At 38.9% G+C, this 288,358-nt stretch overlaps 1 protein-coding gene and 1 non-coding gene across 7 annotated transcripts; one reads left to right on the top strand and one right to left on the bottom strand.

Moving 5' to 3' along the window:
- Positions 1-28,734: 28,734 nt before the first annotated feature.
- MIR2285BH (microRNA mir-2285bh) lies at positions 28,735-28,792 on the top strand. The gene has a single exon (NR_162283.1). It is a non-coding gene; the product is annotated as a microRNA mir-2285bh (primary transcript).
- Positions 28,793-46,316: 17,524 nt separating this feature from the next.
- On the bottom strand, positions 46,317-279,560 carry RNGTT (RNA guanylyltransferase and 5'-phosphatase). 6 transcript variants are annotated; one of them, XM_005210890.5, is made up of 17 exons: positions 279,315-279,556; positions 266,521-266,630; positions 258,585-258,688; positions 258,407-258,495; positions 246,065-246,140; positions 244,519-244,759; positions 235,394-235,503; positions 234,103-234,204; positions 215,761-215,919; positions 206,838-206,973; positions 197,850-197,921; positions 191,905-192,069; positions 162,208-162,276; positions 133,233-133,333; positions 91,296-91,362; positions 50,405-50,528; positions 46,317-48,907 (listed from the first exon to the last, which is right to left on the bottom strand). In XM_005210890.5, exons 1-17 carry the CDS (start codon positions 279,376-279,378, stop codon positions 48,750-48,752), a joined length of 1,947 nt encoding a protein of 648 aa, XP_005210947.1. In that variant the 5' UTR covers positions 279,379-279,556; the 3' UTR covers positions 46,317-48,749. The 6 variants fall into 6 exon arrangements, with proteins under 6 accessions (XP_005210947.1, XP_059745616.1, NP_001039550.1 ...); NM_001046085.2 differs by lacking the exon at positions 215,761-215,919 and having other exon boundaries at positions 48,669-48,907; positions 279,315-279,560; XM_059889631.1 differs by lacking the exons at positions 46,317-48,907; positions 50,405-50,528 and adding an exon at positions 50,535-70,218.
- Positions 279,561-288,358: the final 8,798 nt, after the last annotated feature.

Here is a 288,358-nt window from a genome sequence, read left to right as displayed (position 1 = left end):
AATAGTCAAGCTAGGATTTGAACTCTGATGGGGAGAATGATATTAACCATTCAGAGAAGATCTTACTTTTAGGCAATAGAAAATATTTCTAAAGCAAATTAATTACTATGCATCTGAAATAATGAGAAAATTAATTTCCCATTTGGGGAACATCTGCCAAATTGGTAGACAGCCACCTGGGAAAATGGTCCTTGTCTAAGATCCTAAGAGACTGGAGCCATGTGAGGGAACTCAGATTAGTATCCAATGAAGTGTGTCAGACTGAAGTGTCTTGTTGTGAGGATGTTAAACTACGTGCTATCCTCCATCTGAGACTCCAACATCAAAATCCAAAAAGAAAAGCCTCTTTGAATATCTTTCCCATCTTACTAAGAGGGTATGACAAAACACCTGGGGAAATCAGAGATGACAAAGGGAATCTCGTGAGCATGGAAAAACAATCTTTGCCCAGGAGGCACCATTACCGATCTAGAAAATAGCAAAGGAAAAATCCAACATCAAGTGCAGAACTTGGTATATTTTTCTCCTACTTTCCCTGTTCTGCACGAAACAAGCATCTCACCACTATTCTTAACAGTTGGGGAAACTATCACTTAAAATATTTATGATATTGATTTCATCTCTTTCTATCATCACTCTAAGAAGAGCTAATATTTATTGAGTAATTCCTTCATGGAAGGTACTGTGTTAAGCACTTCATATGCATTTTTCCCTATGATCTTATAATAACTTGTGTTAAGTGGTGTTTGAGGGAAAGATAGATAACCCAGTAAAACTCCAAGTAAAACAGCATAAAGAAAAAGACCACATAACAAAAAGCCCAAGGCTGGATTTAGGTGCAGCTCGATTCAAGGCTCAGTGCAGGGCCCACTGTCCTCTCCTCACCATTCCTTCACTTTCTCAGGATTAGCCCTATTCTCCACTTGGCTTGTATCTCACAATTTCAAGATGGTAGCCAGTAGCTCCAAAACTTTCTTCCTCTCAAATTCTGATCTGGTGGAGAAGTGTCTACCTCCATTCCAGAATTCTCAGTGGAAGTCTCTGAGTTTGGAATGGGACACATGCTGATCCCTGCATCAGTCGCTGAGGCCAGGGATTCTCATAGGCCCAGGTACCATGATGCATCTCTGAGTAGTACAGAGAAGTCCCATCCAGAGCCCCTAGGCTGAGAGCAGGAGAAGGGGTAGTTCCTTGAGGAAAATTCCAGAAGAAGGAGTAAATGCAGGCTGGAAAAATACCTGGTGTATACAGAATTTATAAGATAGGCTAGAAAGAAAATATTCTTGGATGAGAGATACGGCATGATGCAAAAGTGTAGAGGGAAATAAATGTGGTTTGTGTCTAAGGAGACAGTTAATTACCTCAGCAGAATTCAGCAACTGAGCTGTGGAGAAAACACCAGAAAAGCAGGACACATCTGAAGTGTGGAAAGCCTTTGATTAGGCCTTGGATTAGATGGATGTTCAGGTTTGACTCAATAGGCAACAGAGTCACTGTATAGACTTGGAGAAATAATATGAAAAATAATTGTGAGAACATGGGTGTTCTAGAATACCAGAAAATTGGACACAGAGATGTGATTCAGAAACACCCAGGTATTAACTCTGCTTTCATTAATGCTCCATTCTGAAGTCTTGGCCTTATTGATGCCAAGTTTTGTTTAAGGACAAGAAGAACATCAAGGATGTATATAAACATTCCCTTAAGTGGAAACTTTCCGATACTTTGGCTACCTGATGCGGTGAGCTGATTCACTGAAAAAGACCCTAATGCTATGAAAGACTGAGGGCAGGAGGAGAAGGGGGTAAAATAGGATGAGATGACTGGGTGCCATCATTGACTCAATGAACATAAGTTTGAGCAAACTCCCAGAGATGGTGAAGGACAGGGAAGCCTGGCATGCTGCGGTCCATGGGGTTGCAAAGAGTCAGACATGACTGAGCGACTGAACAACATAAACTATTAGTGTGAATTTTTCTGACTATTTATACTATGTTTGAGATTAAAAGAGCAATAGAAAACAAACTATGGTTACCAAAAGGGAAAAGGGGGTGGGTAAATTTGAAGTTTGGGATTAACATATACATACTACTACATATAAAATACAAAAACAAGGACATACTGTATTATAGTAAAGGGAACTCTACTCAGTGTCTTGTAATAACCTATAATGGAAAGAATCTGGAAGAGAATATATATATAGCTAAATCACTTTGCTGTACACCTGAAACTAACACAACATTGTAAATAAACTACACTTCAATTTTAAGAAAAGAGCAAGGTCTTAGCAAGAATTGTGTTTTCATGACCTTGGAAGAACTAGAGAATATTGCTGGTGACTCCAGGGCACCATTAAGTATTTCAGGGACCAAGAGAAGCTGCACTGATGTCTGCTTTATGTGTTCTTCCCCGGCGTGGCCTCAACGATTGCAATAAAATTGTGTGTCTATTTAATAGAGGGACTTAATGTAACTTCACACCTGGGGGCAGTGCGGGGGAGTCTGTGATGGGGGGATGTATGCATATATGAGGAGGGTCTCCACCAATCCACACCCCTCACAGAACCATCACAGTTTATGTCAAAAATAGGATTAGCACAGAGACTCTCCTGTTCCCATGTTGGTCATTGGAAGGGATGCTAAGAGGTTAAAGGAAGGATAGCAGAGCAAAAATACCTGGATACAGACTGCCTGGTCCTTAATAAGAGACTGTGGATTTTTGAGGGATATTTTGAAGAAGAGGTGTGTTATTAAATCCATCTGTTTCTTTACATTCAACAGGACAGCCCCAGTGGATCATTTTAAAAGTCATTTCTAAGGGCAAGACAACCCAGAGCATCATTCTCTGGCTTCTCCTAAATACGTCAGTCCTGGCACTGGAGAGGAGTGAAGATCCCAAGGGTTAGGAAAGACTGTGAACCTGGAGGGTTTCTCAACTCGGTCATCTGGGAACATAGCCTGAAGGATTCTCATTCCCACTAAGCAGAAACTGGAAACTGGTTTTGGAAGCATGAAGGGAGGAGCGTGGGACTGAAAGGTACTTTAGCTCACTTAACTGCTACCATGGGAAGCAGCTGCTGCTGCTGCTAAGTCGCTTCAGTCGTGTCCGACTCTGTGCGACCCCATAGACGGCAGCCCACCAGGCTCCCCCGTCCCTGGGATTCTCCAGGCAAGAACACTGGAGTGGGTTGCCATTTCCTGCTCCAATGTATGAAGGTGAAAAGTGAAAGTGAAGTTGCTCAGTCCTGTCCGACCGAGCGACCCCATGGACTGCAGCCTACCGGGCTCCTCCGTCCATGGGATTTTCCAGGCAAGAGTACTGGAGTGGGGTGCCATCGCCTGCGGGGGGAGTGCCAAAACCAGGACAGATTAAGACGATTCAAAACATTTCAAAAAAGACTTCCCTGGGTGGTCCAGTGGTTAAGAATCTGTCTACCAATGCGGGGGGTCATGGTTTGGATCTCTAGTCCTGGAAGATTCCACATGCCGAGAGGCAACTAAGCCAGTGCTCCACAACAAGAAGCCTCCATGTTGAGAAGCCTGAGCACCTCCACAAAGAGTAACCCCAACTCCCTGCAACTAGAAAAAGCCCACCTGCAGCAATGAAGATGAAGTGCAGACAAAAATAAATAAAATTTATTTTAAAAATGCTTTAAAAAATATCTTTACTGACCTTCTCCCCCACCAAAAAAAAAAAAAGTGGTCAAGGAGAACACTGTCTCTGATTTTAAAATCTTCACTGTAAGCTTATTCAAGTGTTTGCAGATAGCTCCCCCAGCATGCAAATCTACCTAGGCCAGATTTGAACAAATGTCCTAGGAACTGATTAGATTAAATTTTGTATTATGAAGTTTCACATTTTTCTTAAACAAGGACACAGCATTTTCAGTAGTGAAAAAGTGAGCTGCTGCTTTCTGAAACTTGTACTTGAAACGAGGATGCGCGTGTAACCTGATGCTGTGACATATTTGTGTGTCTGAGGAAACATAGGAGAAGAAAGAGATAGAAAGCATCATTTTCAGGATGTTCACGGTTTCCAAGAATACCAAATTTACATGGTTTCAAGGGCTTCCCTTGTGGCTCAGCTGGTAAAGAATCCACCTGCAATGTGGGAGACATGGTGGGTTCGATCCCTGGGTTGGGAAGACCCCCTGGAGAAGGGAAAGGCTACTCACTCCAGTATTCTGTCCTGGAGAATTCCATGAACTGTATAGTCCATGGGGTTGCAAAGAGTCAGACACGACTGAGTGACTTTCACTTTAAACCTTCCCTTGTAGTTGAGTTGGTAAAGAATTTGCCAACAATGCAGGAGACCTGAGTTCAATTCCTGGGTCAGTAAGATCCCCTGGAGAAGGAAATAGAAACCCATTCCAGTATTCTGGCCTGGAGAATCCCATGGATAGAGGAGCCTTGCGGGCTACAGTCCATGGGGTCTCAAGAGTTGGACACAACTTAGTGACTAAACCACTACCACCACCAAGACAATTTAGCTAAAGCATTAAGTACAACTTCTATGTTTTAGATGTGTTTCCATTTGGGTTGGGCTTCCCTGGTGGCTCAGCAGTAAAGAATATGCCTGTAATGCAGGAGACTCATGAGATGTGGGTTCAACCCTTGAGTAGGAAGGTATCCTGGAGGAAGAAGTCCATAGGGTGGCAAAGAATTGGACATGACTAAGCATGACACAGCCCTTTGGGTCATAAGTGAACTTGCTGGACCAGAGTCAAAGACAATAAAAGGGGAATCTGGCACTGTGCCTAGAATCTCCAAAGAGGAAAATCTTAGAAGTGTTTTTCCTTCCTTTGGGGTCACCTTAGAATCTGGGCTTGAGGCAACAGTCTCTTTGGAAGCTAAAGGGGTGATATACAAGAGCTTCTCTCTTCTTCCTTCAGTAAAATGTAGGGAAATGCAGTGGAAACCGAATAGTGTAGAAGTTGCTGGGGTGGGAGGTGAGACATGGATACAACTGAGCACTGGAAAAGAAAAACACCAGTGTTTTTATTAGAAAATATGTCTTTTTTGGAGAGAATAACCAAAGGGAGTTGGAGCATAGACAGCCACTGGAAAGACTGTGTGCGGTTACTTGGAACACTAACAACAGGGACAGAGTCAGACAGATAGGGCAACAGGAGGTTGTGGGTGGGGAGAGGCCCTGGCCAGTTGCTCCAGGAGAACCCCTATCCACCCAACTCCTCATCTCTGAGAAATCAAGATGGCGGCTCATGCCCAGCCCTGACCTATACAAACTGAAGGAGCCAAGCAGGGAGATGAAATGAAGTCCACTGAGACTTGAGGAGAAGATGAAGAACTCCTCAGTTTTTGAACAGAGAGGGTGGGGGACAAAACTGAGTGCTTCCACTGTACTGCTCTCAAACCTGGGTGAAACAAGCCCTTGGGGGCCCACACTTTAGAGGGTTCCATATGCTGGTTCGCTGATGCGTTTTCTGGTACACACTGTCTGATAACAACAAAGGTAAAAACAAATAACTGGCTAGCTACTTAGGGTCAAGAGGTGCACCTCAGTCAAACAGATTTGTAATCAAGTCTTCAGATCAAAGTATTAAAACACGCCAAAGAAAACAGGAATATACTCATAGTCAGAGCGTGGCCTGCCCCATGACCCTAAACGACTGGAGGCAAGAACGTTCAGGGGCCCCAGGGCCCTGACTCTATTCTAGAAGAGAGTGGTCTTCCAGAGTAAATACGACTATTCCTCAAGAGGAAATGCATGGCTGCTTGAGTTACACCTTCTGGAACAGTGATGTGAGCTCAGGACTGAGGTTTATGCAGCAGCAAGAACTGATGGGTGTGTGGATGGTGTCACCAGCAGCTGTGTGTCCCACAAGGAAACCTGGGGCCACAGAAAGCCACCCAGAGATGGGCCATTTCTTCCGCCCTGTGTCCGCTTCCATCACTTAAGACTTTGTATTCTGGGCTGATCAAACCAGGAAGCTACTGGAACCTCACTGTGAATGTGAGTGTGTTGTGGGTGAGGGATCTCTTTAGCCCATCTCTAGTTCTCTTGAAACATTATATGCTGCTAAGCCACTTCAGTCGTGTCCGACTCTGTGTGACCCCATAGACGGCAGCCCACCAGCTCCCCCGTCCCTGGGATTCTCTAGGCAAGAACACTGGAGTGGGTTGCCATTTCCTTCTCCAATGCAGGAAAGTGAAAAGTGAAAGTGAAGTCGCTCAGTCATGCCCAACCCTCAGCGACCCCATGGACCGCAGCCTACCAGGCTCCTCCGCCCATGGGATTTGCCAGGCAAGAGTACTGGAGTGGAGTGCCATTGCCTTCTCCAAAACATTATATATGTTCCCTTAAAAAATGTTACCTGAGCAAAATGACTGTAATTTCTGGAGCAAGAAGTTAGAAATCTCTCTGATTTACCCTCTAGTTGTTTCAAACATAATGCTATTCACCGTTGCCTAAAGTGCTTCTGTTTCTCTGACTAAAAAGTAAAGCAGAGCTTACAAATATTTTCCCCTTCCATCTCAAAGGAGGCTGTGAAATTTAACTAGAAGGAATTTATGATCCCTGATAAAAGGTACTCATTAAGTATAATTGTTATCATTACCTGGGTCTATTTTTACTTTCCTCATTTTTTGTATTTAGAGATGGCATGACATGGTCCGCAAGTACACCAGGGTTAGCATCCTTACTCACTTGCCTGCATACCTGGACGTGTCCTGGGCTAGACGGTGGATATTTCAAAGCCTTGGGTCTCTGGGTACTGGGGCTCACGGCAGCCCTAGATTCCAAGCTCCTCTCAGTGGAACTTTCTGACAAGCATCAGATTCCTTTCCAAAACAAATGTACCAATAGTTGGCCTGCTGTGGGTACAATTAGTCACTTTCTCGGAATGAGGAGCAAAGGGCTAATTGTTCTGCAAGTGGACAATTGCTGCTGTAATTATTAGCCCCTGTAATTTTTCATCCATACATAATTGCACATGCAGATGAGGAGCGCCTGGGCCGTCTTCTTGCAATTCCACCCATGAGGCCGCTCATTGTTATGCTCAGGGTTTTTTTCCACTTGTATCGGTCACAGTTGGTTGTGCTTTTCCGTGATTGTCTTTTCTTACTCGGTAAAATATCAAAGCAAAAGCTGTTTTTAAAAAGTTTTTCCAGAACAATTTAAATACTGAATCAGCCCTCTAGTCACTGGGTTTCTGTTAAATGTAACAAGTATTTACAAAAGCAAGTTTCTGGCTGAAGTTTATGGAATCATAGAAAAGAATGAAGCTAGCAATCCCCCCCAGCTCTCAGTATCTGCTCCCCTACGCAGTCTCAGGCCTTTTCAAAGTCTTCAAGAAAAGGAAAGTCACAGTCTCTTTGAATCTTCATTTCAGTGTACAACACTCTAAAATATCCAAGTTTTGTGTGTTCCTAAACTGAGCTCAGGAGTTCTAAGATCATCATAGCAGTGGTAAGTTCACTATTAGTTTCTTGGAGCATAATGGACCAAATTTGTTATACCTATGTTTTTAGCCAGAAACCGTCCATTCTGAAGAAGATCAGCCCTGGGATTTCTTTGGAAGGAATGATGCTAAAGCTGAAACTCCAGTACTTTGGCCACCTCATGCGAAGAGTTGACTCATTGGAAAAGACTCTGATGCTGGGAGGGATTGGGGGCAGGAGGAGAAGGGGACGACAGAGGATGAGATGGCAGGATGGCATCACTGACTCGATGGACGTGAGTCTGAGTGAACTCCGGGAGTTGGTGATGGACAGGGAGGCCTGGCATGCTGTGATTCATGGGGTTGCAAAGAGTCGGACACGACTGAGCGACTGATCTGATCTGGTCTGATCTATATTAGGTTTTCCATGTGAAGTCTTAAAGAAAACGCTTTTGAAAGTAGCTGGTCTTTCTCCTGAGGCACTTGGCCAACATCCACCTAGCTTCACTTCACCTGCATCCACTAACCCTCTGCCCATGGCAGAAATGTATCCGGGTGATAGAGGAAGTTGTGGAGAAGACTCACCTCCTTCCAATTTGCAAAGTTGTTTGAGAACTCCTTGTACTGAAGGGCATCCCACTGTCCCCTGTTCCTGGAGCATGGCTGGAGGTCTGAGACAAACACATTTCCCCAGTATGGTAGGCTTATCTTCAGATGAAATCTCTGAATACTCAGGAAAATTCTTTTTAGCTTTGTGAACTCTCCTAATGCAAGAAGTCACAAAGCATGGTAATTCTGAGAAAGGCAAGATTGATTTAAAGGATTTGGGGAGAATCGTGCCATTAGGCAATGCTTTTGATTTTTCTTTTTCCTATTCTTTCACTGGTTCCAAATGAAAGTGAAACTCTCTGAGAGATATAATATCTACCTGCTGAAGTTGAGAAATACGCTCCGGTGAAATCATTTACTATTAAAGGTAAACCTCCCTGTACATAGACAGCAGATGTGCACCTATCTGCCTGCAAAATCTTCTGGAAGTCTCAAAATAACATTCAACTGCTCCCTACCTCATGACCTCTAAAAGCCGTGACCTGACCACTACCCGCCCCCATTCCCGCACCATCTAAGAATGTTGATAACCACTGCCGAGATCATGCACTGCATTTCCAGCACCCAAATCCTCCTTGTCTCCTCCTCAAAGAGGATCCCAAATGAGCCACGTTTGCTTTTTTTATGAGGCTACATTTGCCAGTCGGCTTCAATGCAAGCCCAAGGGCTTCAACAGCATTAATAAAGGGATGGTAATCTCAAGAGCCCTATTTTTGTCCCTACTGTTCACCCCAAAAGGAAATGTGCTTCTTACTAATAATAGAGGACGTGGCCAGAGCATTCAGGATATTTATCTGTTCCTAGTTCATTTGCCAAGGTTGATGTTTCCCGTCAGAGCTCTTTCAGAAAGGCTCAAACCATTAACCTCTTTCTCACTTGCCCTGCCGAAAGTCAAGGTCTGGCAATTTTTGTTTAGGAGATTAAACCAAAGACCAGCCCCTCCTCCCCCAATTCACAAACCAAATTAACACATAATGATGATGAACGCTAACATTTACTGAGCTGGGTGCCAGGCACTGTTTAATCCTTTACACACGTTAACTCATTTAATCTTCACAATGACCCTGTGAGGTAGATCCCATTCCAATCCCCATTCATCCTTGTGGACACTGAGATTTCAGTCGTGTTCAACTCTTTCGTGACCCCATGGACTGTAGCCCCCCAGGCTCCTCTGTCCATGAGATTTCCCAGGCAAGAATGCTGGAAGGGGTTGCCATTTCCTTCTACAGGGTGGACACTGAGATACAGAAGAGCTAAATAACTCACCCGAGGTCACACAGCTGGTCAGGATGCTGCTCTAGAGACACTGCTCTTGCTGTAGTTGTTGCTCCATTACTAAGTCATGTCCAATTCTTTGTGACCCCGTGGACTGTAGCACGCCAGGCTTCCCTGCCCTTCACTATCTCCTGGAGTTTGCTCAAACTCATGTCTATTGTGTCGATGATAACATCCAACCATCTTATCCTCTGTCCCACCTTCTCCTCCTGCCTTCATTCCTTCCCTGCAACAGGGTCTTTTACAATGAGTTGGCTCTTTGCATCAGATAGTCAAAGTATTGGGGCTTCAGCTTCAGCATCAGTCCTTCCAATGAATATTCAGGGTTGATATCCTTTAGGATTGACTGATTTGATCTCCTTGCTGTCCAAGGGACTTTCAAGAGTCTTCTCCAACACCACAGTTTGAAAGCATCAATTCTTCAACATTCAGTGTTCTTTATGGCCCAACTGCACCTCTGGGTGGATGTTGTTTTATGTTTTAAGGTGATGTAGCCTGATCCATCAGGGTTGGGGAGAAGGCAATGGCAACCCACTCCAGTACTCTTGCCTGGAAAATCCCATGGACGGAGGAGCCTTGTGGGCTGCAGTCCATGGGGTTCCGAAGAGTCGGACACGACTGAGCGACTTCACTTTCACTTTTCACTTTCATGTATTGGAGCAGGAAATGGCAACCCACTCCAGTGTTCTTGCCTGGAGAATCCCAGGGACAGCGGAGCCTTGTGGGCTGCCATCTATGGGGTCGCACAGAGTCGGACACGACTGAAGCGACTTAGCAGCAGCAGCAGGCTGACCCATGGGCTTCCCAGGTAGCTCTCCTGAAAAGCAGGAGACCCCAGTTCAATTCCTGAATTGGGAAGATTCCCTGGAAGAGAGGATGGCACCCTACCTCAGTATTCTTTCCTGGAGAAACCTCATGAACAGAGGAGCCTGGTGGGCTACAGTCTGTGGGGTCACAAAGAGCCAGACAAGCACAGCACAGCACAGGCTGAACCATTGTCCTCCAGTTGCTATCAAGGACCACAAGGCTACTAAAGGGCCATCCTGGCTTCCCCCTATTCCTTAAGACCCATGATCCCCTTATGCCTCCTCTATAATTTAGCTCATTTATGGTTTGGCTGAATTCTACTTCTAAAGCAGAAGTGCTAAAAAAAAAAAAAAACTCCTGGGCTCTGGTCCAATATAGATTCTTCCAGATTCACTTAGAAGTCTCTGAGTCAGTTTACAATAGAGCACATGTATTAGACAGACAAGCTCATTATCAGATTGCATGTCTAAAGAAATAACAAGTAGCACACAAGAGCCCATCACATTATATTTATCACCATCAGGCATTCGTCAACCATAGTCACCAAGTCTAAGGCTCATTGGTAATCTTCCATGAACCGTGCAATGTAGCAAGCAGCTAGATAAGCCTTGCTGCCATGTACTTCAATCTCTTGTGACTTCACCCATCTCCATATACCATATATTACTTTTTTCATTAATCTGTATATGAATCTCTTTATCATTTAAAATTAGTTTTCAAAAACTCTTAGCCCTTGTAATAATCCGATGAACACTTGTTTGTTACAGTTTTGTTTTTCAAACAAAAGCTAAATTTAAAACATTGTTTTATTCCCTTTTACTTTTGTATTTTGTATTGGAGAGCAGCTGGCTAACAAGGTTGTGACAGTTTCCGGTGGACAGCAAAGGGACTCAGTTGTATATATATACGTGTATCCATTCTCCCCCAGACTCCCTTCCCATCCAGGCTGCCACGTGACATTGAGCAGAGTTCCCTGTGCTATACAGTAGGTCCTTGTTGGTTATCCATTTTAAACATAGCAGTGTGTACATGTCAATCCCAAACTCCCTAACTGTCCTTTCCCCCCACATCCTTCCCCTCTCAGTAACCATGAGTTTTATCTTGATTAAAAAAAAAAAAAACCCTTATGCTCTCATTTTTAATGTCTTCAGCAAGCTCTGTAGAAGACAAGGAGCTGAAAATAGAATTTGGCACTGAACAATATTCTATAACATGAAAATGTTTCCCTTGTGTAAAAAAAAAAAAAAAAATTGTCACAGGCAACTTTTCTCTACATTCAGTTTGATAACTAAAGCCCAAGAAAATACAAGAAGGGATGCAGGTTTCTGTTCCTTGTGTTCTCCTGGACGCATGTCCCCGTCACAGTCCCTGTCCTCCCGCAGTCAGTAAACCCCTGGCCTGGCTAATGCCCACCCACCCACTCATCCCCCAGCTCAAAATCTGATCCAGAGGAGGGGTGGGCTCAGGAAGACCTCCACTCTGAGTGAAGAGGAGCATCACTCTGGGGACTTCCCTGGTGGTCCAGTGGTGAAGACCCCGCACTTCCAGTGTGGGGGACACGGGTTCGATCCCTGGTCTGGGAGTATCCCATGTGCCTCAGAGCAGCTGGGCCTGTGCGCCACAGCTACTGAGCCTGTGTGCTGCAGCTACTGAAGGCTGACTGCTCTGGAGCTGTGCTCTGCAACGGGAGAAACCACTGCAATGAGAAGCCCACGCACAGCAACTAGAGAAAGCCCACATGCAGCAACGAAGGCCCAACAACCAAAAATACATAAATAATTAAAAAAAAAACACAGCATCACTCTGGGTTGAATTCATAGCGAAGAGAAAGTTGTTCAGTTGTGTCCTACTCTTTGCAACCACATGAACCATACAGCCCATGGAATTCCCAGAATAATGGAGTGTCCCATTCCCCAACCCAGGGATCGAACACAGAATTCATAGTAGTTTTATTTTTTTATTGAAGGATAATTGTTTTACAGAATTGTGTTGTTTTCTGTCAAACCTCAACATGAATCAGCCAGAGGTTACATATATCCTCTCCCTTTTAATAGTGAGTTAGTTCACCGTATTTTTTAGGTCACAGAATGTTTTCCACCTTAGAAATTTATAAGCAATATATAAAACATCTTTCTGGGTCCTTAGCCTATAGCCTTCCAAGTTTTCTTCTCATAACTGGTACTGTTTCTTTTCAGAGTCATTAATTCAAGGAGAAACCAGCAATTTGCCTTTAGTTTAACCTTGCTGGTTTCCAACTGAAAACAAAAGGAGAAGAATCCAATGTTTGGCCAATGTCCCTTGCCAACAGGTATGGCCACTCTCTGAAGGCCAAGAGATATAAATTTCGAACAACAAAACTGTTTTCCTCCTGCCTTGGGCTCCCCTCTGGGTCCTAAAATGACTGTTTAACCAGAGACTTACATATCACAGTAAATGTTTTTTTCTCCTACACTCCAGGCAAAAAAAAAAAAAAGAAGTACCAGCTTAGGTTTATCAAAAAGGCAATTTCCAGCAGTACTTTAATTAAATGTTAACCTTTCTGTGAAGAATTATAAATCGCATTGGAACATAAACGTCAACCGACGACATTTGAGACCTACACTGAACTTACGTAATGTTACCAATAATGAGTGTGTCTATTTCAGATGTCAGTTAAAAGTTCAAAACCTTGATCTGTGGGCGCCATCAAAAAGAATGGTAAGAGCTCTACACTGGGGTCCTTGGGGAGAATTTCCAGAAAGGTGACAGATTTTGACCAGAATTGAAGCAGACTTCTAGCCTAAAGATCATTTTCTTTCTGTTCTCCTGGGCTTCCCAGATGCTTGGTGAAATCTTAATAATACCAGACATGTTTACAAGTTAGACTCAGTCCATTTTAGAGTCAAGATTCATAATGCCCTTTTCCCTTTCTTAACAAGCTGACACCCTTCACCTTAGAGTGATGTGATTGCTGGTTCTAATCTTCCAAATTCCTCCCAGTCCGCTGACTAGTAAGCAATGGCTTTCCCTTCCATCCGACTGACAGATGCCATGAACTGCACATGATTTTGTCAGCTCTGAAGTCAGGGCATCGATAACTTCCATGGGGACAAAGCTGATAATCATCTCTCAGTATAAAATTGTCTTTTAGAGAATTAGATAAATGTGAAACTCTCCACGATGTCAAGAACATCACTCAAGGCTGCCTCCCCCATTTTGACAGTGTGACAGCCTGGCGTGGACATTTGTTTTCAGGCCTGTGCCTCCTGCAACCTGTCTCATTCTGCCTTGTTCCAGGCAACCCACGGGGCTGTGAAAAGTGCTGGGTGGCCGCCCTTTTAAACCCCTCCCAGGGCAATCGTCCTGCCCTGGGAGAAAGGCCTGCCTCTCAGGGTCGGGCCTTCACATCCTGCCCTGAAATCTGCTGACTCCGAGGAATAAATTATTCATCTCTTTCTGGCAATATCTCTTTTTACGGAGATTTCTATGACAGAGCCTTGACAGAAGTAATGTTCACTGTGGTGGTTTGTGCACAGAAATAAGGGGAAGAAGGCCTGGGGAGGACAGAGGGAAGCCCCAGCATGACTCCAGAATATCATTCCACGCAGTCAGCACCATCAATGCCGGGAAGTATTCTAACAAAGGAAATAAACAGAGCTTAGGTTGTCTGCACTGGCTGGAAGTTGCTGAACGAGTCTGTTTTTCCTGGTCCTGGCTTGTCAGCTGAGATCCTGATCCTCTAGACATTCTTTCAGCTGGTCCCGTCAAGAGAGATCCTGGACTACTTGCCCTTTTTGTTTTTGTTTTTGCATTTTCTCCTCGCAGCACACCTGTGCTGTTCCTGTTTCTTTTAACTTAGGCAGAGCAGACTACTCTGAGCTTACTCTGAGCAACGAGTGTAATTCCAACCCAGGTCCAGGTGCATGCAGGCCAAGCTGCCCAACTCCTTGGCAGGGGAAGGGAGCAAAAACTACCAACATCTTTGAAAAAGACATCAGTAAAAACCCTTACCCAGGTAGAAAATAAGGCTTGCATTAGGTGAATGAATACCTCCCATTCGTTGTGGAGTATAGAGGGGAAAGGGTAGTTTTTCTTTGAAACTATCAGGGCTGCCTGTGCAGGCACCAGAATAATCAGTAAAATCCTGAGTATCATCCGAGCGACCCCCTGGCTCACCCCGTGTGGCATCGCAGCAAAGCAGCATGGATGTGACGAGGATGCAGGAAAGGAGGTTTGACCACAGAGGCCAAGGAGAAAAGGCGAACAACCACATGAAAAAGGGCGAGAAGGCCAGGTTCTCTCTTGACAGGACCAGCTGACAGAATATCTAGAAGCCCAGGATCTCTGTTGACAACCAGGGACTGAATTCAGAAGCCTGGGTTTTTCCCAGCCCAACTCCCTCCTGGAAGCTCTGACCATGAGATGAGGGAAGACACCGCCGGCCCTGGACAGGTTACACCCAGGAGGCCTTGGCTCTGGGTTTGCTTTATCTGGTTGGTCTTTGTGTCCTAAGGGCGCAGGAAAGGGAGGGGATGGGAATAGACACTTTGACCTCTGCTCTTAGGTCTTAGAGAATCTTTGTGGCGTTGCTCTCTGACACCTGGGTCAGGATGTGGCTGGACTCCCAAGATATGTTAAACCCCACAAGCCGTTCTAACCAGACTTGGCCCTAGCTCGTGGGTCCACAGCTGCTGGGTGAGGGGTTCTAGGCTGAGCTCCGGGCGATGCAGAAAGGGGTCATTCTCAGGATCTGGCGTTTGAGATATTTTTACTGGAATTTCTAAAATCAAAGTGATGCCTCTGCCTCCTGAAACAAGAATATCAGGTAAGGAGAGTGATGGAACCTGTGATCTGGGTCTCACTGGGTCCATGTGTCAGGACCACCACCAAGCGCTCAGAAGCAGGGCTTCCCTGGCCCCCAGGTCTGGCACAAGAGCCCCGCATAGCCCTGATCCAGGCCCAGGCCCCAGGCTCAGTGTTGGGTGGCCTCACTCCAGACCACTCTGACCTGGACTCAGCTCCCAGGTAAGGGGCTGCTCTTGACGTGGGCAGGATGGGTGTTGGGGGGAAGGGGACTCCATTTTGGGGAAAGAGGGAAGTGAGGAGGTAGGAGAACATGAGGGCCTACTAGGGAGTGGGGAAAGCATATTGTGGAGAAAAAAGGACTAGGCAGCCAGTCAAGCTCCCTTAGCACTTGTAGTGACTGATGAGGGGCCCAGCACAGCCGTGCGGCTCCCGCACTGCACAAAGGCGGGCCACCCCACCCCACCCAGAGACCGGCATGGAGGTGGAGCTGCAGAGGCTGCTGGCCCGGGCCTCTGCCCTCCACTCTGCCCAGTACTGTGTCCAGCAGGAAGATAGGGACCCGTTCATATTCACACAAAGATGCAGCAAACACAGATGGACAGCCCTGGGCTTCTCACCAAAAGGACACTCAGGACATGTCACGGGAATGACTGTGATACCACTGATGAAAGCACACGCCCTCTCCTTCCTCTGGGGAACCCGGGTAACACACAATAAGCTGCCTGGGTTTCACTGGCCCAGCACTGGCTCCACAAAGCCACATCCTTGGCTGGCCATGGAGGACAGCATCTTCCATGTGCTGGGCTTCTTATCCACAGAGCAGGGACCCACCTGATGGGGCTGGGCGTCAGACCCTTGCCTTCCTCCCAGTCTCGCTGGGCAAGACCAGTGCCTGCAGAAGAGGGCATCATTTTCCTGACCAGGGCAGCCCGCCCCCTTCTGTCCCCACCCACAGGCATAAGAATCGCCCCCTGCCATTAAGCAGCGGGCTCCCAGGGGGCAGGGGGTAATCCCCTCCCTGTGGCCACTCCACAGGGATGACATCTAAGAACCATCCAAAGTGCAAGGGGATTGACCCCGCTCCGCAGTGTGCTTTCTGCTTAATAGGAACAGCTGGTCAGTGAAGTGTTTGCTAGCAATTTAACAAGGCTCAAACAGCAAGAGGCATCTGCCGATAAATCAAAAGGGAGCGCCCGGCTAAATGAGGTTTAATTTAAATTCCTATCTCGAGCCGAGAGAGGAGCGTGATTGTGCCTTCCAGTTGTATTAGTAGTAGCAAGGCCCAGGCCAGATCCGCTTCGACGGGAGCTTGCCCCGGCCGCCTTGGAGTGTGATGGCCCCAACGAGACTAAGCTGTAAACCCAAGCCAACTGTCGAGGGGAAAAGGGAGGGCGAAAGGAAGGAAATGAGGTGTCATTTCTTCTATTGCAGAAACAGAACAAGCTTCGCTGCATTCAGAAGTCATAAAACTCATCATGGCCAGAAGCGTGTCCACTGTGGCTGCCATCAGAGCAGAGAGCAGGGGCCCCAGAGCAAGGGGGCAAATCAGCCTGGCAGGGAGGAGGGCTCATTCCAGGGAAATGTCACCAGTCAGGGCCGTGGTGACACCCAGTCTCTTCCTTCTCATTGTTTCCTGGCACATCGACTCTAACCTACATACACGTCCTCCTCCGCCTTGAGCTGTGCTCAGCTTGCAGGTCCACCTGTGAACCCCCTGGCCCCAACAGACTTCAGTCTCCCCTCCCTGCACATCCTATTTCCCTTTAAAATTAGAGCCTTGACTTCACATCAGGCAAAAAGCTGGCTGCTGCCTAACTCTCTGCCATAGCCTCAGGAAGTCAAACCATGGGTGTCTGAAGATTTGTCCTTCGAGGAGTCTTATCCTGGCCACCCTGCTCCCATGTTTCAATTCACGGGGGCTGGAGAAGCCTTCCCCATGGACTGGGTCCATGGGTGTGCTACGAGCTCTGTCCCCAGGACCTGTTAGAAAGAAGACTGGGATGGAGGAGCATGTGGCCCTGCTCGCTGATGCTAATAGTACGGCTTCACATTCCCCATTCAGTCCTTGTGCCTTCGTGTTTCCCAGGACAAAGTCTATCCTCTCCCCCTGCGCCTTGCTCCTCGCTCCTCTCAGTTATACTTCCTAATTTTGCTCTTCAAATACATCAGCCCCTGTTCTCTTGAAATCAACACATGTTCAGTGGGGACAGGGGACCTGCCACAGCAATCTCGTTCCCTTTTGTAATAAGTCCCAAGACTGACAGGCCAAAGCAGTGCTTCACACAAAAGGGCATCATTTAGAAATTGTGCTTGACAACTAGTAATGTATTTTTTCTCTCATATTAAAGTTCACAGATGGCAGTCCTGGGCTGGTATGCACATCAGGAATGAAGACTCCTTCAATTTCTTGGTTCTGTATCTTTTTTTTATTATTATTATTAAACTACAGTTGATTTTTACAATATTGTTGCTAGTTTCAAGTGTACAAATTCAGGTTCTTTTTTAAAATAGGATATCACAAAATATTGAATATAGTTCCCTGCGCTATAAGTAAATCCTTAGTGTTTATCCATTCTCTAGATAGTGGTGTGTATCTGTTAATCCCATACTCCTAATTTATTCTTCCCCCTCCCCTTTCCCCACTGGTAACCATAAGTTTGTTTTCTGTGTCTGTGAATCTGTTTCTGTTTGCAAATAAATTGATTTGTATTATATTTCTAGATTCTACATATAAGCAATATCATATAATATTTGTCTTTCTCTGCCTAACTTATTTCACTTAGTATGATCATCTCTGGCTTCCCTGGTAGCTCAGCGGTAAAGCCTGCAGTGCAGGAGATGAGGGTTCAATCTCTGGGTCAGGAAGATCCCCTGGAGAAGGAAATGGCAAGCCACTCCAGGATTCTTGCCTGGGAAATCCCATGGACAGAGGAGCCTGGCCGGCTACAGCCCATGAGGTTGCAGAAGAGTCAGACATGACTGAGCGACTAAACAGCAACATGATCTCTAAGTCCATCCCCGTTGCTGCAGTGCTTGGTTCTATGTCTTTAACCTCTGGCTTTCATTCCTGAAGGTCCTCTCAGGAGCAAACATTGATCTGGAACACCAGTGATCACATTTGAATTCTGCCCCCTGCCTAGGGGCTGAAGAAAGAGGAAAGGGCTTTGTCTTTTTCCAAAAGGCATTTCACAATTGCCTATTTTATGTTTTCCCAGAAGTCTCATTCAACAACCCTTCTGGGGGTGTTGTTTATCTCATTGGCTAAAACTTAGTCAGATCACTCCACCTAGATACTTAGGAAGCTGGGACATGTGGTGTGTTAGTCGAGCACATTGCCACCTCCTACATCAACAGGGTTGCTTTTACAAAGAAATGTGAATGGATTTGGGCTGGCATTAGCAGCCTCTGCCACCATGGACAGCATCTGGATTTCACTTTACCAGCTGACAAGTCTTCCTGTAAGGTTCTACAGTTGAAGTGGTAACACTGGGACTCGGTGACCAGACAGTCTGGGTAGATTCTGTCTAAGCAGCCTCTCAAAGTATGTTGTGACTATGCCAGCTGGGATGGAAGTCTAGAGACCATCACAAGACCCCGCCTGATTGCAGATGTTAACAATGGCTTGACTGCAGTTCTCCACAAGACCGGATCTTTGCCTCTTGGGCAAGTCTACCTGGAACATCTCTCAGCAGCTTGGAGTCCAGTCTTCCAGCGAAGAGCCTTCAAGTTGCTCAACTTGGTGGTCTCTTTTTAAGGAGTCTGTCAGTATGGTATTATACCCCTGCGGTCATGTCTCTTTAAGTTACTCCTTCCATTCCTGTGATTCATGTTCGCAAACAAATATGTAAAGTAAGACTCTTCATTTATCCCTCTAAGGTTCTCACAGTCCTACATCAGACATTTCACAACAACTAATATGGAACTTTACATTGGCCACTGTGACTCCACTTTGAACTACTTAACACAATTCAAAATAGCTTAAATCGTAATAGTTTCACACAAGATGAAGAGGAATCATAACACAAGAGAAATCACCTCATAACATATACTTTCTCATGATACTGGACAGGGGCAGTGAGCTGCCCTCGCAGTCAGCCACACCACATGAGGAGCGACACCTGGTGACTTACAGCCATCCTGCACCCAGACACTTCTGCTTTTTCACTTTCAGTACAGTGTTCAGTGTCATTAGTACATGAGATAGTCAACACTTTTATTGTAAAATAGGCTTTGCATTAGATCGTTTTCTCCAACGGGAGCCTAATGTGAGCATTCTGAGCACATTTAAGAGAAGCGAGGCTAAGCCATGAGGTTCAGTAAATTAGGTGCATTAAACACATTTTTTTTTCACTTAGAAGATTTTCAACTTTGATGGGTTTAATCTGGATGTAGCCCAGTCATAAGTTGAGGAAGATCTCTACATTGTTTTACTGTCAAGGTAAATGAGTTCCTGATATATTCTAAATTGCAAGTTCTCTGTCAGATATAGAATTTGAAAACATATGCCCACTTTCACCACTTTTATCCAGCATAGTACTAGTAGCGCTAGTCAGACCAATTAGGCAATAAAAAGGAAAAAAAAAAGGCATCCAAATTAGAAAGTACAAAGTAAAATTATCTCTGTTTGCAGATAATATGATTTTTATGTAGAAAACCCTGTAAAGATTCCACATACACACACATTCACTGTTAGAACTAATAAATGAATTTATCAAAGCAGCAGGATGCAACAGCAACACACAAAAATCAGTTGCATTTGTATATGCAAACCAGGAACAAGCTGAAAAGGTGGTGGTGAGCAAAACCAAATCAGCAAGAGCAGAAAGAGGAGGAGGTGAGTCCCTTCATCCCTGCAGGTTTGTGGGGAAGGAGAGTGGTTTGAAAAGCTCAGCCCAGGATTGACTGTCGCCACAAAGCCAGCTCTTCATGGGGGCATCTGGGTAAAGACACCCAGCCTTCAGGAGACCAAACCTGACGAAGCACAGCCGCCTTCCTGAACAGCCAGGCACACCCTACAGACCAAACAGGGCGGCAGCTGAGCGGCCTGACTTGCCTTTCGAAGGAGAGGTGGTTTCTCTCCTCTCCTTCTGCGTTAGCAGGTGGATTCGCATTTCCACTGTTTATGTGTCTTGAAAGCCAACATGTTCAGTGTGTTTTGAGTATGGAAAATGATCAGCCTACAATTGGCACGGTGAGATTTTTTCTCAGCGAAGCATTTCCTCCGAGACTGAGCTGCGGTTTGTACAGTTTTGTTACCGAAGACTGCACATTACTTGGCTGCTGGGGAACAGAACAGGAGTAAACTGCCGAACTTTCTCAGGAACGTGAGAACCAGTCACAGCGCCTGGTGAGAGGAGAAGCTGGCAGAGAACACCCACATGCTTCCCTGTTCCCCAGGCTCCACCCACGTCTGCGCCCGGGCGGGGTGAGGCTTAGGATGACTGCCGCTCACACATGTGCCCCTTCATCCTCTGCCTGCTCCCCAAAAGGCCTTTCTGCTCCTGCTCCAGCTCAGAGTGGAAGGGCAGAAAATGGCCTTTTTCTGAGCCAGATCCCAAAGGAGTCTAAACTGTGAGAAATATGTGGGTGCGCTTCCCGTTTTAGTTACCCTAGGAGGGGTTCAGCTCCTCCCACACACTCCTGTGCCTCTCCCCTCCCCTTCTTCCATCTTCCTGGCCTTAGAATGTTTTCCTGAGGGTTAAGCAGTAAGCTTAAAAGGACACACACACTCAGCAGTGAAAGAAATATAATTGGCGTGCATATGCTGCAAAATGAACTTTTGTGTGATATTTGGTGATTACATCCCCATGGGTAAAGACTTGGACTCAGGGTACTGGGGGATTTTTACTCAAAAGGGGTAGATAGATGGTACCTACCCATTGGGGGGTAGATAGGTAGATGAATGACTGAGCAGATGGATAGCTGGGTGGGTGGATGGATGAATGCATGCGTGAATGAATGGATGGGTGGGTGAGTGGATGGGTGGATGGATGAGTAGACAGATTTGATAGCTCAGTGGGTGGTAGCTGGATGGATAGATGGGTGAATGGATGGGTGGTTGGGTAGGTGAGTAGATGGATGGATGGATGGATGGGTGGATGAAGTAAAAAGAGAGCCACAGCAAGCTCCATGGCCCTGTCCAGTGAGTGGGGTGGGTCAGACCTACGAGCTTTTCTGTCTCCAGTATCCTGTAGGAAAATCTGGTTCCTCCCTGGCCCTGGACACGATGCATAAGTGACAGCTGGGCTTGGAGCACCCTTGCCCACACTGACATCTGTGTCTCTCCCTTGGCAAGAGCATGGTCCCTCCCAAGAAAGGAAGATAGTGATAGGAAAAGGCCCTCAGCTGATTAAAGACACAGAGCTATTCAGTTTCAAAGCCAACATCAACCAACTATCCCTATTCTTACTTCAAAAGTAATTCATCAGAATAGAAATAAATTCTGTGTCCTGGCCCTGCAGCATCTCCCCCAGTCCCCAGCAAGGACAGAACTCCAGTGACAGATCCGCATGTCAGGCACCAGCAAGAGCAGAACTCAGGTGAGAGAACCGCATGTCAGGCAGAGCCCCTTCCCGTCGCAGGGCAGCATCTTCGCTCTCTTCTCACACCCTGGCAACCTGCTGGGCTTCCCAGAGGACGGGAGCCAGGCTGGGATCTGGGGTCTGTTTCCAGGCCCCCAGCCCGAGGTCAGTGATCCTGGGGCATCAGTCAGCAGGACCCCTGATGGGATCAGAGCCATGCAGGAAAGAGCTGGATGGCAGGAGCTCTGGGCAGGGCCCATTGTCCTCACCCCGGCTCACCAGGGAGCCCTTCAGGCTTCAGGTCAGCTCTCCTCCCAGAGTTCTTCCAGGTTATGAGCTGATAGGTGAGCTGGGCTTGTGTTCCCAGGGGGCTGAGCAATGTGTCCTGTGGGGTCTTCTGGGGAGGACTCCCGTGCATTTCCTTTTCCTTCCTCCTTTTTCCATTAGTTCTCCAGTCTTACGCTCTTATCTTAACTCCTTCCCTCTTTCCAGCATGTGCTGGATGGTGGGGACGGGGCCAATCTTCCCTGTGAAACTTCCTTGCCTGCCCTTCCATGCTCCCAGCACCCCACTGCTGGGCCCAGCTTCCTCCTCTGCAAAGAAGTGACTGGGCCAGATGCTGTCTGAGCTTCCTCCCAGCCCTGACATGTTCTTTTAAAGGGTGGGTAGTATGTTCTTCCACAGATCCTCAGAGCAGAGATTGTGCTCCTAACCCCTTCTGGGTCCCATGGAGACCCCAGACTGGAAACAGAACAATCCACTCAGCTATAGCCCTGCCTGCATCATCCAGCTCCACCAATGGGACCACCAGCCACCAGCTCTGGACATTCTCATTTAAAGTAATTAAACTTACATAAACTTAACATTCTGTATTTCAAATAATCTGAAAAAGAATATATATATATATATATATATACACATATATAACTGAATCATTTTGCTCTATACTTGAAACATTGTAAATCAACAATACTTCAACAGAAAAAATTTTGAAACAAACTTTTTTTTTTTAATTCCATATTTCAGTCGTGCTACCCACTTGTCAGCTACCCAGTAGCTATGTGTGGCTGGTGGCTACTATATGGGATGGTGCAGAAAAGCATTTTGTCAGCGGAGGACGTTTCTCCCAAACAGTCCTAGGAGGCAGGCATGCAGCCTGTGGAGGCCAGGCGAGAAGGCGAATTGGACTGACCTCTACAGCACTGTATTCATTAGAAGTTAGTCACCCCAGCAAGTCTATATTCAAGATGGGAATAGTGTTCAAGAATTGGTGGGCATGTTTTAAAATCTGTACAAAAGGTAACTCTGGCAGGGCCAATACACAGAATCTGACATCTTCTACTCCTGCTATGATCTTTTGTTTTGTTTTAATTTTTATTGGAGTATAGTTGACTTATGATGTGTTAGTTTTAGGTGTACAGCAGACTGAATCAGTTATACATATACGTATATCTGCACCGTTTTTTTTTAAGATTCCCTTCCCATATAGGTCACTAGAGAATACTGAGTAGAGTTCCCTATGCTATATAGTAGGTCCTTATTAGTTACCTATTTTATATATGGTAATGTGTAATTCGGAGAAGGCAATGGCACCCCACTCCAGTACTCTTGCCTGGAAAATCCCATGGACGGAGGAGGGCCTGGTGGGCTATAGTCCATGGGGTCACTAAGAGTCAGACACGACTGAGCGACTTCACTTTCACTTTTCACTTTCATGCGTTGAAGAAGGAAATGGCAACCCACTCCAGTGTTCCTGCCTGGAGAATCCCAGGGACGGGGGAGCCTCGTGGGCTGCCATCTATGGGGTCACACAGAGTCAGACATGACTGAAGCAACTCAGCAGCAGCAGCAGCAGTGTGTAATTGTCAATCCCAATCTCCTAATTTATCCCTCCTCCTTACCCCTCCAATCACCATAGTTTGTTTTCTATATCTGTGACTCTAATTTTCTTTTGTAAATAAGTCCATTTATGCCCTTTTTTTTAGATTGCACGTGTAAGCAATATCATGTATTTGTCTTCCTCTGACTTACACTTCATTTAGTATGACAATCTCTAGGCCCATTCATGTTGCTGCAAATGGCATTATTTCATTCTTTTTTATGGCTGAGTAATATTCCATTGTGTATATGTACTACATCTTCTGTATCCATTCCTCCATCATTGCTTCTATGTCCTGGCTACTGTAAACAGAGCTGCAATGAACTCTGGTGTACATGTGTCTTTTCAGATTATGGTTTTCTCCTGATACATGCACAGGAGTAGGATTGCTGGGTCATATGGTAGCTCTATTTTCAGTCTTTTTGAGGAACCTCCACACTGTTTTCCACCTGTACTAATCTGAATTCCCCCGATAGTGTAGGAAGGTTCCCTTTTCTCTACACCCTCTCAGGCATTTGTCATTTGTAGGTTTCTTGACAATGCCCACTGCCACCTCGATCTACATCCTTCATACCCTCCTGGGTCCTCAAGGCAGGGATGAGAGCATTTGTCAAGACCCTGTTCACCCTACACCCACCCGGCACCAGGCCCTGTTGACTCAGCCTCTCAAAGTTCTTTCAGAGTCCTCAGTTCCTCTTGTCTCTCCTGCCACTGTTTCTGGATCACTGCCAACCTCCTTCCTCCTTCCCTGGAGTACGGAGGCCACCACTGGAATACAACTCAGACTGTTCCATGGCCCTTCACTTACCATGGGGCCTTGGAGGCAAAGGCAGGCTAGAACCCAGGACTATTGGCCCCTGGGGCTGGGCACCTTCCACTGCCCTCACAGCCTAGAGGGTAAATCTCTGGATGTTCTTGGAAGGCATTCTCACCCCAGAGGCCTGGGACAGAGTCTCTCTATCTCTTAATTGCAAGGCCCCAAATATGGTCTCTATTGCTGGATTTTTTGCAAACAAATTGTTGCTAGAGAAATAAATGGCCACTTTTATTATTTTCTTAATTTCAATTTACCATTTAAATAGGCATTGCCAGATTTCTGGTTGTCATCATCTCATGAAGGAACTATTCTTGCTCTTAAGGAACTTCCGTTCTAAAATTATACAAGACACAGACAGAGAAGATAGACACACACACAGAGACACTAGGCTTTTCTTTTTTTGGTAAGGGCTGGGGGGAGTGCAGGGAAGGGAGAGAAAATAGAAAAGGATAGAGAAAGATCAGCACTGTTTGGTGGATGAAAATAGCAGGAGAGACAGCAATGAACTTGATGGGCTCTATCCCCAAGAAGAAGGGATTTCGAAGCTGCGTGGCTATTTATTTATTTTTGCATACAGAATCAGCCATTTTATGCAACTGATAAAATCAAGGACAATTAGACCAAATTGAGCTTTAATTTTGGATTGAAAGTGTGATTCTTCCACCAAGAACTCCCTCCCACAACATCTGAAATTACTAACTAGCTGTGGAAGGCACCGGGAGCCATCAGCCCAGATCAGTGTGGGCTTATGGCTTGTCAAAGATGTAGACACTGATAAGATCCACGTGCTCCTGCAGGGGCATTAGAAAGTCTAGACGGCATGCAGATTAAGGGCACACTTCAGGGAGCATTATTTAAAGTGCTTGCTTGTTTACAGTTGATTTCATTTTGCAACCAAAGAAGAAAAAGTGACCCCAAAACTCCTGGAGTATCGGGCTGCTGGTTGTGGGTTTGGGAGGAATGAAGAGGTAGGGATCCTGGTGGGAGACCCTCCAATCAAAAGCTAGATTTCCCTTACAATTTCACTCTTCAAAACGTACTGAGCTTCCCTTAACCTTAAAACAAACAGAAAAAACAAAAACAAACAAAAAACAGAACCGTGCGATCACCTCTTTTCTCTCCCCTACATCTCTGTTCCTTTGTTAACCTGGGCCATGGAAATACAACATCCAAGTTAAAAGTTCAGAATCCCTGAGGTCAGACAGTCCTGGGGTGACCTCTCTCTTCACATGTCAAGTGAGTTCTCTCTGAGCCTCGGTCCATGGCTGCTAAGTGCCAGGCAACGATGTTCTCGATTTCACGGTGTGTGGACAGGATAATGAGATGATGTGTGGAAGGTGTTTGACTGGCACAAAGTCGGGATTCAGAAATCATTTGCCATCATTATATTTATTCCGGTGGTCATACAGCCTCTAGGCTCCTTTCTGCTAATGATTTCCCCCATCTTGGAGAGACTGCCCTTCTGAAGGCTTGGTCCCCATCGGGAAACTGAGAGAAAGGGTCTGGGTGGGTGTTCCCACTGCGAGGAGAGGGGGACCCCACCCCATGCATGGGCCCTCTAGGCCAGACAAAGGGAAAGACAAAGCTTTCCCCAAGTGCTGCACGCAGGGCTGGGGGTGAGGGAGAGAACTCATCTCTGGCTTGTCCCTTGGACTGAGATGCTGATGGGTGAGATGTAAGGCCCTTCCTGGAAGGGCTCGGGGACCACAAGGGCCTGCAACATGAGAGACTCCTGAGCAGGGGCTGCACAGCCAGGCCTTCAGAGTCCACTCTAGGCTGGTGTCTGGGCTCGAAACTTGTGACCAAACCCAATTTCAACTTTCCCTCCATCCTCTTTGAGATGCCTCTGACTCTCCATCAGTCCCTGGGTTTCTCTCTTTCCTGCGGGTGAGGGCGGGGCAGAGGGTTAGTGAGCTTCTGGTGAGGACAGTGGCCTGGATGTTGAAAGGAACTGGGCAGAGGGGGAGAAGGGAAGACCCTGGAGGATTTGTGCTCAGCCTTTAGAGGGTTCCCAGAGGGGTCGAATTCTTTTGTGCAACTTGTATAGGACACAGTTCCTGCCAAGAGGGGCCCATGAAGAGGGGGAGAAGCGGTTCTAGTTAATGAGAGAGATGGACACAGGCTGTGCTGGGAGCCCACGGAAGGAGGGGTCAGTAAAGGCCTCAGGAGAAAGTGAGGTCTGGACCAGAATCGGGGTTTTCTCAAGAAGGCGATGGGAAGCCCCACAATATGTTGAGCCCAGCAAGCGCCACAGCGGGATCGCCTTTCAGACCTGCCAATGCCGCCACCTCCCTCCCAGAATGCCCGCCGGGGCCTCTGTGCTCACATACCCGCTGCCACATCTCTGCTTCGCAGAATTGAGGAGACTCGAGGCAATATTTTTTGTTGCTGTTCATGCTTTTCCTTAGCAATGGAAGCAAAACAGACTCATCTTCCATGTGATCCAGGGTCCTTTAAAATGTAGTTTTATTTTTAATCAAAGTGGCACATCTCCATAGATTAGGAAAGCCAAACATGGACACTAGGTGTATGATAGAAAATAGTTGTCCCACTCCCTCTGCCTCCCTCCAGCTCTCATTCCTCATACACAACAAATACAGTTCCTCCCTCTTCCGCTCTCCACCTCCCTGTTTGCAGGCAGCATACATAGTATGCTTTTTTTTTTCTTTTTTAATATTTATTTTATTTGACTGCGTTGGGTCTTAGTTGCAGAGTATGTGGGATTTAGTTCCCCAACCAATGACTGAACCCAGGCCCCCTGCATCGGGAGTGCGGCGTCTTGGCCACTGGACTACCAGGAAAGTCCGTTTTTTCATTTTCTTCAGTTTTAGATTCTTTGTGGAAGGTTGTGCCACTGAGACAGCCTGGGACCTGGGACCTTTTGAGGCAGTGTGTGCACCTGGACAAACATGTCCTTGAGGAACAAAATACAAAGAAACTGTAAGGGATCAAAAATAACTGCTTGCATGGGCATGCACAGTTGGGGCAAATTATGGGCAAAAAGATAGAAAGAGACAAAAAAAACCCCAACTGCTACTTCTGAAGAGCCTGGAGCAAGAACAGGGTATTGCACATGGCTCTGCACACACCACCACCAAGGGGGTGGGCAAACCACCGAAGCCACCCCTCCAGCCCAACCCCTGGACACACCCTTACCCTCAACGCATGTAAGGGAGTAGTCCCCCACCCCACTCCATGCTGCTGCTGCTGCTGCTAAGTCGCTTCAGTCATATCCAACTCTGTGCGACCCCAGAGACGGCAGCCCACCAGGCTCCCCCACCCCTGGGATTCTCCAGGCAAGAACACTGGAGTGGGTTGCCATTTCCTTCTCCAGTGCATGAAAGTGAAAAGTGAAAGTGAAGTTGCTCAGTCGTGTCCGACTCTTCGTGACTCCATGGACTGCAGCCTGCCTACCAGGCTCCTCCGCCCATGGGATTTTCCAGGCAAGAGTACTGGAGTGGGGTGCCATCGCCTTCTCCGATGCTGCTGCTGGGCCCCCAAAAAGCCTTGCCTGGATTTCATGTCTGGCCTCTTTGTCTATTGATTAAGGAGACCAAGAACCCTGGTCAGTAACACCATCCCTCCCAAACACATAATCTGACTCCTCTCCATTTCTTGAATATAGTGATGTCACGTTTTTAGCTAAATCAGTGACTAGTTCAATGTTTCCAGCACAGCTGAGCCACTTTGTAAACTAGAACGACGTTTTCTTTTATTTCGCTTTTGGTTTTCTTGGAGTTAGTCATGGCCAGTTGGCTTGGTTTTCCCATTAACTAAAGAATTCACCTGCCAATGCAGGAGGTGTAAGAGAGGCAGGTTTGATCCTGGGTCAGGAAGATCCCCTAGAGTAGGAAATGGTTATCTACTCCAGTACTCTTGCCTGGAGAATCCCATGGACAGAGGAGCCTGGTGGGCCACAGTCCAGGGGGTTGCAAAGAGTTGGACACAACTGAGCATGTGTGTATTATTAAATCACTGATTCATCCCCAGCCTCTTTGGTTGAACACCAGTTTCCTTAATACCTTCCAGCAAAACAAGCCTTCTGTGGGACACTTTCTGCCAAGCCCTCTTTCCTTCTGGACCCTCCCTCTCCTGCTAGGGTGGGAGACGCTGCTCTCTAGGCGGCTGCCCAGGTGGCATGTAGGGGCTTCTCATTTATTCTCCGCCTGAAAAATCCCTTTGCCTTCAGAAGGCCTCTTGGAGACAATTACGGGATGCTTCCTCCAGTAGAAGAAGCTACACAAAACTTTTTTAAAAACTAGAACAATTTTGGATTCCCCCTGTAACTACACTGGAAACTACTCTTAGCCACATGCATGCCTTGGCTTTCTGAGGCTACAAAATGGAATTCCCTCTTTGGTTTTAAATCCACTGAAGCCTCTGCTCTGCCAGTCTGATTGCTGCAAGGGCATAGAACATATGCTGCCGGCATTTTTTTCCAGGTGCACACAGGGTAATTTAACTGAATGCTATCATAGACTTTCTAGGTGAAAAAGCCTCCTGGGCTTGTTTTAATGAATAGATAAAGCTCATTTGTAATTAGTACATTTAGTTGTTAATATGTAAATGAGGCCTGCTGGTATCTGTAATTAGCACCAAATTCTTGACAGGGAAGGATGCTGCCAAAATATTGTGTTGACCAAAAGGTTCGTTCGGGTTTTTCTGTGCAGCCTACAGAAAAAAACCAAATGAAAGTTTTGGCCAATACAATACTTAGGGAAGTCTGTAATCTTCAAAGTCTCCAGCCACTCGAGGGAGGACCTCCCAGACCTCATCTCCAGCCCGGCCTCCTCCTTTAGGCTCCCCTCCCCATGTCCAGCCAGACCCTCCTCTCTGTATTCCAGAAGCATCTTGAATTAGCCCAGCGCGAAACTCAAGTTCTGTTCCCTCCCTACCTTTGCAGCCCTTTCTAAGAAGCCCAGTCCTGGGTTACAGCCATTGTCTTCCCCTCACAGTCATGCCATCCACAGGCTCCCCTTATCAGGAGCCCGCCACCACCGACCCAGAAACACAGGCCTCTTCTGACCTCACCGCTGCCGGGGCAGAAAGTGCCACGTGTCTTTCCAAGGTCTCCCCACCTCCTCTCTTGATAGTACCATTCATTTCCCAAGTTTCAGCCAAGCATGATTTTTCCAAATCACCTCTTTACAGCTTTCAGGTCTGAGGTTTCAACTCAGCATCCCCTGGGGAGATGCCAAGATTCCCCACTCCCCAAGTCCAATGTAAGCACCCTGCCCCACCAGCCTCCTCAACACCCCAGACTATCCCCCTGCAGTGTTAAAGCACTCAGCAAGGTGTTTGCTTGTTCATTTGTCTGCCTCCCTTCTTATCAACAGGGATGTGTTGCTACCCTCATCAACTAACACACAGTAGATCATCAGCAAATACTCTCAAAAGAATGACTGAGTTAGTGTTCTCAGATTATTTTTTAAATTTCTCCATCAATTCTTGTTATTTGATTATTTTGTCAGCAAACCGACTCCCACCCCCTGCATGCAAGGGAAACCTTTGTCTTAATCTTGCTTGATTGACCTTGAGCCCTGAATTAGCAAAGCCTGAGCAAGCTCTTGTATCTGGTCTTATTGCCACTGCCACCCTGACCCTCCTGTCCCCGTCCCCCTCTGCAGATACATGCACTGCTCTGAAAAGCTGGGTGGGACAGGGCCGGGGCCCTGCCCAGGGTCAGGAGAGTGGGATCTTCCCTTCTCTGGGGCTGTGACACCTAGGACCAACCGGCTGCCCTGACTGGCCCCCCATGGCCGGCCCAGGTGGCTTTGAAGCTGAAGGAAGAGTCCGCCTTCCTGGCTCCCCTCCCCCCCAGCTCTGCCACATTGTGTATGATTTTGTCGCCTCCATCACTCACATCTGCAGCCACCAGCCCCCAATGCAGATTAAGTCCTTTGACAGCAGGCTCTATAAGCCCGAGGAAGATATTCTCTTTGGTAGGAACATTTGAAATAACATCTTTTCAAGTGTGTGGAAGATCGGAATATGAATAGGATGGGGGTGTGGTAGGAAGGGGTTGTGAAAGGAGGGGGCTGGGGCCTGCAGCTTGGTCTATTCTGAAAGGGGTGGTCCTGAAGCTGGCTTTCTTTTCTCTGCAAAATGACAAAATCACTGTGGTGACATTTACAGCCTGTATCTCTTTGACATTTTTAAATCTCTGACATCATCACAAAGCACCGTAGCCTGTGCGTTGGTAAGGGAAAAGCTTTGTGTGTGGGGTTGTCTGGAAGATACCAGCGAAGCCTGGTTAGCTCCATCAAGACTGCTCTCTGAGTTTCTGGGTCACTGAGACACTGGTTATAGTCTTCTGGGCGGCATCTGATCACGTAGAAGGGGGTCGGGGGTGGGTGGAGAGGACCAAGTGCCTCCTCACAAGTCATTGCAGACGTGGCCAGTGTGCCAGGCTCATCTTGTCCGTCCCTCTTGGGATGGACAGGAAGGGACAGCAATGGAAGTCTTCCAGGTGCAGGATGCTGTCACGGACTCAACCCAACCTTCACAGTTGGGTGTTGGAGGCCAGCCCTGGCCCAATACCCCTTAGGATCAAGGAAAATGAAGGAGCCTCCATTTTTCATGCGCTAGGAATAGGGTCCAGCAACCCGGGTGGCTCCTGGGGCCTTTGGCTCCACCCCTCACATCCCCTAGCTCCTTGGGGACAAAGCTCACAAACAAGCACTTGGCCTGGAAGGCAAAAGAACAATAACCCTGAAGTCCCAGTGAGGAATCATTTGGATGCCTATAAATAAATCACCCTCCTCCCCCATTTTCTACATGACAGCCATCATGATATCAGCTTCAACATTTGTTGCCCAGTTAATACTCCTTTAGGAGCCAGCGTGATGCCAAAGTCTAGCGGTCCGCACGCACTTAACAACAACGCCCAGCAAAGATGCCAATCACAGGATGCCTTCCACCTTGCTGAATATGCTATTCCTTGCACGGAAGAAGCAAAAGGGAGGGAAAAAGCGGGGAGAAAAGGGGCTGCAGCCCTGCAACAGGATTAGCCAAGCTGGAGTCTAAAAGATTCTTCAGCACAGGGCGATCCTGGACCATGTCCTCTAGGAAAACCCATCACTGGCTGGTTCCGGGACAGCAGTTTTAAACCAGCCATGCTGTAGCTGTGTGTCAGACACATCACCTCCGCATCCAACAGGGTTGCTGAGTGGTGTAACCCTAAGTGATGTGTGTGGGTTGCTCTTACGTTTGGAAACAGGAGACAGAGTCAGCTTTGTACCCAGGACTGCTTCTCTGTCATCTTTACAAATACACACAAACAGGTCTGACAACTTGTTAGGTGCCAAGCATAAGGGAGGATATTTTGTCAGTCACCCATGTAAGGGGACAGTTACATGACCACTGGGACAGGTATGCACGAATACCCCAAACTTGTGCCCAGACTGCTTCAGTCCTTAAGCTTTTTGGATTGTAGAACTCTTCGAGTATTAATTAGGTAGAATCTCTGAACTCTCGTTCCAGAAATAATGTACCTATACACAAATTTTGCTATAATTTTTCCTATAATTTCCCTGGAAACCAGGGATCTTTGGAGCTCATTTATAGACTCCAGGTTAAGATCCTGGCTTAGAAGTTGAAAAAAGTCCTTCCAAGGAGAATATTCTTCACTGAAACTGGCTAAATATTGAGTTCTCTCTGAAAACATTATAAACACATTATAAGTGATTGGTTTTATTAAAATTCAAATTATTGACTTCTCAGGAATGTTTCTGCAGATAAAGTAATATAATCCTGGGGCAGGAAGGAGGAAGGTGGTCTCCAGGGAGCAGGCTAGAAGGAACTGGTTTTCTCCAGAACTCACAGTCCCAGTTGCCTCCAGAGACTGTCTGAGCTGGAGCGCATCACTGATGTTTTCCTGGATGTCTTGTCTGCTTCTGATAATTTATTTGAGCAACGTGCATCGAGAGTGTGTTTAGTGACAGTGTTGGTGACGGATTTCGTTCAGGTTCATTCACCCGAGTGTGATTTATTGCCCACCGGCTGCGCTGTGATTTGGTGCAGCTGAAATGATTCTGGGGGTGGGTGGGGGCTGGCTCCTGGTCTCCATCTGTTTGGTTGCCACCTTTTCCTTCCCCAGCACTCCAGATGCACTCTTCAGGGTGGTCACCAGAAGTGGAGGTTTTAGGTATCAGTCTAATCCAAATTCTTAGCTGGGATGTGGAAGGGTTGGGTTTTCTCATTTCTCCCAGCTAAAACAGTGAGCTGCTTTCCAGGGTATTGGCTGATTCCAGGGAGAGCTGAGAAGGGGGGAACCAGGCCACCCCATTGTTGGTGGCCTGCCAGAGTGGGAGAGACTCTGAGAGCCAGTGTTGCACTCTTGGCTTTGCAAACTCTACAGGGAGGCAGTTTTTCTTTTCTTTTTTTTTTTTTTTAATATTTTATTAGGGACTTCCCTGGTGGGCCAGTGGCTAAGACTCTGTGCTTCCAAGGCAGGGGGTGCTGGTTCAATCCCTGGTCAGGGAACTAAGATTTCACATACCTTACTGTATCACCAATAGATAAAAAATAAATCAAAAATTTTAAAGTATTTTATTTCATTTTGGCATGCCATGCGACATGTAAGATTTTAGTTCTCCAACTAGATACTGAACTCATGCCCCCTTACACTGGAAGCACAGTCTTACCTGGGACTACCAGAGAGGTCCCAGGAGGCAGTCTTCCTAAGGCCCACAGAGGCACAGAATGGGTGACCAGGGTCCTAGAAATGACCTCCTCTTGATGGGTATGATGGTGGGCCCACGTCAGAGTGGAGGAGGAGGTCCTGGGAGTGGATCCTTGTCTGACGGCTGCCCAGGACTGAGGAGCCACCGTGTAGACAGACAGGACAAGGTCCCGCCATCTGCTCGGCACTGGTATTTGGGACTGAGGTTTGCTGTAGCATCAACAGGATTCTGGCCTCTCAGGGGAAGGTCCTGCTTCCCTCCAGGACTACTGGAGTTGGTGGCAGATGTAAATCAATACTCTTTCTGCTTACATATTGCCACAAATCATTTTCTAGGGATTTCCTGTTGGGCACCTTGTCTTCTCAACTGCCGGGCAAGTTCCAGAAGAAGAATTGTGTCTTTTGTTTTTTAAGGTCCACCTATGGCTCCATGTACAGAGTCCCTGGGGTTGCAAAGTGTCAGCTGTGACAGTGGCTAACACTTTCACTTTCACTATGGCTCTAAGGCTGGCCCTGAACTTGTGGAAATCAGGTTCTCTGGCCACATGCCTTCGCTCATGCAGTCATGAGTCCCCCTAAAATGCAACTTTTTTCACCAGCAAAATCTGAAGTGACCAGAGTACACATCACCGTGAAGACCCACATTGAATGCCACCACAAGGCCATGTGCAAAAAAAGAATGAGGAGTCAAGTCCCAGCTAGACCTCCCCTGGATCACATGAGCTTGGTCAAGTCACTCAATTTCTCTGAGTCTGCTCCCCTGAGCAATGGGAGTGATGATAACAGTTTCCCACAGCTGCTGTCAGGGTTCAATCGTGGGTTAGATGTGGGTTTTGTTGTTGTTGTTTAGTCACCAAATTGTGTCCGACTCTTTTGTACCCCATGGACTGTAGCCCGCCAGATCCTCTGTCCATGGGATTCTCCAGGCAAGAAGACTGGAGTGGGTTGCCATTTCCTCCTCCAGGGGATCTTCCCAACCCAGGGATCGAATCCGTGTCTCCTGCATTGGCAGGAGGATTCTCTACCTGGGAAGCCCAAAACTCACTAGAAACTTCTCATCAGCGTTCACTCTAGATTACGGCCTTTCCACCGGGAAGCAGCTTCCCAGAGCCAACCCAGAGACCCTCAGCCTCTCTTAAACCTCCACAGCAATGTGTACCCTCATGGCTCACGCTGCTTCTGCCTGTGTCATCACTCAACTGTGCAATATATAGTAGCTGTCTACCCCTACCCCAACCCTCAACCCTAAGACACATTCACTTTTTAAATAAAATTTGTTATTTTCCTTATTAAGGTAGAGCTGATTTATAATAGTATATGAGTTTCAAATGTACTACACAGTGGTACACAATTCTTAAGGCAGGTATTCCATTTATAGTTATTATAAAATATTGGCTATATTCCCCATGTTGTATCTTTATAATTGATTTATTTTATACATAGTAGTGGGTACCTCTGAATTCCCTACCTTCCTCTCTCTCCACTGGTAACCAAGAGTTCTCTATATCTGGGAGTTTGTTACTTTTTTGTAATGTTCACTATTTTGCTTTAAGATGTCACATATAAGTGATGACACACAGTATTTGTCTTTCTCTGCTAGCTTATTTCACACAGCATGCTGCTGCTGCTAAGTCACTTCAGTCGTGTCTGACTCTGTGGGACCCCATAGGCTCCTCCGTCCCTGGGATTTTCCAGGCAAGAATACTGGAGTGGGTTGACATTTCCTTCTCCAATACATGAGAGTGAAAAGTGAAAGTGAAGTCACTCAGTTGTGTCCGACTCAGCGACCCCATCGACTGCAGCCTACCAGGCTCCTCCGTCCATGGGATTGTCCAGGCAAGAGTACTGGAGTGGGTTGCCATCACACAGCATAATACCCTCCAAATCCATCCATGGTGTTGCAGATGACAACATCTCATCTTTTTAATGGCTGAGTAGTGTTCCATTGTATATAGACACCACATCTTCTTTATCCATTCATCTGTTAATAGACACTTAGGTGGCTTCCATGTCTTGGCTACTGTAAATAGTGTTTCTGTGCACATTGGGATTGGGATGCATATATCTTTTTACTTATTTTTTGTTATTTTAGGATATATGCCCAGGAGTGAAATTACTGGATGATAGGGTTTTTCTATTTTTAGTTTTTTTGAGGAAACTCCATACTGTTTTCTACCATGCCGGCGACACCAATTTACATTCCCACCAACAGTGCACGAGGGCTCCTTTTCTCCACATCCTCACTATACACATTCATTTTTGTAAGCTCCTCAGGGCCAAGTGGACCTCTAGTTCAGATTTACACACACCAGAGCCTCCAGTGCATAAAGGATTAAAGGGCCACTGCCTGAACTGAATCATTTACTGCCGTGGAATAAATATTCAAGTTCTAAGAAGAAAGTCACATCAAGACACACAGTAGCGATGTTTCAAACTTGAAGATTTCCTCTGCAACAAAACTCTGTTTTTCTATCAGCAGCAGGCTTAGCCAGTCATGTGAATAATTTTAAACAGCCTGAAAAATTACCATTGATTTCGAAGCATTGATTTTCTGCACCACAGTAACACATTAAATCTCTTTTCAAAAAAAGACAAAAGAGAACTAAAAGAATAAACTTTCACTCCAAAGGGTGGGGGTAAGGGGGTACTTATACAACAAAATTAATTTCGTAATTTGTCTATTTTTATAGTGGATGACCTGTGAAGGACATTTCGCTTCTATACAGAAAACCCTGTTATGTAATAAAGCTCAGCTGTGGTCCCAAAGAAGGGGGAGCTGACATGTCACTGGCTACCAGAGTGACATTGCGTGACACAGACAACAGGGCCACCTCCTCTGCCTGAGGCTCTGGAACCTGGGGACTGGCAGGGGAGCCTTGAAACTGCCCACTTGGGTCCAAGCCCCCCCGGGGTTTGCATCCATAGGTGGTTACCTCCCAAGGCAGATGTTGCGCCTCCAAGTCTGGGTCCTGAGTCAGGTCAGCTCTTGGTTTGACTTGTTTTATTATTTAAATGACAGGTTTAGAAAAGGAGTATTGCTTCTCAACTCAAAAGAAGAAATCTCCTCGGGCATATGTGTGATGATCTAACCACCATTCATAATTTTTTCCAAGCCAACCTTGTTTCTGTGACCTTTAGTAAATCTGGTTATTCCCAGCAGAAAATGCTCAGAGCTAAAACAGTCTCATTATAACTCAGTCTTTATGCTGAAAAAGAAATTTTTTCCCCACTGTCCTTTACCTCAACGTCCTCTGAATGCTCCCCCTCCCCCCGCACAAAAGAGACCCTGAAACTCCCATACTTGGTTTCAAGCTGAAAGCAGATTTCATTTATTTATTTATTTTTAGAACGCATCAGTTAAATCTGTTAATCTTTTTTGAGTTGAAGGACTGGAAGAAATCACACATCGTTTCTGATGTGATATACCCATGGGCGGTTTTGCATTCTACCCAAAGATAGCTCAACTTCATTTTAAGATGTTTTGCCTTCTATGGCAATCAAAATCAAACTTTTGTAAGTAGACGTGTGTGTGTGGGTTACGCAACTCCTGTCAGCGGTGCCTGCGGTCTTTGCTTGACCTTGGATGAACAGCTAAGCCTTGGAGGTGGGTGTGTGCATCAAAGCTGCCTACAAGCACACGGGTATCCCAGGTTGCTCAAGCTCCAGGATGAGAAGAGGGTCAAGGACAGTCACCTCTGGGCTCTGTATAGGCTTTGTGAAAGGTCACATCGTCTGCCTAATTGGAATCAACTTTCTTTCATGCCTGTTTTTATCTCCACGGGGAGAAATGCCAAGTGAGCTGGGAATTAAGAAGTCAGGGAGCCAGCTGTGTAACCTTGTTAAAGTCACGTTAGACGTTGGGTCTCACTTTGCTTATTTCTAAAACGGGACCAGATATGTTTGAAGGCAACTTCCAGCTCACATTCAGGTTCTTGTTTTTTTCCTGGGAAGATCCCAGGAAGTGTTCAGAGTTCAGGTAGTCACTTCCCCCTAGTCAGATGTCATCCAGCCAGCCTCCTGCATGTCACTGCTTTGTTCCTGCCATGTGAACAGCATCTGGGTCCTCACCCCAGGACAGTGTCTTCCTTTCTGCCCACACCTCAGTGGGCTCCCTCCAGCCCTGCCCACCCCACCACCAGCCCCCTCCACTGGCTCCCATCAACAATATATCTGGGGTAATATATTTGTAACCAGGACAAGCTTTGGGAAAACCTCTGTTACTGTTCCTAGGAAAGTTGAGTGTTGCTATTATCATAAACTCTTAAGTTTCCTCAAATTTTCCACTTACTTGTTCTCCTTATATGAAACGTTATCTTTCCCCAGATGTAATACTTCCTATGCAACCCCTTTAAAGGAGACCACTGCATTCATTCAAATGAAATTATTCAGGACCTACTATTTGTTGGGCTCAAGAAAAGCTTGTTGAGTGAATAAATGAATGGGTAAATGTACCTTGCTGGGTGCTACAGGAGATTCAGAAACAAGTTCTCTCCCCAGCCTTTAGGAGGATGGTCTATCTATGGCAGTGGAAAGGATTAAACACATACAGAAATAGTTGGAATACAAGCAGTGCCAATATTCATGGTATGGTACCACCACCTGTAAATACTGAAAGCTATATTACTTGAATACTAGTTGGGAAATAGCCACTTCCCTACCTACCCCCTGCAAGTCTTTCCCCTCCCAGCTATCCTACCTCTTGCTTGGAGTCCCCAAGTGTTAGTCATTCAGTAGTGTCCGACTCTTTGTGACTCCATGCACTGTAGGCCCCCCAGGCTCCTCTGTCCATGGAATTCTCCAGACAAAAATACTGGAGTGGGTTGGAATCCCCAAACCTCACCCAAACCTAGCAACCAGGGAGGTTTAACATCTGAGGCTTGGCAGGGAGCCTCAGGGTATGCTGCTGCAGAGCTGATCTGATTGGTCAGCACCCTTGCCTAACTAACCAGTTAGTTAACATTTGAACTATCTCTACTGAATGAGTAAAGCTCAGGTAACTGCCGAATAATAACAATAAAAATAAAAGTGAGGAAACAAAAATATTGGGAAAGTTGGTTCCATTCTCAACTACAGTGATGGGCACCAGCCAAAAGAGGGCATTACATTCCCTGGCCACAGAGACCAGCTCAGGAATGAGCAAATGACCAACCAGATTAAATAGGATGTAACAAAACTTTGGCTGGCACTGTTGGTAGAGAGATACTTGTTCTTTATGATGGATGTAAACTAAGATGTGATTCTTGAGAAACCATGGGCTACCATATGAAGCCCAATGATGCTAGGAGTTGAGTGATGGGAAGTTCCTAGATCAAGCCACTCCTGAAGTCAAGCATGCCTTGGAGACTTCAGTTATCTAGAGTAGATAAGTTTGGTTTTCTGTTACTGTATAACAGGAAAAGTCCTGATACTGGGATGAGGCAGCAAAGGAAATACAGAGTAAGAGATGTGGAAAACAGTGCCCTGTCATTCCCAGTTTCCTTCATTCTTAGCTTTTTCGAGCCAGCTCTCCACAATCCTGGAATTTAGTCCCTTTCCTCTTTGCCATTTCCCAGGCCATCAACCCCTTCTGACTTTTACTTGATTTCCTACCCAGTCTGGGGTAAAATTCTTCACCCTTTTAACCTTCTGTTTTCACCTTGTTAATCTCTAACCCTGGGTCATCAGAACAACACTCCTTAGCTCTTTTCCCATCAAGGCAAACTCAGAAAATAACAATCTTTGAATGACACCCTGGGGTAAACTAGAGATTTAGGGTGTCTTGGGGGGAAAAGTCTATTACATTTTTTATATTATGAAATTATGATTTAAAGAAAAGTAAAACACAAAGTCCCAGGGAAAATGGAGATTTGTATTAAACTTCAAAATAAAATCTTTTCAAAATGTTAAATGAGAAATAGGAACTTTCTTCCAAGGACATGACTTTTTTACATCAGTTTTTACATTACAAATGCTGTCCTCAAATCCTGATCAAAACTTTTTAATGGTAATCTCTTCAATTTTGGGGGGAGTCCCTATCAACAAGAAACTGCACATGTTAGAAATTAAAAAATTACAACCAGTTTCTGGGAACCTTTCAAAATGTCAACCGCTGAAATTATATTTAAAGAACCAAATAATGTTTTCTCTTTTCAGTTCTACGTATAAATGTCTTGTGATTTCTTGCTGCGATTTCTTATGATAAAACAAATGAACTTTGAATCCAATAGGATTATTTTTAAGTCGATTATTTCCAAATAATGAGAAGTCCTAATGTACATTTTTAAAGCAATCTCCTTGCACCTAAAATAAAAACTATCACAATAGATGATCAGTCATGGTGAGAGCTTCCCAACCACTGTTTCAAGACACCCTGCTGTGTGGCCAGGGGGATTCTAAGTATGCTATAGCAGTGTGGACCCTCTTGGCCCCCAGGATGACCAGGTGGGGCCTGGACTGTAGCCTTCAGATGAGAGTTGCTTCTGGGCTCCTGCAGGCAAAAGCACAATGATCAGCATCAAGGACTGTGATGTACGATGCTTTACTATGGAGACTGGGAGAGACCAGCTATGCAGCATGACTGCTCAGCCTGGACAGAGAGCCCGTGGTGTTACCAGGCACACAGCTGCTGTGGCTAACTAATCAAAAGGGGCTCCTGGGAGGGCTTTAGCACGTGGCAGTAAGTGTCTGCCTTTATGTATGTCAGATGCTTGAGTCCACTAAACGTATCATCACAAACTGAACACACCCTGTGTAACCACGACCCCTTGGAATGGTAATTTATCTGTTGACATAGAGTGCAAGTTGCTCAGTTGTGTCTGACTCTTTGCGACCCCATGGACGGTAGCCCTCCAGGGTCCCTCGTCCATGAGGATCCTCCAGGCCAGAATACTGGAGTGTGTAACAGTTCCCTTCTCCAGGGGATCTTCCCATCCTAGGTTTCGAACCCAGGTCTCCCACATTGCAGGCAGATTCTTTAGAGTCTGAGCCACTAGGGAAGCCCATCTGTTGACACAGATTAAACCCCAACCCCCTCCACCTCCATTTCCTCCTATTTTCTCTTGCTTTTCCCTTGATCCCAGCCATCACCATCATCCTTCTGAAGGTCACCTGGAAACCCAATTCAAGGACTTTTTCTCAGTCTTTGACTCTTTACGACTTTCCTGGAGCAATCAGAACTATCTTCTGCCTTTTCCAGCAAGAAACATTTCTCTCCCAGGCCAGGACCAGGAGGTTTTGTGTGACCTGTTAAGGAGACTTGAGTGTGGCTCCTCTGTCCGTGGGATTCTCCAGGCAAGGATACTGGAGTGGGTTGTTATGCCTTCCTTGTAGAGGCCTGAAGGCTCTAAGAAAACTCACACAAGTGTGCACACACACACACACACACAGAGACTGGGCTAAATGGAGTAGGGCCAGGTTTCAGAGAAGCAGTATTTGTAACTACATTAAAAAGCCAAGGCTACTACTTTGGCTTTTAGCATTTTTCATCTTTGAATGTTCAATAAAAATATTTTTGGCAAAGGGAAAACAAAACAAAACATCTCTCTCTCTCTCTTGGCTCCTGTGTGCTGTACATTCTTGAGTTCCTTTTTCTTCTACCCACTAACACAGGGGACTCTGACCCTCCGGTACTCCAAGCCTTCTACTCCACTGTTTCTACCATTACTACTGTGTGGATGAATTTAAAATCTTGCTAGTGGTCTGCTTGTTCAAGTTCCAGTTCTACATTTCTGTCTTCTCTTTGGACAATTCCATCTAAATCTCCTGACAGCACCTCCCACTCATCATGCCTAGAGGCTCCTTCTGCATTCCAGGTCCAACTCAGCTCTTGCTTCTCACTTCCCTGCTTTTGCTAAGGGCACCACTATCCCCCAACTAGGCTCAAACCCTTGAAGGTAAACTTGACTTCTCAACTATTGCTGAATCCTAACGATCTCCCTCTTGAATGCCTGTCACACCCATCTCTTCAACTTCGGTAGATGCCACCCTATTCTGTATTCTTTACCTCTCACCTGGATTACTACTGTAGCCTCCCAACTGGCCTACCATCTTGTTTTTTCTGTCTCCTGCCACTTTTGGCAGATTATTACCAGCTTATTTCAGCATAAAACTCACTTGCTTATTTTTTAATTTTTTAAAAACTTTCTTGTTTAAAAGCTTTCAATAGCTCTTTACTGTTGATTGAATTTAGCTTAACTTCTTAGCCTGACTTTCAAATCCCTTCATAATCTGTCCCCAGCCTATCTATGTAACCTGAATTTATTTATAGATTCTAGAAATATTTATTGAACTCCTATACTTTGTGCCAGACTGACCGAGGTACTGGACAAGCAAACATATACGTTAGATCATAACTGCTGGTAAAAAAAAATACTAATTCAGGTAAGGAGGTACATGGTGATGGGAGAGGCATTTTATTTTCTTATTTTTTATTTTTTGGGGCACACCATGAGGCACATGGGGTCTTAGTTCCCCAACCAGGGATTGAACCCACACTCCTTGCATTGGAAGCATGGAGTCTTAATCAATGGATCACCAGGGAAGTCCAGGAGAGGCATTTTAGATGAGATGGTGAGGAAGGCCTTCTGGATGAGGAGGCATTTGTCTGTAAAGACTTGAATGAAGGCAGTGAGCATGAGCCTTACAGACACAGAGGGGAAGGGCACTACCGGTAGAGGGAAAAGAAAGTTCCAAGTCCTTAAATTCAGAGTACGCTTGGCAAATTGGAGAAACAGTAGGGGGGCAGAATAGATGAGCAGAGTGAACAAGGAGGAAGAGAAGACACGAGAGAGTGAGGCCTCAGGGTCAGGTTATATAGGCCTGGGGGATGACGGTGTGCATTTAGGATTTAATCCCAAATGAGGTGGAGGACACTCGAAGGCTGTGACTAGTAAAGTGACATGTTCTAAAAAATACTACAGACAGCTGTGGGGAGACTGGATAGGGGAGGGGATGAGTGAGAGTGAAAATTGAGTGGCCAGTTAGGAGGCTACTGCAATCATCCAGGCAAGAGATGAAATGAGAGGTTTAGGGAGGGTGGTGGTGTTTGGTTGCTGTGTCCGATTCTTTGCAACACCATGGGCTGTAGCACGCCAGGCTCCTCTGTCCATGGGATTTCCCAGGCAATAATACTGGAATGCATAGCCATGCCCTCCTCCAGAGGACCTTCCCAACCCACTGGCAGGCAGATTCTTTACCACTGAACCATCCATGTCTCCCAAAGATAGGAGACATCATTAAACTCTGACTACAGTTAAGATGCTAGCATCTGCTGGTGGATTGGATGTGACGTGTCAGAGAAAGAAAAGGATCCAGGATGATTCTGAAGCAACTGGAAAGACAGTTGCCATGAACTGGGCTCCATGAGAAGCAGGTGGGAACAGAAGTTGACAGGAGGAGGAACGTTCAGTCTGGGGTATATAAGTCTGAGGTGACTATCAGATAGCCACATGAAGACGTCAGATTGTCAGCTGGATATCTGAGCCTAGAATTGACAAGAGGCCGGGCTAGAAATAAATGTGGAAGCTGTTTGTGTGTAGATGGCACTAGTGTTTGGAGAGTGGGAGCGATCCCTTATAGACTATAGACGGAGGCCAGTGGACTGAGCCTGGGTCAGTATCACATGTAGAGGTTGAGAAGGTACAAGAGGGATCAGGAAGGTCAAAGGAAAGCAAACAAGGAGACTATGATGGCCTGGAAACCAAGGGCAGAAAGGGTTCAACAAGCAGGGAGTAGTTTAGGAATCGAACCACGTCCCCTGCAGTGGAAGCAGAGTCTTAACCACTAGACCACCAGGGAAGTCCTAAGGAGGGAGTGGTTTGTGGCTTGTTTAAAAATAATTGTGTGTGTATATGTGTGTTGCATATGCACACGTGTGTAATGGAGGATGGGAGACTGGTTTGTGCACTCTAAATATTCATAAAAAGAAACTGCCAGATTGATCGTTGCTGAATCTGGGTAGGTGGGAGTTCATGTTATCATTTTCCATATTTGTGTATCAATTTGAAATTTTCCATTAAAAAGAAGGGATGAAACAAAACAGGGAGAAACTGAAATGTTGATGGCACTGACAGGTCAGTTAGGAGTGGATGGGACCTGTACAGGCAGTGGTGCTGGTGACGAGAGAAATCTCAGCAGGGAGGAGAGCCTGTTGGTAGTGGCTTCAAGAGAGATGGGGTGGAAAGGCGTGAGCGAGGACCATCACCTCCTTCTAGGGATTCTGTGGGAAAGGGGAACAAAGAAGTGGGTCGCTAGCTGGAAGGAGATCAAGGGGCCAGAGGTGGGTAGGGGGGTAGTTGAGCTCAGGATGGAGTGATTATAGCCATATTTCCTACCACTGTCCTGAACAAAAGCTCTAGACACACCGGAAAGCATCCTTCCCTCCCCCACATTCTCTGTCCACAAGCCCCCAATTCATCCCACCCATCCACCAAGGCCTGGACCAGCTCCCACCTCTGGCATCACCCTAATTGTATGTGATGCGTCCGGGTGTATAGTTTCTACCCACAGGCAGAATTTTTAAGGATTCATTATGGGAAAGTTTTGGCTGTATGTGCAGTTGGAGTCTCGGCAGCCCTCAGCTTTAGTGTGTGTCTGAGCACACTGTGTGTTTATGCTGCAGATTCAAACTGCACAACACTCCCCTGACAGCCTTCAGAGGGGAAGCACAAACAGGGAATTCTTATTCCCTTAGATCCTGAAAGACAGCATTCGATAGTAGCAAGGAGAAGAGTATCTTCCACTTGCCTTTCTCACTCTAAAAGACATGGCTAGAAGCACGGTTCACACTAAGGGATCATGGACTGGTATTTATTTTTGAAACTAACTGAAAAGCCTCAGCTGTTACCCAATGACTTCTCTTTGAAAACATCAAAAGTTGGGCGGGAGTAGGTGGGTGGGGAGAAGGAGCCTTCTAGTTTCAGATGTGGCAAGCTCCATGAAACTGCACTGAAAAATGAGACGTGATGAAAAACACTGCTTTGCTCACACCTCCCTCAAAGTGTATCACAGTGAGGAGACCAGGGCACCAGTTCTTAAGATTCTTCCTGCTGGGAAGATTCCCTCAGAAGTATTCATTTTCAGTGTAAAAGGCAAGAACAGACAAGACACTTCTAATCAGGATTAAATACAAGATGCATCAGAGATGGACTGTGAAGAAATTCTTAAGAAACAAGAGATGTTATCAATGTTTCTGTGATGATGAGAAGGCTAAGGGGACAATGTTTTTGTTCCTATACAGCTAACTGAGGGCAAGAAGAATAAACACAACTTTTTTTTTTTTTTTAACTGGATTGTAAGTTGATTTTCAATGTTGTGTTAGTTTCAACTGAATCACTGTACTATATACCTGAAACTAACACAACATATATATATATTCTTCTACAAATTCTTATCCCTTATGGATTATTACTAAATACTGAGTATTGACTGAGTATTAGTAGCATGAACAGAAAGGCATGTGTACCTTCGGCCCCTAATTACTGCCAGTGCTCACTGTTGCCAAGCCCTGTGTCATGTATGTGTTATATATGACCAAGTCCCTCCACTCTCGAAGTCCGGGGAGACCATCACAACACAGGGTGACAGCCAAGAGGCCACCTGTGGTGGAAAGGCCTCCCTGATCCTGGAAGTAAGGGAGCTTGGGGCTTTCTGACAGAAAGCACCATGAGCAGAGGTTCCTGGGTAGAGAGAGGTAGAGAGCTGAGACAGCCAGGAGCCACACTATGCTGAGACCCAAACCTGGACATACAGGTAGAGACAAGGTCCCAGAGGGCCTCTGATGCCAGGGAGCTCTGACTGGGGAGGAACAACAGAGGCAGGTTTGCAGTTTCAAACGATCATTTTGGTGGCAGCGATCTAAAGGGAAAATAGTCCATGTGCCAGCTTCAAAGTGGTGAAAATTGGTGACTCTTATTGGTGTGATGCGCTGTCAAAGCCAAAGTCTGTTTTTCTGTTATATTCAGCTATGCTTATTTCTGTACCTCCAAGAGGTGAGGGTTTCATTCTATTTGAGTATTTTCAAACATTCAGACAATTTCCTTGTTCACCTATGCAGCTTAGATCACAAGAGCACAATGTAATCAATCATGGTGATGTAAGTGGATGGTAGTTACTATGAAAATGACCTTCAGCTATCCATCTGAGACAGCTTCTTCCCCTGCACTTACAAGCCCCTGCCTGGAATTTCACTGAAGCAATAGTCCCCAGCACTGGTCTATGAAAAAGTTTTCACCAGTTTGGGGTTAAATGTAGAGTCAATGGACAGTGTGGTGAGACGTCTGTAAAACAAACTCTGTTTTATGTAATTACATGTCTTTTCTTTGAACTTATGTCCTACTTGCTTTTTGGGAATTAAGATTCCCTTTACTTTATGGAACAACAGCAACACTTTTTTGTAAATATCCTTTCATGGCAAAACAGTTGGCAACGCCAGATCTGTGCAGCGATTTTTTTTGAAATGTGAAATGGTCTTAGAAGCCTGGAAGGCCCAGCGGTCACCTGACAGCTGAGTCTGGGGAGAAGACTGGCACATCTGGGTTCACCAAGGCTGATACTGGACCTGCCAAAGTGTCAGAGCTGACAGCAAACTATGTGACAGTCGGAAAACACTGGCCCAGTGTGTGACTTAATCACTGATTTCCTCTTAATTGCATCTTTGGAATTAAGCATCTTAATGAGGATTATTAAACTCCTGCCTCTGTGTCACTCACATTTAAACACTGTTTAAATGTGACTTAGTAAGTTCCTAAAAATATATTTACTTTTCTGCTCCCAACTTCATCTTACTTTGGAGAGAGGTGCTCATAACCTATTACCTGTTAGCGCTGAAGAAACAACTTAAACAGTTTGGGACCCTGGCACGAAAGCAGCCCTCCCCACAAGAGCTGTACCAGAGCCTTTCGGCAAGTACTTACTACACCATCAATCAGGACAGCAGAGCCTGGTGTGCTGCAGTCCATGGGGTTGCAAAGAGCTGGACACCACTGAGCAACTAAACAACAAATTAGGTGAAGGAGGTGAAAGACCTATGTTTGGTTCTCAGCTTACAACTCACTAGCTATGTAACCTTGGGTCAAAGCTTTCTCAACTGCAAAATGAAGTTGAGATGGTATCTCCCTGAACAAAGTGGTTGTGTTTGGGGTTTGGTGAATATTCCACAAGGGTGATATTGCTATTATCGTGAATACAGGATAGTCACAAAACACTGGCTTTTACACAAGAATCATGTTAGACCTGAGAAGGTTCTTTTTGATCATCTTTATAGATGGGGAGAAATGAGTCCTAGAGTGGACAGAAATCCAAAGGAGGCGGAGCCTAGACTTGGTCTCTGGGTCTAGCCCAAGATTTTCTCTAACGCATTAGTTTTTCCTACCTGGAAGCATTTGATGCATAATTTTCAAGTTTCGTGGTTTCTCAGGAAGAAAAATAGAGGATTTTCCAAGTTTTTATGCTAATCTCAAGAATGCAACAAAACTAGGTGGATGTTGAGGGGCATGGTTGAGAGGATCTGATAAAAGCAACAAAAGGGACACAAAAGCATCAGCAGTAAAACAAAGAAGATACACTTTCTGTTATTTTAAATCAGTAGTTTTATTACAATATGGACTGACACACAATTAGAGAAGGAATGTCCTGACATTTTCTGAGCATTTCACGGAAAGCAAATGTAACCAGCCAGGCAGTCAAGTCTTCCACATCTTTTGCAAACACAGAGCAAAATCTTTTATCTGTGATAACAAAGGAAAGTAAAGTTTTCTTATTCTTGTCTACATAACTTCAGCGTCAGAAAACAGTTATTAGGAAGTGGGCTGAGACAGAAGTATTTCCTTCATGACGTCCCAAACTGTGCCTCCAGACTTCCACCCCGATTATTTTCTGGATGACTTTTTATGACACTAAGGATGGTAATGTGTTCAGGGGTAAATGGGATCTACTTACTATACATCACTACAACTGAAAGGGAGAGATAAATTAAGAAAATTAAGTCCTGGAAAATGCACAAAGGCAAAGAGAAAATATCTGAGTGTACTGAAGATGAGATGCTCTTTTCACGTAACTCATTTAAAAGGTTACAATTACCATAAACATTTTAACTCCATTAAAGACCGCTGACAAAGGCTTGCTCTCTCATCAGCAAAAGGCTTCTGCCTTTACACGAGCTTGGAAGAAAGCATCACACTGTGTGAAAAGAGCCACTAATCCTGGTGAAGCAGGTGTCAGACTATCAGGAGTTGCATAGGCTTTTCAGATCCATTTTGTACAAGACACCATGAAATCTTGACCAATTTCCACCTTTCAACAGTTGCAGCAGCAATCAGATGTTTTTATCCCTGTAGCACTCAAACACACAAAAGTACTCTAGGAAACAAACACTACAATGGCATTTTGAATAAATTCACATTACATAACTTGGGAACAATAAAGGGAGAAGCCCAAGCATGACTCCAGTATTTCATATAGAAAAGCACTGCAGGAGAAAACTTTGTTTAAAAACATTAAAACTCAAATGAATAGAAATACACTTTTGGTTAATCTGTGCTGTTTCATATAGAAATCCTATCAGATACTCAATCTACTAGGTGACTCGTTTGGATTTTCATGTCTCCCTGTCTTAGTAGAAGAATGTACACTGCTGCCTATACTCACATATATATGCATTTACATATATAAAATTCAGATAATGAAAATTTGTTTTAAATACACATACTTAAAACCTGTACCCTAAAAATAAATACATTGGCCTCCAGTAAGCTAATTCTCAAGAGTTCCTTGACAAACCAATCAGAACACAGTTTCTCAACAATGGCACGTGACAAATTAGCCACTCTTTAAATCCATTATCTATCAGTAAATGTGTTAAAATTCAGATGTACAACCGAAATAGCATTCCCAGAATAGAAGATGAGAGAAAATTCTGGCTTTGAAAATAAATGTCTTGGCTTCCTTCATGTTTAGTTCCTACAGATGTCTAGTCTTTGCCTCTGCATTTATCTAGCAGTGGGAGAGCATTTTCCAGGGACAGCATTCTCTTCCACTGATGTTACCTTCTAATCAAAGGAGTCAGCTGGCATTTCCTTTGCAGTTTTGTGTAAAGGAACTAATACAACATTGTGTATATACCTGATATCACTCCCATCATCACAGTGAGTTGTGTGTTTTAATGTAATTTACAATGCGCCGATACCACCAAGGTAGGGGAGAAGTAGCCCTGGCATTAAAAAAGCCTCCCAGAAGAACACCACACAGGGACTGGGCGGTGTATCTCCACGTTTTATGAAGTGACTCAAGACCACTGCCAGAGTGGACAGACTGGGTATGTCTGATACTGTAGTTCAAACCACAGACTAGATACACTTCCTTTAGAAAGAATGACATTCACAAGATGGAGCTTCACTTTTTTACTTTTACAGTTCCAAAACAACTTAAAATGATATAAACCAGACCAAGTTGTTTAATACAGTACAATATTTAACAACTTTGTCATTTGGTTTTGAATATCAGAATTTCAGAGATGTAGGAAATCCATGATAAATAATAGCAAGAATGTTTAATGCCACTGCCTAAATGTTTTAAAAGGAAAATCTATCATAGTTGAAATATAACTTCTAAAAAAGACAATGTTCTATGCACTCACAGTTCCAGATTGCTAACTTTATAAATTAAAGCAAAAGTTATCCATATATAAACAAGGCCTCTTTTTCATTGATTTTGATCTCATTTAAACCTTGAGATATTTCAATCTTCAGATTCCACAAGGTAAGGCTGAATTTATCATATATAAATAAAATGTTTAAGTCCATGATGTATTGTAGCACTGAGGAAACAAAAACACCAAATATTTACAGACTGGCTACAATACTTTTTTTTTTTAAGTCAAATGTATATCAACATCAAGCCACACTCTTTTTTTTTTTTAATTTCTCTGGTTGCAAAAAATGGGACAACAGCATTTTTTCTCACTCATCTTTCCTCTCAGTCCTGAAGTCAGAGGCAGGTCTTTAGGTCAAAGGTCTTTTGGGAGGTGGTGGAGGCATGAGCTCTGTGTCTGGGTCTGGATGATGCTTTCGCTTCTGTCCTTGAGAAGCTGCTGCACATCTGTCAATGAACTCGAAGAGCATCTCCTTGGTGACAGGGTTGGAGATACTGTTGCACACAGCTGTGGAGAAAGGGAGACACGTGTCTCGTGTGAGGGTTCATGAAGGGAGCTGACTTGCCCCAGGGAGATGAAGACAGGAGAGGTTTCCATCCCAACAGGCTAGAACGTTCCATCTTGCCGACGTGGTGACCTGCTGCGAATTAAACTGCTCCTCTCTCCCCCACCCCTGAAATGAGGGCATTGCTGGTGGCTTTTCATTTCTCGGCAGAGCCATGTGGCTTGTGGGATCTTAGTTCCCAGACCAGGGATGTATCCCACGTCCCCTGCACTGGAAGCACTGGACCCCCAGGGAAGTCCCTCTAGTGGTTACTCTTCACTATTAATTCTAGAACAAAATGTTTAAGTAGTTGGGTTTAAGCCTGTCTTCACCACAGTTTTCGATCCTTCCAAACAGTTTGTATTGCATATTGATCTCGTGCAATGCATCCCACTCCAGTCCATGTTAATACAGTTTCTAAAGAAAACACACCCTGTGTCCTCCAACCTTTCTCTCTCTCAGAGAGACGTGCACACTGGCACGTGGGTAACACAGCACACTAAGGCTCTGTTGTAGCTGGGAAAGCATATTTTCCTTTATTTTAGTAGCTTGTTTGAAGTAAGGTATTATAACAAAATGACTATTAAATAAACACCTTTTCTTATGTGATCAAAACTGTATTTACCTACTCGGTTTTAGAAAAAAAGACATGGGCTTAATTACTCCTCTTTTTTGAAATTAACTCATCCTGTCTGAACACAAATAGTTCTAACAAGAATCTTTTGAATGTATAAAAGTAACTTTTAAGCTGTAAAACTCAAACTGTCAATTTCTTTATTATCTCTTAAGCTTATCATCCCACCATCGGCACCTTCACTGACTGAGCACTCTTAAAGTTCACAATCCCACTAACCTTTAATCTTGGTTTGTTTGGTTTTTTTCCAATTCCACTAAAAGCTCAATCCAGAGTTGCCTGAAGTAGTAGTTTACCTTATAAAAATAATTAATGCATGCTGCTCCTCATGAAACAAGCTTACTACTCTGAATTCCCAAAGCAATCACACTGTACCCAGAGCACATCCTGAAGATAGCATACCAAATTCTACATTTTTTTTTTTTAAGCTTTTCATTGACTTTGTTCTCCATTGTTTGTAAAGCTATTTTAGGAGCTGGAAATTACATTCTCCCCTGCTAATTCTGTCTTTTACCATCTGGCAAACGATGGTTTTTAGCGTTTTGAACAGATCTGCAATTACCGTGGTTTTTGTTATGGTTGTTGTTCAACAAATTCACCTTGTCCACAGCTCACCTTCTTGCCCTTTAAACTGCTCCCCTGAGCACCTGGCAGGAGCCCACAGGTTTAAAGAGGACTGGAGTCACAGGCACAGACCTGCCACAAGCCCTCTTCAGTCTGGATGACCTTCTCCCCTCTGAGCTGAACCGTGAAAGAGGTTCGTTCTAACACCTTACCTCTTTTGGGGGGTTTCATGTACCATCCACTGGGAGGCTGTCATACTCACCCATGGCAGTGTTGTAGGCATTAGGAAAACTTTTATCTGTTCTCTGTCTCATAAAGACCCAGCTGTTGTTCTCGAATTTGCATTCTATAATTTTGTTGTCATACTGTTTTAGCTCTTTTGTCACCTGTTTTAAAAGAGAATTGACGAAAATATTTAAGTCATTTGACAGGCTCTTGCCTCCATTATGTGACAGATGCATGAGGGGATGCCAAAAACACCTCGGTGGCCCGTCACATGGAGCTCTTTGTCACCTGAAGCGTCTAATCAAGCCCAAGGATGCGGTACTCACTCCCCTGCACACTTGCCGATTAATCTGACATCTTATAAATAGGAGTGAAAACGGCTGCCAATATACAGCAGTTAAAGGAAGCTATGCAGAAACCAGCCACTCCTGAGCCAGGTGCAAATGTTACCACAGGGACCAGTGCCTCCAATACTGTCTGTGTCCCTCTGGCTTTCAGAAACTGAGTATCTGCAAAGGTTCCAAAAACTTTCAGAAAGGTCCTGCCATCTACATTCCTATGTCAGAACCTAAGAGATCCCCTTTACTGGTTAAGATAAAAAGTTACACACAAGAGAGGAGACATTAGGATCTGATTCAGGCAATGTGCATCCTAAATATTTTGCTTTTTAAGCAGTGATAATTAACCAAAAAGCTCATCTTTAGGCTGTTTATTTACCCTTTTCATCTCCAAAACAGTAGGAATTTAGAGATGAAGCTGCTTTTGATATTAGGTGGTGGATTTTTTTGGCTACTTCACCTCAGATGATTGAATATGGATTACAACTTACTCTATCAAAGCTAACAAGTATCCATGGCAACTGTAGAGGCTTTTAAAAGATACTTCATCGGGCTGTGAGGATGGTTTTCATAAATAGGAATCTAAGCTTATCTTTGCAGTTTTCAAATCAAATGCCAGTCATAGTAATATTTTAATTCTGTCCTCATCTTTCACAGCTAACAACTTTTCCTCACAATATGGAAGATTGCAATCAGTTAACTTCATTAGCATTATTTGAAAGGCTCTCCCTTTTCTACCCACGTATTCACTACCACCTAGGAATATAAAGAGAAGCAAATTTTTTAAAGATGCTGTCAATTCACAGAATAGGCAGTGCATGTTTTCATAAAAACTTTCAAATTGTAGTCCTTTTCCCTTCCTTCAGTATTACAGCTGATTGGACTACTTGCATTTTCAACAAGTCTGACAGGACCAACACATTTCAGTGTACTGGAACCAGACCTACCCAAGAAAATGATGTTCTACTTAATAAACTTGAAAATTCATCCTCAAATATTCATTATTCTAATCTCAACTCCCCTCCCTCCCTTCCGAGGGATCTACCTCCTTTTATTTTTGATACATGATCTCTATCCAACCTAGGCAACTTACTCGGGTACAGGAACCACTTACATTACACCAGAAGTAGGCTCTAACAGGTAGGTTGCTAAACCTTTCAGATTCTTCCTTTTCTAATTTCTTAAATGGGCAATGGAGCTTCTAAGGCACCGGGACACTGGAGCAATAACAAATCAAAGTGTCCGACACACAGTAGCCCACCAGTAGAATTCTTAATTGAATATAAAGTCAGGAAATGAAACATTACTTGTAAACTTTAAGAAAAACAAGCTAAGCAAATTCACTAAAGAAACCAAGATGACATGAAAAGATATACTTTGAAAGCACTTGTCAAGAAAATTATATCATACACATTTACAAGAATGGCTTGTTATCAATGTGCAGTCTGTACTTTTACTCACTGCTGATCACAGTACATCTTTATCACATAGCTTATCATTCTTGTGTTCCTAGCATCTGATTTGCTATAAATTATGTGTTGCTCAGTCTGACTATAGCGGTTGGGCTGTATTATTAAGTATCTGTTTGTATCTGTCCACATTAACACTCTGGGAAACAAGGCTTTCCAGAAAATGCAGGCACCTGCCACTATGCCAACCTAAATGTATTTCCATGTTCAAAAACAACTACATTGCTGTTCATTCACCACACCAATAATATTCCCAAAACAGACACACTGTACTCATTTGGTCAGGTAATAAAATATATCTAACTGATAAACACAATACATCCCATATGTGTACAAAGACAGTTTTCACTAATGGTCAGATCAGAAGAATGACTGGCATACAGGGAAGGAGTTTAATTTTAGTATCTAAATTCTAATTGGTTACTATGACAATAATCATCCTCAGCCAATCATACATTATTATTTACTAAAACAGGATCTGGTTAGGCCTTTTATAATCAGCTCTGCTACCCTGTTTTGAGTTAATGAGAGGCTGCAAGTAATAAGAATAAAATATTTATAAATCAAGATTTTACATCTGTACCCATAATTACATTGGATTAATGAGATTTATTGGGGGTTTTTTGGTGGGGGGAAAAAATACAGTGTATTTTATACTGAAGAAAATATTTTTTTTGCTTTCTTCTTGTCCATCTTATTGAGTACCACGCTTTTGATACCATTTAAATCTACCAATAATCTGGTGTTAAGAGATAGTCAGACGAAACCAGATCTAGTACCTCTGAAGATTTGAGATTAGCAGGTCAATGGAACAAAGGGCCCAAGACAGAAGAAGACAGAACCACAGCTGTTCTTCTCTGTATTTTTTTCTTTTTTTAAAGATGCAACATAGTTTAATCTCAAAAACATTATGCTGAGCAAAAAGAGCTGACACAAAGGAATATATACTGTGTGACTCCTTTATACAAATTTCAAGAACAGACAAAACAAATCTAAACTGATATAAATAAGAATAATGGTTGCCTGGAGTACAGATCCAAGTGGTAAGGGGACTGACAGCATAATAGTAGCATGTAGGAAATTTTAAGTGTGTTGGAAATGTTGTAGAGCATCATTAGGGTAGTTGTTACACAGATTAATATATTTTTTCAAAACTCATCAAATTGTTTAGCAAAATTTATGCATTGTATTGCATGTAAATTACACCTCTATTTTTTAATAGAATACTTTTTGTAACCTAAATGCTGGCTATGGTACCAAGTCACAAAAGGCAAACCATCGGTGTTGGCTGAACCAACCTGCACAGAGCAGACAGATGAGTTTCTGTCTCTAATGGTGGAGCGCAAGCCTTTAAAATTTACTGTCCCTGCTCTGTGAGAGCTGTTTTGTTATCAAGAGCTCATCTTCCTTTTCTAGAGAGACTACAAAGGGGAGAGGGATTTCTCTGAACTAATTGCTCTAGAGACACTACAAAATAACAAATATCCTTAGATTGAGAAGACACCAGTAAGCTGGGTTTTAACTTTTAATTCTGAAATAATTTTAGATCTACAGAAAGGTTGTAAAGATTGTATCAAGAGTTCCAGGATTCCCATCACCCTGCTTCTTCTAATGTTCATGTTTTGTATATCACAGAACAGTTATCAACTCTGAGAAGTTAACAATGATACAACACAATCGGCTAAACTTGATTCAGACTTCATCATTTTTTCCACTTATGTCTTTATCTGCTCCAGGATCCAGTCCAGGCAGCTGCATTGTACTGTCACGTCTGCTTAGTCTCTTCTGACCTATGACAGCTTCTCAGACCCTTCGTGACACACTTGAAGACTGCTAGCTAGATATTTTGTAAAATGTTCCTCAGTCTGTGATTTTCTGATGTTTTCTCATGATCAGACTGAGGTTATACATTTTGGGAAAGAATGCCAGAGAGATGATGTACCCTTCTCATTACATAATATCTAGGGGATAGATAAGATCTTGGGCTTCCCAAGAGGTGCAATACTAAAAAAAAAATCCACCCACCAACGCAGGAGATGCAAGAGACGCAGGTTCGATCCCTGGGTTGGGAAGATCCCCTGGAGTAGGAAATAGCAACCCACTCTAGTATTCTTTGCCTGGAAAATTCCATGGATGGAGGAGTCTGGTGGGCCATAGTCCATGGGGTCACAACATGATTCCTTACTGGTGATGTAAACCCTGATCACCTGGTGAAGAAGGTACCAGCCAGGTTTCTTTACTGTAAAGCTAGCATACTCTATTAGTTATGAGGCACTGTGTCTAGCCCTGAACAAAGATAAGGGAATTCAGCCACTTGCTTGAAGGAAGGGTATCTAAGAATATGTGGACATTTATTAAAAGTATCACAGAAATCAATACATTTCCTAGGAGAGAGACTTTGAGGCTATACAAATATCCCTTTTCTTCTTAAAAGTTTCACTCATTAATTGTAGCATTCATCCATGAATCATGCCTATGGCAATTATGACTGTGGTATTCTAACGGAATTTTCTACTTTCTCCATTCCTTATACATTTATTATCTGGATGTCTTCTGTAAAGAAGATTTGCTCTTCTCCCTCATTTATTTATTTGCATCAGTAAGAGCTCATGGATATTTATTCTATTCTTTGGCTTATCATAAACTATTTTCACTTCATTTTCTTGCTCAAATTGTTCCGGTTTTGGCCACTGGGAACTCTGTCGAGTTGGCTGCTGTCCACTTTTACTTACTTACGTAGTTTTAGTGTTTAGTCCCTGGCAACACAAGTACCACTCCAGTCTCATCTTTTATTTTCTTTTCCTCAGCTCTAGAGTCAGCCATGAATCGGTCAGCTCTAAAGTCATCCTCTACCAGGATTTTATAAGAAAAAATTTATTCTTCAGTAGTCCAGACTATGCTAAAAAAGTATTTACACACATCCCTTGCTTTGGTCAGAATTTAAAATTACTGAGAAAAAGAGAGGTAGGGGGGAAAGAGGAGTGAGTGTGAGAGAGAAAAAGAGTAACAGTGAGATATTCACATTAGAGAGAATAATATGAATATGAATATACGTTCATACTTAGATGTTTCCACCCCATCTTTTGTGAACTGCTATCTGGAGCTAAACTAAGTTGACCACTGTTTCTTTTCTGCACTTAAAACTCTACTCAAGCTCTAACTCTGTAGTGTAACAGAAGGTGAATTTTTAAAATATATTTCAAGGAGATGAAATCAGAGATCTTATTTCCATGTATGCAACTTTGGTATCTAATACTTATAAATGAAGGCAGAGAAAATAAAACAACAAAGAAATCGAAATGGAATTATAAAAGTTTTCCTTGTGATGTCAGAACAAGACAATCAGCTTAAATCTGAATCATTAGACAATCTTTTAGAACTACTACCTTATAGTAGGGCCTTGATATATTGCTTTTAGAAAGTGCATCCAGGCTGGCTTAGTCGGAGGATGGCCGTAGCCGTGGCAGGTGGAGCGCCGGGCACATCCCCCGGCTCCACCGCCAGGGCAGCGCCACAGGCGCTGCGGAGGCGCGGGGACTTACGGTTTTTTTTTTTTTAAAAAGAAAAAAAAAAAAAAAAAAGAAAGTGCATCCATCTATCAGAGGAAATAAAACTCTTGTACCCTTCCTAAAAATATGCTACACTTAACCACTTAAAAAAAAAAAGTTCCTCCATTAAAATCAATTTGTGTTTGTACTTTTATAATGAAGAACTACTGGGTAAATAACACACCTCACATTTGCTAAATTAGAAACATAGTAACAGGAAGTCTCTCTCTCTTGAATAGCAGGGTCTTCAAGCCCTCCAATCTGGAGTTCAGCGAATAGTAGCCAATTGGCTATTCAAAGTAGCCAACAAAAAGAAAGCAGCTAGAACTCAGTCTTATTTACCCCACTGCAGACAAGTCCAGGGTATGACATCACCACTAAACTACAGATTACTACCTCTTCATAAAATTAGAGTTAGTTACAGTTACTATTCAAAATACAATAAATCTTCATATAAAATAACTGGGCAGATAAAACAGCATGTAGCTGCTGCTGCTGCTAAGTCGCTTCAGTCGTGTCCGACTCTGTGTGACCCCATAGACGGAAGCCCACCAGGCTCCCCCATCCCTGGGATTCTCCAAGCAAGAACACTGGAGTGGGTTGCCATTTCCTTCTCCAATGCATGAAAGTGAAAAGTGAAAGGGAAGTCGCTCAGTTGTGTCTGACTCTTAGCGACCCTATGGACTACAGCCTACCAGGCTCCTCCATCCATGGGATTTTCCAAGCAAGAGTACTGGAGTGGGGTGCCATTGCCTTAGTGATTGTTAGTAGATGCTGGAGTTAGGTATGACTTATTTTCTTCTCTGTGCTTTGCTGTATTGTCCGAACTGTCTACATAATGCATGCTTAACTTTCATAATTTTTCATGAAAAATTCCTAAAATAAACTATGTTTCATAAAAGATGGTAAACATGAGATTGTTTTTAATGTAGAAAAAAAGGTCAACTAAAAAAAGAAGTAAATCAAATTATGTCACCCCCTTATCAGGGGCTTCCCATTACAGAGCACTAAATGACATAGCTGCTGTTTATCTTTCTAGCTCTCATAAATTATCTTAGAGCATCCCACAACTTTTCCTCTATTTTGTTTATCATTATGTAATTATTTGTTTAGTATCTGTCCACCACCATGGTTAATAATTACTGTATACTTACTAGGTGTGGGGTACTTTCAAGTGCTTTACATGGATTCATTTATTTAACCCTCACAACAACTCTAGGAAGTATCACCCCTGTTTTTAAAGATAGGGAAGCAGAGGCAGAGAGGAGTTAAGTAATTTGATTAGAGACTCACAGTCAGTAAGAAGCAGAGAAACACTGCATCCCTATTAGGTTTTATTCTAATCTTAAAGGTTTTCACTCCATCCCTGTTAGGTTTTCATCCCAATCCCAAAGAAAGGCAATGGTGAAGAATGCTCAAACTACCGCACAATTGCACTCATCTCACATGGTAGCAAAGTAACGCTCAAAATTCTCCAAATGAGGCTTCAACAGTATGTGAACTGAGAACTTTCAGATGTTCAAGCTGGATCCAGAAAAGGCAGAGGAACCAGAGATCAAATTACCAACATCCGCTGGATCACAGAAAAAGCAAGAGAGTTCCAGAAAAACATCTACTTCTGCTTCATTGACTACACTAAAGCTCTATGATTGTGTGGATCACAACAAACTGTGTAAAATTCTTCAAGAGATGGGAATACCAGACCACCTGACCTGCCTCCTGAGAAATCTGTATGCAAGTCAAGAAGCAATGGTTAGAACCAGATATGGAACAACGGACTGGTTCCAAATTGGGAAAGAAGTATGTCAAGGCTATATATTGTCACCCTGCTTATTTAACTTATATGCAGAGAACATCATGTGAAATGCTGGACTGGATGAAGCACAAGCTGGAATCAAGACTGCAGGGAGAATTATCAATAAGCTCAGATATGCAGATGATATCACCCCTATGGCAGAAACCAAAGAGGAACTAAAGAGCCTCTTGATGAAAGTAAAAGAGAAGAGTGAAAAAGCTGGCTTAAAACTCAATATTCAAAAAACGAAGATCATGGCAACCTGTCCCATCACTTCATGGCAAATAGATGGGGAAACAGTGGAAACAGTGACAGACTTTATTTTCTTGGGCTCCAAAATCACTGCAGATGGTGATTGCAGCCATAAAATCAAAAGACGCTTGCTCCCTGGAAGAAAAGCTATGACCAACTTAGACAGCATATTAAAAAGCAGAGATATTATTTTACCAACAAAGGTCTGTATAGTCAAAGCTATGGTTTTTCCAGTGGTCATGTACGGATGTGAGAGTTGGACCATAAAGAAATCTGAGTGCCGAAGAAGTGATGCTATTGAACTACGGTGCTGGAGAAGACTCTTGAGAGTCCCGTGAACTGCAAGGAGATCAAACAAGTCCATCCTAAAGGAAATCAGTCCTGAATTTTCATTGGAAGAACTGATGCTGAAGTTGAAGCTTCAATACATTGGCCAAAGAGCTGACTCACTGGAAAAGACCCTGATGCTGGGAAAGACTGAGGGCAGGAGTAGAAACGGAAGACAGAATGAGATGGTTTGATGGCATCACCGACTCGATGGACATGAGTTTCAGCAAGCTCTGGGAAATAGTGATGGACAGGGAAGCTTGGCACGCTGCAATTCACGGGGTCGCAAAGAGTCGGACATGACTGAACAACTGAACTGGTTAGGTTTTACAATCTGAACATGAATCTAATGAAGTTTCAGATGTAGACACCGAAGCCCAGAGTATTTAAGTAACTTGTATAAGGATACAAGTTGTATCGAAATTCAAATTCTAGGCCTCTGTGAGTAAAACACCTGTGACTTCCTTTCCCCTCAGAATCTAGCCTCCAGGTTGAAAACGTATCACAGGAGGCAAAGGTAGACTGTACTTGAGAGAGATTTGACTTCTTGTGTAATAAACTGTAATTTAAGTAGTCATTTCCAAGGATTACATTCCACTTGGGAGAGCCTGTGGGTGGGAGGCAAAGTGATGTGTGACAGATGAAGGGCAGGAGAACATAACATGCTGGTTTGAACCAATCACGATGTCTATCAAGTTTCTTTTTTCTGCACTTTCCAAACGCCCGCCATGTTGACCTGCATCAATCTCTGCTGATTGCTATTCTGGTTGCGTGAGCACGAACCACAAATCATAGCAAATTGCAGAATTTCTCAATCATTAAGGATTTACAATAGGTTAATTTTAAAATGGGCTGTACTTCACAGCTGCAAAGCTTTTGTCTGATTTCTCGATCAAATGAGAAGCCATTATTGGACTGAAGACCTTTCCATGGGCATGACCAGTCAAAGGAAAAGGTCATGTGCACGGAACTGGCAGTTCTGCCAGGTAAGGTGAGGTAATGGTAACGGTTCACTAAACAGAGAGCCACACTCTATGGCACAATATATCGCTCTGTTTAGTACCAAGCATGATGAGAATTTATAAGTAGATCATGGGTTCAGTGCATGCTTGGGATAGTAAAAATGATACAAAACTAAGGAAAGCTTTACAAGCTACTGGCATACCTCAGTTTACTGCACTTTGCTTTATTTCACTTCATAGATACTGCACTTTTTTCTTTTTTTTTTAAACAAATTAAAGGTTTGTAGCAACACTGTTTTGTCAGATGCTGGTTAGCATTTTTCAGCAAAGTATTTTTAAATTAAGGTACGTATATGTTTTTGGACATAATGCTATTACTGAACACTCAGTGACAGTGAAAGTCACTCAGTCGTGTCCAACTCTTTGTGACCCCACAGAATTTTCCAGGCCAGAATACTGGAGTGAGTAGCCTTTCCCTTCTCCAGGGGATCTTCCCAATCTAGGGATCGAACCCACATCTCCCGCATTGCAGAGGGATTCTTTACCAACTGAGCTATCAGGGAAGCCTACTGAACACTTAATAGACTATAGTTTAGAGTCAACATAACTTTTATATACATTAAGCAACCAAAAAATTCATGTGACTTGCTTTATTGTGATTATTTCAGTGGTCTGGAACCAAACACCAATATCTCCAAGATCTGCCTGGATCATTAATGTGAGGAGACTAAAATGCAATATGCATGTCTAACACTTTTTATTACTAGTTATAAGTATGATGACAGACTTAACTGAAGGTGCTTGTTTTTTAAGATGTCTTTCTCACAGCCAGTGGAAATAATGAATAAAGTATATTTGAGTTTGATTAATGGTCCATCTACTGGCATAACAAACACCTAACTTAAAATCATGTTAATGGTCATTAAATATCCATGCTTAACAAAGTTCACAATACACTGAATCTTATGTTTGAGCTAGGAAAATCACTAAAGTGTCAATGCTAAATCCAATTTACTTCATTGAGTCCTCCATTTACTTTCCAAGGACTTGCTAATGATTTGGACCCAATAATGGTCATTTTTTATTCTTTAGTAATGCAGGATGATTACATATAACTTTATCTCTTTCCTCTCACCCATTTTTAAACCCAACTATTCAACTCTGCCCTTTTTATGAGACCTCATGAGAACTGTCCTCCAGCTTAGATCAATGTAGCATGTGGCAATAAACCAAAACGCTACCATAATAAGTAAAGATTTCCTTCCTGTTCTGCTTACCACTTAGAGAAAGAGAGAGGAAAAAAAAAAAAGAAAAGGCTGACATTCTTCCCTTTTGATTATCTTCCAGAATAAACTCTTGTTTTAAAATGGCCTGATTTGCTCTAGCATCACTAATAGGCACTGCAGTCCACAGACCCATGACGCCTGTGAATCTTTAGCTCGGGGACAAAGAACTCCTTAGTTTAGTGATAATGCTCTGTGGTGACGGGACCCATCTGAGCAAACGAAGTTTTCCAGAATTCCATTCTTCCAAGTTGGTACCTCAAGTCAGGGCAGACTCTCATTGAGACTCTCCGACCACAGTAACTGTAACTTTGCCACGCACGCTGCATTCTGCTTTTATATATGCTTTCTCAACAAATGTATTTCTTCTTCTTTGAGAAAGAAATCCTGGAGCTACTGACAAACATTATACAAACACAGAGTGACAATATACTGCTCTGAACCCTAGAGTTCTATTTTGTATCTCTATATACTCTCTGAATGACATTCACAATGAATTTATTTAAATCTGCTTCATCAGCTCCAAGTACTGGAAATATCAGAAACTACTCAAAAGTTGAGTTTGAAAACAGTTAATATAAATTATCTTTATCAGTTGTCACAGTCCTTAAACACCTTCCTCAAAAAGAAAAAAAAATCTGTTTCCCCCCTAAAACATACTATAAATATCTTTCATAAAATCCACTATTTTGGAGTTAATAGCAAACTTGGAGGTCATCAAATAAAACACTTATTCTGAAATATCCAAGTACTAAAGTGCATCCTGCACTATCTCTATGAATTAATGTATTTTTATGAGTGTGAACAGTCATGCTTTGAGGTTATAAAACCAGCAGAAAAAGCAAATTCATTACTTTGGTAACTTGCACTCAAGACTAATTTAACACTCTTACCCAAGATACTATTTTTTTTTTAATTAATTTTTATTTGAGTATAGTTGTGGCTTCCCTGGTGGCTCAGTGGTAAAGAATCTGCCTGAAATGCAGGAGACCCGGGTTCAATCCCTGGGTCAGGAAGATCTCCTGGAGGATGGTGTGGCAACCCACTCTAGTACTCTTGCCTAGAGAATCCCATGGACAGAAGAGCCTGGCAGGCTGCAGCCCACAGGGTGGCACAGAGATGGACATGACTAAAGTGACTAAGCAGCAGCAGTTTCTGAAGTATAGCAACTAAGATATTTATTTTCATTTGGAGTTATCTACTTTTAAAATTACTGACAGATTTTTTTCCTTCATGAGGAAAGGAAAGGGAGAGAACAAATAGTTTTTGAATACCTGACTTTGCAGTCAGCACTTTACGCACATTAGAAGGAAATGGCGGCCCAGTCCAGAATTTTTTTTTTAGCAACACAGGCATATTTTATTTTACATTTTATTAGCAGACAGATGGGCAGAAGAAGACAAAAATAAACCACTATAGGGGAAGTTGAACATGAAATGCCTCAGATAATTTTTTCTCCTAAGTTAAACTGAAGAAAAACATCTGTAATTTCAGCTAAGACAACTATTAAAGTCAGGTGTGTCCTGCTGGTTTCAGAAAAGTTGAAAATTTCATCTGAATTTTTGTAAATGTAAACCTTTTAAAAAATCAGGATGGGCATGGGGTGGGGCGGAGAGTTAATTTTCAGTGGAGAACTACACATTTTCCCCTTCAATCACTCACTATGTATTTTCCAAACCATAAGGAAACCAGCAAATAATTACTGGGAAAGAAGAAGGGACTACAAAAAAGTCTGGCTGGCAGAAGAAAACTCTGGAATGATGTGAAATGAAAGTGGGGAAGACTGTGAGAAGCAACAACAGAATCCTGATGATATACTCTGTCCACCCAGCCTCAAAATACACAGACATGAAGAGCATCCAGAGGCCTCTGCTAGAATCAGAAGGAACGTCAAATTGTAGGGTGGTTTCTGAATTCACGTTACACCAAACAGCACAACTGTACTCATAAAGTTGAGGCCTGAGCCTGAGACCTCCACTCCCAAAAGAAGTCACGTGCTCAAGGTCACCTGTGTTTTGTGTTCTTGGGACAGAGCTCTGGAACCAGCATCTGAGTTTCACAAGTCAGTCTGAACTATCCGAACGCCCACCTCCTAGGAAATCAACACACAGCCCAGTCTTTTCTGGAACGAACTGTACTCTCATCAGAGGCAAACCTAGCCCTCAAAAATAAAACCCCAAAGGGCCGAGAGGTACAATCTCCAACCTGGCCCTCTGGCTCCCCACCGCTCCAGTATTCTTGCCTGGGAAATCCCATGGACAGAGGAGTCTGGCAGGCTGCAGTCCGTGGCGTCACAGAGTCAGACACAACTTGGTGACTGAACAACAAGGGTCAGAAAGTTTAGCTCATTCTCTCAGGGCTGTTTTGAGATCTGGAGCTCTGCATTATACTGTCTCTTAGAAATATCTAGAAAATTCAACATGCTGGAGGAAAGGGAAAATTTTATTGCTGTTCACTCCCAATCAAGAAATTACTGAACACCTAAACCAAAGAGCTAATGGAGTATACTTTGCAATCACCATAAACTACAGGGGACAGTGGATTCCTTTAGGTCACAGTAAGTTTATTGTAATATAATCTTCTAAAATAGATATGATAAAAAAAACAGAGGCTACATGTGAGAAAAACAAACAAAAATGAGCAAACAGACAAAAAATTCACCAGCCTCCAGTGCCACGGGCTGGCTAATAGTAGTGTGGAGAAAAGAGGCCTGGAAACAAGTTACCAGGAAAATCTCTAAAGTGGTGGGGGAAGACGTGGAGAAGGAGACAAAGGAAGTTCTCAGTGTCCTAAGCCAGGTCTGTGAAATGAAGATAAAGTGCTTTTCAGCTGAGTAATATACAACAGAGAAGGTTCTCAGTGGTAATTAGAGGTAAATTTTTAGGAGGCTCCAGTGATTGGAGGCTCACATGATTTCTGTCATGTGATTTTCAGTCTTTTCTGTCATGGCAACTGGTTTATCTGCTTTTGTTTTCCCACCTTGGAGGGGTGGTGTGGGATCTTTGCAAAGAATTATGCGTGTATGTAAAATGCACAAAAATACGATTATGTAAAGATTTCTACATTTAGAAGGATCTGATTGCCTGATTTTGGGGAGATCAGCATTCACAACTCCTGAAGGTTACATTTGGAACCAGATTCAAGTTCTCATTTAGTTTCCTCCCTCCTTGACTCCCACATTCCCTTAGGTTTTTGTTCTCATCTGGTCCTGATGAGGACAGTGGCAATGTCCCCTCGTGGGAATAAAGGACGAAAATCAAAATCACACAGACAATCCTCCCCCTACCCCACGCACGCATACTTGTCTTTGCACATTCACCACTCAAGCCTCCAGAGTCTATTCTGAATAAGGTGGCTGCGGTTGCCTGCTAGGAAGGAAATTATTCTCTGGGCTGTAGCACTAAATTACCTGGAATTAAGTATGAAGATATAAAGTAGGTGGCTTTTTACTTTTCCTCTAACAGGTACCTAGCACAATCTTGGTGCTTAATAAAAATAATACATCAGGTATGTGGCATGCTTGGCAGGAATGCTTTTAAATCATGTTATAAGACGTCCTCACAGTAGTGTGCCTCCCTCTAATTCTAAGTCAGCTCAGCCCTGCGACTACAGAAATCACTGAGCAAGTTTCTGACAATGCTCCTCCCACCAGTGCCAACCTGGGCCGTTGCCAACTTTTAGGCCAGGATACCTGCCACCCTGAGTGCCCGTGGCTTCCACTGTGGTGTTTCACTGTGCCAGAAGCATGCTTGCTACTTGAGGGTCTGCTCTGGCCAAATGACAATACAGGAAGGATGCCTGTCTGGGGGCTTAATTCATAACTGGAATGTTGGAAAGTAACAAGCTGAAGACACTCCATCGTGTGCTTTGCGTGCCAGCTGCCAGCTGCCACGGAAGAAGGGTGATGGCCTCCTGATCCTGTCTGTGCCTGGAAGCTCCAAATTACCACCGCTTTAACTGTCCTGCCACCACACTTCAGGTGTTACCACTTCTCTTTCATTTTTGCTTTTCAAATGTTTCAGGAACAACAGAATCCCATTCATCTAATTGGTGCCAAAGTATAGTCATGCTCCCCCAACTATGGTGTTCAATGCACAGTCTTGTCCTCTTCTGTCCCCAGGAAAGGGTGGGGGTGGGGATAGTAAGTCCCTGTTTTACCACTCGCACAGCAGAGTCTGGAGTTTCCCCAGCAGATGAATGCTATGTAGCCCCAATCCAAAGTCTGCTGACTGCAGAGCAAACAGCTGAATTTAACCCCAAATTAACCATGAAATATGAACTCCGGGTTAAACAGGTTGGCAGCAATTTGGTAAATTAGGGAAAGTGGCAGAGTGAACTTCTGGGATTTTTTATTTTTAATCTGACATTAAAAGGAAAAGTAACTCATTCTTAGATTTATTTTTTTTTTTTTTTGCCCTCTCCTCCATCCACCCACCCTGTTTTATTTTCCTTAAATAACTTTTTAGAAATCAAAATCCAGCAGAGAACAATTATGTTAATAATGCTGGGAAATTTGTTTGCTTTGTTAAATTGGGCTTCCAAAGCACTTCAACTTACATTTGTGATCACAAGTAATGCCTGTTCTTATATCCATTTAAAATGTTTACCCTATTACAGCTTATTATAAATGTGAGTCTCAGATGCAGCACCATGGCTGCTCATTTTCCAGACCACAATTTTATGATAATCATATGAAATGTATTCATGTGTCAACAGCCCTGCCTAACAATGCCCCAAATGGGGTTGTTTGCAAGACTGTGTTTCCAACAGACACAGAGTTCTGTGCTCCAGGACATTAAGAAACTGCTACAAGCAGAGAGCTCTCTATTTGACTATTTTAAATGAGTTTGTAACATAAACTCTTTCGCTACACTTAGCTCAGTTTAACTATTATGATCTCAGAAAACAGGTGAGCTCCAAGAAGAAAATGGACCCTAAATAGCCACACATGATGGGATAGATGGGTTCAGTTACTCTTATTTTATGCTTGGAGTCTCTTTCTGAGCCACCTTCAAGTGCCAGAGGTGATGGACTACAACATTCTTCTGTACTTGACGTTCCCCTACTGCACACAGTGATGAAAGCTATGTGGAAGATACTTTTTGTCACCCTGGCATCTCATAAAGAAGTAAGAGAACACTTATAAGATATGCAGATCCAAGAACTGAAAACAGAAAATGGGTCCAGAGGGGCCCCTCACTTTCCAGTATTGGTTTCTCCACATACTCACAACTTCCTCACTTTTGTGACAAGTAGCCCATATAACTGCCTAGTTCTAGGGGTTGCAATCTCAAGTTTTTCAACTCAGCATTTTTTTAGGCTCTATTAAACAGGTATTAGGCCAAGTGCTTTTACGCTCTTTGCATGTGTACTAAGTCACTTTAGTCGTGTTGACTCTGTGCGATCCCATGGACTATAGCCTGCCAGGCTCCTCTGTCCATGGGATTCTTTAGGCAAGAATACTGGAGTGGGTTGCCATGTCCTCCTCCAGGGGATCTTCCTGACCCTGAGATTGAACCCATGTCTCTTACATCTCCTGCATTGGCAGGCAAGTTCTTTACCACTAGCACCACCTGGGAAGGCCTTTTCGCTCATTATTTCAAGATGTGTCCACATGCAGTGGATCATTTACCTTCTAGAGGGAGGAGCAGGCACGTACTGGCAGAAAGTAGGATCACGTGGAAATAAGCCATATATTATCTTTTGCTTCATTCTTGTTTCTCCTGCTAGGACCACCTCTCTGAATTAATAACAGGTTTGTGCAAATGCTTAATTTACCTTAAGACAATTCACTTTTTATAGCCGAGTGCTTTAGAAAGAGTACCAAGTCCAGAATCTCGGCTAGAAGGGAGCATAAGAGCTCACCTAGGCCTCTTTCTCTTTTTAGACTGAAAACAATGAGGTTCACAGAAAGCCTGCAATTTGTCCAAAGTATATGGTTCTGTAGGGGTAGAGTCAGAATGAGGGTCCGGACTCCCTGCATTTCAGTCTTGCCCACTGACCCTGTGGTCTACGAGGCAACCCTTCACCAGTAACCTGGGTAACTTAGCAGGTCAAATTTCTACTTGCAGTCACACAAGTTTCACCAAAGAGGAGGAAAATGTGTGACCCAGCTTATCCCAACCTACTATGGACACACACACACAAACACATCTCATAAAACGATTTATATCTTGACGTGGTACACTTTGCTGTTTTTCCTTCTATTTCATTCCATTTCATGAAAATCAAAGACAAAACTGGTTGAGATCCATGTAACTGCTCTCAAGACCAAGCACCAAAGTTAGGAAAAAACTTCACGGAGTATATTAAGAAAATAATAAATTAATTTCAAACAACTAACAAGGAAGTTAAGGGAGGCATTTTACCATTTCTGGTCTTAAAGTATATGAAAAATGGAGGCGGACAACTCTCCGGGTAGCAAGTTAGACCCCACTTTACGGCTCCTTCACCTTTTCCACGTCGTCTCCTTTCCCAGAGTGATACCCATTGGAGAGGCTGCCCTGCGCCAGGCAAATGCTCTCACCCATCTCTCCCATGGCCCCTCGGCACAACACACTGGCCTTGAAGAGCTGAGGCTTGACTTTAGTAATTTCAGATGACATTTCCTTAGAGAATTGAGTTTATTCTGTCAACTCCTGAAATACCACGTGATTTATTATTTCAGAATATAATTTCTTCCTTCTGTTTATGTTCCCCTTCATTAGATGGTAAGCTCCTTGAGCAAACAAAACAAGGGTCCTTGTTTTGTTCAGTACCAGAGCTCACTGCACACATAAAAAGTGCTCGATAAATGTTAAAGGAAAAAAAAAAGAAGAAAGTTGAAATGCATTATACAAAGAATTTATAGAAATGACATCAGATTTTGAAATATTTCAGCTGTTATTAAATGATTTTCATCTCTTGGACTGATCAGGCTCTCACGTCATCTTTGCTTCCCCTGTGGCTAACCACCACTCTTTAAACAGAATTACTTTCTCTGGGAAGCCTGTTCTGACTCCACAGACTGTCTGCTTCATTGATATGCTCTCACAGTACCTTATTCTTCCCCTTATCTTAGAAAAATAGCCTATTGAATTCTCTACATATAAGACTTGACAGTAAGCTCCATCAGGATGTTGCTTTAATACAATGCCTCTCATGCAGTATGTCCTCCATTAAAAATTTTGCATGCAAACATGCATGAAAAGTTCTGTACTTCTGAGCTGAAAACCAAACCAAACCAAAATTTTATAAACCCAACCTAATGACCTGATCCTATGCTGCTGCTGCTGCTAAGTCGCTTCAGTTGTGTCCAACTCTGTGCTACCCCATAGATGGCAGCCCACCAGTATATGGATCAATCACAGCTTTCTGAGTAGAAGTTCCTTTAAACCATGCTGCCACATAAAATTAGGCTTCTCCTTTGTGGCTGTGGGTACAATTTCCAGTGAAAGAAGAAATAGGATGTCAGCTATTGAGGAGAACTGAAGGGGTAAAGAGGAAGGAGAAAATAAGCAAACACAACATTTACCATTCATTTTCATGTCAGATGGAAAATAAACATACAAAATAGTTAAGGCATCCCACTGTATCATATTCATTATAAAACAGAATTTTCTGCTTCCTAAAATATTAAAGATGATTATGCATCCACCCAGTATTTATCAATATTGTTTATAGTAGGAAAAAAGATGAATGTATCATTCCTTTTTGTATCAAATATACAAGTAGGAGAAGCACAAGAAAAATATACGATGTAAATATGCAAATTTTAAATAAGTAATTCATCTACATAGCTAAAGAGGAGAGTCAAAAAGCTAGTTTAAAACTCAACATTCCAAAAACTATGATTATGGTATCTAGTATCATCACTTCATGGGAAGTGGGAAAACAATGGAAACAGTAACAGATATTATTGTCTTGGACTCCAAAATCACTGCAGATGGTAACTGCAGCCATGAAATTAAAAGATGCTTGCTCCTTGGAAGAAAAGCTATGACAAACCTAGACAGTGTATTAAAAAGCAGGGACATCACTTTGCCAACAAAGGTCCATATAGTTAAAGTTATGGTTTTTCCAGCAGTCATGTATGGATGTGAGAGTTGGACTATAAAGAAAGCTGAGCTCCAAAGAATTGATGCTTTTGAACTGTGGTGCTGGGGAAGACCCCTGAGAGTCCCTTGGACAGCAAGGAGATCCCAATCAGTCCATCCTAAAGGAAATCAACCCTGAATATTCATCAGAAAGACTGATGTTGAAGCTGAAGCTCCAATACATTGGCCACATGATGGGAAGTACTGACTCACTGAAAAAGACCCTGATGCTGGGAAAGACTGAGGGCATGAGGAGAAGGAGACAACAGAGGACGAGATGGTTGGATGGCATCATCAACTCAATGGACAGGAGTATGAGCAAACTCCGGGAGATAGTGAAGGACAGGAAAACCTGGCATGCTGCAGTCCATGGCGTCTCAAAGGGTTGGACACAACTTAGTGACTGAACAACAACTGACAGGAACTCAAATATCTTTATAAACATTAGCCCTTCACATTCTCATGAGCTAGTTTTACAAGATTCCTATTTTAAACAGTGACTTAGGACCTATGTAAATAAGGATAAATTCAAAATAATTCCTGCCTTCCTGTCTGCCACTCTAAACTGAGCCTAATTTTCCATGTATTTTCCATAATAAATCTTAAGTAAGATCTCCATAAAAATTTCCTATCGAGAACAGACTTATGGACACTTTTTTCTGTGTTTGGGGTGTGTGTGTGCACATACACGTTATGTACATGATAGGTATGTTTATGCTGTGTGTATACATTTTTTTTTCAAATTTTAAATATCAAATCCAGAGTTTTTAGAAAGCATGTAGCTGCTATTTGGATATTTAAAAAAACAACTAAAACAGAGATGGAGTAATAAATCAAACCTTGCGATGAGGCTAGGAACAGAAGGCTCTTTTGTCATTTTTGAACCTTCCAAGGCCTAAAGATAAACAAATCTCAGCCCTCAATTCCTCCATGTCTGGGGCCACATCTAGCACCTGCCCTGTAGAATGAGGAAGAACGCCTCATCAGACCACCGTCTGTCACATGAGCATTGCTGAGCTTCTCGGAGCAGACTCAATGCTTTCAAGAAAGATAGTATGGTTGCAGCATCTCCTAGACCTGCCTTATTCTGAATTCAGCTCTTTCAAGAAGGCTGTTCTAAAGAAATTCCAGTTTATTATTGCCAATGAATACATGACCCCTTGGTAAACTAGACCAAATTCATAACGAAGGGCAGACATATGCTACCAAGAGGCCACAGACTGTGTTTACAAAATTCAGAGAGCTAGTCATGGAAGGTTTCAAGCTTACTTTCTCCTGACTCCAAAGCTCTTAACCATGTGATCTGAATAGGATTCTCAAAACATTTATTTTATACGACTTTGAATGTGTTCACGTTCCTTTTATAAATCCTTAAAGTCAGAAAACTCATAAATTACTGCCTTTTAATTTTGGTTGAAAAGAAACTAGAAAACCAGACATGACTTACTGAAAAAACATATTTTTAATTTAAAAAGCTGTATTAAGACAAAGACAAGAACCCCAAATCTCATACTTAATCCTGAGTTCCTTCCAACATACCACACTACTTCTTTTTACTTCTTTAGTTAACCATATAGCATGCAATTTAAGGACAGCTTGGTACAATATTTTCCTCACCTTGCTAGATATTTGAGACAAGTTAGGAAAGAGTGCTACAAAAGATGCACTGGAGAAGGAAATGGCAACCCACTCCAGTGTTCTTGCCTGGAGAATCCCAGGGACGGGGGAGCCTGGTGAGCTGCCATCTCTAGGGTCGCACAGAGTCGGACACGACTGAAGCGACTTAGCAGCAGCAGCAGCAGCTACAAAAGAATATAAGGAACTGTGGATTAGGTAGAACTAGAAGAAACTCTTGGATTCTGGTGCTTTTGATACATGGGTGTTGTGCTGCGTACGGCACAAGCATTAGGCTCTATGCTACGTCCCTCTATGCTGTTCAGGTTGTAAGCCACATAACCTGGAGCACAGTGCTTAGAATCTGCCAGATGGTTGCTGTTGGTCTGAACCAGTTAACCTGTGTAAACCATTTGGTACAGACATCAGGGACTGCAATTCTGTTTGCCTGCTTTCCTGTTATTTTCTGGGGTTGTTCTGCACTCAATTTATGTAAGGAAAATATGATCATGTATTACATAAACAGAAGAATTCTTCTTCCATTCTATTTATGTTAACTTCCATGTTAAACAGAAAATAAAACTAAATAAACTGAAGAAACTAAACCCCATGCAGTTCACCCTGACTTATTCAATATATGTGTCACTGAATATACTTTATACAGCATACACATGTGGCGATGGTACTGGTGGTGGTTGAGTTGCTAAATCACGTCTGACTCTTTGTGACCCCACGGACTGTAGCTCACCAAGTACCCCTGTCCATGGAATTTCCCAGGCAAGAATACTGGAGTGGGTAGCCATTCCCTCCTCCAGAGGATCTTCCTGATCCAGGAATCAAATCTGCTTTTCCTGCATTGAAGACAGTCTCCTCCATCACAAGCATTTTCTCCACTGCCGAGCCACCAGGGAAGCCCCCTCATGACATATATATACACTTCTATATAGTATAAAAATATTAATGGTACTAGAGGAAGACAAATACTTGACTATTAGGTTTACTTTTATTCTATTATCAATCTGAATTGGAAAAGGCTGGCTTTTCCATGAGGTTATTGATAAATTATTAAAGTCACAACTGGCTTTGAAACAACACCTTGAGCTCAAAATCAAAATGTCTCCTGAAGTTAGACCCTGCAGTACAGACGGGAACTCCTAAGCACAGTCACATGCTCTAGTTTTTAGGAGAGGTGTATCAGCTTTCCAAGAAACAGACCTGTGGTGTTAGTTATGTACTCATGCAGTTTCTCATGTTAAAGTTCTTCACATGAAGGAAAAAGTCAAAAGAAAGTATCTCAGAAGACCCTAATGATCTGGATCCCAAAGTTGATAAAAGACTAAAGCCCCTATTTATAATGACTGGCTACAAGCTTTAGAGATGAAGTGAGGCAGGGGTAGAAGGAAACATCATTTTCTAAAATGACTTTTATAAGCCTGATGCAAGATGCTTTATCCACACTATTCCACAGAATAAGGCAATAACTCTAAGGAGGAGACACTGTCATTCCCATCTGATAGATGAGAAACCAAGGTACATACACTGGATGACAATCCCACCAGATTCACCTAGTTCTTGTCTATCCTACGGTTCAGGGATTGGTTTGCTTTTCAACTGGATGGCAAATCATCCTTGTGCATTTTAACAGATTCATGAAAGAATTTCCATAAAGATTTCTAAAAGCTAATTATGAAAATTAATCCCATACCCCATAAATGGCATAAACATGTCTCACACACCAGCCTGCCACATTTCTCACAATTAAATCTCAGCCAAAAAAAAAAGCACAAAAGCCAAAACAAGCTAAAAAACTGAAGGGTTCTATTCTTTTTGATAAGATGTATCTTCTTCCTAATCTTTCAGATTTCTCTATTGGTTACATAGCATAAGCAATTTTCTCACAGGAAATCTCCTGTATTTATAGCAAGCTAATTGCTCTCTAGAAGTGATTGTCATATGTATGTGGATGGTTTTGGATTCAGTTTTGTCAATAGCTGGGAAATTAATTCATGTCTCATCCCATGCAAGCTTTATGTTTTAAGAGATTAAAAACCACTACACAGACCGATTACCAGGGAATTTCTGAAGACTACCCTTAATTTAAAAATTCATTAATATACTTCCTTGTGGATGAGACAATCTATGAAACTGTTTGCTATGGTCAGCTCAATGTTCCATCTAATTGTGAGGGGAAATATCTGTTTATTAAAAATAACAGCTTTATGCTTTAAAGTTTAAATTAAAAAAAAAAGTTTATCTTTTAATAAATGTGCTACATTGACATAAAGACAAAAGATTCCAGCCAATAAAATGCTTACTAATCTTATATACCAAAAGCTACAATATGCTACTTACTACACAATGACTGTTTTCTCTCAAGAGAGAAATATAAGCAACATTTTGCAAACTTCATCTTGTTGAAATATATTCCCGTCTGCTGAGCTTCTTATTTTGTACCAGCAAAAGAGAAATATACCACTTTTGCTACTGTCAAATAAAAACTATTTAAATGATTACCAATTTTGACTCTTGCTCTAATTTTTTTTAGCTGCATGCAGTAATACACTTTCAAAAAATGATGTCAGGGATGTCTCTTTACTACAGCAAAATATTAAAATAGATAACTGGTGTTATCAATGTATGGTGCACCCCTGAAGAATAATATGGAGAACATTTTTTTAAAAGAGGTGACATCTATTTCTTTATTTCTTTATATTGAGTCCCTCTAAGGCACGTGATACCATCATTATAAAGGCCTCTAGCAATTATGAGGGTTTTGTATAAGTAACCCTAAAAAGTTTAATATGTTTCCAGGATCATTCATTAACATTCAGAGCACCTACTATTCATCTACTTCAGTGGGTGGGATACATACTTTCTCAATTCAAACATGGAATGTTTCAGTGGCAAGTAAAGATCTACATATGCAAAATCCTAAAAGTTAAATAAGAATACAGGAAAATAAAAGATTTTAGAGACAGTATAAGATTATTTGCCAAGTACATGACATAGATTAATACCATTCCCAGAAAGAAAGGACTGTTCCTTACCAGAAATGGGCTCATACCTCCCTTACTGTTCTCACCGTACAGTCTTTGCTTTTTAGCCATTTGTATACATATCTTACCCATGGAGGAGGAAATGGCAACCCACTTGAGTATACTTGTCTGGAAAATCCCATGGACAGAGGAGGCTGGAGGGCTAAAGTCCATAAGATCACAGAGAGTCGGACACGACTGACTGACTGAGCACAGCACACATACACACCTTAAGTTCCTAAAAAGGCAGCTTTTACAATTTTTCATTTCTGAATCCCATCACAGTACTGAAAGATACCCAGCACTTGGCATATGCTCAATCAATGTTTATTTGAGCACCTGAATAAATCAATGACTGATGACAATGACAAAGGTGGTGAAGACAACAGCCACACTCAGGGCCAGGCAATGTTCTAGGTGTCTTGCGTGCATTAACTAATTTACTGTTAGTTTTCTCTTGGTATTACCATTGAGAGACCAGCTTGCCCCCATTCATCTAACTCCTTCACGCCCTTCCATTTTGGGCTTAAATTTGACTTCTTTAGGGAGGTCTTCCCAACTCACTAGAAGATACAAACCCTTGCCCTCTATCCAAATTACCCCTTATCTTCCCTATCATTATAATCACTTCCCTATAATTATATCACTCCTGAAGACCTGATTCAGTCAGCAGTCTGGTACATTACACAGTAAACTACACCAAAGCAGGGACCATGTCAGTCTTATTCACTGCTCTGATCCCAATGTCTCTCCAAGAACATGGCATATAATGGGTACCTAATAAATTTAAGTTTAATGACTGAGTGATGCAGGAAGTCATTAAATGTTCATATCAAAAAAATATGCATAACAAAAAATAAGCAAATCTGAGATGATTTGAAAGAGTCAAATATAACTGTCCAGAAGGCATCTGAAGATTCAAAACTGTGGTTTAAGAGAAAAATGAGGTAAAGATTTGAGAGTCACCAGGAGGCTATTACTCCACAGCTATAAATGACCACATAAAACTGTGGCATTATGGATGACCCATTTCTGAATACATATTAATTGTATATTCAGGAGAACCCAGCATCTTATGTTTAAGTTGTAAGCCCCCAAAAGAAAATCAGAAAGGGGCCTTATCAACTGTAAAATTAATTAAGATGAAACCATCCTCTAAGAGGTTCCTCTTAATAAGAATATAGTGCCATTTTAAGTGCCTGGAGCCTGCCATCAGCATATTTCTAGTTTGGTAGAAAAGCTTCCAGTTTACGTGGAAGCTATCCTGTGTGTTTTCTTTGAAACGACCATGGTGAAGCTGAACTACACTGACACCGTGCTATACACCAGGAGCACTCAGGCAGCAGAGATGAGCTTTGCGTTGCAGACATGAGGGAAGCATCTAAATCTGCAGATGTGCCTAAAAGAGATGTGTGGATTACAAGCCACGCGGCACTACTGCCGCAACACAAACATGAAAACTCCTGCACAGCACTGACTGACAGGAGAAAAGAAGGCAGAACTGGTTCAGCCACTCTGCCTGAGAAACTTGAAGATAGACACGTGTTTTGGGAAAAGTACTATTAAGTTCCAAACCTGTTTTACATCACTTGGGGTGGCTGTGAGTAGCGGTGACAGAGACATCAACGACTGGCACGGTGAGGAAAAGAGACGGTGAGGAAAGGCAGCAGCGGGCTCACTGAAGAAAAGAAACCACTGCAGATGAAAGAATGTCATTTCCGAGCTGAGCTGCTGATGCTTTCTGACTTCTTGGCTGTATTCACACTTATACAACCAGTAAGCAAAACTACGTTCAAATATTTAGGATCGTGAGAACAGTGTACATAATTAAAAGAAAAAAAAGGGTAAGTTTGTAAGCTGTTCTAGCAAACAAAATGTTACAGAAGTGCAGTACTGTCTTGAGGCAAACACAGCAGAATTAATACCTTATTTAAAAAAAAATATGAATGCAATAACAATGAATGAAAGTACCACACTTTTTCTAGAAGGGTGTATAGACACCTTTAGCCCCACTGGTCAAAGCTTATGGATGTATATAATTGGGTGCAAATTAAGGTTACTGATTTAACAAGTTTAGTTCCTAACGTTCCCTAGAAATTTTGGCACTTTTTAAGTTACTGACAGGAAAAAAAAAGGCAGCAAGAAAGGAACTGTCAGAATTTGACTCTGAGAAATAATAGTTGACAGCAAATTACAAACCCCAAAGCACAATCATCCTGGGCCACTTTCTGAAGCAATAATTGGTTTAAGATGGCTTGGGCTTCCCAGGTGGCACTACTGGTAAAGAATTTGCCTGCCAATGCAGGAGACATAAGAGATACAGGCTCAGTCCCTGGGTCAGGAAGATCCCCTGGAGGAAGGCATAGCAACCCACTCCAGTATTCTCTCTTGCCTAGAGAATCCCATGGACAGAGGAACGTGGCTGGCTACGGTCCATAGCGTCACAAAGAGTCAGACACGACTGAAGCGACTTAGCATGCAGCATGCACAACTGGTTTAAGAGGAATGAGGCTATCGCTTTATTAAAGCACAGGCAAATAGCCCAAGATGATACTCAAAGTTATGTAAATTACAGAACACTTTAAGGAGGTAGAGTTACTTTCAATGGATCAAAGGGAAAAAATTAACATAAATGCTTGCTTAGAAAAGCTACATGGGAAAATTTTCATTAAATGATGAAGATACTGGGTAACTGAACTCTTCATTGTCTTGCATTTCTATGGAGCTTGCTCTATTCAATGCACAGTTGTGTGAGTTGACTCCCTTGGAATACATGATCAACATCTCCAATGGAAAATTTAAATTAGCAATATTTTCACAAAAACAGTGCTGTAAAGAACAAAGAGACTGGGCTTAGGGAGTCAGGAGAACCTGAGTTCTGATCCCAATTACAATATATCATTTACTGGTTGCATGACCAGGGGTTAAGTTATTTAACCTCTCTGTGTCTTGATTTTCTCATCTGTAAATAGAAATAGTATTTACTTTGTAAGACTTTATAAACATTAGGAGGTATAATAATCCTGGGTATATAATATGCACTGAATAAAAATGATTTCTTTTGCACTTCATAAAAATACCTTATTTTTTTTCTATTCCTAGTACAAGCATATGCTAGCATTCCATTTATGCCAGAGCTGTTTTTGTATATTATCACTGATCTTCACAAAAACATTTAACTTTAAAAGTAATGTCAAAGGTTTTTATTTCCAAAAGAAAGAATATATATATATGTATATAAAATCAGAAATATGCAAATTCTACTACGGGGTAGTATATCACTAGAGTTCAGGTTTCTGCTTCCAGATTACTGTGTAGAAACACTGAAGGAAATTTTAATGAAAATGGTACACTAGAGGAGCTAGATTTTTAGACTTATTTGTGTATTCTTTGTAAACAATTATTTAACTCAATAACACAGTGTTGATGCTGTTTTAAAAGTCAAAATCTTGAAGATAACTCTCTAAATAAATAAGTTGTGAAAGCAACAACAAAGGGTAATTATCACCTTCTGTGGGGAAAAAGGTATTATGAACTGATTTCCTTCTCACAATAAAAATCTGCGCTGAACAAACCTGAACGAATCAATTTGTTGTGTTTTTCCAGAATACAGTTCCCCCTGTGAAAACTATGTCTAACAGACTCAGGTTTAATCTTAACTTCTCAAGACACACAAAAGGAGAGGAAAATAACTGAAAAAACAACTATGGAAAACCAAGATCTTCCGTGACTTGAACTGTCAGATTCAAAAGTATAACTAGTCACATTAAGAAAGGTTCTCTAGTGCATTCACTTCCTGTCACAAATAATAGTTCCACTTGAGCAGGAAGAGAATGACGGGAAAAAACATAACAAATAGAAACATTAATTTGAACTATTTTTATAGTAGTTCCACTTCAAATAATGTGAAGAAGATATAAAAACATTTTACTACCTGACAATTATGACTTTAGGAATCCAGGACCCTTCTGTCATTGTCCATGGCAGTGAGCATTATTGTTAGTGACTTTATCTGGGCCTACAGAAGCCATCTGAAATACTCAAATGAATCACCAAGAAAATGTCTGTTCTTGATGGTGAGTTTGGTTCTCACCTAAACTTTTCATTTTTCTCTAAAAAAGTGTTAGGTCCCCCAGCCCAGTTCCAAATTAAAATTTCTTAAAATGGTCTGTATAGTTTCACTGTTAGTGTGGCTGTTTTTTGTTTCTGTTTTTTTAATTCTCTTAACACTGATTTACCTCTTCAACCCTATCTCGGATTACTTTCTTAAATAAACTGCTTTTATACTCAAGGCAAAACTTTCATAGCTCCACTCCATGTTTTATGTCTTCTGCTTCCCTAGAACACCTGTCATCCTCTTATTCTTAACAGTAAACAGAGAAAGACAAAGTCTCAGTCTCTCTCTCTCTCTCACACACACTGTTATATACCTAATTGGTAGAACACAGTTCTTCTTCACTTTATAAATCCCACTTCAACTGCCCCAGCACACAGTTCTTCCTCAACTTTTGACATTTATAGCGAAGTCCAAGCAAACACATCACTTCCTACCTTTCATTATATATCTTTTCACAAAGAGATTCCTTTCCATGTCACCAACCAGACTATTAATAAGTTGGGGGCAGATAAAATATTTTTTAAGTTTTATTGTATTTTTTAATTGAAGTATGGTTGATTTACAATGTTGTGCTAGTTTCAGGTGTACAGCAAAGTGATTCGTTTATATTTATATATATATATATATTGTTTTTTCAGAGTATTTTCCTTTATAGGCTACTGAGAAAATATTAATCTTTATATCCCTGTCTTCACCAAAATACCTGTATATATATATACCTAATTAATGCTGCTTTTTGATTAGCAGGTCAATTCTGTGATACGGAATGGATAAGAGAATAGTATGTATAGTCAAAGGGATAGAGAACTGTCAGCATTAGAGGGATGTGGGAGGTAGCAGAAATGAGGGGACAAGAGCATGGGAAAGCCCAGTGCAATTTACCTTTGCTACAGTGGGCAACAGGAAGCCACTCTTGGTGATGATTTAAAAACAAACAACAAAAAAAGCAAACTAGTAGGCAAGGTTCTCAAGGTCCAAAACAGGTCACTGAATTTATACCAGAGAGTGTCAAGATGCCTACAACAGAAACTATCAAGGAGCAGGAGGCTTGGAGGAAGAAAGCGACATGGCTCTACTCAAGTCACTCAGGTGACCATTAGTTAACTGCCAACATGACTGAGTGAAGCAGAGGCCTGGCCCTGAAGAAGGCAGATATATTAAGGACATTTGTGACTCCACCAAGAATGAGGAGAATTCAAAAGAATAGACATGTCTTCACTTTTTTCTCCCATTTTCCATAATTGCATTGATTTAGTAAATCATAAAGGCTATTGAAAATCCTCAACAGACTCAAGATTTTATTCATTATGGATAAGAAGCCCTATGAGGGCATGGGAGTCTAAATTCTTTTAATAGGATAAAGAGAATGGAATAATTCATCACTGGTAGTAACTTACTCCACTAATACAATGTCTACCTTTTCCTTGCGTGGCCCCATGCCACTGCAGAAAACTCCACTTTGTGACATCTCATGACCTATATCATATGCATGTTGCCTTATTTCATTCATCCTTTTGCTAAACCATAACCACCCTGAGAACATCTCTCTGCTTATTTTCATTGTCACTGCTTTCGACATCATCCAATTACCCTTGTGCTATGCAACCAACCTACTCATCCTGAAACTTAGAAAACATCTGTTCCTTCTCTGCAATTCTGCTCTAGTTCCTTCTGTGGCTAAAATCAGCCCTGAATCATCAAAATTCCTCCAAGATACACTGATCTTGAAAAACATTAAAATGCTTTAATTCCAGCTATGCTCACAAAGCATACTCAACTTTGAGTCAGAAAATGAGAAACTGTTTTTCACTTTATTTAGCAAAACTGTCACACCTGGTGGGAAAAAATCTTGCATAGGAGGTACTTTTTCTTTCTGAGCTAATCAAAGCACAAAAAATGCTCAGGTGATTTGTTTATATACCTGATTTCTTCCCAGCTGGTTCGTAAATAAATAGATTTCTAGAGACTATTTTAAATTAATAACCACATAATACTTTCACCCAAATCTCTTGGATATTAAGAAGTAATAAAGATAAAATAAAAAGCATTTACTACAAAAGAAAAACAACAAGGAGGGTGAGCCTCTCTAAAGCCTTTTTAAAAAATCATGGCTAAGGAGAAATATATGACACAATAAACTCCAAAACAGATGCTTTGGGAACAAAAAGGAAAATACTCCACAACTAGATCAGAAGATATTGTAATTAGAAGCCTTTTAATATCTTAGCAATTCACAAATGTTCTCAATACAAGACTCTCAGCTTTTACTGTTTACAATTAATGAGCATAAACACTTAACAATGACTAAATAGGTAGCAGAGGTAAGATTGTAACTTTGTGCTCTTTATACTCTTATCTCTTTATTCATAAATAAACCACAATAACTCCATCGTGATCCTTGTGGTAGAATCCTATTTCCTCTGGTCAAGTCATTTAGTCTAATCTGGGTCTTAACTGGTATTATACCAATTACAAGGATAAATCTCACCAGCTGTACAAGCAAAACTCAGAAGGGTTTCAAGAAATATAATATACTATATATAATGTAACATAAAAAGTAATTACTAAATAGCATCCACTAAAATAATACTCCATAGGACACAATATAATATAAACTATCTGTTGTCTTCTATGTCTTCCTGATCCATAAAACTGAAAATGCTAAAAGTACCTATACTTTACAGGCTGTCTGAGAATTAATTAGAATAGTGCCTGACACTTGGTGCTCAATAAATGTTGGTTATGATTTTTATTTGCTTGATAATAGTACTAACTGAACTAACTGTTTATGCTTTTGCTTTTTAAACAAATATATTACTCTGTTTTCCTTCTTTGTGTTAGAAAGTTTTCAAATACTGACAAAGTATTTAAAAAAAAAAAAATTAGATATCCAAAGAGAGAAACATGGTTGTAACATTTGATAAAATGCAAAAAAAAGAAAAAAGATACATTAGAGGTACATTTAATTTAAATATTCTTCTATACTATTTTTCAAAGTTTCAGCCTTCTTTGGCTAAAAAAATGTTTTACACAAAATGAATTTTCCACTAGACAACCACTTTTATTAGTTAAAACCTAGAAAGTCAAATCTGATTCTAAAATATTGCAATCTATTGAGAAGAAATTTTGGATAGCCAAATAATCTAAAATGTCATTTTATGTGTCTATCTACAAAGATTCTAGATTGATTAATTTTTTTTAAAGATATATGATGTGTGTTCTATATCGTGAACACACAACAGAACAGAATCACAGTATTGTTCTGATATTGTGACTACTATCAGACTGGAAGCTTAGTATAAAACGATTAAAAGTACTTTAGTACTAGAAAGAACATATTACTTCAGCAGATGAGACTCGTGAAGCTATTTCCTTGTAGCATTAATGTTATGATCTGGTGACACTGTTGAAAGAATCCAAATGGTATCTTGTATTTGCAATGTTAAATTTATAATAGCTTCTCCAAACCTTACATTTCATTTAGTATAGTTTGTGAGTTTTCTGAACTACAAGCTTGTCATTTTTACTTACTGGCAAATAATTCTAACAAGCAAATGAAATCTGGAGATGTGAAGAAAACAAATATGTAGCTCACTATTTAGAAAAAACTAAAGAGATACTTGGATTTATTTGACTGTATTTTTAAATACCTGTTTAAGACAAAGAAAACCCTCCTACTCACACCTTATAATATCTACTTCTGACAAAATAGCATTTACTACAGTAATTTCAAATTCCTGAAGGTGCTCGAGGTAGTAACTTTAATAGTGCTGATTATAAATCATTGGCAACATTAATGGATTTGTATTATCTAGGCTCAAAGCTTCATAGTTTGTTACTTGAAGAGTCAAGGAAGAGAACACCAATCTGGAGTGTTCCTAACTGCCTGAATCATGGCCATGTAACTCTTGAAATGGTCTTTATTGCTACCTCTGCCTTGGCAGAGGGGGAGAGAAGGTTACTAAAACTTTATTAGGCAAGAGGACAAGTAAATATGCCTTCCCAATTGGCTACTTACTGGAGAAATTCTTTTTCTCTTTTTGTGGGAAGAAAATGAAATATATAACTTCCAGAAGTCTAGCATATAATCTAGATCAGAAACCATGGCATTTGTCAGAAATGTGACCTCAACAATAGTCACTTTAGATATGATCTTTTATTTACATGGTTATCCCACTCCAGTACTCTTGCCTGGACAATCCCATGGACGGAGGAGCCTGGTAGGCTGTAGTCCATGGGGTCACTAAGAGTCGGACACGACTGAGCAACTTCACTTTCACTTTTCACTTTCATGCATTGGAGAAGGAAATGGCAACCCACTCCAGTATTCTTGCCTGGAGAATCCCAGGGACGGGGGAGCCTGGTGGCTGCAGTCTATGGGGTCGCACAGAGTTGGACACGACTGAAGCGACTTAGCAGAAGCAGCAGCAGCAGCGCCTTTGAAATTCTTTTTAGAAGTAAAATATTCGTAGGGAAAAAACCCAACAGGTTAAGAAACACTGTTATTTCCTTTCACCAAAACAGGATGTCTGCTGCATTATGAATACCTAAATACATGATACCATTTTCTTCTGAGAACATTTCAAAATTCAAAAAAAAAAAAAAAAGCTTAGTCTTTTTCTCTCTAAACCACATTTACAATAAGAGTCACATTGATATAATAAATCTGGTTTTCAAAAAGAAAAACTAGAATATGCTAAAATGATTTCTAATATTTTTCTATAAAGTGTCTAACTCAAGAGAGATTGAAAGTAACTGGAATTTACAGCTAAGAAAAATGCTAACTTTCTTAACTGGAAAATAATTTGAAGACTATTTTTAAAATGTTCTCAGAATAATGTATTCATGAAATCTACATTTCAAATAGAGCTACTATATTAATAATAATTTACAACCACAATCTTAAATTAGAAAATTAATTTATATTGCCTCAAAGACATCCCAACTCAAGATACAACAGAGATCAGAAAATAAAGTTTTAAGGCAGTAAATATATATGCAATTAGAACCAGAGTTTTAAATATTCTGATGAACTTCATGGTAAATACTTGGTAATTAAAAAACAAAAAAATTACACAACAACCAAAAAAAACACAAGTTTATAGATACAGAGAAGAGATTAGTTGTTGCCACAGGCAGTGGATGAGGGTGGGAAAAATAGATGAAAGGCCTTAAAAGGTACAAACCTCCAATTATAAGGGAGATAAGTTCTGGGGATGTAATCTAACAGCATGGTCGGGCAGTTCAGCTGCTCAGTTGTGTCCAACTCTTTGAGACCCCATGGACTATAGCATGCCAGGCTTCCCTGTCCATCACAGCATGGTGACTATAGTTAATGTGTATGCATGCATTCTAAGTAGCATCAGTTGTGTCCAACTCTGTGACCCTATGGACTGTAGCCTGCCAAGCTCCTCTGTCCATGGGATTCTCTAGGCAAAAATACCGGAGTGGCTTGCCATGTCCGTCTCCAGGGGATCTTCCCAACCCAGGGATTGAACCTACCTCTCTTAAGTCTCCTGCACTGGCAGGCAGATTTTTTACCACTAGCACCACCTGGAAGCCCACAGTTAATAATACCATATTGTATACTGGAAAGTTACACCATATTGTATATTACTTGAAAGTTGCTAAAGAGTAAGGGCTTCCCAGGTGGCTCAGTGGTGAAGAATCCACCTGCCAATGCATGAGACGCAGGAGATACGAGTTTGATCCCTGGATTATGAAGATCCCCTGGAGAAGGAAACAGCAACCCACTCCAGTATTCTTGCCTGAGAAATCCCACAGACAGAGGAGGCTGGCAGGCTAGTCCATGGGGTCACAAAAGAGTCAGACACAACTGAGTGACTAAATATACACACACAAGGTGATGTATATTAAGTAGACTGACTGTAATGATTGTTTGCCATGTATACAATATCAGATCATTATGTTGCATATCTGAAACTAATATTATGTTACATATCAACTCTACCTTAGTAATAATAAAAAAAATACTTGGTTTTCTAGGCATTCTTCAATAATACTGTTAACAAATATTTATTTAGTGCTTTTACATCGTAGGCACTAGGTTAACTGTTGAGGATACAGACATACACAAGACACAGTCTAGCCCTATGGAATTCAAATTCTTATAGGTAAGTTTTTTAAGGACATGAAGGTAAGAATACTGAAACTAAGACATGTATGACTACAGGCCTGAAGTGTTACTCAATTCTGGCAATAACATAGCCCAAAGGGCCTTGGTAAAAATGGCAGGAAAACTACTGCTATTGAATACATTTTGGAACCCTAAGTGCAATTTCTATGTGACTTGTTGGTAACAATGCATGATTTTAAACGTCCAGAAAGTTATAATATGGGCTCACAGAGAGCCCTGCAAGGGTCCTGAAGCACTCTGGTAGCAAGTATACAAGATAAAATGCTGTCAGCGACTTAATAGCTATTGCACAGAAGCAGACAGACTTTTGGCTTTTACAACAGTTTGTGGGGTGTTTTGTTTTTTTTTAAAGCTTCTTTCACTTTTTGAATCTGCTTTCAACAAAGAAATATTCATGACTGCTCTGATTACTGCAATATGAGACACTGAAAATTTACCTTTCTGCTCACTGTACTACAGAAAACTTATTCAATGAATATGGCACACAAATCCACAAATCTAGATATGCTTCCACTGCTTTCTCTCAATTTCTCACTCATCTATTTCTTTCTGTTTGTTAATCTGGGAGGATCTTAACTTAATTTCTTTATCTTCAAAATACATGAAATCATTTGAAAGACAGAGTAGGTGTGGAAGGTTCTTTTTTGTTCTTGAGAATTAGGGTTCTCTTGAAACAGAAAGAAGCTTTGCTTGGCTCCATAAAACACCTTACCTCCACTCTCAATAATCTTTTCCTATGCTCTCTTCCTCCCTCTCCCCAGCAACCATGATGTCCCCTCCAAAGCCAGGCCAAGGGCTAGCATCAACTCAGGGGCAGGTAAGCTTCCTCCACTCTCCTGTACTGCATCAACATGGCAGATGGCAGCATTAGCTGGACAAGTCCTACCTCACAGCAGTGCTGGTGAGTCGTGACCCATTTTCCAAGGAGAGAAGTTAACTGAGTGTGCTGAGACCCACATTTAAAAACTAAGTCAACAGAAAAATAAACAGAACACAGTGGAGAATACAGTGGTTACATCACACTTCTTTTGGAACTTTGGTTTACATTGTGTGTATATAAATGCATGTACGTGTATGTGTACTGGAACTCAATGAAAATTACAGTCCTACAGGTTCACAGTGACAAGTATGGAAGCCACTAAACCAGAATACTCAGTTCTACAGCCTGCATCTTTATCTGATGTAATACTTTAGCTACCTTAGAGATTGAGAAGTGTCAATATTAAATAATTCCCTTCAGTAAAATACATTGATCTAACAAAGCTAGTGGAGATGATGGAGTTCCAGTTGAGCTATTTCAAATCCTAAAAGATGATGTTATGAAAGTGTTCCATTCAGTATGCCAGCAAATTTGGAAAACTCAGCAGTGGTCACAGGACTGGAAAACGTCAGTTTTCATTCTAATCCCAAAGAAAGGCAATGCTAAAGAATGTTCAAACTACTGCACAATTGCACTCATCTCACACACTAGCAAAGTAATGCTTAAAATTCTCCAAGCTAGGCATCAACAGTATGTGAACTGTGAACTTCCAGATGCTCAAGCTGGATTTAGAAAAGGCAGAGGAACCAGAGATCAAACTGCCAACATCCGTTGGATCACAGAAAATGAAAGAGAATTCCAGAAAAACATCTGCTTCTGCTTCACTGACTATGCTAAAGCCTTCGACTGTGTGGATCACAAAACTGTGGAAAATTTTGTGGATCACAAAACTGTGGGAATACCAGACCACCTGACCTGCCTGAGAAATCTGTATGCAAGTCAAGAAGCAACAGTTAGAACGGGACAACAGACTGGTTCCAAATTGAGCAAGGAGTACGTCAAGGCTGTATACTGTCACCTTGCTTATTTAAATTATATGCAGAGCACATCACGCGAAATGCGGGACTAGATGAATTACAAGCTAGAATCAAGATTGCCGGGAGAAATAACCTCAGATATGCAGATGACACCACCCTTATAGCAGAAAGTGAAGAGAACTAAAGAACCTCTTGATGAAAGTGAAAGAGGAGAATGAAAAAGCTGGCTTAAAATTCAACATTCAAAAAACGAAGATAATGGCATCCGGTCCTATCACTTCATGGCAAACAGATGGGGAAACAACGGAAACAGTAACAGATCTTATTGTCTTGGGCTCCAAAATCACTGCAGATGGTGACTGCAGCCATGAAATTTAAAGATACTTGCTTCTTGGAAGAAAAGCTATGACAAACCTAGACAGCATATTAAAAAGCAGAGGCTTGACTTTACCAACAAAGATCCGCATAGTTAAAGCTATGGTTTTTCCAGCAGTCATGTTATGGATGTGAGAATTGGACCATAAAGAAAGCTGAACACTGAAGAATTGATGCTTTTGAATTGTGGTGTTAGAGAAGACTCTTGAGAGTCCCTTGGACTGCACATCAAACCAGTCAATCCTAAGGAAAATCAGTCCTGGGTGTTCTTTGGAAGGAATGATGCTAAAGCTGAAACTCCAGTACTTTGGCCACCTCATGCGAAGAGTTGACTCATTGGAAAAGACTCTGATGCTGGGAACGATTGAAGGCAGGAGGAGAAGCGGACGACAGAAGACGAGAAGGGGATGACAGAGGATGAAATAGTTGGATGGCGTCACTGACTCGATGGACCTGAGTCTGAACAAGTTCTAGGAGTTGGTGATGGACAGGGACGCCTGGCATGCTGCCATCCATGGGGTCACAAAGAGATACGACTAAGTGACTGAACTGAACTGACTGATCTAATGAGCCACACATTTTTTAAAACACCATCAGTCAGTGAACAAACAGAATCAATCTTCTTAGCTTTTTCAGTATTCTCTAAGAGAGACCCCATCTCTTTTGGAGTTTTTTTGGACCTACTGCATATGCATATGGATACAAACACCAATCATACATTTCCTGGGCTGTAAAGAGACTTTTAAAAATTGAAGCTCAGAAAGCTTAGAGTATGAGACTGTGACTAATGGCACCCAGTTCCTCAGCAGGGATGGAACTGGGCATGAGGCAGAGAATAACTCAGCTGTACTGATTATAAAATAACTGCTTCAGAATAATGTTTATATTCCTTACTTTTCACATATGGCTGCTGCATGGAATTCATAGTTAAAATACAGAAGACATGTTTCAGCTGTTCTGCCGTGTCAAAGTGGAAACTGTATGTGACTCAGCCTCACAGCTTCACACACTTCTTGAGTTGACAGAACTGCAAGAGGCAACTAATATCAAGCCTGGCGGGGAGGGACAGCCCTGTGGCCTTGAGACTCTCCATATAACAACCACTAAGTTGATTAAAAGTGATCCTGACAGGCTTCAATCTTTCTTTATTTTATGTGTTCTGGCTGCTAAGTGGAGCCTCCAGGACTAGAACCCTATGAGAATAGCACTGAGATTTTTATCAGACTATAAAATGCTTTAGAAAACAACACTGAATAATAGGTGTACAATGTAAACTATAATTTAAACTTGACCATGTCTATAAAAATAAACTATGGATAACAGGACTATATACACACTGAACTAAGACAAAGGTATTACGCAAAGACATATAGAAATAACCACCCCAAAAAGTTTGTGACAACCTGAAAGCATAGGAAGAGGAATTAAGTAAAATTTCACTTTAATCAAAATGTTTCTTTTGAATTTCAAAGACTGAATATAAAGATATAATGAAATCTATTTCTTTCTTAAGAAAACCCTAAGTCACACACAACCCAGTACATTTAGAAACCTGTCTTAATCTCAATGATGGTGACAGAAGTTAGTATTGGATGAAAGTGAAATGTGCTTCATTTATAGCACTCAACAGTAGCTGTGGATATGTGAGACAATTCTTTTCTTACACTGTATTATAACTCATTATAAGATGATTAGTGTTTTATTTAGTTTATCATATTTTAGGAAAATAAGAGCATAATCATGTGTGTTTAAAATCAAGTTCTTCGGATGACAAATTTCCCATGAAAACTTAAGGACTGAGCTTCTTTGAAAAAAGAACCTTCCAATGACTTATAGAAGGTGTTAGGAGATGCAAAAGGCAAAGTTGGAATAACTTCCTCTAAAAATAATGAAACCTGAAGCTAGCATATAGATGTGCTGGTCTGAAACTATAATGAAGTTCCATGTTTGCACACATCTGTATCTAGGGTGTGAAGGAGGGAGGGAGAGAAAGATGGTGGTAACAATTCATATTACACACTAACAGTACATACATCTATTGTCACCCTATAGCAAACTACTGAACTCATTTAATGCTTGTCCAAGTATCTATCACCCTTTTTGTGTTTTTCTTTTTCTTTCTGACCTTTATAAATTGGAGCTCCTTTTTAGACATACAACCGTGAAATTTCTCTTTAACAAATGTAACCTCTAACACCAAGCCACTCACATTTAGTCTTGTGATGTTAATGAAATGAGAATTCCTTTTCTTAAATATTCAAATGAACAAACGCCTATCTTGATTTATAAAAATTCCAACCAGTATTCTCTTAAGAAAAGCAAAGCCATTTCCATTTATTAAAGGTTATATATGATATCTATACCATATAATATAGTATCATTACATTTAAAGAGAGAAAAATACTGGTACTTCATGACCAAAAGAAGTCAGATGCAAGGTAAGGAGGAGAGAAAGAAACTTAAATTTCTAGCCTAATCTCAAGCATTTAAACTATGGGTTTTTTTTTTTTTTTTAATTGCTTTCCAATTAACTTGTAAGCATTCTAATTAGATAGGATCTATATAGCATTTTCCTAAGAACCACAGGAATTATAAAAGAACCTCAATAATTAATGAGGATAAGAAATCCTTTCATAGCATATGAAAGAAATCTTTCCCATGGAAACATCAAAGGAAAAACATGCCCTAAAATAATGGACTTTTTTCTATTGAGTTGATTATCCAGGCATAAAGGGTTGACAAAGGATTGACCTCTGTCACTGGGCTTGATAGAAATAAAGAAAATGATATGTTAATGGATGAGGTGAGTGATGGAGGAATCACCCTGATACATACACTTGTTTTTGAGATAACATGTAACATGTAACAGACATACACACACACAAATTCTACCCTTCCTTAAATGTATCAGATATCTCTCTCACTTTTTCATTATTTCAGTTCTAATAAGGGGAAAGAGAATTTTCCAAATCAGTGGATAGGAAAAAAAGTTGGGCTTTTAGAAATGTTTCTGCTGAAACTTATCAGGATTCCTGGTTTTACTGTAGAATTTGGTGAACAGGATAGTGAGGGAGGCTTATGAAGAGACTCTTGGCAACTCCACTTGTGTTCCAGGGATGTTAAAAATAGGAAAAAAAAAAACACAAAGTACTTGAATTCCTGTCATTACTTAGGGAATCAGAAACATTCAAGAGGGTTCACAACTTAAGACCTTAACATGGACTTTTGAGTGTCTTAAGTTAAACTAAGGAAGGTATTTAAAGAAATGCTGATGCTATGGTAGCTAAATAAGGTATTTAATAATGTCAATAATGTGACTAACCTCCTCAGTATTGTATATCTTGTATGTCCTATTCAGGCTCAGTATACTCTGAAAAAAACCTTTGTTTTTCAAAGCATAAAAATATGTCATATACACAAGGGGAAAGGACTTTGAAAAGAACAAACTTGGAGGATTTACACTACCTGATTTCATGACTTATTTTAAAGCCACAAAAATCAAGACTGTGATATTAGTGAAGGCCTATAGTATAGACACATGGGGCTTCCCTTGTACCTCAGCTGGTAAAGAATCTGCCTGCAATGCAGGAAAGGCTGGTTTGATTCCTGGGTTGGGAAGATCCTCTGGAGGAGGGTTAGGCTACCCATTCCAGCGTTCTTGGGCTTCCTTGGTGGCTCAGATGGTAAAGAATCCACATTCAATGCAGGAGACCTGGACTTGATCCCTGGGTTGGGAAGATCCCCTGGAGGAGGGCATGGCAACCCACTCCAGTATTCTGGCCTGGAGAATTCCGTGGACAGAGGAGCCTGGTGGGCTACAGTCCATGGGGTTGCAAAGAGCTGAACATGACTGATACAGCACAGTATAGACACATTGGTCAATGGAACAGAATAAAGAGTTCTGAAATAGAGATTCACACACACACATATGGTGAACTGATTTTCAACTGAGATGCAAAGACACTGCAGTGGTGGAAAGGATAGTCTTTTTTAACAAATGGTTTTAGAACAAATGGATATTCTTGTGCCAAAAAGGGTTGGGGTATAGGAAGGCCAATATTCCTCTTTACCTTGAACCTTGCATCACACACAAAAATTATTTCAATTAGATAATAAACCTAAATGTAAAACCCAGAACTATAAATATTCCAGAATGATACACAGAAGAAAAATCCTTCTGCCTCTGGGCCAGGCAAACGTTTCTTAGATCAATACTAAAAGCAGGAGCCATGAAAAAAGAGTAATAAAGTGAATTCCATCAATATTAAGAATTTTTGCTCTTTGAAGGTCTTGTTAAGAGAAATCCCATATCTGATAAAAGACTTATATTCAGAAGATACAAAGAATGCTCAAAACTCAACAGTTTAAGAAAACAAACAAAAACAAAAAATGGCAAGTTTTTGAACACACACCTCACTAGAGATGTATAAATGGCAAATAGTACATGAGAAGATGCTCAATATTATTAGTCATTACAGAAGAGCAAATTAAAACTACAACGTAATACTATATACCTACAAGAATGCCTAAACTCAAGACTGACAATATCAAATGTTGATGATGAAATGGAGGAACGGCACTCATCCTGATGGTGGGAAAATAGTTTGGTAGTTTCTTAAAAAGTTAAAACACACAGCTACCATTTAACTCAGGCTTCCCTCATAGTTCAGTTGGTAAAGAATCCACCTGCAGTGCAGGAGACCCCAGTTCGATTCCTGGGTTGGGAAGAGCTGCTGGAAAACAGATAGGCTACCCACTCCAGTACTCTCGGGCTTCCCTTATGGCTCAGCTGGTAAAGAATTTGCCCACAATGTGGGTAGACCTGGGTTCGATCCCTGGGTTGGGAAGATCCCCTGGAGAAGGGAAAGGCTACCCACTCCAGTATTCTGGCCTAGAGAATTCCATGGACTGTATAGGGATCGCAAAGAGTCAGACACGACTGAGCCACTTTCACCATTTAACTCAATCATTTTGGTGTTAGGTATTTACCTGAGAGAAATGAAAATATATGTCCATACACAGACTTGTATACAAATGTTCACAGCAGCTTTATTTATAGCAGCCAAAAAGTAGAAACAACCCAAATGTCCCTCAATATGTAAAAGGATAGAGAAATTGTGCTAAAACCATATAATGAAATATTACTCAGCAATAAAAAGGAATGAACTACTGAAGTATAACAACATGGGTGAATCTCAAAATAATAACTGAATCAAAGAAGGCAAAAGAAAGAAATACAGTATAATTCCATTTAGATAAAATTCTGGCAAGTGCAAATTAATCCATAGTGATTAGATCAGTGGTCACCTGGGAACTGGAGGAGAAAAAGGAAGGGGAGGAGGTGGGGGAATTCAATGGGGCACAAAGACACTTTTAGGGGTGATGGATATGTTATTTGTCTTGATTGTGATGATGGTTTCACAAGGGTAAGTATAACTGGATGTCAAACTGTACAGTTTAAATATGTATATTTTCTTACATGTCTATTATACCTCAATAAAGCTGTCAAAAAAATTCTACTGGAAAATAGGGTAATGAAGCTCTAAATCCTACTCTTCTTAACTAATCACCAAATTGTACTGGTCAAATTTATTATGGGCAAGATTATTAAACTAACTGATTCACTGAAAAGCCGAAGTACTATTTCAGCAGAGATATGTAAAAGCAAACAAAATTAATAATTCACATTCCCCAATTTTTGTGATAGTTACTTGAAGGATTTTAGTGGGTTCTGGATGAACAAACTGTACCTAGGAAAAAATGTTAGAAAGTGAACAATCATACCTTGATTTGTGCAAAGGGTCTTTCATAACCTCCAACATAGAGAAGGCCAATGTTCTGAGGAAGCAACCTACAAATGAAAAGAAAAACACCATTTATAAAATATTCTTCCTTAAATATAAGGTTGTATAATTATCAAAATTTGCATAATAGATACTTAATATGAAAAAATTAATATCTATGCAACTATTCTTGTCTTTTGCATGATGGAACAGTAACCAGCAGAGGAATAATTCTTATACTTCAGAAAATGGTGGGTAAACATTGAAAATGGCAACTTCAATGTAAAACAATCCAACAAAATAGTAATTCTAGCAAAATCACTCCACAGAAGAGAACTAAGCAATGCATAGATTTAAAAATCCATGAGTTCAATTCAAGAAACACTCTTTGTGTTTCTATACCATTAACTATGGAGACAATATTAATACAAACCTAAAGAGTTTGCTCCCAAAATCTAACAGGAAAACCAGACACACAAACAATTAACTACAACAAAAGGTAGTCTCTGATAAATGCTATTGCAGAGGTATTTATCATTGCAAAGTAGTGGAGTGAGAGGTACTTGCGATGGAGGGAGCTGGAGAAGCCTCAATAGGTGGAATTAAGGCTTAACTCTGATGGGTGGGTAAAGCAAAGGGAAAATTTTATAAACTAAATTCTGAGAATGCAGAAGATTTGAAGCAAAAAAGGAAACAAGTATGGCTCAAGAAAGGGATAAGTTAGCTGGAGATGAAAACCCAAAGAAAGCTTTAAATGGGCCATTAAGAATGTCAGACTTCGTATCTTTATTTCATAAGCAATATTTATTTTTTGTACAAACAATAAGTGCACATAAAAGCGAAAAACCATCTGGAGGGTGGGGATAAACTGGCTAACTTTCCTGCATCCTTCCTTCCTATTTAAAGAGGTCTACCATTCTTGACTTCTAGGGGCTTCCCTGGTGGCTCAGCAGAAAAGAATCTGCCTGCAATGTAGGAGATGTGGGTTCGATCCCTGAGTGGGGAAGATCCCCTGAAGAGGGCATGGCAACCCACTACAGTATTCTTGCCTGGAGATTCCCATGGACAGAGGAGCCTGGCAGGCTACAGTCCCTGGGGTCGCAAAGAGTCAGACATGACTGTAGCAACTGTGCACGCACACATCATTCTTGACTACACAAAACATTATGAATAAGGAAATACCATCATTAGAACCATGCTGTATCAGGGCTTCCCTAGTGGCTCAGTGGTCAAGAATCCACCTGTCAATGCAGGACACGTAAGTTTGATCCCTGATCCAGGAAGATCACACATGCTGTAAAGCAACTAAGCCTGTGTACCACAACTATTGAGCCTACGCTCTAGAGCCTGCGAGCTGCAAATGCTGAAATCCATGTGCCCTAGAGCCTGTGTTCTGATCGGGAAGCCACTGCAATGAGAAGGCCATGTATTGCAACTAGAGAGTAGCCCCTGTTCACTGCAGCTAGAGAAAAAAACCCTGTGCAGCAATGAAGACCCAGAAGAGCCAGAAATATAAAAAATAAATAAACATTTAAAAAAAAAAGAACTATACTTGTGGAGCATGTAGTCATGCAGGGTAAGAGAAGCACACAATTAAAGTAACTACTCTATGGTGTCTTACAATCATCATCACCAGGTGACAGTGTGAGTAGTTGTGTTATTACTGAAGGGGAGAACATGCCAGCCTAAAATATGACACTTAATATGTGGATTATTTTCAGCTGATGGCAATCAAGATCCAGAAGACTCAAGAAAAACTTTTACCTCTCCTTTAACTACCTAAGAGAATTTAGATAGGGGGCCTGGTCCAGAAAAACAGCTATTATGGTAATGTTATCTGCAAGTCCTACCTGCACGGCAGGGCAAACTTCTAAATACCACATATAAGTCACTCTCCTCCCCTTTGAAGACCCAGGCCCTACTCCCACTCCTTAGCATCAGTTCAGTTCAGTCGCTCAGTCATGTCCAACTCTTTGCGACCCCATGAATCACAGCACACCAGGCCTCCCTGCCCATCACCAACTCCCGGAGTTCACTCAGACTCACGTCCATCAAGTCAGTGATGCCATCCAGCCATCTCATCCTCTGGCGTCCCCTTCTCCTCCTACCCCCAATCCCTCCCAGCATCAGAGTCTTTTCCAATGAGTCAACTCTTCGCATGAGGTGGCCAAAGTACTGGAGTTTCAGCTTTAGCATCATTCCTTCCAAAGAAATCCCAGGGCTGATCTCCTTCAGAATGGCCTGGTTGGACCTCCTTGCAGTCCAAAGGACTCTCAAGAGTCTTCTCCAACACCACAGTTCAAAAGCATCAATTCTTCGGCACTCAGCTTTCTTCACAGTCCAACTCTCACAGCCATACATGACCACTGGAAAAACCATAGCCTTGACTAGACGGACTTTGTTGGCAAAGTAATGTCTCTGCTTTTGAATATGCTGTCTAGATTGGTCATAACTTTCCTTCCAAGGAGTAATAGCACATAAGCCTCAACTGTCCAACTTGCTCTTGAGTCTCTTATCACAGGGGATCCTGTACATACCAACTTAAATATGTTTTCTGCTAATTTGTCTTATGTCAATTTAATTATTAGACCAAAGAACCTAGTGCTGTGCTGAGCTGCTCAGTTGTGTCCAACTCTTTGCGACCCCATGGACTGTAGCCTGTCAGGCTCCTCTGTCCATGGGGATTCTCCAGGCAAGAATACTGGAGTGGGTTGCCATGCCCTCCTCCAGGGGAATCTTGCCAACCCAGGATCTAGGTTCAAAGAATCTAGAAGAGAAGGGAAGAATTTTCCACCTCTACATTAACTTTCCACTGACTTGGTCTAGTGAGACTAACAGAGCACACTTTTAAAGCATCTTCGATTTTATGAATTAGGTAAACAGATATTCTATCTCTCAGGAATATTCTCTGTTCCCTACATTCTTTAAAAGCCTATAAAGTATTAAAGGCCACTAAATGTTAGCGACTTAGTTGTGTCCAACTCTTTGTGACCCCATGGACTAGGGCTTGCCAGGCTCTTCTGTCCATGGGATTCTCCAGGCAAGAATACTGGAGTGGACTGCCATTTTAAGAGTGCTAATAGCAGATAAACACAATAATAAATTAAACCAGTTTAGCAAAAAGCTACTTAAGTTTGGAATGTGAATCTTAAAGTAAAATATTTTAACATGTTGTTGAAGGTTATAAACGACTAAAGGCATATTTGTTTACTGGATGCAAGTAGAAAGCATGAGAAATGTCCCCAAATGTCTCAGTTGGGAAATGGAGAATTTCTTCACCATCATTTGACAAATAAGAAATTAATCAAATCAATAAAACTTTAAATCAGTCACAAATTTCTTGTATCACAAAATTAGTTAGTTATATATAGCAGTAGTAATTTATTTCCTATATAACAAATGTTCACAAAAAGCTTGATAAACTCCTTTTAGAAGTAAGAATAGTCACTTCATACAAATAGATGCTAGAAAAGGGAGAGAATAAAAGCTGGCTGACATTTAAAAATCAATGTCCCTAATTACTATGCATATGCATTTCAGGAAGCGTGCCAATATACAATTTAGTGTCCCCCTCTTCCTCCAACTTGCCTATCTAATAACTACCTTCTAAACAAGAAATATCTTAAATATGTTAGTTACAAAGCATATATATATTTTGCTTTTTAAATCTTGTTCTTTCTCATCCATGTACATATTATTCCTTACCATAAATTATACTACCCCTTCGTTTGAGTGGGTTTTAATATGTACCATAATTTAAAGGTTTGCTATGTGTAAAATAATTAATACTCTGAGAACAAAAATTCCAACTTATAAGATGGAACATTTCTTAAAATGCTTTTACCTTTCAAAAAATTATTTTGCCAGATTGTACGCATAATTATTGTCAAATAATAGGCACTGTTTCATTATGACAGGGTACTCATATGTTATATAGCAATCACATTTAAATCCCAGAGTAAAGGCATTAATTCACCATTGATAGATGCACTTAAATGTATATGTTAAAAAGTATGTGTTAAAATAAAAACCCTGACTCATTTAGTACGAGGTAATTGTTTTGCAACTTCTGTTAGGTGAATATTAACATAATCTTTATACAAATGCTAATAACTCCCAAAATATTTGCTTATAACCAAATGCTTCTATGGGGCTTCCCTGGTGGCTCAGAAGTTAAAGCATCTGCCTGCAATGTGGGAGACCTGGGTTTGATCCCTGGGTCGGGAAGATCCCCTGGAGAAGGAAATGGCAACCCACTCCAGTATTCTTGCCTGGAGAATCCTACGGACAGAGGAGCCTGGTGGGCTACAGTCCATGGGCTAGCAAAGAGTCGGACACGACTGAGTGAGCGACTTAAGGTAAGGTAAATGCTTCTACAACGTGGCTACCAAAGAAATTTTTGTAATAAGAAGTCATTATTGGGAAAAAGAAAGAAAATCTATTACAGCTTTTGAAAAAAAGTAAAGATAGGCAAGACTGATGTTCATTTTGCTTCAATTTCCCAAATACAAATATTAACAAATATCTATTCTGGAAAGAAAGCTGCAAAATTATTTCCAGAAAATTTTCTCACATAAAGGAAAAATAAAACTTGGCAGGTAATAGAAAGAACATCATTTAAAAGAACCTCATTCATCATCATTCAGTGATGATATATCAGGCTTAGAAAAAACTGCTTTGAAAGGGAATTGAGTCTATAATTATTTCAAATTAAAAGTTTAAAAAAAGGCAAAGGGGATCTTTCTAAAAATAAGCTAAATAACTCAAAATTAACTGTTCTGTCTACAAGCCCTAATTACATTACCGACTAACTGATACATTTTTCAGCTGCAATAAAATACTCTGAAAAAACTTACAGTACCTTGAATACTGACTGACTTAGCAAATGAATGAGTTTATTATTATCCTTACAGATTTTTCTGTAGGCTACACTTTTCTGGTTTGCTTTCTAAATCCTTGTATAAGAGTAACAAAATGCTCTAGTGCTTCATGAAAAAACAAAAACCACCACCACCATGTTTAAATAAAGAATCTGTGTGCTGTTAGAAATAAATTACCTGAATATGATCTTTGTGAAATATACACTGACACAAATAACAGAAATAATAAATAAGACTGGGGAAGGATAAATAAGATGCTGAAGTAAACAAAAGAAAGCTGAATCATTTTGCAAAGGTATATATGAAGAAATGAAGTTGAGCCACCAATATTCAGAAAGTAAATACTAACATAATGTATAAGCATATACAGATGAATAATATACCACATTAAGGGAGCAACTTCAGAAGAGAGAATTTTGGCATATTCTATAAGTCTACAAATAAAAAGAACTGTATATAAGTCCTTGAGTTCATAAACTTGTTTCGCACAGGGGTATGGGTTAGTAATTATGAAAATATATCATATATATATAAGAATTTAAAAAACAAGTATTCCATGGATAAGGAGATACAGATTGCTCACTGTGCGAAGTTATAAATAAGAAAAGGGGAGAGGCTAGAGTGAACATAATGATATTGGATTAGAATCAAGAGGTATCAACTGGAACTCTTGGCTTTTAATAAATTCAAAGATAGACAAAGATACAAATATAAGTGTGTGTGGAGGTGCATGTCAGTATACAATACATTCCTAACTCTGACAACTGACAGGGTCTGTAATGACACCCAGCAGCAATGACCCTGCTGAGGACCTCAATCTGTGTTTCCAACCATCAATCTTAACCAACTAAAATAAAAACATCTGCCTCTTTAGAGAAAAGGTTGATTTCTGGACTGAGGAAGGAAAATTACAAGAAGAGCCTAGAACATCTTGTGGTACCGGGAGGTCAGGAGGTACGGAAACGCGATGACAGTGCATCAAAAACTCACGGAAGCCGAACTGAAGGTGTTCCCAACGGCCAAAGCCAAAACAGCAAAATCAAATCAGAGTGCTGGCTTATAACCCATGGAGTGAATTATTCCTGTCTTCAGTAATATGAGTAAGTATATCACGAAGAAGGGACAGTGGTTCTTTACATTTCAATCCCCACTGAGAAAGAATGAAGGAAACTGAAATTTACCATATTTGAAATAGTCGCCAAAATGAAATTGAAAAAACGTTATGATAACTATTGCTGCAGGCAAAAACCACTGAAAGATACTAAAACTAGGAGATGAAGGTAGGATGAAAAACATGACACTTGCCTAGTCTCAAAGTTCCTCCCCAGAAAACACTTATTAGTTACAATACACACACACACACACACACACACACACGCAGAGTAACTTCAGGGTACAGAAATTCAGAAAACTAACCAAATAATCAAAATTACCAACATGACCGCCTTACCTGCCCCCCCCCACCACCATAACACAATACACCTAGAAGGGCACTCTATCACTTCCATGGTGTTCTTCTCTAAAAGTATCCCCTCAAAAACATCAACCTAAGGGGCACTCTATATAATAACTGACTAATACTCTTCAAAAAGTGTTAAGAGCATGAAAAGCACAAGTGAGGTACTGTCACAGATTATAATAAGATTATATTAAGGAGACATGAAGGCAAACAAAAAATATAGGGTTGCATTTATGTAAGTTTCAAAATCAGGCAAACCAAACCCCAGTGTTTGGAGTTGGATACCTAAATAATAAAAGTATAAAAAAGAGCAAGAAAGCACAGATGTACAGACAACAGTCATCTTTGGTGGGAGAGAGAAGCTTTTGAATGAGAAGTAGCATACTGGAGGCATCTAGGGTGATAGCAACATTTTCCTTCTTGTTCTGAGTAATGGTTAAATGTGTGTTGGTTACATGAAATTTCATGAAGCTGTACATTTATGTTTTACATACTTTTTTGTATATATATACACATATAGTATTAAATGTATACTATAATACTATAAAAGGTCTTTATATAAAAAGCACAAAGGAAAAAAAAAACACAGTCAGAGAATAATACTGACTCCTAAATGAGGGGTACAGTACTAATTGGTATATCAACATATTTTAATATTCTTGTATAAATAGATGAGTGTTTTAAGAGAGGAACTTATAGGGAATCCACAAGTCACTCTCTATTTCTTAGAGCATGCATTCGTGCTAAGTTGCTTCAGTCGTGTCCAACTCTTCGCGACCACATGCACTGCAGCCCACCAGGCTCCTCTGTCTATGGAATTCTCCAGGCAAGAATACTGAAGTGGGTTGCCATGCCCTCTTCCAGGGGATCTTCCCGACCCCTACTTAGTACTGGAGCTACAAATTCTACGGAATAAATATAATATTAAAACAGAGAACTCACATATCTGGACATGATGGTATAACGGTTTTAAATGGAAAAACATTAAAATTTTTTTAAAAAGAAACACAAGTACATTAAAAATGTACAGATAAAATTTCTACTTCCAGCCAAGAATAAGAGTAATAAGAACTGAATTAGGTCCTACTCCCTCTAACCAACTAAACACAATGTCGTACAATGGTTTTCAGAAATTGGTCAAAAGGTAGCACAGGTCAGAGGTACCCATAGAAAGGAAACAAATAAGTGAGTCCTACCACTACCCCAGCTTGCCACCTGGAGCTTTCAGATCAGTGTCCATAAAGCCTAACACACTTACTGTCTGAGTCTCCAAAGAAAAAAATTGCCAACCCCATTTCAAGACAAATGAAAGCACACATCTATGAGAAGACTTGTACCCAAGTCTCACAGCAGCTTTATTTGTAATAGCCAAGACTGAAAATACCTCAAATGTCCATCTGCACACAGGCGAAGACATAAGTAAACTGTGACACAGCTATACAACAGGCTACTCAGCAATAAAAAGAAATTGACTATTGATACATGTAACAATATGGATGAATCTAATGTTAAAAGAAGCAGGCGGAGAGGGGACACACATATTGTGTGTTTCCATTTATTTAAGTTTCTAGAAAATGAATACCAACAGCATGGTTGCCAGAAAAGGGCATGAAGGGTGCTGGAGGAGAGAGCGAGACAAGGATTAACAAAGGGCAGGAGGAAACTCTGCAGGGTGATGGGTATGTCCATTATCTTGTTCCAGGAGTGGTCATTTCACACTTAAAAATCTAAGTGCACACTTAAACTATGTACAGTTTATCATATATCAATTACTCTTCAATAAATCACGATGGTGTGATCACTCATCTAGAGCCAGACATCCTGGAATGTGAAGTCAAGCGGGCCTTAGAAAGCATCACTACGAACAAAGCTAGTGGAGGTGATGGAATTCCAGTTGAGCTCTTTCAAATCCTGAAAGATGATGCTGTGAAAGTGCTGCATTCAATATGCCAGCAAATTTGGAAAACTCAGCAGTGGCCACAGGACTGGAAAAGGTCAGTTTTCATTCCAATCCCAAAGAAAGGCAATGCCAAAGAATGCTCAAACTACCGCACAATTGCACTCATCTCCCATGATAGTAAAACAATGCTCAAAATTCTCCAAGCCAGGTTTCGGCAATATGTGAACCATGAACTTCCTGATGTTCAAGCTGGTTTTAGAAAAGGCAGAGGAACCAGAGATCAAATTGCCAACATCTGCTGGATCATCAAAAAAGCAAGAGAGTTCCAGAAAAACATCTATTTCTGCTTTATTGGCTATGCCAAAGCCTTTGACTGTGTGGATCACAATAAACTGTGGAAAATTCTGAAAGAGATGGGAATACCAGACCACCTGACCTGCCTCTTGAGAAACCTGTATGCAGGTCAGGAAGCGACAGTTAGAACTGGACATGGAACAACAGACTAGTTCCAAATAGGAAAAGGAGTAGGTCAAGGCTGTATATTATCACCCCGCTTATTTAACTTATATGCAGAGTACATCATGAGAAACGCTGGACTGGAAGAAACACAAGCTGGAATCAAGATTGCTGGGAGAAATATCAATAACCTCAGATATGCAGATGACACCACCCTTATGGCAGAAAGTGAAGAGGAACTCAAAAGCCTCTTGATGAAAGTGAAAGAGGAGAGTGAAAAAGGGGGCTTAAGCTCAACATTCAGAAAACGAAGATCATGGCATCTGGTCCCATCACTTCATGGGAAATAGATGGGGAAACAGTGGAAACAGTGTCAGACTTTATTTTTTTGGGCTCCAAAATCACTGCAGATGGTGACTGCAGCCATGAAATTAAAAGACGCTTACTCCTTGGAAGGAAAGTTATGACCAACCTAGATAGCATATTCAAAAGCAGAGACATTACTTTGCCATCAAAGGTCCATCTAGTCAAGGCTATGGTTTTTCCTGTGGTCATGTGAAGAAGGCTGAGCGCCGAAGAATTGATGCTTTTGAACTGTGGTGTTGGAGAAGACTCTTGAGAGTCCCTTGGACTGCAAGGAGATCAAACCACTCCATTCTGAAGGAGATCAGCCCTGGGATTTCTTTGGAGGGAATGATGCTGAAGCTGAAACTCAGTACTTTGGCCACCTCATGCGAAGAGTTGACTCATTGGAAAAGACTCTGATGCTGGGAGGGATTGGGGGCAGGAGGAGAAGGGGACGCCAGAGGATGAGATGGCTGGATGGCATCACTGACTTGATGGACGTGAGTCTGAGTGAACTCCGGGAGTTGGTGATGGGCAAGGAGGCCTGGCGTGCTGCAATTCATGGGGTCACGAAGAGTCGAACACGACTGAGGGACTGAACTGAACTGAACTGAAAGTTGTAAAAAGTAATGTACAAACTTCACCTTCCATATTTTACTAAATATATTTTAAAAAAAGAAACTATAAATGTTGACAGGCCACATAGCAAACTGAGTCTACGAATAATTCTTATCAATCCACCTAGATCATTCTTAAATGGCAAGTTGGTTTTTTTGAAGAACTGCCTGTGCAAACAGGAAGCAGAATAGTCTGAAAAGTGGATTTTAACAAGGAAATCATTTAACACATATAGTTCCCCACATGCTTTATTATCTACTGATCATAAGAATTATGCTATTGTTTACTTCTACCTAAAAAAGGAGAGAGAGGAGAGTGATTTATATAGGGATTAGCCTCAAATCTAAACATCTGAAATTATGTGAACATCACCATATCCATAAATTTTCACCTTTTTGAAAACTGACTCCAAGATGTATATGTAAAGCACATTTGTAAAAAAAAAAAAACATTAATAATAAGTGACTAAAACTTTCGTTTCCTGTACTGGGAAATTCTGAATCTTATTTTATTTTCTCCCTCTATTTTTATTGTACAAGTTTCCCTTGAATACTCTGAATAAGACTTTGACCGTCAGCCTTCCTTTTTCCCTGGGAAAAAGTAGGAACATTATGCTAAGGGGCCATTTCTGCAGAAAAGTATAAAAGATGCCATGGAGACAAGAAACAGAGAAATTTAAGCTGAGTGGATATAATTCACAGTCCATTTTTTTTCTGTCTAAATTATAGTACCATGTCATATATTACCAGCTATTTCAATAATAACTATGATCAATCAAAGAGAGAAATGTCGTTTTTTAAAATCATAGACCCCAGAATGACTAAGACTGTTATATTCTACATTGAAAAGAATTACTGCAAATCTGAATTTCAGCTTCATAGAACTCTCCACAAAATGTTGACACATGAACTGTAAAAACTACCACAAACTGCCTATATGTCTCCATTGATAGAATATACATTATATTGATTTTCTCTTTACTATTAATCTTAATTTGAATACTCTTCTAAATATTACATATGCATCCCTTTCCTTAAAATATAAATGATGGTAGATATTGAATTCGTATTTTTTCATTGCTAAGGCATGTATTAGCTACCTTTATTAAGTAATTAATTCTTTATCATTTTCAAGACTCCACTTATGAAAGTGCCTATTTTGAGTAACAGACAGTTCCTGCCTTAATTCAATGTATTTTTTTGTTCAAACAGAGTAACTTCTGGCTGGCTTAGTTTATAAAGTCCTTGAAGGAACTTTTTATCTAGTTGAATAGCTCATGTAAAAGAATTTAAACTATAACAATTCACTTTAACCTTTATTTTGAAATCTGTTCAAAACACATTGATAACTAATGAACTATTTTTAATTTAAATTAAAATTTAATTTAATTAAAACTTCAAATTTAAAAGTGACCAGAATACTATACTGCACATCAATTATTTGCTTATAAATCAATATTTATCCTTGATATACACCTTGATCAACTAACAAAGGTCAACATAATGTGTGAGATAGTTTAACTTCAGTAATGTAACAACCATAATCTAGTCTAAGTATATTTAAGATGAAGTTTCGGAATATCATATGCTGGGCTGACAACAGGAAATTATGAGATACTCATAAGTAAGACATCACTGGATAGTGTTGGTGATACTATAAAGCATGATACTCAATGTTACCCAGCTGCCTAGGACCATATTTTATAAATGACTGAAAGACGCTCATGCCTTTACAGTGAAATCAATTTGATTACTCCCCCAAAACAAGATAGAAGTCTGAAAACATTACACTAAGTGAAAGAAGCCAGTCATAAAAGGACAAATATTGTATATTCCACTCATATGAGGTGCACAGCACACTCAAATTCATAAAGACAGAAAGCAGAATAGCAGTTACCAAGACCAAGGTGAGAAAGGAACAGACAGTTACTGTTTAATGGGTACTGAGTTTCTGTTTAAAATGATCAAAAAGTTCTGGAAACTGACAATGGTGATGGTTGTACTGTACTGGGTACTTAAGATCACTGATTTGTAGAATTAAAAAATGGTTACAGAGGTATGTTTCATGTTATGTATATTTTATAACAATTTTAGGAAGTCCCAAAATACCATTCCTAAAATACAAGTCTATCAACAACTTCAAACATTTTTCTCTTAGTGATTTCCAAAGAGATTGCTCCAGACTTCCTCCTGTCTCTAAATCTCCTTAAATCATCCCTTTCTCCTCTCATTCCAAAAAACACTTTCATTTTTCATTGAATGGAGAAGCCTCAGTCTTGAGGTACCAGTTTATCTATTTTCCAATTCACCTGTTCAGTTCAGTCGCTCAGTCATGTCCAACTCTTTGCGACCCCATGAATTGCAGCACGCCAGGCCTCCCTGCTCATCACTAACTCCCGAAGTTCACTCAAACTCACATCTATCAAGTCAGTGATGCCATCCAGCCATCTCATCTTCTGTTGTCCCCTTCTCCTCCTGCCCCCAATCCCTCCCAGCATCAGGTGAGTCCTCCCAATGAGTTAACTCTTTGCATCAGGTGGCCAAAGTACTGGAGTTTCAGCTTTAGCATCATTCCTTCCAAAGAACACCCAGGACTGATCTCCTTTAGAATGGACTGGTTGGATCTCCTTGCAGTCCAAGGGACTCTCAAGAGTCTTCAACACCACAGCTCAAAACCATCAATTCTTCGGCGCTCACCTTTCTTCACAGTCCAACTCTCACATCCATACATGACCATTGGAAAAACCATAGCCTTGACTAGACAGACCTTTGTTGGCAAAATAATGTCTCTGCTTTTGAATATGCTATCTAGGTTGGTCATAACTTTCCTTCCAAGGAGGAAGTGTCTTTTAATTTCATGGCTGCAGTCACCATTTGCAGAGATTTTGGAGCCCAGAAAAATAAAGTCTGACACTGTTTCCACTGTTTTCCCATCTATTTCCCATGAAGTGATGGGACCAGATGCCACGATCTTTGTTTTCTGAATGTTGAGCTTTAAGCCCACTTTTTCACTCTCCTCTTTCACTTTCATCAAGAGGCTTTTGAGTTCCTCTTCACTTTCTGCCATAACGGTGGTGTCATCTGCATATCTGAGGTTATTGATATTTCTCCCAGCAATCTTGATTCCAGCTTGTGCTTCTTTCAGCCCAGCGTTTCTCATGATGTACTCTGCATATAAGTTAAATAAGCGGGGTGATAATATACAGCCTTGACCTACTCCTTTTCTTATTTGGAACTAGTCTGTTGTTCCATGTCCAGTTCTAACTGTCGCTTCCTGACCTGCATACAGGTTTCTCAAGAGGCAGGTCAGGTGGTCTCGTATTCCCATCTCTTTCAGAATTTTCCACAGTTTATTGTGATCCACACAGTCAAAGGCTTTGGCATAGTCAATAGTGCAGAAATAGATGTTTTTCTGGAACTCTCTTGCTTTTTTGATGATCCAGCAGATGTTGGCAATTTGATCTCTGGTTCCTCTGACTTTTCTAAAACCAGCTTGAACATCTGGAAGTTCACGGTTCGCATATTGCTGAAGCCTGGCTTGGAGAATTTGAAGCATTACTTTACTATCGTGTGAGATGAGTGCAATTGTGCGGTAGTTTGAGCATTCTTCGGCATTGCCTTTCTTTGGGATTGGAATGAAAACTGACCTTTTCCAGTCCTGTGGCCACTGCTGAGTTTTCCAAATTTGCTGGCATATTGAGTGCAGCATCATCTTTTAGGATTTGAAAGAGCTCAACTGGTATTCCATCACCTCCACTAGCTTTGTTCGTAGTGATGCTTTCTAAGGCCCACTTGATTTCACATTCCATGATGTCTGGCTCTAGGTGAGTGATCACACCATTGTGACTATCTGGGTCGTGAAGATCTTTTTTGTACAGTTCTTCTGCGTATTCTTGCCACCTCTTGATATCTTCTGCTTCTGTTAGGTCCATACCATTTCTGTCCTTTATCGAGCCCATCTTTGCATGAAATGTTCCCTTGGTATTTTTAATTTTCTTGACGAGATCTCTAGTCTTGAAGGAAAACAAACAGATTCTGTTGTTTTCCTCTATTTCTTTGCATTGATCACTGAGGAAGGCTTTCTTAGCGCTCCTTGCTATTCTTTGGAACTCTGCATTCAGATGCTTATATCTTTCCTTTTCTCCTTTGCTTTTTGCTTCTCTTCTTTCCACAGCTATTTGTAAGGCCTCGGCAGACAGCCATTTTGCTTGTCTGCATTTCTTTTCCATGGGGATGGTCTTGATCCCTGTCTCCTGTACAATGTCACGAACCTCAGTCCATAGTTAATCAGGCACTCTATCTATCAGATCTAGTCCCTTAAATCTATTTCTCCCTTCCACTGTATAATCATAAGGGATTTGATTTAGGTCATACTTGAATGGTCTAGTGGTCTACAAATTCATCTGTATTTCTATACAAACATCTTAGCCTTCCTTTTCATCCCCTTGCTTAAGCTGTCCAGCCCTCCATTGACTTAATACCTTCCCAAATTGAACACTTATTATTTTCTCCTCAAAGATCTGTAATCTTCTATTTTCTCCCACTCTGCCAATTAACAAGGAGGGTTACAAGGGCAGGAATGGCCATTCTGAAGTTGAGTCAACTAAAAATCACTATATAATGGATAACATTTGTGGAAGTAATCTATCCTGAGACAGATGACTCATAGATGAAGATTTCTAGGTCCTTTTTGTTCAGAGTGTTATAATGCTGTGGAAAAGGTGGCTGAAAAATTACACTGTATGTCTGATTCCCAACTTTGGTGCTTATTATCCATACAACTTCAGGCAACTCATTTAGCTCCTTTGTAGGCTCAGTATTTTGTTGGCAAATGGTTATGACTTAACTTCACAGAAATGTTTTGAAGGTTAAATGAAATAATGTATTTAATATTCATACAATCTAACCTAAATCAGTGGAATACATTAAACGACCCAAAGTATATTTACAAAATACAGGATGTTTTAAAAAGAAGAAAAAATGAATTGACTTGGATGAAATCATCTGTCAGAATGTATATGATCCACACACATCTACATGTAAGAAAAGAGGGAGAAAAAGAAAGAGGCAGATAGTTAGAAAGGAAGATAGAGACTGGCTGACACAATGAACAGAGATGAACCGTCTGGATGCTGCTGCTGCTGCTAAGTCACATCAGTCATGTCCGACTCTGTGCAACCCCATAGATGGCACCCCAACAGGCTCCTCTGTTCCTGGGATTCTCCAGGCAAGAATACTGGAGTGGGTTGCCATTTCCTTCTCCAATGCATGAAAGTGAAAAGTGAAAGTGAAGTCGCTCAGTCGTGTCCAACTCTTAGCGACCCCATGGACTGTAGCCTACCAGGCTCCTCCATCCATGGGATTCTCCTGGCAAGAGTACTGGAGTGGGTTGCCAGTGCTTTCTCAGAAATGCATATACTAATGTGGAAGAGACCTAATTTTCTAAACTCTGGATGCAGTATCCTTCAAGATTACCTAACTCTTTTTCTTTGATCACAAAGTCACAAAAGAATCTCTTCTAAGGACTGAATAAGTATCTGAGTAGTTAGAAATGATGCTGTAAACAGATACCTCAGTACGAATGTATATGGGCTTCCTCAGTGGCTCAGTGGTAAAGAATCTGCCTGCAATTCAGGAGAAATGGGTTCGATCTTTGGGTTTGGAAGATCCACTGGAGGAGGAAATGGCAACCCACTCCAGTATTCCTGCCTGGAGAATCCCATGGATAGAGGAGCCTGTTGGGCTACAATCCATGGGGTCACAAAGAATCGGACACAACTGAGCACACACACATGTATGTATATGTATTTATAATGCATGTGTGTACATACACATCTACATGTAATGATATACAGCTGACCCTTGAACAACACACATTAGGGGCACCGACCATCAGCAAAGTAAAAAAGCTGAATATAACTCACAGTCTACCCTCCCTACACAGAGTTCCTCATCTATAGACTGAAATTATCATGGATCCTGTTGGACTGTAGTATTTTCTCTTAAAAAAAAAGAAAAACACATATAAGTGGATCTGAGCAATTGAAACCTATCTTGTTTAAGGGTCAAGTGTATTACTATAAATTAGTACTGACAGTTACAAAGTCACAAAAACTATAATAATTATAGTTGTTACTTACTGAGAACCTCATTGTACAAGACCCTTTGCTAAGCTTAATTTTACATTACATGGTCTTCTCTCTGATATGAATTTCAATTTGAATACTCTTTTAGTGTTAGGAATTTAGATTTGTCATTTAATCTTGTCAAAGAATCCCATGAGTTAGGTGACATTATTATCCCCATTTAATAGATGCAAAAGCTAGCGCGACACTGGATGCTTGGGGCTGGTGCACTGGGACGACCCAGAGGGATGGTGTGGGGAGGGAGGAGGGAGGAGGGTTCAGGATGGGGAACACATGTATGCCTGTGGCAGATTCATTTTGATATTTGGCAAAACTAATACAATTATGTAAAGTTTAAAAATAAAATAAAATTTAAAAAAAAAAAAAAAGAAATTACTAATTGGCCTAAGAGCACACAACTTGTAAGAGGTCAAACTGGGAATCAAACTGCTTTTCCTCTGGCTCTTTGTTCTTAATTCTCACACTGTACAGGCACTGTTCTTTAATAATTAAGAAGTTTGGTTAAGGATAATTAATTCCCCACAACACAATCAATGATGAGGGATAGAATCAGTTTGGGGTTTGCAAAGTGCTAGCCAACCTCTTCAGATGTGTGGAGTACCTCCTTCTCAGTCAATGTGGTTTACTTCTTTAAGAGGAAAACAAAGGGTAAAAAAGAAAAGTCAACAAGGGAGGAAAATCAGGTCAATCCTCTATTCAATCTTGGCTCTTCCCCATCTTCCTTCTCTTTATGAAGTTGAACCATTTATTATGTATCATTTACTTATGGTATATTTCCGACTCTAGGCCAGGTATCAGAGACATAAAGATGATCCCTGCCTTGGTAACTCTTACTCTTCAAAAGAGGTAGAAGGTTTGAAATATTCGAACTATAATAAACTGAGATAAACTGGCAAATTCTCTAACAGGCCCACAGAAACTATGCAGTGTAGTAATCTGACTACTTAAGACTTTTAAACCCTGAAAGTAGAGGGTTGCAGATTAAGTGTAAACTCACACACTGGTTTTCAGGGACTTCCTTTAGGTGCATGCCCTCAATGTAAGACCCAACACTGGAACCACTGATAAGAGTTTTCGTATTTTAAGACTCTTATCAAATGCCATGAAGTGTCATCATATAACATTTTATATTATAATCCCAGACCACCAGTACAGTGCCCTGACACAAGGTGCATGATCAATGGTTGCTTGGTAAGTGGAAAAAAAAAAAAAAATTAAACAGAAGAAAAAAACCAAAGCAAACAAAAGAACAACCCATATGTCCTTAGGGAAGAACTAACCACTGAAATTAAGTTACTTAAAAAAAAAATACTGAAAAATATAATGCAGATTTTTAAATAAATGAATATGAAGCAAATTTATATGTAGATGACTTTGCCATAAAATATTTTGATATGCACAACCAAAACTGACAGCTGACATTCTAGTATGATCTAAATAAGATAAGATTACATGGTTTGGGGGAATTTAGAATAGGATTTCCACAAATGAGATGACAGATGAGGCATAACAGAAATAAGGAAGAAGCTTAACAGGTTCTGAAAATTCTTCTTCAGTCTAGTTTTAAAAAAATAAACCTGAGATATTTATGCAAAATTTTAAAATGTTGCTGTATTACATCCTTACTAGAATCTAAAACATCTAAAAGCACCTGTGGCATAACTGTCAACAAACATTGTCTTATAAATGTTCTGATTATGAGTAGTAGGGCCCAAGGTAATTTATTTCTGAGCTCAAACAAATATTTCACTTTATTTCCTGAAGTTCTGTTATATTAATATTACAGAACTCACAAGTTCAGCCTCCTTTTCACTTTCCATCAAGTGTTACTCCTAACAATTTTAATTTTAAAATAGCCTCTTTCTGAGACTAGAATTTCTGCATCAGGAGGGTGATTTGATACTGAATTACTGGGATAAGAATGGGGAAAATGGGAGAGCAGAGGAGGAAGGAGGAGTCGGGAGAACAACATAAGAGATACCAACAACAGAAGGACTGCAGTTAAATGGCCAAGAGAGATTTAATCGCTAATGTTCCTTGTCTCCGAAAGCATAAAAGTTGTTCTTGTGACGTTTTTCCTTAATTAAAAAGAACAAGGCGGTGGTGGCAGGCAAGTAGCATGAGGCAAGTCTTAGAATCGATATGAACATCGAGTATGTCATAAATGCAGTGAGACGCCCTTTTAATAGGGAGGGAGAGGAACAGTAAGTATGCTTTGGGTGATTCAATGAGGTAAAGCAATGGGTTGCCTCCCTGAAATCAGATTAATTTTACAAGAAAGTGAAGTTGTCTTTACATTTTATATTACAAGGTACAGTGCTTATAAGAATAACAATCTCTACCATCAGAAAAACACAGAGCTAATGAGAAGGAACAGACACTGAATATATCTATTATATATAAGGAATCTAGAAATTGCTGCATAGAACATGGCTATTATACTAATTGCCAATATTTATTACTATATATGAACAACAGCACTGATAAGATTTCCTGCCAGATGGCAGGTAAGAAGGGCCTATTAATATGATTCTGTAATTTAAATGGTTACAAGCAGCAAACTGAAAACTAAAAAAACTTGCAACTAGTACTATTCTAAAATAGAATTCTACTACAATACCTGAAAATAGCAAGCACATTTCAAGTATTTCATAAGGTAAAATAAATTTAGTAAGGTAATATCAAGGTAGCTTAAAATAAAGCGAGACAACTCCGTATATGTGCATGACACAAATAAAAGTAAAATCTAAAGGTGCACGGTTACTGCAGGAAATTAACTGTTTCACAAGTACTTACTAACAGGTTAAGTTTCAATGTTTTGTCATTCACTAGAGAGGTACTCAAAAGATTATGTATGGCAGTCTAAAGTGAAGACACACTGAAGAGAAATGGCAACTAGACCCCTTTTAGGTGCTACTGCCATAACTAATGGAGAAGGAAATGGCAACCCAGTCCAGTATTCTTGCCTGGAGAATCCCATGGATGCCATAACTAAAATTATCCAGAATACTTTGCTTTCTTTTTTTCTTATAGCATATGTTGTTTTTTAGTTGGTAAGCCACGTCCAACTCTTTTGCTACTCCACCCGCCAGGCTCCTCTGTCTCCTCTCCATGTCTTGCATCTCCTGCATTGGCAGGCGGGTTCTGTAACATTAGTGCCAATAGAGTACATATAATATTATTTATAAACTACCTACCAGTGATGCTTATAAAGTACCTACAAAATTTGCATTTATTGAAAGTTTTATCCATAGTTTAAAAGCAATCTGACAAAGTGTAACTCAAACTATGTAGTTACTTACAATGATGCTGAGCACAGTACTTTGAATTATAACCATTTCAGGCTATGAAGAACACTTATAAAAACAACCTCACACATGTAATACAGATTGAAGTGAAATTTCTAATGGATCAAGTGTATGTCTGACTACAAACAGAATGGTTCACTTTAAGCTATGGATTCTTCATACATCTCTCTTAAGGCAGGGAAGAGAGTTGCTGGGTGCTGGGGGCAAAAAAGTTTAGTCTTAGAGGGCAGGAGTTTTGTCTCTTAGGTCTAACAGTTTACACATGCAGAATAGCAAACGTTTATGAAGAAAAAAATCTTTAAGGTAAAATATGTTTCTTGATCCCATGGGATTCTGGTAAATCAGCCACATTGCTAGGCAGTCTATTATCTTCCCTACGAACTGTAGCCTGCCAGGCTTTTCTGTCTATGGAATTCTCCAGGGAAGAATACTGGAGTGGGTAGCCATTCCCTTCTCCAGGGGATCTTTCCAACCCAGGGATTGAATCCAGGTCTCCTACATTGCAGGCAGATTCTTTACCATCTGAGCCACCAGGGAAGCTCCTGGTCAAATGTTATGACTGATGAAAAACATTTCGAAAATATTGTTAGTCACAGCTATGAAAAACCTTAGGAAGTACAACTGACATGTAGGACATAAAAGATGCAAAAGCAAGAGTGATTTCATCAAAGGATTAAGAAAATTATAATGGGATCTTTATGACCTTTCAAGGGAAGAGAAAAGAGGGTGGAAAGGGCGAGGCAGAGGGCAAGTGAACAAGTCTGAGGGCTTTCATTCTTTCAGGCAAGGAAATGGATAAGAACTGTTTCTCAGAAGATAGGTAAGCAGTTCTCTGAAATATGGAGCTACAAACCAGCTGAAATCCTAGCTGGTATCACTTTATCTTAAGACTTTGATGGCAACCCTTTCAAACCATGGCAAATGCTATTTCTACAGCATTTATGGCCTCTCCAAAGTACAAAAGGCCTTCAAAGTCCTAGGTACTCTGTTTTAACTTGGAACAATAGATTCTACCCTCAAGAATATTATTTTCTTAGTGAAAGACACCAAAAAAAAAAAAAAAAAGCCAAGCTCCATAATTCAATGTAATATGTTGAATACACACCAGAATGCTCAAGAGGTCCACCAAGTTAAGAATTCCCCTGACTTACGGTTGCCTTGTCTTTCTCATGTTGTTTCTTTTCTTTTTTTCAATAGTATATTTGAATTGATACCATACCTATACATTTTGCAATTCAGGTTAAGAGCTTAAGATTTTCCTTGACCAGGCTGAAGATTCCAGTGAAGGAAGGACTGGGGGAAGGAGGCAGCCTTTCAGACTATACACTCCAAGAGGTCTCTCTCCCACACAACCGTGACAAGCTGTTTCTTTCTAATCCCTGTTCTGCATCACTGAGTCCTAGAGGGTTTCTGCAGCCAGCACAGTTCACCCTAGTCATCTGGTTACCTCACTGACCACCATCCCCAGGGAAACAGCCCTGCTTTCCAGGGCACAAACCAAGGAAGGCCATGTGAGGACACAGCCTGGAAGAGGGCCCTCACAAAAAACCCAACCATGCCGGCACCCTTATCTCAGACTTTTAACCTCCAGAACTATTAAGAAATGGGAAGGGAGTCTCAGGGAGAAGGGATACATGTATATGTATGGCTGAGCTCCTTTGCTATCCACCTGGAACTATCACAACACTGTTTAAGGGGCTAAACTCCAATATAAGATAAAAAGTTAAATAAATAAAATAAGTGTTCTTTATAAGAGAGTCCCTTGAACAGCATGAAGATCAAATCAATCTTAATGGAAATCAACCTTGAAAATTCATTGAAAGAACTGATGCTGAAGCTGAAGCTCCAATACTTTGGCCACCTGATACAAAGAGCAGATTCGCTGGAAAAGACCCTGATGCTGGAAAAGACTGAGGGCAGGAGGAGAAGGGGGCGACAGAGGATAGGATGGTTGGATGGCATCACTGACTCAATGGACATGAGTTTGAGCAAACTCTGAGAGATGGTGAAGGACAGGGAAGCCTGGCATGCTGCAGTCCATGGGATTGTAAAGAGTCATATGCGACTCAATAACAAGTGTTGTTTAAGTCATCCAGTCTGTGGTACCTGTTACAGGAGCCTTAACTAAGACGCCCTCAGCAAGATTAAATGTACTTTGTAAAATGGATTTATAATATGAATTTGTTAAGCAACAAAAGTGAACTTCTACTCAACCTGTGTGGAAACTATACCCAGAATTCCAAGAGAGTCTAATCCAAAATAACAAGGTTTTATTACACTCAAGTATTTAAATGAACTATATGTGGCCTAAAGGTTAAGACCTTTAGGTTTTTTTAATTTAAAAAATAACCAACAGAAATTATACAGGAGCTAGGATTCAAACACAGTACAGAAAATCCTGAAAGGAGGGCATTATAGAACAAAAGCACAACTCTAAGTTCAGGGTACCAAAGTTAAGGTATTTCTTTATGTGTCAAGAAAAGACTTTTTCTATGGATCTTTATTTTCCTAGCTACACAATGAAAGTTTTAAACTATCAAAAAAATGACCAATAGATTTATTATGATAAAGGGAATGAAATATAAATAAAAGATTATATTTGTATAAAATGGCTACCTTATGTATTAGACACCAGATTTTAATTGTCCTTCATATTTTCTAAGCACAGTATTTAAAACTCTTCTGTAAAATGCTGCTTTGCAACCATATTAATCTCAATAGAAAAGTACAATCTGTTCATGACTGCTGGTAAATAGAGGTCTAGACAGCAAATGATCTCTGAAAGGACGTTTACATTAAATAATAAGTCCAAGGCACTGTGTAGTATCCTATTATACACACATGTAAAGAGGACAACAAAATAACATGAGTGAAAGGAAACTTTTATAGAAAAAGTTATACTTCCTCTTCGTGCCCAAGTTAAGAAAAAAATTATACAGGTTTCCAAAGGTTCAAAATGATAACCTAAGAAACATACTTCACAGTGATTTTTTAAAAACCAGATTATGCTAGTGAATTCTTTCAGGCTTAAGGTAAAAAAGTCAGATACTACTAATAGCTTAAATCTTTTCTTGGGTGGAACTGGAAATCTTTTTTAATTACAAAATATATTTTCATCTACCATTTTACTTGTTTCCTTCCTCATTTCCAAACAATCTTGAGACAAGCTGAATCTTTCAATGCTCAGCCTTTCAGTATTTTGAACAAATAAATCCAAACTACCAATAGGTTTTCCAAAATGATTCCCCCCAGAGCTTCAAAGACAAAGATTTTATTACAGCTTTGACATTTAGAAATTTGCTAATAATTATCTATCAAGACTATATACTATCTACATGTACACATTTCTATGTTTAAAACAGATAACCAACAAAGACCTACTGTATAGCACAGGGAACTCTGCTCAATGTTATATGGCAGCCTGGATGGGAGAAGGGTTTGGGGAAGAGTGGATACATGTATATGTGTGGCTGAGTCCCTTTGATGTTCACCTGAAACTATCACAACATTTTTAACTGGCTATACCCCAATACAAAATTAAAAGTTCAAAAGAAAAAAAACTATATACTATCTACTGAGTTAATGTTGTTGTTCAGTCGCCAAGCCATGTGCAACTCTTCATGACCCCATATACTGCAGAATGCCAGGCTTCCCTCACTGTCTCCCAGTGTCTTGCCCAAGTTCATGTCCATTGAATCGGTGATGCCATCCAACCATCTCATCCTCTGCCTTCAATCACTCCCAGCATCAGGGTCTTTTTCAGTGAGTCAGCTGTTCGCATCAGGTGGCCAAGTACTGGAGCTTCAGTTTCAGTATCAGTCCTTTCAAAGAGTATTCAGGATTGATTCACTTTAAGATTGACGGGTTTGTTCTTGCTTTCCAAGGGACTCTCAAGAGTCTTCTCCAGCGCCACAGTTCGAAAGCATCAATTCTTTGGGGCTTTGCCTTCTTTATTGTTCAGTTCTCACATCTGTACATGACTAGTTTTTTGTAATTTTTCTTATAATTGAATTTTTCTAATTATTTAGGAATACCTAAAGACACTTTGCCAAGAATAAGATAAAGCTTCGTCTGTATCTTGATAATCTGTACAATCCAGTATATACGCTCAAATATACATTGAATATTCTGAGAAGTATATTTATAATACAATAGTATTATTTAGCATGTATGATTAGTTGCATTTTAATAATAAAAGCTTAACTAATAAACAAATTAACCTTTGGGTAGTAGTTCCCAGTCCACAGACTCCCTTCACACATTATCTCATTAACAATTCTGTGCGATTCTGTTCAATGAGCCCTAACCTATCAATTCACTCTGGATAACTATTAATTCGGTACATCTTAATAAAGTTAACAGGCTTCATGTGACGTGTTTCTGTAGAAAAGCAGGTTTTAGCACTAAAGAGCTTAAACTAAAATTAAGAGTTTTTAACAAATCTTTGAACACAGTGATCTTACCTATAAATATCTAAGTATATAAACTATTAAACAGAAAGGCTATTAGAACCTTTTGCTGTGTGTGTGTGCTTAGTCGCTCAGTCATGTCCAACTCTTTGCGACCTCATGGACCGTAGCCCACCAGGCTCCTCTGTCCATGGGGATTCTCCAAGCAAGAATACTAGAGTGGGTTCCCATGCCCTCCTCCAGGGCATCTTCCCAACCCAGGGACCAATCCCAGGTCTTCCCGTGTTGCAGGCAGACTCTTTACCATTTGAGCCACCAGTGTTAGTTCTCTCATTTATTCATTTCTGAGCACTACTATGTGGTAGGCACTGTTCTGGTTAGAATGATCATCTAGATGGCATATATTAAAATGGAATACATTTTAAAATAATTGATCAGTGATCATCTGATTTTTCATCATGCAAATTAGAAGATTACTGAGGAAACAAAATCTTAATAATTCTAACCAGGTGAAGAAAACTATGATTAAACAATAAAACTAATTTGAAAGCCAAATGAGGAATAAGCTGAATAGAAACAATATCAATACATCCATATTAAAAATCAGGTATTAGAAAGGGGTCATGAGTTTATCTTGTCTTCACAGAACTGAATTCGATTCAAAACGTGTACCTGAGAATAGGTAGTGTAAAACAATTTATTAGGTACTGTAGGGGTCAAGTTAACAGCTCACTATAATGTAAGGCAAAATACAACTGACTTTAATAGCAAAAAAATTATAGGATCTTGAAGGTAGAGAAGAACTAGTTTGGAGTGATGAATAAAGTATATAAGTTAGTTTTGTTATAGGGATTCCTAATCTTGGACAACTGAGATACAGATTTTAATTTTTAACTTGTTTAGTATCACCTTGGGCTTCCCCGATGGCTCAGTGGTTAAAGAATCTGCCTGCAATGCAGAAGCTGCAGAAGCCACATGTTTAATTGTTGGGTTTGAAGATCCCCTTGAAGAGGAAATGGCAACCCACACCAGTATTCTTGCCTGAAAAAATCCCATGGACAGAGGAACCTGGCTAGCTACAGTCCATAGGGTCAGAAAGAGTTGGACACCACTGAGCGATAGAATCATACCATAGTACCATCTTGAACTGAGTCATTTTAAATAAAACATCCACTGTGAAAAACAGAAGCACTAAATTGGAAAGCAATACATTGTTATACAGTTTTACCTGACACTGATTAGAATTTTAACAATAGAATACAAAAGGAAACTCTTAGGAATAAAAGAAAAGGTGAAAAGAAAAAAAAAAAATAGCAGAAAAGAAACCTCCATGGTGCTATATTATCAACAATAAACTGCTATATGAGGATTCTAATTTCCAAAGACAAACCTGCAAATATGTTTCCATGATCAATATATTTAGCTGAGTAAGAGCTCAACCTAGAACCCAGACTCTCAATTTTTAGTAATAAATTCTTCCTAACATATTATAACAAACTACTCTAAAATATTCTATATAAATATTTCAAACTAATAGAAGAATAATATGTAATGAAATTTAATTTTAATAAACCAATTTCCAAGTTCCAACTTACTTTACAGTTAGTAGTCTATAATATGATAAGCTCTGATAGCTTGCAAACCTACCATAAATTTTCAGTAAGGTTTATAATGCTTCTGTGCAACATATAAAATATAGATATGTAATATATGTAACGGCAAGTATGTGCTGCAGTTCATGGGGTTGCACAGAGTCAGACATGACTAGGCGACTGAACCGTAACAACAACGTGCACTACATTTGTTTATTCATATCACATTTTTCAGTTTTCCTTTAAATTGTAAAAAACTTCAAATAACTATCACATTTCTTGTTAAGGAGAAATTCATATTTTTTTAAATTACTGCCTAGTATTACGGACTTTTTATTATGCTGCATATGAAAAAGGGGATATGATAATGATGAAACATTCCTGATGCATCAGACTGAAAAATTAGACACTCACAGACCATGTCTGAAGCTAAAGTTCTAATTGGATAACCCCTTCTCTCCCCTTGCTCTTATTTTGAAAGATATATAAATTTAATTTAGTTAGTGGCATGGTCTATTGGACTGAGCACAAGATGGTGGTTAAAAAAAATATTGAGAATTCCAATCTTGGTCTGTTGTTCGAGTTTTAATCTCAGTTCACTGAATGCTCTTGGATAAGTCATAAAAAATTGGCATTTTTCAATTTTCCCATCTGTAAAATGGAGATATCTCTCCTAACTCATAAAGACATTATTTAATTTTCTGGATAAAATACTGTGAAAATTAAACAATGAAAATGTTCAGTCCAATTAAAATTTAAACTTAAGTCCTTATTCAAACTGAGAGTCTTAAAATGTATTTTTTTACAATCTAAACTGAATAACAGCACTTGTTGAAAATCACCAGACTCATCTGCACTTTCATCTTTCAAAGGCAGTGGAGTAGCAGCAAAGTGAATGACAGCTTATAATTTAGAATGGATACCTTGACCAGCTCACTAGCTCCAGAGGTAATCTGTGGTTCTGTAATAAAAGCCCAGGCTTGTTTAACAATCCACAGCACAATTAAATGATCATCCAAGATAAACTGAGTGTAACAGAACCAGCTAGCAATGGAAATGATAGGAAAAGACTGAAGTTATTGTCAATACAATGCATTCTATCTTTCCTCATCTAAATCATAAATTATGATTATGAAAGGTATGGAAATTGACATATCTGAAAACCAACGTGGTAGAAATGCTGTGTTTATCTTCATCTTCCTTTTCTCAATTCACAAGCTCTTGGATGGAGACAAACAGCCTTCAAAAAAAAATATGCACCAATTCAACGAGTGAGCAACTATAGTATCAACTGTTCTTAAAAGGTTATGAGTAATTAAACTTTATAAACTAAATTGTATGTTACGACTTCTGCCTCCGGGAAGATGAAGCAAACTTTTCCCTATTCGTCTCACTAAGTACAATTAAAAAACAAGGACATTGCATATAACGCAAACATAAGACACTAAAGGATGCAGAGAAAAAGGTAGTCCAAGTAGGGAGCTCAAGACTCAAGGAACTACATGGTAATGAATACACTATGTGTCTGTTTTTTGCTTCATGTATTTCAGACTGGAAACGAAGAGAAGCCAGCAAGCCAATGGGAAGAGACTCCCTCCCCAAAAAAAGGCCCCAAGAAAAGCCTCCTCTCTCCATCCAATGGGGAGCCTAGCAAGAAACTTTTTAGATAATTACCACTAGTGCAACAACAACGAAAATACTTCACACCATCCCCAACCCTAATAGCAAAGACCAAGTAGGGAGCCTAGGTGTCCATCCTCACCAGACTACAAAAAGGAGGCCCAAACCTCTGATAGGAGGTGGACAGGGAAAGCTGACTGGGGAGCCACAGGCTAAGGAGACATTCTCCAGTAGCCACAATGATGGTGAAGACCATGGAAGAACCATGAAAGAACCACAGAAGAACTGACATGTCCACTCTCACCCCACCTCTCACTGGGGCTGTCTAGGAGATCAGGTCTTTCACCAAACCCAGTGATAAGAAGGCTATCCCTTCTCTAAAATACAATGTCAATGGAAGCCATGAGGGGATTCTGAACTTACAACTCTCCCTGCCCAGCAGAAACAAGGGGCATCTTCCAGTTACCCCATCTCTCCACCATTCTACAGAGGCCAAGTGGAGAACCTGGACGTCCACTCCCACCCAGCAGTAACAAGGCAGCACCTCCCTTCCACCAGTGGAGAAGTGTCAAGGGAGGAGTCCACTTGTTGAATGACAAACAAGCCACTGACTTATCTAGTTAACTTAAGTATAGTTAGTTGTTAACAGGGTTAATATCTGTACCTGTGCTAGATTGCACAGTGAGCTTCATCAAATTCTAGTTTTTTAGAGTTTCCAGTGAGCATAAACATACATGTATCAAAACTTCTAGTATGTATAACACAGGATACACATGAAAAATAGTTAAAAAAAAATGACAGGTATACTTTGTCTGCAAACGTTCCAAAGGGCAACTTACACAAGCATAAATTAGCCAGTGAAGTTTTGTCAGACAAATATAATTACAGGAATGTTGCCAGAATGTTTCCAATGGTATTATTTCAAAAATACATCTAAGAGTTTTTTTAAGCATTAGTATTCCAAATCTAAGGTACTTTCAAAATGATATCTTTTGTTTCACTGAATCATGACAATATTCTGGGGCATTAGAGAAAAAATATCCCGTCATCAGAAACATCTGTATCTGTATATATCTCCAAAATCCTGAGGAAGTCTAATCTTATTTTTTCAATATGACAAAATTCTAAAATTAAACTAACATTCTAGTGTAGTATCTTTTGTAGTCAATTTATTCAGTATTCATTATTCAAAAAAAATGTACAGTTCTGCCTTGGTATTCATGGGTACTGGTTCCAGGGTATCCCCCTGCAGATACCAAAATCTGAGGTGCTCGAGACCCTCATATACTATTTATGGCATAATACAGTTGGCCCTCCTCAGAAGGTAGAACTGGGGAACCCGTGGATACACAGAGCCAACTGTGTCAACTACTACGTCAAAGACACAGAGATTCATTTATTCATTGAATAGGTATTTATTAAACTGTGTCAACTACTACGTGAAAGACACAGAGATTCATTTATTCATTGAATAGGTATTTATTAAAAGTTGCCAATATGCAGAATGACAGATCCTAGGGGAAGAAGAACAAGAGCTTATTATTCCAAGGAGCGTAAGAACAAGATAAAAGAAAAAATATCGGTCCATTCTTGTCATTCACAGTAGTTCTATAAAGTCACCAAGAACACTAAATTAGGGAATGCTAAACCACCGCTCCTTGGGTAAATTCAGCATTAGGTTCCTGCAATTCCCTGATCATATTTTGTTAACCAAACAACACATACCGTGTTCTCAGTTTCTATTTTAAGACGTATTACTTAATATATAACTGTTGATTCGTTAACGCTGAGCTCACGCCAACACTTAACTCATACCTGAGTGAAGCTTATTTAATACACGTATTTTCTCTGAAAGGAAAATCACAGCTTTCCTGCACTTAGGAACATTAGATAGCACTTCAGGATTACACCTGGAGGTCCAGTGAAATCACCAAAAAATAAAGCACCGAAACATGGAAAACATGGCACCACAGGAAAGACTTGTTTATAGTATGAGAGTTAAAACAAGAAAGCAGATGACTCTTAACGTTTGTCTCTGTGCATATTCATGAACGACCGTGAAAGCAATGCAAGCATGAAATCTTTACCAGCTGAGCCACAAGGGAAGCCCAAGAATGCTGGAGTAGGTAGCCTATCCCTTCTCCAGCAGATCATCCCAACCCAGGAATCAAACTGGGGTCTCCTGCATTGCAAGCAGATTCTTTACCAACTGAGCTGTCAGGGAAGATACAAAGTCCAGCTAAATGCTGTTTACAACAGATGAATCTAAAATATAAGGAAAAAAAGAATAATTAAAGTTAAAGGGTAAAACAATACATACAAGATGCATTTGTTTCCTAGAGCCTCCATAAGAAAGTACCACAAAGCTGGGTGGCTTAAACCAATTTATCGTCTCACAGTTTTGGAGGCTAGAATTCTAAAATCAAGATGATACAACCACGCTCCCTCTGAAATCCACAGGAAAGAAATCTTGTCTTGCCTCTTCCTAGCGTCTCATGGTTTGCTGACAAACCCTGGCTTACAGCTGCAGCACTTCATCACATGGCATTCCCTCCTCATGTATCTCCCCCTCTCCTCTTATTATATCTCTCTCAAACAAAACTAGTCATATTGGATTAAGGGCCCACCGTACTCTAGTATGACCTCAATCTTCACTTACAGCTTGATTACATCAACAAAGATTCTATTTCCAAGCACAGTGACATTCACAGGTAACAGGGCATGCCACACACCTTTTTGAGGGATACATTTCAACCCACCACACCAGACAAACACTAACCAAAGAGAGAGAAGGTTGAAAGAAAAGGGCTGACAGAGTTCTGGTAATGTTTACTAATGTCAGACGGTGTACTAGGGAAGAACAAGGGCAGTAAGATCAGTTAGAGGCTACTGTGGTAGTCCAGGTAACACAATGCTGCCTTGAATGAAGTCATGACTATGGGACAAAACAAAGTCAACAGACTTAAGCAATAGCTGAGAAGTAAAACTAACAGGACTTCTCTGGATAACCAGGCAAGGGAGACAAAGACAATGTATAGGTTTCTGGCTTGTAAAACTGATTAGAAAATGTTAGCAATCTCTATCTTCTAGCCAGTTACTTTCTAAAGCACAGGTGTTGGTTCTTTTAATTGATCACCAACTGTTCAATATCAGATCAGATCAGTCGCTCAGTTGTGTCCGACTCTTCGCGACCCCATGAATCACAGCATGCCAGGCCTCCCTGTCCATTACCAACTCCCAGAGTGCACTCAGACTCACGTCCATTGAGTCAGTGATGCCATCCAGCCATCTCATCCTCTGTCGTCCCCTTCTCCTCTTGCCCCCAATCCCTCCCAGCATCAGAGTCTTTTCCAATGAGTCAACTCTTCGCATGAGGTGGCCAAAGTACTGGAGTTTCAGCTTTAGCATCATTCCTTCCAAAGAAATCCCAGGGCTGATCTCCTTTAGAATGGACTGGTTGGATCTCCTTGCAGTCCAAGGGATTCTCAAGAATCTTCTCCAACACCACAGTTCAAAAGCATCAATTCTTAGGCACTCAGCCTTCTTCACAGTCCAACTCTCACATCCATACATGACCACAGGAAAAACCATAGGTGAGTCCTAATTCTCTACTCTGGCTTTCTTGGTCTAGCACAGTCTGGTCCTAGTCTACTTTATACAAGTGTCCATAAATTCTAGTGATTCAATAAACATTTCACATTAATTTAATGACCTTTTTTCAGACTATATATCTTGAATGCCATTCTTATGTATTTACAAAGTTTTACTCACAGAACCTTCATCTATGGAAACTTCACCATGCTGTTACAATTAAAATATTTTATATATAATATAAGATTGGTCTTCTGTAGTGCTTTCCTCATACTGATAGTACAGCTTTTGTCACACTAATACTTATCTGTATCTCCCCCTCCAGCCAAGCTACTCATACCTTCAGGATAGGGCTTATCCATCTTTTTATTCTCATCTCCTAACAATGCAGTTTGCACACAGATGGTTTTCAAGAACAGTTACTGAATAGTGATTAATCAGTTTTAACTAGCACTGCTACTTACTATGATGAAAGTCCAAAACTAAATGGAAGACAAAGGATAGTGATTCTTTTTTTCATTTTAATAAATTAGATTCTGAAAAAGATGAATAAAGGTCTTTGTTTCTTAGTAATGAATTCATGTAATTTACAGTTAATATATTCTAAACTCCCTTGAGACTATGTAATATGGTTTATACTTTCTATAATAAATCCATATTTAAATGCCAAAGCAATTTAAAAATCTAAATAATACATATTCCTGCTCTAGTTATGAAAGTTAAAGACATTACTCACAAGAGGTAAATTGGATGATATTTGAGGAACTCGTGTCATTGTACAATGGTCAGGAAAAATACTTTTGATATTAGCATGTTAATGGACATACAATTTAGATCCATTTTCAAACAATTAAGTAAAAACAGAATGCACTTTCTTAAAAAGCTGCATAATCTACAGACTTCCTTTGATAATTGAAAACATGCTTATGAAATCTGCAATGACTTCTGTTTATCAACATGAACTATCCTTAAGCTGCAGATATAGAAAACTTCCAGTTGAAAGAGGTTTCTAATTAAAACATTACAAGGTGGTAATTTACTATAAATACAGTTGTTAAATCTGTACTGTTTACGGTGCATAACACTGGTACATTTATGGACACTTAGAACATCTAAAGCTTAGATTATTATTAAACAATGAAATATGTTTCTTACAATTAAGTATAATTTTAAAAAAGGTCATATATAACAGGTACCAATATAATAAAATTAAGATACTGAGAACAACCATTAGCAACACCACTTCACGAAGTTTTGCAAAAATCATGGATCATAATTGTTCTTACCATACTATTATTTAACATTATTCAATACTTGGAAACTAAGATAGTTTTCTGATAAACACAAAGAACAAAATGAGTTCCATACCCTTCCCCCATATATTTTCCCCTGAGGTTCAAAGCTTAATATGAGTTCCATTTTCCAGAGATAAAAGGACTGCATTAACAATGATGTGCCCTAGCTTTATTCTTTTTACAATAAATTACCATATTTATATTTTGAAGCTGTCATATGCTACAGGATATTAAATATCCTCTTGTCATAATTAACTCTTTAAACCGAATTAAATGACTTGGTTCAAAACAGACTGTGAAAGTTAAAAGAAATAATTCTATCACTAATTATTTTCTAATTATTTTAATAATCAGAGCTATTTAATTTATTCCATAATTGATTTTAACAGAGAAATGCACAGTGACTAAAAGTTCAATTTTTTTCCTCCTTTTACCCTTAAAATACAAACAAGAATTTGAACTTGGGATGGTTAGCAATAAATGTATCATAACTTCATAAATACTTCAGGCCAAATCCTAATACAGCAAGTGGTAACAAATTACTAATTTTAAAATCTCCATCCATAATTATGTCAAATATAAGCCATTAGACAATACTATAAGTGTCTCATTTCACTGTTGTTGTTGTTCAATTGTTGCTCATATCCGAATCTTTGTAACCCCATGGACTACGGCCTGCCAGGATCCTTTGTCCTCCACTATCTCCTGGAGTTTGCTCAAATTCATTACCATTGAGTTGGTGATACTATCAAATCATCTCATCCTCAGAGGATGAGACAGTTCATTTTACTAAGGCTTAGTAATATTTTTGTTATGAACACTACTGCTTCTGCAGTAGGTTAATATGATGGCATTTAGAAACACTCTCCTTTATATTAACACAAACTCAAGAAGGTCTATAGTAAAATATTGTTTTCACAGGCTACTTGGATTAGTTTGAATCACATTCTCTCCAATGTGATTCAAAGTAGAAACAACACTGGTATTCTATCTATACAATATCCCCACAGATATCTACCAGGTAACAAGCACCTCATAACATAAAAGCTAACTTAGAAAAATATGTCAAAAAAAAGAAAAATATGTCATTAAGGAAAATTATATTAAATTAGAACAAATAATACAAGCAAAGACTCTTGTTATAAAGAATAATTTTCAATGAATAAAAATAAAAGTTAAATTCCAAAGAACCAAATGATAAAAATAAATGTGATGCCAATTTCTCTTTAGTAAATTAAAAAGTGAAAGAGTATTTTGACTCCAGTGAAGTTATAAACACATGTTTTGAAACCATATCTCCCTCTCTCCTAGGCACTTTGACTGTGGTATTTATTTTTGGTAGGTGGCCTGAGATCAATTTTCTGTAGGAAGTCGGGAATATCAAACAAAAGAGTTAACAGGAATTACTAATACCTCAAAAACAACCAGACAGCCGGGCAGAGGAACTGAAAGCTCAGCTTTCAGCTTAGCTTCTCCATTGCTCTCCCGGCCCCCTTGGAAAAAACACCATAATCAAGAATTTGATAGAGTAACCATTCAAAGGACTGAAACCCAAAGAAGCATTTTTCTTTAAAAATGTTTGAGTGATGAGAATATGTTCAAATAGGATAACCAAAGCAGTTACTTTTATCTTTTGTTAAAAGATAAAAGTAGCCACTCTTATACCCCCCAAAGTATGATCAGCTATATGCCAAATACAACCATTAGGTGTACTCTGTAATAATACTGGTTATATTAGTGTTTTTATCTCTAATTTCACTTACTTAAAAATATTCTTCAATGAAATATAAATAAAAGAGTTAAACATTTCATTCCAAAATAGAGTGGGGGGGGGGGGGGGGACTCTGTTCAGCAAAGAAATAAGAATTTTTTATTATATTCTTGCTGACTTAATCCTTTCTTACACAACAACATTTTTCAACAGTCTGAATATTTTATCACTATAATGTCTTTCTTAAAATCCTAACACTAGTTCAAGTAAATATGAGAAATATTAATAGAATTAATCATTCTTTTCTTTAAATAAATCTTAACAAAAGAAAAAAATTATTTTAGTCAGAATAAAAGGATTTTTCATCCATTTTCAAGCAAAGTAGAATCATGTAGTTGATGCCATTTACCTCATTGTGCTTGTTATGAAGCTATGAGCACTTCTCACTTTCAAATGCCCAGGCCTGAGCTGGGTTAATAAGATGCATCATTTTTTTCATTCTACAAAACCTCATAACGCAAAATTATTTTTGCATTTTAGCCTACTAGCTTATAATTGTAAAGTCTATATAGGCAGAGGAGAAGGCAACGGCAACCCACTCCAGTACTCTTGCCTGGAAAATCCCATGGATGGAGGAGCCTGGTAGGCTGCAGTCCATGGGGTAGCTAAGAGTCAGGCACGACTGAGCGATTTCACTTTCACTTTTCCCTTTCATGCACTGGAGAAGGAAATGGCAACCCACTCCAGTGTTCTTGCCTGGAGAATCCCAGGGACAGAGGAGCCTAGTGGCCTGTCGTCTCTGGGGCCGCACAGAGTCGGACACGACTGAAGCGACTTAGCAGCAGCAGCAGCATACAGGCAGAACTTGAATTTACTCGGTCTATTCATACAGTTAAATAAAGAGTATGAATAAATCCTCACAACAAATCTATGAGCTAAGCACTATTACTGGGGACATTTTACACATGAGGAAGTTTAAAAAGATTAAGAAACAACAGCAAGTTAAGTAGTGGAGCTAGGATTGGTTCTGTGCAGTCCTGGCCAAAAACATGTTCTTACCCACTATACATATCACCAAAGTTATTTTAAGACATTCACTATCAAAAATTTCTGTAAAAACTTTTCTGATTTTTGTTATGCTCTTGCTCTCCAGATATTCAACAATTTATATAATTAATTATACAAATACATTGAAAATATATGCATTTTAAAAGGGAAAAATTAACAGAAATTGGAATCAAATAGGAAGTAATGCACATAGAAAACTGAATTCAGATGGTTCAGCAAACAATAGAACTACAGGACTGGCCAAAAGGGAATATGGACTTTTCACTTATGGATGAATATGGATGCCTTAACTGAAAACAACACAAACAATAACAAACAGAAAAATGCTTACCAAGTGCCACCTGTTCTAAAATAGTTTACATACATTAGTTCACTTAATCCTCAGCCAATTTCTATTTTGTGCCGCTACTGTTGTTCAGTCATCCGGTAGTGTCCAGTTCTCTGCGCCCCTACGGACTGCAGCACTCCAGGCCTCCCAGTCCCTCACCATCTCCTGGGGTTTGCTCAATGTGATTCAGTGGAGAAGGGAATGCCAAGCCACTTCCGTATTCTTGCCTTGAGAACCCCATGAACAGCATGAAAAGGCAAAAAAGACAGGACACTGAAAGATGAACTCCGCAGGTCAGTAGGTGCCCAATATGCTACGGGAGATTGGTGGAGAAATAAACCCAGAAAGAATGAAGAGACGGAGCTAAAGTAAAAACAATACCCAGCTGTGGATGTGACTGGTGATGGAAGTAAACTCCAATGCTATAAGAGCAATATTGCATAGGAACCTGGAATGCTGGGCCATGAAACAAGGAAAACTGAAAGTAGTCAAACAGGAGATGGCAAAAGTGAACATCGACATTTTAGGAATCAGTGAACCAAAATGGACTGGAATGGGTGAATTTAACTCAGATGACCATTATATCTACTACTGTGGGCAAGAATCCCTTAGAAGAAATGGAATAGCCATCATAGTCAACAAGAGTCCAAACTGCAGTACTTGGATCCAATTTCAAAAATGACAGAATGGTCTCTGTTTGTTTCCAAGGCAAACCATTCAATATCACAGTATGCCCCAACCAGTAATCCTGAAGAAGCTGAAGTTGAATGGTTCTATGAAGATCTACAAGACCTTCTAGAACTAACACACAAAAAAAGATGTCCTTTTCATTATAGGGGACTGGAATGCAAAAGTAGGAACTCAAGAGATACCTGGAGTAACGGGCAACTTTGGCCTTGGAGTACAAAACAAAGCAAGTCAAAAGCTAACAAGAGTTTTGGCAAGAGAACACACTGGTCATAGCAAACACCCTCTTCCAACAACACAAGAGAAGACTCTACACATAGACATCAACAGATGGTTGATACTGAAATCAGACTGATTATACTCTTTGCAGCCAGAGATGGAGAAGCTCTATACAGTCAGCAAAAACAAGACCAGGAGCTAACTATGGCTCAGATCATGAACTCCTTACTGTCAAATTCAGACTTAAATTGAAGAAAGTAAGGAAAACCACTAGCCCATTCAGGTATGACCTAAATCAAATCCCTTACGAATATACAGTGGAAGTGACAAATAGACAAAGGGATTAGATCTGATAGACAGAGTGTCTGAAGAACTATGGATGGAGATTTGTGACACTGTACAGGATGCAGTGATCAAGACCATCCCCAAGAAAAAGAAATGCAAAAAGGCAAAATGGTTGTCTGAGGAGGCCTTACAAATAGCTGAGAAAAGAAGAGCAGCTAAAAGCAGAGGAGAAAAGGAAAGACATACCTATTTGAATGCAGAGTTCCAAAGAATAGAAAGAAGAGATAAGAAAGCCTTCCTGAGTGATCAATGCAAAGAAATAGAGGGAAACAATAGAATGGGAAAGACTAGAGATCTCTTCAAGAAAATTAGAGATACCAAGGGAACATTTCATGCAAAGATGGGCACAATAAAGGACAGAAACGGTATGGGCCTAACAGAAGCAGAAAATATTAAGAAGAGGTGGCAACAATACACAGAAGAACTGTACAAAAAAGATCTTCATGACCCAGATAACCATGATGGTGTGATCACTCACCTAGAGCCAGACATCCTGGAATGTGAAGTCAAGTGAGCTTATGAAGCATCACTATGAACAAAGCTAATGGAGGTGATGGAATTCCAGTTGAGATATTTCAAACCCTAAAAGATGATGCTGTGAAAGTGCTGCACTCAATATGCCAGCAAATTTGGAAAACTCAGCAATGGCCACAGGACTGGAAAAGGTCAGTTTTCATTCCAATCCCAAAGAAAGGCAATGCCAAAGAATGCTCAAACTACCACACAATCGCACTCATCGCACACACTAGCAAAGTAATGCTCAAAATTCTCCAAGCCAGGCTTCAACAGTATATGATTCGTGAACTTCCAGACGTTCAAACCAGATTTAGAAAAGGCAGAGGAACCAGAGATCAAATTGCCAATATCCATTGGATCATTGAAACAGCAAGAGTTCCAGAAAAATATCTATTTCTGTTTTATTGACTATGCCAAAGCCTTTGACTGCATGGATCACAACAAACTGTGGAAAATTCTTCAAGAGATGAGAATACCAGACCACTTTACCTGCCTCCTAAGAAATCTGTATGCAGATATAGAAGCAACAGTTAGAACCAGACATGGAACAACAGACTGGATCCGAATTGGGAAAGGAGTACATCAAGGCTGTATATTGTTATCCTGCTTATTTAACTTATATGCAGAGTATATCATGCAAAAAGCCAGGATGGATGAAGCACAAGCTGGAATCAAGATTGCTGGGAGAAATATCAATAACCTCAGATGTGCAGATGACACCACCCTTATGGAGAAGGAGGAACGGTGTTGAAAGCGAAGGAGAACTAAAGAGCCTCTTGATGAAAGTGAAAGAGGAGAGTGGAAAAGTTGGCTTAAAACTCAATATTCAGAAAACTAAGATCATGGCATCTGGTCCCATCACTTCATGGCAAATAGATGGGGAAACAGTAGAAACAGTGACAGACTTTATTTTCTTGGGCTCCAAAATCACTGCAGATGATGACTGCAGCCATGAAATTAAAAGACGCTTGCTCCTTGGAAGCAAAGTTATGACCAACCTAGACAGCATATTAAAAAGCAGAGACATTACTTTGCCAACAAAGGCCTATTTAGTCAAAGCTAAGGTTTTTCCAATAGTCATGTATGGATCTGACAGTTGGACCTTAAAGAAAGCTGAGCACCAAAGAATTGATGCTTTGTTTGTGGTGTCGGAGAAGACTCTTGAGAGTTCCTTGGACTGCAAGGAGATCCAACCAGTCCATCCTAAAGGAAATCAGTCCTGAATATTCATTGGAAGAACTGATGTTGAAGCTGAAACTCCAATACTTTGGCCACCTGATGCCAAGAATTGACTTATTCTTGGCATCAAGAATTGACTTATTGGAAAAGACCCTGATTCTGGGAAAGACTGAAGGCGGGAGGAGAAAGGGACAATAGAGGATGAGACGGTTGGAAGGCATCACCGATTCGATGGACATGAGTTTGAGTAAGCTCTGGAGCTGTTGATGGACAGGGAGCCTGGCATGCTGCAGTCCACGGGGTCGCAAAGTTTCAGACATGACTGAGCGACTAAACTGACTGAAGTCCACTGCATCAATGAGGTGATTCCTCGTTAGTAAAATTTCTATTTTACTAACGAGGAATTTGAGGCACAGAAATAAAGAATATGCTCAAAGCATAGTTAATAAGATTTAAGCCGAGGCACCCTGGCTCTAGAATCTGTGCTCTAAACTATACTATACAAATAATAAGGTTATTTTGCTCACTATAAGTCACTGACATTGTTGTACTCAAGTGTTTGCACTCTCCAAAATACAGACAACCTTTGTAACCCTAGCTTTTGACAATGACTATATTCTTTGGTTGTAGATTATTTAAACCCACAATAATTTTAAAGCAATGCAATAGCTTTCAGATGAAAATCTGTATTGTATGTCAATACAATGTAAACTGCTAAGATGTACACAAGTTATTTTAGGTCAATCAACCAGTCCATTCTGAAGGAGATTAGCCCTGGGATTTCTTTGGAAGGAATGATGCTAAAGCTGAAACTCCAGTACTTTGGCCACCTCATGCGAAGAGTTGACTCATTGGAGAAGACTCTGATGCTGGGAGGGATTGGGGGCAGGAGGAGAAGGGGACGTCAGAGGATGAGATGGCTGGATGACATCACTGACTCGATGGATGAGAGTCTGGGTGAACTCCGGGAGTTGGTGATGGACAGGGAGGCCTGGCATGCTGCGATTCATGGGGTCGCAAAGAGTCGGACATGACTGAGCGACTGAACTGAACTGAACTCAACATTAACTTAATATGTTAAAATTTTCAGAAATGATACTGCTGCTGCTGCTGCTAAGTCACTTCAGTTGTGTCCGACTCTGTGTGACCCCAGAGACGTCAGCCCACGAGGCTCCCCCGTCCCTGGGATTCTCCAGGCAAGAACACTGGAGTGGGTTGCCATTTCCTTTTCCAATGCAGGAAAGTGAAAAGTGAGAGTGAAGTCGCTCAGTCGTGTCCGACTCTTAGCGACCCCATGGACTGCAGCCTATCAGGCTCCTCCGTCCATGGGATTTTCCATGCAAGAGTACTGGAGTGGGTTGCCATTGCCTTCTCCAAGAAATGATACTACAAGAAGTGAAAAGACCAAATGTCTGCAAAAAAAAAAAAAAGAATCATTGCAGACATTTTCAAAGATTGGTATTTATATTATACCTGTCAAGACATTCCACTCCATACTTAACTTTGTAGAAATATTTAGGAGCAGAACAAAGAAAAAAAATTAGCTTGCCTTATGATATTTAAATACTTTAGTCCCATTTCACTAGTCAAATGTTATGATTCTTATGATTCAGAGACATGGCTCCTCTCAAACTATTACAGGTGTATTTCCCATAATGCTCTCTGACATATAGCATCTAACATAAGCATTAGATACAAACTCATTTACTTTGTGAAAACTGCTATCATCCATAACATTCTCTCCATGGAAAAAACAGGATATTACTCCAGCTAACTGAATAATACATATTTAATATAATATTTATCACTTTATATTTCATATTATAATACTCCATTTTTGAAAACTGACACTGTTACATAAATAAATCACGTACCTACACCAATGTAACCTGCTTAATTCTATAAGAATAATCATCTTTAATGCTAACATTTTGGTATGTTTTAAAGAGGTACTAGAATAAGAGATAATTCATTTTTTTTATAAGACATTCCAAATAGGTAAAATTAAATATATATATATTAAAACATACTAAGAATAGAAGCAAATGACAAACTACTAAATTATACTGTCATATTTAATTACAATAGACAAATAAAGGAAAAAATTAATATCATTTTTAATACTTAGAAAAATGGTCATTCCACATGTAGCCTCATGTAGCTTTTAAGTGTTGCTAAGAAGTGCAATCTTAGAAAGCCAAACAAAATAACCTTTCAAAACTCAATGAAACAATCAACAAAATCACACAAAGGTTTATACTTCTTAACTAAATATTATAAATAGAGATTTAAGTAAAATAGAGGATTTAGTAATGAAGCAATTTCACAAATTTCACTTTATCTTTGAAGTCTTATTTCCAAAGAACCATATTCATTTGTGTCTTTTAAGGGAAAAAAAAGATGCATGCAGCCCCATCAGACTTAATCCTTCAGCCATCACTGTTTAGAAGAGAGGTGGTATTCTCCAAGGCACTTCCAGAAAGACATACAAGCATCATCTTGCATGACTACTGATTTGGAGGTTCTAAAGCGAACTGGCAACCCAGAATACCTGTACACCCAACACTTCATCAGGAAGAATAATAGTCTTGAGCTTACTACTCAGCAATATTTATCCAAAGATAGTGTTATTTTATATAGATGGGGGGGTAGAATGTGTTTGGGGGCAGTTTCCAGAAAACATTAACAATATTTATTCATCTTATTAGTAATTAAGTGTTATAACAACATTGTATTGAGAATACTGGTTAATAATTAATAAATGGTTAACTGATATTAATATCAATGCATAGCTAAGATAAGTATCAATAAATAGTAAACTAAAGATTATTCTTCCTGACAGATATCCAGCATACAGATATCCTAGATTACGAATATTATTTCTTTTATTTAATCTTCTACATTATTCTATACAATATATATATTTTATCCAATTCTATTGTCAAAAGTTATCAATCTATCTTTGAATTAAACCAGATCAATAGAGAGTAAAAATACCTAAACAACACTATTTGAGGTCCCAGATTGCTGTTCTGGCTAAACTGTACTTTGTTATTAAGTGACAAACTCTTATTTAAGGACATAAAATATTAACTACTCTATGTTTTAGAAACTGATATATAACTTAATAAACACTCTCTTTTTAGTTAGGATTCATCACCCTACACAGTATCGTTATTTGAAAACATATAATCTCTTAAGAGACTTAATCTTCTGGAATCTGTAGTCACATAACTCATCATCTACCCATCATTCCATTAGCTACAAAAAAACAAACCTGTGGTTTATCTTTGGCAAATAAAAAGTGCATGCATTTCATGGCATGCACTGGTACATTTTTAAGCTTTCTGCCAATGTTATCTTATATATTTTCTCTTTAGGATTTCCTTGATTTAACATTTCTTATTTTGTTATTATGCATTTACTTACATAAGATGCCATAAAAAATTGTGGAACAAGGTAAAATAAAACAAGGCTTTGGAAAAACAATGAAAATATTTATTAATACTAAAGCATGTTTCTTTTTTTTTATTCTAACGTAGCAACCAATGATGGAGGAGGAAATGGCAACCCACTCCAGTATTCCTGCCTGGGAAACCCCATAGACGAAGGAGCCTGGGGTTGCAAGAGTCAGACATGACTTAACAACTAACAACAACAACAACTAACCAATGAAGTCACATATGAAGATTAACCAATACATGACATTAACACTTAATAGACATTATGAAAAATTTTAATGAAATTCTACAATTAAAACTCTACCCCAATAAAGTATAAATAAGTTTTTGCCATGCAAATGCAAACATGAAGCAGTTTCCTTCAAAGGAAAAATGGCTTGTTTTAAAATGCTGAATAATAATAATAATATCTTACATTTATAATTCACTTGACTGGATTATTTTCAAGTAAAATCTATTTTCACTTTTACATTTTAATGAAGTTCATTGTGTTAATATTAGAAATAACTTTTTTTAAGACTAAAATTGGTCAATTTTAAAGGATGCTACAAAATGTGAGCTGTAATATATCAAAGAAATAATCTGGGAAAATGAGATAGATTTATAGTATACATATATAAAGTATACTGGAAAAGTATTTTACTTTATTTTGAAGGTATATGTAAAATATCAGATAAACAGTGAAGCTTTCTATAATACAAACTTTTATATGCACATCTGTTTTCATAACTTTTGGGTAAGTACCTAGGAATAGTAAAAGTATTATTACATATAAAAATGATGGGGAATCAAATGCGCATACTTACCCTTCTCCTCCCATTCTTGTTATTTTTAGGCGAAAATCCACAGAATTAAGACTGGGAGGCTTCCATTTCAAAATATCATCACATCGACCAGGTTTGTATTTCTAAAGTGATGACAATGAGGATAATAGTTAATAAGAAGATAAAAATTATGCATCTGATATACTAAATATAATAACAATTACTTTTTATTAAGCAAAATCAAGTCTTCTTTTACTATAATCTTTGTTATCGTCAACTGATGAGTGAAGTTAGGTATCAGCACTCATGAGTTAGATGGGAAGATCCCTTGGAGAAGGGCATGGCAATCCACTCCAGTATTCTTGCCTGGAGAATTCCATGGACAGAGGAGCCTGGCAGGCTAAAGTCCATAGGGTCACAAAGAGTAAAGCAACTTAGCGTGCACACACGCTATTCATTAGATATCCAACATGTTATGGATAACCTTTCTCTCTTCCCTGCCAAAACACATAGATACATGTTCGTGAAAGTTTTGAAAAATAATGACACATAGATATTTGTTTGTGAAAGTTTCAAAAAATAATGAAACCTATTATTCCCTACTATTCGCTACAACTTAAAGGAAGTTTGGTCATTTAAAAATAATTGTGCCTATTTAGTTCTTTGGTCCACTTGTTGATGGGGTTGTTCATTTTTCTGGTATTGAGCCTCATGAGCTATTTGTATATCTTAGAGATTAATTCTTTGTCAGTTGTTTCATTTGTTATTATTTTCTTCCATTCTGAAGGCTGCCTTTTTACCTTGCTTACAGTTTCCTTCATTGTGCAAAAGTTTTTACCTTTAATTAGGTCCCACTTGTTTATTTCCATTACTCTGGCAGGTGGGTCATAGAGGATCTTGCTGTGATTTATGTCAGAGAGTGTTCTGCCTATGTTTTCCTCTGAGAGTTTTATAGTTTCTAGTCTTACATTTAGATATTTAATCCATCTGAGTTTACTTTTGTGTATGGTGTTAGAAAGGGTTCTAGTTTCATTTTTTTACATGTGGTTGACCAGTTTCCCTAGCACCACTTATTAAAGAGGTTGTCTTTTCTCCATTGTATATTTTTGCCTACCCTGTCAAAGATAAGGTGTCCATAGGTACATGGATTTATCTCTGGGCTTTCTATTTTGTTCCACTGATCTATATTTCTGTCTCTGTGCCAGTACCATACTGCCTTGATGACTGTAGCTTTGTAGTATAGTCTGAACTTAGGTAGGTTGATTCCTCCAGTGCCATTCTTCTTTCTTAAGATTGCTTTGGCTATTCAAGGTTTGTGGGGTTCCCATACAAATTGTGAAATTATTTGTTCTACCTCAGTGAAAAATACCACTGGTAGCTTGATAGGGATTGCACTGAATCTATAGATGGCTTTGGGCAGTATACTCATTTTCACTATATTGATCTTCCGATCCATGAACATGGTACATTTCTCCATCTATTTGTGTCATCTTTGATTTCTTTCGTCAGTGTTTTATAGTTTTCTATATATAGGTCTTTTGTTTCTTTAGGTAGATTTATTCCTAAGTATTTTATTCTTTTCATTGCAATAGTGAATGGGATTGCTTTCTCTGTTTTTTCCACTGTTAGTGTATAGGAATGCAAGGGGTTTCTGTAAATTAATTTTATATCCTGCAACTTTACTATATTCATTGATTAGCTCTAGTAATTTTCTGATGGTATCCTTAGGGTTTTCTATGTAGAGGATCATGTCATCTGCAAACAGTGAGAGTTTTACTTCTTCTTTTCCAATATGGATTCCTTTTATTTCTTTTCTTTCTCTGATTGCTGTGGCTAGGACTTCCAAAACTATGTTGAACAGTAGTGGTGAGAGTGGGCACCCTTGTCTTGTTCCTGATTTTAGAGGAAATACTTTCAATTTTTCACCATTGAGGATGTTTGCTATCAGTCTGTCTCCTGCTGCTGCTGCTAAGTCACTTCAGTCGTATCCAACTCTTAGCGACCCCATGGACTGTAGCCCACCAGGCTCCTCCATCCATGGCATTTTCCAGGCAAGAGAACTGGAGTGGGGTGCCATTGACTTTTCCAATTAGTTGTCTATATGGCTTTTATTTTCTTGAGCTATTTTCCTTCTATGCTTTCTGGAGAGGTTTTTTTATTTTTTATCATAAATGGGTATTGAATTTTGTCAAAGGCTTTCTCTGCATCAATTGAGATAATCATATGGCTTTTATCTTTCAATTTGTTAATATGGTGTATCACACTGATTGATTTGCAAATATTAAAGAATCCTTGCATCCCTGGAATAAAGCCCACTTGGTCATGATGTATGATCTTTTTAATATGTTGTTGGATTCTGTTTGCTAGAATTTTGTTGAGGATTTTTGCATCTATGTTCATCAGTGATATTGGCTGTAGTTTTCTTTTTTTGTGTGGCATCTTTGTTTGGTCTTGGTATTAGGGTGATGGTGGCCTTATAGAATGAATTTGGGAGTTTACCTTCCTTTCCAATTTTCTGGAAGAGTTTGAGTAGGATGGATGTTAGCTCTTCTCTAAATTTTTGGTAGAATTCACCTATGAAGCCATCCTGGGCTTTTGTTTGTTGGAAGATTTTTTTATTACAGCTTCAATTTCCATGCTTGTGATGGGTCTGTTAAGATTTTCTGTTTCTTCCTGGTTCAGTTTTGGAAGGTTATACTTTTCTAAGACATTTTTCCAAAGAAGACATATAGATGGCTAATAAACACATGAAAAGATGCTCAACATCATTCCTTATTAGATAAATGAATATCAAAACCACAATAAGGTATCAACTCATGCCGCTTAGAATGGTTGCCATCAAAAAGTCTACAAACAATAAATGCTAGAGAAGGTGTGGAGGAAAAGGAACCCTTTTACACTGTTGGTGGGAATGCAAACCGGTACAGCCACCGTATGAAGAACAGTGTAGAGATTCCTTAAAAAAACTGGAAACAGAACTGCCATATGACCCAGCAATCCCACTGCTGGGCATATACACCAAGGAAACCAGAAATGAAAGAGACACATGTACCCCAATGTTTACTACAGCACTGTTTACAATAGCCAGGACATGGAAATAACTTAGATGTCCATCGGCAGACAAATGGATAAGGAAGCTCTGGTACATATACACAACAGAATATTACTCAGCTATTAATAAAGAATGCATTTGAATCAGTTCTAATGAGGTGGATGAAACTGGAGCCTATTATACAGAGCTCCACCAAAAACACCAAAACAGTATATTAAAGCATATATATGGAATTTAGAAAGACAGCAACAACAATCCTATATGCAAGGCAGCAAAAGAGACACAGATGTAAAGAACAGACTTTTGGACTATGTGGGAGAAGGCGAAGGTGGAATGATTTGCGAGAATAGCATTGAAACATGTATATTACCATGTAAAATAGGTGACCAGTGCAACTTCGATGCATGAAGCAGGGCACTCAAAGTCGGTGCTCTGGAACAACCCAGAGGCATGCAGTGGGGATGAAGGTGGGAGGGGGGTTCAGGATGGGGCTACACAGGTGCACCCGTGGTTGATTTATGCTGATGTATGGCAAAAACCACCATAATACTGTGAGGTAATTATTCTCCAATTATAATAAATAAATTAATTTTAAAATAAAAATAATTGTGCCTCTTTATTCAGCTTTGCTGTAGGATGATTCAATCACAATGAATAAAATTAACTAATGAATTTGACAAATGGATACAATCATGTAAGCATCACTAGAATCACAATATACAGCATTTCAATCAACCATCCAAAAGCTTTCTCTTGACATCTGCAGTCAGTTCCCTGTCACCGACTCTCCAGCAATAGTGACCTTCTTTCTATGACTACAGTTGTGCCTTTTCTGAAATCCATGAGAAATTCATAACACAACATTTTGCTATACATTGGCGTATATATTAGTAGCTTGCTCCTTTTTATTAAACTGAGCAAGATTCCATTCTACATATATACCACAAAATTCACATTTATAAGTAGATGGACATCTGGGTTGTTCCTATTTTTAGGCTATCATGAGTGATACTGGTCCGAACATTGGTGTGGACATCTGCTTTCAAAACTTTTGAGCAAATATCTACCCTAGGAGTAGAATGGCTCTGTCTAACGGTAAAAGTATGCTTAACTTTATAAGAAACTGTCAAATTGTTCTCCAAAGTGGCAGTGACTTCGTCCATTCACAGCTGTAACATCAATTCAGTTCAGTTCAGTCACTGTTGTGTCTGACTCTGTGCAACCCCATGAATCGCAGCACACCAGGCCTCCCTGTCCATCACCAACTCCCAGAGTTCACTCAAACTCATGTCCATCAAGTCGGTGATGCCATCCAGCCATCTCATCCTCTGTCATTCCCTTCTTTGCCTGCCACCAATCCTTCCCAGCATCAGGGTCTTTTCCAATGAGTCAACTCTTCGCATGAGGTGGTCAAAGTATTGGAGCTTCAGCATCAGCATCACTCCTTCCAATGAATACCCAGGACTGATCTCCTTTAGAATGGACTGGTTGGATCTCCTTGCAGTCCAAGGGACTCTCAAGAGTCTTCTCCAACACCACAGTTCAAAAGCATCAATTCTTCGGCACTCAGCTTTCTTCACAGTCCAACTTTCACATCCATACATGACCACTGGAAAAACCATAGCCTTGAGTAGACGGACCTTTATTGGCAAAGTAATGTCTCTGCTTTTCAATATGCTATCTGGGTTGGTTACAACTTTGCTTCCAAGGAGTAAGCGTCTTTTAATTTCATGGCTGCAATCACCATCTGCAGTGATTTTGGAGCCCAGAAAAATAAAGTCTGACACTGTTTCCCCATCTATTTCCCATGAAGTGATGGGACCAGATGCCATGATCTTCGTTTTCTGAATGTTGAGCTTTAAGCCAATTTTTTCACTCTCCTCTTTCACTTTCATCAAGAGGCTTTTGAGTTCCTCTTCACTTTCTGCCATAAGGGTGGTGTCATCTGCATATCTGAGGTTATTGATATTTCTTCTGGCAATCTTGATTCCAGCCTGTGCTTCTTCCAGCCCAGTGTTTCTCATGATGTACTCTGCATATAAGTTAAATAAGCAGGGTGATAATATACAGCCTTGACCTACTCCTTTTCCTATTTGGAACCAGTCTGTTGTTCCATGTCCAGTTCTAACTGTAGCTTCCTGACCTGCATATAGGTTTCTCAAGAGGCAAGTCAGGTGGTCTGGTATTTCCATCTCTTTCAGAATCTTCCACAGTTTATTGTGATCCACACAGTCAAAGGCTTTGGCATAGTCAATAAAGCAGAAATAGATGTTTTTCTGGAACTCTCTTGCTTTTTTGATGATCCAGCAGATGTTGGCAATTTGATCTCTGGTTCCTCTGCCTTTTCTAAAACCAGCTTGAACATCTGGAAGTTCACGGTTCACATATTGCTGAAACCTGGCTTGGAGAATTTTGAGCATTACTTTACTAGTGTGTGAGATGAGTGCAATTGTGTGGTAGTTTGAGCATTCTTTGGCATTGCCTTTCTTTGGGATTGGAATGAAAACTGACCTTTTCCAGTCCTGTGGCCACTGCTGAGTTTTCCAAATTTGCTGGCATATTGAATGCAGCACTTTCACAGCATCATCTTCCAGGATTTGAAAGAGCTCAACTGGAATTCCATCACCCCCACTAGCTTTGTTCGTAGTGATGCTTTCTAAGGCCCACTTGACTTCATATTCCAGGATGTCTGGCTCTAGGTGAGTGATCACACCATCGTGATTATCTGGGTCATGAAGATCTTTTTGTACAGTTCTTCTGTGTATTCTTGCCACCTCTTCTTAATATCTTCTGCTTCTGTTAGGTTCATACCATTTCTGTCCTTTATCAAGCCCATCTTTGCATGAAATGTTCCCCTGATATCTCTAATTTTCTTGAAGAGATCTCTAGTCGTTTCCATTCTGTTGTTTCTATTTCTTTGCATTGATCACTGAGGAAGGCTTTCTTATCTCTCCTTGCTATTCTTTGGAACTCTGCATTCAGATGCTTATATCTTTCCTTTTCTCCTTTGCTTTTTTGCTTCTCTTCTTTTCATAGCTATTTGTAAGGCTTCCTCAGACAGCCATTTTGCTTTTTTGCATTTCTTTTCCATGGAGATGATCTTGATCTCTGTCTCCTGTACAATGTCACGAACCTCTGTCCATAGTTCATCAGGTACTCTATCAGATCTAGTCCATTAAATCTATTTCTCACTTCTACTATATAATCATAAGGGATTTGATTTAGCTGTAATAGATGAGAGATCAATTTCCTCTGCATCTAACCCAGAACTAGGTATTGCTGTTCTTTTTAATTCTAAAATTTTCATTCTAAAGTACATCTCATAATTCTGATTTGCATTTCTCTAATGACAAAAGATGCTGAAGATCTTTTAATTTGTTTATTTGTTGCTATCTGTGTATCTTCTTTGGTGAGGTACCTGTTCAAAATTTTACCCTTGTTTTTACTGGGTTATGTACTTATAATGGACCTGTATGAGTTGTTTATATATTCTGGATAAATAGCCTTGTTTGGATAGATGTTCTGCAAATATTTTCTTCCAGTTTTTGTCTTGCCTTTTCATTTTCTTAACAAAATATATATCTTTTGAATATATTTTAATGAACTCAAAATCATCTATTTTTTTCCTGCTTTCCTGAGGTATGATTGAGAAATACAAAATTTAAGGTCTACAACATGGTGTTTTGATACATGTTTATACTGTGAAATGATTACCACAATCAAGCTAATAAACATATCCTTCATCTCAGTTACTTCTTTGTGTGTAAAACCATTTAAGATTTATTCCCTTAGGAAATTTCAAGTATATTTTATTGTTAACCACAGGTACCATGCTATACATTAGGTCTCCAGAACTTACTCATCTTATAACTGAAAGTTTCTATCCTTTGATTAATATCTCCATTCATCCCCTACCCACAGCTTCCAGTAACTACCATTCCCACTCTGACTTGACTTTTTTTTGTTTTAAAGATTCCATATATAATGAGAGCTTATTTCACTTAGCATAATGTACTCCAGGTTCATCCATGTTGTCACAATTGGCTGAAGTTCCTTCTTTGTTAAGTCTGAATAACATTCCATTGTACATGTATACCATTATTTTCTTTATCCATTCATCCTCTGACAGACAAGTTATTCCCACATTTTGGCTACTGTGAATATTGCTGCAGTAAAGATGGAAATGCAAGTACCTCTTCAGGATGTTGATTTTCTTTCTTTTGAATACATATCCAAAGGTGGGACTGCTAAATGACATGGCAGCTCTATTACTAATTTTTTGAGGAAACTGCATGCTATTTTTCATAAGAGCTGTATCGATTTACATTTCTACAACAGTGCAGAAGGGTTCCCCTTCCTCCACTTTCTCACCAGCATGTTATCTTTTCACTTTGTGATAATGGCCACCCTAACTGGTGTTAGGTAATATACCACTGTGCTTTTGACTTGCATTTACCTGATGATTAGTGATGCTGAGCATCTTTTCATAATTATCAATTTAAACTTTTAAAATTTGTGCTTTTTGTGCCCTTTTTAAGGAAACTTTACCTATCCTAAGGTTACTGAAATTTTCCACTACATTTTCTTACAGAAGTTTTATTGTTTTCTTATTTTTATGATCCATTTGAGGTTAATTTATTTATGTGGTGTGAAATAAGGGACTATTCACTATTTGACAGATGGATATCAAAGTGATATAGCACCATTTGTTAAAAGACTATCCTTCCCTCACTGAATTGCCCTGGCATCTTTGCCAAAAATAAATTGCTTATGGATATAGATGTATTTCGATTCTTGCTAATCTGTTGCATTGATAAGTACGCCTTTCTTCCTGATTATACCATACTGTCTTGATTACTATAGCTCTATATTAAGTATTAAAACAAGAGTACACAGGTCCTCAAAGTTTGTTCTTCTTTTTCCAAAGTCTGTTAGCTAATGCAGATGTATATTTCCACATATATTTTAAAATTACCTGGTCAATCTCAATGAAAATAAGTTTATTAGGATTTTAAGCAAGAATACAATGAATCAACAGATCAATTAAGGGGAAAAAATCTTAACAATACTGAATCTTTCAATTCACAAACACTGCTAATCTATTTAGTTACGTCTTCTAAATTTCTCTCAGTAGTGTTTTGTAGTTTTTGGTATACAGGTCTTGCACAATTTTTGTTAAATTTATTCCTTTTAATAATATTTTGATGGTATTATCAATACAAAAGATCAGTTGTTTCTATACAACAGCAATGAACAATCCAAGAAGGAAACTAAGAAATCAATTCCATTTACATCAAAAAGAAAAAAAAATACCTAGGACAAGTCAACATTCATGGCAGCATTATTCAAAATTGCCAAAAGGTGGAAACAACCTAGGTTTCCATCAACATAAAAATAGACAAAGTGCACTATATACATACAATGGAATATCACTCAGTAACAAAATAAGAAATAATTTCTGATACATGCTACAAAATGAATGAACCTCAAAAACTATGCTAAGTGAAATAAGCCAGACACAAAAGGACAAAAATCGCATGATTCTACCTACATGAACTACCCAAAGGACTGAGCGAATACCACAGGAGAGCTAGCCGGCAGCGGACCAGGCCATCCCCCACCAGAGGCAGGGAGGCAGGCAGGTGACAGCCAGAGCTGGAGGGAGAGGGGAAAACTTGGCCCCAGAGACAGTATCCTCTACCAAACTGCGAGCAGGCTCCCAGGTGCTAACCAAGTCTTCCTGGGATCCTGGACGGTTGACATCCGCCAGGAGGTTCGCAGCCAGAAATCAGCTCCCCAGAGGAGACACAGGGCACACCTGAGACAGCGTTCCCGCTGCACATCCAGGAAACCAAGCAGCTGGGACCCGGGAGGTGATAAGATACATCACACCTGGGGAGAGTGCACTCGCCAAACACCTGGTTGCCTGAGCTGCTCAGACCTGGGAAGGGCACAAGATGCAGACCCAACTGCGTCTGCACCTTTGTGGAGTACCTGAGAACGTGAACCTGAGCCGCTTAGACCTGGGAAGTACACGCAACCCAGGGCCCACCTCAGACAGTTCCCCTGCAGAGCAACCTGGAGCCTGAGCAGTGTAGACCGGGAAAGCACACACGCCCTGAGCGGGGGCAAACCCAGTGTGGCCCAGACACTGCGAGCACTCCCCACACAAGCCAGTGATATTTGTTTGCAGCGTTCCTCCCTCCCCATAGCAAAATTGAACAAGTGAGCCTAAATAAATGACCACCTTTGCCCCCTTGTGCAAGGGCAGAATTTAGATACTGAAGAGACTTGCAAACAGAGTAAGCCAAAATAAACAAAGAAGAGGGAACGGCTTTGGAAGTATTAGCTGCAACAGATTAAAACCCTGTAGTTAGCATTGGCTACATTGAAAGGGACCTATAGACCTTGAGTAGAAGTATAAGCTGGAACAAGGAACTATCTAAAACTGAACTGACTGCACACTGCCCTCAACAGCTCCAGAGAAATTCCTAGATATATTTTACTATTATCATTTTTTAATTTTTTTAATTTTTTAAAATGTTTATGTTATTACTCCTTTATTTTCATATTTAAAATCTACTATTACCTTGCAAAAAAAAGACCCTATTTTTAAAGGAAATTTCGTATCATTTTTTTAATAACTTTTGACATTTTGTTTTTTAATATTGTATTTTTGAGAGTCTAACCTCTATTCTAGATTTTTAATCTTTGCTTTTTGGTATTTGTTATCAATTCTGTACCTTTAAGAATCCAATCTTCAGTACCCATTTTTACTTAGGAGTGCGAATACTGGCTTGATTGGTCTCTCCCTTTTTGACTCTCCTTTTTCTCCCCCAGGTCACCTCTACCTCCTCTCTCCCCCTTCTCTTCCCTACTTAACTCGGTGAATCTCTTTAGGTGTTCCAGGCTGTGGAGAACACTTAGGGAACTGATCACAAGTTATACTGGTCTCTGTCCTTTTGACTCCCTATCCTCTGCTCCTGGTCACCTCTATCTCCTTCCTCCCTCTTCTCTTCTCTATGGAACTCCGTGAACCTCTCTGAGTGTTCCAGACTGTGGAGAGCAAATAGGGAATTGATTACTGGCTAGATTGCTCTCTCCCCTATGGATTCCCCCTCTTCTCACAGTCGCCTCTATCTCCCTCCTCCCTCTTCTCTTCTCCATGTAACTCTGTGAACCTCTCTGGGTGTCCCCCACTGTGGAGAATCTTTTCACCATTAACCTAGATGTTTTATCATCAGTGCCGTATGGGTGGAGAAGTCTTGAGGCTACTCTAAGAATAAGACTGAAAGCCAGAGGCAGGAGGCTTAAATCCAAAACTAGAGAACAACAGAAAACTCCTGACTCCAGGGAACAACAAGAGCTCATCCAAAAGCCTCCATACCTACACTGAAACCAAGTTCCACCCAAGATCCAACAAGTTTCAGAGCAAGACATACCAAGCTAATTCTCCAACAACACAGGAACAAAACCCTGAGGACAAAAATACAGGCAACCAAAAGTCACACCAAACCCATAGACACCTCAAAACTCACTAGTGGACACTTCACTGCACTCCAGAGAGAAGAGATCCAGCTCCACCCACCAAAACACCAATGCAAGCTTCCCTAACCAGGAAACCTTGACAAGAAACTGATCCACCCCACCCACAGGGAGGAACCTCCACAATAAAGAGGAACCACAAACTTCCAGCATACAGAAAGGCCAGCCCAAACACAGCAATCTAAACAAGATGAAAAGGCAGAGAAATATTCAGCAGGTAAAGAAACATGATAAAAGCCCACCAAACCAAACAAAAGAGGAGGAGATAGGGCGTCTACCTGAAAAAGAATTCAGAATAATGATAGCAAAAATGATCCAAAATCTTGAAAACAAAATGGAGTTACAGATAAACAGTCTGGAGACAAGGATTGAGAAGATGCAAGAAATGTTTAACAAGGACCTAGAAGAAATAAAAAAGAGTCCATCAATAATGAATAATCCAATAACTGAGATCAAAAGCACTCTGGAGGGACCCAACAGTAGAATACCTGAGGCAGAAGATAGGATAAGTGAGGTGGAAGACAGAATGGTGGAAATAAATGAAGCAGAGAGGAAACAAGAAAAAAGAATCAAAAGAAATGAGGACAACCTCAGAGACCTCTGGGACAATGTTAAACGCCCCAATATTTGAATCATAGGAGTCCCAGAAGAAGAAGACAAAAAGAAAGGCCATGAGAAAATACTTGAGGAGGTTAATAGTTGAAAACTTCCCTAAAATGGGGAAGGAAATAATCACCCAAGTCCAAGAAACCCAGAGAGTCCCAAACAGGATAAACCCAAGGCGAAACACCCCAAGACACATATTAATCAAATTAACAAAGATCAAACATGAAGAACAAATATTAAAAGCAGCAAGGGAAAAACAACAAGTAACTCACAAGGGGATCCCCATAAGGATAACAGCTGATGTTTCAACAGAAACTCTTCAGGCCAGAAGGGAATGGCAGGATATACTTAAAGTGATGAAAGAGAAAAACCTACAACCCAGATTACTGTACCCAGCAAGAAGCTCATTCAAATATGAAGGAGAAATCAAAAGCTTTTCAGACAAGCAAAAGCTGAGAGAATTCAGCACCACCAAACCAGCTCTTTAACAAATGCTAAAGGATCTTCTCTAGGCAGGAAACACAGAAAAGATTTATAAACTCGAACCCAAAATAACAAAGTAAATGGCAATGGGATCATACTTATCAATAATTACCTTAAATGTAAATGGGTTGAATGCTCCAACCAAAAGACAAAGACTGGCTAAATGGATACAAAAATAAGACCCCTATATATGCTGTCTACAAGAGAACCACTTCAAACCTAGGGACACATACAGACTGAAAGTGAAGGGCTGGAAAAAGATATTCCACACAAATAGAGACCAAAATAAAGCAGGATAGCAATACTCATATCAGATAAAATAGACTTTGAAGTAAAGGCCGTGAAAAGAGACAAAGGAGGACACTACATAATGATCAAAGGATCAACCCAAGAAGATATAACAGTTATAAATATATATGCACCCAACATACGAGCACTGTAATATATAAGGCAAATACTAACAAGTATGAAAGGGGAAATTAACAATAACACAATAATAGTGGAGGACTTTAATACCCCACTCACACCTATGGATAGATCAACTAAACAGAAAATTAGCAAGGAAACACAAACTTTAAATGATACAATGGACCAGTTAGACCTAGTTGATATTGATAGGACATTTCACCCTAAAACAATGAATTTCACCTTTTTCTCAAGCGCACAAGGAACCTTCTCTAGGACAGATCACATCCTGGGCCATAAATGTAGCCTTGGTAAATTCAAAAAAATTGAAATCATCTCAAGCATCTTTTCTGATCACAATGTGGTATAAGATTAGATGTCAACTACAGGAAAAAAACTATCAAAAATACAAACATGGAGGCTAAACAACATACTTCTGAATAACCCACAAATCACAGAAGCAATCAAAAAAGAAATCAAAATATGCATAGAAACGAATGAAAATGAAAACACAACCCAAAACCTATGGGATTCAGTAAAAGCGGTGCTAAGGGGAAGGTTCATAGCAATACAAGCCTACCTCAAGAAACAGGAGAGAGATCAAATAAATAACCTAACTCTACACCTAAAGCAACTAGAAAAAGAAGAAATTAAGGACCCCAGGGTTAGCAGAAGGAAAGAAATCATAAAAATTAGGGCAGAAATAAATGCAAAAGAAACAAAGGCGATCAGAGCGAAAATCAACAAAGCTAAAAACTGGTTTTTTGAGAAGATAAAACAGACAAATCATTAGCAAGACTCATAAAAAAAAAAGGCAGGGAGAGAATCAAATCAACAAAATTAGAAATGAAAAGGAAGAAGTCAGAACAGACAACACAGAAATACAAAGGATCATAAGAGACTACTATCAGCAGCTTTATGCCAATAAAATGGTCAACTTGGAAGAACTGGACAAATTCTTAGAAAAGTATAACCTTCCAAAACTGAACCAGGAAGAAATAGAAAATCTTAACAGACCCATCACAAGCACAGGAATTGAAACTGTAATCAGAAATCTTTCAACAAACAAAAGCCCAGGACCAGATGGCTTCACAGCTGAATTCTACCAAAAATTTAGAGAAGAGCTAACACCTATCCTACTCAAACTCTTCCAGAAAACTGTAGAGGAAGGTAAACTTCTAAATTCATTCTATGAAGCCACCATCACCCTAATTCCAAGACCAGACAAAGATGCCACAGAAAAAGAAAACTACAGGCCAATACCTCTGATGAACATAGACACAAAAAATCCTTAACAAAATTCTAGCAAACAGAATCCAACAAAATATTAAAAAGATCATACATCATGACCAAGTGGGCTTTATCCAGGGATGCAAGAATTCTTCAGTATTCGCAAATCAATCAATGTGATACACTAACAAGTGTGTACCCATTTGTTGTAACAATGTGATACATTAACAAATTGAAAGTAAAAGCCATATTATCTCAATAGATGCAGAGAAAGCCTTTGACAAAATTCAATATCCATTTATGATAAAAACCCTCCAAAAAGCAGGCATAGAAGGAACATACCTCAACATAATAAAAGCCATATATGATAAACCCACAGCAAACATTATCCTCAGTGGTGAAAAACTGAAAGCATTTCCCCCAAAGTCAGGAACAAGACAAGGGTGCCCACTCTCACCCCTACTATTCAACATAGTTTTGGATGTTTTAGCCACAGCAGTCAGAGAAGAAAAAGAAATAAAAGGAATCCGTATTGGAAAAGACGACGTAAAACTCTCACTGTTTGCAGATGACGTGATCCTCTATATAGAAACTACTATAACAGAACACTACTAGAGCTAATCAATGAATATAGTAAAGTTGCAGGATATAAAATTAACACACAGAAATCCCTTGCATTCCTACATACTAACAATGAGAAACCAGAAAGAGAAAATCAAGGAAACAATTCCATTCACCATTGCAATGAAAAGAATAAAATACTTAGGAATAAATCTACCTACAGAAACAAAAGACCTATATATAGAAAACTATAAAACACTGATGAAAGAACTAAAAAATGACACAAAGAGATAGAGAAATATATCATGTTCAGGGATTGAAAGAATCAATATAGTGAAAATGAGTATGCTACTCAAAGCAATCATTCAATGCAATCCCTATCAAGCTACCAAAGGTATTTTTCAGAAAACTAGAACAAGTAATTTCACAATTTGTATGGAAATACAAAAAACCTCGAATAGCCAAAGCAATCTTGAGAAAGAAGAATGGAACTGGAGGAATCAACCTGCCTGACTTCAGGCTATACAACAAATCAGTAGTCATCAAAACAGTATGGTACTGGCACAAAGACAGACATATAGATCAATGGAACAAAACAGAAAGCCCAGAGATAAATCCACTCACCTATGGACACCTTATCTTTGACAAAGGAGGCAAGACTATACAACGGAGAAAAGACACTCTCTTTAACAAGTGGTGCTGGGAGAACTGGTCAACCACTTGTAAAAGAATGAAACTAGAACACTTTAATAAACTCAAGATGGATCAAAGATCTAAACGTAAGACCAGAAACCATAAAACTCCTAGAGGAAAACATAGGCAAAGCATTCTCTGATGTAAATCATAGCAGGATCCTCTATGACCCACCTCCCAGGGTAATGGAAGTAAAAGCAAAAATAAACAAATGGGACCTAATTAAAATCAAAAGCTTTTGCACAATAAAGGAAACTATAAGCAAGGTGAGAAGACAGCCTTCAAAATGGGAGAAAATAACAGCAAATGAAGCAACTGACAAAGAATTAATCTCAAAAATATACAAGGAGCTCCTGCAGCTCAACTCCAGAAAAATAAATGACCCAGTCAAAAAGTGGGCCAAAGAACTAAAGCGACATTTATCCAAAGAAGACATACAGATGGCTAACAAACACATGAAAAGATGCTCAGCATCACTCATTATCAAAGAAATGCAAATCAAAACCACCATGAGGTACCATCTTACACCAGTCAGAATGGCTGCTATCCAAAAATTTACAAACAATAAATGCTGGAGAGGGTGTGGAGAAAGGGAACCCTCTTACACTGTTGGTGGGAATGCAAACTAGTACAGCCACTATGGAGAACAGTGTGGAGATTCCTTAAAAAACTGGAAATATAATTGCCATATGACCCAGCAATCCCACTTCTGGGCATACACACCAAGGAAACCAGAATTGAAAGAGATACATATACCCCAATGTTCATCGCAGCACTGTTTACAACAGCCAGGACATGGAAGCAACCTAGATGTCCACTGGCAGATGAATGGATAAAGAAGCTGTGGTACACATACACAATGGAATATTATTCAGCTATTAAAAAGAATGCATTTGAATCCATTCTAATGAGGTGGATGAAACTGGAGCCTATTATACAGAGCGAAGTAAGTCAGAAAGAAAAACACCAATACAGTATATTAGCACATATAAACAAAATTTAGAAAGATGGTAACGATAACCCTATATGCGAGACAGCAGAAGAGACACAGACGTAATGAACAGACTTTTAGACTCTGTGGGAGAAGGCGAGGGTGGGATGATTTGAGAGAACAGCATTAAAACATGTATATTATCATATGTGAAACAGATCGCCAGTCCAGGTTCAATGCATGAAACAGGGTGCTCAGAGCTGGTGCACTGGGATGACCCTGAGGGATGTGATGGGGAAGGTAGTGGGAGGAAGGGTCAGGATGGAGAACACATGTATACCCATGGCTGATTCATGTCAATGTATGGCAAAAACCACTACAATATTGTAAAGTAATTAGCCTCCAATTAAAAATAAATAAATAAATATCCACAGTAGGCAAATTCACAGGGACAGGAAGTAGATCTGAGGCACCAGGAGTAGTGGGTGGAGGCAGTAGGGGAGGAGGGATGGATGGACTGGGCAGAAGTAGAGTTACTGCATAATGGTTATAAAACTTCTGTTTGCAGTGACATAAAAGTTGTGGAAATGGTTGAAAAATACTACCCATGTAATTATAGACTACAGAATAGGGGGAAAAATGTTTTAAATGTATTCTAGGAACAAAGTAAAAGGAAAAAATCTTTCACTTGGGTGGTTATGTACTTAAAGAGGAATGAACACTGTAAGCTTCAAATAATGAGTAATATTCACTAACACAGACTTACAGCAGAAAGTAAATAGGAGCAAAACACTCAGGTAGAAAAATATAGACTCCCCTGAAGGAGAGGAAAGTATGTCAATTCAGTGAGGCCATATTATGAGAAAGATAGGAAGGGAAAACTGCTAAGTGTTCTCACTACTAATATTTTTTAGAAATACAAGTCAAATTGAATTCTAAGAGATTTTTAGAAATTTAAAAAATGCAAAAACCCTAGTCATAGGATCACTTATTTGAAACAGAAGTCCATATAATAACAAATTTAGTGTATCAAGTTTTGCTAAAGAAAGACAATCACTGGAGTTGATAGAAAAAATATCTTCTTTGTAGTAAATTTAAGAACATAATACACGCTATTTTCCTAAGTCTTGTATTTAAACCTGAACAAATATAAAATCAAATATACAATATTTCAGTGGAAGTTTTCATTCATTCATTTGCCCTGAGGCTCATTCATGTAACACATATCCTTCAGGATGATCACAGATAAATCTCTTTATACTTACTGAATATAATGTTAAAATTGCTAAATTTTCCAGTTATGATCCCATTAATATAACTAATTTTAAAAATTTAGTCTGTTTTCTAATAAAGTCTATCTGACAGAAACATTACAGACCTTTTAGTAGTAAGAGTAGTTTCATATAGTGGTGAAGGGTGAAAAAGGAGGGGCAGAAAAGAGTGTCAGCATCCCACACCAACCTCACTTACAACCTCTGCCGAGGGAATGTCATATTTACAAACCAACCATCATTTAGTTCTGTTCCTTATTTATTCATATGACTAGTATGAGAACACTTACAAACCAATACCAATCTAAGTTCTCAAATCTAGGAAATGTTAAAGCTAGGATTATACAGCTTTAAAATACTTCTTGCTTGCTAAGTCACTTCAGTCGTGTCCAACTCTTTGCAACCGTATGGACTGTAGCCCGCCAGGCTCCTCTGTCCATGGGATTCTCCAGGCAAGAATACTGGAGTGGGTTGCCACGCCCTTCTCCAGGAGATCTTCCTGACCCAGGAATCAAACCTGTGTCTATTATGTCTCCTGCACTGGCAGGCAGATTCTTTACCATTAGCGCCACCTGGAAAATCCCAAAATATTTTATAATAGGTATCTAATAACTAATTCTAAAAATAATTTTAACATAACGCTAATTGTAAAATAGATATAAGGATCCTTTACATTTTTCTCTCTGGAAACCATCCAGTGGAGAATAGATATACTAGCTCTTCCATTTTTACAAAGCAATAATTCAGAAACGTTAGCCATTCCTCATCTGACTCTATACCAAACCATTTATGTTAATCTGAAATACTAGATGTAACATGACTGAGAATTTCAAAGCAGTTTTATGAAAGTTAATGAAATGCCTGATAAAAATTTTTAGAAAACTATATATTTAAAACATTGCAGTTCTCAATTACTGAAAATAAATGCAAAAGCAAAACAATTTCCATGAGTAAAATGTATTTAAATTTCTATTAGAACATAAATTCTACTTCAGTAAAATCATGTCTAATCATATGCCTGCAAAACAATTTGTAAAATGCTCAATAAATACTTGATAAATAATAAAAAATAATAAAGTGAAAAAAATTTTAACTTATTTTAAAACATTAGTCTCAAGTATATTTAAATATGGGTTTCCCTGGTAGCTCAGACAGTAAAGTATCTGCTTGCAATGCAGGAGACCCAGGTTTGATTCCTAGGTTGGGAAGAAACCCTGGAGAAGGGAATGGCTACCCACTCATCTTCTTGCCTGGAGAATTCCATGGACAGAGGAGCCTGCGTGGGCTACAATCCATGGGGTCACAAAGAGTCAGACATGACTGAAGCAACTTAGCACAAGCACATATTTAAATTTATGTTTAAACAGAATATTTTAGATTATGAAATGACAAATCACTATTCATAAAAGATTATGTATATCAATAACTATTAAAACATCCTTCTTTCAAGTTCCTCAAAATAAAAAGGGAAAAGATATTATACAAGACAGGGATTTAAGACTTTTAAAAATAAATATTTGTAAGTTATCAAACTTGAAATACAGAATCTTGCTGAATATAACAAGGGTATAGAAACACTCTTCCAAGTCACATTTTACCATGTGTAATTAGGGCATAATGCATTTTAATTTCACTAAATTCACCAGCATGCATCTAGATTAAAATAATTTTCAAAGGTATATTTATTTTCATTTTTAAAAAAATGTTTATTTTAATTGGAGGCTAATTACAATATTGTAGTGGTTTTTGCCATACATTGATATGAATCAGCCATGGGTGTACATGTGTTCCCCATTCTGAACCCCCCCCCACAACCTCGTTCCCCATCCTATCCCTCAGGGTCATCCCAGTGCACCAGCCCTAAGCACCCTGTCTCGTGCATTGAATCTGAAACTGATACATATAATACTTAGTTCTATAGAAACAAATCTGATTTTACCAGGTGAACTGTCAAGTAAAAAATTAAATTATATCTGAAAGCAATTATCAATATTACCCGAGATGTCCACTATTATCTTTAAAAAAAAAAAAGTAATGAAAGCAAATGTCAGGCAAACAAGTAAGATGTTTAGGAAAGTGTTTACCAAATGAGAGCAGAACTTGGCTTAGAGGTAGATGATGGCCATGTGCCAAAGAAATCCTCTAAAACTAAAATAGAGAGGAAAACAAAATGGAGTCATAAGTGATATATCTGCTGTATAAAGCAGTGGTTCTCAATTAGAGGTTTTACCCCCCAGAGGATGTCTGGCAATGCCTACATGTTTGGTTGTCACATTGGGGAGGAAATGGTGAGCTACTGCCATCTAGTGGTCAGAGGCCAGGGATGTTTCTAAACAACCTACAATGCACAAGGCAGCTGCCCACAACAAAGAATTATCCAACCCAAAATGTCAACTGTACCAAAGTTGAGAAACTCTGATCTAAAGGAAGCCAGCAGTAATAACAACACAGAGGAAAAGATATCTGGTGCTTCTTTACCTCTACTAACTTCATAATTTTAAGTAAATTCAAAGTCTGGGCTTCATCTATCTCACTTAGAAAAATGTAATAATAGCATTTTGCTTGCCTAAAGACAGCATACGTAGACCAAAGATAACCTTAAATACTTTGCAGACCATGCTACTCATTCCATTCATTAAATGTGAGCAGTTTCTTTATCATAACACATATTCCAGGCCCTACACTGAAGCTAAGAAACAGCCCTGATGTTGCCATATATTAGTTTTATTTCTGTTGTTGTTCTAGTACTTAGTTTTAAAGGAAGCAGAAAAAAATCCTCTTTGGTAATTCTACTGGACAGAAAAGTAAAACAATTCTAGATTTAGCAACTTGGTTATATCCTTTCCCAAGTTTCATTGAGATGCAAATAACAAATATCTATTTCACAAAATAAGACACATAAATACCCTGTATAGAGGAAAAATCCTTAACACTAACTACCTACTATGTGCCCAGTACCTCACTATATGGGAAAGAAAGAAATTCTCTCAAGGAACTGAGTTCAACCACAGTGAGGCTTTTAGTATAAACTCCAAAAGCATTAAAGAGGTGCTCAAGTAAACATAAACAAAGCTGCTGAGGAAGAACAACGAGAAACACCAAAATCAGGGGGCAGGGGTAAAGGAAGTTTTCTTGAATAAGAAAAGTACATGAACTGAATTTTGAAGAATAATAAGGTTACAAGGAAGTTCTAGGCAATGAGACCACAAATATACCTGACTTGAGGGCAAGTTTGCTGAAGTTTTCTGAGACTATATTATCTTGGTACTCTATCCTGTTCTTATTGATGTAGAGGGAAGAGTCCATCACCTAAAAAAATATAACTCAAGACAACCACTTGGCATTTCATTTATAAAAACTCACAAAGTTGGTAGAGACCATAGGGAGAGCTATCATAGAAAGAAGCAAGGGGAGAGGATAACTGCATTTTCAAAAGCTTGTTGACATTTCTCATTTACTTATAGAAGTTTTCTACCTATGGAAAGTGAAGATGTGATTTGAGGGTGAAATTTAATATTAGAGAATTCATGCAGTGTCTTGGATTATTCAGGGTGGAAAAATTACTCAAAATACATTCATATTACTAATTTTACTACCTGATTCACAAGTCTAATTTCTTCTTGCTTCTTTTTTTTTTTAATATTCATGCAGCAAACTCCTTTTGTTTTACAGATAAGGAAACTGATAACCAGAATAGTCCAACTTGTCAAAAAAATGCCCAAATCACAGAAATCTTTCCAGTATTTTTTTTAAAAAATTATATATATAAAATCTGTCTAAAAGCAAATAATGGAAGATTGAGTTGGAAGGTCTCATGATATAAAACTGTTTCAAAAGGAACCAATTTTAAGTCAGTTGTTTTCTAATTACTTTTGGCCTCTTTTTGTGTGGAGTGGTGAGTAGGAGGGACAAACAACTGGCAATGCCCTGGCTAGTGGGAAGAGGGAGCTCAGACAACAAAGTAAACTTCAGCATCTAAAGCACTTACCTCATCTCTCCCACTCAGGCACCGGTGAACCAAGAGCCCCGTCCCATCTGTAGCACAGGCCCCATCTCCCAGTGTACCTTGCCCCTACTCCCTGGACCCACCGAAGTGCCTGTGCCACTCCATCAGTCTGCACGTTTCTCACCTTGCTGCTGGGCCAAGTTTCTTCATACAGGGTAAGCCCTTTGAGGGCAGAAACCCTGCCTTTATCCATTTTTATTACTTCTTACTCAGCAATACAGTAGTCACCTAATTGACTAAACACAAGAGCCAATACATTACAAAAATTTCTCAGGATTAATTCTGCCTTAATAACCAAGACTACTGCCATCTGGTAAGTCAGCAGATTCTCGCAGTGTTTCTCCTCTTCTCTGGTGGACACAAATCCGGATAAAAGTCATCTACTGATAGGGGATCAAATTCTAGATATGACTGATATCTGCAGCCTAGTCACTTTATACATCCAGTACGTTACCCTTCTTTTTTGCTAATTTGTGCTGCATATCATTAAAACAATTATCTCTGCTCCTAGTACTGCTACGAGGAAGAGCACTTTAAGAACATAGGGGAGAGACACACTCACCGAGTCAGCCAGGCTTCCCCAAGGAAGCCACACCTAATTTGATATTCAAAGGCTGAATGGGAGTAATACAGAAAGGAAGAAAACAGTTTGTTGCAGAAGAATCAGCTGGTGTAAAGATGTACTCATTATAGTATACTTCAATTTGCACTTTTATAAAACGAATCAGTTTACTAGCAAAAAGCCCCACTGAAGTTCTCAATGAACTTTGACAATGAAAGGAAAATTTATTCTAAATCGACAAAATGTTATGTTTTTAAGTATTTCCTCCTAAAAGTCTGAACTGCCATAAGCATATGGGATGGGGGTGTCAGTAACAAGTCCTATCCTTCTGCTGATTCCAATACATCCCAAGATGCTCAAATTAGATCACTGACAAAATATACATTAAAATATATGGCTGGACAAATTCTGAAAAGCAAAGTGCAAAATAATGTGCTACCTTCCTTGAAAAGTGGAGTGGGAATAAAAATGTATTAACAAATTTGTATTTACTTATAAATACATAAAAAAAACTATGTGAAGATAAAATACAACAGAAGATAACTGAGGGAGGGGAGGAGAGTGAGAAGCAGACTTTCTTCTCCATATTTTTCTTACTGCATGTTAAAGTGTATTATCTCATTAAAATTAAAAATATATCACTGTAAAACATAATTTTAAAAATATCTACCATTACTATTTCAAAATTAAACATAAGTTATTTTTAAAAAGGAACTATCCCTAATTCATTGTGTTTAATATGTATCATTTATATGAAAATTAATTTTGCACTTTATATAGTTACCCTCTTGGAATTCACTGATTCATTTTTGTGAAGTCCTTATTTATGTTTACTTCTCCTTTTCTCTGCTACCAATATATCATCATTAGTAGTGTTTTTTTGTTGTACAGTAACATTGCATATCTATATCTAGCAGAGGCTGATTACAAATTATTCACCTTTAGCTGTTTATTTTGTCAACAAAATTCAATGGAAAAGCAAATGTTTTATTTATTAAGAAAGCTAGAACAATAATATTCTTCTCTTTTTTTCCTCCTTAAACAAAAGGCAAGCCAAGAATATTTTGCTGTGTTCCAAAAGTTGAAAAAGAAAAAAAAAAAAAATACCAAGGTGCATTTTCTTCCTTGGCAGTTCACTATTACAATTCTTTGGAAATTATATATTTTTCAATAAAAAATAATATATTGGGGGAAAGGCTAGACTGACACTTTTCCAGTCTGCCAGGAAACAGAGCCCTTCTTCAATTGAAGACCTATCAAAATATGCAAGCAAATGTCATGGCAACAGAAGCTCTCACCATGGTAACATCATCTCTGCTACAGAGGAAAACCACTCTAATTCGTCATGTACTTCAAGACAAGACATTAAACTAATTCCAATTTTCATTTTACAATCTATCCATAACATTCAATATACCTGGCAGTAGTAAAGATTTAATAAAAACATTAATATTTCATAAGAAAGCAATATTAAAATCAAAGCTGACTCAATTTACATGCAAACTGATTAATGTGAGAAACATAAAATCAAGCTGACCCACCATACATAAAATCAAGATAGTGATGAAAACACAAAAAACAAACAAACAATTCTATCACTATTGCTTGAGAACAAATACTCTAGATTCAACATAGAAACAATTATATGTTTTACTAATCACAATATAGCTGGCAGTAAAAGGAGAAAAAGTATTTTATAATCAAAGAAAAGATTTTAAGTTTTTACTAGCATGTCTATTTTGCAATTCATTGCATATAATCCTGTTTTTATTTCATAGTGAGGGATTATTAATGGCACAAAAATTTTTATCTAGAAACGTGTCTCCAGATGATAAAAGTAAAATCAAACACAATTTTAAATGGTTATAAATTAATCAGTTACTACTACAAAAAAAAATTTACTATGCTACATAAATTATTAAAATTCTCTTGCAAAAGCTTTAAACAAATAAGCATTATCAACTTTGTAAATTAACTTGAAAGATATAATATCTGTCAAGTAAAAGATCTACTACCTATAGCATATTAAAATGCCAAATGACCACCTTAAAATATTTATTTTTAGGTGACAAACCACAAAAGATTAGCAATTCAAAATGTCAGTGAAATCATAAAACTGAAAACCTTATATGTTAAGAGTCTAATAGAACCTATTTGGTTATGATGTAGACTATAACCAGACGGAAAATTCAATTTGAAGATACTTCTTTTTAAAAATCATCACCTCAGCATGATCAAAGTTTGAGCCTTAACACTTAGAAAGAATAGAGGTTTATATTAAATAAAAACAGTTAATTTTTTCTTTGGAGAAAATACCCATTTTTCTCAAAATATTTAAATATTTTAGCAAATATACTTCAATTTATTTAAAACACTGTTGATGAATAAAGTAATATAATTGTCACCTTTAAATAAAAATATCAGTTATTTTCATATCAGCAAAACACAGAGGGAAACAAAAAGGCAGCATGTGATAAGACAGTAAGCTGGCTTCAAATCTAGGTGTGGTCTTTAACATAAAAGCAAGGGGAAAATCGCTAGAGAGAAAGGAAGAAGATCACTCTGAATGCAGTGTGATAAAGACAGGAGGATGACAAAGCGGAGGCTGCAGGACCAGTTAGGATGCTGCTGCAGTGGTCCAGGCAAGAGGCAACGAATGACAAGTGAGACTGGAGTGTGGCAGTGGTAATGAAGAGAAAAGAGAATAATTTAAGAGAGATTTAGGAGCTAAAGCAAGACTTGGAGATGGATCAGATGGATAAAAGAAGGGAAGGTGTCAAGATGACATCTAGATTTCTCACTCAAGTAACGCATTTAAGCAACTGAGAGAGGAAATGTCAGGAAAAGATCATTGTGTAGTCTCTATGTTGGTTTGCTGTTTGGAGAATAGAGATGGAGTTCAGCTGTTCGGTGATTTCTGGTGTTTTTGAGAAACTGAAAAGGTGATATCAGGATAGGCAACTAGATAAACAAATCTGGAGCTTAAACAGAAATCAAAACTGAGTCACAGGCTTACGAGAGATAATCGAGCCACGGGTGCAAATGAGACTTCCAGGGAGAGAGTGGAGCTTGAGAAAAAATGAAGGTCCAGCATACAGAGCCTTTAGAAACTCCAAACTTTGATAACTAGTAGAAGATGGAGACCTTGAGTGAGACGGAGAAGAAATGGCATGAGACTGAAAGGAATCAGGAGTGTGTGATGCCCCAGAAGCCATGTCAGAGAGTATTGTAAGGAAGTGTGGACAGTGGTACAGACTACTACTAGATAATCCAGCAAGAAAAAGGCTGAAAATGAACTTGATTTTGTAAGGAAGAAAGATCACTGGTGACCTTTCAAAACAGTAGCTGATTCAAATGGTATTTACATAGATGAAGCCCTTTCTAAAACACAATCATTCAGAAGTACAATATATAAAAGAAATAAATCAGGGCTGTCATGATAAAAACAGAATGCATATAAACAAAAATTGTAAACAGAATGCTTACGTAGTAACCTATACCTGTACATGGTCCCCTGAGGCAGTTCACAGAAACCCAGAAATTTAGAACTCCATGTTTTGAAACCAGTGGGCTTAGAAGTGATAATTTTAGAAGTACTTTTCATCTTTGATTTTCTATAATTCTATAAATACAATTTAACTTCCTTTTTTAAAAAATTGAGGCCTTCCTGATAAATAATGACTTCTGTGTTTTAATGAATACCACATACCGATATACTTCTTTATAAACACAAAGAAATATCCAAGTATTGAGTTGTATGAGCTGCTTGAATATTCTGGAAATTAATCCTTTGTCAGTTATTTCATTTGCTATTACTTTCTCCCATTCTGAGGGCTGTCTTTTCACCTTGCTTATAGTTTCCTTTGCTGTGTAAAAGCTTTTAAGTTTAATCAGGTCCCATTTGTTTACTTTTGTTTTTATTTCCATTACTCTAGGAGGTGGGTCATAGAGGATCTTGCTTTGATTTACGTCATGGAGTGTTCTGCCTATGTTTTCCTCTGAGAGTTTTATGGTTTCTGGTCTTACATTTAGGTCTTTAATCCATTTTAAGTTTATCTTTGTGTATGGGGTTAGAAAGTGCTCTAATTTCATTCTCTTACACGGAGCTGTCCAGTTTTCCCAGCACCATTTATTGAAGAGGCTGTCTTTGCCCCACTGTATATTCTTGCCTCCTTTGTCAAAAATAAGGTATCCATAGGCACATGCGTTTATTTCTGGGCTCTCTATCTTGTTCCTTTGGTCTATATTTCTGTTTTTATGCCAATATCACACTGTCTTGATGACTGTAGCTTTGTAATATAATCTGAAGCCACTGTTCACTGCAGCTCTATTTACAATAGCTAGAACATGGAAGCAATGTAGATGTCCATCGACAGATGAATGGATAAATAATTTGTGGTGCATATACACAATGGAATAATATTCAGCCATAAAAAGGAATGCATTTGAGTCAGTTCTGATGAGGTGGATGAACCTAGTACCTATTATACAGAGTGACGTGAGTCAGAAAGTGAAAGATAAGTATTGTATTCTAACGCGCATATATGGAATCTAGAAAAATGGTACTGAAGAATTTATTTACAGGGTAACAATGGAGAAACAGACATAGAGAAAGGACTTATAGACATGGGTAGAGGGGAGGAGAGGGTGAGATGTAATGGAAAGAGTAACATGGAAACTTACATTATCATATGTAATATAGATAGCCAATGGCAATTTGCTGTATGGCTCAGGAAACTCAAATAGGGGCTCTGTATCAACCTAGAGCGGTGGGAAGGGGAGGGAGATGGGAGAGAGGTTCAAAAGGGAGGGGATATATGTGTAACTATGGATGATTCATGTTGAGGTTTGACAGAAAACAATAAAATTCTGTAAAGCAATTATCCCTCACTAAAAAAATAAATTAAAAAAAAAAGAAGAAATATCCTAAGCTTTATTTTCCTCAATATACCATCAATTAGCTTTACTTGTCCTCTTTCTAATAAAAGTTATAAACTAAGTATGATACTGGATGTGTTACAAGGTTATGTCTCTGAAAAACAGAACATTAAATCAAAACGTGAATGAACTTTCTTCTAAGTTGGTGCTTGGGGTTTCACCCTCAATAGAATCATCACTTTAATACAGTACCTTTGTCACTCTTCTTCAATATTTTGCCAGGATTTTTTTTAGCACTAGTAATATCTTCTATCTTTTATTTGACTTCAGTTCCCTCACTATAATTACTGTAATGAAGCAGAAGTAACTCCTTGCCAAGTTGTAAGTGTGCGTGTGTGCTTAGTCGCTCAGTCGTGTCCAACTCTTTATGACTCCATGGACTGTAGTCCGCCAGGCTCCTCTGTCCATGAGGATTCTCCAGGCAAGAATACTAGAGTGGGTTGTCATGCCCTCCTCCAGGGGATCTTCCCAACTGAGGGAACAAACCCAGTTCTCCCGCACTGCAGGCAAATTCTTTACCATCTGAGCCACCAGGGGAGGCCCCAGTACTTTCAAGTAAACTAGCACCAAACAAATGAAGCCCAGGAGTTTTTACACAAGTAGAAGCACTAAGAATCCTCTTCATTTTTCACCCTTCATTTGCCTCTGAAATATTTCTGTAGCATTAGAGAACAGACTGAAGATTATTAATAAAAGTCAAGTTTTATCCATCCCTGACCAGCACCTTCTCTCTGCTCTATGTAGCCTCCCTCAAATTGCTAAGCTGGTCATTCAAAATACTCCCTTTCTTCATTTACTTGAATTGTTGGCTCAAGGAACCCAACAGATGCAATACCACATTGTGAGAAGCTTGGTGGACTTTCTGATAAATGTGGTGGATTAAACATGTGCATTTATATCCACTTTGATTTGAAACTTCGCTAGAATGGGAGTTACAGGAAAGAGATATCAGTAGAAAAGGAAAAACAGGAGAGCAGACAACAGCAGAAAACAACCTTTTGAAAACTAGAAAGTAGGTGAAATTAACAAAGACTGAATGTGAAGTGCCTGTGGGGAAGGACAGGAAGGCAGAGGAATTCCTGTCGGGTTCCCCAGAATGGGATACTTAACATGTGGAATAGATATGTACTGAGAAGGTTGTGAGAGGGTGAAAAGGGAGATCTGGTACTGACAACAGACTGGGTAAAAATCATGAACAGGTCTGAACCATGAGTTTATTAACAGTATGAAACGTCCTAATTCCTGTCATAGTTAGATTTTACTTCTTTCCGTCCAGGGAGATTAGGCTTGGAAAATACTGGAACTCAAAGATCTAAACTCTATCTTCCTAAAACTTTCTACTAGTTCTGTCCCCAGCCTCTAACTCTCCTCCATCTCCTCCTCCTTCAACATCATAAGATTGTTCCCTCCACCTGTTTGACAAGCGGGATGAAGACAGAAGCCAATCACATACCACCAAATTTGCAGTTTTACTAAATAGTAAAGCATATATACTATAGTACTTAATACATAATGTTTGAAAATATTAGTCCCCTTCCCTTTACCCCAGATACCTAGTTTGATGTCTCTCTACGTAACTTCACAATTAGTTCACACCCTTATTTCTAAGGAGAGAGCGAAGGCAAAATGCAGCTTACGACAAGGTGAAGCACATAAAATGCAACTCTTTCCTACAAGAGCAGTGGTTCTCATACTTGAACACACGTCCTAGTCACTTGGAGAGCTTGCTAAAGCACCAACTGCTGGATGCCCATTTCCCTGTGTCTCTCATCAGTAGGTCTGGGTAAGCGACATTTATAACAGCTTCCTGGGTGTGTTAATGCCACCTTGTCAACAGGTCACAGTTTTGAGAAGCACTGCCCCACAGAGCACAGGTTCTCAAGTGAAGGCAAACTTGCCTTTCAGGGGAAAGGAGGCAGTGAATGTATGCATTTTTGGTTGTCACAACCTAGAGGGGTGAGAGGGAGAGGTAACACTGACATCTGTCTGATATGTACAGACCAAAGATGCTATGAAACATCCTACCACACACAGGACAGCTCCACACAGCAAAGGACTATGCTGCTGCTAAGTCACTTCAGTCGTGTCCGACTCTGTGCGTATGGGGCCAAAAATGTCAATAGTGCAGAGGGTGAAAAATCTTACCATACAGTAAAACAGAATTTACTCCAAATATATGATTTGACCATTGCACTGGTGAAAGGTTTTCAGCAAGTTTCAGAAATTTGACATGGAATAGCAAAGAACTGTTTTTCTTCAAATACTGATAACTCTGAATTTTACTCATCCATGACAAAATGAAGTTTTAAAAATAATTAATACTTACAAGATATATTGGCCTACAGAAAGAAATAAGCATTTATTTACATAAGATTATTGGTAGATTTCTTGTAAAGAAACGTCAGTTAACACTTATCTTGCAAGAATAGTAAGAAAACTAATTATAATAAAAGACTAATCTTGAAAAATAAAATGATCAGCTGTATTTATTTCCTAAGATAAGTCAAACGCGAACAACTATTGATTTTGCTATAATAAATATTTAATATAAAGGAAATACTTTATTTTATAATGAACCATTTGTTTTAAGGAAAAGCTAATTATACCACTAATCAATCTTAAGTAAACATATCTAAGAAAACTGTACTTTATATATACATGCATGTGTGTGCATGGATATACATATATACATGTATATGTATACACACACACACACAGAGACAAATATACTTACTCCAGTGGGCTGGAAAATAAGTCCATCCATTTCATGGCTGACTTCTTTGGCAAAATTTCCTTCAAGTAGCTATAAAATAAACATATATATTTTTAGAACTATAATAATCAACACAAAAATCACTTTTAAAGTTTTTAAACTTTTCCTAAGCTTTATAATAAACTTAATACATAAGCTTTAAAAACTGAAATACAAAATGGGGGAGAAGGATGATCCAGAGGGATCTAGGCTTAAAGCTCAACATTCAGAAAATGAAGATCATGGCATCTGGTCCCATCACTTCATGGGAAATAGATGGGAAAACAGTGGAAACAGTGTCAGACTTTATTTTTCTGGGCTCCAAAATCACTGCAGATGGTGACTGCAGCCATGAAATTAAAAGACGCTTACTCCTTGGAAGAAAAGTTATGACCAACCTAGATAGCATATTGAAAAGCAGAGACATTACTTTGACAACAAAGGTCCATCTAGTCAAGGCTATGGTTTTTCCTGTGGTCATGTATGGATGTGAGAGTTGGACTGTGAAGAAGGCTGGGCGCTGAAGAATTGATGCTTTTGAACTGTGGTGCTGGAGAAGACTCTTGAGGGTCCCTTGGACTGCAAGGAGATCCAACCAGACCATTCTAAAGGTGAACAGTCCTGGATATTCTTTGGAAGGAATGATGCTAAAGCTGAAACTCCAGTACTTTGGCCACCTCATGCGAAGAGCTGACTCATTGGAAAAGACTCTGATGCTGGGAGGGATTGGGGGCAGGAGGAAAAGGGGACGACAGAGGATGAGATGGCTGGATGGCATCACCAATTCGATGGAGGTGAGTTTAAGTAAACTCTGGGAGTTGGTGATGGACAGGGAGGCCTGGCGTGCTGCAATTCATGGGGTCGCAAAGAGTCGGACACAACTGAGTGACTGAACTGAACTGAACTGAGGCTAATATACTGTAAGATTCTTTTTTTAACATATGAAGATTTCCATTCCATGGCAGGCTAGATATCTCAAACAACAGTCCTAGCTGCAACAACCAAAATGATGGTAAAATATTCAAAACATATTTTTCCTTCTTCTAGTTTTATTAAGATATAATTGACATACAGCACTGTATAACTGTAGGTGTACAGCATAATGACGTGACTTACATATATCATGAAATGATTACCACAATAAGCTTAGTGAACATCTATCATCTCATGTAGATACAAAATAAAAATGTATTTTTTCCTTGTGATGAGAATTCAGGATTTATTCTTAACAACTTTCATATATAACATACAGTAATATTAATTATCTTAACTGTGTTGTACATTACATCCCTAGCTGTAATTTATCTTACAAAGGTGGTCAAAAAGCACCAACTTCCAGTTATAAAACATATTTTTAAATTCACCATGCTGAGCCAGCATAAATGTAGCAAGACAGACAGGCCAAAACAAAAAAGACTGTAGAAACTCTGGGAAGTAATAAATATAGGGAATAAAAATAAATGCATCCACAAAGGAAGAGAGCAGAAAATCCCGCTTGGGGATAGGTGGAGTGAGAATAAGATTCTCTGAGAATCTGTAACTACAAGTTAGCTCACATATGGGGATTGCACCTTCAAAATGCATTATCTGTGTTTTCCGCAAAACCTCAAGCAGAAAATTTAACCTTTCTTTGTGTCCTACTTTTGCCTCATTTTTTGTCTTTATTGTATTTTTTCCAGCAAAAAATTACACTGCAAGGAATACACACCATGAAATACAAACAACAGTTTTTTCAATGCCATATCTACTGAAAAGCAGAGTTATAGGCCCAATGCTCTCTAATTATTTCTGAACAATTGTTTTAAATGCTTCCCTTCCACAGACTCTTATTATTCTGAAAAACTGAACATGTGCATCACTGATGGAGGACGTAAACACTGATTTCTGCATCTTAGGAGAGAGAACAGAAGATAATTTCACAGAGCCAGGTAATAACACTGCTACCCAGAGTCTTGCCAAATGACATAATATTTAGGAGAGTTCTAGGATTCAAATATATTCCACCAAAATTTTGGATCTGCTGTGCGTTATCCAATCAAAATCTTTCATCACAAACACATCCTCTTAAAACCACTACACTGAAAGGGAGATGTGCACTCCAAAAGCGACAACCAAGATCTCCAGTATATTTCACACGTCACAAGATCTGTGATTCTCTTCCCAAACTGTGACTTCATTTTCTCTGCCATTTCATTCCTTGAAATCTGCAATTTCTCTAAACTGGGAGCAGTTCAGCAAAGAAAAGTAAGACCTATCCTACTTTCTAACTGCTTTAAGACCAATTAGTTTGAATAATTTACATTTCCTTAAAACTGTAATGTTCTTTAGTCAAGTTCATGGGGGCAGAAACCAGACAGGCTGAGAGGGAGGGGAAAATGAGGCGTTAGTGTTTGATGGGTACAAGAGTTTCAGTATGGAAAGATGAAAAAGATCTGGAAATACATGATAATAATGGTTACACAACAATGTGAATGTAATTAATGTCACTGACATGTATGCTTGCTGCTGCTAAGTCGCTTCAGTCGTGTCTGACTCTGTGCGACCCCATAGATGGAGCCCACCAGGCTCCCCCATCCCTGGGATTCTCCAGGCAAGAGCACTGGAGTGGGCTGCCATTTCCTTCTCCAATGCATGAAAGTGAAAAGTGAAAGTGAAGTCGCTCAGTCATGTCCGACTCTGAGCGACCCCATGGACTGCAGCCCACCAGGCTTCTCCATCCATGGGATTTTCCAGGCAAGAGTACTGGAGTGGGGTGCCATTGCCTTCTCCAGACATGTATGCTTAAACATGGCTAAACAGTCAATTTTATGCTATGTGTATTTTACCACAATTTTTTTCAACTGTAATGCTCTTGGTGTTTTCCTTCTTGTAGTGTTTTGTTCTTTCCTCTTACTATAACATTAAGGTAGTGGGGAGCTTGCAGTGGGACTCTTAGAGCCATACTACCTGGAATTTGGCAGAACAGGTAAAAATTTCAGGACAGATGTGAAATTGATCTCTAATTCATTCATCGGTTTAAGTGACCTAGCCATGTGAGGAGGAAATTTGCCTAAGTAAAAATTCAATATGGATTAAAAGTACTGATTTTTTATAATGAACTAACTAATGGGTAAAGGTTCAAATAAGAAAAAGATGGATAATATTGATACATCTTGTACTTCATCACGTGAGAAAAGGTAACCTATTAAATTCATAGCACAAATCCTGCTGAGGAATGAAGAATTGAAAATAAAATGCCACAATCATCTTTATAAATAGTATTTTTTAAAGGTTAAGCAATTTGTTCTTTTACTGCAGGTACATCATTTATGGCACATAAACATAGCTTTTTCATTCTTAGAGCATATTTCTCCAATCCATATATTGTATTATCCATGTAGATAAAGTATAAAGTATATGTTGACAAGACTCTAGATAACATAATGCTACCTGGTGCAGAAATGGAAGTAACTTCCTTTTTAATTTTACTCTTTTTAAGAATCAGAGAATTTAAGGGACTATGAAACTTCTTAGGTCAAAATAAGAAATACTCCTTGTTTTCACCCATTTTACTCCCTGTTGATTACTCTAGACAATATTTCTTTCTTAATAATTTACAGTATCACTTATTATATATTAAAAGACCTTTATAATACAAAGGTCTTTATTCTATAAAGTATAAACACTTTATACTTTATATAAAGTATATAAACTTTATATAAACACTTTACAAAGTATAAACACTTTATAGTATAAAGTGTTTTTGTGCTTGGTTCTTAATATATATATATCATTCAAGACACACAACCCCTCGTGAGGTGTATAATTTTAATTTTATATTATTATTCATTTCACCAGAAAATGAAACTGAGGGCATCAGAAATTAAGCGACTAGCTTCAGCTCACTAGAAAAGACCCTGATGCTGAGGGCAAGAGGAGAAGGGGACCACAGAGGATGAGATGGTTGGATGGTATCATTGACTCAATGGTCATGATGCAAACTCTGGGAGATAGTGAAGGACAGGCAAGTCTGGCGTGCTGCAGTTCATGGAGTCGAAAAGAATCGGATGTGACTTAGTAACTGAACAGCAACAACAGCAGCAGCAGCTTCAACTCAGACAGCTAACAAAACAAATTCATTCAGAACAGATTTCAATTAGTCTTTAATTAAAAATAAGGAAATAACCAAAGAAAGTCTCTGACTCTCTAAAACAAATGCTCTAAAGACTTCTGAAAGTTCCCACATACGTCCTCCAATCAGCATTTAAAACTTAGAGACTTTAAGTGTACTTTATTCTTTATATATATACTTTATACTTAGAGACTTTATTTATATATATATAAATATATATATAAAAAACTATATCTACATACTTTATATATATACTTTATTCTTTATTCTTTATCTTATTCATGTAGCATGTGCTACATGAATAAGATACATACAAAGGAAGATAAAATTCTTGAGGTGGAAGGAATTACTTTTTAGGGATAAAAATTTTATTAATATATATAACAAATTTATATAATTCATTTATTATTCATATTAGAAATCAGATATGTAAAATAATGTTAAATTTAAAATATTGCTTTTTTGGGTCATAAATTCTGAAAGAAAATTTATCCAAACTCATTATGAACATCTTCTATACATCAGTGTCATTATCATTACAGCCAATACTTAAGTCACTTAATGTACTAATATATTTCCATTACTTTCACTGTTGTCTCTGAGTTATAGCATACTTCAATTCACACAGGAGACTATCACTGCAGATGTTATCTCAAGCTACAGGTACTGACTTGAATAACACATCAGAAAAGTCCCCTCCGCAACCATTCCTTAAGTCTGTATTCATTTTCCTGAAAGTGTTCAGCATCTTTAAAAAGCTGGTTTATGGAAAAGTTCCACTTTTATTTACAATGTAAAACTTGTCTACCTGACAATAAATTTTTAAAAAGTAGACAATCCACAAAATCATAGCTTTTGTTAAGGCCATTAGCAGATTGAGGTCTTCAGGAAACCAAGTAAACTGAATTCCAAGCCCTTCAAAGAAAGATGAAATACATTTTTCACTTTTGGAAGAGCGTAAGAGGAAAAATCGGAAGTCATAAAAGCAGGTATAAAGAAAACCTGATAAATTTTTAAAAACCAAGCGTGAGTTAGTATAACAGTTTAGAATCCCTGAAAGCCCCGAACACACAAGGAATCCAAACCTACTCACTAGCTCTGTTCCTCAGGTTTCTATTAGGAGTCACAGGAAAGACTAGGGGCAGGGCAAGAAAGATGACAAAGCCTCATCTTAGTTGCAGACAAAATCCTTCCCAGACCCTACCTGATATGAAATAAAGGCCATCTGAGGATAAAATCGTCTGCAGCTACACAAGGGTCCAGAAAAGCCTTGGTCCAAGAATATTACACTGATAAAAAGCAGGAAAACTTGCTCCTGCCAAAACATCCCATCTGTGCAAAGCAAAACGGCTGCCAAAAGGAAGATGTCAGCCCACTGATGGGAAACCCATCCCTGAGACTCAGGTGCCCAGGGTCTGCTTAATACCAAGGCTTGAGGTTAAGAAAACACTACAGCACTACAGTCCCCACAAGTCAGGCACTGAGTGACAAGAAACAGTAGATTACATAGTAGGGAGAGTGCCAGAGCACAAAAATAGACCACTACATGGTAGAGGCGAGCAGAGTCCACTGAAAGCTACAAGCGAAGCCGGAACACTGGAGAAAACCCATCTTATACCCCAGGCCTTTCAAGTAACAGAAGTCATCTGTTTAAGGAACCTGAAGTCTTTGGAGCACTGAAGATAACTATATAGCAATACAAAGTGAAAGTGAAAGTCACTCAGTCGTGTCCAACTTTTTGCAACCCCAAGGACTGTAGCCTGCCAGGCTCCTTCTTCCATGGAATTCTCTAGGCAAGAATACTGGAGTGGGTAGTTGTTGCCTTCTCCAGGGGACCTTCCCAACCCAGGGATCGAACCTAGGTCTCCCACATTGCAGACGGATTTTTTACCATCTGATAATACAAACCGATCTCAGATACAGAACAGATAATCACCCACTAATCCCACCTCCCACAAATGAAGCTTACTAAACTTAAAGAAGGAGAGGTATGCACATTACTAAGCAAAAGACATTTACCTCAGTATCTATTGTTCATATAGAAAAAAAATGCCAAGCATCCAATAAAAAACTATCACAAACACATACAAAGGAAGAAAAAATGACCTACATCCAACAGATAAGGTAATCAACAGAAGAAAACATAGGGATGGCCCCTATTTTGGAATTATCAAGCAAAGATTTTAAAATAACCTTCACATTTTAAAGGAAAAGATGGAAAACATGAATAAGCAAATTGGAATTTCAGCAAAGAGTTAAAAAAAAAAAAGAACAAATAGAAATCCAAGAAATAAAAACATAATATCAAAGAAAAAGAATATTAATCAATGGGAATGACAATCAATGAGATTATCAACACACTGGATATAACAAAGAAAAGAATCACTGAACTCAAAGAAGAGTATAGCACTTTTTCCAATTGAAACACAAAAAGACAAAAGGGGAGATATAGGCAGGGAAGGTAGGAGGACAGAACTAGGAATCAAAGGGCAAGGGTGAAGAGGTCTTTAAAATACAGACTACACATAGAAAAATCAGTAAGAATATAGAAGACTATTATAATAATGAAACCTGACCTATTTAACACTTTATAGAAAACTGTACCCAGCAATAGGAGAAAACATTTTTCTTTTTTAAGTGCATACAACACTTCTATATAGATCAAATCCACACAAAGTATGCTCTCTGACCACAATGAATTAAATTAATTAAAAGTAAGAGAAAAATATCTGGAAAATCCCCCAATGTTCAGAAACTCCATAACCAACTTCCAAATAACTCAAGAATAAAAAGAAGTCAAAAGGAATTCTTTAAGTATTTCAAAACAATGAAAATGAAAATAAAGTGGATATTTGACAGATACAGTTGAACAGTATCATTGGAAAATTTATTGCACTAAATGACTAATTAGAAAAAAAGGAAGGTGACAAATTAATGATAACAACTTCCACCGTAAGAAACTAAGGGCAACTCTAGAGAATTCAGGACGGAGAAGGCAATGGCACCCCACCCCAGTACTCTTGCCTGGAAAATCCCATGGATGGAGGAGCCTGGTAGGCTGCAGTCCATGGGGTCCCTAAGAGTCAGATACAACTGAGCAACTTCACTTTCATTTTTCACTTTCATGTGTTGGAGAAGGAAATGGCAACCCACTCCAGTGCTCTTGCCTGGAGAATCCCAGGAACAGGGGAGCCTTGTGGGCTGCCGTCTACGGGGTCGCACAGAGTCAGACATGACTGAAGTGACTTAGCAGCAGGAGCAGAGAATTCAGGAACCACAGAAACCAGAAGGAATCACTTGGGTTGAGACTGTACAGCCAATGAAGAAGACCACACCCACTAAGACCAAGACCCAGACACAGCTGAAGAAGGCACATCTATGGCTCACTGATGGTAGAGTTGATGAAATGTCTTAATGAGGCATCTTATCAATTTTTAAAGATGGCAGCTGTGGTTAGAAAGCAATAAATCTGAATCTAAAATATTAAAGGAGTAATAGCCAAGGATAAGTTGCCAAAGTCAAAGTGACTACATCAGAAGAAAGTGTCACTGAGCTGAAAATTTTAAACAAATGGAGAGGCCAGGGTTATAAGTAGAGCAAACCAAACACAGAAAAGTTGAGTACAACAAGTAAAATGACCAGTCTTTGAGAAAAGAGTTTAAATTAGGCACAGCTTCTACGGAAAAAGGAATAGTTATCAAGAAGCCAAAAAGAGGCTGAACACACTTAATTAAAACAGAATGGCTTGAAAAGCTAAGTTTTATTTTAATAACTTAAATATCAGATAATTTTAAAACTCACTTTGCTCTCCACTTGTCTCTGATATTATATTCCAAGATAAAATGTCCTATACCTTTAAGTTAGTCTGTTTTCTTTCCTCTTCTATCTTTTAAGTAAAACTTATGAATTGCACTTATTTTTTATGTAAGAAGAGCTAAGTTTTTCTTAGAAAATCTTATTATATAATAACATCTCAATAAAAATAAAATTTCATCCATTCTTCCATTAGGAAGGTATTTCCTGACTGCCTTCCAATGCCAGCAATCCAGTTAGTATTCAGGATACTACGAATCCAATGATGATATAAACCTAGGCCAATATGCCTAAACAATACCTTAAATTTAACAGTAAAACTACAAATGCAATGATGTAATCAGCCATTTCTCCCCGTCAGTTTTTATTCAGAAACACAGTTCTACTTAAATTACCTAAGATTTGGGTTTTTAAATCATTTCTAATAAAAAAAAATTTTAAGATATTTTACTTTAAAAATATTTAACTACAAAACCTTGGAGAAGCTTTAAGGTGGAGTATGCGGTGAATTATCTATCCTAAAGAGCCTAGGACTTCTTTAGCCATATCACCCTCAACATGCCCAATCTCATCCAAAGATTTTAGGATACACTTTCAGAACTGCAATTTTCTTGATTATTTTCCACCAGATAAAATTAGAAGATAATTAGATAAAAGATAAAATAGTAGGTAAAATAGCAATGCTATGGACTGCAGCCTGCCATGGGATCCCTCTGTCCATGGGATTTGTCAGGAAAAATTACTGGAGTGGGCAGCCATTCCCTTCTCCAGCAGATCTTCCTGACCCAGGAATCAAACTCAGGTCTCCCACATTGCTGGCAGATTCTTTACCATCTGCTACCAGGAAGCCCCAAAACAGTAGACATAATTTATCAAACAGATATTAATAAAGCATGACAGTATTTCACAAATGCTTACAAGATTTAAATGTGTTTACCTATGAGTATTATATCTCATTACCCGAATACATTGCAGAAGGCATATAACTTTCCATTAACAAAGACTGGTGGAACTGACAAAGATTATACCAGGTGATTGACTCTGGATTGATATTTTATACGTCTATGAATCACAAAGTAATTGGAAACCAAATCATTATAAATGCATAAGCAGAGAAAGATAATACAAAAGGGCTTGAAATTAAAAACATGAGAAACAAAAGACAAACTATAAAGTTACAAAGCATAGAAAAGAACCTTTAGAAATAAGGAAAATGATAGCTTAAGATAACAATGAAGAAGGAAATGAATCTACGTAAAATTGGGAATGCAAACTGGCAACATTAATTCATCATAGTATAAAAGAAATTCTTTTCTTAAACAAAAGATTAAACTATCTCTACCTTTCTGTTCTGGACTATTCTACTCACAACAGATATTTTCTGGGTTGATATTCTCCACATGGCCTCAACTGAGAATACTCAATACAGTAGCTTCTATCTGCTCACCTTTTTAAATGTGCTTTCATAATTCTCCTAAAGTTCTAGTTTTACCAATCCCCCTAAAATGGAAACTTCCACTCACCTGGATATTACTATTCCCAAAGTATAACTCCTAATTTAGGTAAAGATTATTCAATGCTTCTGTACCTTAAATACTCCTCTAATAGCAAAAAATCACTCTATAAAACACCTTTCTTGCTCACCAAAAAGCCAATATTGGGCTTCCCTGGTGGCTCAGTGGTGAAGAATTTGCTTGCCAAAGCAAGAGATATGGGTTCAATCTCTGATCCAGGAAGATTCCACATGCCACGGAACAAGTAAGCCCATACACGACAACTATTGAGCCTGTGCTCTAGAGCCTGGGAGCCCCAACTACTAAGCCCACATGTCAGAACTACCAAAACCTTTGCACCCCAGAGCCTGTGTTCTGCAACAAGAGAAGCCACAACAATGAGAAGCCTGTGCACCACAACTAGAGAAAAGTCCTCACAGCAGCAAAGACCAAGCACAGCCAAATATAAATTAAATTATTTAAAAAATTTTTAAGCCAAATTCACTCTTTTTAAAAAACGATGACTTGATTTCTGTGTTTTTTTTAAACCGACACCTATACAGCAATATCATTAAAGTTAGCTAATCAAAATATAAATAACTTCTGGAACACTATCATTGGCTGTTTCATTAACTCATATTATTACAATTAAATTAAGCTGCTGCTGCTAAGTCACTTCAGTCGTGTCCGACTCTGTGCGACCCCATAGACGGCAGCCCACCAGGCTCCCTAATCCCTGGGATTCTCCAGGCAAGAACACTGGAGTGGGTTGCCATTTCCTTCTCCAATGCAGGAAAGTGAAAAGTGAAAGTGAAGTCGCTCAGTCGTGTCCGACTCTTCGCGACCGCATGGACTGCAGCCTACCAGGCTCCTCCATCCATGGGATTTTCCAGGCAAGAGTACTGGAGTGGGGTGCCATTGCCTTCTCTGTAAAATTAAGCATAATAGTTCAAAAAATTCTAGTGAATCCCACTTGAAAAGTTAGAAAATCTAAAATCAAAATTTCTCTAGAAAATTGTTTTTTTATGGATGTTCGTCTTATTTCTACCAAAATTCTCTCATAATTTCACAAAGTAGAAGCTAAGTCACCCTCATGAAACAAAGTTTTTTTTGCCAGATTTCCAGTTTTTCTTTTTAATCTCAGAATGAGGCATCAACATACATTCATTCAGAGCCAATAACTGTCATTCTATCAAGTGTTTGAAATTTTAAAAGAGATCAATCAGTTTTCTCCTGGAAGGGCTAGTGTCAGATCTAGTGTGGAGGTCCCAAACTGAAATGCCTATAGGTATCAGGCCATGAACCTGAACTGGACTGGGTAAAAGATAACCAGGACTAGTGAACACTATGACAAACTGGAGAGCACATCTTCATCTAGAAAGACAGTATTGTGCTCGCTTCGGCAGCACATATACTAGAAAGACAGTATTTTTAAGGTTTAAATGAGCTTAATCTTTCTGGGGCCTACCAGTTTATGACTTCTGGTTAGTATGGACCTAAATACACATAAAATAGTCATTTTACAGTCAGTGCTTTTAATAGAGGTGCTTAAAGCCTTCTGAGAGAACAGAAAAGTAATTATCATTTCATCTATCATCCGCGGTTCTATACAAATGTTTACTGAGTACTAATTATCCATGGGGGCGGGGGTGAAGATGGGAAGAACAGAAGGAGCAGAAGGAAGAGGTAACACATATAACACCATATGCCAGACACTGCTCTAAGCATTTTACATGTACAGTTGGCTCTCTGTATCCACAGATGTGGAACTCGCAGACACAGAGGGCCAATTCTACTCCATTCGTTTACAGAAGGGCTGAAGCATCAAGAATTTTAGCATCACAGAGGTCTGGGAACCAATCCCCTGCAGATGAGAGACCCATATTAATTTGGTCTAGCCTCATAACAATCTTATAAAGTTAGGGACCATAATTATCCCCATTTTAAAGGTGAAGCTTAGAACTTGCCCATGGTCACAAAGCAAGAAACTAAAATAAAAAATCATTCTGGCTCCAGAGTCCACATTTTTGATGGCTTTTCTAAACTACGTTATCACATCCCCAGATATCTCCTAGTGTCTAGTCCATATACTCCATCAACACACTCTCACAGCACACCGCACTCCCCTCCATCACAAGATGTTCGTGTTTAATTGTCTGACTACCAAATTGAGCTGTGGGCTGAGGACAGGAATCACATTTTATTATCATTTTATCTTCAGCATCTATTACAGTAATCTGGTGCAGAGTAAGCTCTCACTTCAACAAACATGTACTGAATAAAAATGAAGTGAACAGCACAGTAATAGGATTGACTTAAAAAAAAAAAAAAGTCGATGAGCATAGGTCAGGCAGAAAATGCATGGAATGTATCAGGTTGGCAAAAAAGTTCATTCTGGCTTTTCCATATGATATTACGGAAAAACCCAAATGTGAACTTTTTGGCCTACCCAATATTATCCCATGAAGCTGTATGAGATGAAAACATATTTTAAGAGAAATTTAAAAGATACTGGTCTAATGTATACATGCATTATTAAAGGGGTAAGATTTTTTTTAAATACTAAAACCATCATTCACAGTAATTTTCTCACAAACCACCCCTTACTAGCTTCATAATTGCCAGTGGGACAACTGAATCTGGATAACAGGATCCTAACTGGTCTTCTTTGTAGGCTAACTTCCTCTCTCTAAACTACTTCCATTCACTACTGCTAGAATTAACTTTCTGAAACAATCTGTTGTGTCACAGTCACATGTAAAAATCTTTGAATGCTCCTCACTGCCTAGGGCCCAAGTTCCCTTAGGCTGGTTTTTATAATTCTTTTTTTTTTTTTTTTTTTTACCCCAAGGCAACCTCTCCTAAAGTGTTTTCCAAAATGTTTGTTCAGACTGCAGCTGGTACAAAGTATAGGTGAGTATTTCCTTCGTGGGTAGAAAAGTATGATGTACTAAATCTGGAAGAATTTGAAGCACTTTTGGAAGGAATACATGGATAGAATGGATACTTACATAAACACATGATACAAAAAAAATTAAACCAAACTACCTAAGAAGCTAGTGTGAATGTCACAAGAAAAAGAACAAAAATTAGAGAAAGACATCAGCGAAAAGACCAAAAATTTGCAATATGTACATAAAGGGAAACCAAATTTATGTAAAATATAATATAATTTAACACTTTCAAAAAAGGGACAGTGTGGTAAATTGCAGAACAACAGATTCCATTCAAAACTACATCCTCTGTTTGAACAGGTATGTACTAAAGAATTTACCTTAACCAGAAAGAGGTCTGGCCTTTGCCATCTGCTACTGGGAGGAAATCTATAGACCCTTGGAATATCCTGCCTGACAAGAGCATCTTCGCTTGCCTGCAGGGTTGGTCAGTGAAAAGTCTAACAAGATGATTTATGATGTTTGAAACAAGCCACATCAGTTCCAGCCTCCAGAGTAACTGGAGGCTAAATGTATTAGCCTGAACTTCTGGAAGGAGAGACTGAATACTCACTAAAGGGGAGCCATGCTGATAGTATGTCATTGATCCGCAAGGTAAACTCTGGACACCAAAGGCTTGGGTAAGTTTTCCTGGCTAGCAATACTCTTGAGTCTGATCACACATCTTAGCCAGGAGTAGGAAACACTGTCTCTGACACCCTGAAGAGAAGACAACCAGAAGGTTCCCATTTGGGCCACTCCATATTTTGCCCTACTAGGCTTAGGCTCTTATCTGGACTGGATTTAATTTGCATCCTCTTGTTACAATAAAACTTAACAGACTCTTCCTTTGGCTGGTTTTAACTTGTATGCTTTTGATACAATAAAACCATAATCATCAGTATAGTGCTTTTCTGAGTTTTAAGGCCTTCTAGCAAATTACCAATTCTGAAGGAGTCCCTGGGTGACCCCAGAATTGGTAACTGACTGGTCTGAAGTAAGGTGGCCCTGGGGATCCCCAAACTTGTAGCCAGTATCTAAGTAAGGGCAGTCTTGTGGGGACTATGGAGTTGGCCTGAAGTCATTACAGTAAGTTTTTGTCACTATATTTCTTGAGGTGATATAATTTAAATTGTCCTCAAAGTCACACCCCTCAGCAGGAAAGCACCTGACTTGCCATTAGGCATTACTGCCAAGAGGCTATCAAGAAGCGACAGACTGTAGAATGATGCCACAGTGGCCCTGTTGGTTAATGGGTAAAGGGACCCAGTTAGCCACCACAGAGGAGGCCTTTAATATACATAAAATATCTCTGAACAAGGACAACCCATACTAGGATGGTAAATGGCACTTATGAAGTACCAGAAAAATAGAATGAGATCTTGTTATCCACAATATAAAGAGCATATAACATTTCCTCTATTCTTTACATCAATTTCAAGATGGCACAGAAAGTTCAAAATCATATAAAAATAGGACCTTCAGGTTTATATCTAGACTACTGGATAAAATACCTCAGGTCACAATATTGTGGACTCACCTATACTTCAATTAAAAAAAAATATTTCAGGAACAAAATAGCAAAAGAGCTATACCTCTGTTGCAGTGGTTGTATTTCCTACAATTACTGTTACTCATTTATGAAAAATTAGTTAAAACTAAGCAAAGTAGATTTTAGGTACTGGAAAACCAATGGATTTAAACCAACAAACAGACGATGACTGCAGCCATGAAATTAAAAGACACTTGCTCCTTGGAAGAAAATCTATGACAAACCTAGACAGCATATTAAAAAGCAGAGAGACATTACTTTGCCAACAAAGGTCCATCTAGTCAAAGCTAAGGTTTATCCAGTAGTCATGTATGGATGCGAGAGTTAGATCATAAAGAAGGCTGAGCACCAAAGAATTGATGCTTTTGAACTGTGGTGTTGGAGAAGACTCTTGAGAGTCCCTTGGACTGCAAGGAGATCCAACCAGTCCATTCTAAAGATCAGCCCTGGGATTTCTTTGGAAGGAATGATGCTGAAGCTGAAGCTCCAATATTTTGGCCACCTGATGAGAAAAGCCAACTCACTGGAAACAACCCTGATGCAGGGAAACACTGAAGGCAGGAGGAGAAGGGGACAACAGAAGACAAGATGGTTGATGGCATCACCAATTCAATGGAAATGAGGTTGAGCAAACTCTGGGAAATGGTGGACAGGGAAGCCTGGAACACTACGGTTCATGGAATCACAAAGAGTCAGACACGGCTAAGAGACTGAATGACAACAAATCACCATCCTGAATTTATTACCCTTGTTTCTAAGCATATAAAACTATGGGCCATTCAAGATTCTACTTAAAAATAACATTAAAAAAAAAAAAAAAAAAACCTCTTTGGGAACCTCCTAGAATCAGTAATAAAATCTATTCCACTTATATCTTGATAAAACACTGATTTACAGCACAAAGATTTAGAAAAGATGACCCAGGTATGTGGGTATCTGAAACGTCATTTTTTGCTTTCCCTAACTAAAATCAGTCTAAAAGATGGAGGGAACCCACAGCTCAAGCTGGGAGAGACTCTCATTAATTCCAAACAAAATACAGCAGTCATGTACTCCACACCATAAACAACACTGGTCTAATATGCCTAAAAGGAATCCTAAACATAAATAAGATTTTCCCTTAAATTCCTGTCTTCTCAGACCAAAAAAAATCCAGGTATTCTGAACCTCCTGGTGCCATATCTCACCTCAAACAGCTAGAATTAAAAGCTACTACATTCTTGGTTCATTTACGGTTTGGTTTTTCTGGTCATTCCATCATAATTAAGGGGTAGCCATATTTTCTTCCCTCTAGTTGTTTAAAAACAAACAGCAACACATTCTTAAGCTTATTTCTGAACATGAACAATGACTAACTCATCTTCTCTCTATCCTCCTTCACCATCCAAGTCTATCTTCTTCCAACCTGTGTCTCCATAACCTATTAGTCTTAAAATATTCTGCCTGTACAGAAGAGATGATTCAGAATTTAACAGTCCACTTTCTCTATTTAAATGTAATCTCTGTGAGGCTAAGTATCATGCCTAATTGTTCATGTATTTTAAGCACCTAAAAACATATTCAAATACACTATCATTAAAAAAGTCAATAGATTGAAGAACATAAGCTCAAGGTGTCAGGTTAACCAGAAGCACTAACTTTATTTCATCCAAGTGGAATCATATACAGTCATCCTAATGCACATTTACTGACAAAATAAGGCTATGAAAGTAGCAAACAATTCATTATGTCTATAATAACACAGTTTAAAACTGTGCCACTGTACTGCAGAAAACTTAATCAATAGGAGAAAATAATTTTGGTAAATACATACTGAGAATAATTTTAATAAAATTAAGTTGTAACTCCTAAAACCAGTAATAAATATAATTTTGCAAAGTTCAATCATTCTTTTTTAAAGAGAATCCTATTTAAGTCTCCAAAACCATTTACGTGACCAGATATTTTCTTTTCCTTTTCAGGTTCACTGTAAATAGAAGAAAAGTAGACTTCCCTCAAATTTGTCAATGGGTAAAATTATATCCACAGTAAAGAGTTCAAAAAGGATGATATAGGACTTCCAAATTTGTCCAGTGGTTAAGAATCCGGCTCACAATGCACGAGTCACAGGTTCAATCCCTGGTCTGGGAACTAAGGTCTCATGTGCTGCACGGCAGCTAAGCCCACAAGTTACAATTAAAGAAAGCCCACCTGCAGCAACAAAGAGCCCCTGTGCCGCAACAAAGACCCAGCACAGCCAAACATAAAAATAATAAGATTAAAACTAAAAAGATAATGGTACTATTCCTTTAATATCTTCAACTTATTTTCTTCTGGTTTATAATTCAACAAACATGGCAAATTACTGTAAGATTTTAATTTAGAAATATATAGCTGTTACTATAATACCTATAATTAGAGCAAATACTTAATAAGAGTATTGCTTTTCCTTAAGTATCCCCCAAAAGTGTATTTTTATAAACTTTTAAAAGATAAAGGGGGTTTAAACGTTTATAAACCATCCTTTTTTTAATTTCTAAAATGACTTCTGAGCATTTCAAATGAACTACAGAAAAGAGAAAGTTGTCAAGAGGAAGGTTGGAAGTAGGAAGAGTCTATTACACTAACACATACAGTAACAGAGAAGGCAATGTGGGGCTCAGGGATTAAACAGCCCCAAGAAGAAAGAATGAAAAGAGCAAGTTCTAATAGAAGTGCTTGAACAACTCATGCATTGAATAAAACATGTTCCACATAACCCTCACCCTGATGGTAGGCTCTCATAGAAATTTAAAACTATTTCCAAGACTTTACTTTTTCATTTTAAATAAAGAGCTCTAATCCTTGGTCATCATATCCATCAGCTACTCTAACCTTAATTGTTCAATTCTATCTATCAAACTCACAACAAGGACTTCAGCACTTGGATCATGGTCATCTTCATGTACGTCACCATCCTACAGGTCCACTCATATATGGGTTTTTGGTAAAATAAATATGCACTACAGTACCTTATGATCAATGGTTCATTGAATCCAAGGATGTAGAACCACAGATAAAGGAGGCCGACTGCAAAGTTTTATTGGAATTTCCAACTCCATGGGGGGCCAGAGCCCCTAACCCCCATGTAATTCAAGGGTCAACGATATTCTATACTCGTCTTCTATCATAATAGTACACTGTTGCTTCCCAGAAAACACATATTAGGATTAGTTCATCTGTGACTCTACAATCAAATCAAGTTCTTCAGTGCTTCACTTGTACCCCGTGAAGTCATCATCACAGACCAAATATTCTATGACTAAACATTATACAATATATATTCAAATATATTTACTATTGTCGTAAGTAGTAAAGTACATAAAATAAGAAGCCCCAATTCCATTTTCCTAGATATTTTATAAACTATTTTAAAATTTTATTGCAATTCTTCAACAATGACACAATGATATTTTACTTACTGGCCCTATTTGTGGTATAAAAATGACTAGATGTGCATTCAATAACCAAGGGATATAATCTAACCAAATATATATATATATAACAAATGTCCCTAGTTTTCCTAATCCACTGCAAAAGGTTACATTTTCAAAACCATGTCCCAAAGTCCATTCTAACTCTTTCCAATTCTTAGGGGAGAATTGAAACACATATTATTGGTTTTAAGAAAGTCTGTAATTGTTAATTATTTACTCTTTGAGCAATGTGATGAGAGTTGTGAGGTTTTTTTACTTTGGAAAAAAAAAAAGATGCACTATAGACATTACTTTTACACTCATGTGCTGGAACTAAGTACCCACCATCATTTCAACAATGACCAACAGAAGGTTCACTTAATTTTCTATGTAACTGGAAAAGACAAAAGCTATTATTTAACCTTAATCTTTCATTTTAAAATTCTAATAAAACTACGAGGTCAGACACTGATACAAAATTACTGGCTCACACCAATGAGAGACACACACTTAACAAAAGGGGGGGGGGGGTTCAGTTGAATTTGAAAATGTGTGATAAGTCAATCCTGTGCCTTTGTTAACCTATAGTAAATTCACAACCACACCTGGTTAGAGAAATTAATCTATCAGACTTTTTAGAAAAGAAACTGCCTCCTAATCACTTTGCTGCTGCTGCTAAGTCGCTTCAGTCGTGTCCGACTCTGTGCGACCCCATAGACGGCAGCCACCAGGCTCCTCCGTCCATGGGATTTTCCAGGCAAGAGTACTGGAGTGGGGTGCCATTGCCTTCTCTCCCTAATCACTTTAGAGGACAATAATTACTTTTTCCTTCTGAATCCATAGTACTAATATCTATCTCCTGAATGTTAATGGTAAAATTCTGGGTAAACAGATGGCAATTTCCCCATATTACAACTTTGAGTCCACAGAAATGTTTAAAATATATTTGGTACCACATATAATGATCTCTTCACATTTCAGTGAACAAGATTTACTACCCCAAAAGAAGTTTCCTGGAACAATAAATTTTGAGGTTCACTATACAAAAGCAATTAAGAGCTCTCTTTATTACACATTACTGTGATTTTCTTAAATTCTCCTCTGAAATGGTAAATGAATGAGACTGAAAGTATCCATTAGGCCATATTCAATTTCGGTGATGAATGACGTATTAATAGACTAGATAGTACAAAACTGAACACCAGAAATATGAGAATACATAAAGTTAGCCTCATTTCATCTTGCGTCTTCCTTTAAACCAAAATAGTTTTACCATTATGTCTGTAATAACGTAAAAAATGAGGCATAATCACTGAAAACCTCTATGTGTGAAGAACAGTTCTTCACATTTAAGCAAAGGTTTTTTCCTTCTCTTGAACCACAGTTGCAGTAACAAACTCTCAAAGGTACTTTTTCTTTTACTATATATAAACAATACAATGATAAAGTCATATAACATTTGTATATATAAATAACACATCTTATGGCTAGATTTTCTTTATGAACTACTAGTCCTAGACAAACACTTAAGAACTATAAAGTTATATTTAAGGATAAAATAAGAAAAGAAAGAAAAGTAAGGCAATACCTAGAAAATTAATCTGAATGCCAGATGAAATACATGTATATATACATAAAACCTAAACTTCCTAGCTAGCAGAGTATGCAAGAAAATAACAGATGAATATTTATAAAATCCTTATTAAACTAGATGAGTATAAGCTCTTGAAAAATTAGGTGCATGTCGTCTGCAAATAGTGAGAGTTTTACTTCTTCTTTTCCAATTTGGATTCCTTTTATTTCTTTTTCTGCTCTGATTGCTGTGGCCAAAACTTCCAAAACTATGTTGAATAGTAATGGTGAAAGTGGGCACCCTTGTCTTGTTCCTGACTTTAGAGGAAATGCTTTCAATTTTTCACCATTGAGGATAATGTTTGCTGTGGGTTTGTCATATATAGCTTTTATTATGGTGAGGTATGGTCCTTCTATGCCTGCTTTCTGGAGAGTTTTTATCATAAATGGGTGTTGAATTTTGTCAAAGGCTTTTGACACTCACTCTCACTATTTGCAGACGACATGATCCTCTACATAGAAAACCCTAAAGACTCCACCAGAAAATTACTAGAACTAATCAATGATTATAGTAAAGTTGCAGGATATAAAATCAACACACAGAAATCCCTTGCATTCCTATACACTAATAATGAGAAAAAAGAAAGAGAAATTAAGGAAACAATTCCATTCACCATTGCAACGAAAAGAATAAAATACTTAGGAATATATCTACCTAAAGAAACTAAAGACCTATATATAGAAAACTATAAAACACTGGTGAAAGAAATCAAAGAGGACACTAATAGATGGAGAAATATACCATGTTCATGGATTGGAAGAATCAATATAGTGAAAATGAGTATATTACCCAAAGCAATTTATAGATTCAATGCAATCCCTATCAAGCTACCAACAGTATTCTTCACAGAGCTAGAACAAATAATTTCACAATTTGTATGGAAATACAAAAAACCTCGAATAGCCAAAGCTATCTTGAGAAAGAAAAATGGAACTGGAGGAATCAACCTACCTGACTTCAGGCTCTACTACAAAGCCACAGTTATCAAGACAGTATGGTACTGGCACAAAGACAGAAATATAGATCAATGGAACAAAATAGAAAGCCCAGAGATAAATCCACGCACATATGGACACCTTATCTTTGACAAAGGAGGCAAGAATATACAATGGATTAAAGACAATCTCTTTAACAAGTGGTGCTGGGAAATCTGGTCAACCACTTGTAAAAGAATGAAACTAGAACACTTTCTAACACCATATACAAAAATAAACTCAAAATGGATTAAAGATCTCAACGTAAGACCAGAAACTATAAAACTCCTAGAGGAGAACATAGGCAAAACACTCTCTGACATACATCACAGCAGGATACTCTATGACCCACCTCCCAGAATATTGGAAATAAAAGCAAAAATAAACAAATGGGACCTAATTAAACTTAAAAGCTTCTGCACATCAAAGGAAACTATTAGCAAGGTGAAAAGACAGCCTTCAGAATGGGAGAAAATAATAGCAAATGAAGCAACCGACAAACAACTAATCTCAAAAATATACAAGCAACTCCTACAGCTCAACTCCAGAAAAATAAATGACCCAATCAAAAAATGGGCCAAAGATCTAAATAGACATTTCTCCAAAGAAGACATACAGATGGCTAACAAACACATGAAAAGATGCTCAACATCACTCATTATCAGAGAAATGCAAATCAAAACCACTATGAGATACCATTTCACACCAGTCAGAATGGCTGCGATCCAAAAGTCTACAAATAATAAATGCTGGAGAGGGTGTGGAGAAAAGGGAACCCTCTTACACTGTTGGTGGGAATGCAAACTAGTACAGCCACTATGGAGAACAGTGTGGAGATTCCTTAAAAAACTGGAAATAGAACTGCCTTATGATCCAGCAATCCCACTGCTGGGCATACACACTGAGGAAACCAGAAGGGAAAGAGACACGTGTACCCCAATGTTCATCGCAGCACTGTTTATAATAGCCAGGACATGGAAGCAACCTAGATGTCCATCAGCAGATGAATGGATAAGAAAGCTGTGGTACATATACACAATGGAGTATTACTCAGCCATTAAAAAGAATACATTTGAATCAGTTCTAATGAGGTGGATGAAACTGGAGCCTATTATACAGAGTGAAGTAAGCCAGAAGGAAAAACACCAATACAGTATACTAACGCATATATATGGAATTTAGAAAGATGGTAACGATAACCCTGTATACGAGACAGCAAAAGAGACACTGATGTATAGAACAGGCTTATGGACTCTGTGGGAGAGGGAGAGGGTGGGAAGATTTGGGAGAATGGCATTGAAACATGTGAAATGTCATGTATGAAACGAGATGCCAGTCCAGGTTCAATGCACGATGCTGGATGCTTGGGGCTGGTGCACTGGGACGACCCAGAGGGATGGTATGGGCAGGGAGGAGGGAGGAGGATTCAGGATGGGGAACACATGTATACCTGTGGTGGATTCATTTTGATATTTGGCAAAATAAATTATTTGATTTAAAAAAGAAAAAAAAGAAAAATTAGGTGCAGTTAAAAAAAGTTTTTGTAATTCTGTTTAATCCTCTCAAAAGTTATTAGAAATCTCCATATTTATTACTTTCATCCTACATATCAAATATTTTACTTTCAAAACAGTAATAAATCACTGAAAAATATTTTCCACAGAATTTTAATAAAGCAACTAAACTGGACATGTGAAAGTAAAATGACTCCAGAAGAGAAAAGCAAAAATAATTATTGCTAGAAACTTTTAAGAGATTATTAGGTCTTTCTTTTTCCTTTTTTTTTTTTTTCTGTTTTAACTTGAGAGAGATAAAAGGAATGGAGTCTTCCTTAACTTTTTTTTAAATTAATTAATTTATTTTAATTGGAGGCTAATTACTTTACAATGATGTAGTGGTTTTTGACATGAATCACCCAATGGGTGTACATATGTCTCCCATCCTGAACCCCCCTCCCACCTCCCTCCCCATCCCATCCCTCAGGGTCATCCCAGTGCACCAGCCCTGAGTACCCTGTCTCATGCATCGAACCAGGACTGGCTATCTATTTCACATATGGTAATATACATGTTTCAATGGTATTCTCTCAAATCATCCCACCCTCGCCTTCTCCCAGAGTCTAAAAGTCTGTTCTTTACATCTGTGTCTCTTCTGCTGTCTTGCATGTAGGGTCATCGTTACCATCTTTCTAAATTCTGTTTATATGTGCTAATATACTGTATTGGTGTTTTTCTTTCTGACTTACTTCACTCTGTATAATAGGCTCCAGTTTCATCGACCTCATTAGAATTGATTCAAATGCATTCTTTTTAATAGCTGAGTATTGGGGGCAGGAGGAGAAGGGGACGACAGAGGATGAGATGGCTGGATGGCATCACTGACTCGATGGACGTGAGTCTCGGTGAACTCTGGGAGTTGGTGATGGACAGGGAGGCCTGGCGTGTTGCAATTCATGGGGTCGAAGAGAGTCGGACACGACTGAGCGACTGAACTGAACTGAACTGAACATTCCATTGTTTATATGTACCACAGCTTTCTTATCCATTCGTCTGCCGATGGACATCTAGGTTGCTTCCACGTCCTAGCTGTTGTAAACAGTGCTGCAACTAACATTGGGGTACACGTGTCACTTTCAATTCTGGTTTCCTTGGCGTGTATGCCCAGATTGCTGGGTCGTATGGTAATTCTATTTCCAGTTTTTTAAGGGATCTCCACACTGTTCTCCATAGTGGCTGTACTAGTTTGCATTCCCACCAACAGTGTAAGAGGGTTCCTTTTTCTCCATACTCTCTCCAGCACTTATTGTTTGTAGACATTTTGAAAGCAGCCATTTTGACCGGCATGAGATGGTACCTCATTGTGGTTTTAATTTGCATTTCTCTGACACTGAGTGATGTTGAGCATCTTTTCATGTGTTTGTTAGCCATCTGTATGTCTTCTTTGGATAAATGTTGGTTTAGTTCTTTGGCCCATTTTTTGACTGGGTCATTTATTTTTCTGGAATTGAGCTGCAGGAGCTGCTTGTATATTTTTGAGATTAATTCTTTGTCAGGTGCTTTGTTTGCTATTATTTTCTCCCATTCTGAAAGCTGTCTTCTCACCTTGCTTATAGTTTCCTTTATTGTGCAAAAGCTTTTAAGTTTAATTAGGTCCCATTTCGAAGAAGGTGATGGCACCCCACTCCAGTACTCCTGCCTGGAAAACCCCATGGACGGAGGAGCCTGGTAGGCTGTAGTCCATGAGGTCGCGAAGAGTCGCACAGGACTGAGCGACTTCACTTTCACTTTTCACTTTCATGCATTGGAGAAGGAAATGGCAACCCACTCCAGTGTTCTTGCCTGGAGAATCCCAGGGACGGGGGAGCCTGGTGGGCTGCCGTCTATGGGATTGCACAGAGTCGGACATGACTGAAGCGACTTAGCAGCAGTAGCAGCAGCAGCAGGTCCCATTTGTTTGTTTTTGCTTTTATTTCCATTATTCTGGGAGGTGGGTCATAGAAGATCCTGCTGTGATTTATGTCAGAGAGTGTTTTGTCTATGTTCTCCTCTAAGAGTTTTATAGTATCTGGTCTTATGTTTGGATCTTTGATCCATTTTATTTTTGTGTATGGTGTTAGAAAGTGTTCTAGTTTTACTCTTTTACAGTAGTTGACCAGTTCTCCCAGCACCACTTGTTAAAGAGATTGTCTTTTCTTCATTGTATATTCTTGCCTCTTTGTCAAAGATAAGATGTCCATAGGTGCATGGATTTATATCTGGGCTGCTTTGTTCCATTAATCTATATTTCTGTCTTTGTGCCAGTACCATACTGTCTTGATGACTGTTGATTTGTAGTATAGTCTGAAGTTGGGCAGGTTGATACCTCCAGTTCCATTCTTCTTTCTCAAGATTGCTTTGGCTATTCAAGGTTTTTTGTATTTCCATACAAATTGTGAAATTATTTGTTCTAGTTTTCCAAAAAATACCATTGGTAGCTTCATAGGGATTGCATTGTGGCAAAGGCAATGGCACCCCAATCCAGTACTCTTGCCTGGAAAATCCCATGGATGGAGGAGCCTGGTAAGCTGCAGTCCATGGGGTCATGAAGAGTTGGACACGACTGAGCGACTTCCCTTTCACTTTTCACTTTCATGCATTGGAGAAGGAAATGGCAACCCACTTCAGTGTTCTTGCCTGGAGAATCCCAGGGACAGGATGCTGTCTATGGGGTCACGTAGTCAGACACTACTGAAGTGATTTAGCAGCAGTAGCAGCAGCAGGGATTGCACTGAATCTATAGATTGCTTTGAGTAGTATACTCGTTTTCACTATATTGATTCTTTTGATCCATGAACATGGTATATTTCTCCATCTATTTGTGTCATTTTTGAGTTCTTTCATCAGTGTTTTATAGTTTTCTATATATAGGTCTTTTGTTTCTTTAGGTACATTTATTCCTATTTTATTCTTTTTGTTGCACTGACGAATGAAATTGTTTCCTTAATTTCTCTGTTTTCTCATTGTTAGTATATAGGAATGCAAGGGATTTCTGTGTGTTAATTTTACATCCTGCAACTTTACTATATTCATTGATTAGCTCTAGTAGTGTTCTGGTGGTGTCTTTAGGGTTTTCTATGTAAAGGATCATGTCATCTGCAAACAGTGAAAGTTTTACTTCTTCTTTTATAATCTGGATTCCTTTTATTTCTTTTTCTTTTCTTATTGCTGTGGCTAAAACTTCCAAAACTATGTTGAATAGTAGGGGTGAGAGTGGGCACCCTTGTCTTGTTCCTGACTCTGGGGGAAATGCTTTCAATTTTTCACCACTGAGGATAATGTCTGCTGTGGGTTTATCATATATGGCTTTTATTATGTTGAGGTATGTTCCTTCTATGCCTGCTTTCTGGAGGGTTTTTATCGTAAATGGATGTTGAATTTTGTCAAAGGCTTTCTCTGCATTTACTGAGATAATCATATGGTTTTTATCTTTCAATTTGTTAATGTGGTGTATCACACTGATTGATTTGAAAATATTGAAGAATCCTTGCATCCCTGGGATAAAGCCCACTTGGTCATGATTTATGATCTTTTTAATATGTTGTTGGATTCTGTTTGCTAGAATTTTGTCAAGGATTTTTGCATCTGTGTTCATCAGTGATATTGGCCTGTAGTTTTCTTTTTTTGTTGCCTCTTTGTCTGGTTTTGGTATTAGGGTGACTGGTGGCCTCATAGAATGAGTCTGGAAGTCTACCTTCCTCTGTAATTTTCTGGAAGAGTCTGAGTAGGATAGATGTTAGCTCTTCTCTAAATTTTTGGTAGAATTTACCTGTGAAGCCATCTGGTCCTGGGCTTTTGTTTGTTGGAAGGTTTTTTATTACAGTTTTGATTTCTGTGCTTGTGATGGGTCTGTTAAGATTTTCTATTTCTTCCTGGTTCAGTTTTGGAAGGTTATACTTTTCTAAGAATTCGTCCATTTCTTCCAAGTTGTCCATTTTATTGGCTGATAGTAGTCTCTTATGATCCTTCGTATTTCTTTGTTGTCTGTTGTGATTTCCCCATTTTCATTTCTAATTTTGTTGCATTTGATTCTTCTCCCTTTTTTTATTGATGAGTCTGGCTAATGGTTTGTCTAGTTTATTTATCTTCTCAAAGAACCAACTTTTAGCTTTGTTCATTTTTGCTACAGTCTCCTTTGTTGCTTTTTTCATTTATTTCTGCCCTAATTTTTATGATTTCTTTCCTTCTACTAACCCTGGGGTTCTTTATTTCTTCCTTTTCTAGTTGCGTTAGGTGTAAAGTTAGGTTATTTATTTGATTTTTCTCTTGTTTCTTGAGGTATTGCTTATCTTCTTTTTTAATCAACCGTAATGTCCTAAAACCATTCAAGATTGATGCCTTCCATGGTCTAGCTAAATGCTAACTACATACATCCCTCGAGGGAACATAACTACTCATAAGAGAAAGGTATGGAGTGGAGGGAGGCAAACAAGCAGGAAATGAAGACAACTTAGTAGAAATAACTTAGCAGAAACAGAACTTTGCAAATGGGAGATAATCCAAGTTCAGGCTTAGTCATATGAAAGAGAAAAATGGGGAGTTTACTAAAGAAGACAGCTATGCAAGTGTGATGGCAGGAGGTAGATAAGAACTCTCTGCACCTTCTTTTCAATTTTGTCATGAACCTAAAACTGTTCTAAAAAATAAAGCCTTTTCAAAAGATAAATTAATAATAATATATTAAGACTAAGTAGGGCTTATCCCAGGAACAAAAGAAAGCTTCAGTGTTAAGATATATTTCCACTTAATTCATAAAATAAATAAAACTAAGCTGGAAAGAAAACTATATTCTAGCTATATATTTACAGTAGATAAAAAGCCATTTGACAACACTGAACACCTAATCTTGATTAAAAGTAAAATAATAAACAAAATGGAGAAAGAGAAGTCAATGAAAACACAAAGGCCTACAATAGCCAAAACAACTTTAAAAAAGAAGTACCAAGTTGGAAGATTAAGTCTGTCTGATTTCAAGATTTATTATAAACAAAAGTAGTCAAGACATTACCACCACAAAGACAGATAATACAGATCAAGGGCACAGAACAAAGCCTTTAGCAATAGGCCCAAACATACATGACAACTTATTTTTTATAAAGATGCAAAAGGAATTCAATGAAAAAAAAAAAGGATCATCTCATTAATACTTGGTACAGGAACAACTGGATATCCAAATGCAAAACAAACAAAACCTATCAACAGGCTAAAACAACCCTAATGTCTATGACTATGGATTAGTTAAGTAAAGTATGGTATAATGATAAGATGGAAATTTGTACATCTATAAAAAAAAAGATTGAAGGAGATCTCTATGTACCAAAACTGGCACAAAGACGACTCAAGATAAATTTTTAAGTTAAAAAAAAAAAAAGGCAAAGTATAGGAAAGGAAGTCAAGAATCACCTCCTGGGTAAGGGTGGTAAGAATATAAATAAATGTACTTGCTTGTATAAAGAAATTCTGATGGATACAATAAACGCTGATAGCAATGGTTACTCTTCTAAGATGATAAACAGAAACTATCTATTGTCTGACTTTAAAAATTTTGTTAACCATATTTAATCTATTGATATAATTATTTTTTAACTGGCCTTCAAACTGGAAATGCAAATAAAATTGTAATTTAAGAAACTGCTACTTATTAATACTATTTAGGATGCTGCGTTCTAACATCTATGCATGTATGTTAAGTTAAAAATTGAACAACTCATTATCCCTTCACTAGTTTGATGGATCAAATTAGACAAAATGAAGAGGCTGTTTATAGAGCCTGTGCTAATAAAGTTCTAAAATCAGTTATGTTCAAGATTTTATGAACAGACAGAAATTAAATTCTACTTTTTTCTACCCAAAAGTACACACTTTTCAGAATTATAGTTTGTTTAAAACTATCTAAAACCTAGCCTTCCTCATAGAAATGATACATATTTCCCTGCTGCAGGAACAACTGGATATCCATATGCAAAACAAACAAAAACCTATCAACCTGCTAAAAATAACCCTAATGTCTATGACTATGGATTAGTTAAGTAAAGTATGGTATAATGATAAGATGGAAATCTATGCATCTATAAAAAAAAAAGATCGAAGGAGATCTCTATGTACCAAAACTGGCACAAAGGAGACTCAAGATAAATTGAATGCTACATCATTCATAATACCACTACTTTACAATTCCCATTAACAAAGATAAAAATAATAAGAATCTCCAGAGCAATAACCTGTCAACTGTAGCTACTATTCTATAACTGGTGTTACCACAGCCTGCTTTAGACCTACTCTGCTATAAAACGTGCTTTCTCTCTGTATTCCACAACTCTATACCTTGGTAAGAGAAACTGAGAACAAAAAATAACAGTAATAACTAAAAAAGGAAGGAAAGGTGACATATTTAAAATGCCAAATATTAGAACTGCTTTAAAAGAATTTCCTATGATAATTTCAAAGAGGGATTTCATAAAGTACAAAGGAAAATAAGAGCATCACATTTTTCTACTGAAAAACTACGAGAAGTTGTTCACCGTAACTACTTAAGATCCCTGAAGAACAATTTTCTAAGCATTTCTAAGCAGCACTGATTCTGACTAATAAAACTACACTAACACGTTTTCTTAAACGCTAAACTTTGAATTATGGCAACACAAGCTGTCAAAATGGTTTTTTTAAAAAACTGAAAGAATCTGGCTTCTGCTCAACTTTTATGCTTTATTAATAATTTAGAAAATATTTCTATAAGGGTACAAAGCTGAAACTCCAATACTTTGGCCACTTGATGCAAAGAGCTGACTCATTGGAAAAGACCCTGATGCTGGGAAAGATGAGGGCAGGAGGAGAAGGGGACGACAGAGGATAAGATGGTTGGATGGCATCACCGACTCAATGGACATGGGTTTGTGTGGACTCTGGGAGCTGGTGATGGACAGGGAGGCCTGGCGTGCTGTGGTTCATGGGGTCGCAAAGAGTCAGATATGACTGAGCGACTGAACTGAACTGAACTGAACATAACTCCAGTTTTCCATGAAGGGTGTGATCTGCACTAAATGTTAACATTATCCTTACCCTACCAACTGGGCAGGGCACAGAAGTGTATGGCTCTTATAGGCACCCCTATTCCTGCAGCCAAAACAGACTAAAGGCAAGCAGTGAACTATAGGAAGGCTGTGGCACCAGAAGTCAACCAACAGGACCATGCCAAGCAGGCATTATGCAAAATGTGAAAATGTAAGTTTGTATCTGTTGAAAAAAAAAGATAGGCATTCAACCGGGCTAAGATTATTGCTAATATTATATCCAAGGCCTAATACCAAATTGAGCAGACTTGAGCAGAAGCAGTCCAAATACAACACAAACTTACATCATCCAACATGTGAGATTATACCAGAAAAAAATTTAAAACATGTAATTGCTCATGTTGCTTTATTTCCTGTATTCTTCTATCCTAACCACCCGTCTTCTGAAACATAATAATTCCATGGTGCATCTTTACTGTCAAATACTATGCAGCAATTACAAATCTCTTTGCATGACATGGAAATATTTCCAAGTAAGTATTTCCAAGTACTGTTAAGTGAAATAAATCCAGAATATTTAGTATGATGCATTTTCAGTGTCAAAACAACAAAAAAGCAATAACAAAAGAAAACTCTCCATGTATATATATACATCCATATATATAAATTAGTTTTTTAAAGACTACACACTAAACACTGTTGACCTTCAGAAGGCCTAACAGGTGATTTTCACTTTATATAATTCTATTCTCTTCACAGTTTTTTAAAAAACATAAACCAACCACCATGAATCAAATACTATTATGAGAAACAAGGAACTTAAGTTTTCATCACTAAAATCTTACCAAGATAAAGTAGATAAACAATGACCTACTGTACAGCACAAAGAACTATATTCAACATTATACAATAACCTATAATGAAAAAGAATATATATACATATATATGCAACTGAATTAATTTGCTGTACACCCGAAACTAACACAACATTGTAAATCGATTATATTTAAATTTAAAAAAAAACAGAATTTTGTGAATTTGCAGACTTGAGATTTTACATGTCTGTCCAAAACAGTGCTATATTCAAGTAATTTCTGGAAAAATCAAGACAAGAGGGCCTCAAAATGTCATTCATATTCCTTTCACAAGTTAAATTTTGATACACTGTAAGTACTAATTAGAAAACTTTACCTTTCTTGAAGCATAGATGTCAAAAAATGGCTTATGTCTGACACTGAATGGTTCCTGTGTTTTGTCAATGAGCCCTGTCTTCATTTTTTCATGTCGAGGATTTATTATTTCTCTTTCTATACACTGAAGACGAATATTAAAATCACAATCTCCAACCGGCTGTGCCTGAATTAAACCAGACAATTATTTAAATTTCAACACTAAAAACTATTGTATCAGCATAGTTATTTAGGCTGTCACACTATACATAGCAGTCTATATAAACAGCGTCCTTTGGAGCTGCCCAATGCACATCCTGCACCACTGTACGTGCCAGCCCTGAAAGACTAATGATAGAAGCATACCTAAACATGCAAATACACATACACAGAATTATTTAAATTATAAATATATAAAAGAATATGGAATGACATAAATCTCCTCAAATACAAATTTTAGAGCCAAAGCTTTCACATCTTAATTAAAGTATTAATATACTCACTAATCACTTTTATTATTTATATGAATTAGTAAAACCTGCGTAAAAACTAAAATCCAAGTAGGTAGGAAAGTATATGTAAACAACACGCCAAAATAAGCAAAAAAAAAAAAAAATCATCGTTTTGTTGTTTAAAATGCTAACACCTTACAGCCATCAAGAAGAAGATATTTATTAAAGAAACACATTACCAACTCTGAAAACTAATAAAGAACAGTTTATAAAATACATTCAAAAAAGAAAGTAATCCACTCCTCCATATGTATATACACAGTATATATAATATGGTATACATATATGATGAGGTTCCCAGGTGGCACAGTAGTAAAGAATCCACCTGCCAATGGAGGAGACACAGGAGACATGGGTTTGATCCCTGGATCAGGAAGATTCCCTGGAGGAGGAAATGGCAACCCACTCCAGCATTCTTGCCTGGAAAGTTCCATGAACAAAGGATGGGCCACAGTCCATGGGTTTGCAAAAAGCTGGACATGACTGAGCATGCATGCAGCCAGAGGCATACATATGTGATATATATACATGGTTTGAATGATGAAATAAAAAGCACACGTAATGCTTTTGTATGAGTTGAGGATAGGGGTCTGCCCTCTCCTAAGTGGATATACAAATATAGCTGTAACACTTCACTTGGATGACAGTAATGGTCCAGATAAGCAGCATCACCTCAATAGGATACCAAGTACTCTCTTCTTTACTTCAGAATTAGATACCCTTCCCAGCATTTTCCCTATCTTTTCTGCCTTCTTCCTCTTCTCTAATCTATATTACTCAACCTAACATTTACCCAACCTATTGTTTACAAAGAGGGGACAACACTTGCTTAAGCTGTGAAATTAAATACACCCCATTAAATACGCCTCAAGGATGACTTTTTCTCAACTTTGGAAGGATGACAATTTTGATACTCAGCAAAAAATACAGAGCAAAATAAAGTGAATGAGAGCTAGATATGAGATAGAATATGTTCCCTTTATATAATGGCATACAGCTGTTTGTAACAGATGTTTATTGAGGAAATGGTAGTTAGTAAATAACCATGTAGTCCATCTGCAATCTTTTCCACGTCACCTATGTCATCAACAAGGTTGAAAAACCTAAAATGTCAGGTTCATTTATTAGATGAGTTCAGACTCCTATAAAATTACAGTGAAACAAGCAAGGCTTCTTTTTAAGAAATAAAATAATCTAAAAATTATAGATAGAAAGTAAGTTCACCTTCAAATCTGTGTTACCCATGATAAAGGAAGTTCCTAATAGATGTGCTGAATTATGGAGAATAGACTACAGGAAGCACTCAGACTACTGACTTTTCAATAGTCTTCCGTGTTTTGAGTTCTTTCTTAGGTCAAAACACTACCCACACTGCCAGTGGAGTTATCTTTCAAAACAATTAAAGTATGATCATATCATTAACATAACTAAAACCCTTCAGCGGTATCCTATTTTATACAGAACTGAGCTAAAACGCCTTATTCAAGTAATCTGGCTTCCAACCACCAATCCATTCTCATTTCCTACTACATCCCACATCTCACCACATATCAAGTACGCAAATGTCCATCTAATGCTCCTGACCTCTTAGGCTCACTCCTTCAAAATTAATGGGTCACTTTCTCTGTCTACAACTCCACACTTCAAATGACTCAACTATACCCAGGGTAACCTGGAATATGTTCACCTCTCTGTTACCTCTCATATATCTCCCATATACTTCCCTATTTCTCCCTAATATCTTTGATATTATACTTATGAAACTTTTATAATTATTTCTTTAATTTACATCCCCATTCATAAGTGCACAACAAGTTTCTTTTAATTTTGCATTTAATCTAAACACATATCCTAACAATTGTGTATAATACATGCATATTAGCCTCTAATAAATTGCATATATACACAACTGTATATTATAAAACAGACAAAAACTGAATAACAGATTAAGAATAAATCTTTCTTCTTTTCAAATCCCAATGAACTGTTGAGAAAGTAGCCTTTTTTGGAGGTCAGTACACTAAATCATAAATTCCCTGGAGGCAAGAAATCATGTCCTAGTCTTCTGTGTATTCCTGATACCTAGAATAATACTTGACATACAAAAAATTATCAATGAAATTACTGCTTGACAAAATAGTAAACTAAGGAATTAAAAAGTTTTAAACTATTATCTCAAAAAATTTTTTCTCATAGTGACCTTGATTTGATAAATCAAAATAAACAAAGTGGTTAATCATCAGTGAAAGTGAAAGTCGCTCAGTGGTGTCTGCCTCTTTGTGACCCCATGGACTATACAGTCCATGGAATTCTCCAGGTCACAATAGTGGAGTGGGTAGCTGTTTCCTTCTCCAGGGAATCTTCCCAACCCAGGGATGGAACTCAGGTCTCCTGCACTGCAGGCAGATTCTTTACCAGTTGAGCCACCATGAAGCCCTAAATGAAACCATCAATGAAAGCTCCATGGTAAATTAAAGAATTAAACATATGATGCTTTCAATTATATCTTATTATCAGAAATGTGAAAAATGTGACATTAAAACCAATAAAAAATAGTAACAGGCACTCAATAAATACTTATTGAATGAATGATTATAAACCTAGAGATGAAAACCATGAATTCATCATTTTTACAGCAAAATATAGATGAATTTCCTAAACAAGACACAAAAGCACAAACTTGGAGATCCGGTGACTTTGATTTCACTAAAATGAAAAAAATTCTGTGCCTCAATAGATATTAATTTGGAAAACATATTGTTTGCCACATATATAACTAAGAAAGGATTAGAATCCAGGAAGGATAACTATTAGAAGATTATTTGAACTTGCAATTAAATCACAAAAGAAAAATTCAAGCAAGTAAAAATAAACATGAAATATGCTTAACTTCAAACTTCCCCAGTAGTCCAGTGGTTGGGAACCTGCCTGCCAAAGCAGGGCCAAGTGTTAGTCACTCATTTGTGGCCGACTCTTTGGCAACCCCATGGACTATAGCCCAACCAGGCTCCTCTGTCCATGGAATTCTCCAGGCAAGAACACTGGAATGGGTTGCCATTTCCTTCTCCAAGGGATGTTCCTGACCCAGGGATCAGAGCGGGGCCTCCTGCATTGCAGGCAGATTCTTTACCATCTGAACCACCCACCAGGGAAGCTCAGGAACATGGGTTCAATCCCTGGTGTGGGAAGATCCCACATGCTGCAGGGCAACTAAGTCTGTGCACAACTACTGAGCCAGCACTCTAGAGACCGTGAGCCGCAACTACTGAAGCCCACACACCCTACAGTCCACACTTCGCAACAAAAGAAATCGCTGCAATGAGAAGTCCGAGCACCACAACTAGACAGTATCCTGCTCTACTGCAGCTTGAGAAAGCCTGCACCCAGCAATGAAGACCCAGGGCAGCCCGAAACAAATAAATAGGTAAAAATAAAAATCTGAAAATTAAAGAAAAAGAAATATGGTTAACTTCATTAGTAACCGGGGGAAAACAAAATGATCCAGTTACCAAAAATCTTAGTCTGAAAATATCAACTGTGATAAAGTGGTACAACTACTCCTGAGGGGAATTTAGCAGCACAACAAAAAAGCTGTAGTCACCAATGCAATCAGAATCTCCACGATGTAGGGATGAGGGACTGCATTTTTTAAAACGCTTCCCAGGTGACCACGGCTTCCCCAGTGACTCAGACGATAAAAAATCCACCTGGATTCTTTGACCTATATGTGGAAGACCTGGATTCAATCCCTAGGTTGGGAAGATTCCCTGGAAGAGGGCATGGCAACTCACTCCAGTACTGTTGCCTGGAAAATGCCATGGACAGAGAAGAGAAGCTTGGTGGGCTACAGTTCATGGGATCACAAAGAGACACGACTGAGCAACTAAGCACAGCACAGGTGATTATATCCCAAGAATGAGAGCTGTCTTAGAGACGCTTGGACACACATGCACAATAAAAGGTATATAAAACTGTTCCATGCAACAGCAGCATAACAGCAAAGTATGGAAACCCAAGTGTCCATCAAAGAGGGGGAAAAGATGAATGCTGTTTATTCACACAATGTAATAAAATACTAATTAATTAAAGTGAGTAAAGGTATTAAAAACATTCATGGGAATAATAAATAGCAACTTCAGGGTAGAAGCTGCTTCTGGATAAGGGGGATCATGAATGGAATGAGAGAGGTTTGCATAAGAAACTTCTACTAAATCTGTAATGATTTAATCCTTATTAAAAAGAAAATGGAGTAAAACTGAAAATGTTAAACTTTAACATTTAACAAGGAGGCAAAGGAGACAGTGTGCCCCCAATCACAAAGAAACAAGGCCACCCCCACTCTTTACATCTCATTATGGTCCACTGAACATTATCCAAGATTGGTGATGAGAATAAGTCAATCCCGGGACGCATTATTCTTGAGGAATATAGTAGACAACAAAATTAAAATTTGGTTTCTGACCTTCGGTTTCTTAAATTTGAAACTCTGTTTGAAATAGAAATTTAACAAAAAATGAGATATGTAATTGAAAATTTCTGAGAAAAAGTAATCTGGATTAATACAATCCTGAATCTTAATAGTGCAATTTAAAATGTATATCCCCCAAAAAAGAACTTTTAAAAAATTTTGTTACAAATCTTCAAAGCCTTAAAACTTAATACTTTTAATTCCCAAAGTCTTAATTTAAAATGTATATCCCCCCAAAAAGAACTTTTTAAAAATTTTGTTACAAATCTTCAAAGCCTTAAAACTTAATACTTTTAATTCCCAAAGTCTTAATTGCTTAATTGCTGGTCTGAATACTAAGTGATTATGCAATTTGAATAAAATATCTAGAGGAACAACTATACCCTTTCATGGATATACACTATTGAGAGAACTTCTTGCATTTACAGAAGTCATCTATCTTGTACTGCCTAAATAATTTAGTCATTATACCATAATTCAGCATTAACAGGCAGATTATAGATAAGTCTAAAATTGTAGGAAATAGGTAGAGAATATAATTCCTACTTTTTTATTTATTTACAAAAGGTAGTTTTACATTTTGTTTTCTTTCTGCATCTTTCTGCCTCCATATTATACAACCAACACTCATAGTCAGTTTCTCTCTTTTTAAATGATAGACAGTAATAAAATTTGGAGACTTTTTAAAATCCAGTACAAGATAGCTAAAATTGACAATTTTCCATTTTACAAAATACTATCTTATTTTATCACAATTATACTCACTTGAAGTTCCTAAAGACTTCAAAGACAAGAAATGTGCAAAATGTTAGGTAATATAGAGAAAGAAAAGGAGATGTAAAAGTATTAACAAGGTGTCAAACGAGTAACTTGATAGATTCATCATTTTTCTTTCCTACTATCTCTAAAGCAATCATCCTTTTTATTTGTTAAAAACCAATTATCTCATTGACAATTTTTATTTTATAAATTATAGAAAGTACTTACATTGAATTTAATTATGTCATATATCAAGTATCTAGGAACGGCCTGTCCATTAACTCTGTCAATAATCATTTCCTTGAAAGAGAAAAAAAAGGTAACTTTATTCATATTTTAATAGCAATTTCTTTAGTTTGATTAAAATATAACAGTCATACAAACTAGTACATAAAGCAGAAATATACAACTTGATGAAATTTCAAAGTGTACACACTTATATGCAAATGAAATCTATAGACTGTCAGCAACTCAAAAAGCCCCATCATGAATATATTCTGTGTTGTAATAAAATCATGACAATATTTCATTATTTTTTTATATATGAATTACTATGCTACATTTCATGGTATTTGGATTACTAAACAACTATTAGGAAAAAGAGACTACAAATTTTAAATTCCAAATATCAGGAACATTTAAAAAGTTAACTTTGTTAAATCATTATTGTTTTACATTGTGTCATATGCCAATTACTTTAATCATCTATAGGTAATAAACGGTACCCTTATTATAGATTAAATCTCCATGTGACCCATACAGTCTTTCTTGGTTCCGTATCCCTCTACTATGATCAAAGGAACAGTGCAAGAGAATATGATATTATACTCCATTAAGTGAAAAGAAGTTAAATTCCGCACACTGACAGAAAAGAGATAAAGGACACTAAAGGGTAATTATAGGTATAAAAGTAAAATTTTTTAAATTTTATTTCTTAATACTAGGTTTTAACCTAAAATTCTTTTTCTTCCTTCATATTCCTCCTAGGAAAGTAAGCAAGCTACTTGTTATCTAATTTCACGATGAAATATTCACACACAACCATCTAAAATTACAAAGAATACATTGATTTAGGACAGATATATTTTCCAGTTTTAAGGAATTATTACCAATTGGTTTCTTTCTCAAATTTTGTTTGCTGCACTACTGACATTTATTTATGGTTATCATCTTGAATATAACACAACATAAATTACTTTTCTTAAACTGCTTAGTGAAATGTTTTTATTTAAGTATCTGAGAATCTTATGAGCCAACAAGGCAGTACCAATAACAGGTTTCAATTAATCTTTTCAAAAATGGGTGGATGGAAGTTATGTGGACTTAGAGGTTCAGAGAACAGACATCACAGAACTTCCCTCTGAAATTACCTGATGAAATGAGTAAATACATATATTCTTCAAACATTAAAAATAACAAAAAAGACAGTTTGTTACCAGCAAACAAAACAAGTAAAAAGGAATAAACAAACCAGTAAACTTTAAAAACTGACAGCCATGGAAACTACCAAACTTCTAGTAAAACAAAAAGGCACAGCAGGATTCAGCCCCAAGCCCACTAAACCCCCAAAAGCCCTATTCGTAGATGACAAATTCTTGATAACTGTCACTATTACACTCAAATATAAAGGACCAAACTCAGTGGTTCTTCTTGTCTTTTTCCCCTCTTCAGACTGAAGAATAATTGAAATAGCAGAACACTGTAATAAAGGCTACGGGACTCCATGCTAAAGAAACAATCTGAGTTACTAGAATAAACTATGGCTCCCAACTAGCTGAAGAAAACTTTCATCCACAGTTTTTAAAAGAGAATAGAACCCAGGGATTCTAACAAAAACCCAATACCTAGGCTTCATCACAATGTCCCCCATCCCCACAGCTGTCACTATTGCTCTAGGGTACAGAAAAGTGAGTAAACATAAAAAACATTTAAGCCTAAAACTTAGTTAAGAAAACTGAACTGCACTGTTAGTGGGATTGTAAAATGGAGCAACCAGTACGAGAGAAGTACAGCAGTTCTCTCAAAAAATTAAAATTAGAACTACAACAGGACCCAGCAATCCCACTTCTGGGTATACATCCAAAAGAATTAAAAATAATATCTTGAAGAGATATTTATACACCCATTGTATATATCAGCATTATTCCAACAGCTAAGAGAAGGGACCCAAATATTCATCAACAGATGAATGAATACATAAATGTGGCATGGACAGATAGTGGAATATTAGTCAGCCTTGAAAAGGAAATATAGCACATGCTACAACATGCATAAACCTTGAGGATATTATGTTAAGTGAAATAAGCCAGTAATAATAAGACAAATAACACATGATTTCACTTATATAAGGTATCCAAAGGATTTAAATTCATAGAAAGTAGAATGGTGACTGCCACAGACTGGGGATAATGAGAAGCTGTTTAACTTGGTAGACAGTTTCACTTTTACAGGATAAAAAAGGTATGGAGATCTGCTGCACCACAGTGTGCATATAGTTACCACTACTGAACTGGATTCTTTTTAACCACACTTATAAATAAAAACTTAAAATAAATAAATAAAATCTAGTGAAGAAGGGAAAATAGATTTTCTCCTATGATCAAATTTTAGAAACAGGGCCTAGATTTACCCTCCTGTATGAAACAACCTAAGAATGAAAAAAGGGGTAAAAATCTAAGGTTCAGTAATAGGTAGGACTTACGGTTTCAACGGCTCACAGTCAAAGATGATGCTAAAGACTTGGCATGGCCCAGATATAAGGAATATTAAATTGAGTATTTTGGCAATATTAAGTTGAGTACTTTGAAGAACCAATGAGAGTTTTAATGAGAGGAAATAACCATGGAAAACTTGGGGCCTTCAAAGCTTATCTCAAAGATAACCCATTCTTTGAAATGCTTTTAGATAAGGCCCACTTGTTTCTAATTATCACAGTACATCTAGGTGACAAAATGTTCTGGAATTACCAGCAGTGGTTGCACAGGGCTTCCCTAGTGGCTTAGCAGTAAAGAAGCCACCTGCCAAAGCAGGAGAGGCAGGTTGGATCCCTGGGTTGGGAAGATTCCCTAAAGAAGGAAATAGCAACCCACTCCAGTATTCTTGTCTGGAGAATACCCTGGACAGAGGAGCCTGGCAGGGTGCGTGGGGTCACAAAAAACAGAGTCGGACACAACTTAGTGACTACACAACAACAATAAAGTCGTCACACAATCTTACAAATACAAAAAACCACTAACTTATACACTTTTAGAATCGTGATTATATTTCAACTTTCTTAATAAAGTTAAATTTGAAAAAGAAATCCGAAAATCAGTTCTTAAGATGAAAGGAAAAGGAAGGAACCTCTGGCATACAGCCTATATTAAATGTGAGCTATATACGTGTTGATTATACACATTCTATAAATACAGCCATAACAAAATGACAAAAGGAAACACATCAAAAGGTTAAAACTTAATCTCGATAGCTGAGTTTTCTTCTATTTTATAACACACAGACTTTCTAAAGTTTTAACAAGCATTCATATACTTTTATAAAAAATTAACAGATGAAAAGACACGTCATTTTCCCAGGATTTTTGTTATTAACTTTAATGATTAACTGTTATATTCTCCTGTTATCCTCAGTATAAAATTGATTGAATTTTACTGATTTGTTTCAAGTGAATTAATGCCGTATTTCTAAACTCCAATTTTCCACATTTTGTAGGTCAAAGAACATAATTTAGAGAGCAAAACAAAAGCCTCAACACTCATATCTGACAGCCAGACAATTAGGTAGTTTGAGTTATTCTTGGATTTGGAATTTTACAAAAACAATTTGCAAATGAAAATGTAGAAGAAACAGGAAACTAAAGAGGGCTGTTTTAATTAACTAAGTGGAAAAACAGATATGGTAGCTATAATTCTGATCCAAGTAAATGACATCATGAATCATATTGCTATTTTTAAATCTCATAAGAGTCTATTATGTTGCTCTCAGTTATCCAAGTTTGGGGTAAAAATAAATAGTATTGCTAAGTTAAATCTGCAGAGGGTTAAACATCTAAATTTTAAGCATTATTTCTACCTGGAATACCCTTGGCTCATGTCCAACCAAAGTCTCTTTCTATAGAAATCCTCCCATAATCTAATGCCAAATCCTTTATAAACCATCTTTAGTTACTAATTAGATATGATTCATTTCTCCTCTAAACCACCCTAGAACTTGTTTTAAATACCCATCATCAGATTATTGTTTTATTCCTCACCTATCATTCTCCATCCCTCCCCAAAGAAGTACAGTGTCTCCAAGGTGAGGCCTTCTCCTCAATCTTCTAAGCACTGCCTGCACTCTTTGGCACGGCACATGACAGGAATGAAAAACTACACTAAGCTTTGGCAAACACTGTAACTTAAGAGTCTTCCTCTTCCTTTTATTTTATGAATCACAATGCAAAAAAAAAAAAAAAAATGGAACTTAGATAAAATGAAAGTAACAATATCAAAATAAATGTTCTTGCTGTCCCATGAACTAATTACCACTGCTGTGGTGTTGGTGATGCAGATTATGGACAGCACAACTCCAGGGACGCCTGTCACATCAACCAGGACAAGAATGGCACACCCTGGAGATGTGCAGTGAACAGTATTTCCAATCTTATGTAGTGGCTCTGTCAACCACAAGGGGTATGTGTGTGCACATGCACACGCGCACACACAAATATGTTAACAAGTTTACGTGTACATGTAAAGTATTTTAATACACACACTGTCAGAGGAATGAAAATTTACTAGTAGCCTCACAGAGTATAGGTAACTCTGTGACTATAGTTACTCTTTGTTCAGTCTCTGTTTGTTGCTACTCAGTCTCAACCAACTACATGAGTTTCTTTCCTTCTTTCTTACTCTTTGGTACCTGGCCCAGTCATCGTCTCAACCTGGACTGCTATCATCACTCATTAGGCCCCATCGAAAACTTTCTTTGATCTTATGTCCTCTGCTCTTTTCCATACAACCTCAGAACAACCTCAGACCTCACACAACATCCTGAACCTTCTAAGCACTTAAAACTATACCTCACAAGTGACTAATTCAAACCATCTCATTTTCCAATCACAGTCATCCATCTTCTGGCCAGCACAAGCCAATATATAACCGGTAAATTTTTTTTAAAGCATATGAGATAGGGGCAATAAGCATTCAGGTCACTTAGAAAGTGGTACTCCCTCTGTTAAACAAATAAATACATATTTTATGCATGTGTTTTTCATGAGGGTATTTCTATCATTGAGAGTTTAAACAAACATTCACAAGCTACTCCCTAGTCTTCCAATATCTACCTGCTAGTACAACTCCAAACTAGAGGAGCAAATTTCATCTTAAGACAGAAAGCATTCTCATACAAATTCCAGAGACTATTAGTCAGATATAATTTAATCTACCTCGTGAAAAAGGTTTAATGTTGAAAAAAGTGAAGAAATATTAAAGAACATGAGTAGTATCTCGGTAGAAAAGAGACTTAAAAGTTGTGGGAAGTCATAAGAAAGATGTAGAGTTCCTTTTCCCTCCAAAGAAAAATAGTGAAGGTGTGGCAGACAGATAAACGACACAACCAAACAGAGCAAACAGAAACATAAAGAGTGCAGAACCAAGCCTACCAGAGATCACTCTGCAGAGAAAAACACAAGCAGTTTCTTGTTCAGAGTGTAACATACTAGTTCAGCCTCCCTTTTCAAATAGCCTTGTTCACCCAAAAGCTAAAAAAAGAATAAAATCTAAGTGGCAAACTTCAGAAGAGCCAGAATATTGGGTATTCTTGCACTATCAGACATTAAATTGTATGCTAAAGTTATCGCATTTAAGTCAACCTAAAACTACCACCATAAGTCCTAAATATTAGCAGAATAGGAAAATGAATCAAGAAACAAAGATATACGGAAATCCTATACATAATTTAAAAATGACGTATGTAATTTAAAAGGAAAAATCAGATTGGCTGACTGATGCTGGGGCAATAGCTTAGACATTGGGAAATACATAAAACTGTATCCCTACCTTATTCCTTTTATCAAAATATATTGTGGATAGATCAAGTATTTAAATTTACAAATGAAATCATAAGTATTAGAAGGAAATACAGGTGAGTATTATAGTAATTCTTAAGTAAAAATATCTCTTAAAATGGCACAAAAGCCAAATATTAAAAACCAAAGTGTTTAACTACTATATATTAAAAAGATAATAAGAAACTACTGTATAGCACAGGGAACACAATACTCTCTAATGATCTACATGGGAAAAGAATCTAAAAAACAGTAGGGGGTGTGTGTGTGTGTGTGTGTGTGTATGTGTGTGTGTGTGTGTAACTGATTCACTTTGCTGGACACCTAAAATGAACACAGCACTTTAAAATCAATGGTATTCCAACAAAAATTTTAAAAAAAAAGTGTTCATAATACTTGTGCCACAGAAAACACTAGAAAAAAATTAAAAACACATTTTTATAAAATATGGGTCATAAAGCAATACCTCAATAAACAAAACATCTCATAAACCAGTAAGAAAAAGATGAATATCCAATAGAAAAATGTGTAAAAGATCTGAATGGGCAACTCACAAAAGAAATACCCTAACTCTGTACCATACTAAATACAGTAATAAGTGAAAAATGTTAAATGTCCTTAACAATTCACATAAATTAAGAGGTAAATATCACTATGTATCGGACACTATTATCAGCACTTTATAACCCATCCAACTTAATCTTCACAGGAGCACCAAGAACTAAGCCTAACTTCATTACAGATGAGGAAACCAAGTAAACCATAGGAGGGCCCTCATGTCATAACTTTTGGAGCCAATCAGGCACTATCAGTTAGAGTCAGGGCTCTTAACCACTGTGCTATATATTATCCCCTAAAATGAAAGAGTCATTTAAAATTAGAAGATTTTAAATTTTAAAAACCCAGTATACAGATCCTTTACATATGGTTGGCAGAACCATACATTTGTTCAAACTTTCTGGAAAGAAGAGTGGTAATCATACATGTCAATGTTTAAAATGGGCAATGCTCTCGAATCCAGCATAGTCCCCACAGTACAGTATAGCCTGTTACTGCCCCTTCCCTGCAAGGACTGCTCCTCTTGTACTACAAGTGGTACTGCCACCAATGAGCTCCTGGCCTCCACCATCATTCTTCCTTGGATTTACACGTCACTCAGACCAGGCCCTCTGGAATCTTCCCTGGGACCGATATATGGATACTAGGAGAAAAAGTTCCCTTTCTGCTTGGGTTGCAATGTAACTCGCCTCCCATGTGGAAAGAATCTGCATGCAATGAGAACAGACAACTAAAGCAAACAAACAGAGAGAAAGACAGTGCCTGGCCAATATCACTTGAGTCCCCAGATCCAGTCTGAAGCAAATCAAGCTGAAATCTAATTATTTGTGACAATTTAGTTCTTGTTTCCTCAGTTACTTTAAGATGGACTTCAATTACTTGTAATCAAAAGATTTTTAAATGCATATTACAGTCTCATTTCTAAGAATCTTAATTATAAAACTGCACAATTGTGAAAAGAAAAAGGTATAAGAATATGCATTCTAGTGTGTCTTTTAATACAAAAAGCTACCAAAAAGTCTAAATGTCCACCAAAAAAGGACTGGATGAATTAATTATAGAATTGTTTGCAAACTGGTCTGATTAGAGTCACTTGGACACTTGAAGCTGACAAGTGCATAATTCCAGCTGATTTGTGTTGTTGTATGGCAGAAACCAACACAACGTTGTAAAGTAATTTCCCACCAATTAAAAAAAACAAAAAAAAACAACCTACCTTGGCCCCAGGGAGAGTCTAATTCACTAGGTCTAGGACAGGTTATCATATTTTTTCCACTATTATCCCCTATCATTTTCATAATCAAGATAGCCTGAAAACCCCAAATTATAGTGTTTACATATATAGTGGCCTATTACTCAGACTTTTATATGAAAAAGGTCCAAAATATATTGCTAAGTAAACAAAAGACAAGTTACAAAACACATTCAGATCTTTTCATACAAAATTATGTAATAACTATCCATGCGGGCACATACTTGACCAGAGCACTCATTTTCAACCAGAGCAGAGGTACCTGTACTCAGAATCTTACTGGGACTGGAAGGATTCCCAACTTCCCCCAGAGATCCTGATACATGTACTGTTTAAGAATCTCTGTTCTGAGTTACTATTACTAACATGAACATGAATCCTTCAAAAGCAAGTGTCAGACTGAACGTTTTGGCACACAGGAAAGAAACTCTGGAATAATGTTTATCAAAATGATAACAGAAATTACTTCAGTAGTGGGTATTCAGCTGATTTTTATCAACTTTTTTGTACTGTTCTGTATTATTTCAATTTTTATTTACAATGAATTAATACTTTTAAAATCAGGGAAAAGAAAGCTATTCATATAAAAGAAAGATAAAATATTTTTAATCAAGTAATTTTATGATTATTAAATATAGATTTTCTGAATGGGAAAATTCTTAACAGTTTCCAAAATTCAAATGTAGAAGTACAGTGGCTACTTTCAAAGGCACGATCCTCTTTCAACAAGAACTATCAGTCCATATAGCTAAACAGCCAAAGGAAAATGTGATATATCACTGTGTTCGTGCTCAGTCACATCCAACTATTTGTGACCCGATGGACTACAGCCTTCCAGGCTCCTCTGTCCATAGAATTTTCCAAGCTAGAATAACGGAATGGGTTGCCAGTTTCTCCTCCAGTGGATCTTCCGAACCCAAGGATCAAACCCACGTCTACCGCACCTCTTGCATTGCATATGGATTCTTTACTACTAAGCCACCAGGGAAGCGTGATATGTCATATCACACAATTAAAATTCGATCAACAAGTAAAACCATAAAATAAAATGAATCTTTTGCAATAAATTTTTTTTTCAATCACAAAGAACAAAAAAATTAAGATTTAATTTTGCTTGCTTATTCTGTATCTAAGACAACAATCAAGTGACAGTAAGTGTAGGAAATGAAATAAATGAAATTTAACATCTTAGTAAAAACTAGATTCAATTTTTTAACTGTCAACTCTATATCAATAAAAAGTTTTTAAAAAACTGGATCTAATTCTAAATTTCATGTTTAATTATTAAAAATACACATTTACTTGCACAAGAAAGAAAAATAGCAATGTTTGATTTTTTTAAAAAGATAAAAATATGACTTACCCCATCTAACAGAGTATTTGATAAATGCATACGGAGATCTTTACGAAATGGAAATTCCAGATTTGAAACATGAAACACTGAATTATCTCTATCAATCATAAAAACTTCATTTGTGCCATCAATCAACATCATATACCTGTAAATGAAACATTAAGAAAGTAATATTAACAGTATAATTCAAGAATAGGGTCATAAGAAATAACAGTTAAACTGTTTTTCCTTAGACTTGCAATAGCTACCTGGAATAATGTTCACCAGAGTGCCCCCTCCACCATCATTCAGATTAAAGTACCATAAATAATAAATTTGGTTTTTTTTTAAGTTTTTGCTTCCTATAAAAAACACAGGGTATACAGAAATCAAAACTTTTTATGGAAACAATGTGATATTCAAAAGCAATCTTATAACCCATCTTAGGAGAGAGGCATTCTCTAATTTTTATTAAACTTCAGACATCAAAGTTTATAAAACACACAAACACACATATATGTAATTACTGCATTTTACTGGCTCAACAGCTATACGGATTAGGTGCTGCTGTCTCCACTTTGCAGTAGGAAAAAAGAGAGTAAGTGATAAACAAATGCCCAGACTTCAGTGTATCCTGGGTACCTTCTACCATACAACAATGAGCAGAACAGCTAACCCCTTTCTTTGAATTAATATAATGATAAAACCAGATCCCACCATTTCAGGAACAACTATCATTCATTACTATCGAATTAAAATATTTTTTAACACAAGTTCATAAAAATTTTCATTAGTCAATCATTTCATTTCAGAAAGTGAAGAAGAACTAGAGCCTCTTGATGAAAGTGAAAGAGGAGAATGAAAAAGTTGGCTTAAAGCTCAACATTTAAAAACTAAGATCACAGCAGCCGGTCCCATCACTTCATGGCAAATAGATGGGGAAATACTGGAAACAGTGGCTGACTGTATTTTTTGGGGTTCCAAAATCACCGCAGATGGTGACTGCAGCCATGAAATTAAAAGACGCTTACTCCTTGGAAGAAAAGTTATGACAAACCTAGACAGCATATTCAAAAGCAGAGACATAACTTTGTCAACAAAGGTCCATCTAGTCAAGGCTATGGTTTTTCCTGTGGTCATGTATGGATGTGAGAGTTGGACTATTAAAGAAAGCTGAGCATCGAAGAATTGATACTTTTGAACTGTGGTGTTGGAGAAGACTCTTGAGAATCCCTTGGACTTCAAGGAGATCCAACCAGTCCATCCTAAAGATCAGTTCTGGGTGTTCATTGAAAGGACTGATGTTCAAGCTGAAACTCCAATACTTTGGCCACCTGATGCAAAGAGCTGACTCATTTGAAAAGACCCTGATGGTGGGAAAGATTGAAGGCAGGAGGAGAAGGAGATGACAGAGGATGAGACTGTTGGATGGCATCACCGACTCAATGGACATGGGTCTGGGTGAACTGAAGGAGTTGGTGATGGACAGGGAGGCCTGGCGTGCTGCAGTTCATGGGGTCGCAAAGAGTCAGACACGACTGAGCGACTGAACTGAACTGAACTGATCTTCCCCGATGGCTCAGACAGTAAAGAATCCACCTGCAATGTGGGAGACCTGGCTTGGGAAGATCCCCTGGAGAAGCAAATGGCTACCCATTCCAGTATTCTGGCCTGGAGAATTCCATGGACAGAGGAGCCTGGCAAGCTACAGTCCATGGAGTTGCAAAGAGTCGCACATGACTGAGCAGCTTTCATTTCACTTCACTTCATATACATTAAAATGACTTTGGTCATTAGTCATCCTTCCAATGACCAAGTTACTGTCAATACATTCACTGATATATTGATGTAAGTTACTGTCACTGACTCCCAACTAGTGGATCATCAAGAATGGAGCACTACTGCACACCATATAAAAAAATGAAGTCCAGATGAATTCACAGTTGAGGAAATTACAGACTGACAGGCTATACTACCAAACAGAGAGCAGCAAGATTTGGGGTGAAAATGGCGATCATATCCAGGCACCAAACTCTTCAAAGAATGAGAAAAAATTGACAGCAATAAATTAGAAAGTTGAAAGGCATGAGCTTCAAAGGAACAGAAGAATCACTGTGTTGTGTGGTTTGTTGTTAAATGAAACAGTGGAAGAATAATAGTCCCGATGTACCACTGAGAATGGAAGGAATGTGGATCAAGTCGGTCTAATCTCCTACCCATGAGGCAGATGAGAAAAAAAGCAGCAGCAACTGAAAGATGGGAGCTGAATCAAGTTAAGGCCAGGGGATAGAAGAAACATTCAACTGAAGATGTGGAAGCAAACATACATGGAGGCTATTATTCCAGAAGATAACTTGTTTCCCATAAACAAGTGTTCTAAGAAAACAGAGAGATGTGTTCAGCTGAGTTGCTCAGTCGTGTCCGACTCTTTGCGACCCCATGAATTGCAGCACGCCAGACCTCCCTGTCCATCACTAACTCCCAGAGTTCACTCAGACTCACGTCCATCGAGTCAGTGATGCCATCCAGCCATCTCATCCTCTGTCGTCCCCTTCTCCTCCTGCCCCTAATCCCTCCCAGCATCAGAGTCTTTTCCAGTGAGTCAACTCTTCACATGAGGTGGCCAAAGTACTGGAGTTTCAGCTTTAGCATCATTCCTTCCAAAGAATACCCAGGGCTGATCTCCTTCAGAATTGACTGGTTGGATCTCCTTGCAGTCCAAGGGACTCTCTAGAGTCTTCTCCAACACCACAGTTCAAAAGCATCAATTCTATGGTGCTCAGCTTGCTTCACAGTCCAACTCTCACATCCATACATGACCACAGGAAAAACCATAGCCTTGACTAGACGGACCTTTGTTGGCAAAGTAATGTCCCTGCTTTTGAATATGCTATCTAGGTTGGTCATAACTTTTCTTCCAAGGAGTAAGCATCTTTTAATTTCATGGCTGCAATCACCATCCGTAGTGCAGTGATTTTGGAGCCCCAAAAAATAAAGTCTGACACTGTTTCCACTGTTTCCCCATCTATTTCCCATGAAGTGATGGGACCAGATGGCATGATCTTAGTTTTCTGAATGTTGAGCTTTAAGCCAACTTTTTCACTCTCCTCTTTCACTTTCATCAAGAGGCTTTTTAGTTCAGGAGAGGGGAAAGGGAGGGCTGATTAAGGGAACAGAAGTGCGTGACAACAGGCTGAAGAGCAGCAAAACAGACCAAAGGCGCAGACATTTGGGGACTGGACTGGAAGCATGCTGTTACTAGTGTTTTCAAAATAATTAGTCCCAGCAGGCCCCTGGGGAGGAGGTGGAGGACTCCTGCCCTTGCTACATATTAAAAGAGCGGCAGCCCTCGGAGATAAGGATTGTGAAGACTCAGGCTGCACTTGGAAAAAGAAAATCAGCCTCCGTCTAGACTGACAGTGCACCTGAGAGACTCAGACCAACTGGAGGGCCAGCAGACTGGCCAACAACAGCAATACGTAGCTCCCAAAGCCCTCCTGCACGTGCTTTCCAAAAGCTGCAACTCCTGGTAGAATCTAGTCTTCTTGAAGAAGTCAACCTTGCCCTGGGTGGTGTTTCAAAGAGAATTTAAATCAACATAAGAACAGGTCAAGTAAAAAGCCTTCTGATACCTGCAAAAATGGTACTGAAGGCACAATCTATCATATTGTTTAAAGATCTAGACCAGCACTTTGCAAAGTTTATTATTAACTTTTAGTATTTCCCTGGCAAAATAATCAGGAACATTTAAGGTTGTAAGAAAACATACAAGGAATTACTCAGTTTCCAAGTTATTAAACTTTTCCTCCAGTTTAAAAAAAAAAAAAAAACAAACATAGAAAAGCCTATTAATTTAACTTAGCCCATTATTTCCTAAACTTATTCCTGATATCTGTTAATATCTGCAGAACTAGTATTCCATATTTACAATCTGAGAAAAGCTGGCTTACGCTAATGAATTTCAAAATTCAGAAAAAAGAAATAGTTTACCTCTTCTGATCATATGATGACAACAGAAATTATATCTCCCTTTTTGCAGGTTACCCAGAAGTTCAGAATTAAATATAATGTTAAAACAGAGTAAGTATTAAATCCTAGGGTGCTGGTACATTTGCTTTTTCTGTCATAATTATTCTCTATTCATTTTTTTAACAAATTTGAGATAAGTATACACACACATAAATATATATGTATATACATCTTACTATCAGACTTTGCTTTTTACTTCAAAATACTATCTCTGTATACTTATGCATAAACAGGTTTAAAAGACCAAAGAAGAAAGGACTTTAGAAGATGGAATTCACTATAAAAGATTGTTCATGGGAAACTCAGCATGCATCTACAGATATATCATAGAAATTATTTAGCAGTTGGTATTCCAGGATTCTTCTGCACATATAAATTTTCAGGCTTTAGAACAAAAGTTTCTGGGATGCAATTTCTGGTTTGAATTCCAGTCATTTCAAATCACATGTTCTTTTTTATGTGATACCCACAAAATGTAAGAAGTTATTTCATGTTAGGGAAGAAACAAGCAATGTGGAAATATTTTCATATCACTCCAAAGTCTCTGAATGAATAGATTCTTTAAACAAATGAAACCATCCCATGTACCATCAGATGCTGGCATAGTACATAATGATGGTTCTACCTTCAGTGAAAGTGGATCACTAATGCAATATGATTTCTTATTAATCATGACATAACTTCAACTGCAAATCTAATATACAGGATTACTAAATTATTTTTATAATATCCATTCTTATTAAAAGACAAAACTTAGTAAGAAGTTTCACTGAACTAGAAAGCACTGATTCATTTTTTATATTAAAATATATATACCAAAGCCATATAAATAACAGCAAAGCCAAATGCATTCGTTCACTCATTCAGGCCATGCCACAAGGCCTGCATGATCTTAGTTCCATGACCAAGGATTGAACCCATGACCCTTGATGTGGAAGCGCAGAGTCCTACCCACTGGACCACCAGGGAAGCCTCGCATAAACTGTTTCATGGTATATACCCTTCGAGACAGTCACTGAGACGTGAGACAGCTATTCAAGTAAAACCACCAACAGCATATTAATACAATTCAGGAAGTACATAATTAAAGAAAAGGAAAACTGATTTAAAAAATAGGTAACTAATAGCATCTTAAGAATTTTAATTCACACTTCTAATACTCTCAGGGTAAAATTGTCTTTAAACATCTTATAATTTAAATTTATCACTAATATCCATTGATACAGAAAGAGATTCACAATATATTAAATGAAGAAAGAGCAACTTAAAAATCAGAATGTATGAGTATGAGGGGTAGGGAGTTAAAACTCTGAATAGTAAAACAGACAAGAAAGCCTATACCAAAATGGTAAGAACTGTCATCTCTAGGTAGAATTATTAATGATATTTGCTTTCCTCACTATACTCTTTTGTACTTTTAAGAAATATAAAAAATAAGCACATATTGCTTTTTCAAGCCAGGGTGGGGGTGAAAATTAAAGCTACAAAAAAAAACAAAAAATAGAAATACAGTCTAATTACAGTCTAAACATTTTTCCCTGGGCAATAAAATAAGATGGGATGTTAAACCTTGGTCTGACTCTTTGTGAATTCTCTAGGCCAGAATACTGGAGTGGGTAGCCTTTTCCCTTCTCCAGGGGATTCTCCCAACCCAGGAATCGAACAGGGGTCTCCTGCACTGCAGGCGGATTCTTTACCAACTGAGTTATCAGGGAAGCCCAGTCATACCACAGCAGCTTCAAAATTAGCAGGTATTTCTCCTCTCCTATATAAAGCACTCAAAGTGGGTAATAAAAACAGAAAAGTTGACTCATTTCACCATCTCTATCTACTTTTACCAATTCCCATCAAACTAACTATAGTTTTTTCTTTTTAAAGGATTAACCAATTAATTTTTTTAAATACTTACTAAAGGGTCAACCAGGTATCACACACAGATGCTAGAAATATAACAATGTAAACAGCACAAGTTCTTCATCTAACTTCATATGGTTTTATACCTTTAGCAAGAAAACAAGGCATTAAACAAATAATCCCAAACACAGTAAGTACTCATAAGATGAAGTTGTTGTTGTTCAGTTGGTAAGTCGTGTCTGACTCTTCTGCAACTCCATGGACTGCAGCCCACCAGGCTCCTCCGTCCATAAGATTTTCCAGCCAAGAATACTGGAGTGTGTTGTTGTCTCCTTCCCCAAGGGATATTCCACCAGACCCAGGGATTGAAACCTCATCTCCTGCGTTAGCAGGCAGATTCTTCACCAGTGAGCCACCAGGGAAGTACCAAAGTGAAGCACAAGATGCTATAGGAGCACACAAAAGGTACAACCTGTCAGAGTTCAGACATCAGGAAAGGATCCCAGAAGGATTCTCAAGTAGCTGATGGTAACAGCAGGTTATAATCACTTAGTGAGCAATGACTATGCACAAAGGAAAGTCAAAGTACTTTATGTTAACTCAATTAAGTCTTAAAACAATCTGACCATGTAGAGAAAATTATTCTGCCTGTATTCCTGATGAGGAAACTGAAATCACACTCAGTAACCTGCTCAAAGCCATAAAGATGGCAAAACAGCAAAGCTGTTATTAAAACCTAGACAAGAGCCTATCTCAACAACCTCTATAGTATCCTGCCTCTGACCTGCGTTGTGCAGGAGTTAACTGAACACACATTGTGGGGTCGGGAGGGAAAAGGGAAGGGGATAGGAGTGTGTTGTGAGAACCAGTGCTTGGTACACAGTCTGCCAGGGGCAATATCCTTGAGACAAAAACAGAAGGTTCATGCTCTGGCAACAACAAAAAATTCAGAATATGGAAGCATAGAGAGGAAGAAAGATAACTTGAGACTACAGAAGTAGTCAAGGACTCAGTGATTAATGAAAACTATTTTTAACTTTATTCTAGAAAGTGGAAAATCCCTCTTTTGAGACAAACAGAAACCATAAAGGGTAATTCAAACCCAAGAGGTGTGATTCAGGAAACTGGTTACATAGATATTGGGAAGATGAAAAGGTAAGAAGGGAAAATGAAGGTAATCAAGAGATGCGTAACTGCAGGAGGTACTCTACCCAGAGGGCTGTGGGAACAAAATGGAAGAGGCATGTTAGCAGAGGCCAGGAGTTTGGAGGATGGGCACTGTGAAACATGGAAGAGGTGGGGAGGTCAATGGAGCTCAGGACTCAAAGCTCTAAAGTGGCACCAAATGGCTAAGACCTGGACCTCTAAGGAGAGGAGCCCAGCATCTCAAGTTTCAGTCTCTATGGAGGAATACAGAAGGAGGATGCTCAAACTGCTGAGAAGACACAGCGTTGTGGGTGAGGAAATGCAGGTGGCACTCCTCTGCCTAGAATGCACCTCCAGCAGCAGGCATATCTCAGAGGGAGCAGTACCGTTGGTGCTGAGATTGCTAAAAGAAGCTGGGAGTGAAGTGAAAGTTGCTGCCACCTGCTGAAGGGATAAAGAAACTAACACTAGGGAAGTCTCTTCTCTCACCTTCCAAATTCCTGCTAGTGCTCCCCATGGTAAAACTCAACAGGACGCGAGGTGGCAAGGAAGTCTGAGAAACAGTTTGCACAGTTTAAAAGGGTGGACTGGGAGCTCAGAAACAGCAGGTGAAGAAACAGCAGACCACTGAAATGCTTTTAGCTAAGTAATAGCACAATCTGACCTGCATTTTTCAAAGTTCACCCCTACATTATGTGTACTCCTATAGGGTAGGAACCAATCTGTAGACCAGAGAAATTATGAGGTTTTTACAGTACCCCAAGTGGGAATGCAGTGGCAGTGATCACTTAGAGGTGTAAGTGGATAAATTCAAGACATGAAAGAGGCAGGCTGACAGGATACTATGCTCCTGACAGGCAGTGGGGCTGAGGGGCAGAAGTCGAGGAGGACTTTCAGGCTTCTGGCAGGAGGAATGGGTGCACTCGATTTATTGATCCATGGAGCACTGGAGGAGGAGTCGCTGTTCAGTTTAGTGGGGTGGAAGTGATGGCATATGGACTTGGAGCTTTTCATTTTTATACTAGAAACAAAAATGCCCTGATTTTTCTATCCTGTGTCTAACAGGTTGGAGGCAGAATCTAAGTCAGACAACCAAATGCTTCCTTTTCAAAACTTTTAACTTGAGTGACAGTGAGGTACAGGAATAGCTTAAAAGTGACTCAGAGTGACGGCAGAGGCATCATTAGCAAACGCCAAAGGTGGCTTCCTCTTCCAAGTGTTCCTGTGCCTGACCTTGGCCCTGGTCCTTGCTGCCTGGCCTCCCTTGGTTCTTACCCATTTTCTGAGACTGGTTCTCCTCAGAGTCAGCCTTCTAACATATCCCTTTGCTTACATGAGCCAAAGTTGATTTCTACTGCTTCTAGTCGATCTAATGCTAATGGATATGCTGGGTTTTGGGTTGCTTTTTTTTCTTTTTTTTCCATTTTGCCTATTATATACAGTTGAATTCACATAAGTTAAATGTGCCCATGACGGAACCCCACTGCAATACGTTCCCCAACCTATCCTTAATACAAACGGTTACATGACACTAGCTCTTTACACAATAACCTCAGACCAAAAGATATGCCATCTATTTCCTGTCCTTGATAACTATACGTTAAGCCCAAAGTTTGCCTTCCCTTGTATCTTTTCCTCCCATAAGAATTCACTGCCAAACCTCTACTGTTTCTGTACCAGCTACGCTGCCTCTCATATCTATTCCCAAAAGGACTGGTATATAGTCCCTGAAACCTAATTCTCAAGATTGCAGAGAAATAAATTCCGCTATATTAATATTTCTTATAAAGAAAATTCACAGTTTAGAGTCACTTCCCCATATACAATTATAAACCTTCCTGACATAAGAGCAGTTAGTCAGACTTCCCCACGCCCACCAACACCTGTCAGACCTTACTTCAGAAACGATACAAGAAAAGCTGACCTGCTAAACTGCAGCTTTCTTCCTTCCTCATGGGGGCTTATGAACACTTTGCCTTTTCCTCTCACTAGCTCACCGCTCAGTACATTTGATCTCTGGTAATTTCTTTTGCAAAGTATATCCATGTCCTCTTTAAGCCATTTTGCCCCATTTCTTTCAACTCTTAAAGAAAAGGGAAATGTATGTTATGCATATTTTACCACAATTGTTAAAAATGAAAAACAAGATGTTACAGTCATGAGTTTTCACCTAGACCAAATAAAAAATCAGTGTCACAGAGTCCCTTTCACAATCTCTATCATACTCTCAATCTATCTCATCTTACAAAAATGAAATCCATTTTCTCAAGAGAGTTTTTAAATGAGTCAAAACAGAGTTTTTATAAATGTCTTATATTTGTTGCAATATAGTTTGTTTGGTTACCTGTGTTCGAACAGTACATCTTGTCACTTTTCACACAGTAAGTAACTTACCTACCTTAAAAGCAAGCTTTATAGGCTAGGCTTGGAATCTAACCACTATTCAGACTAGAATTCTGTGGAAACACAACCTAAAGTCTACCAACTTAAATTAAGGAATCTCAGAAAAAGGTTTCAGATAACTTAAAACATCACTGTTTGTACTGTTTTCACAAAAAGACCAATATTTGATGATAAAACAATCTAATCCTACACATGAGCTTTACTTCCAAACATAATGGCTATAATCTGCTTATCTGACACAAACATTTCAACCTTTGAAAACAAAAAGTATCTGAAGGAAAAGTATAGCTTTACCTAATCTCACCTTCCTAGAAATTTAAAGAACTCAATTAAGGTCATTGCTATTTTCACATTAACAAATTAAAGAGAACATACACACAAACAGTAACACTACCACCTAACTTTTTTTTTAATGTTTTATTTCTGCTGTTAACAATCATTGAAATGAAGACACGGTCCTAACATATTCTTCACATAACTGGGAAGACATAGTTCATAAAAAACTATTAAAATTCTCAGACTTCCCTGGTGGATTAAGAATCCAACTGCCAATGCAGGGGACATGGTTTCAATCCCTGACCCGGGAAGATTCCACATGCTGCGGAATAGCTAAGCTCGTGTACCACAACTACTGAGCCCGTGCACTTAGAGCCTGTGCAACAAGAGGAGCCACCACAATGAGAAGCCCACGCACCACAACTAGGGAAAGCCCAGGTGCAACAAAGACGTGTGCAACCAAAAATAAAGATAAATAAATATTATTTAAAAAGGAAACTATCAAAATTTTCATTCAACATTATAGAAGATTCCAACCCAACAGGTATTTTTACCTTGATGTATTGATTCTAAAAGCACAACAGACTTCTTTAAAAGGATTAGCTTAGCTTCTTTATACTCTTCATATCACATCAATTTAAATTCATGAAACAGATGTGATTAAAGTTTTATAATCTTAAATTCACTTTAAGCCCACAGCTTCAATCTATTACATGATCACTTATATACACATGGGCTTCCCTGGTGGCTTAGAGGTTAAAGCATCCACCTGGAATGCGGGAGACCTGGATTTGATCCCTGGGTCAGGAAGATCCCCTGGAGAAGGAAAATGGCAACCCACTCCAGTACTCTTGCCTGGAGAATCCCATGGAGGGAGGAGCCTGGTAGGCTACAGTCCATGAGGTCGCAAAGAGTCGGACAGCACTGAGCAACTTCACTTTCACTTTATATACACACAACAGTAATTAGACAGACAGCCTGTATTATTTAATTTTAAATTGCAAAGCCCATTTACTTCCTCTCCAATTTAAGTGTTAAACTTTGATCTTAACATGTTAACTGCAAATTAAATGGCAGGCCAAAAGCATAAGACCGAACATTTGAACAGTTTGCCAACCGGTCTCTTGAGAAATCTGTATGCAGGTCAGGAAGCAACAGTTAGAACTGGACATGGAACAACAGACTGGTTCCAAATACGAAAAGGAGTATGTCAAGGCTGTATATTGTCACCCTGCTTATTTAACTTATATGCAGAGTACATCATGAGAAACGCTGGACTGGAAGAAACACGAGCTGGAATCAAGATTGCCGGGAGAAATATCAATAACCTCAGATATGCAGATGACACCACCTTTATGGCAGAAAGTGAAGAGGAACGAAAAAGCCTCTTGATGAAAGTGAAAGAGGAGAGTGAAAAAGTTGGCTTAAAGCTCAACATTCAGAAAACGAAGATCATGCCATCTGGTCCCATCACTTCATGGGAAATAGATGGGGAAACAGTGGAAACAGTGTCAGACTTTATTTTTTGGGGCTCCAAAATCACTGCAGATGGTGACTGCAGCCATGAAATTAAAAGACGCTTACTCCTTGGAAGGAAAGTTATGTCCAACCTAGATAGCATATTGAAAAGCAGAGACATTACTTTGCCAACAAAGGTCCGTCTAGTCAAGGCTATGGTTTTTCCTGTGGTCATGTATGGATGTGAGAGTTGGACTGTGAAGCAAGCTGAGCGCCGAAGAATTGATGCTTTTGAACTGTGGTGTTGGAGAAGACTCTTGAGAGTCCTTTGGACTGCAAGGAGATCCAACCAGGCCATTCTGAAGGAGATCAGCCCTGGGATTTCTTTGGAAGGAATGATGCTGAAGCTGAAACTCCAGTACTTTGGCCACCTCATGTGAAGAGTTGACTCATTGGAAAAGACTCTGATGCTGGGAGGGATTGGGGGCAGGAGGAGAAGGGGATGACAGAGGATGAGGTGGCTGGATGGCATCACTGACTCGATGGACGTGAGTCTGAGTGAACTCCAGGAGTTGGTGATGGACAGGGAGGCCTGGCGTGCTGCGATTCATGGTGTCGCAAAGAGTCGGACACGACTGAGCAACTGAACTGAACTGAACTGAAATGTCTTCTACCTCTGGAGAGTCATCTTTATTTTATATGTTGTTTCTATAGCAAGTTTTCCACTATGCTATGTTCATCTAAGTTTTGTTTAAGTTTGGTAATTGGTAAACTTTGTCTATAGAAAAATTATCAGTCAAAAAACTTTATTTCAACTTACATAATTCACCACAAATTATTCTTGAAAACCTAGGGGTATCTACTATGAAAAAAATAATCACAAGTCATCCAAGCCTTCTCACTAAAATATCATGTATGTCCCTATTTCTATTAATAGACAGTAATAATTTTTAAAGCGTAGATGCTTCTATTTCAAGAAACCTCCTTCAACCAGCAAGACTTAGTCTTGCGCGAAGCTTAAAACTCAACACTGCAAAAGAATCTGGCAGGCATAGGGCCCAGTATCAGTTTCTGGATTCCACCCTCCCACTTCACAGAGTTAATGACACATAATACAAATAATCAAGTTTTTAAAAAGATTTAGAGTAAACTTTTTGTTCCAAACCACCCCAAAATTTAAATTTTTTGATTTTCTTACTTTGTTTTCATTAAGTATGAGGGGTACCAATGCTATTATTACAGGCTTTGGAAAGAAAATTCCAGTTTCATAGCCTGTAATACCAGACTCTCAATCAGTGTTTGCCAACTAGACTGGTAAAAAATAGGCAGGCATCTGGAACCAAAAATCCCATCAAATATTATAAATGATTATAACAGTCCAACCCAAAGGTATATGCTTTAACTTCAGAACTGCAACTGCCCTACCCTTTCTCATTTTGCCATCCTCCACTGCTCAGAAATACATACATGCCTACTGCCAAGCTTTCGTTTCTATAAAACCACATCTTGTCCTAAAATACATAATCTTCAAACTCTTACTCAAAACTTCCTTTCATGGAATCTCTCATACTCTAAATAACAGGTCCTATTCAACTCGCTCTATCCCTCCCAAGTTTTCTAAAACTTGTAAATCTAGTATGTCCCACCTCTGGTAGAAAAGAAAGCATACGGCAGGAGCATGCAGGAGCCTGAAAATTCACTTGAAGGCATCTCAACTTTATTTTTAATTGAGCTCATTTAAGCTAAAATGTAACAAATATTAAAAAACATAATCTACAATGTGTTATTCACTAGTGAACATTAGTAGTATTGAAAGTATTTTATTACAAGCCGTTAACTGTTTTATATATATATATAGCAATTATATATATCTATATAATATATAGCAAATAGGAGTGAAGATATCCATAGGCAGAACAGAAGGCCCCTACATAGAAAGATATGTGGGAGGCCACTGTGGAGGTTAAGACATTCCTGACAGGCTCTTTCTAACTGTGTGATTTTGCACAAATCACTTGATTACTCTAAAATGCAGTTTCCTCATCAAAAATTTCCACCTCCTAATGTGACTGTAAGAATTAAATGAGTTAGTACCCCCATGCTCAAAGCAGCATTATCCAAACCAGCAACAGTATACAAGCAACACAAGTGTCCACTGACAGATAAAAGGATAAGCAAAATGTGGTATATATATTAAATGGAACCTTATTCTGCCCAAGAAAATGAGAAAATTTCTGAAATATGCTATAATACAAATGAACCTTGAGGACATTATGCTAAGTGAAATAAGCCAGTCACAAAAAGATAACTACTGTGTGATTCTACCTCTTTGAGGTACCTAGATTAGTTAAAAAAAAAAAAATCAGAAAGATCAAAAGTAAAATGGGTGGATACCAGGGGAATGGAAAATTATCACTCAATGGGTATAGACTTTTAGTTCTACAAGATGAAAAGAGTTCTGGACATGAGTGGAAGAGATGTGTGCCAACATTATGAATGTATTTAACACCACTGAACTATATACTAAATAATAGTTAAAGTGGTAACTTTTACAGTATGTGTATTTTACCACCATAAAATTTTTTTTTAAAAAATGAGTTAATACATGAAGGATAAAGAACTGTATGTACCTGTTACATGGTAATAAAACTCAAGTTACTGCTACTACATTATGTCCAAGGCACACAGTAAGTACCTAATTAAGGCAGGATATAATTATTAATACCGCAACTATTACTTTAGACAATCCAAATAAGAGTTGAGATCACTGATAAACAAAGACTGGATAAGAGAGGAAGGATTCATTTCCTGTAGGCAGGAAAGAAGAGGACATCTCTTCTGAATAAAGAGGAAAAAGGTAAGTGAACCAGAAATTTTGAACTGGTAGAAAAATAACCCTTGGTAACTCCCTGTGAAGGTGATTCACAGCACTCAAACTCAAGCTTTTAAGCATACTTACACAAAGGGAGACAACAACTACAGCAAACAGCTCCTTTTAATTTTTCCATGAAGAGTTATAACCCAAGAAAATTTTGTAAAATCAGAAGCTACACTACCTGCGTGAGCAATAACTCAAAGAGCTCAAAGAGCCTGTGTCAGGTGCATGTCTCAATCTGCCTAGGAAACTGTTTCCTAAACACTAAGATGATAAAAAAAAAACCTGAGCCTAAAATACGCCAATGTATCGAAACAGCTTCTTAAGATTTACTAACAAAAATGGTATATATAAGTAAACACACGGCAACTCCAAAAGCTATTGTACATAATGGAAAACTATCACATTTTTGTCCCAGTCTAGCACATCAAATAAAAATTAGTAAAAGAATACTTTAAACAAAAGTATACTTAAGGGAATTCCCTGGCAATCAGGGGTTAGGACTCCACACTTTCACTGCCAAGAGAATGGGTTCAACCCCTGGGGGGGAACTAAAATCCCACAAACTGAACTGTGTGTCCAAATTAAAATATATATGGATACAGATATATACATGTGTATATATATAATATATATATAATATACACGTATGGGGCTTCCCTGGTGGCTCAGTGGTAAAGAATCCACCTGCCAGTGCAGGAGATGCAGGAGACAAGTTTGATCCCTGGGTCGGGAAGATGCCCTGGAGAAGGAAATGGCAACTTACTCCATTCTTCTTGCCTGGAGAACCTCCATGGACAGAGAAGCCTGGCAGGCTATACAGTCCATGGGATCACAAAGAGTTGGATTCAATTTAGTAATGAGCATGCACACACATATACATGTATGTATCTATATATATGTATGCTGCTGCTGCTGCTAAGTTGCTTCAGTCGTGTCCAAATCTGTGCAACCCCACAGACGGCAGCCCACCAGGCTTCTGTGTCCCTGGGATTCTCCAGGCAAGAATATTGGAGTGGGTTGCCATTTCCTTCTCCAATGCATTCATGCATGCTAAGTCGCTTCAGTTGTATCCGACTCTGTGCGACCCTATGGACAGCAGCTCTCCAGGATCCACTGTCCACAGGATTCTCCACGCAAGAATATTGGAGTAGATTGCCATTTCCTTCTCCATATATATGTATATATAGACATAATTCTTGGAAACATGCAAAAGAAAAACTTTCACGAAAATATATGTTCAAAAGTTATATTCAGTAGATTTTTCCTCTCTTAGTCACAGAAATATTCTTGTTTGGCTGCTGACTAGGGTAAAAAGAGCAGAAAGGATTCAAAAGAGAAGAGAAAGAAAGCATTAAGCAAGATCACAAGTTAGTTCCAATTATAATCTTCTAGTTTTCACATTTTACGTTAAGGAACTTTTTTTTTTATTATTTTTGGATTTGAACCCATGGACTGTAGCCAGCCAGGCTTCTCTGTCCACGCAATTCTTCAGGCAAGAATATTAGAGTGGGTTGCCATTTCCTTCTCTAGGGGATCTTCCTGCCCCAGGGATCTAACCTTTGTCTCCTGCAGCTCCTGCATTATAAGCAGATTCTTTACCGCTAAGCCACCAGGGAAGCCCCTACCTTAGGCAACTTTTGAAACTCACTGTTGCCTAGACTAGCTGAATAAATGCCAATATAACCTACTTTCATTAAAAGTTTTCACAAAAGACCCCAAAGAGGTTCACCTAACAGTCCTCAAATTATAACTGAAAGTGGGAAATAAAGTGCTGCTACAGGGTCTCCCTGTGCCTTGTCAGAACAACCCTTGAGGAGTCTTGGCAGCACTGGCTCTCTGGCTTTTCTTCCTTCAGTCACAGAAGTAGGCTGGCTGCTTCTCCTTCAACAGCAACTATTCTTCAAGTGTTCGCTTCCCTGCCTTCTGTATCTCTATAGAGTGCTCTGTCCATACCATACGTATTTCAAAAAATAGATCTTTTAAGTATCTCAAAGGCCACTGGGCTAACCAACTGATGGAGCAATCCCAGGTGACCTTAAACTTCAAGATTGAGATAAGGGAACTCCCACCTTACAACTTGTTAAGAATAACTTAAGAAGAAGTAGGAGTTGGTATAATAGTCAAAATTTAAATCACAGACTCATGGTTCAGCAATCATCAAAACTCTGACATGTTTAAAAATATAAACTAAGGATTTAAGCAGTTACCTGTATAATAATTTTCTTCCTGTAGCCTAAACACCTTACTGCCTGATGGCCAGAACCAGCTGAGCTCAGGCAGGCTGCCTCCACCTCGTGACATCCTTTGTGCTATTCCTCTGGCCTATGTTACTCACTCTTCACTAGTCATCCTCCTCCTAAGAACTCCTACGTTCTAGAATCTACGTCACATCATTTATAGGCAATTATATTTCATATTGTTCTCTCATGTATTCCCATTTTAATATCGAAATTAGATTTTCAACCATTTAAGGGCATGAATCACATCTTAGTTTCTTTTTTTAAATAGGTTCAAATTTTAAAAGTAGAATTTTACCATGACAATGGAATCCCTCTGCAGAAAGTTAGAGTTTGGTTTATTTTAATGAATCTATTAATTTGGTAGAATGTGCAACTATTAACACTTACCAAGCACTTCCTACATGTTAAACATTATTCTAAGTGCTTTAGATGAAATTACTTAATCCCATTACATCTAGGAGGTAATTATTATTGTTATCTCAATTTTTCAGATGGGCAAGTTGGAAGACAGAGGGGTTATATAACTTTCCTAGGATCACATGACTAATAAGCATGTAAACCTCAGGATTTGAACCCAGGTAGTCTAGTTTCACGGCTTCCCTCATAGCTCAGTTGGTAAAGAATCTGCCTGCAATGCAGGAGACCTGGGTTTGATTCCTGGGTCAGGAAGATCCCCTGGAGAAAGAAATGGCAACCCACTCCAGTATTCTTGCCTAGAAAATCCCATGGTCAGGGGAGCCTGGCAGGCTACCATCCATGGGGTTGCAAGAGTCAGACACGACTTAGCAACTAAACCAAACCACCGCAGTCTAGTTTCAATACCCAAGCTCTTAACCACTATGCTATACTGCTTCTCAAAAATAAACCTGTTTTTACAAGTTAATATATTAATACATAAACAGTCTTGTTTTTAGAATTGTATTACATTACTATCTTTATAGGTCCTTGATTCTATTGACTATGCAGAATATCTAATACAGGCTCACAATCTCTCTTATTTGAAAACTTTGGATGTATTTTATTCTAGATGTCATTTCAGTATTTTGAATTTTAAAAAATATTTAGACAAATTAATCCTAAAATGTATTTTAAAATATTGTTCTTGTTGTTGTTATTTAGTTGCTAGGTCATGTCCAACTTTTTTCCGACCCCATGGACTGTAGCCCACCAGGCTCCTCTGTCCATGGGATTTTCCAGGCAAACATACTGGACTGGGTTGCCATTTCCTTCTCCAGAGGATATTCCCAACCCAGGGACTGAACCTACGTCTCCTGCATTGCAAGCAGATTCTTTACTACTGAGCCACCTGGGATGCCCAGGTGGGTTTTACCTATTTTTAAAAAATAGGTAAAACTAATTTTCCTCTCAAAACTTTATTGCCATTGAAACTGACCATACACTGTGATAAATAATGTGGTGGTTTCAAGTACACATTCAGAACAGCTACCATTTAAAACTTGCCAAAAATTTTCTATAAAACAAGCAATATATTTTTAATGTGTGTATTTATACTAGAATAATGAATCGTTTTCATAACTATTTTAGTGAAAGGGAGAAAAAGACCTAACCTATAAGAAACTTGAAATAATTTTACTTTTAACACAGACATTATACATTATACATATTTTACTTTAAAAATCCCATTGTTTTAAATGTTTAATAGATGAATAGCACCACTAAGATTATTCTTAAAGATAAATAAAAACACATGCAGAAGATGCATAACATGTTGATGCGTCATTTTATTTAGTACTGCTTCATGCGCATATAAAAATATAAGTATATAAAATTATATCTAAGTGCACCAAATGCTTTAAATGACTTTTAATTTCCTCATCTATTATCAATAGCAGACCCTTCCCTGGTGGCTCAGATGGTAAAGAGTCTGCCTGCAATATGGGAGACCCAGGTTTAACCCTTGTGTCAGGAAGATCCCCTGGAAAAGGGGACGGCAACCCACCCCAGCTTTCTTGCCTGGAGAACTCCATGGACAAAGGAGCCTAGTGGGCTACAGTTCATGAGATTGCAAAGAGTTGGACATGACTGAGCAATGATCACTTTCACTATTATAACAGTACAAAATGTTTAAAGGAGCACACTAGTATATATGAAGTGAAGTTACTCAGTTCAGTTCAGTTCAGTCGCTCAGTTGTGTCCGACTCTTCGCAGACCCCATGAATCACAGCACGCCAGGCCTCCCTGTCCATCACCAACTCCCGGAGTTCACTCAGACTCACGTCCATCGAGTCAATGGTGCCATCCAGCCCTCTCATCCTCTGTCATCCCCTTCTCCTCCTGCCCCCAATCCCTCCCAGCATCAGAGTCTTTTCCAATGAGTCAAGTCTTCGCATGAGGTGGCCAAAGTACTGGAGTTTCAACTTCAGCATCATTCCCTCCACTGGAAATAGAACTGCCTTATGATCCAGCAATCCCACTGCTGGGCATACACACTGAGGAAACCAGAAGGGAAAGAGACACGTGTACCCCAATGTTCATCGCAGCACTGTTTATAATAGCCAGGACATGGAAGCAACCTAGATGTCCATCAGCAGATGAATGGATAAGAAAGCTGTGGTACATATACACAATGGAGTATTACTCAGCCATTAAAAAGAATACATTTGAATCAGTTCCAATGAGGTGGATGAAACTGGAGCCTATTATACAGAGTGAAGTAAGCCAGAAGGAAAAACACCAATACAGTATACTAACGCATATATATGGAATTTAGAAAGATGGTAACGATAACCCTGTATACGAGACAGCAAAAGAGACACTGATGTATAGAACAGGCTTATGGACTCTGTGGGAGAGGGAGAGGGTGGGAAGATTTGGGAGAATGGCATTGAAACATGTGAAATGTCATGTATGAAACGAGATGCCAGTCCAGGTTCAATGCACGATGCTGGATGCTTGGGGCTGGTGCACTGGGACGACCCAGAGGGATGGTATGGGGAGGGAGGAGGGTGGAGGGTTCAGGATGGGTTCTTAAATTTGTAAGGAATATATTAAATTAAAAAAATAAATAAATAAAAAGTCTACTTAAAATCATGAGAAAAAAAAAAAAAAGAAATCCCAGGGCTGATCTCCTTCAGAATCAACTAGTTGGATCTCCTTGCAGTCCAAGGGACTCTCAAGAGTCTTCTCCAACACCACAGTTCAAAAGCATCAATTCTTCGGCGCTCAGCCTTCTTCACAGTCCAGCTCTCACATCCATACGTGACCACAGGAAAAACCATAGCCTTGACTAGATGGACCTTTGTTGGCAAAGTAATGTCTCTGCTTTTGAATATGCTATCTAGGTTGGTCTTAACTTTCCTTCCAAGGAGTAAGCGTCTTTTAATTTCATGGCTGCAGTCACCATCTGCAGTGATTTTGGAGCCCCCAAAAATAAAATCTGACACTGTTTCCACTGTTTCCCCATCAACAGAATCGCAAAGAGCAACATGACTGAGCAACATATCTGAGCAACATGACTGAGCAACATATCCAACTCTGAGCAACATGACTGAGCAACATGACTGAGCAACATGACTGAGCAACATATCCAACTCTTTGCGATCCCATGGACTGTAGCCTACCAGGCTCCTCCGTCCACAGAATTCTCCAGGCAAGAATACTGGAATGGGTTGCCATTCCCTTTTCCAAGGGATCTCCCTAACCCAGGGATAGAACCCAGGTCTCCTGCACTGCAGGCGGACGCTTTACCCTCTAAGCCACTGGGGGACCACACTATTAGAAGTCAACTTGTTTCCACTGGTCTTTGTTTATGTTCACATAAAAGTACCAGGAAAAATTTTGGATGCAACAATCTCAATAGCTAAATACTGTAGCTAAACACTGAGACTACAAAAATAAATATAATATGGATTCCCTGTACTAAGGCAACTACCAAGGCCAGACCAATACTGTATTTTGTACTTCTAGCCAGTAGGCTACACTTTATCAGGCTAATACAACATTTAAGAGACTTAAAGGCCATTTTAAATAATTCACAGATAGACAATTTAGTTCTTTGCCCATGCAAAAATATTTTCAAAATTAAATTTCCTAAAGTCTAAGACATTACAAAAATAAAACGTGTCCAAAAAAGCTTACCTGCCAGCAAAAACAGCAGCAACCAGCAGAGCTGGGCTGAAAGCCAGGAACATACTGTACAAAGATGGGCTGCATATAAAATCCTCAAACCAGATCTCACAATTTAAAAAAGAGCTGACAAAATTACTCATTTTCAATTTCTTTGCCTAGTTCACAGATACCAGTGCCTCAAGGGAACCAGATTACCATTAACATGCAAAAACTGAATATAGTTTCTAAAGAAAGTAAAAATACTTTATGATATATGATTTCTAAAAAAGAAAGCATAGAGATATAGAAATTTCTTTCCCAAAATATAACTGGAGCACATATATCAAAATCACTACTCTTCACATGCTATGTACAAGTCCAACAACTGTTTTACCCTTTGGAACATTAATTTCACTATCTGAAATAGAAGAGTTACATTCCAACACTGAGTTTTTCTATAGACTCCTTTGCTCCCAACACAAACAACTGACAGTAAAACCCATATGGGATAAAATAGAGTCTTCAAATCATCCTTTCACTTTTGGAGACTCCAACATAAAAATATCTGTTTCCTGAATCAAACAAAACACCATCGGGGACTTTAATGTGGCTAAATGGTTTTTACAAAAACAGTTCCAAAATGATACTACAGAGTCATCTACAAATATAATAATTCAAATATTTGAATTTGAACATGGCAACATTAAGGAACACAGCAACATTATCAAACCTCTATGCTTTCAATACTGATGTATACATGATCCCCTAATCCTTACTAAATTCTTAATAATCCCAAACTAATATTTTTGAATGTATTAGATGCACAATGCATTGGGTACTGCATCACAAAATAAGCCTGTGTTAAAGCTGGTCCTCTGCTGCCATCTAGTGTAATCATAAAATGCCAAAACTAAACCAAAAGTGACTGGAAAAAAAGTACTTCGGTGGCGCATCTAAATAACAAATCATTGAAATAAACTAGTTCAAAATATGGTCCTTAAATCACTGGAGATAATGCTATAAAACATTTAATAATTTATTTTTAAAAATGTAAATCTCTTACCACAAATGCATTCTGGAGGATATAAATAGTTCATTATAATGAGGATATCTTAAATTATAAAAAGATTGCTACTTCTATCTTAAATATCTTGGAATTTCTTGGGTCACTTGATCTGGGGGAAGCTGGCTGCCATGTAGTAAGGATGTTCAGGCAACTATTTAAGGACACACAGAACTCCAGAGTTAGTATGAAGATTACTTTAAACTGAAGACATTTGAGATTCAAGAGATGCTGAAAGAAGCCTTCCCACAAAAGCAGAAACTTCTGGAAATGAGGTTTCCATAAATCACCTCTTTGGAGTATATTCAGTTCCAGCAAGGGGATTGAGAATGAAATTATCTTAAATCCCCTCTCTGGGGGAGTTTTACAGCCATGAGGAAGATGGAAAAGACCAATCACGCTAGCATAACGAAGATTATCATCAGCTTTCTTATCTCCTGTTGCTATCCTAAAAACAGGTTTTCCTAAAGAAAGCCATCTGTTCTTCCCATAGAAGAACTTTACTAACTTTAGTCATTTAGCAAGTCACTTATTTTGTGCACTCCCAAAGGCATACGAATAAATTTTTTTTTTTTTTTTACTTTTCTTTCCTTCCTTTTGTTTTTTTTTTTACTCTTCTTTCCCCAGTTTAATCCAGACTCCCAAACACTAAACACAAGCAGGTGCAAGAAGTTTTTCCTCCCTACCCAGTCTATGGACAGGCCCACAAGGCAAGGGATGGAGGCTCCAGGCCAACAATCAGCAAAGAACTAAGGCTGCTATCAACCACATGAGTAAGCCTGGAAGTGGAGCCTTGAGATGACAGCAATCCTGGCCAAAAGCTTCACAGAAACCCCATGAGAGACAGTGGGCTAGAACCACCCAATTAAATCACTCCCCAGAACCATTAGATATTAAATGTTTGTTTTATGCTGCTAAATTTGGAGGGTAATCTTGAGGTAATCAGAGGCGACTCACTGGAAAAGACCCTGATGATGGGAAAAATTGAGGGCTGGAGGATAAGATGGTTGGATGGCATCACTGACTCAATGAAATGAGTTTGAGCAAACTCTAAGAGATAGTGAAGGATAGGGAAGCCTGGTGTGCTGCAGTCCATGGGGTCACAAAGAGTCCAACAGGACTTGGCAACTGAACAACGACAGTCTTGAGATAATCTGTCAGGTGGGAACAGACAACTAACATAACAAACATTGATGAAGACAATGAAGGAAAGGAAGGAAGAGTATCAGCAGATGAACTACTACAATACATTTCTGCTGGACAAGAAACAGATGGAGAGATGCTGAGAAGCATAGTGACCACAAAAGAAGCTGTTTTACAAAATCCCAAAGAAGATCCAGACCCAGAAACATCAACTAACAAGAGTAACAGTATAGATAGAAAAGAAAAAATTGGTTATTTTTAATTATGTAAAACAATTAAATCCCCACAACTCACAGAAAAGACATACTAGTTAACCATTTCCTAAGCAATCAATCAATAAAACTAGAAAGCCCTTCTTTTAAAAAACTGAACCAAACCCTTAAGTAAAGCAACTACCACATGGGTAATGGTGCCCAGAAGCAAAGACTTCTCCATACAGTAGGACTGAAGGTCCTCCAAGCACAACTGCTTATTATGAAGCAAAGCTGTCAACGTGACAAACCCAGCGGACTTTCACAAAATTCCTTTCAAGCAGTTTTTCTGTCTTTTTTTCAAATGCAGCTAACCAAGGATCACTGTACATTTCAGAAAACCAGAAACATGAAGAACAAAGATGATTCGAAATACAGTAACTCTATGCTTTCCAGTTAGTATTCCCATAAGAAATTCAAAATGGTATCATGTCCATAAATTATGAACAGGTTGGCATAGAAAGGTATAAGCAGACAGTAAGAATGCATGTACTCTTGAAATTTAAATGCATAAATACTGAAATTAGTAATTCATTATAAGCATAGAGGAAAAAATGAGAAAGCTTATCAGAAAGCTGAAAAAAGAGACCAGCAGATGAAAAGCATGACAGAAAAGATTAGAGAAGAAAAAGAATCTAGGCAGTACAACAACCAATAGTAGGTTTAAAGGGGGAAAACAGAAGGGAAAAAAGGAGCAAATAGGAGAGATAAAATTACCCTGAATGGAAGAACTCAGGTTTTCAGATTCAACTGATTACCAGGTGCCAATGAACGGAAAGGTGGGGGGGGGGGGGGGGGGGGTAGTGTAGACTCACATAATTAGTGGGTCCACTGAAAAACTTCAGGACAAGAACAAAGAGAAAATTCTAAAGGTTTCCAGGGGCAAACCACGTACACGGCACTAGAATCAGAATTATAACACAACTTTTATCAGTGGCAGAGGTTAATAGAAGTTAAGGTTTTTGTTATTCTGAGGGAAAATCATTTCTAAGTTTTATACACAGCCGAATTACTAAACTCAGGACCAGAGGAACAGCATTTTCATACACCTAAGCATGCTTATGGGTTACTTCTTATACATAACTTTCTTAGAAAGAGGCTGAAGGAGGTACTCCTGCAAAATAAGAGAATATACCTAAATTTAAAAAGAAAGGATGGGAAGAGAGGGAGGGAAAAAAAACATGGAATCCAGAAAGCTAGATCCAACCAGGATAAAAGTTGGGAACAGAGCTTTATACACAGGCCAAAAATCACGGAAGGCTATAAAAGAGAAAAAAGTCTTTGGGATAACAAAAAATAATTCAAAGAAGAAATAAAATGAGTCAAACTTGGAAAAAACTTGATTATAGGGTAAAGGCAACGATCAGAGTTAAAAAGAACCTATTTAAACTTGACAAAAGGAACATTCTACTTGAAGTGGTAGAGAAGGCATGACTTTGAACTCTGGGCAAGGTGGCTGTCTTTAGTGGTCAGCTCCATCCTAGCACTTGCTCTCAATGGATCTGGGTTGAGAAGTAAGCAAATGACCCTACCCCGATTCCTTTGCCAACACCCTGGAAGGAGACTGGAAAAAAGGGGAAGGGAAGAAACCTACTGATCCGTTTCTGTCAGCATCTCAGGTGGCACTGAAGGCAGCAGCCACAAGATGACGGCAGGGCTCTTTGGGGCAGAACCCCCGGGGAGTGGCTGCTGGCATGCAGTGGTGAGCAGTCCCAGCAGCAGCAGCCACACAGGCAGTACCTCTTCCTGCTGCTGGGCAGCAAGTGCTAACCAGGCTCCCACCAGAGGCAGCAGCAGCTCGCTGAACCTCTCTCACCCTTTTGCTTTCTTATTCTCACAGTGTCTTTGTAATCAATTCTATGTAGTAAGCCCCTATGAGTGAGAAATATCAGAGTGATTTCTTTTCACATCATAAAAAAGGAAATATATTCCTTTCCACTAACCTCAACAACAGTTCAGTAAGAAAAAAATTTTAAGTATTTTTTACCATTTAAATCAACCTTGACAGAAAACAAAAAAACAAAAACCTATGTTTAACAAACAGCATGTAAATGTAAACAGAGTTGAAAATATTAAAGTTAGAGCTAATGTAAAGAAGTAGATGGAAAACCTGGAACTCAAAAGTTTCTCCACTCTTGTAAGAGTTAAGAAATACTGGGTCACCCCTAGCAGTCCAGCGGTTAAGACGCCACCTTCCAATGCAGAGGGTGTGGTTCAATCCCTTGTTGGGGAATTAGGATCCCACACACCGCTCAGTGTGTCCCCAAATAATCAATTAATTAAAAAATAAAAGAATTAAGAAATACTATGTAAGGGTTATTAGAATAAAGGGAAGATTAAATATAGAGGCATGATAAATGAGGAACTATCAATAAGTTTTATCTGTAATAAGAAACTAGAAGAAAGAACAGACGGGCAGAAAGAAATTGGTGAGCCACATTCTCATGACCATATTAGAAACTCACCTAAAGTTAACTAATAAACATCAACATAAACATGTTACTCACAGACTTGAGGATAATCACAGGATAAATTAAAAGAAATAAAAAAAGAAAAGCTAAAAGTGGTTGCCTTAGACCTTGGGAGATATCACAGGTTCATTTCCAGGCCACCACAATAAGACAAATATCACAATAATCGAGTGGGGGGTGGGCAGTGGTTGCCTTTAGGGAGTAAAAATGATAGGAAGAGGCGATGGAGAAGTGACTTTCAATCATAAGCTTTCTAGTATCACTTGATTTATTTAATCTGAAACAAGGCTTACCTTAATAAACAATTTTATTTTAGTCATCAGATGACACCACCCTTATGGCAGAATGTGAAGAGGAACTCAAAAGCCTCTTGATGAAAGTGAAAGTGGAGAGTGAAAAAGTTGGCTTAAAGCTCAACATTCAGAAAACGAAGATCATGGCATCTGGTCCCACCACTTCATGGGAAATAGATGGGGAAACAGTGGAAACAGTGTCAGACTTTATTTTTCTGGGCTCCAAAATCACTACAGATGGTGACTGCAGCCATGAAATTAAAAGACGCTTACTCCTTGGAAGGAAAAGTTATGACCAACCTAGATAGCATATTGAAAAGCAGAGACATTACTTTGCCAACAAAGGTCCGTCTAGTCAAGGCTATGGTTTTTCCTGTGGTCATGTATGGATGTGAGAGTTGGACTGTGAAGAAGGCTGAGCGCCGAAGAATTGATGCTTTTGAACTGTGGTGTTGGAGAAGACTCTTGAGAGTCTTTTCTAGTGTAGCATCTCATTATCCTAACCACACTATTCCTGTCTGAACATTCAGTTCCACTCACTGGAATAAACATCTGCTACAAACCTTATTAACAAGATACATATCAAAGGATCCAAGCAAGTTACTAATTTCCTGGGGTAATTACACTGTTCTGTATAAAAACCATTAGAGCAGTAACTATGTTCAGAAGCTCCCTGAACATATTATAGACAGTTTATCTACATAACAGCTATTTCTACAAGTCACCAAGTATTCGTCAGGACAAGTATAGCATGACTACATGTCTAGCACTCAATTAAAACAAAGGCATAGGACATTTTTATGAGGAAAAAAAATGTACAATTTACATTTCAAATGTATACATTTAGTGAATTGCTTATATAAAAACTCAAAACCAGAAGCTAAGCAATAACTACAATGAATTGTGTATTCAATTTTTCTTAAAGCAAGAATGCTTGTATATATATGTGTATTACATATACATATATATATACACACATACACATATAATACACATACATCAGAAGTATATGTAAGAATATCTGTAGCTATCTTTTACTCAGTGTCCACTGTATGCTAATTGTTTGGAATTACTTTATTTAATAAAAATTTATTTTTATTTATTTTAATATTTAAATTAAGTAAAATTTATATTTTTAATATATTTTAAATATTTTTAATAATTTTAATAATCAAAGGGTATCAATATTTTTAAACTTAGGAATATGAAATGTGAAGCTAAGCTCTGTTGTAAGAATAGAACCTTAAGAGTGGATAAAATTACAAAAAGTATTAGTAAGGATTAACAGAAAAAGAAAAACTATAGAAGGAATAAAATACAGAATGAATCGGGGACTTGGTAATTTTTAGATTATAAACTCATAATACATTTGTTAATTTTAGAAGTGCCCAACAACCATTAAAGACAAGGTGGTGGGCAGCAGTCATACCAAAAAGTACAATATTATTAAGAAAAAATACTTTCAGATTTAAGTCTGGTATAGATTCATTTCAAACTAACATAAATCTGAAACCAAATATTTAGAAAATGAAAAAGATAACTAGTAGACAACTAAGAATACTAGCAAAACAAAAACTATACAATATATGAAACAGTTTATTTTGCTGTTCATGTCACTCCCAAAAGTACAAACCTTCTCTCACAACAAAGCTATTCTTCAAGCATTCGGGTAATTTAGTATATAATTTAGTATAACTTTTCTTTTTCCGAAGTCTAACTTACCGAGTACCATCTGCTTTCCAGCTTACTTTATATGGCTTCTGCTCCAAAAGTTTAATGTTTTGCTTGTCCATGGAAACAGGCTGTGCTCCAGGGAATCCAGACCTTAACGAAGATCACTGTATCACTATTATGGCTGGTATCCATACAAAGCAATACATGTCTTAAACCAATCTCACACGAGTCACACATGTAGCACAATGGTCTCCCAATTACGAAATTAACATCAGTTGGAGTAATATCAGCTTTCACAAGAATGCTAACAAAATCTTATCATTTTCTTCACATTTTAAAATGCGAGTTAACAAGATCCTACATGCCACTATGAATTATGACTACTGGGCTAATTTTTAAATATTAACATACATGATCTAAATAGTAAAGCACATATATTTACAAGTCTTTTACTTCAGGAAGAAGTTTAAGTCTTGCCTTAATTATCTTACATTGCTCTAGACCCCATATTTCTCCGTCATGACACTGCCAACTTGGCATAACTCTGCAGGGTTGGCAAGTATCTGCTCAAAAGATGCCCAGAAGTGACAAAACAGGAGAAATTTAGGTCGAGATTAAGGTACACTGGCAAGGGTTTAACAGAACACTAAAATGACATCACTTCATCATCATTTGCAGCTTTCAGTTAAAATTATTTCTAGTTGATTGATCTGTATGTACCAGTCCAGAAGTTCTTTATATTAGGAATTTTTAACAATAACCCTATTTCATCATGCTCTAACTGTATTACAGTTTTCTGCCACAGATGGCAAAGACCAACAGGAATGATCACAGACCAAGACCTGAGAGCAACAGATAAGAGCCATGAACTCTCTCCTGAATACTCTGCTATAAAATGTCTTATGAATATCTTCAAGTCATGGTAAGGGGTAGAGTATATTTAAAGCTGATTCTTCTAGGTTTCTGATAACAGAAAAACTGGAAAGTGAGGCTCATTCAAGTTTCACCTCCTCTTTCTTAATAAAATCATAAGGGCAACCAAAACTCTAATCAGCAACAGTAGAATCAAACCCACAAAACAAATACCAGAAGGTAACAATAGTAATTTTCTATTCCTCTAGAGAAGACATGTGAGTCATCTAATTTTGACTCAAAAATCTAATTACACTGTTTATCTTGAGAAAAATCTGATAAACTTTTGCTTGACAAAAAATTCTATGTAAACACAGAAATTTCATGGAGCAAAGAAGCTATGTCACCGTTTGCATTAATGTTAAGTACTGCAGAGTAAGAATACATTTTATTTAAAACTTTAATTAAAATTTAAAATGCTTATTACCCTTCCCAGCCACAGAATTGATGACACTTCTGCTGTACCTCTCCTAACTTTGGCTGAGTTGTCACTTGAGTTACACCTTTAACAGTTACACCCTCCAAAAAAATAGCACCCTGAAAATAAAAGGAAAAGAAAAATACATTAGAGTTCAAATCTATCTACAAAGACTAGACGGAATGGTAGATTCATTTATTTTCAGAAATCTGAGTAAATATATGCAACAAATAGTCTGCTACAGGAGGTTCTGTAGACTTCCCTGGATTGTACACTAGTTTTCCTTAATCCAGCATATGATTTTCAATGTACATATACAGCCCAGTGTCTATATCATGCTATCAAAGCAACCATGGTCACTATTCAGGAATCATAACAGCAATAATAACTTACCCACCATTTACTCAGTCAGGCAAAGTACCTGGAATTTTACAGTTTCTCTAACCTTTATAACAATTCTGAGAATCAGACTGCATTACACTTATTTCATAGATGAACAAATGAGGCATAACGATTTTATGCAATTTATTCAAATGGTAAAAACAGAATTTGAACCCAGGTCTAAACTATACCATTCACCAAAGATTCTCATTGAAGAGGATGGAAAGTTGTGTCCCTAATGGAACTTGGATTTTGAGATACACACCTACAATATATACCTTTGTAAACTAGAATAAGACTCTAACAGTAGACAAAATGGCTAAGCTATAGTCATTGGATGTATCAACATAAAAACTAAATATTACTCATCACTGAATTTTTTTTTAATACAAAAGCTTTTGGTTTATTGTTTAACAAACATACACAGGATTCAGTAAAGGTTACTAATTGAATGAGATCTAATGCATACATTCTCCACTGCTTTGACCCACACAACTTCTAAATGATTTCCAGCTAACTAGTTAGGATTGAACACTTTGTACTTTTTGTTGCTTAGTCGCTCAGTCATGTCCAACTCTTTTGCAACCCCATGGACTGTAGCCTGCCAGGCTCCTCTGTCCATGGGATTTCCCAGGCAAGAATACTGGAGTGGGTTTCCATTTCCTTCTCCAACATCCCTGAAGTTTTAATCTAAATCCTTTAACTCAGAACTACAGAAAATGTATTATTGTATTTCATAGCAAATATACTTTTAAAATATCACAGAGAAGTGAAGCAGATGGAGAATTTATGTATCAAATAAATAAATCAAAACACTCCTCGAAATTTTAGACACTAAAAAAATAGTCTAGATTCATGTTACAATTACTTTGCAACCCGTAAGAGGGCTGGCATCGGTCTCAAGAAAAATCTATAAAACAACTCTAGCTGTTAACTTAATTAAGGAATAAAAAATATGGTCTGCAAACTGCAATGATCAATCTTCTGGCAAAGGCTTCGCAACCTGAACTATTTGGGAAGGGAAAAAAAATGCAATTTTAGTACATATACATCTAGAAAAGTCCTAGGTCAAATCTAGAAGAGTCCTAGGTCAATCCAGCAGACGCTGATCCTACTTTTTGCCCCTAGTTCTGAATCATATTTTATAGTTATTTAAAATGTCATCTACTTTGTTTTCCTTCAAGGGAGGTTCCATGAGCCAAAGGATGAAAGAGTACCATTCCTCTCCTATTATACCATAACCTCTCTTTATCAGCCAATGAAGTTTCTGTTTTAGAATCATTTCTCCATTAAATACAATAACTAAACAGAGTATTTTCAAAGGAAAACTTAATCAGGGGGTTGTTTTTTCAACATAGTTACTGAGATACTCAAATAACTTCAATATCCTGATAAAATTATATCTTGTACATATTAATTAAAAAAAGAAAGCATCTTTACTCTGAAAGTACTAATAGCATAGAAGTTTTACATGAAGAAGGTATCCAGTTTCACCTATGAGCATGTATTTCCTAAGCAAAGACAAAAAAATCAATGATAATTTCTGAAAAGCAAAGGTCAAATTAGCATAAATTAATCCTAAAAACACAAACACTACATTTGAACAAGCTAAATTTTTTAACTGAACATAATGAATAAATATTGAGCCTCAGTACAGATACAAAGAATTAATCACTCTTGGCTCTCTGTTAACTATCTTCAATCTCAACTAAAATTAAAAAAAAATGAAAGTTTTCTAACCATGAACTTGCCAATTAATTACACCACACATGTCATGCCTGTCAACCACACTGTTGACATCACCCAAAATTCAACTCTCCAGTCACCTTTCCTCTCTGATGGTCTTGTCCTCACTGCTTCTGAGCCCCTTCTTGGTTCATCTTATCATTAATCACCTTTCCAATGTAAACCCTGGAATCTCTTTTTCATAAATAACCTTCCCTGCAAACTCAACCTTTTTCACGAACACTCTGTACCCTGTGTCTTCACTGGAAGCTAGCTCTCCACCAAGAAAAGCACTCACTTTTCTCTTAAGTGAAAACCACTCATTCTCGCACTGCCCAAGTCCCATAGCATAGTGTAAACAATTCTCTTATATCCTCACTGCTCTCCTGGCCTCTTTCTATAGCTCCTCTTCCATTCAGGCTAACTCATTCAGCCATTAGCAGTCAACTAGACTTCAAGTGTTCTTGCCTAGAGAATCCCAGGGACGGGGGAGCCTCGTGGGCTGCCGTTATGGGGTCGTACAGAGTTGGACACGACTGAAGCGACTTAGCAGCAGCAGCAGACATCAAGTAGGGCAGATATCCACTGTGGCTGGTTGCATAAAAGCTCTCTTTATGGATGGGATGCCTTCCCTACCCACAAGGAAGTAGGCAGCTGAAATTTACTGAGAAAAAATCACAATCTCAGTGCAAAGGATGGGATTTCCCTACTCTTGTTAAAGACCTATTTCTATCTGCTCATGAACTCCATTTCCTTCAGTCTCCTCAGAAATTGCTCTACCATTTCTTCTGCTATGATTTCAGGTTATTTTCAACTTCATTGATTCTACTAGTTCCTATCCTCAAGTAATAACTATGCTTGAAGACTTTCCTAAATATGTCTGCATCAAGCAATCACCCTCCATCTCCCTTTTTGCTCATAATTAAACTGCTCAAATAGTGTGCACCAGTGTGTAGAAAAGAGTTAACGTAACAGGACTGCTTGCCAGGTGGGCCTCTGGATGGCATCTGGGAAACGACCTTCACTGTTCTCAGTCAACTGATAAGACTGGGTCATCATGCCTAAACTACCTGTACAGACGCTAAAACTTACGCTGAACAAATGCTTTGCTTCTGGGATTCTGGAATACTGATACATGCTAGGTACATGCTATCTACATGACCAACCATGAATAAAAACCGTAGGCACTGAGACTCTAACAAGCTTCCCTAGACAGCAACATCACACACACGCTGCTGCATTTCCACTGCTATGGGAAGAGTGAGCTCTGTATGACTGATTCCCTGCGGGAAGGAGAGAGCATAAGGAAGCCTGCACATGGACTCCTCAAAACTCCACTTCTTTTTTCCCCTTTTGATCCGGATATTCTTAGTACATTGCTGCACTAAATCTTAGCTCTGAGGACAACTAAGTATATGTTAAGTTCTAGCAAATTTTCAAAAGCGGGGCGGCACTGTGGACCCTGACCACAACTGTCTCCTTTTTCTCATCTCCCATTAGTTTCTTAAGATAACTACTGTGACCTAGCTCTACTGTCACAGAAAATAAACCTCAGAAAGACACTTCCTATCCTTACCATACTTGTTCCCTCTGTGACTTTTCGTACCATTAAATCATTCACACAGGTCACTACCTAAAACTCTAAACTATTCTGCATATTTCTTTGTCCTTTTGTGCTACATCCAGGAAAAATTTCTTACCTGGATCTTCCAGTTTGATAATCTCCTTCAGGCTGCTAACTTCAGGCTGCTATCAAACCCACCTCCTGATTTTTTCCTTTATTATTATAATTTCCAAGTTCTCTAACTGGTTCTTCTTCATAATAGCCTGCTGTTATTTTATGGCTTGATGTCCTCTCTTGTCTTCTAAAGAAATGTTCTGTTTGCTGCTTATAAACTATTCCCTCTGGTGCTACCTAAAAGGAATGAGGTAGTTCTGTATGTACTAAGAAAAGATATCCAAGTGGGGAAAAAAAAAAAAAAAGCTAATATTAAATACATTTATGTTAACAATAGATATGGGGAGTCAGGTTAAAACTGAATAAATGTATATAAATGCATAGAAAAAGTCAGTATCTAGAAGTATAATCAAAAAGTAGAGTAGAAGTGGGAATAAAGAGATAACTTTTAACCCTTTACACTTCCAGATTTTCACATTTTTATTTTACAAAGAGAACTGAACTTTATGTCACTTGTGGACATTCTAAAAGAGATAAGTAACTAGACAGGTAAGTAAAAGGAAGAAATTCTTTTAAGATGATAAAAATGCTAGTGGTAGGGTGAAAACTGAAAGATTATTTGTTTCCAAACTTTCTTTAATGTAAGATATTATTTTTATAAATAAAAAATATTTAACAATTTTAATATTTACTAATTATGATCTGAAAAGAAGAAAAACCTACTAAAGTACAAAAGGCTTTAGAGTTTTCTTTTTTCATGACTCCACCTTTGGAAGTATAAATACAAATATTCTTGAAATTCACCATGTCCTCAATGTCAGTCAGAGATCAAACCTAATTGCTTCCTCCAAAAACAGAGAAGGGAAGCTTGCTGCTTTCAGCAATGGCAGACTAGCTTATTTAGACCAATTGTGTAGCCATGAGAAAACACTACAAAACAAGTTAAAAGTACCTGTTTTAAGACATCAGAGAATTATAAAGGTGGTAAGGACCTGAAGCCAAGAACTCAGAAAGAATGGAATTCCAGCGAGATGTGCTAGACAGCTGGCATAATTTTTCTCCTCTAGGATTTTCCTCTATAGGCACTGTTTCAAAAACAGTAGCTGAGAGGGTAAGAAACTGAACAGAACTTTCAGCATTTATCACAAGAATGGGAAAACAAAAACTAGAGTACCAGGCCATCAAGGAGAGGTCCTGCTTAATTTTCCAGGCTTTCAGTTAGAATTCCCAGAGGACCACACTCTAGGAATTGGGGTGAACCAAAATCAGACCAGCTCTCAAACTAAAGCCCAGCTTTTAACAGGTCAATTCCGAACTGAGTTAAGATTCTCTACTCCTATATTGTGTAGGAGCAAAAGTAAATCTTCTCTGAAGGAAGATAACGTGGTAAAGAGCCACAAATCATTTCCGTAATTTTTCATACATAATGTCTAGCTAGCAGAAATACCCAGGTATGAAGAAAACAAACAAAAAACTACAATTGACTAGAAATCAAAGGACACAAGAAGAAAAAAAAAAAAAGAAAGACCCAGAGGATAGCTGTACATTTGTTACTTCACATGGGCTTTCAAATAGGCTTAATAAATTCAAAAACCTAAATGACAAGATGCAGAATCCCAGTAGAGAACTGAAAGTTATTTTAATACTCAAGCTGAAATTCCAGAAGTGAAAGTAAAATAACTGAAATTAAGAACTTAATGGATAAATTTAACAGCAGCACAAACTTAAAACAGAGAATTAAAACACTTGGTCAGAAAAAAATATCCAGACTGAAAAAAATGAAACCAAAGGATAGAAAGTACTGAAAAGAACATAGACAACATTTTAAGAAATAATAAAATATAAAAGGTCTATTGGGTAGAAGGAAAGAGATGAAAAAATTGATTTAAAATAATATTTGAAGAAATAATAGCCAAGAATATCTAAAACTGATAAAAGAAAAATCCAACCATAGATTCAAGGGTCACTGCAAGTAGGAAGCTGGAAAAATGCAAAGAAAACCACAGGGAGAAACATCATAGTAAAACTGCTGAAAATCAAAACCAAAAACAAATTGCCTTCAAAGAAGCAACTTCTCAAAAGAAATGAATTACAGAATAGTATCTTCAACACGCCAACACAGAAGTCAAGAACCTGGGTTTCGAAGAACAACTGTTCTTCAAAAAGATGAGGAAAATAAAGGCATTTTCACACGAATGTGAAATGTGTCACCTCAAAATATATAAAGCAAAATCTAACAGTACTATAAGGAGAAACAGGTAAATCCATAATCATAGTGAGGAATTTTTAAATACTCCTGTGAGTAACTGACAAAACAAAACAGGAGAAACCAGGTTTGGGTTTGCTTTTATTTTACATCATTTTTTTTTCCCCTAAAGAAACATGCACTTCTCTGCTAGTTTCCTCTTATGCCACTGGAGCTCTTTTGTAACAATAAGGATTTAATGGTACTTAATATTTTTAAATAAATGTCATTTTTAAAACATTTCTGCTGGCAAAGAAAAATAAATGCTGCAAACTTAACTCATTTTGTAAAATCAGTTCAGTTCAGTTCAATCGCTCAGTCGTGTTGGACTCTTCACGACCCCATGGACTGCAGCATGCCAGGCTTCCCTGTCCATCACCAACTTCCGGAGCTTACTCAAACTCATGTCCTTGAGTCAGTGATGCCATCCAACCATCTCATCCTCTGTCATCTCCTTCTCCTGCCCTCAATCTTTCCCAGCATCAGGGTCTTTTCAAAGGAGTCAGCTCTCCACATCAAGTGGCCAAAGTACTGGAGTTTCAGTTTCACCATCAGTCCCTCCAGTGAACACCCAGGAGTGATCTCCTTTAAGATGGACTGGTTGGATCTCCTTGCAGTCCAAGGGACTCTCAAGAGTCTTCTCCAACACCACAGTTCAAAAGCATCAATTCTTCGGTGGTCAGCTTTCTTTATACTCCAACTCTCCCATCCATACATGACCACTGTAAAAACCATAGCCTTGACTAGACAGACCTTTGTTGACAAAGTAAAGTCTCTGCTTTTGAATATGCTGCCTAGGTTGGTCATAACTTTCCTTCCAAGGAGTAAGCGTCTTTTAATTTCATGGCTGCAGTCACCATCTGCAGTGATTTTGGAGCCCCAAAAAATAAAGTCTGACACTGTTTCCCCATCTATTTCCCATGAAGTGATGGGACCAGATGCCATGATCTTCGTTTTCTGAATGTTGAGCTTTAAGCCCACTTTTTCACTCTCCTCTTTCACTTTCATCAAGAGGCTCTTTAGTTCTTCTTCACTTTCTGCCGTAAGGGTGGTGTCATCTGCATATCTGAGGTTATTGATATTTCTCCTGGCAATCTTGATTCTAGCTTGTGCTTCCTCCAGCCCAGCGTTTCTCATGATGTACTCTGCACAGAAGTTAAAGAAGCAGGGTGACAATATACAGCCTTGACGTACTCCTTTTCCTATTTGCAACCAGTCTGTTGTTGTCCAGTTCTAACTGTTGCTTCCTGACCTGCATACAGGTTTCTCAAGAGGCAGGTCAGGTGGTCTGGTATGCCCATCTCTTTAAGAATTTTCCACAGTTTATTGTGATCCACACAGTCAAAGGCTTTGGCATAGTCAATAAAGCAGAAACAGATGTTCTTTTGGAACTCTCTTGCTTTTTCAATGATCCAATGGATGTTGGCAATTTGATCTCTGGTTCCTCTGCTTTTTCTAAATCCAGCTTGAACATCTGGAACTTCATGGTTCACATATTGCTGAAGCCTGGCTTGGAGAATTTTGAGCGTTACTTTACTAGCGTGTGAGATGAGTGCAATTGTGCGGTAGTTTGAGCATTCTTTGGCATTGCCCTTCTTTGGGATTGGAATGAAAACTGACCTTTTCCAGTAAACCGTTTAAACTTTTACACTTTTAAATACTAGATCATAATTCAAGAACACATTAAGTATATGCTTCTAATTAATGTTACTCTTAAAAAATTCAGTTGAATTCCCTCATAAAAATGATATAAGAGGGTAATCATCTATGCGTTATGCTAGTAGACTTTCTTTAGAATATGATACTTATTTTTCCAGGTATGTGATTCAGTAATTTCAGATATATATAAATCCAGAAAATAAGTTAGAGTAAAAAAAAATGTTCTTTTTGAAATTAGTTTCATGTTTCAAAGCAATTTATACACTTGTTAGTGGTGGTAGAATGCTGAAGTTTGAAATATGTACATATTAACAAAATGTTTTCCAAACAAGAAACTTTAAGTCCCAAATAATTATATTTTATGATTTACATTTAAGGCATTTTCTTCCCTGCCTGTGAATCAACACCTACTAAGAAATGAGTTGTGAGGTATACTGCTTACTACTCAACAATGGTATCCCACATACCTGAATGATTAACTTTATTAACAATTAATTACCACCACACTTTTCCTAACTTTCCCCTTTGGCCTACAACATATACTTCTGTATGTACAGTCACAACCAGCATTTTTCTTCTCAATATATCCCACTATCCCACCAAGAAAAGAAGGTAACACCTAATGTTTTTTGTTAGGCCTTGTATTTCTAGAAGATTAATAGGAATTGCTTACTGAAGAAATAAGAGTCTTCTGAATTCAACTTTACAGAAAAATATGAAAGTGCCACCCATGGAAAGGAGAATTTATGTATACAGTTATTTTAAATATGAGACAAGTTTGTAAAGCACTAGTAAAAATATTCACTTTACATTTAGTTGGAATCTCACATCTTTTGCAAAGAAACAATAAATTCTCAATCTAACATCTAACAGTTCTTTGGTTTACCTAAGAAATAAAAATGGGATAAATTTATATAACTGAAAATTTTTTGTAGAAAAGGCCATGATCCATGGCTATCAAGAATCTTTGGGAGGACAGGAAACTCTCCTCAATGCTTTGTGGTGACCTAAATGGGAAGGGAATCTAAAGAGGGGATAACTGTGTATGTATAACTGATTCACTTTGCTGAAGTGAGGAAAGTTCACTTTCCTTTGCTGAAAAGTTCACCTCCTTTGCTGAAGGAGGAAACGAATACAACAGTATGAAGCAACTATACTCCAATAAAAATTAATTAAAAAAAAAAGTCTTTGGGGGACTTTCCTGGTGGTCCAGTAGTTAAGACTCCACACTCTCACTGCCAAGGGTCTAGGTTCAATGGTCAGTTGGGGAACTAAGACCCCACAAGCCACGTGGTGCAGTCAAAAAAAAGAGTCTTTGGAAATAACAGGTATAGAGAAAGCTTACAAATCCAACAAAACAAACATAGTCAACATTCTATTTGCATAAATCTCAATAAGCCTGTAGAGGAAAAAGGTAAAGACTATAATAATAGCTTTAAACATTACCAATTTTAAACGTTCTTTTCTCCTTTTACCAAAGGAGGCGCTTGACCCAGGTTCTGATTCCTTTTTTCCATCCTCGTCCTCATCTTCATCTTCATCATCCTCAAAACACCAATCTGGCAATAGAGGTGGGGGTGGTGCTTCCTCTATATCACCATAGCGACGAAAAAGTTCTTTCAAGTAATCACCCTTATAAATTCCTGGTGGTCTGGCTTGAGCAAAAGTAGCAACTGCTGCTTCAATACTATGGAAAATAAACACCATGCAATTTCCTCACTACTCTCCATTTATGCAGATTTATCAAAATTCTCTTATTATATTTAAGGCTATTATAACAAAGTATAATAGAGGTTTCATAAAATAGATACATCACAATCCCTACTCTCAAGGCATTCAATCTACTAAGACAAATCATTTTGAAACAGTTTTAACACAAGGTACATGGTATTTCCTAAACTCTAAAGGTAAACTGCAATGAGTGTAATGAGGAGACCCGGGTGGAGTCTGTAAAGAATTTAAGTAAACCCTTAAAGGTTGAGGTCTGATTGTAACAGAAAACACCAGTCAAGGAAAAGCAACATGAAGATAAAGTAAAAGCATGCTGGTTTTTCAGGAACTTTCAACAGACCCAAGCGTTAAGAGCAGAGGTCACCAGAGCGAGGCTAAGCATAGGCTGAGTCTGACATAGCAGTCGACATAGTGTAGAGTTACCTTTTAGAGCATCTGAAAGGGCAAAAAGGCAGAGGCAGAATGTATGCAGTAGAGAACCACAGAGGATAAGTGAACAGGGAAACATATAATCACATGTCTACTTCAGGTGATTATATTCAGAGAAGGACTTACTGCATGAAAGGCTTTGTAAACAAAAGACCTTTAAAGTATATGAGGAAATTCAGAAATATCTCATTCTCTAATCTCTCAGAATCTAAAAAGACACTTTACAAGTTAACAGGTGCTCATAAAGACCTGTTGATTGGCTTAAACAGAGTAACTCAGTCCCCCAAAATACCTTTATATTTAAGACTATTATACAAAGCACAACAGAAGTTTTATAAAATGGAGACACCACAGTCCCTACTCTCAAGGCATTCAATCTACTAAGAGACAAACCATTCTGAAACGGTTTTAACATAAGGTGCGTGGTATTTATGGTATTTAAGCTTTTTCTAATACTCAGCAGCTATTTTTTTTTAAAGGTACTTAAAAATGAAATGAAAAACAGCAGTAGTAACCTCCAAGGTGAAAACATACACAAAATATTGGGAGAACTTATCTCTGATAATTCTGAAAGATGTGAAAAAAAATCTGGGAAAGAAAATGTATAGTATTTAGGATCCATAAGCACTCAACATGCTACTTGGTAGAAAACATCAGTAATGAATGGTATTCTAAAGATTAACTAAATCTAAAATAAAAACCACTGAAATCATGTTAATCATTACTTCACCAAAAACCTAGCAATATAAAATGCTAAAACTGAAAAAAAATCAATAAAATTTTTTATCAATTACTAAATATATCTTCTTTCACTACAACAAGAAACAAATACCTCCAATCCATTTTCTCCACCAAGAAGGCACATATGAGGAAACCAGTGCGATTGAAACCATGGGTACAATGAACACCTAGAAAATAAAGCAGTTTTGATTTAAAATTACAAATCACTTCAGAGGCCACATTTCACTTCAAAATTCCAACCTGCAAACAAAACATTTCAATCATTTTATAAAATAACCACATTTTTAAAACTCAGCCCTCTCTTATAACTATTAAACCTGTCAGCTTAAATTGCTTGGAATTTAACTTATAGCACTAGCAAAAAGTGTAAATATAACATACTGATTTATTAATTACAAATGTTTCTAAGGTCTAAAGTTTAATTTCAAAACTAAAAGATCCAAGCATTTTACATATGGAGATATTTCATCAAACACACAATTCTAAAAGACACACATACATACCCACACAGGACATTTGACTGGATACAGAAATTGATGAATATACAGTACAATAAAAATAATACTACTTTAAAGTTCTCTAGAAGCCAACTTTACATTAGCCTATAACGTTTCAAAATAGACTTTTAAAAGGAAAAACTGCTGAGAAAAAGAAATTTGTTTTTGTTAAGCTTTTTTTCAGAACATATTCCAGGTAAGTATGGTCCTATCTTTATAATATGCAAAGCTACAAATGAGCTTCATAACTTCCAAAAATGATTGCATTCTCAAATCATTTTAACTACTTTGAAAATGTAATAAAAAACGACTTGGTGTACATTACTAAATTATCACATTTTAGAAAATCCACTTCAATGGCAGTTCAACACAAAACAGAGAAGAAGCATCAATGAAGCCAAGAAAACTAGTAAGGAAATCATCCACTAATCTCTATGTGAGATTAGGGTTTGACTGACAAGGGTCCTGGTGATAGGAATAACACGGAGAGGCAGATGGAAGAAACATTTAAGGTAGAATCTGCAATCTGAGGGATCAATTACTGTCAACACTGATAGAAAAGATGTAGAAGGAGTCTTCGGTTCTGACTTGGATGACTAATTAGGCAGTGATACCACCCACCAAGTTATGAAATACAGGAGTTTATATCAGTTTACTGGGCAACACAATGAGTACAGCTGGATGTGCAGAGTCAACACAGTGAGCACACTTGGACGTGCAGAGTTTAAGGTTCTTAATAGGAAGTCCCCTGGTGACCCAGAGGGATCCTAACCTTCCAGTGGTTAGGATTCGGCACTTTCATTGCAGAGGCGTGGGTTCAATTCCTGGTCAGGGAACCATCCCTATGCCTGGTGGTGTGGCCAAAATACAAAACAAAAAATGGGAGGGGGGCAGTGTTTTCTTATGAGACTCAAAAATATTTGGAAATAGGGTAAAGAGCTTCACAGAAAGGTCTAGCTGGAGTTGTGGATTCATGATCAGCATATAGTCAACTACAGAAGGTGTCTGTGGTGTGGATAAAAATCACTAAAAATGGGTAGAACAAGAAAACATAAATAAAGATGGAATGTGAGGAAAACTAACCTTTCAAGAATAAGTTGAGGGGGTGGGAAGGCATTTTAAAAAAGACTAAAAATGAACTTTCATGGGGGCCAAGAAAATAGAGAGAACATGAACATAGGGTCATGTTTACCAGGGAAAGAGGAAGTCTCAAGCACTGTGTAAATGTCACATGAAGATAAGAACTGAAAGTCGCTATTTGTTTAGAGGGAGGACTCCAGGTTGCAATGAGGTGAATAGGAATGGACGGATTTGAGTATCAATCTTTTGGAAAGTGTGCTGGGAAGGGGAAAGGGACACATAAAAGAGCAAGAAAAGGTTTTTTGGGGGCAGGGTAATATTTTAATATAAGAGGTTTAATACGTTTATAGGCTGAGAAAGATCTGGTTAATTCACAGAGGTTGAAAGTAATAGAGAACAATGATGTAACTGAAATGAAGTTTCCTAAGAGATTTAAAAAAATAATAATAAAGAGATCAGCCTTGAACAAAAAAAGACACTCCTTAGAAATAAGCTGCTATAATCATGAAACTCTATAAAGTCATCATCTCCAATACTCTGTAAGAAAAGATGCCTCAAAAATTATGCAAAGATGTCAGTTTATGTAAACAGACTTTTTTATTCAACATGTATCAACACAATATGTAAATTTCCTTTCTACTTTATATTTGAGACCAATTTAAGCAACAAATACTCTAATTTTTGGAGAAGGAAATAGCAACTCACTCCAGTATTCTTGCCTGGGAAATCCCAACAGAGGAGCCTGGCAGGCTACAGTCCACTGAGTCTCGAAGAGTCAGACATGCCTTAGAGACTAAATAACAACACTCTAACTTTAGATATGTTTCTCATCTACACCACTACTGTTTTTGCATCTCTTTAAAGCAAATATTTTTACAAATAACATATGTACGAATAATTGCAATCAAGTGATTAAGTCATGTGATGATACACAATTTAAGTACCAGTGCTCTTTTAATATTCTTTGTTAAATAAGTACATAAAGTTTTACTTTATTGTTATACTTCAAAGTATTAATAAATGACTAGATTGTTAAAGTAAGAAAAGTGTGAAGTAAGAAACATAAAAACCTTCAACAAAACAAATCTCTATAGAAAAATATGGAAGATTATGTACCTGATTTTTTTTTTAAATTTCATTAAATAGGTATACTACAAGCCTAACCTCATTTATCTTCAATGTTTAGGAGTTGGGGAGGGGAAGCATTTTTTTTTTTTTTTTTTTTCAGTTTTCCTCTGTTCATTATGAGAATGGGTCCATCTAGTGGCAAGCAGAGCACAGTTTGTAAGTAAAGATTAGCTCTTGATTAACTATTTCAAGTCACTTCTTATTCAAATTTGTTATCATTTTCTATTCTAAGCTAACATAAGGAAATAAATTTATACAGAATCTCAAAAAGTAACATTAATCTATATATTAAGGAAAAATGATAGTCCTTTAAAATCTCAAATTAAGAAAGGAAAACAATCTCCCCAACAAAAAAAGAGAACTGGGCTTTAACTATAAAAATATACATATACATACTGAAATGACTATAAGTATAAATTAGGAAGAGGTGACTTATACAGGGCTGGTGGCAACATGGCTTTCTAAATACTGCCTCATCTCAATATACACAACTTCCTTTTTATCTCACTAATCAGATAAACTTATTTTTAGTATCAAAAACATTACCTGATGAGTCTAAATAAATGATTCTCGACTGGGGGTGATTTTACCCACCCCCCTCCCCAGAGGACATCTGGCAATGTCAGGAGACTTTTTCTTGTTTTTTTTGGCTCTGCTGGGTCTTCGTTGCTATGCCAACTTCTCTCTAGCTGTGACAGGGGCTACTCTCTAGTGGCAGTGCTCAGGCTTCTCACGGCAGTGGCTTCTCCTGCTGTGGAACGTGGGCATACAAGCCTCAGTAGTTGCAGCATGGGGGCTCAGCAGTTGCAGCTCCCTGGCTTTAGAGCACAGGCTCAATAGCTGTGGCACACGAGCTTAGTCGTTAGGTGGTATGTGGGATCTTTCCGGAACAGGGATCAAATCTGTGTCTCCTGCACTGTCAGGCAGATTCTTCACCACTAAGCCACCAGGAAAGTCCCAGAAGACAATTTTAATTGTCACAACTGGTGGGGTGGCATAACACCTCATGGGTAGAGGCCAGAAATGCTGTTAAACATCCTACAGTGCACAGAAGAGTCCCCCAAAATAAAGAATTACCCTATTTAAAATGTCAATAGTGTTTAGGTTGAGATTCCTCTGGTCTAAATGAGCCAAAAATAAGAAGAAGAAGAAGAACAGCAAGAGGAAACTATTACTAAGAACTTATTACACGTCAAGTAATCTTAAAAAATTTTTATATAATCAAAAGAAAAAAAATTTTTAACAAAATTCACATGCACTACTCATAAAAATATATATTCGAAAATCTGACCTATGTATTTATAACTAGAAACACCTAAAATAATTAGAGGCATTAGTTAAGTTACATATCTTTTAGTCTACCATTTACAAAGAAATCAGTCATTTCTCTTTTAACAAAAACCAGACTTCTTTATTTCTGCAGCCCACAAAATTATTATCCTCAATTTTCAGCACAAGCAAACAAATGCACCATAGCTCCATACATAATCTCTTATTTGTCATTATAATTTTTAAAAAAGCTCTTAAAAATTAAGATTTGGGGTAGATCATTTGGGGACAAAACCTGACCTGAGCTGATGTGACGTTATTTATAGTCTATTTTTCTCACTTAGTGTGAATGAATATTCATGTATTTAACTGCAGAAATGTTCATGTGTTTAATTATGGAATGCTCTCTATACCTAGATTATTTCTAAATACTACTTTCCACTTAAAGGAACCAGGTTCCTTAAAGGAATAACCAATTCCATGTCTGGAAAACACGTTATACCAGAAAACAACGAAACTGTCAAAGACTGATGGGGTGCTATCAAAAAGATACAGAAATCAACTTGAAGGGGCTCCCACTGGCCTAGGATAAAGCAATTTGGGCATAAGAATAAATACTGACTATAAATGATTTAAATATATCAACTACACAAAAATTCATGAGTTCAAACAGATACTCCAAAAAGAAATAATAATAAGATTAATTAGTCACCACCAGACATTGGTAAGATACCAATACATTATTCTGGAAATTGATAAATAAAACAATCAGAAATTTAACGTGCCTTTCCAGTACAAACTGCATTTCAGGATAATCAAATTGTTGAGAAGGAATAGTTCTTTGCTAAAGAGGAATTCCAGCTAATTCATGAAGAAATTAGCCAATCAGAAAAATCATTGTTTTGCAACTCCTAATGAAATATCAGAAGAAGGTAACAGTCATCAACAGATTAAAAAAAAAAAATTAGGTAAAAGACAGATTAAAGAGTAACAGAGGAAATAACATGCCACCACCTGTCCCTACTTACTCATCTTTGTACCCCTAAAAGTGGGTCCACCAGACATTATGTGCTAACTGATGTAGGGTAAAAGGAAACATACGACACCAACTATGAAGTATTCTTGCTTAAAACATGTAATTATGCCTCCTGTTTTAACTACCAGTTTACAAGACAGACAGGGGACAAAGGAAAAAGTTAATTAATACTATGAGGAGGCACTCAGGTAAATCCAGATAATGGAACATTTTATAGGACAAAGACCTGATTTCTCCAACAAAGTGACAGCATTTAAAAGAGAGAGAATCAGAAAAAACAAAATGTAGTATTTGGATACTGCTGGATCCTGGTTTGAAAAATCTAACTTTAAAAGGGGATTGAGGAAATCTAAAAGTGGACTAAGCATCAGATGACATTAAGGAATTTCTCATTATTCTGTTTGGTATAACTGCATGGTGGTTATAAAAAAACAAAAATTCTTCTCAGTTAGAGATGCATAATGAAACACTTTTAGTGAAATGACATGGTATCTATGGTTTGCTTTAAAACTCAGAAAAAAATTTGTTAGGAGAAGGAGAGGAAAAATGAAAAAAAAATCAGTAAAATGATAATTAGTGAAGCTGAACAATGGATACATAAGGTGTCATTTTACTATTCTCCCTACTTTTGGTATGATTGAAAATTTCCACTATAAAGATAAATTAGGGGGTACTGCCCCCCAGGGATTATGAGATTATGAAGCTGTAGTTCTTGGGCTGGAGAAGGAAATGGCAACCCACTCCAGTGTTCTTGCCTGGAGAATCCCAGGGACGGCGGGCCCTGGTGGGCTTCAGTCTATGGGGTCGCACAGAGTCAGACACGACTGAAGCAACTTAGCAGCAGCAGTAGCAGCAGCAGTTCTTGGGCAGGTCTGTGGTAAAGACTCTGCCTGCCAAGGCAGGAGACACAAGTTTGATCCCTGGGTCAGGAAGATCCCCGGAGAAGAAAATGGCAACCCAGTCCAGTATTCTTGTCTGGGAAATTCTATGGAAAAGGAGCCTGGCAGGCTACAGTCCTCTGGGGTCGCAGAGGAGTTGGACAAGACTTAGCGATTAGAAAACGTCTGAAGCTTCTATGTGTTTCAGAACTCTATATCTCCACTAACTCTACAGTATCATCCCACAACTAGGCTAACTGCATGTACTGACAGTCACATCAGTTAATTTAAAGATTTTTTTTTTAATCAGACTAACTTTGAAAATAAATGTGTCTCACTTTTGCCATGCCATCAATGTCCCCTAGTGGTCACAGTATCCTTCAGCAAGAATGTGCGGAAGGCTGATAAAAACTGCATCTCAAAAACACAATTAAAACACTGTAAAAGCAGGCCAATATTTTCTGATCCTAAGAACACAGACTTGATTCTTTAATTCTTTTGTTTGAGAAGATGATATGAGAAACCATCTCTAAGACCAGTTTCTGTTACTGTCTTCTCAGTATTACTACAATAAATAATTGCCACCCCAACCTGTGCTCCAAACTGAGCAGACCCAAAGGAAAAGTTTCCACTTCAATCCAATGAACAGAATCACAGTCCAGTGATATAAAACAAGTAATATATAATAATGAATACTGTATTATATCACAGTTATAATTTTAAACCCATCAGTTCAGTTCAGTCGCTCAGTCGTGTCCAACTCTTTGCGACTCCCATGAATTGCAGCACACCAGGCCTCCCTGTCCATCACCAACTCCAGCAGTTCACTCAAACTCAGGTCCCTCGAGTCAGTGATGCCATCCAGCCATCTCATCCTCTGTCGTCCCCTTCTCCTCCTGCCCCCAACCCCTCCCAGCATCAGAGTCTTTTCCGATGAGTCAACTCTTCGCATGAGGTGGCCAAAGCATTGGAGTTTCAGCTTCACCATCAGTCCTTCCAATGAACACCGAGGACCAATCTCCTTTAGAATGGACTGGTTGGATCTCCTTGCAGTCCAAAGGACTCTCAAGAGTCTTCTCCAACACCACAATTCAAAGCATCAATTCTTCGGCGCTCAGCTTTTTTCACAGTCCACCTCTCACATCCATACATGACCCCTGGAAAACCCATAACTGACGGACCTTTGTTGACAAAGTAATGTCTCTGCTTTTCAATATGCTATCTGCTGCTGCTGCTAAGTCACTTCAGCCGTGTCCGACTCTGCGACCCCATAGACGGCAGCCCACCAGGCTCCCCCATCCCTGGGATTCTCCAGGCAAGAACACTGGAGTGGGTTGCCATTTCCTTCTCCAATGCATGAAAGTGAAAAGTGAAAGGGAAGTCACTCAGTCGTGTCTGACTCTTAGCGACCACATGGACTGCAGCCTACCAAGCTCCTCTGCCCATGGGATTTTCCAGGCAAGAGTACTGGAGTGGGGTGCCATTGCCCTCTCCGAATATGCTATCTAGGTTGGTCATAACTTTGCTTCCAAGGAGTAAGCGTCTTTTAATTTCATGGCTGCAGTCACCATCTGCAGTGATTTTGGAGCCCAGAAAAATAAAGTCTGACACTGTTTCCCCATCTATTTCCCATGAAGTGATGGGACCAGATGCCATGATCTTCGTTTTCTGAATGTTGAGCTTTAAGCCCACTTTTTCACTCTCCTCTCACTTTCATCAAGAGGCTTTTGAGTTCCTCTTCACTTTCTGCCATAAGGGTGGTGTCATCTGCGTATCTAAGGTTATTGATATTTCTCCCGGCAATCTTGATTCCAGCTTGTGCTTCTTCCAGCCCAGCGTTTCTTATGATGTACTCTGCATAGAAGTTAAAGAAGCAAGGTAACAATATACAGCCTTGACGTACTCCTTTTCCTATTTGGAACCAGTCTGTTGTTCCATGTAAGGTTCTAACTGCTGCCTCCTGATCTGCAAATAGGTTTCTCAAGAGGCAGGTCAGGTGGTCTGATATTCCCATCTCCTTAAGAATTTTCCAGTTTATTATGATCCACACAGTCAAAGGCTTTGGCATAGTCAATAGAGCAGAAATAGATATTTTTCTGGAACTCTCTTCCTTTTTCCATGATCCAGTGGATGTTGGCAATTTGATCTCTGGTTCCTCTGCCTTTTCTAAAACCAGCTTGAACACCTGGAAGTTCACGGTTCACATATTGCTGAAACCTGGCTTGGAGAATTTTGAGCATTACTTTACTAGTGTGTGAGATGAGTGCAATTGTGCGGCAGTTTGAGCATTCTTTGGCATTGCCTTTCTTTGGGATTGGAATGAAAACTGACCTTTTCCAGTCCTGTGGCCACTGCTGAGTTTTCCAAATTTGCTGGCATATTGAGTGCAGCACTTTCACAGCATCATCTTTCAGGATTTGAAATAGCTCAACTGGAATTCCATCACCTCCACTAGCTTTGTTCATAGTGATGCTCTCTAAGGCCCACTTGACTTCACATTCCAGGATGTCTGGCTCTAGGTGAGTGATCACACCATCATGATTATCTGGGTTGTGAAGCTCTTTTGTGTACAGTTCTTCTGTGTATTCTTGCCACCTCTTCTTAATATCTTCTGCTTCTGTTAGATCCATACCATTTCTGTCCGTTATTGAGCCCATCTTTGCATTAAATATTCCCTTGGTATCTCTAATTTTCTTGAAGAGATCTCTAGTCTTTCCCATTCTGTTGTTTTCCTCTATTTCTTTGCATTGATCGCTGAGGAAGTATTTCTTATCTCTCCTTCTATTCTTTGGAACTCTCCATTCAGATGCTTATATCTTTCCTTTTCTCCTTTGCTTTTTGCTTCTCTTCTTTTCACAGCTATTTGTAAGGCCTCCCCAGACAGCCATTTTGCTTTTTTACATTTCTTTTCCATGGGGATGGTCTTGATCCCTGTCTCCTATACAATGTCACAAACCTCCGTCCATAGTTCATCAGGCACTCTATCAGATCTAATCCCTTAAATATATTTCTCACTTTCACTGTATAATCATAAGGAATTTGATTTAGGTCATACCTGAATGGTCTAGTGGTTTTCCCTACTTTCTTCAATTTCAGTCTGAATTTGGCAATAAGGAGTTCATGATCTGAGCCACAGTCAGCTCCCGGTCTTGTTTTTGCTGACTGTATACAGCTTCTCCATCTTTGGCTGCAAAGAACATAATCAATCTGATTCTGGTGTTGACCATCTGGTGATGTCCACGTGTAGAGTCTTCTCTTGTGTTGTTGGAAGAGGGTGTTTGCTATGACCAGTGCGTTCTCTTGGCAAAATTCTATTAGCCTTTGTCCTGCTTCATTCCGTACTCCAAGGCCAAATTTGCCTGTTACTCCATGTGTTTCTTGACTTCCTACTTTTGCATTCCAGTCCCCTATAATGAAAAGGACATCTTTTTGGGGTGTTAGTTCTAAAAGGTCTTGTAGGTCTTCATAGAACCATTCAACTTCAGCTTCTTCAGCATTACTGGTTGGGGCATAGACTTGGATTACTGTGATATTGAATGGTTTGCCTTAGAAACAAACAGAGATCATTCTGTCATCTTTCAGATTGCATCCAAGTACTGCATTTCAGACTCCTTTGTTAAAATACTCAATTTAGAAATTTTTCCCATCAGTTCTTCCAAGAATTATTGTTGTTTAGTCGCTAAGTCATGTCTGACTCTTTGCAACCCTATAGACTGCAGCACACCAGACTTCCCTGTCCTTCACTATCTCCCAGAGTTTGCTCAAACTCATATCCACTGAGTCAGTGATGCTATCCAACCATCTCAACCTCTGCTGTCCCCTTCTCCTCCTGCCCTCAGTCTTTTCCAGAATCAGGGTCTTTTCCAATGAGTTGTCTCTTTGCATCAGGTGGCCAAAGTATTAGAGCTTCAGCGTCAACATCAGCCCTTCCAATGAATATTCAGAGTTGATTTCCTTTTGGATTGACTGGTTTGATCTCCTTGAAGTCCAAAGGACTCTCAAGAGTCTTCTCCAGCACCACAGTTCAAAAGCATCAATTCTTCAGTGCTCAGCTTTCTATATAGTTCAACTCTCACATCCGTACATGACTAGTGGAAAAACCACAGCTTTGACTAGATGGACCTTTGTCAGCAAAGTGATGTCTCTGCTTTTCAGTACACTGTCTAGGTTTGTCATAGCTGTTCTTTCAAGGAGCAAACATCTTTTAACTTCAACACTGCAGTCACCATCTGCAGTGATTTTGGAGCCCAAGAAAATTAAGTCTGTCACTGTTTCCATGGTTTCCCCATCTATTTGCCATGAAGTGATGGGACTGGATGCTATGATCTTAATTTTTTGAAGCTGACTTTTAAGCCAGCTTTTTCACTCTCCTCTTTCCCTTTCATCAAGAGGTTCTTTAGTTCCTCTTCTTTTTCTGCCATTAGAGTAGTATCATCTGCATATCTCAGGTTGTTGATATTTCTCCCAGCAATCTTGATACCAGCTTGTGATTCATTTAGCCCAGCATTTTGAATGATGTACTCTGCATATAAGTTAAATAAGCAGGATGACAATACTTGACGTATTGTCAGTAGGATGACAGTCTTGACGTACTCCTTTCCCAATTTTGAACCAGTCCATTGTTCCATGTCCGGTTCTAACTGTTGCTTCTTGACCTGCATACAGGTTTCTCAGCAGGGAGGTAAGGTAGTCTGGTGTTCCCATCCCTTTAAGAATTTTCCACAGTTTGTTGTGATTCATACAGTTAAAGGCTTTAGCCTAGTCAATGAAGCAGAAATAGACTTTTCTGGAATTCCCTTGCTTTTCCTATGATCCAAAGGATGTTGGCAATTTGATCTCTGGTTCCTCTGCCTTTTCCAAATCCAACTTGTACATCTAGCTTGAAAGATTTTGAGCAGCATTACCTTGTTAGATGTAAAAAAGTATTACAACTGTACAGTAGTTTGAATATTCTTTGGCATTGCCTTTCTTTGGGATTGGAATGAAAACTGACCTTTTCTAATCCTGTGGCCATTGCCAAGTTTTCCAAATTTGCTGACGTACTGAACACAGCACTTTAACAGCATCATCTTTTAGGATTTTAAATGGTTCAGCTGGAATTCCATCACCTTCATTAACTAGTTCGTAGTAATGCTTCCTAAGGCCCCTCCAAGAGTACAACTGGTCAATTTATCAATTTGAGAGTATTAATGTTTCTGAAATCATGACACCTGATTCCAGACATTAAGTCTTCTTGAATTCTTCAAGTACATTTAGCATTTACCCCTATAATAGCTTATCTCAAATGAAAAGAGCTTTTAATTGTTCAAATAAATGTTCAATATATTGTTCAATGCTATTTTAGGCTGTGAATCTTCTAGCTGTATCCTAAATATATGCACACCTGTTACATATATTCATGTGAATGTGTAAACATAAACACATATACATACCGTAATACTATGTCATGTAGTCCCATACTATTGTTCTTCTATTAGATAAACTGCATACTGTATAATATAAATGATCGGCTTCCATCAGATATGCTGTTTCCAGGGGTTTTTTTTATTACAAAGGAAGATGTGATAAAATTTCTTTCACATAAATCTTTATGTGCATCTATGACTACTTCCTTTAAATAAATTCTTAGATGTGGCCTTGATGAGTCAAAGTATATGAACACTTTTTAGGATCAATAGAAATCACCAAAATGGCCCTCCAGAGAGGCTATATCAATTAACACCTTAATTAACAATGTATCAGTACATCCATTTTATCCAATCCTTGACATTATGATTTTTTTATATCTTTGCAAATTTGACTGCAGAAGGTAACAACATACATTTTAATTTGTATTTCTTATTAACAAGGGAGAATGAAACTTTTTTCATGTTTCTTGGCTATCTGTATTGCATTTCCATTGTTTTCCATATTTTTCTATGGATGAATGCCTCTTTGGCCTGAAGAATTATAGAATCCTTTCATAAGAATATCCATTTTTTTATCTTATCATATATGCCTCAACTATTGCTCTCAACTTGTCAAATGGCATTTTGCTCTGTTTTGGTTATTTTATAACACAGAAATTTTTTTCACTTTTACATGGTCAATCTAGAAACCAGTGTTACACCTAATTAAGAGATTTGGACCTTGGTTCAGAAACATTACAAACTTGGCTTAAACAGTTATTAGACGTTTGAACAAGGAAAAACTACTTAATTTCTCTGAGACTCAGTTTTCCTATTTGTAAAATAGGGATACAGCCACATACCACAGGGAGTTGTTATAAGGATTACAATCATTCATTCCTTCATTCATTCATTTAGTTTCCCACCAAGTCTGCCAGGCAAATAACATCCTCGTCACTACCATAATATTATCATGAATAGACAACATTTTAATTTTTAATAACAGTTCTCAACAGACTATTACTTTAATAAACACTTCTTGGTAATTCCTTTAAAAAGAAAAAAAAAATTTCTGTATCAACCCATTTGGAAAAAGAGCATAGAAACCCAATCACAAAATAAGATATTCAACAGTGGCTAAAGTAAAGCCAAACATACCAATAAGTTCAGGTGGGTTTCTTTCATTAAACCGCTCACACAGACGAATAAATGTCTCAGTATTCTCCGTTGTAGGGCACTCACCATGTCTAGAAATACAGAAACATTTTGTTTCTAAGTAGAGATGACAAATTTCAGCAAAGGTTTCAATATTAAAGACTCTTAATACATGACTTACCCTTTACACTGAAGTTTTATATATTTGATTCCTTCTTTTTCTATGTCATTTCTGTCATAGAATCTTGAAGTATTTGTCAGGTCTACCAACAAGCCCATTTTAACCTTAGGCAAAAGGAAAGAAAGATTTCCTAGTAACTGAATCTGTTCCAAAATAAGTTGACTGAATGGCAATATTCTGGGCCAGTTCATTCATCTACACTGAAGGAGAGTTTATGTTCACGCTGTCAACATATTAACAATGAATGTATCACTTATCCAAGTCTTATTTGAGACACAGAACTTAGGCACTGAATGAAATAAATTAATCCCAAACAAATGATGAAACAAGAATATGAGCAAAAAAAAAAAAAGAATATAAGCAAAACAGATTCCACTTCAACATTACAAATACAAATACTAAAAAGCAAATACTGATGTAGTTTTCTACGTCTGTCACTCCACCCATGATTTATTAGAAGTAGCTACAACAGGTGGAGAAGGCAATGGCACCCCACTCCAATACACTTGCCTGGAAAATCCCATGGATGGAGGAGCCTGGTAGGCTGCAGTCCATGGGGTCGCCAAGAGTCGGGCACAACTGAGCAACTTCACTTTCACTTTTCACTTTCATGCATTGGAGAAGGAAATGGCAACCCACTCCAGTGTTCTTGCCTGGAGAATCCCAGGGACGGGGGAGCCTGGTGGGCTGCCGTCTACGGGATCGCACAGAGTCGGACACAACTGAAGCAACTTAGCAGCAGCAGCAGCAGCTACAACAGGGACAGCATTTATCTGAAATACACCCAAACTCAAGCTCCAAAAGCACCCAAGAATTGATGCTTTTGAACTATGGTGTTGAAGAAGACTCCTGAGAGTCCCTTGGACTACAAGGAGATCCAACCAGTCCATCCTAAAGGAAATCAGTCCTGAGTATTCATTGGAAGGACTAATGCTGAAGCTGAAACTCCAATACTTCGGCCACCTGATGCAAAGAGCTGACTCATTTGAAAAGACCCTGATGCTGGGAAAGATTGAAGGCAGGAGGTTGGGGACGACAGAGGATGAGATGGTTGGACAGCATCACCGACTCAACGGACATGAGTTTGAGTAAATTTTGGGAGTTGGTGATGGACAGGGAGGCCTGGTGTGCTGCGGTCCATGGGGTCGCAAAAAGTTGGACACGACTGAGCGACTGAACTGAACTGAACAAGCTCCAGACACACATCAACTCAGCATTCCAGCACCAATCATCAAAGTGAGTACGCAGGGGAAGAGCATGTACAGTCAAAATGCCCTTGGGCTTCCCTGGTGGCTCCGCAGTAAAGAATCCACCTGCCAATGCAGAGACACCAGTTCGAACCCTGATCTGGGCAGTATTGTCAAATGAGTATTAAATTTTCTCAAGTTATACTGTATGGAAAATGTTATCAATATAGATATCCTAGAAATTATATGCAGTTTCTAATATTCTGGTATGTACTGAATTATGTTATTAGTCATAACGCTAGTTACTATCTCAAAGTGTTACATATCACAGCAAAGTAATCAAGTTACTTTGGACTGTCATCAGATTTTAAGCATGCCATTTTAAGCCTTTTTGTCATTATAGACAGCTCTGGTTTCTCTCTGATGCGTTTTCAAAAATACCACCTCTTCAAGATTTACAGAAAGGACTTTCTAAGATTAAATTAAAATTAACTAGATAAACAAATTTTGTTATTAACAGTAAGCTGGTATCAGACTGGAATTTGTTTTTTTCTGTTAAGAGAACACAGTTTTCTTGGAATGCGTGTTTGAAAACAGACTATGTGAATTTCTTTGTTTTTAAGTGATTTATATATGTTTTTAAAATCTTTTGTTACTTTGGTAAAGTATATAAATATTACTTCACAATGATCTATGAAGATTGTGGCACCCACAGATAAAGTTCACTTTGATTCTACAAAAAATTAACCCCTCCTTGTCAGCCTTTTTCTATCCTGATGTCCTTAGGACCCAGTAAGAGTTTACTTCTAAATCAAGGAATTTAAAATGATTAAACAATAGCTGTAAATTAAACAGCTGGGGCTATGGGAAATTCAAGATGGCTGCTTGGCTTTTCCCAGCTCCCTGACAAACCTTATTTTTTACTTGATGGGATAAAGCCTTCACTGGCTGCAGGGTTAAAGCCCTCACAAAAAAATTTTTATGTTTCACTGAATATTAAATTCTAGTTTTGCTAATTGAGATCTACGTTGACCAAGACTCACTTCCCAGACTCAGTTCCCAGACAGTTCCTCGCTGTTATGTTTTATTGCTAAAAAGTTTAATTGAATTATCCTAAAGCTTATCACAGTAATCTGTCTTTGGATGGACATCAGACACCTCATGAGCTATAACCAAGGGACATAAAATTCATGTATCTATCAATGAACCATATGCTAATTGGAACTTATGGCAAAAACGACAAGACAAAGGAATGTCCCTGGGTTTCTGGATTAGGAAATTTCCAGAGGCCAGAAAGAATTATACTAAAAGTAGTCAATTTGCTTAATTATATGCAGTATATGAGGCTCTAAAACAAAAAAAGTTAACAGAATGTCATTCTACAAAACATTAACAAAACAAGACTCTTGGTTGGTAGCCAATGGATTAACCACAGCTTTGACTTTGTGGGCACACCAAAAATGTGGCAATGTGGGAGAAAAAGCAATATACAGGTGGGCTCAAAATCAAGGTATTTCCTTTACTATGGATCTCATTAAATATTTTACAATGTCCAATTTATCAATATATTGAACACAGACACTTACCACAGTTAGTCAAAGGACAATTGGCATGTGGCAAGCTGCCTGGGCAAATATGGCAAATTGATTATACTGATCATTAATTTGAGATGAAGGATGTCAATATGTGGGTACTGCTATGGATACCTATTCTGGATATTTAGTGGCCATTCCCTTCAAGAAAGCCAATCAGACTAATACTATTAAAACAGAGGCAATAATTACATTATGGCGTTCCATTTCAAATTCAGAGGGACAATGGATAAGTTAATATAAGAGTTTGCCCAGGAATATAATATACAATGGATCTTTCATATTCCTTATTATCTTCAAGCTACTGGTTGGATTGAAAGAATGAATGGTTTGCTTAAACAGCAATTAATCAAACTTCGAGAGGGCTCTTATAAAAACTGGAGAACTTTAAATACTTCCCTCAATATTTTAAATAATAGAACTATTAGAGAATCAGAAACTCCTTTGATGAGAAAAACGATTCCAAATTTACAGATTCATAAAATAGATTTCTATCCTGAAACAACTGAATATTGGGAAATTAGCCCAGGAGCACTAGCTCTTTTCCAAGCTACTCCTGAGACTACCGGATTGGATTTATACTCTTTATCTGAACAGAGAGTCACAAAAAGAATGACATGTGCTATTTCAACTGGTACTGGAATCAAAATGCCTCCCAGGCACTTTGGGTTAATTAAGGAATGCTCCTATTAAGCATTAAAAGGAATCTGTGTCCATGCAGTAGTTACAGACCCAGACTACCAAGGAGAAATCCAAATAATTTTACAAAATGAAGGAAAGGATGAAAGGATGATCTATTTATTAATAAACATGATAGAACTGCCCGACTCCTGATTTTCCCACGTGTAAGTGGTAAGTACAAAATGAGAAGAACCTCCCACCCTACTAACAGTCAGAGACGATGGAGGGTTTGGGTACACAAATAAAACACATGCAACTAGAGCTGAAGTCTGGGTGACGCAACCTAACAGTCCTCCCACATTTGCTGATGTGGCTGCACAAGAGAAGGATAACACCATGTTAACTGACGATCCCCGGACAAGAATGGCAATATGTGCTGTTAACACATAGTGCTATGCTCATGAACAGACTGTTCTTGGAAGCCTGACTGTAATGAGGATTGTCATTCATACCTCAACCTTCAAGGATATCCTACAATTAAAAGAAAAATATGAAGAAAACTATTGGGGAACCTTCAGCTAGAGAAACATAAGCCAGACCTGAACTCAGGGTAACTTCATGTGCCCAGAAAAAAAGGCCTTTTCTTTCTTAACTCTGACTTTCTATGTACAAAAGATTATACACAGCACTGGTAAGGATATAGCTCAAGTCTTAAATGGATGCTTGCAACACTAAACCCACATGAACTTAATGTATGACAAAGACTTTTAATAGTTGTTTAATGACTCAGTAATATTTCAGCTGCCGTTGTTTAGTCGCTGAGTCATGTCCGACCCCGTGGACTATAGCCTGCCAGGCTCTTCTGTCCATGGGATTTCCCAGGCAAGAATACTGAAGTGGGTTGCCGTTTCCTCCTCCAGGGGATCTTTCTGATCCAGCGATCTTTCCCACCCAGGGATTGCCTGCATTAGCAGGAGGATTCTTTACCACTACGCCACCAGGGAAATTCAACATTTCAGCTACACCGAACTAAATCCTAACCGGCCATGTGTGATTGGACTCTGTTTGTTCTATACAGCTGTTATATTACCTTGCTCAGAAGGATAAGGTCCAAGGAATTTTAATGTCTGCTAATGCATATGCTAAAGAATCTCTTGATGAGGGTGAAGGAGATGCAAAAAGCCAACTGAAAACCAAATATTAAAAAAACTAAGATCATGGCATCCGGCCCCATTACTACACGGCAAATAGAAAGGGAAAAGGTGGAAGCACTGCTTCTAGATGAAGTCTTTGCCAAACACAAAGATTTGAATGCCATAATACAGCTTCTCACAAGTTAGAATTAGAACCCATATTGTTTGTCTCTAGGTCCAAAATAAGAAGTCAATGAAAAGTGGGAATGAGCAAGAAAATGTGAATTCTCTAAATATATATGAATACTTTAGCTAAGAAAACCAGGAAACTGTATTATGTGACTTAGCTGCACTGAGTCCATGTATATGTACATGTGTAAATGTGTGTCTGTATGTGTGATTATGTCTGTGTGAATAATGTGTTTGTGTTTTTTAATGTATCTGTCTATATACACATATACTCATATTATATATACATAATCATTTTTCCTTATAGATTCCCAATCCATGAAATAAGGATAATAAGCGTATCCACATCATACAGCTGTGAGATTTAAATAAAGCCCTCACTCTGTGCCAAGCACTATTCTATGCTTTACATGCACTAATTTTACTTGCAAATGAGGAAACTGAAACATGAAGAAATTAGGTAACTTGACCACAAAGCTGTAAGTGGCAAACTAGAATTCAAATCCAGGAGAACTGGTTTCTAAGCCCAAGCTCTTTAAAATGCTCCACCTAGGAATATTTAATGCTCTACAAATGTTAACTATGACTTTCAAAAATGTATATTAATAATGAAGATAAAAATTAAAAGTTTATAAGCAAGCTAAAATAATAGATATAAAATGAAGACCCAAACTACACCAAAAACAGGGGTAAGTAACAGGTTATCAAAAACTAAGTGGCATGTTTACTATCCTGTAACAGGAAACTTGCATGTAATGGGCACCAGCATTTGCTGAATGTACTAACTGTTGTTCAGTCACTAAGTCATGTCCAACTCTTTGCAACCCCATGAACTGCAGCACGCCAGTCTTCCCTGTCCTTCACCATCTCTCAGAGCTTGCTCAAACTCATGTCCATTGAGTCTGTGATGCCATTCAACCATCTCATCCTCTGTCACCCCCTTCTCTTCTTGCCCTCTATCTTTCCCAGCATCAGGGCCTTTTCAAATGAGTCAGCTCTTCTCATTAGGTGACCAAAGTATTGGAGCTTCACCTTCAGCATCAGTCCTTCCAATGAATATTAAGGATTGATTTTCTTTAGGATTCACTGGTTTCATCTCCTAGCAGCCCAAGGGACTCTCAAGAGTCTTCTCCAACACCATAGTTCAAAAGCATCAATTCTTTGGCGCTCAAGTCTTCGTTATGGTCCAACTCTCACATTCATACATGACTACTGGAAAAACCATAGCTTTAACTGTATGAACCTTTGGTGGCAAACTAATGTCTCTGCTTTTTAGTACACTGTCTAGGTTTTTCATAACTATTCTTCCAAGGAGCATTCAATAAAGACCACCACTTAAAAGAGTAACAATGGTAGGTGTTATGGGTTGCACTATGCCCCCTAAAAACATATTCAAGTCCTAACTCCCAGTACCTATGAATATAACCTTATTTGAAAGAAGGTTATAGGGTCTTTGCAAATATAATCAAGACAAGGGCATACAGGGGAATTCGCTGGCAATTCAGCAGTTAGGACTCCAAGCTTCCACTGCAGGTTCAATTCCTGGTCATGAAACTAAGATCCTGCAAGTCACATGGTGTGGCCAAAAAAATATTCATTAAATGAGGTCATACTGGATTAGGGTGTCCTTATAAGTGAAAAATTTGGACACTGACACACACAAGGAGGAGACAGAGACAGCTAAAGGAGCTGCAAGCCTAGGAATACTGAGGCCTGCTGGCCATCACTGGCAGCTAGGAGAAAAGAATGGAAGAGATTCTCCTCCAAGACTCCAGGAAAAGCCAACCTCTCCAACATCTTGCTGTGGAACTTCTAGCCTCCAGAACTGTTAGAGGATAAGTGTCTGCTGTTTTAAGCCACCCAGTTTCTGGTAATTTGTCAAAGTAGCCCTGCTGTTGGTGTGTCAGCTGCTCAGTTGTGTCTGACTCTTTGCAATCCCATGTACTGCAGCCCATCAGGTTCCTCTGTCCATGGAATTTTCCAGGCAAGAATACTAGTGTTGCTTGCCATTCCCTTCTCCTGACCCAGGGAATCTTCCTGACCCAGGGATCGAACCCAGGTCTCCTAAATTGCAGGTACGTTCTTTACCATCTGAGCCACCAGGAAAGCCCAGAAGCTAATATAATCAGTGTGATGTCAGAATAACATAAAAAATCACAACATTTTATTTAGAAAAATAGTTTGTCATTTTTCCGTAAAACTAACCACGTGCTCAACAATCTTAGTCTTGGGTATTTGTCCCAGAAAAATGAAAACTTAACATTCACATAAATACCTGTACATAAACTTTCACGGAACTTGGTTCACAATACCCTACAACTGGAAACAACTCAAAGTGGCTAAACGGTTACTTAACCATTCAGTGGGAGGAGAATGGTTAAACTCTGGCACAGCTATACAACTGAATACTATTCAGCAATAAATATGAGCACAACTCTCATCGATTCATGCAAAAACCTGGAGGACCTCAGCAGCATCATGCTTAGTGAAAAAAAAGTGTATCCCAGGGGCTTCCCTAGTAGCTCAGTGGTAAAGAATCCACCTGCCAACACAGGAGACATGGATTCAACCCCACATGCTGCAAGCAACTAAGCCCGTGAGCAACAACTGACCTGTGCTCGAGCACCTAGCAACTGCAACTGCTGAAGCCCACATGCCTAGAGCCACAACAAGAGAAGCCACCGCAGTGAGGCCCACATTCCACAACAAACAGCAGCCTCCAGTCCCTGCAACTAGAGGAGGCTTGAGTGCAGCAAGGAAGACCCAGCACAGCCAAAAATAAATTGAAAACAAATTTTTTTTAAAGTGTTTCGTGAAGGGTCACAAACTGTTTCATTCCATTTATATAACATTCACAAAATGACAAAACTAGAGAGATAGAGACCAAGTCAGCAGGTCGAACTGCACAGAACTTTACACACATAAACACACTGAATGCACATACACACTGGTTAAAACTAACTTACAGGTCTACAGTCCAGTCAACAATACTGTACCAAGGTCAATTTCCTGCTTTTGATATTATACTACAACCACATAAGATGTCACCATTGGGAAAAACTGAGACAAGGGTTCATAGACTCTTTGTACAATTTTTGCAACTTGCTCTGAGTTAATTATTTCAAAGTAAAAAGTTTTATTTTAGAAAGCCACCTAAAAAACAAAAAAGGGATAAAGTATGTTAAATCAATATCAAAAATGTTTTGCTTCTTACCTTCAGACTCTTCAGATAATTTGAAAGCATACTAGGATGGAATCGATTTTCTTCAGCAACTTGACTGTCATATCTTGGTCCTAACATTGTTTTCAGAGGTAAGAATCTTCCTAAATAACATGAAGATAGGTTATAATTTTCATTAACGAAAATGTTCTGGATTAAAACTCTATAATTAGCAATTCTCAAAATCACCTTCTTACAATATTTTTAATGGAATTGTTCATAAAATACTCTCAACCTATACTATACTGTGGGCAGGAATCCCTTAGAAGAAATGGAGTAGTCATCATGGTCAACAGAAGAGTCCAAAATGCAGTACTTGGATGCAATCTCAAAAACGACAGAATGACATCTGTTCGTTTCCAAGGCAAACCATTCAATATCACGGTAATCCAAGCCTATGCCCCCATCAGTAACGCTGAAGAGGCTGAAGTTGAACAGTTCTGTGAAGACCTACAAGACCTTTTAGAACTAACACCCAAAAAAGATGTCCTTTCATTATAGGGGACTGGAATGCAAAAGTAGGAAGTCAAGAAACACATGGAGTAACAGGCAAATTTGGCCTTGGAGTATGGAATGAAGCGGGGCAAAGGCTAATAGAGTTTTGGGAAGAGAATGCACTGGTCATAGCAAACACCCTCTTCCAACAACATAAGAGAAGACTCTACACTTGGACATCACCAGATGGTCAACACCAAAATCAGACTGATTATATTCTTTGCAGCCAAAGATGGAGAAGCTCTATACAGTCAGCAAAAACAAGACCGGGAGCTAACTATGGCTCAGATCATGAGCTCCTTATTGCCAAATTCAGACTGAAATTGAAGAAAGTAGGGAAAACTACTACACCATTCAGGTATGACCTAAATCAAATCCCTTATGGTTATACAGTGGAAGTGAGAAATAGATTTAAGGGACTAGATCTGACAGACAGAGTGCCTGATGAACTATGAACTGAGGTTCGAGACATTGTACAGGAGACAGGGATCAAGACCATCCCCATGGAAAAGAAATGCAAAAAAGCAAAATGGCTGTCTGAGGACACCTTACAAATAACTGTGAAAAGAAGAGAAGTGAAAAGCAAAGGAGAAAAGGAAAGATACAAGCATCTGAATGCAGAGTTCCAAAGAATGGCAAGAAGAGATAAGAAAGCCTTCCACAGTGATCAGTGCAAAGAAACAGAGGAAAACAACAGAATGGGAAAGACTAGAGATCTCTTCAAGAAAATCAGAGATACCAAGGGAACATTTCATGCAAAGATGGGCTCAATAAAGGACAGAAATGGTATGGACCTAACAGAAGCAAAAGATATTAAGAAGAGGTGGCAAGAATACACAGAAGAAATGTACAAAAAAGAGCTTCACAACCCAGATAATCACGATGGTGTCATCACTCACCTAGAGCCAGATATCCTGGAATGTGAAGTCAAGTGGGCCTTAGAAAGTATCACTACGAACAAGCTAGTGGAGGTGATGGAATTCCAGTTGAGCTGTTTCAAATCCTGAAAGATGATGCTGTGAAAGTGCTGCACTCAATACGCCAGCAAATTTGGAAAACTCAGCAGTGGCCACAGGACTGGAAAAGGTCAGTTTTCATTCCAATCCCAAAGAAAGGCAATGCCAAAGAATGCCCAAACTACTGCACAATTGCACTCATCTCACACGCTAGTAAAGTAATGCTCAAAATTCTCCAAGCCAGGCTTCAGCAATATGTAAACCGTGAACTTCCTGATGTTCAAGCTGGTTTTAGAAAGGGCAGAGGAACCAGAGATCAAATTGCCAACATCCACTGGATCATCGAAAAAGCAAGAGAGTTCCAGAAAAACATCTATTTCTGCTTTATTAACTATGCCAAAGCCTTTGACTGTGTGGATCACAATAAACTGTGGAAAATTCTTAAGGAGATGGAAATATCAGACCACCTGACCTACCTCTTGAGAAACCTATATGCAGGTCAGGAAGCAACAGTTAGAACTGGACATGGAACAACAGACTGGTTCCAAATAGGAAAAGGAGTATGTCAAGGCTGTATATTGTCACCCTGCTTATTTAACTTATATGCAGAGTACATCATGAGAAACCCTGGGCTGGAAGAAGCACAAGCTGGAATTTAGATTGCCAGGTGAAATATCAATAACCTCAGATATGCAGATGACACCCCCCTTATGGCAGAAAGTGAAGAGGAACTAAAAAGCCTCTTGATGAAAGAGGAGAGTGAAAAAGCTGGCTTAAAGCTCAACATTCAGAAAACTAAGATCATGGCATCTGGTCCCATCACTTCATGGCAGATAGATGGTGAAACAGTGAAAACAGTGTCAGACTTTATTTGGGGGGGCTCCAAAATCACCGCAGATAGTGACTGCAGCCATGAAATTAAAAGACGCTTACTCCTTGGAAGGAAAGTTAAGACCAACCTAGATAGCATATTCAAAAGCAGAGACATTACTTTGCCAACAAAGGTCCGTCTAGTCAACGCTGTGGTTTTTCCAGTGGTCATGTATGGATGCAAGAGTTGGACTGTGAAGAAAGCTGAGCGCCAAAGAATTGATGCTTTTCAACTGTGGTTTTGGAGAAGACTCTTGAGAGTCCCTTGGACTGCAAGGAGATCCAACCAGTTCATCCTAAAGGAGATCAGTCCTGGGTGTTCATTGGAGGGACTGATGCTGAAGCTGAAACCCCAATATTTTGACCACCTCATGCGAAGAGTTGACTCATTGGAAAAGACCCTGATGCTGGGAGGGGTTAGGGGCAGGAGGAGAAGGGGACGCCAGAGGATGAGATGGCTGGATGGCATCACCGACTCGATGGACAAGAGTCTGAGTAAGCTCCGGGAGCTGGTGATGGACAGGGAGGCCTGGTGTGCTGTGATTCATGGGGTTGCAAAGAGTCGGACACAACTGAGCAACTGTACTGAACTGAACTGATACTATACTTTCAAAGGGCACTATACTGGAACTTTTAAGGACAACATATATTCTAGAAATCGACAATCAAATATAACAGCAAAAGAAATTACCAGTAAATGGAATGTCCAGAAAGATGTTCAGAAAGTTCTAACCCACTATATTACAAAGTTACTGCCTTAAAACCTTTAAAGATATAGTACTAGAAAACTGATAATGAAGTAAATTAAATCAATTCTTTGATATTCCTATTAAGCTTTTTTAATATGAAATTGGAACTTCTGATGCCGAGCAGGGCCTTGTGGAGCTCTTGGGCATGGAGGCCTTTTTGTCCCCCATTCTTTAAAGGCAAGACTCAGAGCCTCCATGATCAAGATGGTGATCAGAGGAGGAGCAGCAAGGAAAGCACCTGAGGCAAGATTAAGGGGAACAGAAAGGCTCATCAAGATGAGGAGACCACCTAGCACCCTGCACACACCCTAATCCTGTCAGCAACCCCACCCTTTTGAAACTTGAAGGAATGAAGACTGTTACTGCCTTGATAATTACCACATACCCCTATCCCATCTCTTCATAGGAAACAGATGGGCAAACAGTGTCAGACTTTATCTTTTTGGGCTCCAAAATCACTGCAGATGGTGACTGCAGCCATGAAATTAAAAGATGCTTACTCCTTGGAAGGAAAGTTATCACCAACCTAGATAGCATATTCAAAAGCAGAGACATTACTTTGCCAACAAAGGTCCGTCTAGTCAAGGCTACGGTTTTTCCAGTGGTCATGTATGGATGTGAGAGTTGGACTGTGAAGAAAGCTGAGCGCCAAAAAATTGATGTTTTTGAACTGTGGTGTTGGAGAAGACTCTTAAGAGTCCCTTGGACTGCAAGGAGATCCAACCAGTCCATTCTCACCCAGGGAGATCAGTCCTGGGTGTTCTTTGGAAGGAATGATGCTAAAGCTGAAACTCCAGTACTTTGGCCACCTCATGCGAAGAGCTGACTCATTGAAAAAGACTCTGATGCTGGGAGGGATTGGGGGCAGGAGGAAAAGGGGATGACAATGAGAATGAGATGACTCGATGGACCTGAGTTTGAGTGAACTCCAGGAGATGGTGATGCACAGGGAGGCCTGGCGTGCTATGATTCATGGGGTTGCAGAGAGTCAGACATGACTGAGCGACTGAACTGAACTGAACTGAACCTGTCTGACTGTTAAATCTAACCTTTCCCTATTCAGGGAAGGGGGACACAGTTTTTTAGGTGCTAGCCTACTAAGTTCCCCCTTTGCCTGGCAAAATAGTAACGCCACTCTTTCCTTCTCCTCCATAACTCTGTCTCCATATTTCTGTTTGGCACTGGTGCACAGACAGCCAAGATTTTGGCAACACTTTCTCCGTTTTACAGACCTTATCCTACATCCCAGAAGAAGAATCAGGATGAGAAGCATACTAACCAAAATCACTCACCAAACAACTATTACAGTGATTCTAATTTCAGTAAAACTAACTTTTTGGCCTTTTTTTTCCCTGAATCACCGTGTAAACATAGGGGAAGTTATAAAATCAATTTTTAAATCATCTATTTTAGCTGATTTATACTATAAAATCACTAATTATAAACATCTACCTAAAATCATATCTAAGAGAAGTCTTAACATGTATCCATAGACTTTAGCCAAAACAAATAAAAAGATCATTTTTTTTTCTATTTTTATTTTCCACAAAGAGTTGGATATGACTTAGCAACTGAACATTTTCTACAAAACAACTCAAGATCAACAGTAACCTCCATGTTGCTAAGTCCAATGGTCAACTCTCAGTTCTCAAAAACTGATCATTTTTTAACTCAGAGGGAGTTCCTGAATCTCTTTCTTCACAAGGCTTCCAGGACACTACATCCTCCCATTTCTCCCCTCTGTCCTCTCCTTCTCAGTCTCCTTTACTAGCGCCTCCTTATCGCCCTGGCCCCTCTATGTTTTGTCCCAGGGCTCAGTCTTTGTACCTCCTTTCTTTCTACACTCTCTGCCTTGGTGTCTCATTCGGTCTCACAGGTTTAAAAGCCATCAAGGGACTAATGACTCACAAACATGTAACTCTGTGCCAAATGTCTCCCTTAACTCTAGAATCAAATATCAAATCACTGACCCGACTTACTAGTCTCTGCTGCTGCTGCTAAGTCGCTTCAGTTGTGTCCAACTCTGTGCGACCCCATAGATGGCAGCCCACCAGGCTCCCCGTCCCTGGGATTCTCCAGGCAAGAACACTGGAGTGGGTTGCCATTTCTTTCTCCAATGCGATGTCTAACAGATGTCTCAGACTTGGTATCCAAATCTGAGCTCTCAATTTTCAAACTCCTCTTAAGGTCCTCCATATCTCAGCAAATGTAACACCCTTTTTTTCTTTAACAGTTTAGGCCAAAAGCTGTGGCATTATCCTTGATCCATCTCTTTCTTACACACCCCACATTCAACCATCAGCAAATCCTATCAGATCTGTCTTCAAAATACATCCAGAATCTGACCACTTCTACCATCTCACCTAGATTATTATACTTCATCTAGTTTATTTACTAGATATTTATTAAGTGCCTATTATGTAACAGGCATTATTCTAGATGCATGGAATATATTAGTGAAAAGAACTTAAAAAAAATAAAAAAACAGATAAAAATCCCTGCCCTCATGAAGCGTAATTTCTATTGAGTAAACCACAAACAAGAAACATAATAAATAATAATAAGGTATGTTAGAAGTTTCATCCCACTAAACCTGTCTTTTCATTGTCATCTCAGAGATCTCATCCTATTTGCTCTACATACCCTTAACCTCTGTGCTTGTCCCTTACTGCTCAGCCACACTCTCCTGACAAAAACCCAGACCAAGATAAACCCAACCATCTGATTTCTTTGGGCCTACCCCTGTGCAGCTCGACTCCTAGAGAAAATCTCAGATGGGTGACAATATAAATTATAATCACCAATTTCGAAGGCAATCTTCTGTTTCACATCTTTTTCTCATTTTTAAAATATACTAAGCTCCTCTACCCCCTTTTTCAACTGATGGCTCCATGTTATACATTACTGAAAAGAAAAGACAAAAAGAAGCAACTTCTTATGTTTAACACATACCAGACACCATTTAAAACACTTTATATAGATTTATTAATTTACTCCTAACATCTGATGGACAGCGAGGCCTGGCGTGCTGCAGTCCATGGGGTTGCAAAGAGTCGGACACGACTGAGAGACTGAACTGAACTAAACATAAACATACATAATGTTATTATCCCCATTTTACAGATGAGGAAATCAAGACAAGAGAGATTAAATAACTTGGAAACTGTCACAATTCTAGTAAATGAGAGAACAGTGATTCAAACCTAGGTGATCTGGACATGGAGTCCACAAATATAACTGCTATTCAACAGCACCTCTCCACCACTGGGTGGAAACTTGCCTCACTTTTATAGTTATAAACCTTTCTGTCCATTTTCTCTTTCATTTTCTTGAGTCCATTTTCTCTTTCATCCTCTGTCTTTCCTCCCATTAAAGGCAAATCCCTTCCCTCTGCTCTGGATTCCTTTCCATTTTGCCTTCAAAAAGACATCAACCTTTCCTCCCTTCTGCGTGGTTACCAACTTTTCTAATATCTTACGTCTTAGCAGTATCTCATACATCTGACTCTTCCTTCCTTCCTAAAAAATTCTCTTGGCTTCCATAACACTAGACTCATTTAGTTTGAGGAGTTGCTTGTCAGAGAAACTAGCATAACTTATCCTGACTAACCAAATACCATGCTTTTAAAAACTGTCTTTATGCTAATGATCCTTAAATGTACATCTACAACTCGAACTTGTTTGAATTCCAAACCATATATCCAGCTGTGTACTCAACATCTCTACCTGTGCAGTCAGGATCTTAACAACCTGCCTTCCACTCCCTCCCCCAACAAGCCCTAACGGTACCAATCATCCAACTGCATAAGGACTAAGTTTTTACTTTCTTCCTCTCATTCTAAATCCAACAATCCAAGTCTTGTCTATCTTCCCTCTTTGTTGTTGTTGTCGTTTAGTGGCAGGTCGTGCCCCATTCTTCTGTGATCCCATGGATTGGGATCTTCCAAGTAAGAATACCGGGGTGGGCCACCATCTTCTTTCTCCAGGGGATCTTCCCAACTCAGGGATCAAACCCTCATCTCCTGCATTGCAGGTACATTCTTTTACTGCTGAGCAACTGGGGAAGTTCATCTTCCCCATTAATTTTCTCCAATCAGCCTGTGCACACTCAGTTGCTTCCGTCATGTCCAACTCTTTGCAACCCTATGGACCGTAGCCCACCTTTGTCCCTGGGATTCTCCAGGCAAGAATACTGGAGTGGGTTGGCATGACTCCTCCAAAGGATCTTCCCAACCCAGGGATTGAACCCACATCTCCTGCACTACAGGCATATTCTTTGCTGCTAAGCCACCAAGGAAGCCAACTACTCCAACTCTACTTCTAAACCATCACCATTCTTTCACCCAGACTGCCATGAAAGTTCCTAAATAGTCTCCTCACTCTCATTCTTGTCTCTTTCATCAAACACAGAGCAATCAAAGTGAGCTTCTTTAAACTGCAGTCAAATCATCTCACCCCAGTGCTTAAGAAATGGCAATGGTTTGCCAGTGCACTTTGAAAGTATATAAATATTAAAATCCCTTATTACACCCTAAAGCCTTTAGGACTTGGCTCAAACACTCCATCCTCATATCCATGCTGCTGCTGCTGCTGCTGCTGCTAAGTCACTTCAGTCGTGTCCGACTCTGTGTGACCTTGTAGACGGCAGCCCACCAGGCTCCCCCGTCCCTGGGATTCTCCAGGCAAGAACACTGGAGTGGGTTGCCATTTCCTTCTCCAATGCATGAAAGTGAAAAGTGAAAGTGAAGTCACTCAGTCGTGTCCGACTCTTGGAGACCCCATGGACTGCAGCCCACCAGGCTCCTCCATCCATGGGATTTTCCAGGCAAAAGTACTGGAGTGGGGTGCCATTGCCTTCACCCCTCATATCCATATCCTCACTTTAAGGCTGATATCTCTCCATCATCATTCTATCCTAACAGAAAGCTTTAAAATAAAAACAAAACAACAAAAAAAACACAAAAACCCAACAATATATCTAGCATACTTTTTTTTGGGTTAGCCTGTGCAACTTGTGGGATCTTCGTTCCCCTGACTAGAGATCAAAACCCAGCCCTTGGCAGTCAGAGGAGGACCACCAGAGAATTCCATCTAGCAAACTTCTCGGAGAAGGCAATGGCACCCCACTCCAGTACTCTTGCCTGGAAAATCCATGGACAGAGGAGCCTGGTAGGCTGCAGTCCATGGGGTCTCGAAGAGTCGGACATGACTGAGCGACTTCCCTTTCACTTTTCACTTTCATGCATTGGAGAAGGAAATGGCAACCCACTCCAGTGTTCTTGCCTGGAGAATCCCAGGGACGGAGGAGCCTGGTGGGCTGCCGTCTACAAGGTCACACAGGGTCAGACATGACTGAAGTGACTTAGCAGCAGCAGCAGCAGCAGCAAACTTCTACTTATTCAAGATAACTCACACACACTTCCTCTGGGAAGTCTTCCCTGAACCCTTTCTTCTTCCCTAACCTCAAACAAAGAATTGGGTTTATCCTCTAGTATCTCATACGGAGAAGGCAATGGCACTCCACTCCAGTACTCTTGCCTGGAAAATCCCATGGGCGGAGGAGCCTGGTAGGCTGCAGTCCATGGAGTCGCTAAGAGTCGGACATGACTGAGCAACTTCCCTTTCACTTTTCACTTTCATACACTGGAGAAGGAAATGGCAACCCACTCCAGTGTTCTTGCCTGGAGATTCAGAGGGACGGGGGAGCCTGGTGGGCTGCTGTCTATGGGATCGCACAGGGTCGTACACAACTAAAGTGACTTAGCAGCAGTATCTCATAATATTCTATAATAGAGTCATATTACTGTACTTGTTATAACAAAACTTTGTTTAAAAATGATGATTTACTACTTCCAAGAAACTATATGCTTTTAAGTTGAGGGACTATATCTTAATCATCTCCCAAGTCCCAAAAACTAGCACAAAGTATACACAAATATTTGCTAAGTAAAATGACTTCAAAGTCACCAATATTCTCATAAAACTATCATATTTATAGTCCCAGTTAGTTCCCAGGAAGTTCTTTACACATAGTATATATAAACTGTTATGTTGAATAATCTGCCTTTTAAGAAATGAGAAGCTAGTTTTATTCAAAGTGTTCACCTAAAATCCATCACTCAGAAGGAGAAAAAAAAGAATTCTTCAGAAGTTCCTTCAGAAAAGCCTCAGAAGGAGAAAGGGCCTATCTCCAAGAGCTCTCTCACTGGAAGTCTGGTTTAAGTAGAAAAAGGAACTTCATTGGGGAACAACTTGTTTTTATAATTAGTGCCATCTTCTTTCTGATTCAGAAAAATTATGAACTTGCATAGTACTAATAAGAGTTGGTGATGGACAAGGAAGCCTGGCGTGCTACAGTCCATGGGGTCGCTAAGAGTCAGACATAACTGAGCAACTGAACTGAACAAGGCATCCTAACGTTTACAATGAGAAAATTTAGCCATCATATTTTTCTAAATGTGCAAAATATCAAAGAAATTATACAATAAGCATGGATTCTTTTTCTAATGAGAAAAAAGAGGAAGAAAAGAGGAGGCAGAAATTGGGAATATGAATGATTCCTTATTTTTCCCTAAAGCTTGCAATAATATAGCTAGCATTTCTTGTTCTACTACTATAAAACACTGCCAACCCTGCATTATCTAAAATACACAATGTGTCATGAACGCTTCTAGGACACAGAATTTTAAGGTAAATTCAGAGAGATTTAAGAATTTTATGTTGTATTCCCTTTACTTTTTAACAAGGGTCACATGCCAAAGCAGACCTGATTACCAGTAAAGATCCAGTTGGTTGCCAGGAGGCCTGGGGTTCTGTCCAGGGCCCACAGCTGCTCAGATGAGCTGAGTTTAGTGACTCAGTGAGCACAATAACTAAAAGTCTAGCTTTTGGGGGTTAAAATACTCCAATACAATAAAAAGGAAAACTTTTTTATTCCTGACCCTTCATCTCCAGGAGAGGGAAAAAGAAAAGAAAAGCACACAACTCTATTTCTTAGAGTGATAAAGCTGTCTAGGGCTTGCACTTCACTGGCTGCTGTCCACCCCCAGTCAGTACATACATGTGTCCCTTTATCTACCAAGAAGTCAGTATCCTGATATTTGTCATTGCCATGAGCAGACTACATTAAAATTCTGACTTTTAAGCTGTTTTTCTAATTCCAAATAAAAAATAATTCTCTTTTGACAAGATCTTCTTTATGATTTTGTTTTCCTCACAAATAAATGTAGCTGGTAACTCTAATAATAAAGCATCCAGAAACATGTGCCAAGTTAAAAAAGAAGTCAGACATCTAAGTTCAGAGGTTTCTTCATAACTCTATAATGGGGGAAAATGTAAAAAAAAAAAAAAAAAGATTCAATACTAAGTTAGAGATAACAAGGGAAAAAAGTCAAAATGTCTGAAGAGTAAGACCTATAAAGAAAAGTGTAAAGAACTGTAATCAATTCATCTAAAGAAAGTACAATGACTATCAACTACAAGTGAAAATGCCTATAAAAATGGTTAGAACATAAAGAAAATTATTTCATTTTTGTTAAGGAAAACCATTTCCTCACCCTAAGACTTATTTAGATTATCTTTCAATAAGACTTTTATCCATCATTTATATGGTTTTACTGACTGAAGATTTAACATAAAATGTGAAGAAAAGCTGACAAACCAGAAGAATCAGAAAACATGAATTAAAAAATGACTACAGAATCTTCTCTTCCAACCATTTAAAATAACTAGGCAGACATACTAAAGATGTGTATATAATTAATAAGCATGCATAGTTCACTACAAAATCCTTTAATTTTGTTTCAAAACATCTTCTAGAAAAAGCATTAGGTTGACGTTAGTTAAACTTTAAAATTTTAATTCTTCAAAAGAAACAACAAAAGAGAATGAAAAGGCAAGCCACAAACTGGAGAAAAGACTTTGAAAAGCATATGAAGTTCCAATACTTTGGCCATCTGATGCAAGGAGCCAACTCACTGGAAAAGACCCTGATGCTGGGAAAGACGGAGGGCAAGAGGAGAAGGGGTAACAGAGGATGAGTTGGTTGGATAGCATCACCGACTCATTGGATGTGAGTTTGAGCAAACTCCAGGAGATTGAGAAGGACAGGGAAACCTGGCGTGCTGCAGTTCAAGGGGTTGCTAAGAGTTGGACATGACTTAGCAATTGAACAACAAAAAAAAGATTTGTATTTACAACATATAAAGAAAAATAACAACTCAAAAATAAAACCACCCAATTTTAAAAATCAGCAAAGGAACTTCCCTGGTGACCCAGTGGCTAAGACTCTGAGTTCCCAATGCAGGGGTCCTAGGTTGGATCCCTGGCTAGGGAACTAGATCCTACATTCTGCAACTAAGAGTTTCCACATGCCCCATCTTACGATCTCCAGTGCCGCACAAAGATCATAGATCCCAAGTGCTGCAACTAAGACCCTGCACAGTCAAATAAATAAAAATAAATATTTTTTAAATCAGCAAAAGTTTTGGACATTTCATAAAAGAAGATATTTCCAAGAAGCACATGAAAAGATGCTCAACATCAAACCACAATAAGACAGTACTAAGTCCCTATTGGGGCTTCCCTGAGAGCTCAGTTGGTAAAGAACGGGTAATATTAAAAAGACTGATCAAATCAAGTGTTAGGATATGGAGCAAAGAAAAATCCTCATACTGATAGTCAGGAATGCAAAATGTTATGACTTTGAAAAGAGTTTGGCAGTTTTTTGAAATGTTAAACGTACACCTACTGTATGATCCATCCCTCTCCTAAAGATTTACACAGGGGAAAAGAAAACATATGCCCATACAAAGAACTGCACATTAATGTTCATAGTAAGTTAGTATGCAACAGCCAAAAACTGAAAACCCAAAGGACCATCAACGAATGAATGAATAAACAAATCTAATTTAAACCGGTGTAGCTGTAACAATAGACTATTACTTGGCAGTAATAAGGGATGAGTTAATGATACACACAAGCACACGTATAAATCTCAAAATAATAATGCTGAGTGAAAGATGCCAGAGATCGTCCCCAAAAGAGAGTATGTTTCCATTTATTTTAAAAATTATACAAAATGCAAACTAAATCTATAGTGACAGAGAGCAGATCACCGGTTGCCTGCAGAGGGAGGGATTATCAAGAGCTGGAGGAAACCTGAAGAGGTGATGATTATGTTTACTATCTGTGTTTCATAGGGGGTGTGCGGAAGTCAAAATTTACCCAACGGTACACTTTTAAATTTAAAGTCTGTTGGGTCAAACTCAAAGATGAAAAAGTCCTCAAAAGTCATTCTTTAAAAAAAAAAAAAGATTTTAAAAAACTAAGCAAAACAAAAACCTCCAGTCTCGGTGTGGATCAATTTCACCGCTGGGAACTGCCCTTCCTCTTCTTAAGCCTTCCTTCATCTCAAGACCGACAGACACCCTTCCGAGAACCCTGAAAGGTTTACAAAACTCTTGACTAAGCTTCAAAGTACTGCCCCTTGAGTTCTTGCGTCCTCAGTTCCTGCCACACAGAAACCTCCTATCTACCTTCCTGTTTGCAACATTTAGCCTTAACAAGTGCCCCTATTCCCTCCAGTCCAGATTCCCAAACAAGCTTCATCGGACCGAACATATCTCGGTCCTGAAACACCACTACCGAAAGCTGCACGCCCTCAGCCCACTCTCGGACCCGCCCGTGCGCGGGGACTCGAACACCCCGGTCCCGGTTACCTGCCACCGGCTGGCCGCGCCGCGGACAGTTTAGCCACCGCGGCGGGATCTTGTTGTGAGCCATGTCTTGGGGCCGCGCACAGCCGCCCCTCCACCAACGCTCGGCCTAGCCGCCGCCTCCTCGCGGTCCGCTCTGAACCACAGGTCTGAGGTACCCGAATCCCGGACGGCGTCCGAACCCTAGCCGCTCGGACGCGGGTAACGTCAGCGGCAGCGCGCCACTTCCATTCAGGCTCAACTCTAGGCGAGCCCACAATGCACCGCCACTTCCGCCCCCAAAGGCCCCACCCACTTCTTTCCGAGGTCAGAGGTGAAAAAGAGACGCCGGCGGAGGGATGGGAAGGAGTTAAGGCCAAGGCGAGTGGAAGGGGCGGGTCTTCCCTCGCCCCGCCCCGCCCAAATCTCGGACAGCTCTGTGGGCGACTTTGCACATGCTCGGCTGCTATAGTGGGAGAAGGCAATGGCACCCCACTCTGGTACTCTTGCCTGGAAAATCCCATGGACAGAGGAGCCTGGTAGGCTGCAGTCCATGGGGTCGCTAAGAGTCAGACACGGCCGAGCGACTTCACTTTCACTTTTCACTTTCATGCATTGGAGAAGGAAATGGCAACCCACTCCAGTGTTCTTGCCTGGAGAATCCCAGGGACGGGGGAGCCTGGTGGGCTGCTCTCTATGGGGTCGCACAGTGTCGGACACGACTGAAGCGACTTAGCAGCAGCAGTAGCAGCAGCAGCAGCTGCTGCCATAGTACGGGATACCGCAGAACTACCGTTCTTTACATTTCTGTCTCGACAGCCGATGGAAACCCTGGAGAATGAAAGGAAACCAAGCCTCTTTCCAAGCGTAGAGTAGTCCGCAGATTTCGTTAAGGCATCTGTTTTACTGACGAAAGGGGCTTTCCCGCCGCCGTCATACTCCAAGAGCCTGATCGCCCTTTTTTCGGCCAAGTTTGGCGTCCCGGCAGGATCTGGGTTTGACTGGGAATTGGAAAAGTTTTTCCTGACTTGGATTAGCGGAACAAGCTTTAGAGAAACTCTAAGGGCGAGAGATTGGAGCACCCGAAATGAAGGATTTCTCTTTGGGGGTGTGCTTCTAGGGATCCATGAAGCATCTGAAATTAACCCCAAAATGGGTTTTATGAGTTTTGTTTCTACATTTCTGGAGCAGTTTTATAGTGTATTTGGGAGTCTCAAAGTTACCAACTAATGTGTGTAATTGGCAAAGGCAGGAATTGCTCAGTGGAGTACCGCTACGCGGCAGTGTTCTCAATTTGGTTTACCAAATGGTCTTTCCTTCCAGTTAAGCCCGTGAGATTGGAAGCATCTTCCAATTCCAGGCGATTGGAAGTTCATTTTATAAACTGTGTCCTGTAATAAGACTTTCTATAGCTACTAGACTAATTTAGTTAAAGTATGAAATATAAAGCTGGATGCTGGCAAGTTAATTATAGTGTTAACAGGCTGGTTTTAAATGTTAGTGCTGTATTTGAACTGCAAGAGAATGCGGTTTGGGGCAGGGCAGGGAATGCGTGTTAAAGCAGTGGTCTCCAACCTTTTTGACCAATTTCATGAGAGACAGTTTTTCCACGAACCAGGCTAGGGAGAGGGGGTGGGTTTCAAGATGATTCAAGTGCATTTCATTCATTGTGCACTTTTATTTCTATTATTATGACACCAATTCCACCTTAGATCATCAGGCATTAGATCCTGGAGGTTGGGGATCTGATGTTAAAGTGCTGGTGAGAAACTTGTGGGACTGCTCAGCTCCCAAATGCCTGGACCATCTCAATATGATCAGAATTCTCCCCAGAAATGGAAAGGGGCTCTCTCTGTTTGAGAGAGCCTGAATTAGTTGGCACTCCTGGTCTGTCTGGCTGTTATATCTGTTGAGACCTTTTAGTGAAAGTAACACTCCTCTGCTAACAGGAAAAGATAAGACTCAGTTGCCTTACAAACCAGCCAATTACAATTACAATCTGGGCAATTACAATCTGCCCAGATAATGGCCAATTCTAGTGTCTGCTGGCAGAGTGGAGTTGGAGCAAAGAGGAGGTCAAGACATGTTAATGAGAATGTGTTTGTGGTTCCAGAAAGCCAGGGAGGACTCACATTGGTCACTCTGTGGGCATCTGTTTTTCCTCTTGGAGAACGGCAGAGAGGTGAGAGTAGGGGTAAATAAGATTGAATTTTCCCTGTTGACAAAAAGGAAAAAGACTTTCCCCTTTCCTAGAACATTTTCTTCCAAAAACTTTTATTTGTAAATCCTGCCCCATCACTTTGATACCTATATATAAGTCTTTTGAACAGCTCAGTAAGCCTCTTGACTGCTTTAAAACCTAAGAACTTTTCTCAGGGTCTGGAGAGCCATCTCTTTGTAAACAGGAAGAAAGATGGCATCCCCCTGTCTCCTTGTCACCACGGGAATTTAACCTAAAGAAAGCAGAAACATTACTTTACCAACAAAGGTCCCTACAGTCAAAGCTATACTTTTTCCAGTAGTCCTGTATGGATATGAGAGCTGAACCATAAAGAAAGCTGAACGCCAAAAAATTGATGCGTTTGAACTGTGGTGTTGGGGAAGACTCTTGAAAGTGCCTTGGACTGCAAGGAGATCCAACCAGTCAATCCTAAAGGAAATCAATCCTAAATATTCATTGGAAGGACTGATGCTGAAGCTGAAACTCCAATACTTTGGCCATCTGATGAGAAGAGCTGACTCATTGAAAAAGACCCTGATGCTGGGGAAGATTGAAGGCAAGAGCAGAAGGGGACAACAGAGGATGAGATGGTTGGATGCCATCACGGACTCAATGGACATTGAGTTTGAGCAGGCTCCAGGAGTTGGTGAAGGACAGGGAAGCCTGGCATGCTGTAGTCCGTGGGGTTGCAAAGAGTCAGACATGACTGAGTGACTGAACAACAATAACAACAACACCTGGTTCCAAGCTGTAAGTTGCAAAGATAGAACTCATGTCTGTTATGTCTTCTGCATTGGTAAGTGGGTTCTTTACCACTAGCACCACCTGGGAAGCCCTCTCTATGTGTGGCTATGTCCAAATTTCCAGTCCATCCATTGAATTCCGGCCCACCCTAATCCTGTGTAAACTCATCAAGATTCCATCTGCAAAAACCTATTTCCAAATAAAGCCACACTCAAAAGTACAAGGTTAGAAATTAAAGATATCTTTTGGGACAATTCAATCCATAACACCCACCATGACTTCTGGAGGCACGTCCAGACTTGTAGAAACATAAGCCCTTCCAGGAATCCCAGGAATTTGGCAGCAGCAGCAAATCAACTATACTTCAGTTTTCTAAAAAAATTATTCAGTTGTCTAGAGCGTAAAGCCTCATTGTCTATTTATGATTAGTTGTCCTTCGTGTTTTTATTTCCTGCTGTTACTGCTACTAAATCACTTCAGTCGTGTCCAACTCTGTGCGACCCCATAGACGGAAGCCCACCAGGCTCCCCTGTCCCTGGGATTCTCCAGGCAAAAACACTGGAGTGGATTGCCATTTCCTTCTCCAATGCATGAAAGTGAAAAGTGAAAGTGAAGTCGCTCAGTTGTGTCCGACTCTTCGCAACCCCATGGACTGCAGCCCACCAGGGTCCTCCATCTATGGAACTTTCCAGGCAAGAGTACTGGAGTGGGGCACCATCACCTTCTCCTAACCTGGGCGTATTTACAGGGTTTGATTTTGGTTTACTTCTGTAGGCCCTCTTGGCATGAGAGACACACATCAGTCGAATGGCCTCCTTAATTGTTTAATTGTAAAACTGTTTAATTAGTTTAACAACATCAATTCCCCAACAAAGTCTCAACATGAAATGACTCTAGTTCCAGGGTTGCGAATATATGCCCAACTCTGAACAAGTCACAAACCTGCATGCAAGGATACCACATCTATTTTGTATAAATCAACTCAATCCTGATTCTGAATTCCATTCTGTTATTAATAGAGGAAAAATAATGTTCCCTCTACTTTTCTTGGCTGAGACCTCCTGTCATAAAAGACAAGAGAGAAACAAACAGAAGATTATTAACATGGACATCTCACATATGGATGTGAGATACCCAGGGAAGCTGAGAGAGCCAGCACCATACTAACATCTTGAGCCAAAGATGAAAGAATGATGTTGAGGGAAATGGAGAGACTGTGGTGACCCAAGGACGAAAGAGCAGATAAAACCAAGGAGGATCTTGGAATGCAGGAGCAGAAAAACCAGATCGTCCTTCCCTCACCCATGTTGTAACTATTAATGGAACAGTATAACCTGTCTCCCCTCCTACCCCATAGGGAGAAAGTATTTGCCCTACTCTTGCCCACCCAGTATACATGCCTCATCCAATCAGCAAATGACCCGCGAGACCTCTATCCCACTTCTTGTACCCTGGGTATTAAAGTGTACTAAGGATCCCTGTTCAACATCGGTTCTCCCTTGAGCTGGCCCACTGTTCTAATAATATCTCCCATTCTAATAAACTTTATTTCCCTCTCATTTTGTCTCATGTCTGGAAATTCTTTTCCAACCTGCACCCAGACCACGACACTTCTGATGGCCGGTACAGGGGCTTGGGGTCTCTTCCCCACCTCCTTGCTTCTCCTTTCTCATAGGGACCCTCTGCGAACAGGCAAGTGCTGTGGAAGCAACAAAGGAACTCTGGCCAGGGTTACCCTCTGGTGTGTTCCGAAGGCCCCACTGCTTACTGCACCCCAGTAGCTGCCGCCCAAACGGGTGAGGCTCTCTCCTTTGTCTTCTTTCCAACTGAGGCCTAGGCCAAGAAATACTCAAAATGGAAACCATCATCCCCTGGCCACCGCCTCCCTGATAGGATTATAAGGTGAATTCCTCAGCCATCTTCCCTGTCACTTTCACTTCTTTCCCTTTTTGGTCCAGACTGATTGACAAGAGCATAGGAGATGCCTCCGAGCCATAACCTCCCCCCGACCGCAAAAAAAAAAGGCCTCTGAATGGTACAGCAGCTTTTGCCAAAAGCAGGGAAAGGACTCAGAATTTCCTTCCTCCTTATCTCCTGCCCCCCTCTGTCTCTCTCCATCAGATTTCTTAGATGACCTATACTCGACCTTTCATAGCCACATGATTTCTAGGAAAGGATTCTGAGGTTCCATTTGGTCCAAGTCTTTCTCCTATAATTGAAAGCCTGAAGGATCAAAAACTCTCCTCTATGCTTCAAAACCAATTCTTTTTGCATATGCAATTAAAAACAACGAGCTTGTTAAAAAACCTGCCTAAGGAAAAGCTTGAAGTTAACCCTTTCTATGACTCTGAAATACACAGACCTCAGCCTTGGGCAAATTAGAACTTAAAAAAAAAGTGGGGAGGAGTCAAAGAGACATTTTAATTATCAGGTGGAAAACTATGAGATCTCTGCCTGTCTGTCTGGATTTATGTATGTCTTGGTGTGTGTCTTTTGGGTTTTTTTTTAATATTGCTGAAGTTGTAAATGAGTTCTAACTTAATTAGCCTAAACAAAAGGAAGCCCTTACAAATCAGACAATTCTAAATACAAGAGAAATTAACCTAAATGAATTTCAGATTCACGTGAACTGGGGAATATTCAATATTAAATATCTAATATTAATGTTTGTTTGCTAATCTAATTAGACATGTCTAATATAGACATGTCTAAGCACCGTTAACATTAAGCATATTTTCATTGTGCTGGGTTTATTATAAGTTAAATATTGTTATATTGTTATATCTGTTACAAGTTTGTCAGCAAGGAAAGTACCTGGAGTGAATGAAGAAACTTCAAAAAAAAATGTAAATGAAATATGAGCTTTTGGACAAACTCCATTAAGAATAATTATACTTTAGAAATGTCTATCTAAAACAGTCTCTCTAGATTTTGGTAATCTGAATTTCTAGGGTAGTGCTAAACTAAGTGACAGACGTTTATTGAATAGCTAGGTCTTCTCCAAGTAAAATAAGATTCTGAAACATTCACTACTTAATACTAACTCCCTCTTACACAGAAACTAAAGAGACTTTGGACTACTAATGAATAATGTTTGATGCCATCCTGCGATGGTCTCTATAAGAAAGCAAATGTTTTTTTTTAGAAATCGTCACTGGTGTTTATGCTCACCAATCTATAGAATGCTAATACAACAGTCGTTCTTGGCTGCTTAAGGAAAGTAAAGTGTGTTTTCAGTAAAGATGGTATGAGAAATGAAATTACATTTTATGAAGGGAAAAGGAAGTAGGTTTGACTTACAGGTGGCTGTTTCAGGATGGGAGAACAGAGTAATGGGTACAGAAAGTGATAAGAAGGTTTTATGGAAAGTAGACTCCAAGGGAAGAGTTTTGTGTATAAATACATGTTTTCTTAAGATGTTGAACTGCCTTTGATAATGGATTTTAAGTTTCTTTACCTTTGAAGTAATCTGTTCTATGTTTACCTTTGAAATCTTTTGTTAACTTTGGCTAAGTGAGTAACTATTGTTTCATAGTGACTTATATGATCCTATCTGACTGAGTGTTACAAACCCTTTTGATATTTATTGAAAACACTTACTAAATCATTTGACTTCTAGCTAACTTTGGGATGCTTCAGAGGGCCCCTGAAACATGCCAAAAAGAGTCATTAAACTACCTGAGTTCATTTGCATGTTAAATTACTTGGGAAGTATTGTTAGAGGATTTAAACAAATATTTAAAGATTCAGATTTAAATTGTATGGTTGATGTTACTTATATAGATAGCCTAGACATTATGTGAAATTCATGAAAATCTGATATGTCCTCATATGTAAAATGTTGTCAGTTATAATTAGTTATCATGTTAAAGTGTTACAAGTGACAGCAATGATCAGGCTACCTTGTCAATTGCAATTTAATTAGATTTTAAACTTGCCTTCTATGGTTTCACTCTCATGCCTTTAAAAAAAATACTGCTAGTTCTTCAAGATTTATGGAAAAGACTTTTCTAAGGTTAACTGATGAACAAACTTTGTTTGTTTGTTATCTGTAAACTGGTACCAGGCTGAAATTTAGTCTACTCTCTGTATTAAGAGAATAAAGTTTTCTTAGAATGAAGCTTTCAATAACAGATTATGAATTTCTTTGCCTTTAAGTGATTTATATTTGTTTTTAAGATATTTTGTTACTTTGGTAAAGTAAGTAAGCATTATTTAAGATTATGGTACACGTAGACAAAGCTCATTCTGCTTCTACAAAAAATAAGCCTTCACAATTAGACTTTTGCTATCCTGATGTCCTTAAAACATGGCAACATTCTACTCCTAAATCGGGGATTTAAAAATGGGTGAACAATATCTGTAAATCAAAGAGTCAGGGCCATGGAAAATCCAAGACGGCCGCTTGGCTTTTCCCAGCTCCCTAAAAAACCTCATTTTTATTTGATGGGTTAAAGCTTTCCCAGGCTACAAGGGTTAATGTCCTCATAATGAAAAAAATCATGTTTCATTGAATATTAAGTTTTGTTAATTGTTAAACTAAGTTTCTAGTTTTGTTAATTAAGGTCTAGTGTTTACTAAGACTCACTTCTGAGACAGTTCCTTGTTATGCTATATTGCTAAAAGGTTTAATTAAGTTATTAAAAAAGACACTCTAAGTTTGTTTCTAAAGCTTATCTCAGTAACCAGTCTTAAGATAAAGATCAGACACTCCCTGATGTACAAACAGGAGATTAACATCAAGTTATAGTCATTTAACAAATGAAGTCAGGTGACCTGGGGTATACTGGGCTATACCTAATGAAAGTTCTTGACTTAGATTCTTGCTTGTGATCTTACTAATAACTGCTAGCTATACTATTTTCTATGTCACTTGTTTCAGAAGACTTTTTACGTTACCAGGTGTGTAACTGAGCCTGTGATAAAATGCTGAGATGCAGTTCCAAATGAGATCAATGATTATAACGAAGTAACTCTAGATATGGGAAGAGGCAACAAGAGGGACAGGTATGATCCAGAGACTTTTGCGACTCACAAGCCCTGGTCTAGTAACAGCACACTGAGTGGCCTGTCAATGGAATCTTCGGTAGGCCTGGGACACGGTGGCCATGAAATGCCCCAAAGCGTGGTCGAATATGGGTCTATAAAAGGACCCTGCTGACTGGAACATGGCGCTTGCCAGCTGCCTCTATAAGGATTACTTCGTGACCACTGGAAGCTTCTGACCTTCAACATCCCCTGAAAGGAATTCAGGGTGGAGATGAGAAATAAGGCACTCTGTGCTCTGGAAAAATCCCACAAGAACCGGCCTTCAGATAGTCAGATGTTTTCAGGTAAAGATTTTATGAGCCCGAATTCTTGCCTCTTCTCATACCTAAAGAAACACTAAGGTCGCAAACCAATTTCTGGGCCTGGTTCTCCTGGCTAGCCCCTGAGCAACTTTTCTACTTCTATTAATCTTTGGGCCATGTACCTTTAGCTTTCTTGTAAAGTTTGTTTCTTCTAGAATGCAACAATTCTCCAAGTGGTAGTATGACAAGAATATTCTCTGACCAACAAACACCTAAACAATGCTGAAACAATTTACCTTATCATTCCATGGACTCTCATCTCCCTCCGAAAATGCACCCTGACAGAGAGCAGGCAAAGGGAACCCAGAGCCCCACGATGCCCCTGTACAGCCTGAAGAAGTCAGAGTGGTCATCACCCCTTTTCCTTTGAGACTGGGTTCCCAAACGCCTGAAAAGGGAAATAGGTAGGTAGTTAGACATGAGCAAGGTATCAAAAGGGGCCAAAGAATTGGCCCTAAAATTAACGAGAGGGAGGAATGTGGTGATCCCAGGATGAAAGAGCAGATGAAACCAAGGAGGGTCTTGGAATGCAGGAACAGAAAAAACAGACCTTCTTGTCTTTCCCTCCCCGATGTTGTAACTATTAGTGGAACAGTATAACCTGTCACCCCTCCTACCCCATAGGGAGAAGGTATTTGCTCCACTCTTCCCCCACCCAGTATGCATGCCTCATCCAATCAGCAAATGACTCACAATACCCACTATCCCACTCCTGTACCCTGGGTATAAAAGTGGACTAAGGACCCTTGTTC

The sequence above is a fragment of the Bos taurus genome, chromosome 9, assembly GCF_002263795.3.
Source record: "Bos taurus isolate L1 Dominette 01449 registration number 42190680 breed Hereford chromosome 9, ARS-UCD2.0, whole genome shotgun sequence".
Classification (NCBI taxonomy): Eukaryota; Metazoa; Chordata; class Mammalia; order Artiodactyla; family Bovidae; genus Bos; species Bos taurus.
Note: the sequence above shows the minus strand (reverse complement) of the source record. Positions and strands in the feature narration are given on the sequence as shown.

Coding starts and splice junctions, on each gene's coding strand:
- RNGTT (XM_005210890.5), bottom strand. CDS start 279,378: ATGGCTCACAACAAGATCCCGCCGCGGTGGCTAAACTGTCCGCGGCGC. Junction 266,631..279,314: donor GCGCGGCCAGCCGGTGGCAG/GTAACCGGGACC, acceptor CATGTTATTTAG/GAAGATTCTTACCTCTGAAA. Junction 206,974..215,760: donor AGAAAGCTGCAGTTTAGCAG/GTCAGCTTTTCT, acceptor TTTCATTTACAG/GTATATGATGTTGATTGATG.